At 42.6% G+C, this 227,655-nt stretch overlaps 7 protein-coding genes across 14 annotated transcripts; 3 read left to right on the top strand and 4 right to left on the bottom strand.

Moving 5' to 3' along the window:
* Positions 1-20,110: 20,110 nt before the first annotated feature.
* On the bottom strand, positions 20,111-24,973 carry psma4 (proteasome 20S subunit alpha 4). The gene is made up of 9 exons (XM_052063344.1): positions 24,841-24,973; positions 24,439-24,464; positions 24,320-24,362; positions 23,958-24,120; positions 23,802-23,879; positions 23,301-23,389; positions 20,704-20,834; positions 20,436-20,559; positions 20,111-20,339 (listed from the first exon to the last, which is right to left on the bottom strand). The coding sequence occupies exons 2-9, from the start codon at positions 24,439-24,441 to the stop codon at positions 20,185-20,187; spliced, it is 786 nt and encodes a 261-aa protein (XP_051919304.1). The 5' UTR covers positions 24,442-24,464; positions 24,841-24,973; the 3' UTR covers positions 20,111-20,184.
* A 1,165-nt stretch (positions 24,974-26,138) lies between these two features.
* LOC127599370 (solute carrier family 25 member 44-like) lies at positions 26,139-29,989 on the top strand. The gene is made up of 4 exons (XM_052063300.1): positions 26,139-26,359; positions 26,775-27,581; positions 27,929-28,056; positions 28,171-29,989. The coding sequence occupies exons 2-4, from the start codon at positions 26,915-26,917 to the stop codon at positions 28,360-28,362; spliced, it is 987 nt and encodes a 328-aa protein (XP_051919260.1). The 5' UTR covers positions 26,139-26,359; positions 26,775-26,914; the 3' UTR covers positions 28,363-29,989.
* Positions 29,990-32,175: 2,186 nt separating this feature from the next.
* On the top strand, positions 32,176-45,497 carry LOC127599417 (cellular retinoic acid-binding protein 1). 2 transcript variants are annotated; one of them, XM_052063387.1, is made up of 4 exons: positions 32,176-32,370; positions 33,650-33,828; positions 33,987-34,100; positions 45,441-45,497. In XM_052063387.1, the coding sequence occupies exons 1-4, from the start codon at positions 32,301-32,303 to the stop codon at positions 45,480-45,482; spliced, it is 405 nt and encodes a 134-aa protein (XP_051919347.1). In that variant the 5' UTR covers positions 32,176-32,300; the 3' UTR covers positions 45,483-45,497. The 2 variants fall into 2 exon arrangements, with proteins under 2 accessions (XP_051919347.1, XP_051919346.1); XM_052063386.1 differs by lacking the exon at positions 45,441-45,497 and adding an exon at positions 38,327-38,586 and having other exon boundaries at positions 32,197-32,370.
* On the bottom strand, positions 38,687-54,595 carry LOC127599248 (paired amphipathic helix protein Sin3a-like). 3 transcript variants are annotated; one of them, XM_052063044.1, is made up of 20 exons: positions 54,387-54,595; positions 52,292-52,502; positions 51,334-51,513; positions 50,924-51,030; positions 50,482-50,800; positions 50,110-50,361; positions 49,878-50,030; positions 49,518-49,673; positions 49,314-49,400; positions 49,110-49,228; positions 48,698-48,923; positions 48,483-48,599; positions 47,469-47,707; positions 47,180-47,363; positions 46,509-47,094; positions 46,243-46,412; positions 44,859-45,032; positions 44,701-44,787; positions 44,439-44,533; positions 38,687-42,425 (listed from the first exon to the last, which is right to left on the bottom strand). In XM_052063044.1, exons 2-20 carry the CDS (start codon positions 52,478-52,480, stop codon positions 41,831-41,833), a joined length of 4,035 nt encoding a protein of 1,344 aa, XP_051919004.1. In that variant the 5' UTR covers positions 52,481-52,502; positions 54,387-54,595; the 3' UTR covers positions 38,687-41,830. The 3 variants fall into 3 exon arrangements, with proteins under 3 accessions (XP_051919004.1, XP_051919005.1, XP_051919006.1); XM_052063045.1 differs by lacking the exon at positions 52,292-52,502 and having other exon boundaries at positions 54,387-54,594; XM_052063046.1 differs by lacking the exons at positions 52,292-52,502; positions 54,387-54,595 and adding an exon at positions 53,617-54,092.
* Positions 54,596-55,730: 1,135 nt separating this feature from the next.
* Positions 55,731-65,258, bottom strand: LOC127599280 (uncharacterized). Its single transcript, XM_052063126.1, has 14 exons — positions 65,102-65,258; positions 64,646-64,836; positions 64,422-64,526; positions 64,139-64,277; positions 63,087-63,237; positions 62,437-62,569; positions 60,617-60,769; positions 60,138-60,175; positions 60,025-60,054; positions 59,758-59,924; positions 59,225-59,664; positions 58,987-59,083; positions 56,410-56,662; positions 55,731-56,028 (listed from the first exon to the last, which is right to left on the bottom strand). The coding sequence occupies exons 1-14, from the start codon at positions 65,231-65,233 to the stop codon at positions 55,937-55,939; spliced, it is 2,121 nt and encodes a 706-aa protein (XP_051919086.1). The 5' UTR covers positions 65,234-65,258; the 3' UTR covers positions 55,731-55,936.
* Positions 65,259-68,525: 3,267 nt separating this feature from the next.
* Positions 68,526-77,663, bottom strand: taldo1 (transaldolase 1). The gene is made up of 8 exons (XM_052063294.1): positions 77,491-77,663; positions 74,066-74,189; positions 73,810-73,917; positions 71,237-71,368; positions 70,898-71,073; positions 69,263-69,460; positions 69,037-69,182; positions 68,526-68,969 (listed from the first exon to the last, which is right to left on the bottom strand). Exons 1-8 carry the CDS (start codon positions 77,588-77,590, stop codon positions 68,937-68,939), a joined length of 1,017 nt encoding a protein of 338 aa, XP_051919254.1. The 5' UTR covers positions 77,591-77,663; the 3' UTR covers positions 68,526-68,936.
* Positions 77,664-79,742: 2,079 nt separating this feature from the next.
* Positions 79,743-210,315, top strand: tspan4a (tetraspanin 4a). 5 transcript variants are annotated; one of them, XM_052063303.1, is made up of 8 exons: positions 79,743-79,878; positions 100,594-100,673; positions 145,740-145,931; positions 164,820-164,894; positions 184,689-184,790; positions 191,105-191,236; positions 207,011-207,094; positions 209,855-210,315. In XM_052063303.1, the coding sequence occupies exons 1-8, from the start codon at positions 79,767-79,769 to the stop codon at positions 209,921-209,923; spliced, it is 846 nt and encodes a 281-aa protein (XP_051919263.1). In that variant the 5' UTR covers positions 79,743-79,766; the 3' UTR covers positions 209,924-210,315. The 5 variants fall into 5 exon arrangements, with proteins under 5 accessions (XP_051919263.1, XP_051919264.1, XP_051919261.1 ...); XM_052063305.1 differs by lacking the exon at positions 79,743-79,878 and adding an exon at positions 99,058-99,592; XM_052063306.1 differs by lacking the exon at positions 79,743-79,878 and adding an exon at positions 99,059-99,430.
* Positions 210,316-227,655: the final 17,340 nt, after the last annotated feature.

Below are 227,655 nucleotides of genomic sequence, written 5' to 3'. Positions count from 1 at the left end.
GTTTCATTAACCTGCTATGCGGGACAATTTAGAGTGTTCCATTAACCTGCTATGCATGTTTTTGGAATGTGGAAGGAACACGGAGAAAAACCCACGCAGGTACGGGAAGAACTTGCAAACTCCACACAGGGAGGCCGGAGCCGGAATCGAACCCTGCACCTCTGCACAATGAGGCTGACATGCTAACCAGTCGCCCACCAGGCCGCCCTCACAATAAGTCATTCTCTAAATTGTGTGTTGGATAAAATGTTCCTTTTTTTGGGGGGGGGGGGTTGTAAGTCTTCTGCATCATTGTTACCATGACATTGTCTTAGTGGAAATTGTGAATCACAGTTGTGTGTGTCATTTGCAACAGTGCAGTGTGGAAGAAGTATCGGTAGAGTACTAAACTTTTTTTTTTGTCGGCGGCCTTGACTAAACATTGTTTTGTGTGGCTGAACCCCTTGCACTTTAGCGTATGTCTTATTTATGTGCCTCTTCTCCATGAGCTGTTTGACGTCATTGAAGGCAAAAGTCAGTCGTCTGTGGTTTGTTGGCGCTGGAGCTTTGCACGATGAAGACTTCCGCAACAGAAACTATGGAGACACACTGGAGACATTACGCATCTAATCATCACAGCATTTTTTTTTTTTTTTTAAATACAGTCGAGCATTAGGTCCACAGACACTTTCTAGAATATAAAGGCTTTGTAAAAAAATTCAGAGGCACAGTAATAGATCTTAGTTTTGTTTGTCATCATCAGATATGTATTGTTGAACAGTATTGTTTTGTATTGAACAGTTTTGAATAAGATCTGTTTTCTTCTGGATTTAATATTGCAAAGCATATTGACTGATCGTCTGCTATTTATGCGGGACCTGTGAGCAGAGGTATCTCGTCTACAAGTATTTCAAGAGAAAATGTGCTTTAAATAAATCGCTCATGTGAGTTTTTTGGCTATGAAAAGCGTCACTTTCAAATTTTGCCAAATACACACTTACGCCATGCTATTTATTTTCTACTTAACAGCACAACACAACTATTTTTTTGTAATTTTCAAACTTTTTTTTGCACCTAATCTGAATGGGTCCTTGATTTTTCGGTCCAAGTTTTCTTATATAGTAATGACAATAATATAATAACAACAATAAAACCATGTGATATACTAATATATTTTGTAGTGAATTAGGGGTTTTAGGTTCAGCAACAGATGTTTTTTTTTTTTTTATCATAGCATATCCGCATCGGGCAAGCTTTTCCAGGTCAAATTTAAAAACAATAAAATATCGCAAGAACCTGACGTGTTAAATGAAAAAAAGTGAAGCCATTCACAAAAATATTGCGGGACGCCTCAAGATATCGCTGATTAAAATTAGCTATTGACCATTTTAGTGAGAACATTGCCGATACAAAAAAAAAAAGCAAAACCATGAAAAATATATGCCCTTCATTGTATCCACTGGCTTATCAAAAGGGTGCAGGAGCATTAAACCAGACCCCCCCCCCACAGACACGTACACACACACACACCACCAGCAGAAGCTCCTTTCAGCCAAACACCTGACCCAAGTCAACAGTGTAGAGTTTGAGAAGCTCTGGATAAGGCTCATGTTTTATTTGTGAGAAGCGGGCCCATTGTCCCAGAAGTCACCTCACACAGCACTCTTCCTCTTCACGCCACACTGAGCTTGTCCCGCTGCGTTAGCGTCACATGCTGCTAAAGCACTTAGCTAGTGTTCCCCACGTCCTCTGCGGTATGGCCAAACATCCATTTGGAAGTCCTGGGAAACTTTGAAGCTTTTCACCCAAACATGGAGCGAGGGAGGCCTGGGACACATTACGGATCGTTGGGCCAATTGCTGTGCCGATAAGTCGCTTTCCTCATGAATACATTAAAGCTGATCAGGGGACACATGGAAGGCTCGGAGACTGAGACTCTGAGCTCTCGGATTCCTGCTGACTCATAGAAAGGCTTTTCACCGTCAATACTCGGATTGTTGCGTCTATCCATTTGGTTGCCGCGTTTTATAAGGCGGTCGTTGAGCGACCGCTTGTCAGATGCTGTCACACCTCCTGTGAGAAGCAACGAGGACAGAGGAAGGGCGACTTCTGCTTGAAATCAATGGATCTCACACTCTATAGATGCAAATAGTCCTCCTGGAGGTGGTTATCTCTGTGCATGCAATGCAAGATGGAAGTGTGGAACTGCCACTGTGGCGTTAACAGTTTTGACTGGGCTGTGTCATTCGAACGGCTTGGAAAAATTGTCAGCCAAATGCTAAAAACATTTTCCCATAATGCCACGGGGTATTGCCACAACTGCATATACGGAAGTCAATAACCCGACACAATAAGTCAGCGTCACTCAAAAGAAGAAGGACATGGGGGAGAATGGTGGCAAAAATTGGTGAGGTGCAATTTTGGTTCAGAAACTTTGGACAATAGACAGCATGCCACATCAAACTATGACAAAAGATCAGCAGATAGTACCGTGTTCGTGGAGCACTTTTGGTCAAGCGTGGCGACTGTTCCACCAGATGGCTTGAATAACAATTTCATGCTTTGCTCTATTTAAAGTAGCTTTCTAACTGTCATCTTCTGTTACGGGATGAGCGGCGTGAGGGCCTGTTTGCAGGAGCCATCCTTTCAATAAATGATTTATTTCAAGTGACTCATTCCAACACTCAGTTAATTTTAACAGATGTCATTAATAGTTGGACAGTTTATGATTCCGAGCACAATTGCTGGCTTTTTAAACAGTTCTAATCCCGAGTGAAAGCGCGGACCTTTCCATTCCTCGGCATATCTCAACCAAAATGGCTGAGACACATCACGTCATACATAGTCTAGATCTGTTGGTACAGGTTTCTTGTTGGCACTTTACTGTGTCAAACCAATTTTCTTCAAGGTCGGACTTATCTTTGTTCCATGTTACAGCCAAGACACGAATGATTTTGAATGCTCTGTAAAGTGTCGTGACTATTTTACCTTTGACTAAAAGTATTTATGCCACATCTGATGTCAGTCTGGAAACAACGACAAAACTTGAAGCAAGTGACCCGACATGATCACAACCAGCCTGTGGACACCGGTCGGACTTTACCACTTCCTTCTTGGCCTACATATGCGCACCGCTAAGCCGGACGGGTAACAAAGCCGTGGCAGTCGAGGAAGTGAGATGGTGACTGTCAGAAAGGAGTTCAAGAAATGTCAAACAGTTTACGGGTGAGGTTGCACATCGCGGATGATGTCAATTTCTGCGCACGTCGGCATGAATCGTTTGTACAGAAAAGACTCACCTCAACTATGTATTCCATCTATCATTTGCTAGCGAGACCCTGACAACAGTGAGTCATCACTAAGAGTACTTTTTTCCCTCTCTAATTATTATTACAAGGCAACAAAACCACAGACCAGGAAAATTGGTCACCCAACGTTCGAGTGTGTCTTTCAAACTGTTTGCAAACTAGAAAGCGAAGCACATTTATGGACCTTTGGAGAAAATAATGTGACCGATGCGCTTTGTCCTTGATCTTGTAACTTGTGGAACATAATAAACATTCAAGTATTTCCTTTGCTGAGAAACCACTCCCACCACTCAGAACTATTTAAGAGGAAATGCTGCAGAAAAAGATCCGCCGGGACAATCTAAATAGATACGATTTTCTCATGACGGGAAACTTGTCCTTCCACTGAGATTTACAGTACCACAACATGGGAGAACAATCTACATGTAAATATCACCTGTTTTAAGAGACTTAAAATGAAAACCAAACATTTCTGAGCTGCGTCATCCCTTCGTCTCATCGAGTAACTTGGTGAAAATAAACCCACTCACTACATCCTGCCGAAGCAAAACAGACTCCGCTTCCTGTTTATTTATGTCATATAGGACACAGAGGGTTGTGCCGTTGAAACCAAAGGGCAGCAGAATCCCAGCAAGCAGAGAGCGGAGGCATGTGAGACTGCTCGAAGCTTCTCTGGGGGACGTTCAGTGGGTGGGAAAAGTCAAAATGAGAGAAAACAACATAATGATGCGGAGGAGGCGGAAAGGAGCATAATTAACCAGGGAAATGGTCGTGGAACCGAGAACCAGATTAGATGTCACAGTTACGGTATCTGATACATTTGCAACTTGATGCTGGAAGGACATTTCTGCGTTTGTGTTTGTATGTTTAGATCATTTGTCTGTAGATTGGCTGATAGACAGACTGGCAGTACCAGTACTGTACTGCGTTCCAGAGGAAGAACAAATACAATCATTTGTTTTTTATTGCTCTTTGTCTAAAAGTTTGTTATCACTACTCTCTCCGCAGAATCGAGCTAATATCCGATTTGTTTTGCGTTCTCGTGTAAGAGAGGGATCTTGGACTGGGATGGTCGATGTCGATCGCAGGGACAGGAAGCGCGCCGCCACTGACGACGGACTGGGCTTGTGGGCTCGTGCAAATCTCACTGATGTTTGGACACTTTGGCTCAGCGGACAGTTGTGCACACGTTCAGTTGTTTGGGCAGAAGTTGTGGAATGTAAACCAGCCGCCACCCACTTGTAAACACAGGGCTTCATAACAACCGTCAAATAGTTTTGGAGCCTAATCAACATCAGTTGAGTACGAAGAAAACTCATGTTAAATTCCACATCTTCATGTAGCCAAATTTGCCGTCATGACTTGGATGCAAATCAACAATAGCACTGTCATCCTGCTGCTGCTGGATGATTATTATTATTATTATATATTTTTTTCTTTTTACTGGAGTGATTTATTAACCCTACTTGCATTTTGCCAACACAAACTGGGGCCTCGTGTTGTGTTAGCGTAACATGAAGATGCTCGAACATACTGTACATACAATCAAAATCTCTGTTCAGCGGAGATAACTGATTGACCCCGACAGAGTGTTATTCATTTAACAGTATGTTTATATTTGTGCAATTTTAGGTCCCGGTTCTAAAAACACAATAATAAATCTAATATAATAAACCAAATTTGTCTCTCTTGTTCAACTAGGAATTGTAATTCCCTTTGGAAATGATGTGTAAAGCCTCAGAAACGTTTCATCAATGCTTTTATCAAGTCATATGCCAAAGAAAGACTTTTCAGGTAGTAGCATGGTCAAAGACATCGGTTTAATCCAATAAAATGCATTCAAAGTGTTATGAGACAACATTATCACTTACTTCACTTTCTTGCAGAAAAATGTACAGGTACAAAGTCAAAGGCATCATAGGCTGTACCGTATTTTTTTTTTCAAAGAATATTTGGTGAAATTCTGCACCACTTTACAACAGGCACCCGAATGCACCACAATAGCTGGTTGGCAGTATTGCCGCTTGCAAGAGAGAATTTCATGATGCGAGTAGGCAGGGGGCGATTAGCGGTTTGACGGATTTGAAAAGTCAACTTTACAATATCCGCTGAAACCATTGGTTAAGATCTCTTTTCTTTTTTGAGGGCACTTTTCATCTTGGGCGTGTCCTGCTGCAATATGATTGGCCGTTGCAGAAATTGCATGAGTCTTTCAAAACAAGCCACCTTTTTTATGTTAATGAGGGCCGAGCCGCTTTTTTTCTCTCCTATGAGGCTGAGCAGAGAGAGAAGCACTTCCACCCATAGAGGAAAAGTGGGAGGGAGACAAAAATGATTTACAAACTGTGCAAACTTCAGCATACCTACACAGATGCCTTTTTGCTCCATTGATGAATGTGCACTGTCCTAATAAAAAACTAAACAACATGGCACGAGCCCAAGGACAACATCCGTAGCCCATGGGTCTGTTCAAAAAGTAGCCAGTGATAGGAAAATAAAATTAATAAAATATTAATAATCAATTATTAATAAAATAATAATAAACAAAGGGAAATGTTCAAATGAATTTATTCAAACTGAACATTGGATGTTTTTTAATTTATCAAATAGGGCTGCATGATATTGGAAAAACATGCAATGTTATTCAGATTTTGACTATAGCGACATTGATGATATGATTGTGATCATTAACAATTTATTATGATTATTTTTTTATCTAATTAAAGAAGTACATTTAGTATGTTAGTTATTCATCTTGGTGGCCAGACACAGCGCTGTGCTTAAAGCAGGACTCCGGATTGTTGCCAATATCCGGAGGTTGGTGTTTGGCGCCTCACAGAACAACATACTGAGGATTTGTAACCTCTGACATTTCTGCAATAATTTTGCATTTTACCGGATGAAGAAGAGAATGAGGTGTGTTAACCGTTGAGCTCTTGATGTCAAATGCACACATATAGAAAAATCCTTTAGTTCCGTGGGACATATACTGTACTTCATTCAGACATGTACATTAGTTGTTCATGATTAAAATGTGTTAAACTAACATGCATCTTATGAAAAAAAAAATATATATATATATATATATATATAGAGAGAGAGAGAGAGAGAGAGAGAGAGAGATAGATAGATATATATATTCAGGAGCAGAAAATTACACCAGGTGACCGGATTGTTATCATGTATTTTTAGTCTAAAGCAAAAATAATACTTAACTGCGCTTAACTTTTGGAGGCAATGGACTGATATACTGTAGATAGACAGAGAGACAGAGTCCAGACTAACATTAAGATTAGAGCTCAGTAAATCTTTGTAAGGTAAATCTCTTAACTGCCATGGAGTATCAATCACAGGCCTCCAAACTAAACATGTTAATCGCACATTCTCCTGTTCGCTTTTGAGCAGTGCAGAGCCAAGACATGGTTCTCATCCAATGAACAATAACAAGGCACTTAATAGCAGCAGGACGTAGGTCCGCCATTCAGAGACACTAAATCAATCTGCGCCATGTAAACATTGGGTTTTTACTCCGTATGCTCCTCCAGAAAGTTGGAGATGAGGTGGGGGCTGGGGGGGGGGGGGGGGCATAGAGGGTGATCTCCCTGGATTATTCAACCATTTCATCTGTGGTGTGATAGTGAAGTAAAATACATTTTTCTTACATTGTGTAGTGTTTTGTTAATTTCTAGTCCGAACCAATAAAATGTAATGCAGGTTTCAAGAATTCACTTCACCTTTACATACGAATGTTTAGTTTTTAATTCCTACTGACATTTTCACAAGACCATTCTTGTTGAAAACAGCCCCACACAAGTCTGACTATTATGATATTAAACCACAGCGCAATATGTTAACTGGACGAATGTTTGTCACGGTTGTATTTCGGTTTCAAATGGTCATTGAATTCAAAGCAAAGACAGCGAGACGCAACAAGGAGAGCAGGGGCAGTGAGCAGAAATAATTTCATCAAATATTAAACTTGCTCAGAGGCTGCGTTGAGAACCGTGGAGGTCCACTGGGATTTTCCTGCACTGAGACAACAAGGAAGCTCCACAATGATGGATGACGGCATTTTCAAATGTGAAGATGCAATTAATTGTTGATTAGTCTCTTTTATTCAACACAAGGAATCATAGCCCTAATGCAGTTATTTGACAAGGGTAATATACTGTAGTTGTCTGCAACTGAAGTAGGGATGTCATAATAGTTATCTCCAAAGAGGTAGATGTATGCTGCATGATTGCACCTGAATAGATCTCATTCCAGAATTCCAGATTGAATCAAAGAAACAACTCTTTATTTTGTTTTGTTTTTTCCTTTCGAGTTTTGCTGCACTTATTTTGGAAAGGACAGCGGTGGTCAAAGAGAAGAGAAGAAAATCTACAGAAGTCAGAGAGAAGGCGGACTCTCATGCTTCAATTTTTGTAGTATTTTTGTCCAAGCTAACCAAGTATCAGTGTTTCTGTTCAGTGCTGTTGCCAGTGTTTTATTTTGGTTTAATTTCTTCTGTTGCTTGGTAGGAATCTCAATCTTAGGACATTGATTTGAATCTTCTGTGACTGGTGTCAAGCATTTGAGTTTAGCTGTTTGTATAGTTTGACAACAAGATGTGTAGATGGCTATGTTAGCCATTGTACTAGCCTGACTGATTAGCTGCCATATTACTTGTGATCAATTACGTGAACATTTGTGTGACTGTTTACATTAAAAATGAGAAGTATCCTTATTAAAATTAAGGGCGTGCTTAAATACTGTTCTTTTGTCTATTTTGTTGATTGATAATGTTAACTTAAAATGTTACTTGCGTTTAAAGTGAAAGGAATGTGGAACGAATTATTCCAGGTACTATTAATCACATTGGGACATGTTTAGAGAAACGAAAAGTCTGAGTTTGATCATCTGTCATGATCTTGTCTTGTTTGCTTTGTTTTCTCAGTCTCCAGCTGGAGAGTGGGTGTTTCTTCTCAAATCTGTCCCCGTTACCTGTCTGCTGTAAAAGGCAGGCCATGTCAACTGACTGACTGTTGGATTATTAGCTTTGCTCCCAACTTAAATTTCTATGTGGTGCTCAACATTTTTCCCTCAAAAGCTTTTGCCTCGTTTGTTCAGTATTTCGGTTTATCTAAGTATTCTCGGTTTGTGGTCATCGTGTATTGCATTTTCTTGTCCTTTGAGCTGACCAAACAATTTACGTTTAGCTCGTTCCTTGCCCTTTGCAAGCCCTTTTTGTTTGTTCTCGCCTTTTCCTGATTCTTTGTTACCAGCGTCCTTCGTTGTACTTTGTTTGTGTTATACAAATATAAAATGGATACCCTGAGGGAAGGCATGCAGGTAGTTGGAGTCAGAGTAGAGGATGCGGAGAACAGGGAAAGATGGAAATTAATGACTCGCTGTGGCAACCCCTGAAAAGGGACACGCCGAAAGGAGAAGAACAAGGTACAAATATATTTTTGATCAAAATCTCTTATCTGCGTCTACGCTTTTGGAATCCTGATTCTGCCCGGACTAAATATAGATAGATGAATAATGGTGTAAAAACAATTTACATCATTCACTATCAATCCGAAAGCCGCCTGTGATCCAACCAAGGGACACAAACACAAGTGTGACATTTGTTGGAAGGCATTTGTTGTTTCTTTCTGTTTGACCTCAAACTGTACCTTCCACTCAACCTAGCTTCAGAAATGCTACAGTCTCATTGTAAATTATGATTTGTCACCTTCAGTGAACTAGGTCGTGAAGTGCTTGCATACGGATGAACAAAGAAACATTCTCTTTTTTTGTTTGTTTTGCTCTCACATTAACAATTCCAACTTGCCAGAGGTCTGTGCACTGCTGATTGGTATTCTGCCTCGGTCTCAATTGAAGGAATCAAAGTACATTTTAATGGCTTCAACCTTTTTCATTCAGTTGTTGTCATTTTCCATGGCAACCTGTGCAACATACTGTACATCAACCAAAAAGCACATGCATTTCAAACTGGTATACCCAGGATTATTTGGACTGGCGTGGAAAGCAAATCTTCATCCATCTACATGTATTTGCTAAACTACTTGTCCCCATTAGGTTGGTGGGTTAGCTAAAGCCAAGCTTTTTGTAGTTGGACTGGTCATCAGCCAATTGAGGATGATTAAATGCAAATATACTGTATAATGTTATTGAAAAACACTTGTGATTGAGTCTTGATTTCCGTTCATGCCACAACGCAGTCACCTCTGTGGTGCTGAGGAAGAAAAATCTCCTCAGCCACTGAGCATAATTTTCTGTATTTTGGATCAGTTGTTTTTTGATCCACAGTTGGTCTCAAGTCCACGCACTTCCGGTCCACGATCCAAATCCCATGAGCCAAGTCCTAAAAGCTTATGATATTGCTGCCCTCCGTATATCAAATCCCTGCGAGGGAATCAGTCCCTCCCTCCCCCATGTGACAGCTGGAGATGCAGGCCACAGTACAGCATGGAACAAAAAAAGGTTTTATGTACGTTGTAGGCCTGCAAAAGAATTGGATGCCCAAGTAATGTAACCCCAAAAAAGTTTCTAAGACAAAGTTTTGGTCGCCGCCCACACCCATTGTCTGAACTGGAGCATCCTCTCCTACACCATTTCGATCAACCCCCACACCCTCCAAAGTCAGTCTGCTGCATTTTTGATAAGACATGAACCCTGAAAACAGCGGGTGGTATTTAAATTATGCAACCGTGCACGTCCTCTTAGGAGCTAAAGTGGAGTTGGGCTGACTTGTCAGAAGGAACGGGCCATGACAAGCCTGAGCGAGGGGGTGGGGATGGAGTGGTGAGCATGCATTATGAATGGTGCTAAGTTGGCCTCAGATGCAGCAGCTGAGTGGAGGTGATGGAGGGCGATGGGGTAGTGCCAGCCTATTGGCTGCCCCCAGGTAATGCACTTCACTTCCCCTCCCCAAAATATATTCTCCCTCCCTATACGCTACCCCCATTACTGGATTTGTCTCTCAACACGGCACCTGCCGCCGCCCTAAAACATCCACGCTCCGAAATAAAACCTATGCTGTCGCCTTGCAACACCGAAGACTGTGCCAGGATGACAAACAGAATATAAAAAATTGCACTTTTACATTTCAATTTGGATAGGGTTCTTCCCACACTTTTAAATTTTCATTTCAACATGTAGGCTATATACTTGAGAGCCTTTTGTGATCACTCCAATCAATGTGCCCCACGGCACGTGAGTGTTCTATGAGAGTTCAAAGCCGTTGATATGATCCAATTTCACTTCAGTGGTCCGAACAATTATTTACTTGCAACAAATAATAGATCTTTGTTCATTTATCAATGTCAGTAATGTATAGTGTCAGGCAGAAAAATTAAAATGGTCCATTAGACGGAAGAAGGTCCATTTAGTTCATGTGTCCCTCTGTTGCCATTCATACAGCAAAAAAAAAAAAGTCATGTCACGCACCTGGATTTTTTGCAACTTTTTCTTTTGTGCCATGGCTTACTGAAGGTTTGGAAACTCATCGCTAGTCTGACACCACTAATCATAGAGCCGGCACAAACTGAATGTCTGTCGGAAACCAGACACTCACGCGCACTGTAACCAGAACTGTTCAATAGCCCGCTGACATTTATTCGTCAAGAAGAAATATCACATGCAGAATGACAGGGAGGTGACTGTTCACGCCTGTGTCTATGAATTTAACGCAGTGTCACATGCGCCGCCGGTCTTCTTGGAACAGACTCTCTCAGATTGGGCACCAAGAAAGCTCATTTCCAGACGCTGACTCCTAACAATTAATGGTATGTTCCACACCATATTATCATAACGGATAACAAATCATAACAGAACAGAAGGAATATGTTTAAATTGAGAGTTTCTAAGCACTGTTATTAATCAAACATTATTATTTTTTTTTTAATTACTCCGTTGTTCTATATCACCGCAGACTACAACCCCAGTAAGAAATAATGTTGATTAGTCATAACTCAATCAGAATTTATTTTTGGCGGATTAAGTAATTCTGACAAGTGTCTAAAATGTACAGCTGGATTTGAACAGATTACGCTCGGTCAACTGGGAGGGGCTCATAGTCGAGCCATTTCTCCTCCACGTCGAGAGGACCCAGATGAAACGGCTTGGGCATCTGATTAGGATACCTTCCGGACGCCTCCCTGGTGAGGTGTTTCGGGCATAATGTCCCACCGGCAGGAGACCGCGGGGACAACCCAGGACACGCTGGAGGACACGCTCCTATTAAGTTTTTGTCTCTGACTTAATAATTTCGTCATGACACGGTTTTTAAGCCTCCTCTGTTTCTTGAATGGTATAACCGTTTCACTGAAGTCAAACAATTTTGTCACCACTTTATGTCATCATTCTGGCTCACTGGAGTCTAACTTCCAGTGTTGGTCACCACCAACGACACTGGAAAAAAATACATGTGAAGGCCAGGGCGCCACTGAAACACACAGAAAAATTAGTCCCACAGTGCTATCTCAGTATGATTTAGATTTGTATTCAGAATAATAGCACTGTATTTTTAAATTCAACATGAACAAATTGGGCGGCCCGGTAGTCCAGTGGTTAGCACGTCGGCTTCACAGTGCAGAGGTACCGGGTTCGATTCCAGCTCCGGCCTCCCTGTGTGGAGTTTGCATTTTCTCCCCGGGCCTGCGTGGGTTTTCTCCGGGTGCTCCGGTTTCCTCCCACATTCCAAAAATATGCATGGCAGGCTGATTGAACACTCTAAATTGTCCCTAGGTGTGAGTGTGAGTGCGAATGGTTGTTTGTTTCTGTGTGCCCTGCGATTGGCTGGCAACCGATTCAGGGTGTCCCCCGCCTACTGCCCGGAGACGGCTGGGATGGGCTCCAGCACCCCCCGCGACCCTAGTGAGGATCAAGCGGTACGGAAGATGAATGAATGAATGAATGAACAAATTGAGTGAGGGCTTGATTTTCATGCAGGTGTTTATCACACATGTGACACATCTTTCTTTGCCTTGTGAATTTAGTCACCTTCACCTTCCCAAATGCAGCTGTCCACATCGCCCACTTTAAGTATTCCTATCAACTTCAGTCAATGAGCCTTTTGTTTGCTTTCACTGACTCCACTTTAGTCAGTTATAAAGAATATGCTGACTTATGTGTTCTCCACTCCAGGTTTTCTATTTCACGTAGTCAGTCATTCAGAATCTCCACTGAATAAACAATGTAGAATATAATAAGCTTGAAATCTTTGCCTTTGTCTTTGTTATCAGTGAGTTGTGCAGGCACGCTGTAGCCATGCAACACAAAAGGAGACATATTCTTTCTCTATTCTGTAAAGCCACACACGAGTTGTCTGGAAAATGGCGAAACAACCTAGTGTTGCTTCAGTTCCAGTTTTAGTTTTACTGCACAAGTGTTTGAATGATCTTCTACACTTCATCAAGGGAATAGAGAGTGAATGAAGGGGTTGCATTTTCCAGCATTTGAATCTTGTTTGCATCGTGTTCGATACCTGGTCAACCATCCATTCATTTTTTGTAGCACTTGCCGTTATGAGGGTCACAGGTGAGTTGGAGTCTGTCCTGACTGACTTTGGACAGGAGGTGGGAGACATCTGGACAGGTCACCATCTGATCGCAGGGCGCACTCACATTCACGCTGGACAATCTTCAATTAAGCCACCATACACTTTTTTGGAAAGCGGGAGGAAGGCCGATAACCTGGGAAAACAAAACAAAACGCATGTAAGCATAGGAAGAACATGCAAACGCCACACAAGAAGGTTGGACCCAAGATTAGAATCCAAGACCGCGCAGCTATCAGGACAAAGCTTGAACTATCCCAACATTGTTTATCAATTCATTAAGGGGCCCATTGATTGGGCTGAACATTGACACTTATGTAAAACGTCTGGAAATTAAAATCAGCACTAAAATTCACCGCCCTGAGAAATTCAGTCGTGATTTAATGTGTTTGTTTTTTTTTATTTATCACTGCATGTAGTACATCCCCACAGATGAAACAAATCCTTCTTTTAAATGTGTTTTATGTTAATACAGAGCAGCAATTGTAATGATTAAATCAATTTGGCTCTGTGTGTGTGCGTGTGCATTTAGGTTCTTGAATGCATGCTTTGGTGAACAGATGGTATTTGAGGAGAGATTTTTTTGTTTTTAATGAGCAGGGAATCAGCATGACATATTTTTCTACGGCACCGAAGGCTTTGTCACCAAATGCACAAAGTTTCGTGTTTGGATTGGAGAGCAGGCCAGCGTCAGTTGTACACAGCTTCAGGGCAGCGGTACAGGAATGGAAGACGTTGGTGACGTTCAACCCTGAAGTTGATGGGGAGCAAGTGAAGGTGCATCAGGGTGGGGTCATATGCTGCAAGGACTTTGAATGGCGAGAACTGCAGCAGCAGAGTTATGGACAAATTGGAGTTTATCCAAGACCTGGCCAGGCACAGGGTCCAGGACTCTGTTGCTTGAGTCCAAATGAGAAGTGACTAGAGCATGAATGAGGGTCTTGATGACAGAGTCGGTCAGATGGACAGACTCAGGAGATGTTTTTTAAGGCGAGAGAAGGCTCACATGGTGTCGGGTTTAATGTGTGATTGGAACAAGAGGTTGGAGTCCAAAATTAACCACAGGAAACGGTAGACAGAGTTGTCATTGATATTAATGGATATTTCTCCAAGCTTTCTATGCGGTGTTTCAACGACGACAGCCATTGGCTAGCTCTGTTTAATCTGACTACCGTACATGCTGAAAACTGCTGGATCAATAAGTGACCCAAATTGAGTGAAATGGTTAACTGGGTCCGAAAGGGGTGAAGCCAATGCTCTCTTATTTCTACCCAGTAGTGCATTGGGTTGAGGATTTGACCCAGCTCATGTGTCAAGATTTTGATCTAACAAAGGATAAAAATTACCCATACTGATGAGTTAAAGCATAGGATATCAAACGCAGGTCCTGGAGGGCTGCTGTCCTGCATGTTTTCCAAGTCTCCCTGATTTCAATCAGGTCTGTTGCAACAGGGAGACTTGGAAAACATGCAGGACAGCGGCCCTCCAGGACCTGAGTTTGACACCCCTGAGTTAAAGATTCAAAGAAATGGATGAGCAGATTGTCAGTATAGCGGTGTTACATATACAATTTTTCTTAGCAACATTTTCTAAGAAGAAGAAGAAACAACTTGTTTTACTCCGTATGCCCTTCCTGACACAACCCACCAGCTTTCCATGGGTGCACCATTTGTCTTGAATGAGATTTGAACCACAATTACTTTATCCAAAGTCAAGAGTGTTACACACTGAGCCATTGAGCAGTCACCAACATGTTACATTAAATGTAAGACAGTCGGTCCACAGCTACTCACTGAGTCGGTTAAGAAAACAATCCAGCATTTTTTTCGATTGAAAGTTTGATGTTATGAAGGCAGGCCTGTGCCTACCGATGAAGATAATAGTTGGACGTGCACTGATGGTGTTTGCTGGGTGTTGTTGGTAAATAAATGGGAACCAAGGAGGAGCATAATGTACAGTATATTGTGAAGAGGAGGCGTCCGAGTACAGAGCCTTGTGGTACACTTTGGTTGACAGGCGCGAGAGTGGATCTAGATCTATGGATGGTGACTGTTTTCTGTTGAACAGGTATAGGTCGAACAATGACAGAGCTCTGCCAGTGAGGCTAGGTCCTAGTGGTTGGGGAAGATGGCAGACAGTATCAAACGCAGCACAGAGATTGGCGAGTGCTGTCTTTAGGTCTGACGTCACATTGAAAGGATACACAGCGAAGAGTTGGACATGTGTTGGTGAAGTTGGTTGGCAAATGCTTCCGTCATGATATTGCTGAGAAAAATGAATCACTTTGTATTTGTGGTTGTTTTTTATTTTTATTTTATTTTTTTGTCCAAGGCCAGGTTTGCTGGAGCGTAAAGGGCCAGATCCGAGGGAGGAGTCAGCCATTGTGTTGCAGAGGACTGGCAGGCAGGATTAACCAAAGAAGCAACCAAAGTTCTGGCAGCAGGGGGAGGCTTTGGTCCTTGTGACAAGTTCGGTGACTGGATGTGTCTCCATCAGGGTGAATGCAGACAAATAGAGCTAAGGGTGTTAGGTGAGTCGGTCAGAAATCAGAGTTGGTGGGGTGAGCGGTTTACATGGGCTGATTGCCAGAAGCTGTTGGTGGATTGAGTTCACTTTGTCTTGGAAGAGGTCCAGGAATGTGGTGCAGAGGGCAGGGTCAGTTGAGGAGTGGTGGTGGTGGTGGTGGGAATGTCGTTGGGGGGGTTACAATTGGGCAGAGTAGGCGTTTGATGATGAAAAAGATGCACCTTGGGATGCCAATCGTTGTTTCGGTGTATGAAAGAGCTTCTCTATGTTCCAACTTGGTCATGGTAGGCTTCCAGTCCTACAGTGAGCTGTTTGAAGTTTTGAGGGAGGAGAGGGAGTCCCTAGTGGTGACCCCAGAAGTGTTGCCAGTAATGTGAGCAGCTGTAAAAACAAACAACAACAACAAAAAAACCTTTCTTTGATCCCCGATCAGTTCAATGTCAGAAAGTGTAAATGTTGTTTTCCGAGGCCCCTGTTAGGCTTGGCCTCTTAGAATTGGTCTCACTTTTCTCTCCCTTACGGCACCTTAGCGTGACTCTAATGAGGACAAGTGGTATCGAAAGTAGATTACTGAAGATAACAGCATCAACACAAGAACATGTTAGGGTCACAGGATGTGTTTGGATACTTGCATATTCCAGATTCAGTTTAATTGTTATCAATACAATCAATCAATCAATGAGACGCAACTCAGTTGTCAAATAAAACCAGCCTACTTTATAACTTTATGTCTTGAAACACAAATTGTCGGAGAAGAAGGCCAGGCAAACTCCAATGCAAAAATATGCTACACAACAGTTGGTAAACTGCAGCTTTCGGTGGTATTGGGAAGGACAACGTATTCTTTTTTTTACAAATCATTGTCCCTTTAAAAATGTTACGTGTCAGAATATTATTATACTTTATCGCATCAATTTTTTTTTCAAAATAAATGTTGCAGTTAAGTTATACTTGTGCTTGTCAAGAAGTAATTAAAATATCTCCTATCTGGAATGCGAATGACAATGTGTTGTTTGGAGTTGGGGGGCTTCACAGTGGTTAACAACCCTGGGACGGCGGGAACGTTTGCGGTCAAACAACAATTAAAATAGTCAGTATCAGCTCTAAACTGCAATTTTAAAGGAATAACCACAAGAAAATAAATAAATAAAACACATAGCCATGATCTGTAATTATTTTTGCTAACACTTGATTGTCACCCCTCTGACAGCGTCACTTCCAACTGAACAGTCTTATCTTTGTGAAGACAGAACTGTTTGATGACTTGGTTGTTCAAGGGCCATAATATGTTGATCGGTTGCTTTACCAGTGTCCGCCTACTGTCATATAATCATAATATTATTAATCCTGTGTTCTACAATAGCCACATTCAAACCTCAAAACATTAAAAAAAATCCTGCGTGACTGCTGTTTGAAGATTGAATGGGCCCCATGCCACCTGTTATTTAGTTACCAAAGGAATATTAAATCTAAAAAAGAATAATAATTGCACCAACATGCAGTAAGTACCACAGAAGCGCGCCAACAAAAAGACAAGCTTCATATGCCGTCTTGAACAGGCCCTAAGTGCACGGCTTCTAAGTACTGTTTACTAAAACTCAGCTCCATTTATGGTGAAGTCAGCCAGCGATGTCTTGCAAGTATTTGCGGGCTGCTCACAAAACGACGGTCATGGATGAGAAGACTGTGTAATGGGTCTTTCCCCTGTAAGGTCAGTACTTTACAATCCAGTGAGTGAATTTATTTGTAAAACGTTTGGAGGAGTGCACATTGAGAGGGATCATCGCAGGGGCTTCTTAAGTTTGACTCACTTCAGATAAATACAATTGATATGGAATATATTTTGATAACTGTTGACTTTTCACACATTCGTGGCTGCGTGTATACGGATTCAGTGCAAGTTTTTGTTTAGTAAAAAGAGTGCCTAGTGGACCGGTGACTTTGAGAGTGGCCCGCCAATGTTTAGGAGTCAAGTTTGCTTGTTGACCTTAAAAATGTTCCATGGATGGAATGGTCCCGAGTGAGTCACAGGAGAAGCTGTGCAGCACCAGAGCAAAAATCCTCATAAGCCCCCCTTCCCCCCAAATTACACTTTATCATCCATTGTTAACTGTAGCTATTGGGATTATAAATTATGCTTTGAAATGTTTGTCTTTGCTCTGATTGTCAATGTCTAAACTGGACATGAGTATTTTGGGAATGGCACCATACTTTTAGATTTGTTATTATAGTTACTTTTTATTTTGTTTTGACTTTTGTTTTTTAACTTCAGTTCCATATTGTTTTAGTTTTGATTGACAGTGTGGATCTGGGTGTGAATGTGTGCCCTGCAACTGTCTGGCAACCAGTTTAAGGTGTAGTCCGCCTCCGGACTACACCTTATACTTAAACTACACCAAAAGTATATGCTGGAGAGCAGCACTGTAGATAATGTTCAGCACATCAGCATCACATCCAAGAGGTTTTGGGTTAAAATCTCAGCTGCGACCTTCCTGTGTGACATTTACATGTTTGTTTTGTTTTGGTACTCCCACATTCTAAAATCCTGCGTGATAGATGAATTAAAGACTCAAAATTGTCCAGACGTGTGAATTGTTTGTCTACATGTGCGCTGTGATTAAATGGAGACCATGCACTTGTCCACCCACAACCCTAATGAGGACAAGCACTACAGAAAATAGATGGATGTTACTCATCAGCAGTATGAAAAATACGGCAGCATCCTTTTGGAAAGCTTTAAAAGCAGCAAACACAGTGAATCAGCCATGATGTATTATTCCTGCTGACACTATGCCCTGTCGGGAAAAAGTCCATCCCTGAACTACTGATATCTGACAGTAAATCAAGAACAGCGGTGAAAACGACTACAATTTTCGTGTTAAGCCTTGCCTTCTAAGTGTCTTTCTCCTGTGAGACTGAAGGGGAGATGGTCAGATGATCGCCTTGCATTGTGGGGTCACTCCCACTCGTTCCTGTCTGCCTCGTCCCCACTCTTCCCCCCACTTCTCTTTCATTTTGCTGTTCCTCCCATAGTGCCAGCGAGACAACATACTGCCTTGCCGCTTGTTTGGATAAGTTAATGCTGAGATGTCAGCCTTGATTCTGATGTATACCACCTGTTTTGGCCTCCAGCTGACCTCGCTCTTGCAGCTCCCCCCGCAGACATTCCAACACTTTTTTGGGGGGGCTCTGTGTTTACAATACAACAGGCTGGTTTCATGGTTTCAATCTGCTCCATCACAGTGTACAGTGGAAGGCCTTCCCAAAGAAGAGGAACCTTTAAGAGAGTGAGCATTTCCAAAAAGAAAGTCGGCATCAGTGTTGCGTTTATACACAAATCGCCTAAAAGAGCAAAGGACGGGTTGGTCAGTGCTGAGAGGGTGTGGGTGTGGGGGGGTCCGGTCACTCACAACATGCCAAGATCCTCCCACTCAAGCTCATGTGAAAACCATGACCTCACTGCCTTGGGCCTTTCAATGAATTAGCGATGTTGATTTACAGGCCATGAAAAACCTCAACCAGTCTCTGCTGGCGTCAAATAAAAGCAAGTTGTGAACCCAAGTTGTCACCTCAAAGTTATGGCCACCGTTAATTGCTTTACTACATCAACTTGGGGTTTCGACTCAGAAATGTGTTCATTTTGTTACATCACTGGCTGATCTAGGTGTGATACGAAGTGTGTGTAACCTCAGTTTAGAATCAAACTACGTTATAACATAACTGTTTGATTTGACTTCATTTGGATGTTGTGACTTCACTCTACAGGTCTGAAAGTTGGTCAAGTATACAGTTGATTGATTTCATCATTTAAAATTTGTTGAGCTTCTAGTATAAAACTAATCTACTTTGTTTTGTTTACCAATGGCACTTTAATACCAAAATGTTTTTATATTGCAATATTATATTTATATTTGTTAAACACATTGTTTTCAGAACCTCTGTAATTGTTAGGTTTTTTTTCATTGTCTAATAAGCGGTTCAGAAAATGCATGGATGGATCATTACATATTCAGAACGATTCATATTTCTGAAAAGTTCCGCGTTTCAACATTTTCTTCTGATTTGACTGAACACTGTCGCCATCATGTGGTAAGTAGAGCACACGACACATGAAAACCGACTTCATTCATTCCAGCATGGACATTTTGTCTTAATATTCCTGAAAAATAAACCATCACTTTTCCGATTTTCTGATACATTTAATCAATAATAGGTAATAAACAAAGGCTGGATTAGCTCATTTTTTGATCAATGGTGCAATTTTTATTACGATTTGATGTTTACAATTCTTGATACTATAATCACAGTAAGTGAGACATTCAATCAAGTCTAAGTATTTTATGAAAATGTGAAAATTAAAAGAAAGGACTTACCGTTGCGCTCTCCATTCCAAAAAGTCGGCTCGGATGGGCTCCAGCATGCCCGCGACCCTCATGAGGATGAAGCGCTTTCGGATAATGGATATACTGTATTGTGCTGTATCTAAACTACTATTCCCTCCCCACATTTACAAAGGTGGCAAACTATGGTCCCCAAGGGACACTTATCGTGCATGTTTTCGATGTTTCCCTCCTTCAACACCCCTGATTCAAATGAGCAGCTCATCAACAAGCTCTGCAGGAGCCTGATAACGATCCTGAACATTTCAATGTGTGTTGGAGGAAGGAAATATCTAAGAAAATGCAGGATAGCGGCCCTGAAGGACAGGGGTTTGACACCTGTGAAGTAGATGCATTTTATGACCACAATGTAACCATTTCCAAACTTTTAATGTAAAAGACAAAACAATACAAGGCTATATGACATGAAGAAATGTCATTGCGTTCATTTATCCTTTTCTTTCTGCTCTTTCTCCTTCTTGTCTTTCTCAGCCTTAGCTTCCTCAGCCTCGTGTCTCTTGATCAGCTCTTCCACCTCCTTCTGTTTCAGCACTTTGATCTTTGTTTTGCCGTCCTCCCGTGTCAGAGTGGCAATCTCCACTGAAAAGGAATGGCAAGGACAACTAAAATGAAACAATTTCGTCCACGGGAAACCTCGTATGATATATGTTCCGGGAATGGTTGTTTTGAGCTCACCTTTCTCAGCAGAAAGCTTGCTGACATCCATTGTTTTGTTGAGAACTTTGACAGCCAGAGCCAGAGCCGAAGACAGTGTCATCTCTCCCTCTTTGTAGTCTTGCTTCAACATGGAAACTGCAGCCTGAGTGAGTTCCATGACAATTTAAAAAATGCATGCAGAAGGAATCCCAATATTAATGGACTGGACTGTGTGCAGTGTTGCCAAAAATGACTTTTCTGCACTGAGACAAACGCAAGTTGAAAACTGGCATCCATTAGAGCTTACAGCGCTGTTGTTGCCGATGCATGTTGCCTTCCAGCCACCGTAGTTGCCACTGGGGTCACTTTGGTACAACTGGAAGCCATAGTGTTTGTCCCAACCCATGTACAATAGAGAGACACCAAACGGTCTCTTGCCTGTAAACAGAAATCATAAATGACAAAGACTAGAAATACACACAGAACTTGGCAACCAATTAATAGAAATGAATGTGGTTTACAGTCTTTTCATTGAGGGCTACAGACAGGTACACATCTGACAAGTCATGGCAAGTCATTTCCTTCCCCATGATCATGCGTGGGATCCATCCATCCATTTTTTGATCCGTTTTGAAACCGGAGTACCCGGAGAAAACCCACACGGGCCCGGGGTGAACATGCAAACTCCACACAGGGAGGTCGGAGCGGGAATCGAACCCGGTGCCTCTGCACTGTGAGGTCAACACGCTAACCACACGAACACCGGTCCGTTCATATGTGGGATCCCTCCCATTAAAAATAAATACATCTGAAAGTATGGAATTCAATCCCGCGCTATTTGTGTGGGGTGAAGACAGAGCCCTGCAATGTGATGCAGAAAACTGGGAGTACCGTATTTTCACGACTATTCGGCGCATCGTACTAATGGCCGCAGTCTCATTAATGGGTGACATTTCTGTATTTTACACATACACAGGACGCATCGTACTAATGGCCGCAGTTTTACAGTGGTAAAACATACGCCAGCTTAAACATACGGCATGCATGCGCGCACTCTAACACGTTAGCTTGAAGCATACGGTAGCATGTCAAGATATACAGATAAGCTAAAAACACGTTTTTAAAAAGGCAACGAAAGCAGAACTGAGTTCGGGTGCATTTTATTTAGCCATCGTACAATGTTCTCACGTTTATCGATCAATCATCACCCAGAAATCCATCAAAGCCCTCATCCTCTGTATCAGAAGCAGAGGACTGCACATCTCAGTTGTCATTGAATGCATCACATGCTAGTGTGAGTTGCTACGCATTGCCGAGCGGAAATAAGGAGTAGCAACAGCAAAGTCAACATTTCTCTCGTGTGAAGCTTTCCCACATTTGAAAGTAAAGAACAGAGCGAAACAAGGTGGCAGCGCGCGTGTGTGTAGAAAGAATTGAACAATTGTGCAAGTACCGTAATCCATCAAAAACGCCGCGTTCCCTCTCGTTGTTGCGTAACTCGCCAAGCGCTGCCTCTCACTCTTTGTAAAGTTGTGTTTGCCACCGATCATCCATTGTTCCCATGCCGTTTGCAACTTTACTTTGAACGCCCGGTTGATGCCAATGTCCAGCGGTTGGAGTTCTTTAGTCAAGCCTCCGGGAATAACGGCAAGCTCAGAGTTCATTTGCTTCACTTGTTTTTTCACCGCTGCTGTGAGATGGGCACGCATGCCAAAAGCATAACCGGTGGCTTTAAGTTTGAACTGAGCTTCGTAGGCGTGTCTTTTTGTCGAATTTATTTTCAGGGGTTCTTAGAAACCAAAACCGGAGTTGTTTTGCAACAATGCACATTGCCACACTCTATACAAGTGTTGGTACACTGGCTTGAGGCGTCCACTTACACGCCCACCCTTCACCATTGGCGGACTAGCTTGTCTGTCCTCTCTCTCCCTCTCTGTCTCTGTCTCTCTCCCTCTCCATATATGTATATATACACGCCCACCCTTCCCTGATTGGCCGACTTCTCTCCCGCATGCCTGGCCACAGTCACTTCCGCCTTTTCTCTATAAACAGCGTGTCGGCTATCAGTCAGATTTTGGAACTCGGCGCATATAAAGGACGCTCCGCACCATAAGGCGTCCTGTCCATTTTGGAGAAAATTTAAGACTTTTAATGGCGCCTTATAGTCGTGAAAATACGGTAATTGACAAACCTCCCCCTAAAAATGTTCATAATTTACACTGGGGGTGCCCAGATACAACTTTTTCAATTCTGATACAATACGATATTGCAGCCTCGAGCACAGTCCGATATCGATCCATTACAATCTTAGCAAGGAATGATACAATGCTTATTATTATTTTTTTATTAAAATGTCAGAAGAGACTTCAGGATACTATTCAAACAAGAACAATAATGATCAACAGAAGGTATGAGAACATACGAGTTATTTACTGGGTTCCATATATTCAACCTCGAACATGAGAATGTACTGTACTTAAATAACCTAAATACTGTACAAAATAAATGAAAGGACTTTGAGAAATGACCATAATAAAGACAATAAAAAAAATACTCTTTGAAATGCAAAACTAAAATTTAAGTTTACAGTGCATTTAGAACCAATCATGCTGCTGTATAGAAGAGCAGGAGTGGAGTCTGGTATAGACCGCTTGTATATGAATGCTAATATTTGAGATTTTGGATGTAGAGCGATATAATCCGACATCGTTTTTTTTTGGGGGGGGGGGGCGGGGGGTGACAGATATTGAACCAATATCAATATTGGATCAGGACACCTCTACTTTACACTTTAAACATACTACTACCGACAATCCTCAAACACTTTAATACCCATTTCAAAGTAATCTTGTAAACCTTACTTTCAGATTCTTGAAGGTACACACAACAAACGAAGCTTCCTACCTCCAAATTGAGTGTAAGCCTGCTTGATGTCACACAGCGCTGTCACCAACTGCTCACAGGGCATTGGCTCCTGGTACTGCAATAAATACCTGAAAAGGAAAAAAGAATTCTTAAAAGCAACATTTCAGACTTAAGAAATGGGAGCATGACGTCTCTGATCCACTGGAGAAAGGACACTTTGATCCTCTCCTCTTTCATCTAGAACTGCTTCAGACAACAAAGTGTATGCAGAAAATTGGTGAAGATTGAACGACTGTCTGTGTCCTATGTGTTGTCTTGTGTTATTTTTCTTATTTTGACTTCAAAATGGCGCCGCGAGAGTGGCTGCCTTTCCAGCAGCTCCTATACTTTGTTGTTCTACTTCTTACTTTCATAACTTTGCTGCTGTGAATTGGGAATTTCTCCACTGTGAGACTAATAAAGGGTTTCTTATCTTATCTTATCTTATCTTATTTGTGACAATGAAAGGTTAAACATAAGACAAGTTTTTCTGAGCCTTACCTTTGTGCAATTAGCCGCAGCTCATTTGTCAGCACATTAGCATCTGATGTGATACCTGCAACACTGCAAGCCATGTCCCTAAACACACACACACAAATAAAAAATTAAGATGACTATGCTTTGTCCACGGCGAGCGAAGGGAGATGATGCACTCACTCATTGAGCTTGTAGATCTTCTCAGAGAAAAAGACCTCGTCCAACAGTTTGTGTATGTTACGTCTCTCTGCTGCTAGCAGCACCCCATCATTCGCCAGAATCCCAAGACAAGTTCCGGCATGACCGATTGCTTCCATTGCGTATTCCACCTGATACAGGCGGCCTACAAAGTGCAGATTTAATAATACTGTAATAACGAAACTCTTACAAACTCAACATGACCGCTAAATCAGAATGCCACCAGAGAAAACTAACTCTTACTCTACAGATCAAAGAAGATCAAATATCCAACTATGACAGACGTGCTATCCATCACGATGCACCAAATAACTATTATCAAATACAAAGACAAATACACTTGCCTTCAGGAGAAAATATGGTTGTCCGGGAATCATATCTGCGAGACTAAACATCAAACAGGAACACATATTAGTAGAGTAGGGTACAAAACATTTAATGAATGCAAAATGAGGTAACTTACCATTTCTTCGTCAGCGAGTAACTATCCTGTCGAAAAAAATTGAAAGATTAGGAGGTCAGAGCCAGAAGAAAATGAGTCAACATTTTTACGCACATAGCTCGAGCCTTCTAATACCTGTGGTTTTAATTGTGCCACATTTACGATATACCTTAACAAAGGACCTCAATGATAATACCTTAAAGACAAATTACAACGCATTTATATGTATCAACAATGAACTAGTGTGTCTCGGTGTGACAGCTTGCTAACTCAACAGAATGAATCTGCAATATCGAAGCTAAGCTAGCTAGCATGCTACTTCATAATAAAAGAGAACAAACACGACAGTCAAGCATTTCTGACTCCAAACACGTAGTTGAGAAAAACGTTATCAGCGTTATTGATAACGTATGTTTACAGTACCTTCGATGAAAAAGCGCAAGTTGTATTATCCAACGAAGAAAATTATTGTACTTTCTGTTTAACACTTCCAACGGTGTGAGAGTGAATGCTACAGTGAGACACTGGCTCAAACAGCGCCACCTAACTGTGGGAGGACAACACAGGTTCTGATTACACAGAACATACGTACAAAGCTTCTCGTTTTACGACGTTTTTGTGGATTTCGTGTTCTCCAAGTTGAAGAGGAAAACGCCATCCGGCCTGTTATGGACACAAAGTTCAAAAGCCAGCATCTGTGATGGTGTGGGGCTGTGTTAGTGCCAATGGCATGGGGAATTTGCCCATCTATGACGGGGGCATTCATGGTGAAAGGTACATACAGGTTTTGGGGAAACATATAGTGCCATCCAAGCAGTGTCTTCTTCATGGACGCCCCTGCTTATTTCACCAAAACAATGCTAAACCACATTCTGTACGTGTTACAACAGCGTGGCTTCGTATATACAGTAAGAGTGGGGTTCTCGACTTGCCTGCCGACAATCCAGACCTGTCCCCCATTGAAAATGTGCGTAAAATATGACACTGGAGTCACCGGACTGTTAAAGAGCTGAAGCTGTACATCAAACAAGAATGGGATGAAATTCCACTCACATTATGTAGCTTCAACTATTAGTGTCCTCAGTTCTCAAATATGCGTGTGAGAATCAGATCAGAAAGGGTGACATGCACGTAAAGGAGGGTAGTCGCTGAACTGTGGCACTGCTTGTCCCAACTTGATACTACCATGATCGTCCTCGTAACCCTGGCGATATTTCAGAGCACAATATCTGGAGTGGTTTGGGTTGGAGTTTGAAATCTACCACTAGTGAGTCGTGTGAACAGCTGTACAGCAGGGGAGATAATTTGTGTTTGACCACGTGCTTTGTCACCCAACACACTGGAACATATCGACAAGCCACTGCTGTTGTCTATTGTGGCGTAATTGTCTGTAATCTGGTAAATTATTTTCTTTGATCTCTTAGATCCCTTTTCGACCTCTTTTAAAATTCAGTTAACATCGCAGTCTTTCATCTTAATGGTGAACAAGTTTTCATTGTTCAGTCGGGAATAAAGCCCACCTAAAAATATTTTGTGTCCAGTCCAGTATTTCCAAAGACCCGGCTACATTTAATTTCTGTTTATATTGAATACTGTATTGAATATTTTTTCAGATTTTAAAATGAACACAGGATGAGCGAGAGTGGCTTGGTCACTCTAGACGGCGCTATGGTATTTACCGGCCCACAAGTTGAGAGTGAAGAAAAGAAGATATGGGAGGACGCGTGTCCTGATTGGTTGTGGCATCAGCACGGCCAGTACAGTGTTTGGAATGGAAGCTGGAAGTTGAGACGAGATCGGAGGTTGCCAAGTCAACTCTGGCAATGTTTTAATGTTTCAACCGCTCGATGACGTTACTCCAATGAGCACATTTTAATCGGACGTTGACGTGGTGTTTCAAGTCGTTTAGCACATGGATTTAACGTAAAGATCCGTTCGAAGGGTAAGTGTTTAAAATGGAATTCATGAGGGCTATGCTAACATCGCGGACCCGCTGTACAGTAGGACAGTACAATCCTGTATTTCGAACTTTAGCCTCGTTCGAGCGTCACACTGGGTGCACAGTGTTCTTATTAACGGTTCTGACTTCAAGGCTAAAAACAAAGCTGCTGTCATAACTACTACATTATCGTTAATATATACTAACAATGAAAACGCTAACAGGCTGTGTTACTTTGTCTGCCCACATTATTAGAATTGCTTAATTTTCGTGCTTTAGTTAAAATACATCCTGACCGTTGAACTTTATCGCTGCTATGTACTAAGCTTTTCGCACATCATTCATTATTTGAGAACAAAATCCACACTACTGTCCCTGATTATCATTTGTTATAACTCAATTTTCTTGTCCCCTTTAGTGTTGCGTGCGAGCTGCAGCCTGTCCTACCTGACTTTGAGTGAGAAACGGGGTTACACCCGGGACAGGTGCCGGCTAATCACAAACCACTGGGCTGTGACACGTCAGACACTCCAAATGCTCTTTTACTAGATCTCAGACATGAATCATTCCAATGAGGATGCTCCTCCGGCCGGTACCGTGCAGCAAAGGAGGAACATACAAATCATCGAGTGGGAAGACTTGGACAAAAGGAAATTCTACTCTTTTGGCGTGTTCATCACCTTGAGCATCAGGGCCACGGTCTACCCGGCGACCCTCATCCGGACTCGGCTGCAGGTGCAGCGCGGCAAATCGCTTTACAACGGCACCTTGGATGCCTTTGTCAAGATTCTGCGGGCGGAGGGTGTTCGGGGCCTGTACCGCGGCTTCATGGTCAACAGCTTCACCCTCATCTCAGGCCAGGCATACATAACCACCTATGAGCTGGTGAGAAAGTATGTCTCCAAATATAGCGATGACAACACGGTCAAGTCGGTGGTGGCGGGCGGCCTCGCTTCCATGGTAGCGCAGAGCATCACTGTCCCCATAGATGTGGTGTCACAGCAGCTGATGATGCAGGGGCAAGGGGAGCACCTCAGCCGCTTTCGCCCTAATGCCCACTCAGAGGCTGGCAAGACCAGACGAGTGTTTGGCCAAACCAGGAGCATAGTTGCGCAAATATTTGCTGCTGATGGTTTACCGGGTTTCTACAGGGGAGCTCTGGCTTCTCTACTCACCTACATCCCAAACAGTGCAGTCTGGTGGCCTTTTTATCATTTTTATGCAGGTAAGCCTAAATTCACATGTTTACTGTAGTTCGCGATATTCAATGTCAGCATGTAATTTTACGATTAACATAAAATGAACAACCATATGACCTTCACAGGAAACACAAAATAGAAATGTGATTCCCTTGGACATTTATTGGTCATGTTTAGTTCACCTGTAAGCATCGCAGTGCATTTCAGATTCATCTTGAAATTTCAGCTGAAAGCTAAATATCCTCTCACCTTTTTGTGAGTAGTTTGGTGCTACACTGTTGCCTGCAGACAGCTGGCATAGGTTCCGATAAGCGGCTCGGATAATGGATGGATGGATAAATGGAATGATCCTCCTCCTGTGTGTGTTCTTCAGAGCAGCTGTCAAATCTGGCCCCCGCTGGCTGTCCTCATCTGGTCCTGCAGGCCATGGCAGGTCCACTCGCTGCGGCCACCGCCTCCACCGTCACCAACCCCATGGATGTCATCAGAGCCAGAGTGCAGGTAAGTCCCAGGTCAAGATGCCTATAACACAAAGCTGTACATGCCTTAAAGGTTCCAATTGTACAGTGTACTAGTGATTGTAAATTCAGCTGAGTTCCTTTGTGTTCTGTTCAGGTTGAAGGTCGCAGTTCAATCACAGAGACCTTCAGGCAGCTGATCAAGGAGGAGGGCTTCTGGGGAATGACCAAAGGGCTGTCGGCCCGCATCATTTCATCCACCCCCACCGCCATCGTCATGGTGGTAGGCTACGAGAGCCTCAAAAAACTGAGCTTACGGCCAGAGCTGGTGTACACCAGACACTGGTAGAAATGACCGGTCACGGGAACCGTGACATGAACTGATTCAAAGAGACTGCCATAACGCTTGTTTTTTTTAATATGAAACATACACTCCTATGCTGGTGAAAATCAAGATTGGACACAAAAACAAGAATACCTCATGTTTTGTTGTTGTTGTTTTTTTAACCAAGAGAACAATTCAAGGGGAAGTCAACCCCGCAAAATTACTTTACAATAATATGTTCTATGCAGCCCCCACTAGTCTAATTCTCATGAATTTTGTGATTGTGGAATATGAGCGAATCTGTAAAATCCACCCGTTTTTGTCCATCTTAGGGGGTGGCCATTTTGCCATTTGTTGTTGTGTCAAAATGACATAATAGTTGCTCAAGCCTCAAGTAATGATCCCATCATGGCTCAGCTTCAGAAAACGGTTGTGTTGTGATTGGTAGTGAGCCCTATGGGACTGTGATGCCATTTTCAGTTGTCAGAAAGTGTCAAAAAATGCCCATCCTTTAAGATGGCTAAAAACAGTTGGATTTTGCTCATTATTTAGAATTCCGTGTTTAGAGTACCGGTAGTTGAGGCGCATGAAACATTGTGAAGAAAATGTTCTGGTTGACTTCCCCTTTAAGCGTTTGCAGACTCATTTTATTTCTTCATTCGGAGCATGAACTGTGGTTATGCAGTTGTGGGGAGAGTTTTGTCCTCTACTATAAATGTTTGAACAACAAATAGTGGGCCCTTGCCCAAACCTGATTTTTGTCAGTAACTATTCAATGGTGGAGGTAATCTTTTTTCACTTTCTCCCAGGAAGTAATGACAAAATACTGGTATTTTCCCTGTGGTACAGTAATTAAATGTGTATTTGTTGTCCCTATTAATAAATGATGAAATAGAAAGTTCCATGCAACTCACAATGTTTGTCCTTACTATTTTATGGTTTGAAGCACAAAAGAAATGGTGCATTTACTGCTGGTCTTAAAAGAATGTACTGTGTGTAATTTATTCATTTCTATTGTATTTGGGTGTTGCTGTTTTTAGGAAAGGAGCAGTTATCTTTCACAATTGAAAATAAATCATTCTGTATATTTAAAAAAAATTCTTAACACTGCGTTACTAAATTGTGAGAACAAGCAGCGTGACGTGATCGCTATATTTTTTTTGTACAGATTCTTTGCACGGGCGCACGACCATGGCAATTTACTTTTGTCCGTACTATTGAACATCAAAAAAGTCCATGTATTAAATCATGCACCAGAAGTAATTGCTTTGTATAATGAGGTCATTTTTGCTTTTGAGAGTTTGTGCATCACTTTCCTGTCACATTGTGAAAGGCACCTTTTGCTAAACTTGGGGTCAGTACCAAATCGCAAATAAAAACAACTGTAAAGTATTGTATTGATCGCAAAACATTTGGGTCAAAAAATGGCTTTTAGAGTCATATTGATTGTAACAAATGTATGCCTTCATCATACCACAACCCAATGTCAGGTTTATGCTAGTTGCCCTTAAATTTGCATAGGTACTTATCAAAATGTGCCATCTATCACTGTAAGATCAAATCCGTATGTAGATTGCACATTTATAATTATTGTATCCATTCATTTTCAAAGTGAGAAATGTAATAAAACATTTCCCATTAAGATGTCAAATTGAACGGTAGTTTTCTGCTTTACTCTTTTTTTCTTCTCACTTCACCCATCTATCTGAAGCTTGCTTCAAGATTGTCTCTCCGGCATTACTTTCTCAGGACATTGACAATCCAGCGGTGGACAAGCTACGGCCCGCGGGCCAAATCCGACCCGTTTGTCTTTTTAATAATAATAATAATGCATTTTATTTAGAAGCGCCTTTCAAGAAACCCAAGGACACTTTACAATAACAAAAACAATAAAACACAATACAGGTTGAGCAGCGGCAGCCAAACGCGCCAGCGTTCACTCAACCCGCAAGTCAGAAAGAAACCACAAGGGAGGGAGAGGGGAAGAAAAAAAAACACGCTCGAACTATCCCCATTTTGAGGATAATTTGAGTTAGGCAAAAAACCTCCTGCACAAGGATATGACAGTTACAACAGGTCACAAGACATAAACAACCATAACAATAGTTTACAGATGATTCACCAAGTGTGTAAAGTTAGTCCGGCCCGCCGGAGGTTGGTACACAATTAAGGTTCGATGTCAACGACTGCATTCATTTCATTTGGACTTGTAATGACAGGCATTTCAACGCCAGGTGGCACAGTTACTTGATGTTGCAGAGCATATGGAGGAAGGGGGAGACGATACGGAAGCCCGCAGTAGCGCCAAGTCAAGCAAATCCCGTTCGATACGACAGAATAATGTACTCTTAAAGTCTGAAAAACGTGCCAAAAAGTGCAAAATACTGCTTTTTAAATAAAGAAATCCAATTAATATAATGTCTTATTTAGTTCACCCTTTTGATCCGGCCCTCCATAATGTTTTCTGGTTCTCATGTGGCCCTATGCAAAAAATAATTGCCCACCCCTGACTTAATCACAACTGGACTGCTCCCATTTGCCTGAGAAGGCTTCATCAGTTCATGCAACAAGGCTTAGTTAGGACTGACCTGCCTGAGTTTTGTGCAGAAAAAACAACTATTTATGCTCCGAATTGGATCTGAAGCTTGCAAGAAAGCAAGAAAAATTAACCAGGTCACAGCAGAACTTGAAAAGCGCATAAGTTGGGGCACACTAAAGTCAAGATCCCACTTTAGTTCACTGTGCATTGTTCATATATCGGAAACGCCTGTACTGTCGTAACCAATCCCCTGTAAATTTTTACTCTCTCTCCGCATCCCACCCAGTCGCCACACTATGTTTATGTTCTTTAGTAATTTTGGTAAACTACTTTTGTTTTCTCTGCTTCGCTTATGAATGTTAACTCTTGTTTGTAAATGCTTTTGGTGTTCGATGTGTGAAGCACATTGAGTTGCTTTGTAACATGAAATGTGATATATCTATAGCTATCTCGATATAAAAAGCTGCCTTGACTTGGCTGACTCCACTGTGCTGCCCTAAAATAAAAATCAGCTCTCGATGAAGTTAAAAAAAAAAAAACATCTCATGTGTTTCTCCTCAATGCCCTCCAAACCCCGAGCCATCCATGCATCTCATGGAGGTGACCCTCATGACACCGAAGCTCATAGCTCATTATGTTGGTTGATAAGATGAAAGTCCGCACCAAAGTTATGTTTCTGGATGAGTGGAGGTACATCCGCGAAAATTATGCTTTGCATCCTGTCCGCTGAACCTGTCTTTCTCATTTTTCCTCCACAAAATGATTTTGCTGCTAGAAATAAGACCAACGCGCAAAGCAACACAGGGGGAAGACATCTTTCAGCTGACGCTTCCTGCTGGGAAGACAGAGTGCTCGACGCTCCGCTCCACACGTTATTTATCAAAGCCTGTCTGGAGGAGCACTTTGTCGAAAAAGATGGATGTGGAGGGAACATTTGTGACGTGGCCGCAGCCTGGAGGAGGAACCATGAAAGCTATTCTCAAGGGTGGGGGTGGGGGTTGGGGTGTGTGTCATGGTGTGTGTGTGTGTGCGTGCGTGCGCGCGAGCGCGTCTGTGCAGGACAGGAGGATGGTTACATTAATGAAGATTGTGAGTTGATGGGAGTGTAGCGACGGGGTAGAAAATCTGACATTTCGTTTGTTTTGGTGTATCATAAAAATGACCAGTACATTTGGATGAGCCGCTCTGACTGAAACCTTAATTTTGGGGAACAAAAAAAAAGATACTTTAATGACACAATTAAGAGTGAAGTATGTGTGTGTGCATGTGTGATACAAGGGCAGTGGAGGGGGTTTGGCTCGCCGCCTGGGATCATTAAGCACACAAGAGGAGAGACAGAGGGAGGACGCTTTGGAGGGAAGAAGGAGCAGTCGAGACCAACACTGATAGACAAAGTCGGACACGCACGCACTCAAGAGGAGATATGCCAAATTTCGCAGGCACTTGGAAAATGAAAAGCAGCGAGAATTTTGACGAGTTACTTAAGGCGCTGGGTGAGAATGCTTTTTTTTTTCTTCTTTGGGGCTCTGAGTGGCCTCAGGTGGGAGCTTTGTTAGTTAGAAAGAGGGGTATTTGCTGTCAAATGCAGATGAGGACACCTGGATACTCAAATTAGACTGGCAACAATTGACATTTCGCAATATTATGATGATTTTGCGTAGGGTTTGAATGTGTTGCAGGAAGCAGAAATATTTCAATTAACCTCCTACAATAAATACAACAACCTACTTGGCTGTTTTTAAAGGACTTGATGAGATGCATGAGTACGGCGTGTTTTCCAGGAGTTGTCAAATAGTTTGTGCATTAAGTAAGTCAGAGAGAAGGTTAAGAGTTTTACTGCTCATTTGCAGGACCGAATCTATCGTTATGGACAGGAGAGTCGAACTGGGACAAAGTGGGCCAACATTCCTCTCCGTTTTTTGAAAAAAAAAATCCCCCCAACTGCATCCCATTTGTTCAACATTTTCCAAGTGCAGACTTAGTGCAATTTAACAGCATATTTTGTCTCCAAAATGAATTATCTTCAAATTTGGCACACTGCTCTACAACTCAAGAGTCCGGTTTGGGACCATCTTCATGTAAACAATACGTATACAAATGGTGAGGTGGTGGAAAATTGTGTCCATTTGCCTGACATAGGGTGAGTTCAGTTTCCTTTGTGTGAATACAATATATGGTTCTCGACATCTTTTTGTGACCTGTGATTAACTGGCGATCAATTCAGTGTGTCGTCTGGATTTGCCATCTGGGATAAGCTCGAGGTCACCCGCAACACCGAACAGTTAAAGTGGTACAGAAATTTGGATGGATGGATGTTGTTAAATAGTAATGCATCGCAATTCTATTTGAAAAATGAATGTCTTTTGTAACCAACTAACTAACTAGCTCCCTAACAACATGCGGTACAATACATAACAAAAGTGACTTTCCCAGCACTGCTTTGTGGAATTAGTGTAGTTATGATGCCATGGCATCCATCCATCCATTTTCAATACTGGGTTTTGGGGCCTATTGCAGCTCACTTCGGGTGAAAGGCAAACTGCAACCTGGACTGGTTACCAGTCCGTCGCAGGGCATAGAGACGGACAACCATTCGCACTCCCATTCACACTGCCACGATGTGGGAACTAAACTCACGCTGTCTGCACCCAAGTCAGGTGAATGTACCAAGCATGCACCTCCCATGCCTCATTGGATTTATTAATATATTCACAAGAGGTTATTCGTAAGGTACTTTGGTACACTTGGCACAAAGTCCGTCTGTATTCTCAGGTGTGAACGCAATGTTGAGGAAGCTCGCCGTAACGGCTGCTTCCAAGCCTCACGTGGAGATCCAGCAGAATGGCGAGCAATTCTACATCAGGACTTACACCACGATCCGGACCACAGAGATCAACTTCCGCATTGGCGAGGAGTTCAATGAGGAGACGGTGGATGGAAGAAAGTGTAAGGTAATTTCGTGGACAGAGCTATCACTCATCCTGTGAACAAGAAAGTAAACAAACCCTCATTGATGAAAAGAAAAAAACCCCAGCTAGAAACGTTCTGCTGAACTCACAGTAACTCAAAACATGTTTACCTGAGCCATGATGCATACACACCTTTACAGAGTCTGGCCACTTGGGAGACGGAAAACAAAATGTACTGCAAACAGACTCTACTGAGCGGCAACGGGCCAAAAACCTTCTGGACCAGAGAGCTCAGAGGGGATGAACTCATTCTGGTGGGTACTCTATTGTCATTCTTATTTTGATATTATTCTTTTCAAGACAGTCTTTTGTTCCCATGCACACGAAAGAACTGTATCACTCTTCCTTGACAAAGATGACAACGTTAAGTTCTGCCTATATCAAAAAGGAATTCATTTTCGAATAACATTACAATGGAGCCTGTCCCGGTTGACTTTGGTCTAGTCACTGGCCAATTAATTACAGGACACGTACACCTATGGACAACTTACTTTGAATGAACCCAACATGCATTATTTTGGAATGTGGGCGAAAGCCAAGTTATGGAAGAAAGCGGGAGCTCACGGAAATACCCCAAACCCAACGGAAAGCCAGAATCGCGATTGGAACTATAAGTCTCAGAACTGCGAGGAAGACATGCTAACCAATTATCTACTGTGCCATCTCATAAAAGGTCTACATAATGCAATTTGCATATCAATGAGATTGTCACGGGTTGTGCTAGTGGCGGCAAAAAGGTGGATCCAAATTCAGGGAAACGGTGAGGCAAGGAAGGAATGCTCACATAATACCATATTTTCCACACTAAAAGGTGCACTGGATTATGAGGCGCACCTTCAAATGAATGGCCTATTTTGTCTTTTTTTTTCATACATTGGGCGCACCGCATTATAAGACGCAATCTACAATACATCCACTAGACGGAGCTACGCTGAAGGAAACGTCAACAGAACGATCAGTCGCGAGCAAGGAGCCCTTTTGGGGTCGAAATATTACCGTAAGGACCATACACAAGGTGCATCGGATTTTAAGGCGCACTGTGAGCTTTTAAGAAAATGGAAGGATCTTAGGTGCGCCTTTTCGTGCGGAAAATGCGGTAAGAAAGAGTATAAGGGGGTGGGGCACAGTGGACGACTGGTTTGCACGTCCACCTCACAGTGCAGAGGTGCAGGGTTCGATTCCGTCTCCGGCCTTCCTGTGTCGAGTTTGCATGGATTTTGTCGGAAAATTGACAGTCTTGTCGGAAAATCTGTTGCGGTTAAAGGGAGGGGGAAAAGTCATCATGTGCTTTCCCTGTCAACATAAGCCCCCCCCTGGGTATGATGGACCAGATGGACTACAAAGTAGAGAGGGGTGTGTTGACAAGCTGCCCTGTACTGACTGTGACTAACCACCAATCACTTAAATATTTGGGAGGGGATGTAATTTGGAACAATGGTATGTTTTCGGCAGGGCCAAATCTGTTTTGAATTCAAGATAAGGGTGTGGGTGTCCATGTGGAGTGTTGGGCTGTAAAACAATAGGCACTTGGGGATGGATCTTTGGAAAAAAACAAAACAAAACTTATTTTAAGTTAATAGTGCGAGTTTGACCAGGCAGGAGGCGGATGAAAGAAGTACAACACCACTATCATGTATAATAACAATGACACAAATACCACCAGTAATAACGGTCATAATATTTTGGTGCAGATACTGTATCGGCGTACAGCAAGGGTGTCAAAATCCTGTGCTCAAGGGCTGCTCTTGTGCATGTTTTAGATGTTTCCTTTCTCCAACACACCTGATTCAATTGATCAGGATGGTTATCAGGCTTCTGCAGAGCTAGAATAGTAGTAGCAGTTTCCTACCTCCGATGAAATCATGTAATTTGTAAGTAGTGCAAGTTACCCTGTTGTTATCCTTTCTTGTAAAATGTGAACAGATATCCGAGCGTTCGACACCATGTTTCTTGCTAGCCAGCAAAAAATAAAAAATAAATTAAATAACAATGCTATGCAACGTGCGCGGTGACATCATAGGTCCCGACTGGAATTGATGAGGGAATCGTTTGCAAAAACAGCAAACGATTGCCAAGAAATTTAAAGTCTGGGATCTGGTTCTCAACAAGAACTGTTTTTCGATTCTCATCCTTATTGAGGAGTAAGGTGTACCAATACACATGTTTTTATTTGATTTTTATTTTTTTAATTTGGTGAAACTCTTCACATGAATGTTGAGAAGAGGCAGGGGGTGGGGGGTGCTCAGATCCCAACTGGCGGCTTCCTGTGGCCACACTACACCGTTTTGTTGTACTCAAATGAAATGGGAATTAATTAATATTCACGGTTCTCTGGGTCATGTAAAACACAAAACAAAACTGAGATTTGCTACAATGCTGCTCCAACACTCTTATCCCCAGGTAGCACGGTAGTATGCCCGGTGGGGGGCTGTGAGCAGCAAAAACTAGCTTTTGGCACCCCGGATTGGTTATCTGACAATCACGGGGCATATTATAGAGACGGACAACCGGCATACTGAGCGATAATACATTTATGTGTTTTTTTATGTGGTTGTTGAAAATCAGTTTGACACCTGTGGTGTCATGCCACAAAATCTGGATAGCAGCTGTTGGATAAAGCAAATATATGACAAATGTGTGTAATAATATTCACAATATCGACAGCTAGTGAAGCATCAGGTCAAATGAGACAGTTTACAGGATGGCAAGCTAAAAACAGAAAATAACTCCAAAGCATTTGCAAGCCATATTTTCGTTGCTCGCAGTGCTTCTAGTTGGACAGCGGACATGGTGGATTACAGCCGCCCTCAGTGAGACTGAGGACGGCCAGACTTTAATGACCACTCTGAGTCAACCCTTAAAATGATAAGTGGCAGCGTCGAAACAAAATATATTGTTATTGTTCCTGACAGGAAGCTCATTCCTCCGTTATAGTTGAGGTCATTTGATTAGAATGTTGAGGTCTCGAATGGGCGGTCTCAGCGGAGAAAAGAGTCAGGTGAAAATGTGTGCTTTTGATAATCCTTCGCTCTCCTACGGCCTCGAATTGGCCTCATTGATCACGGTGTGGAGAAATGCAAATGAACCCTGGCGCTAGCTTCACTTAATGCCTCCCTGGGCGACTGGCCGGGTGCCAGATGGACTTGTGTCGGCTCCATTTGTCACCGACTCGGGCACCCGCTTGCACGCTCTGCACCGCAGTATTGCCTGAGAGAATGATGTGTGGTTCTGCAGTCGGCCATAAAGATTTTCCTCTGGGACTTCCATAAATCGTAGCAAACTAAACACGGGCAACTCTACCGCAAGCCCTGGATTCTGACCAGTCACACTGCGACGCTTTCATGGAATCAAGAGTGGAAATTGGGGAAGCGCGGTGAAGGAAAGCACTTTTTTTTTTGGGCTCAATGAGGTTTAAGTAGCCTTGAGCAAGATACTTACATTCCTTCCATGACAACAGCCACAATCAACATCTATCTTAGACAACGGGTGATCAAACATTTAAGATCCCCTGGGACACCTTAAAGGGGAGAATCCTCCCATAATCCTGATGCCAAATTCAACATGACTTCCAAGTGTATCCATAAATAACCTATATATTAAAATACATTTTCAAGAAAATGAAAGTCAGGTCCCATTTTTCCAAAGATAAAGCTGGATTTTTGTGAAAAATGTGAGGTCATCTGATGACAGCTGTGTACAGGAGATGCGCTCACAATTCGACAGTTTGAGAATGTGTGTGTGTATAAAAAAAAAGGAGATGCGTCACAATACCGCATGAAGACGGACAAATACCCCATAAAGAAAAGCCAAAAGTACTGCAACAAAGTATTAGTCTGAGGGTGTGCATATTTATCTTTGTCTATTTATGTTTGGCAACCACTGTCTTAGGCAAGACCATTGCCACCAAATTTCCAGCACTATATTTGCACATGCTTTGTATCTCTCATGAGCTGTTGCTTGTCCTTCTGCATCACGTCGATGGAAGTCAACCTTGCTTCAAATTGTTAAGACTAATTTCCAGAAATATTTTCTGGAAAAGTCGAATCAAGTTTGAATCGTGCTGTTGGTCCCACCTCACAAATTGTATTTACATTCATGAAGGCATCTATTGATTGAACATTTTGACAAAGATACCTTCTCCAAACTACATTTTTGACTGCTGATATTGAAATGTGTTCCTTTCTTTGCTCAACAAAGTGTGACTGAAATTCCGAAATGCTAACATTTTTTGTGCAGCCTTTTCTAATTAAAAGTCTCTTAACACTTAAAACTACATCTCAGTTATTGAATATCCATCAATATCATTACTGCCATTCTACATCAGATACTTTTTTGTTCAAATGTGAAGGTGGTTCATTTAACATTGAGTGGTTTGTAGATAAAAAAAGTAAAAAATGCATAATAACGCAAAGCAGAATATATACAGAAGAATAAACAAACCATACACTAAAGCTGTATATATTCTAATTGTCTATTTCAGACTTTTGGAGCCGACGACGTGGTGTGCACCAGGATCTACATGAGAGCGTAGGCGCAAACTGATTCTGCAAAACTCCCAAAATATACAACCCCACTACCCACAACCGCCTTGCCATGCCGTTTCATATATTCATAAAAACACAATGATATGAATGTATCTGCATAATCCCAATATCTATTTGCAGCACTGTGTTTCATACCACGCCATATATTTGTTTTCTCTCGTAAATCCCAAAGTAATAAAATACAGCTTCCATTCAACGTCGAATTGGCAATATTTCACGTGCGGCTATGCTGTTTTTCAAATGAAAGTATAGGATGGAATGAACGCATGAGGAGAAAGGATGGGAGGAAAAACGTATTTCTGTCTATAAAGGATAGTTTAATAGCAAACACCAGACTAACACATACATATACAAGAAGAGAAGAGAACAGACACAGTAAAAGAAGATAAAACAATGAATTTGTATACAATCAGCTCCTTGGAACCACGTGGCATATTCCATTCAAAATGAACATAGTGAATACAAAAATAAAAACCAAACTCCAAGATTGTCTGTGTAGCTGGTTCAGTAATCATTACTTTAAAAAGCCAATTTAGAAAGCCAACCCCCCCCCCCCCCCCCGCAATGTTGCAAATCTTTTCTTCTGTGTCAAACATTGCTGCGTTTGCTAGTCTAGTAATCCCTCCTCTATGGAAAATGTATCGACTAATAGTTGAAAGAAGTAGTTCACATCCACTATATAAAGAGAGACACATTTTTGTCGTCAATGTCTGTCATAAAATCTGACTAAAATTTTCCTGTTCTAGGTAAATGGAGAGTCACAAAATGATTTCAATTCGCTAAATGCGAGAATAATGAGGGATGGATTTTTTTCCAATACTTTCTTCAAAGTGGAGAAGGGCACATACAGTAATTTTAGAATAAGGCGATGGAGGCTTCTGTTAGGTTTATTGACAACATTTGAGTTGATTTGATCACACCTCGAATCCATCAATAAATAGCTGATATTGGGCCAAAACCTACTATGTTACAATTTGGAAACATTTTTTTTTGTTTTGTTTTGATTTTTGTTTTTGGCTCACAAATCTATACTATTAGTTAATCCCCAGGTGTAGGTGTTATTTTTAGAAATCATAAAAAGCGATGTTTTTGCAATTACGAGGATTCCGCCGGACAGCAACTACATTTGAAGACGCACATGAAACACACCTGCTTTGTGTAACATCATGCGAAAGTTAAAGGAAATCTGCCAAATTGTCGGGAAGAGAATTATGGACTGGTCCAGAAGTCTGAAGGTTGAATTTGTTAATGTGTTGCCGAAGGAATTATGCCGAAGTGAAACACCATGGGAATGTCCAGCCATCATACCGCTCAGAAAAGGAGATGGGTTCTGTAACCAAGAGATAAACGTGCTTTTGGTCCAAAATGTCCAAACCCAAATTCTAAAGCAAGCGACCTTGTGTAGATGCTGGCTCAAGCTAATAAGAGGGTGTCAAGATGAAGCCATTTCTCCAAAAGCAACATTAAAATGACAGATGAAAGACAATCAAATGTATACAGGGACAAAGACCTTCAATTTTGGTGGTGTGACAAAACATAAAATTGAGCTCTTTGGCCATAAAGAGCATTGATAAGCGTGCAAGCCTGAGAACACCAGCCCAACTGAAACATGGAGGGTGGCAGTAGCATGTGTTTTGCTGCAGGAGCGACTCGTGCACTTAAAACGATGCGGAAATACTGAAGCACGATCTCAAGACATCAGCCGGGAAGTTGAAGCTCTGGCACAAATGCATCTTCCAAACGGACAATGACCCAAAGCACGCCGCCAAACTGATTTCAAGGTATTTTAAAGGATAATAAAATCCATGAGATGATCTCAATCCTACTGCGGAAAAATGGACAGCACTGAAAAGGCACATGCGAGCAAGCTGGCTGACCAAGTCGACTCAGTTACACCAATTCTGTCAGGAGATAGGATACACGATTCCTGTCGACTATTGTAAGAAGCTTGTAGGAGGATATCCAAAATGTTTGAACCAAGTCACGCACAGTACAGTATGAAAATGTCTGACTTTGAAGTAATGAGGAAAAAAAAAAAATCGAGTAACTATCCTTCTCTCATTTTTCTGGCATTCGGCAAATTGAAATTATTTGGGGAATGCTAATATTACCGGGAACAGGAAACGTTTCGTATGATTTCATGTCACACAATGACATAAAAAAGCATTGGTGTCTTTTTATATAGTGTACGTAAAGTTCTGGTTTATTCAGTACTGTATTTGCATGTGTACAGTGTCTGCATGTGACACATGGAAGTTGGAGTCACGGGTTGAATTCTACTGGTTTAAAGCTTCGGGGCATTATCAATAAAAGCGTACTGCTCTCATATGATCCCGAGTGAGCTACAATTTCAAAATCAATATTTGCACTTTAGGATGAGCTTTGGAGGGGGTGGGGCAGACAATGTTTTACAACCATTAACATTCACAGTGGGATAGAAGTATTGCTGACTGGTTTAGCTGACCCAAATACTGTACATGGCTGACATTCACGGAGAGAACTACTATATACACTTGTGAGAGGAGGCATCGACACTGAACATGGGGAAAATACACACATTCGTATGCATCGCATCTGTCGCACAGATACGGGTCATTTGGACAAACGTAAATACAAAGAGCGAGCCGTTGTTGGTTCATTTCAGTCTTGAGAACTGGACACTCGGGGGGGGGAAAAAAAAAACAGACGGACACTGTGCACACAAGCACAAAATGCTGTTTGGCTACAGTCAGTCGTTTTAAAACCTTAAGTCATAGCGATGCCAAAGACGGTTTAAAGGTATAGACGGTTTAGTCTTGAAGGTCATATAAAATTAATGGTGTAAATAAAGGCTGACAACAGGTCCCCCCCACCAATTGTAGTAATTACACACACACACACACAGAGCAAAAAAACTTTACATTTTGCATTTAGCTGCATCGAGCTAAATATCGCCACTGTGTCGTACAGTGCACTACACATCAAGGATGACAACTAATGGATATCATTTACAAAAAGTGGTTGGCTAGTCCTGATTGAATGAACTTAGCAGAGCTGTGGACTCCAGCGTGCACGAGTGCACCTTTACCAGCAAGGGAAAGATTCACAAGCTGCCCGCTTTTACAGCTGCAATCAACATTTTTGTCGTGACCCAAAGACGTTAGTAAGACAAGCTTCAGTTTTTCTTGTAGAGAGATGCCAAGCTACTGGAAATCCATTTACAAGAAGTTAGGAGGGATTTGCCCGTGGCAAAGAAAACTTCTTACACAGACTGACCTGAAAAAAGTTTTTTTTTTTAAAAAAAACAGATTTTCTATCATGGAAAAGTATGAAATTTACCTGCATTAAGTGACGAAAAGAATGGCCAAAAGTTGGCAAAAGAATAGGCGGGTGAAGAATGAAGTTTCATTCGATGTCCACAGACAGTCCTACCGTGCGGTCGCTGATACGATCATTGCCTACTATGTTCTGTACTTGACTCGATACTTGTTAACAGTGAGATAATGCAGGACCTCTGGGTTGCACGTGGTACTGCAGGGCAGCAAGCTTTCTTGTCCCTCTCCCATCAGCCACTTCCGGCAGTCGGCGGCCATGTCGCTTGTCACGTGCTCCGTGGCCCAGGTGTCCAACCGGGCCTGAAAACGTCTGTGCAGGCGTCTGTGGACCCGCTTGTGGGACTGGAGGATACACCCATTAAAAAAAAAAATCCGCAGGATAGAAAATGAATGGACTGATAAATTGCCAAGGTGAAGTTTCTGCTTCAGCAGCAGAGCAACACGCAAGAAGAAACTCTGTGTGTGGGTGTGTGTGTGTGTGTGTGTGTGTGTGTGTCTGTGTGTGGAACTTGCCTCATGAGCTCGTCTCAGAGCAGTGTGCCTGTACATGAAGTCCTCTGACTTGCAGACATAGACCATCTTGTAGGAGTTGAGCTTGAACATGCACTCCATCTTCAGTTTGCTCTTGTCATCTTGCCCCTCATCCGAGGTGCCCGTAGTCATCCTCTCCTGTTGTAGCCGTTCCCATCCTCTCTGGCACTTCCTTATTCTTCGCAGGTTCCTGAAAGCCAAAACAGCGGTTGTCAGGAGTCAGACTGGATAACTCCAAACACTTCAAGTCCGAATTTTACACAAATCAAAAGTGTATCATGTTTACAGGTTAGGTTCAAAATGTATTTTTATTGCGTTCAGCATGTCACATGCTATTTCACAGCCTTATACACACGCTAGTCAAGAGCTGTCTAGTCAAATTTGAGAAGACTGTCCCTTTCAAGAAGAATGTTTACACCCATGCATTGCAACTCACCGAGGAACAGAATTAGATAGGAGGTCAAATCATTCGGGATATGGGGGATCTATAAGAGCAGCAGAGGCAGCAGTCGTAATATTTCCGATACAGTGAAACTGACTGTAGCACAGTCACAGTGAAAATCCACACGCCAAAAAAAAAATCATTTTAGTGTTCATTGAGCCCAATACTGTGCAAATAAAGTAATCACCCCACCGGAATGAAAGTCTGAAATGTGTACTTACCACAGAGAGTATGGGTGAGCGAGGACTGAGTGCATGAGGCATATTTTTGCATTCAGGGCTCCACTTAAAAAGACAAGACACAGTCTTTCCAGGCCAATTTCAGGTAAAACTGTTAGAAACAAACACTACAGAATCGCTTCCTTGTTGGATACCATTCCAAAATATGAGCGGAGAATACTTAAAATGTTCACATACTGTCACAACAATGTAGTGTTATGATTATGAGATGAAAACCAACCCAACAAAACTGGAAAAGAAACTGCATCTGTGCTGCCACTGAGGGTTAGTTTTTTTTTGTGAAAATGGGCAGGTTTTTTTTTAAACTCCTGTGCTGCTGACCTCTCATAGATTTAGTGGGGAGGCGGGGCGGGGGATAAAATGTAGGTGAGCCCAATGATAAATCATAAGCCAGAGAAAACAATTTGTGCAATGGGTTGAAAAAAAGAAGGACAAAGCACAAAGGTCTGGTTTTGGAAGGCCTTTTGAAATGTATATGGTTATGGACAGCCATCTCAAAAGACAAAAAACACTCACTGAGTGCCAGACTTTACAAGACAGGCTGCCACATGTGGAACGTGAAGACAAACCAGACACAGAAAAGCTTTCGTGCACAACTTGCCAAGAAAAAAATAGACCACCATATGTGTATACAATTTAGATGATCATTTTTATTGACAAACCCTATTCCTCTTTACAAGTGATGCAGAAAATGTGCTTGACCAGAGTTCTAGAAAAAAAACCTTGAGCACAAATCTCTCAAATGGTGGTAAAACCTCACACACAACAACAAAAGGGAGTGCACGTTCCCAGTCCTTACAAACGGAACACTGGATTCTAACACAGGGATGAGTGAACATTTACATTTGTGAACAGAGATGAGGTCACGTGCACGACTCTTGCTTTGAATACACTTGCAAAGAGGACATGATAAGTTCAAGCTATTATTCACAAAATCCTGATACAAGAGTCTTCGTTGTTCAGTAGTCAAACGCAGGCCAAGTTAGTTGTAGAAAATTGAAATAACATGACATTAAGTCCGACCCATTTGTTTTACTCAAAATTTGCGTCTTCGCTATGTCGTGACGTCACACACCGAAATCAGCACTTCAATTCAACACATAAAGACTGATCAAACCAAAAGTCTGCTAAAGTGGGAATTCCAAACCATGACGAAGCCAACCCCTTTTAAAAAATATTTTAACTTATAAATAAAACCCCATTAAAAAAGGAACTGAATGATTGAATACATAAATTCCCTTTTGTTAAAAGAATGACCATGTAAAGTGCAATCTTGGTGTGAGGCAGAGGTCTGACACTGAACAGCCTTTCATTGTAAATGAATTATGGTGGTCACATCTTGCACTCTGTCTGACCACGTTGTCTGTCCGTGAGCACGCACCAAAACCGAAAGACAGACTATTTTTTTCACTGACGTGCTACTGCTCTTGTTTGTGAGGAGGACTTTGGCACACCAACAGCGGAGGATCAGGACGGAAGTTGAAAGAGAGCAGACAAGAGGGAGACATGGCCGGGGCCTCACCTGGGCAGGAATACCGGTTTCTGGGTCAAATGCTCACGCAGCTCTGCAGAAGTTGAATCTGAGTTCAGGTATCTGCCCACATAGTCCGACCACCTCTGTTGAGTAAACAACAGAGGAGCATTAGTTAGGAATTAAGGTTTAAGGGCAATTTTCAAATCTAGGACTACTAACCCAAGACTTTCTGACTCTCTCTCTTTTTACATACCGTACACTAAAATGAAAAGTCAGCTTGGGGCCTTTGCTTGATTATTCGAGTACTTGCCTCTGCAGGCTCGTCAGAGTTCTCCTCTTCTGTGTCCAGCAGCTCCATGGCCACACAAACAGAGTCTTGATTCTTCATAAACATCAACTGGATAAAACAGAAAACGATGAGAGCACTGTGTGCATCCAAGAGGACGGACTGACTTGGGTTTACGGTACCTTGAAGCAGTTCTCTTCAGACATGAGCTGCTCTGATTTGCGCTGATAGGTGCCCTCTGCTGTGGCACGGGATGCTTGAGTGGGCAGGGAACCACCTGTGGCTTTATTGGCAACTTCGCTCAGGTACAAGTCCATCACCCGTGCGCATGCATCATCAGTGACGAGGTGTTGGAGCTGTAAAAGGAATTCACTTTGCAATAAAAAAAAGCACTTGGGGAACCAATCAAGTGGAGGCAAAGTCTTCCTGGGTATAGCTCGATTTCTCTTAGCAGACCATGTTGTTCCTCAGAACACAAACTAAATGAGGCTGAATTAACAGCTTCTTTGTAGGCTGCACAACAGTCATGCAACCAAATTTGCCTCAACTGTTTCAGGATCAATGAAGCAATAATTTATTGTTTGTCGAAGAACAATGCCATGGTGAGTGTCAATTCGCGGTCCAACATTAAAGGGGTTAGGCATGTCAAAAATGTTCTTTACAATAATATGCGCACCCACTAGTCAAAACACAGCATTCTGATTAGGAATGCGTTTGTGGAATATAAATGAAAGCAAAATCCACCTGTTTTTGTCAATCCCAAGGAGTGGCCATTTTCCCTTCTGCTGCCACTTGCTGTCCACTGAAAATGAGGGGGGTGGCTGGAGCCTATCCCAGCCGTCTTCGGGCAGTAGGCGGGGCACGCCCTGAACCGGTTTGCCAGCCAATCGCAGGGCACACAGAGACGAACAACCATCCGCGCTCACACTCACACCGAGGGACAATTTAGTGTGTTCAATCAGCCTGCCATGCATGTTTTTGGAACGTGGGAGGAAACCGGAGCACCCACGAAAAACCCACGCAGGCACGGGGAGAACATGCACACTCCACACAGGGAGGCCGGAGCTGGAATTGAACCCAGTACCTCTGCACTGTAAAGTCGACGTGCTAACCACTGGACTACCGGGCCGCCCTGATATTTTTTAACCCGACTTAATTTTTTTCAGCCTTTTTGAGGTGGCCTTGTCCATTCTCAAAATACGGGATGTTAAGTATTTGTGATTATTTCATTTAGAGTCTTCATCCTGTACAATGACATTCATGGCTATGACCATGTTCTACACTCAGTAAAATCAAGGCATCTCAATTGCATAAATGAATGTTAATGCTTCAACGAATAAATTGCTTTTGTTTCTTGCATCAGAACATAATCCTGTTTCAGCTGGTTTGTCTCTGTAATCAATGTAATTCGGTCCAAATGTGCCCTGTAACCCATTTTTGGAGGCCGAAAACCTACTGACCAAGTCGGGCCGCAGTTAATGTCAAACCCTTGAATGATTATTTCTTTGATATATTCATTGTTGAGCTACAGAAAATGGCAAATTAAAATCAATGGACTATGCTGACCTGCCGGACAATGCTCTGGATGAGTTTGTCCATGGTGAAGGCAATGTAAGCATGGATAGTAAACATTTCCCTCAAGGAATCCTCATACTGAGCTGGTTCCATGTTACCATCCAAAAGGCTCCGCACCATTTCCAGAAAGACAGAATAGTAATCCTCTACTTCAACGTCCACTGGAACAAGAAAAAGAAAGGTAAGCGGTGGAGATTAGACAATTCTTTCATGGTATCACTGTAAACTAGAGTGCAATTCGAGTACAATAAACTTACTAGGTTCCCTCATCTTAAGCTGGAAGGCTGTATTCTCATTCTTTTCTTTTTGGAGCCCAAACATTTCCTTTTCCCATTCTCTCTCGCGAGCATCCTCCTCAATCTGCTTCTCAGCCTGCCCATAGATTCGCAGTAAGCGAGAGCAGAGAATGTGATGAAGGCGCAAGAAGATGTACCAGTAGTTGTTCACAAAGAACAAGTTATACGCCTCATCTGTGGCGCGCAACTTCTGAGCGGCCGTGTTGCTGAAAAGGAGCTTGGACTTTGATGGGCTGCTGCCCGGCAGGCCATTGTGCTTTTTGGCGCCATCTGGCTCTGCATCCATATCCTCCACATCCTCCTCCTCTTCGTCCTCCTCCACATCGGAGAGCTCACCTCGCCGGGCGAAAAGGAGATCGGGGATGAAGTGGTGTATGATCTGTTTGATCTTGTATTTGTCATCTTTCTGGATGCCCACTTGTCGCTTTACGTGATAAATAATGAGGGCCGCCGCATCCTCGAGGATCTGACTGTCTTCGTAGGCCAGGTTTATGTGTGGGCCGCTCGGAGGGGCAATGGCAGGGTCCTCTGAGACACGTTCTTGCCGCTACAGCACACAGCCACAGGTTTATTGAGGATGACAGTGTCATGCAAGTATTTAGACTCATTTTGTGTGACAACCAATCTCTCACCTCATCATACAGCATTTCAATTTCAGTGAGAAGGGTCTTGGAGCGAAACACTTTGGTGTCATTCTGTTTGAAGTTGATGCCTTGGTGGTCGAGTGACTTCAGATAATACTTTTCATTCTGTTCACGCCAAATTTTGTTGAAGCCTCTCTGGGCTTCTCTCCACTCTTCCTCTTTGATCTTTAACCTGAACCCATGAATGAAAATGCAAAGTCTCAGTTCCCCCTCAAAACAAGTAAATACAGAAATGAATGAATAAATAAAAATTCTAAATATAATGCATGTTATTCACCTTTTTAGCACTATGGGGACACACACAGTTGGGTTTTTCTTGAGACCGTCAATGATGTCGTGGGCGCGGTCCCCGTATATCCTCTGAATAGCTTTGCGGTGAATTACTTCTGAGGACCCCCCCAATGTGTTGTCCAGCTTGAAGCGCAGCTGCTCCTCTGCAGACATTCGCGAAAGCCTCTGTTGGACTGATTCGAGAGCTCGAATCGTGGCAAGATTGGTCTCCAACACAACATCAAGCTGGGGGATGCAAGAAATTGATTAAAGACTACAAACCGTGAGAAAATGGGTCGCCATTTGAAATTGCGTCAAAACCATAAATGAAAAGCTGAATGAAAACGAAAAGTTCACTAAAAAAATTATCAAAATAATCATTTTAAATGGTTACCGCATCAAAAGCCACAAACAGTAGGTGATGGTATATGTCTGTGTGTCAGGGGTTCTCAGGACCCCTCAGAGAGGAGAAATCTTGACCCCTCCCCCAAATAATCCGAATAACACGTAACTAGTGTGCCCCTAATATTTGATTTGTTTAACAGAAAGGAGCGTAACCAAATGTATCCATGATTGCTTGTCAGATTCATGTGATGATACATCACACTCATATCAGAAGTTTTAATTGTCGAAACGCTAGAAAATGTTGGTTAATTGGTGTACATCTTTTTTTCTTGGGGCAGCGAGCCCCATATGGAGGTATGCACTTTTCAAAAAATGATCCAACTATTTATTCCCAATTATTTTGTGGACTCCCAGGCTACAGCTCAGAGACTCCCAGAGCTGTCTGGAAAACCCAGTTTAAGAACTTCTGGTGTGTGTTCTGTTAATTAAAACTGAAAAAGACATTAGTCCTGGCTGCAGCACATCAAAGTACTGTCGCACAGTCCTGCAATACAGTATGAAGACTTGTCTTGTGTTTTGGAATAAAGTAAAATGTGATCATGGATTGAAAGTTCCAGAGAAAACAAATGACTGGAAATAAGTTCATCTTGCACAGTGAGAAAAAAGGGCCTATTACCTCAAAACGCTCATCTTCACATCTGTAAATGTGCTCTTCATACTGAGTCTTCTTGGAGCTTACAAAAGTCGAATCCTCAGACCATGATGGAAAAGACACCCATGTGTCATTCAGAACCTGAAACAGGACATTCATTGACTGACTTTAACTTTGACTAGAGAACGATCAAAATCCAAAAGTAGCTGACAGGCAGAAACAAACACCTTTAGACTGACCTCTCGACAAAGTGGCGTCCTTCCTGTGCATTTAGGCTGCTGGTAGCTCTTAGGGAGTGCCCTGTAGCTGGAGCCTAGCCTCTTGCAGGACGCATAGTCAATCTCCATGGCGATGCCCTCTGTTGCTCGCTCTTTCGGCAAACTCTCGGCATGGCTCAATTCCCCATGGCTGGACTCTCGGTAGCCCAGGAAGTTTTTAAACCATGTAAAAAGTTCTGGGAATTTTCTGTCAATTGTGATACAATTTGTGTGATTTACACCCGTATATTAATACAACTCCATATATTGTTTAAAAAGTTCACATCTAATGTAGGTGTATGGCATCATTCCATCCAAGTTAAGCGTGTTCAACAGGACTGACCATATCACTTATTGTTCATGAAATCAATCAGAAAGATTAATGAGGACTCACCCTAGAAACGGGATGACTAACTGAACCAATTCAGCACGTGAAATCACTTCCTGGTTGAAGATGTGTAAACAACGCAGGAAGCTTTCGTATGCCTCTGAACTCCTGAGAGCTTTCTTGACCTGTTTTAACAATGAGAGTGAAAAATACTTTCTTTATGCTCACGTGAAAAGAATATTTAATGAGGACAATTTTGCCAATATACACCTTATCAAAGAACATGGTTTCAGTGCTGTTGCTCTGCTTTCCGAGTTCACTTAGGCCGTGGTCCTTCCCAACTATTTTGGGTTTCTTCTGCAAAACATTAAATCAACAAAAACATTTTAAATCGCCATGTTATTTTAATTATGGTCTCGTTGACGAAACATACGCCATCATATAAAGCGGGGGCAATATGAAGACCACATTTACCTTAACAAGTGGTGAAACTCCCACAGCTCCAGGCCTTTTGACAGTTAGCCCATTGTGGCTTAATTTCTGTTTGTTGTTTGGTAGGGGTCGTTTGACTGTACCGCCATGGTCATTACGCACAGACTCTGCCCTGTCAGGTGCAGTTTTCCCGAGCAGCTGAGCAGAGGAAGGAAAATGACTCTTTCATGAAACAGAGGTCACGAACATTTCACAGGACACATCTTGCTTGGGGAACAAGAAAGCCATTTTGCATGCATCGAGGGAACAAAAACTGACCTGAACCTGAGTCAAAAACAGCTACTCGCTATAAATCTCTAGACAATGTAGATTGCTAATATCAGGAGATGATGAACTACGCACCATTGAGCTGTTTGCATCAGGCAGGAACTGTCCAAATTCTGATAGGAGGTCTTCCTGGTTCTTGAAGAGCCGTGCCACTTGAGTGTAGACTTCCTGCTCAGTTAGAGCTGGAGTGTAATTGCCTCCTGCCTCCTTGGCATTCCGTTGCTCTTTCTGCAGTCAACAGGCACATATTAATTAACTTGACAACATACACAATAGTATTCCTACAAATGTTTGAGTGGGTCCTGACCTGGTATGTATGCAGGATTTCCAGGAAGGCTTTGTAGATGTCTGGCTGACCCTGGAAGCGATTCTTAATCTTGTTCACATAGTTTATGGCGTGGTTGAATTCCACTGGCTGATTGTTCTGTGGAGGCGGCCCACCAGTCGGTGTGCTGCTGACTGGTGTGTGGGACTGAACTGAAGGTGAGCGCGGTGAGGAGTAAGTTGGGATGGACGGGTTTGGCTGGCTGGTGGGCGTGTGGGCTGGAGACTGCATGGCCTTTTGAAACAAAAACACATGCTGACGAGACAACTATGCACATTTGCGATGAGAAAAATTAGTAAATGTTCTTGTCTCAAGCATGAATTAAATAAGAGGACAAACGGAACCTGCTCATACCTTGTTGACTTTATTTGCTGCAGGCTGGGTGGGGACAGGTGGGGTGACAGTAGTGGTGTGTGGACTGGCCTGTGGCACCGTCTGGTGCTGATGCTGGTTTCCGGGCTGGCTGGGTGTTCCACTTACAGGGATATTTTGTACAGCTATACCATGAGGCGTGATGTAGTGAATCTGGCCTGGCGTCGTCACGTTGACCAGATCGTTGGTTTGAACCTCAATTTTATATCCGGGTGGCAAGAAAGTATTGAAGCCCATAATGAGATCTGGGTGGCCCTTGAAGAGTTGGGATACACGACTGATAACACCTGGAGTGTCTATGCTGCAATAGAAAAAAAAAGTTGATTTTGTCGTTTATTCCGCAAGTTAAATGTAAAACATACAAAATAGAACTAGAACTATATTTATGCACTTTTGAAACATGTTGTATTTTATTAGAGATTACCTCTGTGACTTGAATTCTTTCATAATATCCAGGAAATCATTATAAACTTGAGGCTGATTTCCAAACTGAAGCTTCACTTGATCGAGATACGACAAAGCATCTTCAACCTAAGGCACACATCATCACAAATCAGTGTGGATTCACATGTATACGGAATGTGACGGGACTCAGCATCCTATCTGCATGATTTGTCATGCCAAGTTGAGCAACTCTAGTCTTGCACCGGCAAAACTGAAGGAACACTTCTTGATTTTTTTTTTCAGTAATGAAGGGTTTGATGAATGTGCATACGAACTGGTTGGTTTCGGTACCTCCAATAAGGTTAAGAACCACTGGTGTAGAACATAACCAGCTGCATATACATTGATCATTTTCAGATGCACTCCTTTTCCATATTAATCTTTTCTTACCTTCAGTCGCTGAAACTGCTGCTGTCCTTGTGCTGAAGTCATGGGCGCAGTTGGGTGCCCGTGACCTTGGACCACTGCAGGAGCCTGGGATTGGACTGCTATGCTGTGTGCATGGGTTCCAACATGTTGTGCAGAACTGTTAAGTCCATGTCCACTTGTGCTCTGAGGCATTGTCGGCACCTTATGAGAAAGACAGTTTAGTGCTCAGTCAGAAAGAACAGCTTGAAGACCGCTGGGACTCATGGGCACTGGGACTGATGGGGTGACACGGTAAAAAGGTTCCTGGTTTGAATTTGTGTTGGCTTAGCCCTCCCTGGGCTTGTGTAAGTGCTGGATTTGTCACGGGGTCCAAAACATACCTGTTAGGTTCATATTAGACTAGCTGTAGAACACTGGGTTGCTTTCTTTGAAACTATTCAATGGCAATTTGAAGTTTTTCTTGTAGTCTTGTTGATTATTTGGGAGAATAGTGGATCATAGTGCAATATTGTGTGGGAATTGTACTTTGCCTTGGATAAGGTGCTTGTTTATAACCCAAACTGGCAGTAATTATGATTAATATTTTTGTCTGGCAATATAGTTGAATGTTCTCTCAACACAGAATTGTCACAAACCAATTAAGAAATCATTCAAAGAAAGGACTGCTCATGGTCTCCACTCGCGGTATTATTACTAGGTGAAGGAGCGACATGGAAAAACAATGTCCATCAGCATACGTTGAACCCCTTTCCATAATCACACTTTTTGGAGTGTGCTTGCCAGTGATAAAAGAGTTTATGGGTTTACTTTGACAAGGGCAATTGCTCCATGCGATTAAAAAGCAACTGGTAGTGGCCCTCAAAATACAAGTGCTTACGATAACTTTCTCCTTGATTGTCATTCCAATCAAAAGAACAGTGCGATGCCCACAAACAACATGTGGAAAATGGTCCTAATGAAGCCTGTTGTAGCATCATACCTGGTAACCCTGCGGAAGAGAATACTGGATGCCAGATGACGGCTGCATTATGTCTGTGACTGCCTCTATCACAGTAGTTGTTGGGGCTAAAGCCCTGTGCTGGAAGCTTTCTGCAATGCCCTGGACTGGGGTGTGATGCGGTTGCTGGGGTGCAAATATTGGTTCCTGGTCCTCCACATGCCTCTTCATTGTTTAAACATACTCAAAGGGGCTACAAGAAAACAAAAAGGAAAGGAGATTTTTAAGGACATTTTTGCAAAAAACTAAACTTGCTTTGTGTAGACCACACAAAGTAGCTAAATTAAAAAACAGCTAATTTGTACAGTATGAGTAAAACAAAACAAGTGACGCAAATAACGAGAAGTTGAGAAGTAGAAGGAAGTGGGTGGAAATGCACCTGGCTAGAAATAATCTATACACACTCATCTGTCCTTTTAGTTAACTTGGGAATCCTCGAGTATGTGTTCCAACTGAAAATGATCCGCTGCATTAGCACATAACACAATACTAAGTCTTCATGTCATAATACACAAATACGTTTTAAGTGTAATTCAGCTGTTTGTAACGGATTAATCATTTCCTGCTAATTATGAACAATTGTTGCAGCTGTTCTGAAAGCGCAATATAGCCCCCAAGGACCTCATGAGTAGATCATTAACATGATCGGTGGCTTCACATAGATGAATACTGAAGCATCAACTATTAATAATAACATCATTAAAAGGTAATTCAATCACATTTCTCATTTCAGAAGTGTGTAATAAACTGGTAAGCTTTCACATCCAACAGTGTCCAACAAGTCACTCTCAAATTCTTACAAAAAGGATGGTGACCCCTACTCAAAACTCTTTGCTTTCAGCAGGAAAAATAAAATATTGATTTTAAAAAATTCCATTCCTTTATAATCAGCAGCAGGAAAAACGGTCTGTTGTACAAAATACGGACGTTTCTCATAAATACTCATCTACAAAAAAACGCAATTGACAAGTATACTGTACTTATTTGTTTATTTATTGAGGTTAATTTCATATCCCGTGCCTTAATGCAACCAGAATAGGCTTTGGAAAAAGTGTCATTTGTTGACGCTCCCTGGGCGTGCAGGCAGACGTCACAGCCTTGGGTCGGGAGGGAGAAGACTCCAGGCGAACACAGTGCCGCCTAGTCGACTCGCGGCTCTGCACCAAATTGGGACAACACGCTAACGGAGCGCGCGGTGTTGACGAGTGGGGATCGTGCCTGATTCATATCAAGTAGCGAGTACCGTCGCCCAAATGCGAAACGAATACGCCGAAGAGTTCAATACACGAAGGTGGCTGTCTAAAGACACAAAAAGCTCCGATTTGCTGCCGTGTCGCTCTCTCTGTCTGGTTGGCTCGCTGTCGCTGTGTGTGAGGCCGTTCCACTCCCCCTCCCCCTCCCAGCTAAACGCCGACTTGAACTCATCCGTTGTCGTCGAGCTGACCGCTTTCGCTTGTGTGATGGCTGACGTTGGCATTCGCCTGAAATGAAGTTCTATGGCGAGAAAACGAGCCTTCGCCGCTCTGAAAGAACTGGCGGTAACACTCAATAGGAAGGACAGATGTCGTTCTGTATTTGGCAAGTTATCGCCTCCGTAAATGGGAAACTGGGAGCCGAATGTGTTGGCTAAATAACGTTACCTTTGCGCATGCTTCCACGTTACGAGTACAACATTACGTTTGGTCAGTAATTCAGTTGTCCACAGTTCAACCGCTTTCACACTCATATAAACGCTTGTTTCACCAAACTTTGCAGCGCACGCTGTGAACTAGATGGGGGCAAAACAGCGTCTTGCCAAGTCCACCTTTTGGTGTTAGCCTGACAGCGAAATTATGATCAGAAGAACAGTCTTGCCTCGTTAGCCTTACTTCCAAGTAACTTCCAAAGCCGATACCGCCTTTACAGAAACTTAGCATTTCAAACAACAGGAAGACACGAATGCATGAAAACATTGCCATCAAATAACCAAAGAGTACTCAAACTCTGCCCATTTGACAAGGTTATATAGCCGCTAGTGTGCTACGTTAGCACAACAACCACCCCCACCAGTACAAGCTAACTAGCTACTTTAGCTTACCTCGCTGGGCTGCCTCCAGCAACGACGCTGCCACACCAGTGAGAAAGATTCCCTCCAGTAACACTTAGCCGCGCATTAAGACGGATGTGAAAAGACGTGCTCGTTTGACAGCTTGTCCACGATAATAGCTAGAAATGAAATAGTCGGTGCCGCTAACAACAGGGTATGTATGAAGCGGCGTTCGTTGAACATTAGGGGCGTGTCTGTCATGGAGGAAGTCTCCTCCCAGACTTTACTGTGATTGGTTACTTGAAAAGATGAAAACAAATAGACTGACGCGGAGCCTGTTTAACTGGGAATTTGGAGATTTCAACTCTCAACTGATTGTAGACCGCAGGCCTGTACTGAACTGTAATGTGGCGTAGAATTAACAAATTCATTCAAAGATTACAGCATGAGGGACAAAGGAGATTCTCCTCCTGGGGGTCCTGCAGGCGCGACACCTGCAGTCTGCAGCTGGACTTATATTGGCAAGAGCGTGTGGGAAGGGCTTTTTAGCAACCGGGCAGTCATACTGTGAACTTGCTGCTCATGAACAGTTGTCAGGGAGAAAGTGGGGAGTCCACTGATCCTGAAGCACACTTGGACTGGACCGTGCAGGCAGGTCCTCTCCTGCAGGTTAATGGAATGGTACTATCAGACCACTGAGAATGACATGACAGGTTCAATGACGTGAGAACATATTTCAATTGAATCTTGTTGCTGACAGAGAAGTTCAGTTTCCTCAATTGGTGCATCCTCTGGTGGCATTTCCTCAGGATCACCTGTGCGCCAGAGGGGACTTCAGGGGGTCATCAAAGATGATCCTCAGGTATTTGTACTTTCTTGCAGTCTCAACCAGAGACATGTGGATAGTGGTCCATGTTCAATAGTGCTCGTCCTCAATCAGGTCAGGAGTGAGATGAACCAATCCCAGCTGACTTCGGGGAAGAGGTACACTCTGATCTGGATGCTAGTAAATCTTGCAGAACACATATTGTGTCACAAACAAACATCCAGAGTAAAGATGGAGGTAAAGATAAACATCTAATTCAAAGTATCACTACAAGATATATTTTCCAGTTTACACTTTGCTTGGTTAAAACGTATGTCGTGGTTTCTTTCTTATTTGTGAATAGATCGAGAGAAAATGTGCCCCATCTTAATAAAATGGCTACTTCAAATTCTATATATTGTTTGAGCCAGTCCCCCAATAAGAGTCAATAACAAGTCGCCACAAATGTCTCTCTTTCTGGACAAGGAATTTAACTTCAATCTCAGAATAAACAGGGTATGAATGTGTGTGTGTTTTTTATATTGGTGAAAAAGCTGATTAATGTACTAAACAGATAAATGGACACCTAATTTGATTTAGAATTACAATATTTATTACCATTGCTTGATCCTTTTTTTACTTTTATAATGGCAGGGATAAAATAATAAAAATATTTTGGAATAAAAGGTTAAAAGTGGTGTCTGACATGGCATGTCAAAACTAAAACTGGCTGAATGTCTATTGTCATAATCAACTCCATTACGACTACACAACTTTTCCTTTTGACAGACAGAGACTACATGAATGTTTCCAGAAAGACGTGTTGAAGAAATGAGCAGATAATATAAAAGATCAAGCCCGCTGCCATGAAGGAGACTTGTTCTGGAGCTGCAAGAGAAGAGAGAGGAAAGATAAATGTTAAACACTGGGAAGGGTCAAATACCTTCAAGGTCACATTCAAAAACATTTTCATCCACCCATCCAAATAGCACTTGCTGGGGCCTATCGCAGCTGACTTGGGACATGGGCAAAGTACAGCTCAAACTGGCTGACGAATCATACAGGGCACATGTACACATTCATGCCATCATTCAGACCTATGGACCATTTAGAATCTCCACCGAACCTAACATGCATGTCTTTGGAATGAAGCTGGAGTAGCCGTAGAAAACCCATACAGAGGGACCTGATTCGAGATTAGGTGCAACATTCCCTCTTGTGTCATGCTGAAAACATGAAAATGAGGTGCGCCTTCAAGATGCATCGTACCACTTGAAGTGTTGGTGACTTCTTCAACTGCTGCAGTTGTAAGAACTTGAGTCTGTCCTGCTGCACTGGTGACACCATTTGTAGACAGAGCTGGTGTGGTTACCACAAGGCTCACAGGTCCTGACCTGACGGTGAAGGCCTTGTTCAGCATGTTGGGAGCCGCTCCATTCGACAAGCCCCGGTCGCACTGTGTTGCGCATTGGTGAGAGGGAAGAAATGCGATGCACAGATCCACCTCACACTCAACGTACATCTGTATGACATAAGAGAAAAGGGTATAGGGAAAGGTGAGCACTCTGGAACCTTTTTTTTTTAAACCTTTCTCCTTTTTTTGTGTCAAGCACGCATTTCTCAATAACCGCTATTAGAATATGTTAACTGATCAAATGGAAAGATTGAACTAAATGTCCAGTGTTTACCATTGTTTTTATTGAACAGTGCAGGCCACAAAACTAACAATACCAGATCTGAAAAGGTACTACAATTCACTATATTTTGATGTTTGTTCATTTACAATGGCAATTGCAAGTACAGTATCATAAATTAGTTCCAAATCATGAGCACAACATTGATACTCACGTACGTGCTACTACTTCTAATCAATAGTTGTTTTTTTTTTTTTTTTTAAATCAGGGGGATTAAACGGTAACATTAATGTGTCACTACTGGTCACGAGAGAACAGTACAGGGGCACCTTTAGATTAGAGTTGACTATAATTCATTCCACGATCACATTTGTAACTCAAAACACTCATCTAAAACAGTCTTTTCTCCATTGAAATGCATGGAAATGCCATTGATGAAATTAGTTGTTTTAATGAAAAAAATAACACGATTATATCGGCACCTTCTGAAAATATTGGCATAAGTCATATTTTCAAGAAACAAGAAAAACTGCACCAAATCCCAATTATTTAATATTTCTTATTAATTTCGTTTCAGGGGTAGAATTGAATGAGCTGTTTAACAAAGAAGAGGTGGCCAGCAAGGAAAAAACAAATAAATCTGTCGAAACATGATTTAGTCAATTATTTTAAGAAGGTGACAGTATTATATTTTATAAAAAACATTCAGCAGTGTAGTGATATTATTAAATATCCTTTTAAAAATATACATTTTGTCACACTTTCTCTTTTAATTCCTCCTTGTGGTGTTTCTTGACCACCAGGGGGAAGTATAAGACAGATGTATGGATTTACTAATTCTCTTTGTTTTATGTTTAGTCAGTGACAGTAACCTTCAAGTGAGTGTGTCAATCAATGAGCATCAACCTATTTTTTAAAGAATATTTACAAAGTACAGTATCAGCGGTGGGCACGTCAGTAAATTTCGCCGTCATTCATCATTTGCCAGTGACCGGCCTGCCAGTACCTCATCATCAGCCTGTCATTATTTCAGGCCTTCCCGAGTCCATCAGTCATCAGTCCATCACTCCGTCATCGATATTTTAACCGCACTTTCGTCATTGCTAATTTTTAGGTCCTCACTGCTATTTTAGGACTGCCAGTTAAAAAAAATGTACAAGGATAACAACACAGAATTTAGAAACACGTTGCACAAAAATAGATAGATAGATAGATAGATAGATAGATAGATAGATAGATAGATAGATAGATAGATAGATAGATAGATAGATAGATAGATAGATAGATAGATAGATAGATAGATAGATAGATAGATAGATAGATAGATAGATAGATAGATAGATAGATAGATAGATAGATAGATAGATAGATAGATAGATAGATAGATAGATAGATAGATAGATAGATAGATAGATAGATAGATAGATAGATAGATAGATAGATAAAAAGCAGGGACAGAAAGTTGGTGCTGGCCAGGGCGGCCTTCTTTTGTCCTCAGGATGTCACTGGCTGTGAAGAACATCCTCTTCAAGGCAGCGGCACTAGATAGAGGGTTGTTGTAGTTGATGAATAAGTCTACCCATGCCTCCCAGTGCCCCTTGGGGACGAGGGCGCAGGGAAGGGCTTGATACTGGGGCTTCCAGGATGCTGGATGCTGGCCCTTAACACCGCAGAAGCGGGGAGCTTGCGACATACAACCTCTCATTATGAAAGTCAGTCGGCTATTAATATGACACAGTGGGGTCACACACATTTTTCCATAGTGTGCACAGGGCTAATGTGTCGCAAAACATGTCGCAAATGTCGCAAAACATTATTTGCCGAAGGTCACCTTTGCTTTTCATGTTAATGATGATTTGGGTGATGGCTGAATATCGCTTCTGTCAGCATTTATTCTGTGAGTGTTTCAAGGTTTTTGTCAGTCGTCAGTTCGCCTTCGAAACGGGAGTCCATCAGTGATGGACCGATTGACCTTCCATTGCCATATTGCCCACCAGTGCTCATTATTTATGCCAAACTGCCGCTTGTGAAGTGAGTTCAGTCACATGCCACGTTACAGCGGTCCTATCTCAAGTGTGCGTTCGCAAGTCAAGGCAAAAAAAAAGAAAAAAATCTGATCTTCAAAACCTTGTAAGTCGGATCACATGTATCGCCATGGTATCTGCTAAAAGAACAGCAAGATAATGTGCAACTGTAAAAGAAAAGTACTGACCGTATTTTGTGCTGGAAAGAGGTTGGACAAATCAAGCCGAAAGATTCTTGCATTGCGTGTTGCTTTAATCTCTTTTGTTGTGTCGGAGGCTTTGCATCTGGAAAGAGAAATTGTGACAGTTTAAAGATCATGTTTCAGATCGGCGGCCCACACGGATCACAAATACACACATGTTGTGAATTACTGTGTGTGATTCAGGACTTATACAGGTAGTTCATTGAAGTCACATGTTACTGACCCGTTCATGATAATGATTTGGCTTTCAGCAAAGTCTTCCGTCTCAGACTGCACACAGAGTTTGATACTAAACTCAGCTCGCTCCACAGTTGTGTTGGAAAGCAAATGGAGGTCGAGCTCTTTGATCCTGGACCCCAGTTGCTCTTGATGCACTTGTGCTGAATCCTGCTGCAACCCTCCCGGCATAAAATTAAGGCTGGTGAATTGTGGATTGCTTGTGTATGTTGCCATCGGCCCTTCCCCTGGCAAGTGAAATTCTAGCCTAACATCAGCATTATCAAAGGCTGTTGTGGGCACGGTGATGATGAAATCAGGGTCTCTGGCTTGGACTGCAGGGATGCGGCAGGCCAGCGGGAGGATGAAAGAGGGCTGACGGCTGATCATAGAGAAAGGACGCACACTTTTCAAGGTGTTAGTGTAGACCAGTTCTCTATCAGCATGCTGGAAAACAGGAGTGGAGGAGGATGTTTCTGGCTTGGAACATAGAATAAAAAGTTGAAAAAACCCCAACAAAGAATAACTGCAGTCTTTTACCACAGTTTTGGTGCCGCAGCCATTTAAAGCAATGCGTGCAGTGAGATGAGTGTCGTTGAAGGTGATGGGACAAGCAGGGCTGTTGAGCTGCAACTCAGTCAGGTTGATTTTGCTCAGTGAGCCAACAGGAAGCACCAATGTCATCTCTGTCTTATTACAAATCAGCTCTGGAGGCAGATGACAGCACATTCTCAGGAACGCCTACAAACCAATGGCTGCATTGCAACAATTCAACAAAAAAAAAAAAGGTGGGGCAATTCTCATAACCTGTTCCATCAGGAAGGATCCTCGTTTCTCCTGCAATTAGCAAGAGAAGAAGCTTTAAATATACATTTACATACTGAAAACAATAACAATGATACGAAGAAAAATAGCTTTACTTTGGAAGAGCCACACACAGTGAGGGTCAGACTGCAAACTGGAAAGAAAAGATGAGCCAGTCAGACCTTTAAACAACCATACAATTAACTCACCAAATGCGTTGATGTGTCTTTACTAGCATGTTTGTGTAGATATAATTGTTATACATACAGTACATCCATCTGTTCTTATAGACATCTGTGTCAATTTAGTTCAGAGTATCTGATATGCTAAAGTGTATTGTGTAAGATCCATCCCACACTCAAGTGTGTTGTTCAGACTAACACCCCCCCACTCCCCCACACCATGAATGGGGGGAGCACTGTATATTTTGTCAGTCGCCTGGCATTATGGTTGAACAAACAGTGGTATAGTACATATATGGTCGGTCAGAGTAGATGGGTTAGGGAAGGAACTTTCTTTGCTTTCTCTCCCTGCTGGTATGCATTGGTGAATTCTCACTTTTACACAAGTGGCTACATCCGTTCAGTTTACAAACCTCACAGAATTGGCGACAAAGCAGATAGGAAGAACAGGGCAGAGAGTGTTTTCCCCACGGACCCAGGACATGGAAAGTTGCGACATGGCACCGATTGAAAAGAAGCCATACTTGATGAGCCCAGGCTGGCCGACAACTGCTATTTCGGAAACACTGAAAGCACAGTGAGGACCATTGTAATTGAGTTGCTGCTCACATCACATAAACAAGGTGTAGCCCAATAAGACAAATACAAAACAGATGAAGAGCATTGTCAACATGACACCAATATTACTTTTTTTTCCCATTCCATTGTGTCATTTTGTGCAGACACGTAAAGGTGAGACCTTTAATCTTAGAGAACAGTGTCACCTTGAGGCAGGCCCAGTATTGGTAATATTTACGGTCGGGCAAATTCGAACTATATCATTGCGCTGATTGGGCATCTCCACAACCCACTTCTTTTTTCCTTACAGCCCGCGGAACCGTTTTAATCTTGTTGTACAAATGTAAAATGCTGACGTTTGTGCTTATTCCGCTGTATTACGTACTTATAGCAGGGGTACGTATGTCATTTAAGGTAGGGCTGTGTGATATATTAAATTCAATTCAATTCAATTGTATTTATAGAGCACTTTCAAACAGCCATCGCTGCATACAAAGTGCTGTACATGGAGCAATTTAATATATACAATAAACAGTAAAACAAATCGGTAACAAAGACAGTAGAAAGCACCGAACATACAGTATATATCATTATAGTATCGAACTAGAGACATGAAAATACAAGATATTAACATGGAATGTAGGACGATAGCAGTCACATGACCTCGCCAACCACATTCCTCTTTTCAGGTTTTCCGTTCATCGCCAGCTAATGACAGCCAATGACAATCATGTTGTGAGAGGGAGGGAGAGGGAGAGAGGGAAATGTAAAATGCAATATGAATATTGTTGGAGGGAATGGTCATCTATTTTACATAGATACAACAAAGAGTGTACAATTGGATATCATTCTTTACTGAATTATATACGTGGAGCAAAGTGTACCAGTCTGAGCCCTGAAACTCTAGTGTTGAAAATGAGTTTCACTCTGGCCCTGCCTTTAGGCACTTTTGACTGAAGAATTCTGAAAATGGCTTTTGAAGCGCTCGCACGTATACAACCTAAAATGGCTGACTTTGGGACTGAACTCGGGATTGGTGAATAACGATACGTGGTATAGGTATTAGTGCCGATACCAGGTGGCAAGGATGGATAGTTGGATTTGAGCGATACTCAAATGACAGAGAACAACTCAGTCTTCAAAAATAATTTTGGGATCAAAAAAGTGTAAATGAATGTTTCCTCACACCTGATGCGCTTGAATGTGCTGATGCACAGTAGTTGGGAATCACTGCATTATATGATGCAATATAGATTACTAAAGTAAACTGGAATAAAATATTGCGGTGGAAACCCTTTACAAGTATATGAAATTCTAGTTTGAAAATTTAGACTTGTCTTGTGTAAGTGAGATTATTTTTCCCTACTGAAAACAGTGTAGAGCAGGGGTGCCCAACTAGTCGATCACGACCGATCAGCTGACCGGTCCCAAGTCGATCTGATCGATGACAAAGGGGTTGGTTGTTTGAGTCCCCCTATCTTTGTTGTCTTCATATTAAATTACTAATATTTAGAGAGATATTACATTAAATTAATCGTGTAAAGGATTCATGGATTAAGATGTGTTCAACAAGACTCCATTCAGTGTACATTGATGTTACACTGTATGGATCTCTGAGGCAAAAATAATATCCACAAAAACAGTAAATGAAAAATAATGATCGGAAAAGTCTCACCTCTCTTTTTGGGATATGAAGTCAGCCTCAAACTTCACTTCATCAAATGGCAGGACATAAAATGTTGCATGTTTTCTTGGGGTCTTTCCTGTTGTCACAGGCTCATCTGAACAGCTGGAGGATGACTGCTCCACTGTAGATGAATAGAAGTTACAGTACATTATATGTAACTTGGGGATAAAGACAACAATGTAGCCAAGAGATGCGTCTTATTACGTTATTCATCCATCCATTTTTTTAATCCACATATCATCACAAGGGTCGCGGGAGTGCTGGAGCCTATCTCAGTTGTTTTCGAGCAGTAGGCGGGGTACACCCTGAACTGATGGCCAGCCAATCGCAGGGCACACCAAGACAGACAACGATTCGCCCTCACACTCACATCTAGGGACAATTTACAGTGTTCAATCAGCCTGCCATGTTTTTGGAATGTGAGAGGATACCGGAGTACCCGCAGAAAACCCACGCAGGCACCGGGAGAACGTGCAAATTCCAGACAGTAAGGCCGCAGCGGCAATCGATCCCTGCAACTCTGCACTGTGAGGCGGACATGCTAATTTGCCTTTGCCTTTTTTGTATAGTTGAGAAAAACGGACACAGTGTTCAGATTTAACCCCAAAAGTGACAATCAGTTGAATTTTCAGACACACCAGTGAGGGACAGGTGCACCGGAATGGAGCTCAGGGGTTGGCTCTCACTGGTTTGGCTCACTTTGGGGGTAGGAATGTAGTCCTCTGCCATGATGTAGATGAAATACTGGCCAACTGTTGCGCTTCCAGTAAACGTCAAAGCACATGCATCCTAGCAAATTGGAGATATAATGTGTAAAAAAATGATTAATTTCACTGTGCCTTTTAACTGTCCATCCACAATTGAAATTCACCACATATCCATTGTATGCTTCGCTGTTTTATGAAGTTTGGTCTAATTGTATCCCGCTATGTGATAGTCTCCCCCATCTTAAACAACGCTAGACTGCCTGTACATTCTCTTGAACTCCACTAATATGTACCCATCCATCCATCCATCCATCCATTTTCTGATCCGCTTTATCCTCACAAGGGTCGCTGGAGGCTACCCCAGCTGTCTTCGGGCAGGAGGCACACAGAGACAAATAACCATCCGCGCTCACCCTCGCACCTTGGGACAAGTTGGAGTGTTCAATCAGCCTGCCTTGCATGTTTTTGGAGTGTGGGAGGAAACCTACACTTTTTTGTATTAACAATGTTGTGATGACCATATTTGGTAACTACATTGTCCCTCAGAAGTGTGCATATATCCACCATGGTCAAACTTTAAAAAAGGAAAGATGAACATCATAAACAAACATAATAAAAAAATGCCTTATTTGTGTTGGTCTCTCTTTTGTTTGCAAGATACAGGTACTTCATGAAAAATGAACAGTCGGGCCACTATGACTGCGTGGGGTGATTTTATTGATGTCATAGTGACTCAAACAGCGAAACAATCAATCAAACAAACAAAAACCCCCCAAAAGTCCTCTTCCTTGACCCATCCACTGACCCTGTCGATAATCTTGTTTGTGCGTGTTGTGTCATCCCGTAAACAGTCTACCTCTACGGCTATTTTGGTCAACTAATACACTCTGATATAAAGTCATTATATTGACAAAGCGAGTAGTGGTCACTTTTTTTCCATCACAGGTTACATTCACTGAGTTGAATGTTCAAGTCGTACTGACCTTGTCCAGCTCAAGAAAAGAGTGCGGAGTACAGTTGAGACACTCCCCTTGTTCTTCCACAGCAAAGCGGCATCGTACCCTGTCTCCATCCAGGTCTTTCACTGACAGCTGTATGTGGTGAGGGCAGTTCTCACGGGCCCTGCTCCCAGATGTCAAAAAGTCATCGTAATCTTCACACATATTGCAAGTTAAAATAGAAACGTCTCAACGGAGAGGATGATGTTAAACAATTACTTTTAGGCATTAGTCCGGATGCTCGTCTGTATGAGTGTGCGTACATTACCTTATTGGGGGAGGTAGTGCAACATAGGCGGGATGATTGAGTTTCCCAGAGTTTACGCGAATATGTGGCCCTGCCTTCAGTGATACATACATGGTGGTCCAGGAGCTAATAAAGAAAAGAACAGACTCTAAGAGCTGAAAATGTAAATAACATTAAATTCAATGACAAGAACGGACAAGCTAGCAGTCTTATTCAGTCTGTTGTTTTTGAAAGAGGTCTCATACTTCAAGCTGACTGAGCTATTGTAGTGACTGGGGACCACCTGCTCCCACTGGCGAACGCACCAGCCTGAGCCAGGTTTCGCACCACTGAAGGGGGAGTAGGCTCTGTGAAGGGTGCAGTTGATCCCTTCAGTACACAGTCCGGTTAATGGCGGGCATGGATTGGATACAATTACGGTGAAATGAGCTCTCACCTGCAATATCCAAGAGGAGAAACTATGTCAACTTTTCACAAATATTGCATGTCAAAATATAACTTCAGAACAAGGCTTTCATATTCAATTACTGGATTAGTATTGCACAAAACGTTTTATTCAATTTAATTGGTTTATTGGAAGAGAAACCTTTAAAAAATGCATAAATGAGTCAAAGAACCCTTTGTGAAGGGTTGGAAGAAACAATTTTGGGGAAAAAAACCCCCAAGAAACCAAAAATGTGAGTAGAGCAAATATTGCCTACCGATTGCCCTCCATCGCTTTGTAGGGGCACAACATGAACTGTGAGCCCCAGGGAGGAGGCCTCACAGGCTGGCCCTATCCAGAGGAGAACCAGCCTCTGCACCACAATTGCCAATGTCAGTCTATCAACCATTGCAGCTCCTCATTCATACGCCATTGTTACACCTATAGAAAACAGACAGAGCAGCGGTTTTAGCCACCAAACTCCATACGGCATGATATAAGTGCTACATTGCAAGACAAAGACATGCTATATATCTAAAATTAACCCTAAAAAAACCAAAACTGTCATTTAAGAACTAACAAGCGGTGTTAAAAATGCGACAGAATGAGACAATTCTTCTTCTGAAAAATGCACAATAGATGACCATGTGTTTCAGAATGACAAGAATGTAGGAGACAGGAGCCAGTACATGTTTTGTGGAGGTTGAAGAAAGCCAGAGTACCCAGAAAAGGCAAGTCAAATTTATTTATATAGCCCTTAATCACAGAAACGTTTTAAAAGGCTTCACATGCCCACAGTTAAATATGAACGAAATCCCCTGGTCTTAACCCCAAGGAGGGTAAGGATAAACTCATCTGGGGAAAAATGAGAAACCTTGAGAAGTGGGAGAAACATGTGAACGCCATGCAGGAAGGCCCAATTTGAGAGTCGAACCCAGAACTGTGAGATTGTTTCTCATTCTCCCGGCTGTGTTGATAAAAAAGCAAAACAAAATAAAAGGAATAAGGAGAATTGTGCTTTTCTGCGTGGTCATTGGCAGGGTCGTAGTTCACTGACAATTGTACTGCTGTCAGGGCATGGATTGACAATGAACCATTCATCTTTGCCCTGTGATTGCTGACCGATCGCTGGGCCTCTGAACTGGATAAACCAAAGAGAAAGTACTTCCGAGTATGCACATTCACATCCAGGTCAATTCAATCTCAGGGAATTGAATCAATCACAACTGAACTGTTGTGGTTGTCTTGTTGCGCCTCTCATCCAAGCAGGCGTCTAATGAGGTTTTCATCAATTCAATACCCTGACAATGGAGAGAAAGGGGATAGATGCAATGAAGGTACGGTATATAAAGGTGATCTGAAGAAAATACAAAAGTGAGTTTTTCTAATCACCTATTAGGTTAATAACATATTTTAGGTGTTTGTGGTTTTAGTAGTCTTTAGAGTTAGATGAAGAAATGGCAACTGGCAAACAAATTACGTCTCTTGCAGTATTTGTTCCATTGGTCAAGTTACACGAACAACACGTTTTACAAATAGCAGGAAAACAAGCAACCAAAGAGGTGTTAACAAAAGATGCAATAGAGTAAGCTCAGCTTTAGTTTGATATGTGTTACGTAGGCCTAAAACGCCCGGTGATTTTGCCAATTTTGTTGCTCATTGTCTATTTCAACAGGCGGATTTAGATTCAAAACCTGACAACAGTTTTCAAGTGTTGTAAAACTTTGTTTTAGGTTACTGTAGTTCAAGGTCTGGTATGTTTCTATTGCGTGGCTTTATGATCACAAAATAGAAACTGATTGAAATTACACAAATGTGATTTTATTACAGCATTATATTGGTGACTGCTGAAAAATTATAAAAACAAGGGGAAACAATCTACTTTACAGCATCCTACATAATAGGCACATACCTGTATACCACAAGTATCAACTTTAAAGGCTCCTTATTTTGTTTTGATAAAAATGTGTATTAATATAACCAAACACCTGTCACAGTTGTACTTCAATTTCGGAAAGAGGTCAGATGGCTAGCAACAAAACATAACTAATGGATGTGGAAAGTCGTTTTTTTTTTTTAAACCCCCCATTTCATTTTTACTAAAAGTCATTCCATGACATTGCCTGTATTGGACATTGCACAAAGCCTTTCATTTTCAGTCCCCACCACTACTTGTTTTAAGGTGAAAGGGTCCTTGGAAGTCTTTTTACTGTCAAAATCCCAACTTTGCTACTATTGTTTTAAAAGGAATCAAGCAATTGTCTGAGAAATGCGTCCACATTGTACTTGCAGTATTTTACATATGATCTCGAAACTATACCACCCACTGGAATCACCATAAAAATCAGGAATTATGAATGGTAGCCCAAATTGTCAAACAAGTTCTATAAAGGATTACCTTTTATGAACTCCAGCCTTGGACCTGGTAAAGTCTCGTCTGGCATCAATGAAGAAGTAAAAACTCCTTCTATAGGCAAAGGTCTTAACAAAAGGTGGAGTTAAGCCAAAAATTTGGGCCGATAGAGAATGAAGTTCAACTGGCTGGACCATAGGCAATATATGAGGACTGACAAAGGCTGCATGACAGGAGGAGGGCTTGTACAACTGGTATCCATTGTAAAAGATTTTGATGCAGCGTTTGTCTGACGTAATTTTACACATGGATAAAAATGATAGCACCATCCCCTTAAAGAAAAAAAAAGACAATGCTTACTGAAATACCTCAAAATTGCCATTTCTCCTGCCAAAGTATTATCCAACGAAAATCAAATATTGCTTTAATATGATCCAACAGCATGAAATACTGAAATCAGCCTGGACAAAATGGATGATGCTTTGAACTTAATATTGTGAAGCACAAGTGAGATGATAAAACCTGTTTCCACACTCCCATTGAGGCTGGCGCTCCTGTGGACAGGTATTTTGGTCCCACTCCTTGCGAGCAATCTGTTGTAGCGGTTTTAAAGGCTGCCTTTTCCTGACATGTTTCAGCTCATGAGCCATTCATAAGTGCTTTTAGCAGTGTGTTTTGGGTCATTATCTTGGTGGGAGATTTCGGACAAGAAGTAGAACATTTCGCTTCAGACCATCAAGTCTTGTACACTGCACAAATGAACCCTTTCAGGGACAGCGTTTACTACAGTGGACAACTTATGTTATCATGAAAGGGTTAAAAAACACACTGTACCAGTTTCCGCAAAGCAGCCCCAAGACATATACAAAGGACATTTTCCCACCGTTGTGCAGAGTGAACATGGAGGCTGCCTTGTTCTGGGACTGCTGAACATCATCCAGCACAGGCCGATTCGAAAACATGTTTGGTGCTGAAATAAAGGAATATTGGACAAACTGTACTGCTGAATGTCAGGAAGCTGGGAGTCTTGGTCATGGGTCCTTCAACAATTTTGGGAAGGCACTTCTCAAAGCCAAGATCATTGAAGCAGGTGGACAAGTGTTGTTCAGTCATAGAAATGTTTTTGCAGAAAAAAATATTAAGGATGCTCCTTTCTGTCCACACCAGAGTCAGTAGGGTCATGCAAATAAAGCATTGCCAGATTTTTATTAAATATTTATTACGTTAATCAATTGGTTATTATTTTAGTGACCTTTGTGAGTTTTTCTTGAAAGGATAGGTACCAACAATTTTATCCATGTGTAAAGTGCTTAATTGGAACACAACAGAACACCACCAACAACAAAACTGCTATGAATTCTGATTTATTATTTGAAAAACAACATTGGGGGATGAGCAGTATGGAATTTCTTCATTCCTGCGAGGCTGATAGTCAAAGCAAACGGATTCATCTGGTTAAATGCGCTTGTCATCCTCTCTAGTAGTCTAATAATGCAACTCTGGAATGATTTATTCCTCTCACATTAAATATCTGAAAATGCATCAGGAACAGTATAATTTAATTAATGTTTGGTCACATAAAACTTGGCTCCATCCAAAAAGGAGATAGGAGATGGCCTTCCATAGAGGAGCTTTCTCGAGTTTGGTCAGAGGGAATGAGAAGGTCTTCTGCCGCTTTCAAATGCCTCTCAAGTGAAAGCTAGCAAACAAGGCAGAGTCCTGACTCTTAAGAATTTGCGGGGGATATGCCTCATGTTCCCTACTGACCATTCTTAACATGAAGCATTTTCTCCTGAAATGACAAGTTCACACTTGTGAGGGAACTGCACAAGACCAAAAACATTAAAATTAAGTCTTACTTTGAGCATGGTTTCCAGCTTGATGGCATCCGCAGCGAACTTGCGGATGCCATCGGACAGTTTTTCAACTGCCATGCGGTCCTCATTGTGTTGCCAGCGGAAGTCCTTCTCATCTAGGTGGACCTTTTGTAGACTGCAATTCTTCGCTGTCGAAACAAAAATTAAGTCAATGCGGAAATCCTGAATTTGAGTGTTGCACTGAAACAAACACTTGACACAGCAGTACCAGTTTCCATAGTAAGCGTCTGTGTGACAGTGCTGTGGTCCTGACTGAGTTCTGCAAGCAGCCCCGGAGAGATGGTGAGCAGGTCGCATCCGGCCAGGGCTTTAACTTGTCCCGTGTTTCGGAAAGAAGCACCCATCACCACAGTGCTGTAACCAAATTTCTTGTAGTAGTTGTATATCTTTGTCACACTCTGAACACCTGGTTGGGAGGGGAACAAAAATAAATTAGAGCAGGGGAATGAGGAAGTTGCGGGAACAAAAAACACAAATGACATCGCTTGGCTACCATATAACCATCAGAAAATTCCCTCAGAGAAGCAGCTAGACCAGACTAGCAGCTGCAAGTTACAATTAGTAGTTGTAGTTTCAAAAGCAACTCTCTCTACCTGTGCATACCATTTCAGAACATAATCCTTTAAAACCAAACAAAAACACTACCACCAAAAAAAAAAAAAAAAAAAAAAACCTAACTTCTTTTTCCAGATAAAAAAAAAAAAATCACTCCGGAGTTGAAGTCACACGAGTCAAAAATGAATCATGAAAAAAGAAAAAAAAAAATCAGGCCAAAACCTTTTGCGTCACTCGGTAATTTTCAGTTCACAAATCAATACTGTTGGTCAGTCCACACCTGTGGGTGTCATTTATACAAATTATTGACCAACCTTAATTGTTGAAAATAATTGAAAACAATTCAATGCTAAAGGTTGAACAAATGTGACATTTCTACTTAGTGACAAATTTGGAGGTACGGTCAAACATCGGTTTTCAAATGTCTATTCTCGACCCAATTGGTTTTCGCTAGTTACAAACATTACTTTTAGGTTTATTAGTTCAAGGTGTAAAATAATGTAATCTACAATTGTCACAATGAGAGAGAGAGAAAGGTTACTTGAAATTTGATGTTAAAATGTTAATGTTAAAATTGGTAATAAAAAACAAAAATGTTTTTTACACATTACATGTGTATACAGTTTATGGTGCAAAATAGTTTTAAAAAATGCTTTAAAAAGTGGTTTTCTAGATTTGGAACGGATTCATTTTTTTACATCGATTATAATGGGAAACAAGGTTTCAGATTTCAAACAAATCAGCTTTCGAACAACCTTCTGCAACGGATTATCGTTGAAAACCGACGCATCAGTGTATGAGGATTCTGCCCAACACCAGAGAGACTTCAAGTATTATGGAAGCCTCTGCAAGTGTCAAAAAAGGTTTGACGTGGTGCCGCTTGTGTCTGCAATTGTCTTCTTTCCGCAGTTTGCTTCATGTTTTGTTTGTTTGTTTGTTTGTTTTTGAAGACGTGGCGGTAAAACCAAATTTTAAAACCCTGATGGTGGCTGACATTATTGACAATAAGGCGGCGTGCTTTGCTGCTCGTGGTTAAGTTTAACCTGTCGGGTGGTAATTTGAGAATCTGAAAAAAAAATTTCAGTAAATTGTCAATTATACCAAAAAGTTATAAAGTAAAACAATGCAAAATTGATGACGAGAAGACAAAGATTAGAGCTGGCAATTGAGAGTCAAAGGCAAAACTGCTAATAGAAAACTTTGTGATTTGAAATGAGAGGTAAAAAGACACTCGATTGAATGGGTCATGAAATTAAAATACTGGGGGAGAGAAAGAAAACATCAATACCCGGGTCTTCATGCGGCTCGTAGGTTTTGCGGTCTGTGTTCTCCTTATACCAGTCGAAGATGCGTCCAACGAAAGGGGAGATGAGCGTTACATTTGCTTCTGCACAAGCTACTGCTTGTGCAAAAGAGAAAAGCAGGGTCATGTTGCAGTGAACGCCATGTTTGTCTTCAAGCTCCCTGAAAAAGAGCACATTTGCATGACATTTTAGTGGAAATCCAAACAAAACAAAAATGCATCACAACACTGTGTACAAGTCTTGTTGAAAGTCAATATTTTGTCTTATACTGCCCAGAGTCCAACAAAAACAAAGCAGTTGTCACACCACACGCACACACTCACTTGCCAGCTTGGATTCCCTCCCATGTGGATGACAGCTTAATGAGCACCCGCTCCTTACTGATGCCTGCTTCTTCGTAGAGTGCAATGAGCCTCAAAGCCTTGGCCACCATTTCTTCTTTGTCAAAAGACAGTCTGTGAAATACAACTGCATTTATTGTAATAGTTACCAGTCTTAATCGAGGAAAAAAAAAATCTACATCCATTGAGACGGCCCAATTTCAAAACCACACACTTTAGAGTTCATAAAAGATAGTGCAGGTATGCAGTGTTCAAAAGGCAATACTGTACTGTCACTCAGACATACCTTACCTGCATCATGTTCAGCACAACTACACATTCAAACAGTTGTGAAAAAAGTATAGTGGTTTGCCAAAGTATTCAGACCCCGAGAACTTTTGCTACATTTCAGGCCTCAAACAAAGATATACAATTTTAATTGTATGTGAAGAATAAGTACCAAGTGGAGCACAATTCAATCAGGTATCACACTTCTTTTTTAGAAATAGAAAACTGAAAAGTGGGGCGCGCAAAATTAGTCAAACAACCCCGAGTAGCTGAAAATTACAGCTGCAGGTGTTTTGACTTGGCCAGTGTAACACATTGATATGTTTAAGCTTGAAACATTCCATTGTATATTTTGCTTTTTGTTTTGGATCCATCCCAGTCTCAAGTCTTTTGCAGACTCCAATAGGTTTTCCTCCGATATGGCCCTCCTTGTATTTGGCTCCATCCATCTTCCCTGTTCCTGCGCAAGAAAAGCAGCCCCAGACCATAATGTTGCCACCATCATGTTTGACATTGGAAATGTTATATTACTTCTATCCATCCATCCATTTTCGAATCACGCTGAAGTGGTTGGCAGCCAATCACAGGGCACACGGAGACAAACAACCACACCCCGGGACAATTTAAACTGTTCAATTAAGCTACTGTGCATCTTTTTGGAATGTAGGAGGAAACTGGAGTGCCCGGAGAAAACCCATGCAGGCACGGGGAGAATGCAAACTTCATTGAGGAAGGCTGGAGGTGGAATTGAAGCAAGCACAGCTGCACTGTGAGGTGGAAATGCTAACCAGGAGACCACTGTGTTACTTTTAGGTTAAACATAATATTTTGCACTTAGCCCAAAACGGTCCATTTTGGTTTCATCCGACCAGAGTACCCTCCACATTTCACACATCTCTAAGGTAGCTAATGTCAAACTGCAAAAGGGATTTTAAGGATTTCTTTGAGAAATGGCTTTCTTCTTACCACTCGACCGACCATAAAGGCCAGATTTGTGCAGTGTGCGACTAATAGTTGTTCTATGGACAGATGGACAGATCTTGGTATGTCATCAGTGGTCTCATGCTCTCTCTGTTTCAATATGATTGCTTGAATAGCACCACGCGGGATTTTTAAGGACCGCAAAATCTTTTTATATCCTAATCCTGTTTTTATATTCTCCACACCAGTATTGCTGACCTGCCTGGTGTGGCCTATGGTCTTCATGATGCTACTGTATTTCCGCTTTAAGACCTCTGAAACTATCACAGGGCAGTTGCATTACGGGATTGATGACACACAGGTGGACTCTATCATCAGTCATTTAAGTCAGGGGTCGGGACTCCGGTTCCTCAAGAGCCATATTCCGCCTCCTTTCGATTTCTCCCTTTCTCCAGCACAGCCGATCCAACTGGTCATGATCGTTTCAGGCTTTTACAGAGCTTGCTGATGGGCTGATCATTTGAATGAGGCGTGTTGAAGTAGAGATTGTATCTAAAACAGGCAAGATATGTCAGAATCGTACTTTCCCACCCCTGATTTCGGTCAAGTCAAGTCAACCGTATTTATAGAGCACTTTCAAACAGCCATCGCTGCATACAAAGTGCTGTACATGGAGCAATTTAACATGCACAATAAACAGCAAGACAAATCGGTAATAAAGGCGGTAGAAAGCACCAAACAGTAAAATCAAGAACAAATCTAAAGTCATGCTGAGTCGAATACCAAAGAATACAAGTGAGTTTTGAGGAGGGCTTTGAAGATGGGCAGAGAGGAGGCTTGCCGAATGTTCAGTGGGAGGTCATTCCAGAGAGGGACCAGCAACAGAAAAGGCTCGATCCCCTCCAAGCCTCAGTTTAGTTCTTGGTTGACATTGGCTCATTCAGAAATCCTCAGCGAGCTGGTCGCATTGACAGTAAAGGGGTCGAATAATATTGCATGCCCTCACAAAAGTTGAAAATATCATATGAATTTGGTTCCACTTGACAATTGTGGACGCTGTTGATGCTTCACCCCCCCCCCAAAAAAACCGACCCCCCCACAATTGTATATCTATGCTTGAAGCCTGAAACGTGGCTAAAGGTCATAAGGTCGACTGCTGCGCAAGCCACTGCATGTTTACTGTAGTTTATTAAGAGGAAGAGAGGAAAAAGCAAGCGGGTAACAAAGGCAAGCTCATGAATATGCAGGAATGATCTCAATTGAGTATTAAAGTGTCACCTTCTGAATTCACATTCCATATAAAATCTAAGTACATTTTAGAAATTATTCATAGTCCTAATAAGCAGCTTGGCAATATGTGCATGTACCTGGCATCCACCTCAGTTGAGACCCTGCCCGGGACCTTCTTGAGGATCTCGAGACCAAAACTCACAAACAGCTTGTCCATGGTGTTGGCGATCTGCTCCTCTTCAGTTCTAACCAGCAAGGAAAGATGCTTCCATCAGTCTGTCACTTTTGCCAATTAATGTGAAGTTGTGGTTTAAACTGCTTCATGACTACGCTCCTCAACCTGCAGTATACACATGCCGATTTACATTGAACATTTTGAGCTTAAGCTCTTACCCGCCCTTGGCAATGCCATATTTGATGGCCTGATCCAACAGGTTCTGATAGGCTGGCATTTTGGCAGCAGCTAGGATCAGAGAAGGGTTGGTGGTGGCATCCTGAGGCTTGTATTCATCAATGGCTGCAACACAATAGGAAATTGAGGTGGTGCGAGGAACAAAAACAAATTATATTAGTATATTAGCCACCACATTTTGGTTCAAAATATCATCTTGCACACGTGTATTGATGATTACGATGCCCTTTTGCAAACGACAAAGCAATGATTGATTCCTGCAGGGCAAATTTACAAATTTGTCAACAAGGATTGTTATGAGTGTCAATAAGTATGACTGGGTCTTAATGCGTTTACCAACAATTTCATGAGTAAACTAATGAATAAACTACCCGATTACACGTTTCAATTGATCTGAATTTGAATTTCAGAATTTTAATGGTAGACTGACCCCATCCACATCAAACCATGTGTGTTTGATGTGGATGTGCGGACATTTAGTCAGACAAATAAATGGCCTCCAGCGGGAAAATGTTGTCAAACACAAACTAATGACTAAAAAGAAAGTCAAGGCTTTCTTAGAAATGGTTTGGGTGTACTCATTTATGATGAGCAAACACCACAGTTTAAACAAGCTTGGACAATGGACACAAAATTGTTTCCTTCAGAGGAGTTGGCGCTATCTTGAGTATAAATTTGTCATGGTGCTCTTTAAAACCCACTCATTCGGACTAAGCCGGCAGACGAACGTTTTTGATACGAGTACAACTGTATACTATATCTGATTATTTCATGTTGTTCAGTATCCAAATGTTTAATTCAAGCTTCAGTGACTTACAGGAACAAATGTGGATTTGTGTGGTTTAAATACCAAAGGGTAAATTAAAATTTTCACTCTGCCTTTTTTAGTCAAGCAAAAAAATGAAAATGGAAAAAAAAAGGGAACAAATAAAGCAAATCTATATGAGCCAAGAATGAAACGATTGGATTTAAGTTCACTTTATATGCTACACAAGCCATATAGAGTTCAAACGAAAGATCATTTGAAGATCTCCATGAATTTGAATCAAACACACAGCCAGTGATAGTCTCCAACAATGAATGGAACAAAATAGCATGCTGGGTAGGCCTTTCTCAATAGCCATAGGAGTGGGGAGCCTTTTCATCCACCGTGTTGTGTGTCAGCTTTACATTGTGGCAGCCTGAGCTGCCAACTCTCCAGAGAACAAACCTATCCCTGTTCTCTGGCAAGTGTTCCAATGCGTTTATAACCCATGAGTGTGTCATGGATTTCAATAAAATTCTCACTGACAGTCCAAATACTGGCCTGTTCACATCTTTTCTGATTTGGAGTTGTGCAACATCACATACCAATAGTTGTGCTACAAATATCAGACTCTCTACATTTGTCGGAAGCTGTCACAGAGGCATTGCCAGTGTGTATGTCCTATCATGGCAGGACGGGTGTGAGGGTTCACAATTCTCTCCCTTTTTGTGGGGTTTTATACATAATGTCAGACATTACCGTGGCCATCATACATCTGATGATCTGATTGCGGAATGCTGTGGTTCCGTGAAAAACATGCACACTTGGGGAGATATCCCACTTCGTTGGTTTCTGTATAAAATGCATGGATAAACGTTGGCTTATCTGATGGAAATTTGTAGGATCTGTTTGTCAAGATGTTATTATTTTATTCATCAGAAATATGAGCACTAATATTACTTTTGGATAACTGCAATAGTTAAAAAGTCTTGGGCGAGAAAATATTTCATTCAATTGCTTAAAAAATAGCTGTTGCATACTTTGAGGACTGCAACATTTCCTACAGACCTGCCGTACACCACAAATATGAGTGAAGGAAGTATCTGGGCTTGCCACACAATTAGCCATGTCCTGGGCATTTTGTCATAAAAAAAGAGAAGTGAAACAAGTAACTAGTAATTAATGAAACCCTGTGACTAAGAAAAGTGGTTCGAGCCCATTGTTCAAGCTCCTGCTGTAATGTTTTTTAAATTCCACTATTACATTGTCTTTTATAAGTATTTTCAGATGATTACAAAAAAGATGATCATGTTGAAAATGTGTTTTCCACAATTGTTTAAAAAATATTGTAGATGACACTTTCTGCACAAATCACAATTTTAATTAAAATGAACAAGAAACCTGTTCACTCCTGCCTACTTTGCTTAGCTATCGGCTGACATTTTTCACAATTAAAATTCCTCTGTGACAAAGTTTCCAAGGTCTGTGCTTAGGCCTGCAAAATACTCACTTGATATTGTGATTCCCAATATTCTTTTCACCACTAGCAGTAAGGCAATACTTGAATATCACTTGATTAGTCTGAAAGTGGAAATTAAATTGTATTTACAACAAACGTTCATCTATCTATGCCGGCGAGGTAGAGTGACAAGCAGAGGCGCAGAACAAATAAATGCTCTTCCACTAAATGGCAGAAGGAACAATTAACCTACCTCTTGACTCTCATACAACCTACCTGTTGACTCGCATGCAACTTGCCTCGCTTTCATTATGAATGAGAACATTTATGAGCAAATTGCATTGAGCTCATTATTTTGGTACAAATACTTGACAGTTTAGCGGTTTGTGTGAGCTCAATTAATGATTCATGCATTTTGAAACAACCCAGTTCATTTAAAACAATTCTTGTGCACTGTAGTCTGACAGTGACATTATTGCAATAATGCCTGAATATTAAACCTTCTTCAGTCAAGATTATCTAGGACACCAAAATTAATTTATGAAATTCCAAAGTAATTGAGAAGTTGACATAAAACCATGTTTGGTTTGGTTTCTCAAATGCAGGCTTGTAGGCAAACTGTCATGTCATCTTGACTGTGCAAGGCTTTTTGCGTTTGCATCACAAGCCAAGTGAATTACTCCACTTATTTCCTCATCAAAAGGCACTGCTGGAAACTGAACAGGCAAGTAAGCCGTGCACAGTGTAAGGAAGGCAAACCAGGAAATAAAAACAAAACTTATTTCGTGTAAAATATCGTTGTCACTTTTTTCTATTCATACACATTCATAAATTTCAATACTATGGGCTAATGTCTAAAAGTTAGATACATTTTACCAAGACGCACTAAAACTTTATCTAAACTGCCCTTGAGCCAAGTGCGTAACTAGTACACCTTATCAGTGAGGGACAGATTTAGCAGGTTAATCGGATTTCTAAACTTGAACGATCACGAAATAAGGATCTTAAACAAACTTTCAACCAATATTAGAGTCGGCTAGTGGAACTACACGGGCCTTGCTCGCGCAATGCTAACATGCGTGTAGCTTTTTTGACTCGGGTTAATTATTGCCACGGCGGTCATTCACATCCACGATCCTCGCCTAATCGAGCACGCAAGCTAATGGTTAGCATTAGCCGCTGGTTATAAGCGGGTATTTTACCATTAAAGTCCCCCGTGTCGGCCACCACCACGGTGTGTTTCTTTAGCTGGTTGAGCGCCGACTCCATTTTTTGCCGCTTGTCAGGAGACACACTGAGCATGATGAGGAGCGACTTCGAGCTTTTTATACACACACAACACGTGAGCGAGAACGGAATGCAACTTACGGGAGCGCGCAGCGCATCCAGGAAGCGGACACCGGGGACGCGCGCGCCGCTTTGCTGTAGGATTATGGTGTATCCACTAAAGTTCTACGGAGTGGTTCTAAGAAAGGAAGTTTTGCTTGTTGTACATTTTAACACAATTTATTTATTACGTTTATGAAAGAGAAGCGTAACACTTTTGAGGAACGTCTGTGACTATAAATCACAGAGGGACGTGACAACAAATATAAAATCAATTCTTTTTAAGCAAGACTATTTTCACCAGAAAGAGTTGGAATATCAAGGAACAAAACGGTGTTTATAATTGTCAATGTTACGAATTAAAGACGTTATGACATTTAAAGGTTTCAAAAAGAAGGGGAAAATGTTACAATGGATTGGCCTGAGACTGACTGAGTGTCTGTGCAAAGCGGCGTGCGGCTGTTTCGGGCCAATTAACAGCAAACGCTTTATGAGTCGGGATAAGCATCGGGAACGACTACGTGTGCTATAAAAGCCATCTCTGCGGTGCGACCCCATCTGCCCATTGCTTGTTTGGCTATCGGAGATTCCCACACTTTCGCTCGCAACAGAAGCCTGATTTACCCCGGTAGGTGGATCTATTATGTACAGTATTGTCATATACTTTTCAAGCCTGTTTAAAAATGACATCCAGTACAGTACTGTATAACCAAACTCAACTCAACTTCAGTTTTGGAGCCCTTAAAAAAACAATCATCGCCACACATAAATGCTCTCCATGGAGTAAAAATGGGATCCACCCCCAAAAACAGAAGACTATGAAAACTATAAATGAAAAAAATAAAAACAGTAAACACCCTATAACAACCGAAAAAAAACAATGCCAAGTCTCATACCTATTCAAAAGCCATCAAATAAAAATATGCTTTAAGACACGTTTAAAAATGGACAGAGAGGGCAAGGCGCAGTCTAACTGTGCGGATGGGTGGAGTTTTCTTTGTTCCTGTATTTTGCTTGACGCGCACAGGTAGAAGAGGGCATTTGCACTGTTGTGCGCCGTTGTGGTAGGGAATGGAGCCGAGGAACTGATGAAACGATTCTCCTCATTCCCTTTAAATAAAGCACAAAAACAGCCGCGCAGTATACGTGGCATTTAGGGGCCGGAGATCTGTGCGTTTTAAGTACATGTAAAAGGAACTGCAATAATGCAAAATTTGTCCCTGTGGATCAGCACTTGGAAAACGCCCTCCAAACAAGGATCTTATTACTCTTGTTACTTTACCACACGCTCCAAATATATTTCCAATAAAGTTCAGTGTGAAGAAACTTGCTGTTATTGTCATATTTTGCTCGTGAGAAACTCTCCCCATGGATTGTGGCTATTTGTAAATTATTTTTAAAGTGCAGGAAGACAAACTCCTTGGTGTGAATACTTTTCCAATGGAAAATTCCCTCCACACACATGATGGTGTCATTTTATGTGTGTGATTGCAACAGTAGCTGTGGTGAGAAAGTCTTGCATCTCTTAATAACACTCCTCTTGGATCCAACTCTTTCAGCGCCAGATGAACATCCTCTTTCCCTGAAATGAAGTTCATGTTCTCTGCATTTGCTGTTCATCAATCTGTAACCATGTAGTTGTCTGGAATGCTCCGATTGGTTGCGAATAAAGTCAACCAGGACCGAAGAAATAATACTCTTTTGTTCAGCGCTCGCTTTAGATGTCAGATTTTGCTTACTGTATTTGAAAACTCAACATCAAAAGCGGATTATGTCTTTGTATTTAAAGCCAATTTCAAAGTCACTTAAACTCACCCACAGATGGAAACTCTCCACGTTCATTATTTTCATTCACCCGGAAGATGACCTGTAAAAACAGGTTCCTTGCAAAAAAAAAAAAGTTTGAGTTATCTCGGGAACTTTGCGAGGGAACGCAAAACTTAGCGAGAGAACGCAAAGCATGGCGTGGAAACGCAAAGTTATTTCCCCCCTCTTCACGTCATCTTCGGGGCTCTGTAATCCACACGTTCGGTGAATTTGAGTTGATAAACTACTGTATTGTACCCGTGTCGACACAAAGTGCTCCTGTTTTAGCTGCCACTAGATGTCAGCATTTGCTTTTACAGGTCGAAAGTCAGTCACATGTGCCTCCATGTGGTGGGAGGGAGAGAGAGACTCTGGAGAGGAAAAAAGCTTGGGAAGTTTGCCACACTGCAGGAAAGAGAGAGAGCAGCCCGTATCCACCGAGTGTGCCATTACTAAGGGTAAGTTCTTTTGCTATTTGTCACTATTGAAAATGAATAATATTTATTGGAAATACCCATTTTTAAAAATTCAGACTGCACTGTTCATTTAATTCATGATTTGGTCAAGTCTTACCATGTAGATGCTCTGGTGTGAGAGAGCTTGTTTAAAAGTTTTCACTTTGATGAATGGAAGCGCTGGTGGGCTGAAGTTGTAGGATGAGTATCTGTACCATTTTACTGTTTATCTTGGGTTGAAATTTCTTCACGAATGTTGCTTTTGCTTTACATAAAAGGTACAAAAACATGAATCTTAGTAGTTTAATAGTTCACAGTTTGATTGTCACAGTTGTTATATATTTTAAAAGTAAGCACCAAGTATGGTCTTTCACTGCTCAGTTAGTGGCCACGTTTTCAAATCTTCTTTTGTTAACATGTTATGATAACATGTTATGATGATGGACATTGTGAGCTCTGATAGACCAAACTATGTCTCCCGAGACCACAATGTAAGCCAGAAATAAACTTGTGGATAAGAAAAACATTTCGAAATACCAACCATTCCAGGGAGTATTCCTTCCCTCCGCTTTCTTTTTTTTGAGGAACATACAGGAACTTTATTTGCCCAGGACTTCTAAATGCAATTTTTTGTGTTGGTTGGCTTGTTGCGGTCTTATATGTTCCCAAAATATGGTTTTCAGTTTTGATTTTCATGTATTTCTTTGTTTAAATGTATTTCTAATCATTCATATTAAGCTCATAAACAGATCAACTGAATCACTTGATTTTCTGCCCATCTCACTTGTTGTGCTCAATCATTTGTTTCAAAACTAACAATACAAAATTCATATATCAGATGCCATGTGTGCGCGTGCACCCACACTCGCACGCACGCACACACACATGCACGGCACGCACGCACACACACACACACACACGCACACACGCACACACACACACACACACACACACGCAATTTTATTACTACTCTGTATTGAATACAAAGTAACTTAGGTATGCAAAGAAAGAAAAACTGCATCATCAGCTAAAACTAGTGGGGCACCGCCTCTTGGCATAGCATTAGGCAAAAAAAAACCCCAACAAAAAAAGACCTGCTATATCGGTAGCAGTCGCTCGGATTGTGACTTTTGGTAGGTTGAAATGTAATCAATGCTTTGACTTTGTTTTTGTGGGCTCGAGTGTACTAAGCACTTGCTTACTTCTTCAAAAGTAAAATTCTCATTTGGGGCTTAAAACAGCGCTGACGCTGGTTGTCATGGTGATGTAAAACTGTTCTTGTGATGGTGGGGTGAGCTGTGGCTCATTTGCATAAGCCTCTAAAACTAATTGATTCCAGAAAAGCTGTTAAAAGGCGATGGATGATAAGTATGCTACAATTCTAGATTCTTGGGATATTTGGAGCAGAACATACTAGAGCCACCTGGGTACTGTTTTAAAATGTGAAGGGGAGGGGGGGGAAATCATAATATGTCTCCTTTAAAGCGCACACACGCACTTCAACACGCATGCCATGATGAGCAAACATTCTGACGCGGAGGCACGCGAATCACTTTTGCACCCTGTTACTATCGTAGCTGACGCGCACCGTTTTAAAATGCTTCTCTCGGCTCTCCAGATTCCCATTCTGTGCCCGTGCCCTCAGTGAATTGAACATGAAACAAACTCTGAATGAGAATAATAACGATAAAAGCTATATCGTAACAGCTCTGATCACAAGCGGCAATTGCAGACTGTTGAGCAGTAACAACTTCCAGTGACTCAAGTCACCCGCCACCGTGGGTTAAAGATGACCTGCTTTATTTTCGTATCTTTATTTAATAATTTTTGTGAAAGTGAGACTTATCGGACGATTAAGGTGCAGTGTGCATCAACACAAAAGATGTACATGTATTACTAACATGCCCAGAGACACACAAATGTTTTTTTCTCTATGGTCCTCGCAATCGATTTGGGAACAAACAATCCACGAGCTCCCGGTCAATCACGATCGACGTAATGGGCACCCATGCTTTAAAACGTCTCTGAAACATGCACATTCAGAACTGATTGCCATCCGTGGTCGATGTTCATTTTTCATGAATTAGTTTGTGATGGACCACATTTGCTTGTCTTAGACATTGAACATTAACATTTGGTTCATAGACAATTTTAACAGACAATGATACAATACCGCCTTAAGACATGGTCACAAAGGTTTTTTGTTTTGTTTCGAGTCTCAACTCGATTTATGTATAATCCACACTGCACTGACACATACTGAATAATTGAAGTCATCATACTTCATACAGACAGACAAAAAGCAAGTCATTGGTTATTTTGGTAGCTACCATTAGGAGAATATCTCGGACATAATAATGAAATAATGTCAACAGAATGGCAGTGGATGTCAGAGAAACATTGATCAATTGAGTGGAGCTATTATAGGATCTCCTCTAAGGTTAGATTGCATTGGTACAATATTATGTACACGTTTTCATATGTGCAGTTTCATTTTTTGTTTTGTTATTTCCTTCGTGTACTTGTGCATTCTTGCGTTATATGGACCTGTGTCTGCAATAATGAATGACTACATTGGAGAAAATTCAAAAGTACATGGACTGTTCTGTGTCACAAGGCCCATTATTTCTGTCCAGAGCTCTGGGTGCTACTGTTGGTGAGAACTTCCTTTTCGACTTTTGTATCATCATTCTTTTTTGCTTTTTTGTGAGGCATAATACATGGAAGGTATTACAGTATCTGGGTTGTGCTGGTTGACACTATAATTTGATTATGTTTTGGACACAGGGCAGAACATTTAGCTGTCAGCTCCAACCAAATGACAGAAAACCGCTTTATTTCTTGTGAGAGCGACTTAGCTCATGCTCTTTATATAACCAAATGGCCACTCTTAAAATCTCGAGCTCGTGATAACCCAACTTGACTCTTTCCAGGTTGTGAATGGAGACAGTTAAGAAAAAGAAGGCTGCTTCCTTTTCCTGTGTCCTTCCATAGATCTTCAGCTTGAGCGTGCCTGAAGTGATGAAGTGATTGTTCATGATAGTTGGCAACATGACATTTTTTTTACTGACGGTTATGACACATATTGGCTATTTTTTCTAAACTCTTCGCACAAATAAAACATTTAGCAAAATTGGTAAAAACATCACACTTCTCTTGCAAAAAAAACCATGTCTTTGCTTAACACTCAAACCTTCATGCAAATGGTATTGTGCACAAACACAAGCCACCATATTAGTAAGCACCCTTGCTTCAAGTACACACTGATGGGAAGGCTGATTGCAAAATGACCTGCCGGTAATTATGTAAAACAATTTTCTCCTGTCATAGTGTGGCCAAACAATTGGCAGAAGAGTGTAAATAATAGCCATAAATGTGTATAGTTTTGCATGGAGTGTGTTTATCATTCAGACATTGAGTATAAAGCAGTGAGTTGTGTGTTAAAAGATTATAAACTCAGTGTAAAGCAGTGTTTGTGCTTTGAGTTTTTTAAACTGTGAGCGGTGTTGCGATAGATATCAATGTTTTAGAAATTGGGCTACAAGAATAACCCGTCGTTTACAATCAACCTCTGAACACTGTGGTCAAGACTAAAGCTGCATGCAGCAATGCGTTCTTTATGTGTGTTTTCAATGGATAACATTCAGGCCTCATGCTCGTGGTATTTACAAGACACGGTGGAACATTTAGTTCAGTTGGGAAGCGTGGAGTATTTTTTTAAATAGTCACAGCAAGTTGGTTTGTTTGTCCAAGTGCACTTCTGTGGCTTCTCCGGGTGTGGTACCACTCCACAGATGAACACTGGCTCTACTGTAAATGGCTAAAACAGGGCTGAAGTGTACTGCCGCCTTCATTTTTGGAAAATACACTTTATGCCCCTCCCTTCTGCAGTCATGACAAGGTAGGAAGGAGCCGAGAATTAGTAAAATATGTGTTGTTTTGGATTTGGGTCCCCTCTTTTTTTCTTTTACCACTATAGAATTAGCCTGAGAATAGAAATGAAAAGGTTAAGAGTTCGCTTTAAGGGATACTGTAAGTTCTGGCAAACAATAGTTGTTAACAGAATGAAGCATTGGTAATCTCTTTGAAATTACATTAATTTCCACACACATGCCCATTCAACAATATGCAGTACAAACAAATGACGAGTGGCTTTATTGAACCGACCTTGAAAAATTGAGATTGGTTTGGAAGCCGTGTTTGGTACACATTTTGGATTTGTTGTTTTATGTTTTATTGTTGGACCAGACCTTTCAGAATGTATAGTACTCTGATAGGTCCATTTTGTCTCCTCAATGAGAACTCAGCCGAGAGTGAAAACCACAGGCTGGAACCACAATCTTTCATGGCTGCTCAGTCCCACTTCAACACCCACTTTAAGATTGACGGAGAAAAAAAAAGAGCAGTGTTTTTCCCCTTCATTGCTTGATGTTTACTCCTCTCCTCACATCCATTTCTATTTTCATATCATCTTAGCCATCAAAACACTTTCCTTAATGAGGCCCTCGATTATATGTCCTATTTCAATATTTGTTTAGAGTGGTTTCTCGGTATGTGGTAAAAATAGCAACAGTGATTTTGCATAGCTTGTTATTTTTAGTTCTCTGGGAGGGTGAAGGAGCTGCCTAATTTTTACATAACCTTTAATTACGATTTAATATAATTGGAACATACCCTTTCCTCTGATATGTTTGCAAATTTTCAGATGTCCACACATCTCTTGTACATTTATGTTTTATGTATTTGTGACATTTGATAATTGTTCACTGAATTGTCTTCTAGATGCACAAGGGTTAGAAACTCCCCTCAATGCGCAAGATTGAGCGTGTTCATTCTCACCTCTCATCTGTTATATTCGAGGTTGGGAGAGTTACTTTGAAAATGTTTTTCAATACAGTTTCGAGTAACTGATAAAAAATTTAGTTATAATTTTACATTTTTCATTACCGGTACTTCAGATGACTCCAATTCCAAATATGTAAAAAATAAATAAATAAAACAAATTGATATGTATTGGGGGATGACACGGTGATTATCACGTCTGCCTCATATTGCAGAGATGCAGGGTTCGATTCCGACTCCGGCCTTCCTGTGTGGAATTTGCTTGTTCTCCCCGTGGCTGCGTGTGTTTTCTCCGGGTACTCCGGTTTCCTCCCACATTCCAAAAACATGCACGGTAGGCTGATTGAACACTCTAAATTGTCCTCAAGTGTGAGTGAGAGCGCGGATGGTTGTCAGTCTTCGTGCCCTGCGATTCGCTGGCAGCCAGTTCAGGGTGCATCCCGCCTACTGCCTACTAACTTTTCAAACCTTTCTTCTATACCAGAGTTTGTTATAACAAGTGAAAGTTAAAAAAGAGAAATTAGCTTCAATCTATCCCCCCCCCCCCCCCCCCCCCCCCCCGACACACACGCATGCACACACACGCACTCAGTGGTAATTTTGAGACGGGATGGCAACCGCGTTTTAAACTCTTGCAAATACACGCACACAGGCATTCTGTACATACATACGCATACATACAGTGCACTGTATATAAGTACATACATACATTGCTACACATGATTGGGAATAAAAACCTTTTCATACTGTTATGCAGAAATGTGTTTGAGGACAAATGTTGAAATGGTTTTTAAATGGTTGTCTGTGTGATTAACATTCACACGATGCCATTCGATGCAATTGTTTTTGTCTCCACTGTGAAGTTACCAAGGCACCTTTTTTTCTGTCACAGCCTTTAAATTAGTTGCCATGGAGACAAAAAGGTTGGAAGTCAGGAGTGTACTTTTGCAATGCTACTTCCTCCTTTAGTGGTGTATATTTTACAAGGAAGCATGTTGCTGAAAGCACCACTTTAGCTTTCTAAAATTGCTCACAGAAGTGCATGTGTATAATCTCAATCATTTCTTCTCCTTTAATTTCCTCCCCGGCTGTTGGTCTTCCTCATGAAGTTCACGTTTGCTGTTTGACATGACGTTCTGACTCTAATACTGGCAAAAAAGCTGTGTAATGTCAAAAGAAGAGAATCCATCTTCAAAGAATAGTTATTGTGTGCTACATAATAAGCAGCTAAGGCCATAATGAATTATTTCTCAGGATGAGCTACAGTATGTTTGTTGCCTAAAAATGCAGGCTACTTAATTTCTGTCACAACGTTGCATACGATTACCTCTTACAACATGTGCTATTATTCAAGTCGCCAGCTTGTAATTATTAAAGCCACAAAAGAATTGTGGATAATGCTTCATACATTTTCATAGCAAGAAGAATATGTTCCTCTATATTATATTGTAGGAGAAAGTGCAGGATATTAATACACTTTTCTGCCAAGTATATTCAATGGGGCATGTTTGGACAAGGAATTAAATTCACTTAAAGAAGTCATCAACATTCGAAAGAAAGTGATTGAATATCTATCATCGTCAATCTCTGCTAACCTAAATGCCATTAGATGCACGGAGCAATATTTAACAACCTAACTTCTATATTTCATTCATTCATCTTCCGAGCCGCTTGATCCTCACTAGGGTCCCGGGGGGTGCTGGAGCCTATCCCAACTGTCTTCGGGCAGTAGGCGGGGGACACCCTGAATCGGTTGCCAGCCAATCACAGGGCACACAGAAATAAACAACCATTCGCACTCACACTCACACCTAGGGACAATTTAGAGTGTTCAATCAGCCTGCCATGCATATTTTTGGAATGTGGGAGGAAACCGGAGCACCCGGAGAAAACCCACGCAGGCCCGGGGAGAACATGCAAACTCCACACAGGGAGGCCGGAGCTGGAATCGAACCCGGTACCTCTGCACTGTGAAGCCGACGTGCTAACCACTGGGCTACCGGGCCGCCCAACTTCTATATTTGTTTCATTTAATTGTATTGAAGGAATTTTTCACTCACTCTCTTTATGCATTTTATCTGTGTGTATTTCAAATATATTCACACTCACAAACACACCAAAGGACAATACAGAGTTTCCAAATGACCTACCATGCATGTTTTTGTTTTTGGAATGTGGGAGAAAACCTGAGTACTTGGAGAGAACCCACGCAAGCATAGGGAGAACGTGCAGGCTCCACACATTAAGCCCCGAGCCCAGAATCAAACCCCTGCCCTCTCGAACATCAACACTTTATTTGTTGTGTGTTAATCAGAGGCAGATGAAATGGAAGCATGTTTGTTGATGTTACATTGAGTAAAATGTGACTGCTTAAAACCACAACACCAGTTGTAAGATTATGTGTTGCTCTATATGTTTATTTTTACTTCCCCTATTGAATAGTTTCTTTTTCAATCGAGTTGTTCATTATAGGCCACATCAATGGTAGATTATATTTTTAAATGAATTATCTTGGGGGCTTGTCACAAAAAAAACTAGCATTGGACAGGAATGTGTAAACTTTTTATATGCACCGTACAATACCAGTGGAATTGTTTCCTCAGCCACTGTGCTAGCTGCCCCAAAACGTCAGCATTTCTGGTAGGCTTGTCAGAGCAAAATTTGTGACAGCCACCTTTGACTAGGAAAACAAATGGCTGGTGGTGTACACACATAAATTCAACACGAAAAGTAAGGAAGTTTCATCTCAGCATCTTCCCCACAGTTTGACCCTATGATCCAAATGCTCAAGGCAGAATTTGGACTCATCACTGAACATGCCTCTACGTTTTCAGGTACCAGAAGCTCAACAATAGTCAATGGCAACAACAGCAAAATAAGCAGAGATTTTGCTTTTCTATGTATTTATTTATTAATTTGTTATGAGCCAGCCCACATACTCAGCTATGCTGTTCATCCCACAAATGCATGTTGTTTACACATGTGACGCCATTCAAAAGAGAAATAAGCATGCTTTCTAATGTCATAAAATTTATTGTCAAGAACCATTATTACAATGAAGAAATAATCTACCAAAGACAAATTTTGTTTGGGTTCCGTTTGTGAGGAGTATGCAGTGTCAGACAAAAGGGATGAACAGCATGTCATGATGCAAATATATTTTTTTGTAACGTGTGGATATTGTTGTGGCCGGAGGGAAAGTCTCCTGTTTTGAGCTGGTTGCTGGAATATGAATGCAACTTCCAGGCAGGAAAATAAAGATCTGAAGCAAGTATGCCAGGGATGTTAATTGGTAAAGTGCGAAAAGTGAAAAACCACTAAGTAGGACTTGTCCCCTCCCCGGGAATTTGTGTTTGTACGTGGAATGCTTGCATGCAGCTAAAAAGGACCCGATATCTCACGGTTGTTCCACAGTATGTTTGTTCCACGTATGTTTACACCCTCTGTTGGTGAAGGTCTGAGATTACTGGCAGTTGACAGCAGACAGTTATATTTATGCACATGTGGGACTAAGCTGGATGGAAGAGCCGCTGTCCACGATGTCTGATCATTGCGGTTATTGCAAGCAAGAAACATGACGGGTGCCAGCATGTTTAAAATCTTTAAATACTATTTAGACTTTACATATTTGAGACAAATATTACAATAGTACACATATTTACCCAAATCTTTCATTATAAAACCTTATACAGTAATTAACATTCATCAAAATTGGCTTCTGTTGGTGACGTGGAAGGCACCTCTCACTTGACTTGTTGGCTTTTGGTTCACTCGAGACTCTTCTGGTGGAAGTGCTGACGGTGCAGCTGAGGTTTTTAAATTGGAGAAAAACTAGTTGACAGGTAGTGTTATGATGCTCATCTTGTCTTCTTATTAGTTGAAATAGGTTTAAGGTTTCTTTTTTTATTTGACAATGGTCTTTGCTTTGTCAAGAAAAAAAACTCTTACCTAGCTGACAGATTCGGCTGTCACTTCAGCCTTTGTCTGAGCTGTCACTGCTTCCTTGTGACGCGTCTAAAAAAAAAACAGCTGACCGGGTCAGGAAACATTCAAAATCAGGCTGTTCCAGATGGTTTACGTGGTACAGTTGTGCGATGTTATATTGCATTTTTGTTTGATATTGATGAATGTCATAATTAGAAACGGATAGTGGTATTATTAAGAGGTGTATTACGTGAGATAAGTCCCCTTTGAACTGCATGGTGCAGGGATCCCAACATCGCACAAAGGTGAACCCCGACAAGTCCAGTTGTGTACTTATACTGTACTGCAGATAGATGTTCCGAGTGGACTGCTTGTCTAATGCCCCAATATACCGGTAATCAATATGAAGGTGCAAATCAGATTTTATCTTGATCGTCTGGGGTGCTGAAGAAAGCAATCATTTTTGATACAGTACCGTAATAAAAATAATCATCTTATTAGCTGCCTGCCTCCACAGTCACAAAGCTCTAGCCATTTTTTCTTCTAGTCAAAAGTGAGAAGCAGTATTTGACAGATTTCACATACACAATGACGTTTTTATTTATTTATTTTTTTGTTATCAACACATACCAAATGTTCAGCTGACAGTGTTGTGGGTAATTGGACAGACACACCTGCTGTGCATTTCAAAGAACATCTCCTCTGTCCGCATTCTATAGCATGATGATGGCTGTTAACTGCCTCTCGTTACTTGTTGTCAGAGCAAAACAATTGGCTGTCGATGTGAACAACAATGCAAGAGCCCTATTTAACCTGAAAGAGGTTAAACACAATATTCTGGCGTCATTTGTTTCACATTTCACTCGGTGGGTTTCTTTTCTTTTACACGCACAATAATAACCGAGAATATGACAAAAACATGACTTACATGAGCAAGAACAGAACATGATGAGAGACTATGAGGCTAGAGTAAACAAGCACTTGGTACGAGAGTGGTGAGCAAAGCTGAATAATCTGACAGGTGGCCACAGAAGTTGAAGGCCTTCTATAGTCCACTGATTGCAACGCATGACAGGTGCTCCGCCAAAGGGACTGAAACAGAAACAAAAGAGAACAATCGACAGTGTCCATCATGTCGCACGCTTTAACAGCCATCCATCCATGTTCTATAGCACTATATGTTCCAATGCTGGGGGGTTCAAATCGTAGCTCCAGTTTTCCTATGTGGAGTTTTCATGTTGTAAATATGCTTGTGTGGGTTTTCTTGTGCTATTCCAGCTTCCTGCCACCTTCTCAAAACATGCATGTTCGGTTAACAAAGGATTATACATTCAATGATAAATTTTTCGTGGGTGTGAATGTGAATATGAGTGGTGGTTTGTTTCCATGTGCCCTGCGATAGTCTGTCAACATTTTAAGGTGTACCTTGCCTCTTCCCCTAAGTGGGTCTGTCACCCGAAGTGAGGCTCAGTGGAATGAAAAAAGAAAACGGATGGAAGGACTTTCAACATTTTAACCTTAAACCACCTGCCAACCATGTTTTCATTTCAGTCTTGTCAGGTTCAGGTTACACACGTACACAATAAAATGGGAAGTAAGGGTCAACCTTCACTGTGTCTTGAAATGATGAAAACATAGCTTCCGTTTTCGTCATCTTTGCTGCAAGTGCAGTGGTACTGATTTAGGTAGCTGTCATTTATACTGTTGTGTTTGTATAGCTGTAATATTTTTAACACGAAAAAAATTTAAAACATGAAAATGGTTAAGATTTAAGAGCATTTAGTTAAAATGAACACACATGTAAATGTCGGTTGTATGAGTTTGAGAACTCTTTTGAAATAGTTGCACTAGATCTACTATTAACTTCTAACTGTAACCAGTTACATGTCTAAAGTAATCTTCCCAACACTAGTCATTTCAGGAAATGAGTCATTTGACTTCCCGTGAAGCTAGTCATTTCATGTGCTCCTCAGAGATATCCTGCTCATCCCCAGTGCTCTGTGTCTTCGAGATGAATGCCACACACAGGACTCACTATGGGATTTCATTCGTATCTTTACATTGTTTTGATGGGATGCGTGAAAGCTGACTGCTCTACAGCTATTCATCTCGTAATCATAAAGAAAACACTTGGAATAATGAAAATATGAGAGAACCCACCTCACGCAAAGTCAGAGTTGAAAAAGTTCATTACATTTAGGCTGACTTAATACTCTTCCAAAATACTATGCATATGCTGTTTTTCTTTATTTTCCTCAATAGTCAGTGCAATTTCCATTTAATAAACTTTGGTGCTCATCAACAATTATATTAGCTTCAAGATTTTATTGAACAAATCAAGCTTGGTGGGAACAGTATTTATTTTCCATAAGTAGTGATTTAAATTACAAGTATTGTGGACAACAGTTAGAATAAAAACAGAAAAAAAATCAGTCATCTCTGTTATTACATAGATATAATTTGAAGAGCACAATTCGACCCAAAATATTTTGACAATCAAGTTTTGTCAGCCTGCTCTGCGATTGGCTGGAAACCCGTTCAGGGCCCCCCGTCTACTGCCCGGAGACACCTGGGATGGGCTCCGGTACCCGCCACCACCCTTGTAAGGATAAAGCAGATCGGAAAATGGATGGATGGATGGAAGTTGAGTCAGCCCAATGTCAATATCAACTTAACAGTTGTATTGCTCAGTATAATTAGAAGTCCCTACATAGTTTCTGCCTGTATCACATCTCAAAAGTCTTGCCCGTTACATACTGCAGATCTTCTTTTTGAGGATACTCCACAAGTAGGGTTGAGATCAGGGAATGATGTGTGGCTGCGCCGTTATTCTCTTGTTATGTCTACAGCAGCTGACGTTTACATGGAATTATTTGCAGCGGGTGGTGATCTTGCATGATAATTATCTTGCCACAGAAGACTCGGTTCTTTTTCTACCATGGCAGGAAATGGTCAGTTAGAAATGTCACACATCTACAGCCGGGCAGCCAAAAGCGGCCCATCATTTCACTCCACACTATTCCAGCCCCAATTGTCACTCCGCCACCTCCTTGTCAACATTGCAGCCTCATTGAAATGTGGAGGCCATCTACCAAGAATCGAGAACACCATCAATCTGGACCCCACACAAGATCCATCATCCATATCTTCGTGAGCCCAGTGCAATCATTTCTCCTTGTGAGCAATGTTAGGGAATGCTGATATGCAGCTTTATTCATGACTATGAGCCTTTGGAGGATCCTTCATGCCACTCATCAGTGACTTTTTAACAGCTGCTGCTTTTAACAGTACTTTATTGGAACAAACCCATTGCTCCCTGAATCACACACAAATCATTTCCAGCAGTATGATGATTCAATTGAAATATTCAGTGATCTTTATCCTTTTTGGTGTTTACACACTTTTCATAAACTAAAAATAAAGCTGGTCTCTATTATGCATAAAACAGTGCCTTAATAATATCGAACACGCCTTCCATCCATTCTTTCCACACCATTTATCCTGTTCGGGGTCGCGGTGGGTGATGGAGCTCAGTATAGTTGACTTGAGAGAAAGGCAAACTTTACCCTGGTTGCCAGTCAGTCGCATGGCACATATAGAGAAAAACATTTTCATTCTCACCGTCACTGACTGGGAACTGAACCTACACAGCCTGCACTGAAGTCAAGTGAACGTACGACTTCACTACCAGATGACCTGGAATATTTTTCCCCTTTAATTAGACTCACAGTGTATCAGTGAAATTAATGCTCAGACCTTCCTGTGGTTGATAGAATTGAACGAACATTTTTTTGTTTGTGTTTTATTTCCAACATGTACACAAGTATTTCCACTGTATATTTTAAACACACTCTCCAATTCACACAAACAAACAAAGCCAAGCATCAAATAAAAGGAACAAAAGCAAAAACAGCAATCAAACCAAACATTGGTAATCATTTACATATAGTGCATGCTTGAAAGAAGAAAAATAAACAGTAGGGAAAAGCACAAGATGAAACACACGCACACACACAAACACACACACACACACACACACACACACACACACACACACACACACGCACACACACAAAAACTAAAATGTTCATTTGACATAAATGCTATATGCATGCTCATTTTGGAAAATAGTACACACCGTATATACACTAATGGGACACACTGTGACTTTTTTTTTCAAGATGGCACACGAGTAGGCAGCCTTTGGCAAGTGCTCTTCAAGAACCTCACTTTTTTGTTCTTTTTTGTTGCTTTTGTCTTTTTGTTTTTGTCATGTTGTTTGTTGTTTCATCGTGTGGACCTGATGTGAACTGTTTTCAGCGTGTTTTGGTCACGACATCCATCAAAGGAGAAGAATCTGTGTTTGGTGGTTTGGCTTCTCGGCAGCACGTCTGTAACAGCACAGATTTTGAACCAATCTGTTTTTTTTTTCGTCAATGGTTGCTACAGCTTCTTGTTGACTTTGAAACTTAGCTTGTAGCCGACGTGTGCACATTTTGAGCATGACGTCTCTGATCCACTGGTGAAAGGACACTTTGATTCTCTCCTTTTTCATCTCAAACTGCTTTAAACAACAATGCGTGTGACGGAAAAGTGGTTAGGACTGCCCGACTGTCCGTGTTTTATGTTATGTGTTGTTTTTATTATTTTTTTATTATTATTTATTAACTGTTTTGTTAAGCGCTTTGTTACAGCTGCTGCTGTTGTGAAAGCGCTATAAATATCAGCATGTATTGTATTTATCCGTCCTCCAAGTTTGCTGAAGTTGCATTGCAGACATTTCATAATTTGCAATCTGGAAACACATGGAAATTGATTTTCACATATCAAATTTGAGTCCTTCATTTGATCTGTCTGACTTTGGCTGTGTAAATCAGATTTCCAACTGTTCTGCGTGTCAGGGCATGAATTTCAATGTGGCAATCCAATTTGATTTCCACTCAACACTGCTGGATATATTATCTACACAAACATTTATATTCTGTTCAGAGTCAGTTTCATCGAGGAAAATGCATTGGTTGGATCATTTCAGTAAAAGAGGATTTACTTAAAGCCATCTGCAATGGGGAAGATCTATCAGCGGCCTGTCAAATAGTTTTCTCCTTTCTAAACCAGTCTAGTGGGCCATAATGCATATGGTATTGTCCCTGACTTCACATGGACGCAATGCATATTTGGTCTGCATATAGCTACGTTTATAGCATTACCGTGCTTTTTTCCTTTGGGGGAGTATTATTCTCATCAAATCTAAAAATACTGCACACACAAACACCAAGAGCATATTTGTCTTTGCTTGGACAGGGTTTGACTGGCAAGCACCCCCACCCCTTCTAGCAGGGATTAGCCGTAAAATGCAAATAGCAGATAAAACACAAATGCATCTGCAGGTGCCCGAGCCGCTCGTACTATAGATATGAAGCACAGATCGGTCTGTCATCAAGATGCTTGTACCTCAGAGAGAGGAGACATGCGAGTAGAAAGACGAACTGATGAAAGATATACTGCTAGCTGTAGATCACTGGAACAGACTTCCTCTGACAGGGTTGTAATACTCGTATCAGTTTATAGGGAGGATAAAAATACCGCATGATAAGGTTGGATTGTTAATTTCCAGGCATCTGCGTGATCGTCTGCGTTTCGTAATTAGCTCTCACGATGAGGACTTATTAAGGAAGCCGTCACAGAGCGAAAGTAATGTTTTTATCTTGTGAACAGCTTGGATGTCTTGATGCTACCATAATTCACATACACGGGCTCAATTCAAATGATCAATTGGTTGAAAGCACGAGGGGCATGCGCCCCGCTGCACAAAGTGTGGGTCCTTGCAGCATCGTTGTAAGAGTTGTTGATGTGGAAAAACCCGAGAGCCAATTAAACATCCCTCTGACACTGGTCATCTCATTTAACATCTCCTCGCACGTATTCTTTAAAGGGAGACCAATTCCAATTGAGGTTTCAACTTTCGGTTATGTGTAATGACCTTGCGTTTCCTTGCAGTTGTTAGAGTGTATAGAAGCTGGGCACAAAATCAGATGCATGTCACATGTCTCGAGGGGAATTCTTGAAAGGCACAATGACCTCTTTCGCCAAATAGTGTCACATTAAATGTGGAAATGGAATACTTGATAGGCGAGTAAATTATGAATCATGAACAATGTTCAAACATCTTAATGGTAGTATTACCACCACTTCCACTGATGTCAGCTGTATCTGTAGAAATGCAACCAACCTCATAAAACTCCGTTCTTGTTGACTAGACCATTTACTCGATATGTTTAACAATCTGTCCAGTGAGTAGTTTTAATGAAGAATAATTTCCATTTTCACCCTTCACAAAATGTTGAACAGATAATTTGACACAACTACGCCAGGCTACATAACATGTGTGATAATTAAATGCATCCTTCTGTATGCGTCGGCTGGTATAATCAAACGATTTTCGGGGCAGCGTGACAGTTTACAGGGAGAAAAAGATAGCTTTAAAAGAAATTATTTTGGCATCATTTAACAATTCAGCCAAAGGAATGAGGAAAAACTGAAATCTTCATGCGTCTGACTGTATTGAATTATGTTGCTATTATTCTTATTTTTTTTCCAGTAAGCTGTCTCAAACATCGGAAATTTCAGAAAGCAAAAGTTGAACCAAACAAATGCTCATTCTTTGTCATATTCTGATGAGTGCATTTTATGTCTAGAAAACAAGTGGAGAACTTACTGAGAACATCACTACCTCAGAATACTAAAACATTTTTCCATCTCAGGTGCTGAAACATGCTGCATCTGATTGAAACACCACACAATGAAAAAAATGGTGTGTTGAATTTCCCCAATTTTATTTTGTCAATTGGTTGCATGCAATAAAATGGATCCAGATGCGTTTTTTAAAAAAGTACACAATACATATACTTTCAGATGATTCTATCGTGTTCAGCCATTTCACAAAATAAAATTGAGGAAATTCAACACACCATTCTTTTTCAGTGCATGAAACAATTTATATTTATTTGCGTGATTCCAATCAGTGATTACTGTCATGCTCATCTTTTAGTAATATTGTGAGTTCTCCATAGGCTTATGTAAATGTAGGTACCAACTTTGATCATCTCAATTTCCACCTTTCAACATATTTTAATCAGCTTCTATGATGAAAGACGTAATTAGCTTTTTTTTCTTCGTCAAGTGACTCAACCCAATTAAACCTCAAAGGTCACTGACAGGAAATCAGCCATTTTCTATACCACTTACCCTGTTGCAGGTCATTAGGAGTTTGTGCCTGTCCCTGCTGACTTTGGGCAAAAGATAATTTGCATCCTAGACTGGATGCTAATCAGTCTCAGGGTGCATAAGGCATGCAGTAACATTACATTTACACTGTTACTGAGTGGGAAGTGAACCCCTGTTAGGTTTACACCGAACCGAATAATGTTTTAGGATTCCAAATATGCAGGCTCAGACAAAGTGCAATTACAAACATTTTTATTCAAGACAATCACACCGACAAAGTACAAACTGAAAGCACTGGTCACAAGGAGCCAGACGTAAATAATGGATATAACGAAAAGCGCTTCAAGAGGCAAAGTTAGAAAGAACACAGAGAATACGCAAAACAAAATTTCCAAAATCCAACAACATGAAAACAACCAAGACCAAAAGTAAAATAGCAAACTAGTTCCAAATAAGAAGACGACAGTGAATATTAATTGTATCGTGAGGTCTAGAAAATAACACGTGAAGCGCAACAGCGAGAAAGGTTAATTATCCGTCAAGGAATAGCACAAGTCCTTAAATAGCCACCCAAGCTTGATGGGGTAACGGGTGCGCCTGCTGGAGGGAAACGGCCTTCAGTCCAGCTGGAGCTCAACACAATCAAGACAGACATGACAATCCCTCTGTCCGAATGGAGTGAACTGCGCCGCTGTCTATGACTGATAGAAATCAGTCACATTTAGTGATTCATTCAACAAATTAAGTTGAAATGGACATTGGCAATCTTAGCGTGCAGTGCTAGACGAGTTTGGGACAAAACAAACTTTACAGGACAATGTGAAGAAAACAAGGACAGTTAACCAACTTATTATTCGAGAATACATATTCATCGCCTTTCCCTTAAAATGACATGAGAGTCATGTTGCATTACAACGGCTAACGAACATCGACAGATTTTGCTCAAATATCATGTTGGGGTTAGACCAGATATACTTCGTGGTTGCATGTGCAAATGTTTGTTGTGGTTTATGGAACAATCTCATTCTGTATGATTGTTATGATAGTGTGGTGTCATGCGTATTTTTGTGTGACCTGTTTTGTCATTTAAAGAAGATATTCTCAGAAGCCTTGTATTCCACTTTAAACAAGGAAAAGCAAGCTTGCCTTGTAGTAATTTCAGACTGCACAGGGACCACAGAGCAACACGGTGCACTTTGTTTACCTCGCTGAGTATGGCTGTCCATTTGTATCCTGCTTCGACACTGGCATTTACTCGTACTTTCATAGGCACTTTTGTCCGGGAAATATCACTGTTAGCCACAGCGATGAATGGCATTATGCAATACGTTGCGACCTAACGCGTGTATTTGCACATGATGAGCTACGACATCTACTGTTGTCACACATTAGTACGTGAGAAATCGTGTGTGCGCGAGTGTGTGTGTGTGTGTGCCTGTGTGTGTGTGAGTCAGAGGGAGGGAGAGAGGGGGAGAGAGAGAGAGAGAGAGAGAGAGAGAGAGAGAGAGAGAGAGGGAAAGAGAGACAGAAAGAGAGAGCTGTGAGAGATGAAATAACTGCTTGGGCGAAGGAGGTGTGCTTGGTTTGGCAATAACATAAATGACACCATAGTTAGAAAATGATGATCCAGTTTCAATCTTAATGAGTTTCCTGCTGCTTAGAAGATCCCAGCGTGTATATCTTGTAAAAAAAAATGGCTGCAGATTATTGCAATTAGCATCTTATTCAATTTATAAATGGGACACATCTCTCTTTCATGTCGTCTCAACTACAAATACAGAGTATAAATAAATACCTAAAATATGGCTCACTCGTTGTCTTATGTGTACAGTGTTCCCTCCCTAATTTGCAGTTCGGTTTTTGCGGATTCACTCTATTGCGGATTTTCATTTATGACCATAACCTCATGAATTGCATTATTTTACTGTTTTGGCACGTATTCTTTATTTCCCAAAGATGTCTGTAAGCGAGCTGTGTCATTGTATTTTGCGACATTTTTTTAATTGCCATACAAAATGGAATCCATGTTCAAAAGGCCAGAGTAAAAAAAATGCAATAAAATATGGGACCCCCACAATCTATGTGGAAATAATTTTTCAAGTTCACATTTCTTCACAGCTTCTGATAACGAACACAGAAACATCCCCAAACCTAATAAAACGTGTCCCAAATCAGTAGTTGACTTAGCGTACCTCAGAGAGCTATCTCAATCCCACAACGAAAACGTCATTTTGGAGTACACTGCATCACATGACACAAGTGTGAACCCCCGCCCCTTCCCTCCTTGTTTAAACTCAAAGGTGCACATCATTTAACAAAGCTTGTTAAGACCCTTTTAGTAAAAATGTTAACTAATGCCAATGGATCATAAATGTCAAATGAAAAAAAATGTATCTCCTTCATCTGCATAATTATGCCCTCGACTTGGCAATTTAAAAAGCAGGTTTTTCTATTTATATTCCTCATGCAGTAAAAAGGCCAATGCGTCTAATTGCTAATTACCTTTTTATCACGGACGTTGTCTGTCTGCTCTGGGCCCAGGAATGTTTCATGAGAAAACGCCATTACTTCAAATGTCATCAGTGCAAGCCACATTCAATCTACAGATGAGGCATGATAGAAAACCATTCCATATTTTATGAGACCATGAGTTAATTCAAAAGCTTTGAAACATCCCTTTAGACCCGTACGGCAACTAACACAGATGTGGAGAGCAAGCGTTTATTTTAGTGTGAATGTGACCTGCAGTGGCCACTTTATATTTATGTCCACAGAATTTCACTTTAGGGCGCAAATCTGTCGGGTGCAGTACCGCGGATGCTGCACAAGCTCGGGCCATGGGGAGAGCGCAACAAGTCAACATGACTGAACCCAGGCATGCACTGAGTGGTTGGGCTCGTGCACAACACCGACATCTACATGCGGAATTATTTTAGACAGGATGTAGAGATGAGAAGAAGATAAAGTACTGGCGCATGAGGGGCAGGCTTGTCGGTGGGGCTCTGTCAACAACACAGACGCACCGGTTTTTGTCTAAATGCGCACTTAGAATGCCAGTAAATATTCTGGTAGATGGCCAGGTATGATTGGCGTGTTCTCCAGGGAGGATGGGGTTGCAAGAAACCGATTGGCTGCGCTTGATAGTAGGGGAGTGGTTAGAATATGATGGTCCGCTCCTGCCTTTTGCTTGTGCGGGTTTTGGAGACAGCGATCAAGCAGACGTGGTGGTGTTTAGAGACATTGCGCATGCTGAGCGCGGTGCATCTGAGTTTGAGAGAGAAGGGACAAGAGAAAGGGGGGGGGGGGGGGCAACAGGAGGAGGCAAGAGAGAAAGAGAACAGGAGCTCGTGTGTAGAGAGGGAGGAAGCTTCAGGCAGAGAGACTGGACCAGCGTTCAAACACTGCAGTCTTTCTTTTGCTTCTGTGAAGAAACTATCCCCCTTTCCCGCTGCTCAGCCGTGACTCCGCTGGACGTCTTGTTCTCCATCCCCACCTAGAGAGGAGGAGACAAACACTTTCGAGCGCGGGAGGGAGGGAACAGAAGACGGGACACTTTGCCTTCCAAGTGAGAGTCTGGAAATTCATTAAGCGTCGTCAGCTCTGAGGGACACCTTGTGAGGGAGTCGAAGAAGACGACTTGATGCGCCGTTTGTGTGGGCAGAGAGGAAGCGAGAGGAGGAGTAACCGCTAGGCACTTTTCGGGTAGAATTGGCTAATTAGGGCAGAGGTACAAGAAGAGGGCTGTAGATTAGAGAGTTCACTCCACAGTGATTTGTTTGCTCGTGTACATTATCCATTGTCGTGCGCTTGTTCATGTTCCATTAGCACCCACGCCCGCGTCCTTCACTTCTCACCGCATGTCAGCAAAATCACGTCTCACGCACGCTTGGTGCTGGGCTCTGAGACGCAGCGTGAGCGCATGCTTGAGAACTTGCAGCGCGAACCCGATCAGCAACTTCTCATGAGAGCCCGTTGGACATTTCTGTATCACAGCAGCTGGGCTTGACAAGACGGGGGAAGTCAAAGCTCTCCTATCATCTGCGTGATTAAAGTGATCCTGGATGAACCTGCTAACCATTTTATCTGCCAGGGCGCGACACCTGTGTTTGAGGGATTAGTTGGGAGGCAACAGGGATGGTCAGATGTGTGCGCATGGATTAGGTCCTAAGCACACAAGAATTTCACAGGTGTTGCGGCGGGATTATGCAAACTCTCTTGACGCATGCAGTGACATTACAGGCTTTAGGAATCAGGTGAATGGCAGAGTATTATCTCCAACAGATTAATTCTTATCAAGCTATGACGCTTGGAATATAATTTAACCAGCTGCTCCGGGATTTGAAAGTGTCTCGATCGACTTTTGAAGTAACCAGAGTATAGGTTGAAAACACGTTCAGCATTCAAGATCACCCCTCAATGACTTTGGCTCCCTCATTGTGAACTGCGCGCAGTGCCGAGTGACGTAGTTGCTTCTAAAAACTTGTATTATGAGACGCTCAAGCACGGATGAGACGCCGTACCGGCGAAGTCCATCTCTGGACAGCAAGCCGGACACACCGCCGTTCACCTCTGGCTTCCATCGCTTCAGCGGAGAGTTTGAATACAAGCGGCCACCGTTTGCGTTTGGCTTCACCACCACAAAGGGGCCACAGACAACCAAGGGCCGCTGCGCTCAAGGAAAGAAGTATGTGGTGTTTTACCTGGACCTCTCCTTCATATTCCTCCTAGAACTGCGGCGGTGCAGGATGGCTGAAGGTTGTATGATGGCACTGCGATATGGGATGGTCTTCTTCAACCTCCTCTTCTGGGTAAGACAACATTTTGTTGAGTGTGGCTGACTGACCGACTCTTTTACGCCTTGCTTGACTCTGACACGGCTTTGGATGTCTTGTTTTTGTCAGTGATTTATGAGAGCTTTTGCTTCTTTGGGATGTGGTCATGATGTGAGAGGAGAGAGTGATGGAGATGATGGATTTCAACGTGTGCAAAGCTTGCTGTGTGGGTGATTCGAGCAATTACTTCTTACGATAGGAGAAGCTTAGTGTGAGTGTGTAGGCCGTCTTGTTTGCTGTATTAAGCTTTGGCTTACTTAGAGCGTGTTTTGTATGCACTTAATAATAGTGTTATTCTTGTATAGCAAACCCTTACCTGGCTGCGCTGTGCCTGCCTGCCGGTGCAAGCATGCGCGTCAGCATAAAGATCTAAGTGAGTGTCAGTTTACGGTAGCTCGCTGATCGTATCTGTTAGCCGTGGAGCTCTCGGAGCTGTTTTGTCTGACTGTGTCACTGGTACTCCGATAACCCCGCAACAAATCACTTTCACTCACACTGTTAAACTTGTCATGTTCCTCCCCAGCGGATCAGATTTGAAGATCCTATTGTGTGTTTTGGCCGCAACCTTCCTCGATATAACTCATCGAACTTGTCACGTAGTTTGTAAAGGATTTTGGTCCCCATGGCTGCCTTGCTGGCACAGTTGTTTTGATTTAACATATTGTTCTGTTCTTCGTGGTAATGGAATGAACTGAATCCTGAAATACAATCTAGCTGCCCAGATACAATCTCCCTTGGGCATCGAGCAACCTCTTCACTCGCGGATTTTCTTTCTGCTATAAAACTCAGTGGAGGACAGGTCACAATTTGTTATTCGCGCGACTTTGTGCAATTGTGTGCATGTGTGTGTGTGTGTGTTGGCGCCGTGAGAAAAACGTTGACCACTTGACCACCACACTGAGCTACTGGCTTCTCGTCTGCAGAGAAGCCAATCGTGTTACAAACCTCCAGGTAAGAACTGGTAAAGGCATTCACTACGGAGCCTGGCTTCTCATCTGAGTCATACAGGTTGCTGATGGCCAGTGCTCAGGTTCACCCAAATCAAGCCTCATTCACCATTGGGATTTTGTCAGATAATTCAAAAGTGAATACATGTGGATTTCAATTTAACCTATCTTGAAAAGCGTGATGTGGAATCTTTGGAGTTATAGATCATGTTAACAGTAGGTCAAATGCAGAGAATTTGGACAGGACAGACAGCAAAGATGTGGCAGTCGTCCCTAGTTTTCATAAAAGTAGATGTGTGAGGGGAAATATGAAGCAGGAGGGAAGGAACAGGCAAGTTAATCAAATATTAATCAAGACTATTTAGATGTGAATGTTATTTTGGTGAATAAGTGATCAAATCACATGAACGGTTCATTTATTTTTTAAGTAGAATGGCAGAGTCCTGCCTGGCCCCACTGTCAAATGTTTCCTGTTCTGCTTTGTCATATCAGTAAGTAATTGACCAATTGAAATGACTCAAATACAATTTCTAAGATGGGCGCCAACATCATGCTTTCTGGATTCAGCCTCAATTCGGAATTCATTTGAATGTTTGTCCTGCAAACATAATCTGTGCAATTTCTATTGGCTTGCCTGATTGCTTTTTTCACTGTCAAGCGAAGCTTAAAATGTGATGTATAAAGGTATGGTAGCAAATTAACGTCACAGCAGGTGTCTTTTCAGGAGGCGTAGAGGCTCAAGTTTTAACAACACTTATTCTGTATGACCACAAAGAGTAGAGTTGTGAAACAGAACTGACAGTGGGAAGTGGGAAGATCAGAGGACGACAAAGGAAGCCTCTACAAAGTCAGACTCTATTATTTTCTATATCCATGTGTTAGTCTTCTCACGAGTGCATGCTATCTGAGCTCGGCCTATCTGCTCTTATATACAATTGGTGTTAAAGTTAACTGGTCTCGAGGCAAGCACTGGAGCCGGGAGGGACGTTGTGTCAAGCTACGATTTAATGTTTTCATGACGTGGGTCAGATTTGCCGCGCTGAAGGCAAAACGACTATATGGAAATGGTTGTGTTGACTGGAGAAGGCTGACAAACTCCTCTGCACCCACACATGAGCTGCAACTGTGCTCAGGTTTTGCTGCAGTAGAAAGAAAATGACTGACAGGAAGATGCACTACATTACAACTTTGGAGAGCCACAGAGGATGGCTCAAATCAACTTCTGGGTTTGAATAATCTTTGGTGCGGCTTTCTTTGGCTACTTCATACAGGCTAAAAGTCGTTAATTTGAACATTTGAAATGATCAGTCCAGTCATGATGTTTCATTCAGGGTGTAGCTTGTCTCTCTCATCCTACGTCCGCATGAATGTCCTCCATCCGCTACAATTCTCAGAGCCCTCATATATCAAAGCTTTGCTTCATTTTGTATATTGATCAATCAGTCTATCTCATCAATGGGGCAATTAAAAGGGCACGCAGAGGAGCAGTATGGATGCTTTCATTCAAAAAAAAGAAAAAAGGTAAAAAAACATTCAGGCAAATGGCTAAATAGTTTAAAGTGCTTAAGAACAAATGTTACACAATATAGTTGTCATGATCTTGTCCTGTATGCTTTGTTTTTCAGTCTCCAGCCTGAGAGTGGGCTTTCCCTCATGCGCAGCATGTGACACTAATCATCCTTGTTACCTAGCTGCCTTTGAAAGCCATGCCACGCCGACAACTGGCTGTCAGATTATTAAGCCTTGCTCACGACTCTGTCTCCAAGTGCTTTCATTTTCTAGACGCTCACAAGTTATGCCGTCAAGCTGTGAGTTCTATCAGGCCTTTATGGCCTGTGGGTCTCCAGAGGCAGCTGACGTCTACCGGCTGGCCAGGCGGAATGCCGGGGCAAAAACTACGCATGCTGTCCTTAGAGCTAACTAGAACCTGTTGACAATTTTTAAAATGTTACTTTTTAGGTCATATGCACATTAATGAGGAAGCCATCCGTGCTTGCGGTATCTCTTTTGTCTTGTTCCTTCCCTTCTCCTCCTCCTCCTCCACGCCTACCTGCTCACAGAGAATAAGACAGAGGAAGAAAAGTGAATTGGAGGCAATTAAGTCCAAAGATGCAGCTAGTTTACTCAACTATACAAGCAGCCAATCATCTTGCGCACTGGTTAGACATCCACTCGAAAAAGAAAAGAACATCTCATTAGCAGTGACATCCAGTATTAGCGGTTATTGAAACCGTGACTTTTTAAAATCGTCAAATTAGTACACAGTTGATGCCATGTAATGACATAATTAAACGGCTTTTGTCACACGGGATCAATTGAATAGCCAAAGTGCTGCTTTTTCTGGTGTGCTTGCCTGGTTCACTAAATGTCAGTGTGCTGCTTATTGTACAGTGAGTTGACTTCATTGGCGTCATAACATTCTTATCACAAGTCAAAACAAAAAAAATGACGACGACGCCAACACTCAAAAACAGCAGATTCTCATCGCAGTGTGTAAGTCAGCATTTGCATTTCACATCTTATCAAAACACATTGATATGCAAAACTGAGTTTTCCTGATAATTGGCAGTCCCAAAAAGCTTTGGTGGGCTGCACGTGTATTAATTAACATGGCGCAGTGCACTTACGTCACATATGCGTAGGGTTGGGTACCTTTCATATTTGAACTGGTTTGTTTTCGATTTCAGGTATCGGGGAATCAGTACAGATACCCAAAAATTGGTACGGTTAAGGATCTTTTCTGTGATTGTGGCAATAAATATACATTAAATAAACTCTAAAATGCTTTGAATGAAATATTTATTTTAAAATATTAACTTTGACAAATAACAAAACATTGTGAATTTAAAACACATGAGCCAGAGGATGGAGTAAAAAAACAAAGATTTAAACATTTTACAAGTAGTAAAGTATTAATCATACAAACAAATGGTATATTAGAAATTACAAAGGGCGAAGCAAAGTATTTTGCAATGAACTGCACAAGAAAACAGTACTACGAAAAACGAAGATAATTAATCATTGTTTTCGTGTTTATTTTCCTTTGTTCCTCGTGCAGCTGTTTTTCAAGAACACTCGTGCTACATTCAGACCAAACACAAGGTGAGCATTTCTGGATGTGCAATTCCATATACAATCTATTCAGTTTGCGCTGTCGGGCGCGGATGCGTGCGGGGCAGCGTGGTTCACGCATTTAGAACGATGGGATGTGGCAGCGAATCAGGAATGTAGCTCGTCGCACACAGCTTCCTGCACAGGTAGTTTCTGAGTGGAAAATATGGAGCAATGAAGGAAAAAATATATGATTGCAGTCTGTTGTCACATGGAACTCTGCAACACAGCCAGCTCTCAGTACTTAACAAGTTCATACACAGCAGCAGCAGCACAAGCACAGGCACACACAGCTTAGTGAAATAAAAGTCAAGTAGGATAATATCATTGTGGTGTTTGAGAACCAAGGGGTATACAACGTAGCCAGCATCGAAAACCTGCCAGGGCCGAGCCAAAAAGGGAGCAGGCGTGGGGAATGGGGAGCGAGGAAGTGGCTGTTTCTGAATCTGAATAAGAATTGACTTACCGGTATTTAAAGCGGAAGAACTATGAACCAAGTAGCACTTAGCAGCAAAGTCACACAACCACCGGCGCACAGGTTCAAATATTGTTTTTTTCTGTTCGAGGAGAAGGAGGAGCCCTTTTTCCTCGTATAGTTCCCAAGTGACCACGAAAGACACAGAGCGGTAACTAAGACTCATGCGCGTACTAATGTAAAAAAATATGAACAATGCTTAATTTGTTTATTTTTAAAATATTAAATTATTTATTTCCTCTATGTGGAGCTACAAAAAATACTAAGCCCTTAACTGTTTCAATTGAACTTCTACAAATTTAAGTTTTTAAAAGCAGACAGAATGACTGCAAAACACAAAACAAAACATTGTAAATTATGTCAATTAAATGATGTGAAAACAAACAAATATAAAACAAACAAAAAAACAACAACAAAGAACAGCACCCAGATAACTTTTTTTGCTTGCAAGCTCTACATTGTGCTGTCCCGTCTTTTCTTAACTATTCCTTACGAGCTTGTTCGTGTTTACTCTCCTTGCTTTTTCTCAGTGTTCGCTTTCCCTCCTCTGTGTGATCGAGCCTCTAACTGTGGCAACTTTGGCCCCCTGTAGTCAGAGACTAACTGACAGTCACGCGTGGGCTCTCCAAAGTGAACAGTGAGGACAGCTCTGGTCGAAGAGCTGTTTCGTTCACAACCAACACATCACGACACCTCAGACTAGTGGTTCTTAACCTTGTTAGAGGTGCCGAACCCAACCAGTTCAGATGCACATTCACCGAACCCTTCATTAGTGAAAAATAAAAACATGATTTATTTTTTATTTTTTACAAATTCAAGACTTAAAAAACACATTTATTAAAAACAAAAAAAAATACAGTCAGTGTTGTCCAAGCGGTCATCACAAATTGACATGTTGAGTCGGGTGTGCCTTAAACTCCATGGCAGAGGCTCCGTCGAACCCCTGAGACCGATCCACCGAACCCCTGGGGTTCGATCGAACCCAGGTTAAGAACCACTGCCTTAAATCGAACTATGTTAAAAAAAAAGACAGTTGGAAGAGGACGTGAATGAGAATCAAGATATTCGGATCAAATTAAACATTTTAATGTTACTGACCTGGTACGAAATGCTCCCTACGTTTTGGCCACACACTTTCTCTATTTTCCAATAAGAAAATAGAAGTATTGTTTAGTTTATATTTATAGATTAAAACCTCCGCCCAAGGTTCAGGTCCCATGGCTTAACTTGTGAAAATTTGCTCCTCAAAATTCGAAGTTGCTCCTCAGAGTTAAAAAAAAAAAGTTGTTTCCAGCCTCGGAGTCATTGATAAAAATGTGTACGTTGAATCTAGCGTATTTCAAGGCACTGCTTGATCAGGTTGGTGAAAAGTGCTAGAAACGTGCAATTTTTTATCCATCCATCCATCCATCCATGCATCCATCAATTTTCTGATCCGCTTATCCTCACAAGGGTCGTGTGGGTTGTCTTTGGGCAGTAGGCGGGGGACATCCTGAACTGGTTGCCAACCAATTGCAGGGCACACAGAAATGAACAACCATTCGCGCTCACCCTCACACCTTGGGACGATTTGGAGCGTTCCATTAAAATGTCACGAATGTTTTTGGAATGTGGGAGGAAACCGGAGTACCCGCAGAAAGACAACGCAGGCACCGGGAGAACATGCAAACTCGACACTACCGGAACCTGGAATCCTGCACCTCTGCACTGTGAGGCCGACGCACTAACCAGTCGACCACTGGGCCACCCATTTTCAGCATGTTATATTAAAATGAAATATAGCATAGCCACACATGCTTCCCCTGTGTCACATCTCCACACCCACGTTCTAAGAAAGGCTGTAGCCGCTTTCACATGCAAACCGGGCTAAAACCTATTCCATTGCAGCTGTGCAATGTGAAGAGGCCTTTATCCCATAAATGAGTTCAGAAACAAGCATTTCCACATTATCATCCTTTTTTAAATAAATCAATACAAGTGAATTTATCTCTTGTGAAATTTAAATAAAGCTTAAAATCATCTGGAGGATGTTGAATATTCTTTTCACATTCCGAGTACAGTACTGCAGGGTTGATGCAAACTTTGGGATGTGTTTTATTTGCAAGCGATGAAAAGAAATTGCTATAGAAACACATTCATTCAGAGCTGCGCTTTGTGTTGCTGTGTGCGTACATCATACCCTTGAAAAGAAAGTCAGAAGGAGACAACAGTTTTCAGAAAAATAGGAGTACCAATGTGTGAAGTGTTAAATATGCTGAAACCTTGGCCAAGTGTGTTAGGGGGGGAAATATGACCTCTTCCCAAACAAACAAACAACAAAGCTAATAAGCAACCTATTCAACCCAAGACAAATGCTGATGATCACCGAAATGTAAAGGTTGATGACTCTTGCATAAAATTGCAACAGTAAGTTGCTAAGAAATATGCAAGCTCTAATAGCTGGAAATGACCACAGGTCTTGTAAATAGCTCAGAGTGGAAAAGAAAGAACAGATTCTGAATTAATTTGGACAGAACAAAGAGGCCTTTGCTCAATTTTGGAAGAGGGTTCTGGGAGGTAGGTGAGACCCCTTTCAACAGTGGCTGATTCTGGGACCGAGATGCAAGAGATAGGATTGCAGGCTGTAGGAAGAGCCTGAAGACATGTTCTCTGAAGTCGTGTTTACTTGTCGTCATAATGTAGGTCAGAGCCCAGTGGAAAATCCAGAGCCTGCCAGAGTTGTGAATGGATTGCATCCGTCTCCCATGATTTTACCAGATCAATCGAAATTGCCCTTCTACTGATTTGAGATATGTCTGACCTGCCCTGTTGAGCCCTAGCTGCCACACGATCCATCGATTCAAAGCGGGACACGGGGACGTGTGCGGCATGACAAGCTCACAATTTGCATTTGCTGACTGTGGCATGTTTGTGCACATAACTCAAAAGGCAACAATATCATGCTCTCTCTGGCTTTTGGAAATGGAGCCAGGACACAAGGGATGTCTTCAGTCTTTACATAACGCCCCCTTATGTCACTATGAGCTCTTTGAGCTTCTGTGTTTTTATTTCTCAAATCAGAATCGTCCTCGTGGGGCACAGTTGGACGCTCAGATGGACATTTAGGGCAAAATAAATGTAAAAAATACCCACACTTCCACAATACACCAATATTCCCACTTGAATATTCACCTCAGGTTTTCCCTGGCTTCAGAGAGATCATGAAGGCTGACCAGTGGACTCTGAAATACAAATTTTTTAGATGCACCTCTTTTAATCAGTTTATGAAATCATCATGGCTTGAACTAGGTGCTCCCTCAGTCTTAATTTTTCAGCATTCCTACTCTTCCAACTTTGTGGGAACAGTTTAGAGAAGGCACTTTGCCGTTCCATCGTGACTGCACCTCAGTCCACAAATATCACAACTGTTCAGAATCAGCATTTTGCACGGCGGAAACATGTTCTTTGTTTAATGGTTGGCAACAATTTGAAGTGCACATGATCACCATGCGCAGGATTTCATTGGAACTGAGTATACATCGTGCTAAGTCACAAGAAGCGATGCTGGCATCGCGTTGAACGGCAGAAAAAGACCTCCCGTTTGCAAACTACCATGCGACATGTAGACAAGGCCTGAGCTTTCCATAGGTGAGAGCAAAAATCGAGAGACAGAATCAACACGGCTTCTCCTGGTTGCAGCCATGTGGGGCACTCTTTTTGCCCCCATTTCTTTAGGGGGAGGACACAGAAATCCACCCCCCCCCCCCAAGACACACAGCAGCACTTCCCAAAAAGATATTGGCACACAGCCCACTTACGAGAGGCTTCGTGAGGCAAAAAAAATGACATTGGGAAATCATTCTCGCAGAATACATTTCTCTTGTCAGAAATTCATTTGGTTGTTATAGCACAGAGTAGCCGATCTTTCCTTATTTCCACCTGCAAATTCTACACAAAACACAAAGAAAGACGAATGACTCTGGTAATGGGAGTCTCACTGTCCCCTACTCAAAAAAAAGGTAAGATGTTGATTCTTAGTGCTATCAACATCAAGTTGTCTGAGCTCAACTACCCATTCAATCCGTGTTACATGACATCAACTTGAAATGTTCACAATTTAAATAACGTGAAACTGGAATACAAACTGGCTTTCTTTTCACAACACTGAAACAAGGTGAACGAACATTCAATGGAAAAATACTTTGAGCTGTCAAAGGACTAATTGCTCTCAAGTTTTTTTTAGCTTCACATTCGCTGGACTGAGACAACACAAATGAAAGTAATCCTCGTAGGATTTAATTATGACGAAACCCAATGTCCCCGTCACCTTTAATCACATTTGCAAAAATGCAGAGCCTCAGAGGCTCCGAAGCTGTGACAGGTTTTTGTGAAGGTACCGCTTACAGATGCAACCTAGCACCACTACCGTGTAAGAATTTAAATATGTTACATCGTAATAAGTCACTTGGAGAAACATGACTTGTCCTTGGGCGCCTACACCTGCACAAATATACTGGAGATAGATTCAAGGTAGGTGATGTCAAGGAGCGGTGTGATTAGGTTACGTGGAGGAAAAAATAAAAGCACCTTGAAGCAGATAGTGAAGAGAAAGTTGGTACAGCATGGGCTATTTTTTTTTTTTTTGGACAACGCTCGTGGGTATTTGAAACCTACTCCAAGTCACCTGCCCACATGAATTGCAGATACACTAACTACTCGAACCAATTCAGTCAGTTGCCAGACTTTTTTTTTCGTTGTGTTGCAGGTGCTTCCACTGTGAGAAGGGTCAAAAATACCTCCCAGTTGCCTCAGAGACATGTTAGCGGTGATGAAAAGTCCCTGAGTTCAGTTTCTCTCTTTTTTTTTCTTCAGAAATGTTTGCTGTACAAGTTCTGCAAAAACTTCCTATCCCGTCCCATCGGTGATCCAAAATTGCACTGCACCTGTCACATGCCCAAATCTTACCCATCTTCCGCTAGCTGTAAATGCTAAATATTCAAATATGAGATGACTTAGTGAGTGAGTGAGCTTTCACCAAATACTCCATCATCTTTCCAAATTAACCCTGGGCCTGAGTGGATGGAATTGAAATACTCAGTGAGGGATGTGCTAATGCTTTTGTCAGAACATACAGTACAGAATTTCTTTCACCACGTCAGCCGAACAACACTCAAGCAACTCAGTACAGGCTTTGTTATTGTAGAGTTTTTTCTCAACATGCATTTAAAAAGGGTTTGAAAAGCGTGACACTGGTAAATAACTTAAGAATCAGCATTTTATAACATACCCAAACATTGCCTCATTTATGAGACCATGGCCGATTCCCGTTGTTCGTGTCATCAGCTGCATAAGGGAGAATGAGTCTCAGGCCAGGAGAGCAGCTGACACAGCAGCTGCACCTGATTTTAACATCAAAATCTACACTGTACAGTCGATGCTGATCCCTATTGTTTATGTTTTAACATTGTTCAACATTAAGATTTCATGAAAGTCAAAATGCCTATATTTTAATCCAAGAAAATAAACCTCTATTTGAGTTCAATTGGGGTGTTTCTTGCCCGCCTTATTGAAAAAAAAGCTTGTTGACGAGAAATTTGTCAGTTCCGAGCAGCATTTTGCACTGAGTCAGCCAAACAACACAGAATAATGTCATCTGTGTAATGACTGCCACTGCAGCCTTTTAGATAGAGGAGACTCTTACAGTGCTGTAAATTCTAAATAAGACAGGTCTTAAAAATGCTCCACGTTGAATATAATTTCCGACAGGAATAAAATATGTCTCTCCTTGACACACCGGGGTATTTCTGAAAGGTTAATCAAAATCACATCATATATCCTCCACACAGAGAAAAAAGGTTGCTCAGACAGTCATTATGCTGCTTCAGTAAGGGTTGGGGATCAAATTGAAACACCAAATTTTCGTGAGAGGAGAACATTCAGATTTCTGAAACTTTCCGTTGCCACCGAGAATTTGCGTCATTTGTTATATTTAGTGGTTTGGAGTTAAAAGACTACAGTATATGGACTAGAACAGTTCGTAGGCATTTGCGCAAAAATGCAACATGTAACAGGATACTGCACAGCACAGAAGGGCATTAATATTTTATATATATATATACTGTATATATATACAGTATATAGGGCGGCCCGGTAGTCCAGTGGTTAGCACGTCGGCTTCACAGTGCAGAGATACCGGGTTCGATTCCAGCTCCGGCCTCCCTGTATGGAGCTTGCATGTTCTCCCCGGGCCTGCGTGGGTTTTCTCCGGGTGCTCCGGTTTCCTCCCACATTCCAAAAACATGTGTGGCAGGCTGATTGAACACTCTAAATTGTCCCTAGGTGTGAATGGTTGTTCGTTTCTGTGTGCCCTGCGATTGGCTGGCAACCGATTCAGGGTGTCCCCCGCCTACTGCCCGAAGACTGCTGGGATAGGGCTCCAGCACCCCCCGCGACCCTAGTGAGGATCAAGCGGCTCGGAAGATGAATGAATGAATATATATATATATATATATTATATATGCGTGTGTGTGTGTGTGTCCAGATGATATCTACATTGTGCAGCCATTTGACAAAATGAAAATTGAATAAATTAAACACACCATTTTTTTCAGTGAATAAACATGTCGAAAGTTCAAAGTTTCCTCTGCTGAAAGGATAAAGTGATCTACAACTACAGGAACTTTAGTTAAATGAATGAATATGCTTTCAGTTCGTTTTATTTTATTTATTTATTCTTTTACATTCACATGAAGAAACCCCAAGGTTTTATTCTCAGAATTCTGACTTTAAAGTGAGAATTCTGAGATAAAAGTGAGAATCTTGCCAACCTTGTTTATTTTTTGTTCATTGGCCCTAACCTCTTGTGTACTTTCTGTCACTGAACTTTATTTTTTATTTTATTTTTTTAGCTTGGTGAAAAAGTGCCACCCAAGTGAAAATATTTTACATCGTTTTCATGATTTGTACTTTTTACATCCAATAATCATCCAGTTTTGGAACATGTGTATTCTATTTCCATAGCATAGTAATACAGGACTCATACTGTATAAAATAATATATTATATAATAACCCTTTCAGGCACATGTAACCTGATAACACGTTAAGCTGTTCAATGCCGTAACCGCTGTCCCTGAAAGGGTTAATAAATAGTAGTTTAAAAAAACATGTAAATTGCATATGCCAATTTCTAAGAAATGAAAATATTTTGTCAAAAAACCCTCTGCATTTACCATCAAGTGCATGCTTCGATCAAAACTTCGAGAGTCAATCAGAATAACGTAATGGTTAATAAAGGTCAGGTAGGGCTCCAATCACCTCAAAGTCACAGAATCTGTCTGAAATCTCCTGCTCCCGAGTGGACAACATTTCAGACCCCTTTCTTTCTGCTGAAGGGTGGCTGTCCAGCATTTTGCAACCAAAGGAATGTGTCAGCACTTTCCTCTTTATTTTATTTGCTGGATGTAGGAAGAGAATTTAGCTCTAAATGCAGAGACAGCACTGATCATATTTCATGCTTTGTTTTTGGTCTCTGCCTCATTTTTTTCAGTTGTATCTCCCAGAAAAGCCTGGTCCACCAGCCAATCGGCATCACCTGCTAATACGCTGTATTCTCCCTCATTATCTCAATGAAAGTCTTCATGTCACTAAGCGAGGAAAGAATACACAGTATTTGTACATCTCCTGAGCCATTTGAGCTGAGTGCGAATAAGGAGCGCTGCATAGTACCCAGAACATTCCTCCTGGAAAACTCTGAATGGAGTTGATGATTTTAGCAATAGTTGTTTGACACGATTTAATCCCACGGCCTTTGCACAGAGGGCCTGTTGTTAGATGATCCAGTGATAGTTCACAAATATAGATGTTTACCGATCCACTGTACCGTCGGCAATAAGTAACAAGCACAAGAAGTAACTAGCACTTCTTGTATAAATCTCTGGATGTTGGTTTTCAGTGTAAGAGATGCTAAAATTTCTTCTTTTGTAAAAGAACACTATCCTTGTGGAAACAACAATCAGGGTTCTATAACTAGAGTATTTGTCACACTGAAAACCAGGAGCGCCAATTCGAGCTCTTTCACCTCATCCGCCGACAGCACACACACACACGCACGCACACCCGAACGCACGCACACACATCCTCTGCACCACAGTGTTCACACCTAGCTGGACATCGGACACAATAGATAGAATCTTATTATTAAAGCCCTGAAATAATAGTTATGCCACTCAGGAGGCTATGACTGTGCCTGATTAGTGAGCCCATCACCCGTAAAGGGGTTTTTTACGTGGTCATGTGCAACTTTCAAGAATACTTCCCTTGACGGCCGTCTTTATTATTTAATAAGCCAAGTCTTGTTTTTGGACAGCACTTTTCCACTCCTTCACCTTCCCCTCACAGAGGCTGCTTGTTTCGGGAAAGTCTTGGGAGAGGTTGCTGTGGACTTTGCTGAAATACCGTCCAATTTTGGCTGACAGATTCATAGCATAGATACAACCAACACACACTTGTGAAACAAATGTCTGTTTGCCACTTTTTGTGGATTTACAGTATTTATTTTCTTTTGCCATTTGCTGGCGCGACTGCTGCTGTCGTTTGTTGATAGTTGGCTAACATCTCAGCTATTGGTCATCCAAGTCAGAGAGTGGTTCGCCCACCGTGGTACGATGACAGACAACACCACAGTGCAAATGATCATGGGAGAGAGCGGGATATCTTACTATTTTGATTGTCTGGTCATTTAGATCAGTTTCACCCTGTGACAATTCAAATGTGTGCTATGTATAGCGACTGGAAACGGCTTGCCACGCAATTGGGACCTCTTGAACGATGTGTTTGAGAGACTTTATTTATTGTCTTTATGGGAGCTCGGGTTTATTTTGTGTGGGGCTTGCCTCCCATTGGTTTACCGCGTGAGTCGAACTACGCCATAAAAATAAGCTGATTCACTGGAGGATCATATATGGCTCACATATCCAAGGCCTCACTTTACAAAGCACTCTCTTACTATACAACACAAGTGAGATTAAAATTAATGGTCATTGAGTAATCCATGCTGACAGACCTGAATTGTGAAAATGTTAAAATATTCATACAAGACACTTGAGGGCTGAGTGTGTCAAAGTGATGTGCGGCGTGGTGGAAAAACAGCATGCGGGTGTTGAAATCACCACTTCACTACAGACATCCCTCTCAATTTGGTCACCGTCAATGGATCATTGAGTCACATTCCGTACACCGTGAACCGCAGCCCACACCAGGAAGTTAACGAATTCTTTGAATGGCAATCCATCCACTGAGTCATAGGGTTGTAAAATCTGCGCAAACAGGTCCACTTACTTTTAGTCAGTGAACCACGTGAGACATGAATAAAATCCAAAAGACAGCTGTGATGTGTTGAAGATCCAGGCATATCCATGCATATGTCCAAGTGTGAATCTGCTGTCAGCCCGTCTCATTACAGATGGAGACCAGATGGAACCAATGAGCTCCATCACCACACCAACTCTGATTTAATAGGAAGGAATGAAAAAAACAACACTTTTTGCCACGTCTAATTGACAGAGTGATTTCATTCCAGGCGCTTGCTTAAGTTTAGGGGGCTGCGCACTCCCGACTGGAATGCATCGAATGTGAGATTCCACTGAATCTGAATGGCTTTTGCATGTTCTCCTCATCGCTTTTACTGCAACTTCTTGTCACATTCCAAAACATGTTTCATAGACTCAAAATGCCCATAGGTTTTATTGTGAGTGTGAATGGTAATTTGTCGATACTGTATGTGCATTGTGACTGACAAGGGATCAGATCACGGCGCATCGCACCCTAGCTCTCATACTAAATTGCAGTGGCGGGCCTGGGCCTTCAGTGGGTATTTAGTGACCTGATCAACCTCTTAATAATGCCATAACATCACAATATGAACAAAAAAGAAAACACTGTATAACTTTGTCTACGTTCACACAGCTCAGCGTGTTACAAAACTGTTCCTAAAAACGCCTTTGCAGATTCACAATACACTATATGTATAGTCTACCTTCCCGCACTTTCACCCACACACGTCGATATGGAAGAAGCCAATGTGTGGCATTAAACAAGAACATATACCATACATATAACATCTAGAATGTATTTGAGTATATTACAAAAAGAAAAGAAAAAGACACCTTCATCTTTCAATACTTTCAATAATTACCTCCAGAACTACAAACCCCTACAGTTCAGTACAGGACAGTACAGTACTATATAAAGTACTATACTACAGTAGAGTACTTTACAAACTATTTTGATCACTATGAAAACTTTATATGAATAAGTAATAAATAAGTAGAAGCTCCTACCTATCTGTGTACGCTAAGTTGTCGGCTCATATATAACTGCTCTGAAATTGCCGCCCACTCCCTCCAAAAAAAAAAAATCCGCATTGTAAACAAGTCACTCTGCAAAGCCGTGTTGTTTGAAATAGCCTCATAAAGTCCAGTTGTTCTTGAAAAGTGCGCCGTGAAAGTGAATTTTCAATCACGGTCCTCAATCTTAAATCAAGCTTTGGCCGCACATCAAGCTGAACCAATCAGAAGCGATCATAGCTGAACCTCTTTGGAATGACCTCCCACTGAACATTCGGCAAGCCTCCTCGCTGCCCATCTTCAAAGCCCTCCTCAAAACTCACTTGTATTCTTTGGCATTCGACTCAGCATGACTTTGTTCTTGGTTTTACTGTTTGGTGCTTTCTACCGCCTTTATTACCGATTTGTCTTACTGTTTATTGTGCATGTTAAATCGCTCCATGTACAGCACTTTGTATGCAGCGATGGCTGTTTGAAAGTGCTCTATAAATACGGTTGACTTGACTTGACCATTCATAGTTAAGGAGATATGGGGACTTCAAAAGACTTTTGGAACACGCTGTACATTGAAAATAGTGCATAGTTTGGTTCTCCTTTGCGCAAAGTCCATTCCTTTCGCACACTTATAGAGACGTGACCCCTACTATTTGTGCAAGCGTATGACAAGAACAAAAGCATCGTTTTAAGGTGTCTGAACAGCGATGGCTGTTTGAAAATGCTCTATAAATACTGTTGACTTGACTGAACCAATGAAGGAACGGAGAAACTCACACGTCACCGGGCCTTCTGCCTACTGAGCTGTGAATCTACAATCATTTGGCGAAAAGAAGAAACAGCGATTTTCATGGTATGTTTGTGGTCGACGCCTGCAATCGAGGTCCCGCAGGCGTTGGACGAAACAATATGTGCATGGCAGCACAATGAAGCTGAAACCTGATTGGATCACAAGCAAATGAACCCACAGAGGACTGGAAGCCGCACCGCCGAGACATACGTAGTGAAATGAAGACAAAAGACTGTTAGAAATAAATTATTTCCACTTCACGGAAGTTGTTAATGTAGGTCTGTGATTTGTGTCTACAGAGAAGGCTGTGAAGGCCCTGACGGAAAAAGATTGCAGAATACCCACGGCCCTAGGCTGTATCAAAATTTAAGAATGGATAAGAGAACAAAGCTGATTGGATTCCAGTTTAGTTGGAGAAGAGATCCAAATCGAAAATATTGTCACTAACAAGCCCTTAGCCCACTGCACATCTTACTGACATGGAGCCAATTAAATCTTTGGATTATGCAGTCAATAGACTGGTAATGCCTAGATGGCATTGTGGAAGAATCTTTTGAGTCAAGACCAGATTCATTGCTTGTAACAACACCTTCTTATTATTCTTCACCATTATTCTTTATCACTATTCATCATTATTAAACCTACATAGGGCAGTCTTTTAATATGGTACATAAGTCTTATTTACCTTTGTGATGTTTCTAGTTGTTCCCATTATTGTCGTCATGTTTTATTCCAGCTATATGCAGAAATAACATGTATTATTTCATTACAATAATGTTATCATGCTATTCAGTTGATTTCACTCTGTTGGCAGAGAGATATCAAGAATAATTCTTCTGCCCTGCACTGAGCGGCTGCTGGTCCAAACATGGTTAAAATCACACAGAGTTGTCTTTATAAAATACAGAGTATCTCCATCTATTCATTTGTCCACCCTGCATTTTAGATCACTACAAATTTCTGTCATTTCGGTGTCTGCTGAAACTGCAGACAAACATAATATTTTGCCCCCACATGAATAGCTGTTTTGCTTTTTTACCATGTCTGAAAAATGAGCAACAGAGTGAATCAACAGCCACTGTGATTTATATGGAAATGAGCTAAATAGAAGCGCATCAAATTCCAGTAACAGTTAGTGGAGACAGTTCACAGTTTCTGCGATTGATAAAACAAAACGTTACATATGTTCCGCTTTGTAAACCAGATTAAAAAAAAAAATCATTCATGAATATTGCCGTTTTTTTCCCCTCATCCTCGCTTGAACTTGCACAAACACACAAATCTTGTGTCTCTCATGTGTCCCAGCAGCATGGCCAGAAGCTTAAATTTACCAAGTGACTTTGGATTATTTTAACCAACTCCACCTATCCCGACAACCAAATATTTCGCAACGATATTCAAAGCAGGGTCTATTTTGGGATAAACATTCTATCTCTTCTGTCTTCCCTTTTAAAGCGATGTGTGCATTACAGCAAAGAGTCAGAGTAGATCAACCCATTCCTCAGATTCAATGTACGTGTGGCTAGGACACAGTGCACACCCAGGCACGCCACCACAAGTGAGAAACATGAAAACAGTCCACATATGCCGCTTTGAACCGTACCATCACACGCACCTTGAGTGTTGTAAGGTCTCTGAAAGTACATACCATTGAACTCTATTTCAAAGTAGTCATTATACAGAGGAGAAAAAACGTTTTGACTTTGGAACTTTAACTGCAAGTGTGAAGGTGGAACCGGTCGGGCACAGGTCTCATCTGCTCTCCTGTGCTTCTAATTTTTGTTTTCTCCAATGACTCCAAAATTGTCAGATTAGATAACTGTCAATGACTTCCAACTATAACATTTTATTATGTCCTGGGACCTGGAGTTTTAGGGTTTGAATGTCAGCAACAGCCTTTCTGTGTGGAGTTTAGTATGTTCTCCCAGTGCTTGCATTGTTTTTCTTCCTTTCAGATTTTAAAAACATGCTTTATTTGGTTAATTGAAAACTCGGAATTCTCTGTACAGTACAGGTAGGGCTAAATCGTCAACAGGTGTGAATGGGATTATGAATACTGAAGTTCATTCTTTGGACGCACCTTGCGATTGACTGGTGACTAATCCAAGGTGTGCCTTTCTGCGAGGATAGGATCCAGAGCACCTATGATCCTAAACAGGATAAGCAAGACAGAAACTAGCAAGACAGAAACGAGATGGTTGGAAATACACACACACGCACACAAACACACACACACACACATGCGCGTGCACACACAATAAGGGACACTGTGATAATTGTGTTGTGCAACTCTCCAATAAAAGACAATTTGATACGTATCTCGATTCAAGGACGGACCATTTTAAAGTGGAACGTTTTCATTCGATATGGCACGACTCAGTTCGAGAGGCTATGATGCAATGAGTTTCTTGTGTAAAGTAACAATCACGACTTGTCGGTACTGTATATGTGGCATTTCCTTCAAAAAAGGTGATCAAAAACCAAAGAAGTGTATTTATAAATCTTCTCTTTATGTAATAACACGCAAGAGCTCTCCAAAGCTCAAATATTCAAGTTAATTCAATTCAAAGAAACAACAAATCATTAGTGGCATCAAATCGATTCAGAATTCAAATTTTTTATCGAGCCATCAGCCAATTTTAACACTACACTGAGACCGATTCATTAGACTACACTCACTTCTTTTAAATGAATTCAAATATTAGACCACTACAAGATTAAATGATGAACATACATACATACATATATATACATATATATATATATATATATATATATATATATATATACACATATATATATACATACACACTTTATATATATTTTTAAACCAACAATATAAAAATGCCATCTGCTTATTGAGCGTGAAAAGAATATGGATGGGAGAATTATCCTGGAGCAGCTAATGGAATACCGCACATAAAGAAAGAAAGCCATGTCGGGGGTGTATTTAAAGGATGCCGAACAAAAGCAAAATGAGACATCCAAACGGCTTGAGAAAAAACTGGGTGGGCATAGAGTGATGGGGAGCAGGGAACGAACACCAACCCAAGAGAGGATTTGGGATGGTGAGAGAACAGACAGATGGAGAGAATGAAAGAAGATGAGGGGTTATGGGTCGTGTTGTCTTCTCTGCCCGTGTAATTGAGTTCCAATTGCAGCAGTATGGACCACATAGTGGTGCAGCAGGGAGTCCAAACAGGGTAGGTTGCACAAAGCAGCGGATGCCTCTGTACCTTGGGACCTGCACGTGCACGTGGAGTGGTGCAGAGCCAGAAGAGCTGGCAGTGGAGTGGAGGCGCCGGGGAGAGGAGGAGGTTGCAGGAACAGGTGGGGAAACAGCAGGTGTCGAAAGGCAAAGAAAAAAAATACCGCGTGGCTTGCGCCCAGGCATTCTTAATCGTGCTGTGAGAACCTATTTGATGCCAAATAATCTCGATTTGGAAATAAAACGATTCAGTCATTGTGACGTCGCCGGATGCGATTCAAAATGCCGGTCTTTTAGAGTCACTCATTAATGTGGTTATTGGTTTGGAAAGACAATCAATCAATCTTGTGACAAGATTGATTTGATCTGATCTGAAGCCTTGCTCCTGATCACCGTCATCCGTGTGGGAATGAGAGACGGCTAATGGCGCAGATGACTGTGCACTTCATTCACGTAGAAACAATAATGGCTCGAGCCTCTGAAGAATGAATACAAAAGTTCCCCGCTCAGAATGCTAGGTTTGTATTTGGACAAATGATTGATTGGCAATACCTGGCAGACCACTGGCCTTTAGCAAACAACAAACTGGACCTCTTTGCCTTCCCAAGGTATCTGTGATTAAATGTACTTTCTTGTTACCCCTGCTATATAATCTGTCATGGTGGCTAATCTTTAAGCATGAAGATTACATAACACATAGAGATTAGCGATAGAAACTACCTCTGTATGGATGTCCACAACAGTTTCCACCTAAATATTCACAAGATGCATTTCTTCATGTCTGCTCTTGTCCCGGAAACTGTGAAACTCTCAACTAGGCCTTGTGCTGATCAAATGGTTTCGCAATGGACAACCGTTGTTACGGCGCTTTTCTCATGTTGGGACCTTGGGCCGAGCAAGGATATAAATGAGACCTCAGAGGGCCTTCAAGGCAGCTTTGTAAATTGTTAACAAGATCAAACATGTAGCCCAAACACAAATGTCCTCATGAAATTTGCATTTTCGTAAAAGGTTGCGGGCCGTGTTTACGTAAAAGCCTGCATGTGCAACGAGAAACAAAATATGACCGTGTTTTAAGGCTATCTCAAGTGCAAGGAGAGTCTTTGGAGTCTGAGCTAATTGCCCTAGCACCTTGATCTGATGCTGCTATACAGCTTCTGTTCAGTACAAGATTTTCTGCACATTTCCGATAAATACTTGAAGGTGACACCAGGGCTAAGTGAGAAAACTAAACACATTCTTCAAGGTTGATGTTGTGCGAGTTCCGTAGTAGAGAGACAATGTACAAATGCGGGAAGCCCATTCGGCGCTGTCATTATCCTTGCACTCTGCTACTTACTGAGACATGCTAATCTGTCAGCAATCTTTCTCTGACCAGCAATTATTAGACACCGTCCTGATAAGTACACTTCTAATTTGAGTCAAGACTCTCCTTGCGACCAAAAATAAAACCTCTCATTCTTCATAATTCTGACCAAATTATTATGAAACTTTATTGAATGCATCAAATAAAGTAAACTAAATTGTGGTATGAAACACGTCAGGTGATACTTGCCGAGAATTTAAATGTGATATTTGCATCTGTTTCCTTCACCTGCAAATAGACTCTTGACATTTTCTCATCTAGATAATTACCAGAGTAATTTGGTATTCAGGGAGGGCACATGAATTAGTATCTGAAGAACTACGGTGAGAGCCTGACACTTACTGCATATGAATCTAAAATACAGAGGGCCTTTAGCAAATGGATGAGAAGCATCAATATTACATCCATTGCAAACCTTTTCAGAGCACGATCAAATCAGAAACGTAGTTGGATATTTGATTCAGTATATATCCTACATTACTCACAGAAAGGTCAGGATATTTGGTATTCAGGTGAAATTTCAGGCCGAGCCTAGAATACATTCAAACCTTTACAGGTGAACTTAACGTGACCTTCTATAGGCTTTTGAATGCACATGTCCAGCTGGTCAATGTTTCAGTACTTTTTGCACAAGTTGCTGTTCTCTAACGAGGAGCTTAACGCAAAATTTATAAAAGGTGTTTGATCCTTGCATCCACCAATAAATGTCCCAGTTGTCCTCATTACGCTGCTCACATTTTGACATCATGAGTTTCACGTTGCGAAGTGGTGGTGGACCCCAAAAAAATCAGGCAGGAGGGAGGAGCAAGGTTTACTTGAAGAATCGTATTGATAAAAACAGAGAAAACTAAATCATAAACAAAGTCATAAAAACAAAACAAATCCAAAGTATCAAACAAAACTCAGGATGTAGCTAAAAACGAACAGTCACTAAAACATGATCGAGAACATGACAGACAAACATTGCAGCTACAACGGAAAAACTAACAATGACCCGACACCGTGCGGGAGTCCTTTTAAAGCAATAATTACCTAATGAACAACAGGTGTGCAGCTGCAGGGAGAGCCCTACGGTGCCAGCTGTTGGTCACAAACAGAATCATGACAATGAGACAACAGTACCTTGCCTTTGTGATGCTTCAAACAGGACGTTCTCAGACGGAAGTGGCCACTGAGCTAAATGTGTCGGAATGTCACCAGCAAGTTACAACAGAGATTGGGAGAGTCACAGAAAGATGTAGAGTGGACCTCCTTTGGCCACTGCAGTGATGGCCACAAATGTTTGAAGGAAAAATAGGAAATGGCTCAAATGAAGCAAATACATCTCTCAGTTTTACTCAGATTGTCAAATTGGAAGTGATATTTTATTTTGGTTATTTTGGTATATTTGGTTCATATTTTATTGCGCATATATTGCGTAGATTAATCCATTGTCAGTATAGACTTGAGGTGTTGTAAGTCAAGACAAGCCTACCCACCATCACAGTTGGCGTTGGTGCGGCTGGATGGATGGCCGCAGAAGTTGAGGATGAGGAAAGAGGAGCGTTGGCGAAGAGCGCCGATGCGTATTTGGAACCGTGAGTCGCCGCTTGGAATTGAAATGGATTTCCATGGGACAGAAGTGACCCAATCTCTTTTTTCCTCAATGGATGCTACAGCTTCTTGTTGACTTTGAAACTTAGCTTGTAGCCGACGTGTGCACATTTTGAGCATGACGTCTCTGATCCACTGGTTAAAGGACACTTTGATTCTCTTCTCCTTCATCTCAAACCGCTTTAAACAACAAAGCGTGTGATGGAAAAGTGGTTAGAACTGCATGACTGTCCGTGTTTTATGTTATGTGTTGTGTTTATTATTTTACTTTATGTTAACTGTTTTGTAAAGCGCTTTGTTACAGCTGCCGCTGTTGTGAAAGCGCTATATAAATCAGCATGTATTGTATTGTATTGTATTTTTTTTGTAGTTTTTAATGAAAATAACTATTTATTTTGAAATATTACAGGAATATTTCAAGAGACCTGACTGACAGCAAAAAAAAAAAAAAGATTGTAAAAATTGAGGACAAATCTTGACAGCCCTTTCAAATTTGTATTTGAGTACCCTTGCGTAGATTAATCCATTGTCAGTATAGACTTGAGGTGTTGTAAGTCAAGACAAGCCTACCCACCATCACAGGCATCATTTTCACAGTTGCTCGCTGTCCATCGTTGCAGATGTGGATGACGAGTGGGAATTTGAATTCAACTGTAGTCTATTGTGTGTCGACCCGCCCAAACCACCGGAACATCCCAACAACATTAACATATACACTTTCTCAACATATATTGATGTCGTCTTGTTTTCTACTTAGCAAAAGCCTGCCGAGTCTCATTTTGAAGCGGAGAGTTTTACAAAGTACTAAAAGCTTCATGCGGCTCATATTGGTGTCAGATGGCCTGGGGCGTGGGAAAGGATGAACTGTGACTGTTGTCCTCTGAAAGTGTAGCATGAGAATGCGAGGCAAGTCCGAGAACTTCTTTACAGACCACTTAATGTCCAAATTGATGAATTGATCGCTTGTTGAGCTGAATTACTCAGAGCTCAGGCAGATTTCCTTTTCTCTGGTCTTTTTTTGGCGATTCGTTGTTACTGGAACAATCTTTTTTCTCAGGCATTTGCTAACAGATCTATAATCCATCTCACAGTTTCTAGGAAATCTTCTCCGAGTAAAATTAGACTGTCACTGTCACAGGCTGTTCTACCAGTAGGACTATCGAAAGACATTCTAAAAGTAGCGCCAGCTCTCGTGGCCATATTCAACATAAAATAAACATTGGCTGCAACTGAATTTCAGAAAGGCACAGCACCTGGTTGTAGCAGAAGCAAACACGCTCCCCCTGGCTTGACTGGGCTCTGTTTGGTCAATGCATCTCTCTCTTCCCGTTTACCACTTTGACTCCGAAGCCATTCAAGTCTGTACATAGCAACCATGTTTTAGCCCCTTGCTTTCTGGTCCACTGCCCTGGAGTAAATGCACAGGCCTTCTGAAATATTCAGTGCGCCACCTTCCCTTTTCCATTGTTGCTTCAGCCTGGGTGGTGGCTGAGCAGAAAAGTGTGAAATTCTCCTTTTTGTTGTCAATGCCCACTTCTAACAGCGAAATTGGTTTGGTTGAGCCTGCTTTATGTTTTCGTCCACCCCCTCATCCACACAGCAACTGAGAGGATTTCCCACATTGAGGAAGCTGTTTGACAAGATGATGAAGTAAATAAGCGGTGGCGGGTGTTGTTGTTGCTCAAGCAGGGCAACAGTCTGGATGCACCTCTCAAGCCCTTCATCCACACGTCTCTACCAACCTCACACCTCCACCTTCAGGCAGGGAATACATTGAATCATTTCAAAATGAATGTGTTCTCTATTTCTGGTTTCAAAATAACGTCTTCAAATTCAAAGGTGCTTTGAATTGGTTCTTGTTGCAAACCTTAAGAACACACAATCGGAAATGCGGTATATGTGCAAATTTACATTTTCTCGATGCTGATGGACTACTGCAGGAAACAGCTCTTCCCTCAATAAAAGGCCATGTTTTTCCAACTATGTTACCCGGACTCAAATCCACCAAAGTCAAGACACTTAGAAGTTGTTTTGATGACGGGGTTGTTTTTTTCTTCAAGAATATTCATTTTAACAGTAGTACATTAATGTAGTCTTTTAAACTTGAAGCAACTTCCAGTTTCCTTCCCCAGCTTGCCAAATAATGACCGTCTCTCATTTTTTTCCACTCTACAAATTATGACATTTCCGGCTTAACGGTGGGGGTTTGAGGTCTGCTAAAATGTGGGGAGGAGGGGCATGAGAAGGGAGGTCTGCAGCCAGAGACTCCTCTAGGAAGGTGATAACAAGATGTAGGGCAGACGGGTTAGTGGAGGGAGGATAGATGACACGATGAAGGTGTCTCTTGGGAAAAGTCATTGATGAGAGGGTTGGGGGAGGGAGGATGGTAGAGACAGAGAGGTGGTGTGCTAAAGAAAGAATCCAATACAAGTAACACGTCAGGAATTAGAATGTCAGTGGAGTCAAATGGAGAATGAGGGAGGAAAAATGAAGGACTGGTAATGGCCCTGTGTAGTTGTAGCGTGGGACATGTAAACACGTGAGGGAGTTTGGGACTCTCACATTTGGTTGAGAAATTGGAGACATGTTTGGCCATATTGTACAGATCATTTGTTTCAGCCTAAACAAGCAAGTACCCTTCTGTTTCCCAACAGTGACTTTATAAGCTAAGCCGCAGTGACTGTGCCAAGCTCATTGAACAAAAGCTTCTCTTGAAGGAGTTTTCCTTACTTGGAGTGGGAAAACACAAGCTTCTAATTAGATGGGATTGTCATGGCTCAAAATTATGTTAACACAGAAGCTTAGAGAAGGCGCTATTTTCGACAGTAGGCTAAAAATGCTCTCCACTTTGACCCAAGAGGCTCGGTTAAAAGGAGTAAAACCCTCCTCCTATTTATCCATCCATCCATCCATTATCTAATCTGCTTATCCTCACGAGATTCGTGGGCTTGCTGGAGTCTATTCCAGCTGTCTTCGGGCAGTAGGCGGGGGGCACCCTGAACTGGTTGCCAGCCAATCGCAGGGCACACAGACACACAACCGTTTGCACTCACAAGGAACAATTTAGAGTGTTCCGTTAACCTGCCCTATATGTGTTTGGAATGTGTGAGGAAACCGAATTACCCGGGGAAAACCCACGCAGGCACGGGGAGAACACGCATACTTCACACTTGAAAGCCGGAGCCAGAATCCAACCCTGCAATATTTGGGCCATGTAAATGTACTGACAATTGAACTGGTCTTGTTTTTTTGTTTTTTTGTTTTTGTTTTCAAAAACTCATGATTTAAAAAAAAATATATTTTTTGGTACTTTTAATGAGATTGTAGTCAGCGATAAAAAGAAACCATGTGAGTGTAATTGTAGTGCATTTGCAGGTTTTTTGTTGGGTTTTTTTTGTGAGTATTGCAATGTTCGTGAATGTCGTTAATGTACTCTCGCCTGCTGAGCAAATCATCAAAAAAAAAAAAAAAAGACCTGTCTGCCCTGAGTGTCCAGGCTGTCTCTCCTGTTGCCCCCATCTGACACCAGAGCCCATCACAACTCCCTCAGCCGATGCGCCACTGCAACATTAAAAAAACAAAAACAAAAAATGGTAGCTACATTTTACCCTGCGTGTGCAATGCAAACAACATAAGATCAGTCTTTTGATGGTCAAAGAACATTTCTTTGATCACAAGTCTGTCACCACTATCTTGACTTTAATTTTTGACATTCGCGGATTCTTTTTATGTCGTACTCTGTCTTTTGCACTGGCCTTCCAACTCTGTCCCCTTTTCGCTCCTTTTACCCCACCATCTCGCTTGACATTCATAATTTGTCATGCCACAGTGGTTCTTCTTGGTCTCCTTCTCTGTCTCCCCCACTTCTGCTTTGTTATGCCAACGACATCCCCCCCGTAGACGTCTCATTGGTCACTGTCCGCTGAGTTTTCTATTACCCTCTCTCACTAAGCCCTCCTGTTCACTTCACTCCTTGTGTGTTTGATCTCATGCAGACCAAAATTTGTTTTGGAGACAGCATCCTGCTGAGGTGCTTTTTTCCCCTCTACAACATCTTTATCAGCCGAGAACACAAAGACCGCACATTATCGAAGAGCTTCTTACGTGGCTCAAAGCTTGGTCCAGATTTTAATTCATGAGAATGTATTTTGTGTGTGTGTGTGCGCCTTTCATTGGTCGTATGGACCACTGAGCTGAATGCAATATTAGGTTATTAAGTATCAAACAGACATGTTTTTCCTTTGTGCAATGCTCGTGTTCCCTGCCAAAGGCAACGGTGTGTTTGTATTGTGTTGTTGACACAGTACAGTGAAGAGGCAAAACAAAAGAACTGTCAGATCAAGACGCACAAGGTACAGTTTTAGTCAGCAAATGGCAACAAGTCCTTTGTTTCCGCACATGCGGGGCTAAGCACAATATTATCTGTTGCTTGTACATGTTTTATGATGCCGGGGTTTATTCATATAATTGGTAACTTGCATACAGTATACTGTTTCACCTCATTTTATGTGGCCATCTTAATGACGCTGATATTATAATTAATATATTGTTGTTACATCATACTATTTATTAAGAGAGGAAACCTTTTGATCCAACATTGAAAACTCAAAGGTGCCAAGAGTAGAAATGTTGCATTGCTCAAATAACATGCTTTGAGTAAAAATGGCAAATGGTCAGGGGCAACAAGGCCTTCTCCACTGGCTTCAACTCTTTCAGAAGCCCTGACCAACTTTTACAACCTACATTCTAAAACTATTCCCTTCATTTGAAGATTTTATTTTTCCTCCTCTGATTCGTTGGCCATTGCAAGTTCCACGAGCAAAACAAATTTCTGACCAGGGCGGCCCAGTGGTCCAATGGTTAGCGCGTTGTCCTCACAATGCAGATGGTCAACTGGTTAGCGCGTCGGCCTTACAGTGCAGAGGTACAGAGCTCCAATCGGGCTGTGGCCTTCCTGTGTGGAGTTTGCATCTTCTCCCCCCGGGTCTCTAGCTTTTCTCCTCCCACGTGCCAAAAACATGCATGGCAGGTCAACGGAACATTCTAAATTGTCCCACGGTGTGAGTGTGAGCGTAGATGGTTGTTCGTCTCTGTGTGCCCTGCGATTTGCTGACAACCGGTTCAGGGTGTCCCCCACCTACTGCCCAAAGTCAGCTGGGATAGGATCCAGAACACCACCCTTCAGAAAATAGATGGATGGCTCTCTCATAGGTTTGATGTATTCTCATGAATTTATTTTGGGGGTTTTGTCACATTTTAGATATGAGTATTTATATCTAGACAAGTATTGTCTAGATACACACTGTCGGCACAGGGACCAAATGCATCGTTTGCCACTGGTAAAAAGCTGGTGTCTCAGGTTAAAATTGCCTGCGGTGTTGAAGAGTGAATCAGAGCGGGTTGCTTGCGGCTCATTGATGGCTCTGTTGCACTTTTTAACCCTTCTCTTTGTCAGAACTCTGTGGTACATCAACAGCGAGCTCTGAAGGCCGGGAGACACAGCAATGCTTCATGTTTCATAACGCCACATGCGGCCAACAACAAATCCTCCCAAATAGTTCTGAAGACACCGTTCGGGGGAAGAATGACAGCATTGTTTTTTGCAAAAATAATTAAAAGCCCTGTAATATATGCATGCCAGGCCGGTTGATGATGTGACTAGTAATTGGTAAATTAAGCATCGTTCCCAGCATTCTGCAAGAGCACTGTCGGCCACTATTATTTTGGTGGTGAAATACTCACGCATGACGGCAGTGACCACTTAAAACGAGTTGACAAGTGCATATCAACATTCACGCTGTCGTTTTCAAAATCAGCCACTTTTTGAAATGTTGTTTTTAACTGAAGACTTTTGTTTAAAACAGTGATGTGTAAACATCCCCTGAAAAAGAACATTATTACAGTCATTTACAATACTCACAAAAAAAGTCAGGGCTGAAATTTCAGTTTAACCGTTACAGGTGACCCTAATTTGACCTTCTCTAACCTTTTGAACGAATGGAAGACCTGCTGTGAATGTTGCTGTTCAGTTCCTTGTTTGAGAACAGCAAGTTGTGCAAAGACTACTGACACACCGAACATTTGGCTATAGGCACTCAGAATTTTAGAAGCTCAAATTAGGTTCACTTGGAAAGGCGGTTGACTTGAAAACCGAACATCCTCAACTTTTTCTGAGTCCTGCAGTGTATATTCTTTAACGTGATCTGCTTTTTTATTGAAATTCAACTATAGAAAAGATATTTCATGATTCTGACTCGAGTTACTTCCAATGACACGTTTAAGCTTTCGAGTGTGTATTTGAAATCTAACTAATAAGCACTGCGGTCATTGCATTGACATTAACAATTGGTAAAAATAATAAGTGACTAATCCCATTTAGCCATAATTAAAAATAAACTAAAATGATGAAATGAGCAAAGGAGATGCACCAGCTGTGTGGACATTTTCAATTGGGGGAGCCTAATTACACAGAGCAGATCTGAGGGTTCAGCGCAGAATAAATTAAGAAATAATTGGAAAGGAAGGAAGAAAAAAAACAACAGAATGCATGTTTGTGTAAAATACATTTTGGAGCCGCCATCTGAGCTTTGATTGCAAGTTTTGCTTCATTAATTGTTATAAATTAAGCGTGCGAAAAATCTGCCTACTGCCGAGCCGATCTACCAAAGCACAAATCTTTGAGCTTTTCCTGAATTTCTGCTGGGGGCAGGTCCAGTAAAATGTCGGTGTTGAAATCTGACATTTGTCCAAACGATGGCCTGAAAAAGGACGACATTTCCGCCTCATTATCTTTTCATGTTGTGTGTCTTCCTGATTTTACCCTTAATGACAATCCTCCCAAAATGCCAATAATCCAATATTTGTGATGGCCTCACCTTTTTGGGGGAGGGCCAATGAGTGTTTTTTGTCCCAATATTTGTCATGAATGTATCACGGGGGTGGTGGAGAACCCCAAAAATCAGGCAAAAGGGACGAGCATGGTGACCTTGGCAAATAATAAGAATCCAAAGTAACAAACAAAAACCCTTGGCAGAAGCAAAACACTAACAGCAACGGAAGCAGCAACAATGACTCGGTACCGAATGGTCGGCCAGGACTCCTTTTAACAGAAAAGCTACTAATGACATGATGACCAATAGGTGTGCCGCTGTAGGAGGAGCCCAACAGAGCCACCTGCCGGTCCACAAACAAATCAGCCATGACATTGTCAGTTAATATTTGTGTTCATTGTTTAAAATAAGGGTGGACATGTGCTGTAGTGGGTTTCTATTGCCGTGTGGCCTGATGATTACTCCACACAGTCAAATAAAGGCATCATTGAATGAGGGCAGTTAATAGCACCGGACGCATGTTTAAGTGCTCCCCATGGGTGCTCTTCGAGTCAGTAAAGGACTTGGATTACAATGTAATTATTTCACACTGAAATACAAGGGCACTATTCTGAACACTTAGATACAGCTTTATTCAAGGATTGTGCATGCAAAAACAGGTCGGCATGGTTGCTCATGCAAATCGTTACCAAAGATGTTCAACTAACTGGGCGCAGCCAGGATGATGAAAGGCAGAGTGGTAGGTTTATTTTTTTTTCTACCTGAGTAATATTTGTTTGACTCTTCTATGAACACTTCTAGTTAGTTATGTTACTTCAAGCTTCAGTTTGCGCTTTGCAATATGCTCCCAAATGTTCCTTGGGGTAAAACATCTGAGCTGCCTAAAGTGCAAAACGCTCTTTTAAATACAGCCATTTCTGCCACTTTCACATCCTTTTGCCAACAGGTGCACACACAATTCAGCAAAAGTGGGTATGCCAGTAAATTTTGCCGGTCCGTCATTCGCCAGGGGCCGGGCCGTCCATCCGTCATCGTCAGCCCTTGATTATTTCAAGCTGACCAAATTTGTCATCATCAGGCCGTCGATCAATCATCGTTATTTTAACCGTGCCCCCGTCATCGCTAAATTACAGCTCTTCACTGCTATTTTAGGACCGTCAGATATCCAGGACGCCTGCGATCCTCGTCAGGATAACTGGTTCTGAAAATGAACGAACGAATGAATTAATATATAAATACACACACACACACACGAATAGACTTGCCAGAGTCCATGCAGGAGACTGATGCGCGCACAGGACGTCTATAAGATCTTCGCTTAGGGAAGATGTAAAATTGGCCACAGGGTGATCACAGATCACCACTGTGAAGTGCACACTTGGAATGCGTCTTGCACTCCAATCATTCATGTCCGTGTGTGACAAATTGCTTGAGGTAACTGGGCTGGCATGGCTCCAAGATTCTATCTCTCCCGGTGCTAGGTTGAACAATATATTGCGGAGCTGTTAAAAGAATGTATTCGTGGATTTAACATTATTTTAAAAAACAGGTTGGGGATTTAGACACTACTGAGCGCGCTCGAGAAGCCCCCGGAAATGGAAGACCATTGAAAATCCATCCATCCATTTTCCGATCCGCTTGATCCTCACAATGGTCGCGTTGGGTGCTGGAGCCTATCCCAGCTATCTTCGGGGAGTAGGCGGGGGAACACACTGAACCGGTTGCCAGCCAATTGCAGGGCACACAGAGACGAACAATCATCCGTGCTCACACTCACCACAAGGGACAATTTTGAGTGTTCCATTAACCTGCCACGCATGTTTTTGGAATGCGGGAGGTACCTGGAGAAAACCCACACAGGCACGGGGAGAACATGCAAACTCCACACAGGAAGGCTGTAGCTGGAACCAAACCCGGTACCTCTGCACTGAGAGGTTGACGCACTAACCACTGAAGCACCGGGCCGCCCCATTGAAAATCATTTCTGGAAAACTTTCCGCATAGCTAACAAAAAATATTCTTCTGCAAATGTATGTACTGTACTGTATTTGTGTGTGTGTATGTGTATGTACGTATAATATATATGTATGGGAAAAAAAGCAAACTAATAATGTGAAAAGCCCGTCTCTCAGTATTTAGACAGTAAAATCAAACAATCATATGCTTCTGCAGTGAGTTGATGCCAAGGTACAGTACATCTACCTTTAGGATATTTAGTGTGATGTATCGACATTTTCCCCACGTTTGACATAAGGGAAATAAGCTAAAGCATATTATGTGTTTGGAAACCTGTCCCTCAACTCTGACTTTGTAGTGGAAGTGGAGGACTGCCGTCACCATGTCTGGCAAACCAGGCACCGCGGCAACAAATCAGTCTGTCTTCACCCAATCCCAGTCAGTGTAATGAGACCAGGCCCGTAGGCAGCTGGAGGCATGCATGTGTGCGTGTGCTCGTTTCAGGGTTCATATACAGTACGTGTGCGTTTCCATCTGCACAGAGAGCTGGAGGAGGGAATACTTGTGAGATTAGAGATTTATTGATTACCCTTTGCAGCGTCCAACAGCCTTCCTCCCCCCGCCCTCCATTTTTTCCATTTCCATGTTCCATCGGTCTTCTATTCTCTACTAGTTTATTTATAGTGCAATGTTGAAGGCAGTCTTTTGAGCTCAGCAGGTTCTTACAGCGAGTGACCTGTCTTCCTTTTCGACATACTATCAGAGGCTTATTGAGTGCTTACAATGTGAATATGAAGTCAACAACCACTTAAACCAAGCGTGCTGGTAGCAAGGTTTCTCCCTCAGCTGAAACGATCCATGACACAAAGCTGTTTACACACCATTAAAATTTAACCGCAGCTTCTACAATGGACGCTGTTGCTCCAGTAATTATGTTGTGATGGACATTTAAAAAAAAAGCAGGACATATAGAGTAGATGATTAAGCAGATTATGGCAGTGTAGTGAATATGAATTTCAGGAAAAGCAAGTGGGTGGGCAGGCAGGCATTGGCTTGACAGTTTCTCCTCAAGTCTGCTGCAGGCTGCTTTTTTTCCCACACCATGTGTTGCTCTGGTGATTTTCCAGAGAGGTAAATCTGCATTGTATTATGGCTTCAGGCTGTTGTGATGAGCAGGAAGTCTTTAGAACTGTCATCTTTTCAACAGACTGACACCCATATACTGTATCAGACGCAAGACTAGAACCTCTACCATGCCCCAAAAATCCGAGCCCCACCAAATGGTATGCCTTGATTGATGCGGCGGATTCGCGCAACATGTATAACCCCTCTACACTCAACTACCAGTGCTCTGATTTATCAGTTCACTGCTATGGGGCTGACGATGAATGTTTTTTTTGAAGGTTGAGTTTTGCTCAACATTTCAATAATTTGCCAATCTGTCTTCAAATACTTGATTGATTGAAAGTAGTACTTTGGTGTTGCCTTATTCATGAATAATTTGACACTTCAGAAGTCATCATGACAGCACATAATGTGCTGGTAAGCCATGGAAAACTCTGTAGTCTTGGAGTTGCATGAGCAAAGAGTCTCTGGCTTGTGTAATGGCAATTCATAAACTTCCTCGTAAGCGTACATAACGTCGTCTCTGGAGATTTCCATTTCCTTGTATTTAGCATGAGGCCCTATAGCCTGAGAGAACTGCTATGCCATGACTGTACACTCGAATATCTGATGGGGGCTCCGGTACGTATATTTATTCATCCACCTGTACAGTTTTGCACGATTAAAAGATATTCATGACTACAATGCAAATGTGAGTCTGTTTGGACATTAGAGCAGAACACGTAGATAATTTACATTCATGAATTATCTATGTGCAAAGGTCCCACCATGGAAGTCAAGGGGGAAAAAGTCTGTACATAATTTAATAGACCATTAATATACATCATGCTTTGTGTATATGAATTATACTTTATTCATGTCAAAGCAGCATCGGATGTAGGCATTGTTATCCGAGCTACATTCCTCTGTGTATTTAGTAATTGCTGCATTCATGTTGTTTCAGGCTGATATTAAATTTGACCGATAAGAAAACATTATCCTATTTTAAAGAGCGGGAAGAATTATGAGAGTGAATTACTCGCTGTGCAGATTGACTTCCATGGTTAATATTTGATCCACACGGTGTGGGGAGATTGAACGATGATCAGATCATCTTGGTTCTTTTTTAAAAAAAAAATCCAAATCCCACAACGCTGAAACACTGGCGATGGAATGAAAGCGCCTTCTGCATTCACAGCACAGTGTCAAGTAAGTGAATTGAACAGAGAAGTAAAAGGTGCTGCTCATTGGAGGTCAGGGTATCATGACAAAAAGCTGATTGCCGTTTTAAATTGAAACATTACTCGTTGCTCTCATCTTCCCACCCATGAAATCTATCTGGTGACCAGAAAGGGACACTTCTGATTTATTTCTCTCCAATAAGTGCAGGAACAGTGTTTTCCAGCATGAACAGGCGCTGTTAGAATTTTATCACTGAAAGTAGGTCAAGTGTGCCATTTTCCCCAGGTGTGTTGTAGCAAAGAGATGAAGAATAAGTGGCAATGCAGCTGACTGTCTGCAGACTTTGCAGGCACAAGAGGGATGGTCATGGGGAGGCGAACATGCTCCAGTCAGAATTCAGTATTGCTTTCTGAAATGGGGAACCTCGCTCTCACTGAACCTCGGGCCAAGGTTCAGTGAGCACAACACTTAAGATTATACGCTTATAGCGTAGAGCGTGAGCAGTGTAAAGCTACACATGCTGCAAAAATGGCCCATTTCCATATATATATTTTTTGCCAATACTTTACACATACATACACATAATACACGTATTTTTTCACGGCAGTCTGACCTGCATATATCAGACTTGGCCAATTTTCCAACACAGTCCAAGGCAAGGCAACTTTTTTTATACATAGCGTATTTCATTCACAAGATAACTCAATGTGTTTGTCAAAGATCGAATGCATATCTAATGTTTCCCAATGTGACCACAGTCTGAACGCATTTAATCTGCACACAAACAGATGTGTGCATTAAGGTCTGCAGTTGAAATTGAAGATTCACAACAAGGAATTTTTTTACAAGGTAAATAAATGTCCAAATATTTATTGTCTACATTTGTCAAATAAAAACCAGTGTGGCTGGCTTGTGCAGAGGTAACAGCAGGGACAAAAAAGTCCAATCTCTTGTCTCATTACAGCTTGAAACACACTGAAGTGGATGGGTTGTAAGGACAAATACAAATCAGTTAAAGTAGTACTGTTTGTCTGCTTGTGGGTGTCCAACAGCTTTTATTAGATGACCGAATGACAACGTTAAAAGGGCAAGTTCTGGATTGAACAAATTGGTAGCTTGCAAGCCAAACATTTGTGGAGGAGCACCTTGTTATCAGCATGCAGCTGCTCACCCACATCAAGCCCGATTGTGAAATTGTTCTCCCAATTAGCTGTGAGATGCATCATCATCATGTCTGATATCTGTCTAAGAAGAAGAACTTCCAGATATAACAATAGGCAAGCTGAGCAGTAATAGTAAAGGAATGCAATGCAATAATACAGATTTTGTGTTTTGAAATTTAACATTCATTGTTGTCACGTTGCATTGTGGTGGCGGCCCCCAAAAAGCAGGCAGGAGGAAGGAACCAGCTGTACTCGAAAGATTGTATTAAAACTCAGAAAACTAAATCCAAAACAAACAAAGTCCAAAGTATCAAACAAACACATGACTGAAGATAAAACCGAACAATGACCAACACCTGACTGAAAAAAAACATGACAGCAGCAAACGGCAACAAACAAGCATGACAGTAGCCAAGAGCAAACAATGACCCGACCCTGAATGGTCATGCATTGGGTCCTTTTAAATGGCTAACGACATAACGACCAACAGGTGTGCAGCTGCAGGGAGAACCCTCGAGTGCCACCTATTGGTCACAAACAGAATCTTGACAATGGTATTATGATGTAGTTGGCTGAGTGTGTTCCACAAGGAATTGATTGCCGGTAGTTAATGTCACTTTAACAAAATAAATAACTAACTAAATAAATTACTACTACTAATAATAACAAAACCATCATACCCTACATTACAGAATCTAGACTGAAGATAGTTTATTAATACCTCTCTGAGAATGTCAAAACTGAGAATTTTTGGGGAACTGAATAACTTTTAACTTTTTTACTGGTTCTTTTTGGAGTGAGTAATGTACATCGTGAAATGTTCTTTGTGTTTATGTCAAAACAGACATGATGAAAGCTCATTCAATTAAGAAAATGTCACGTTCTGCTCGAGGAGAAAGAGTCGCTCCGAGCAGAACAATGAATTAAATAAGTTGGATTCCAGGTAATGCAGACAAGAGAGAGTATTGTAACAAATAAGGTGTCTTTAATGACAGAACGAAAAAACAACAGAAAGAGCCCGACAGGGAAAAACGGTAACAGAAAACGCTGATCAAATAAGGATCAGGAAATTAACAGAAAACGCTGATCAAATAAGGATCAGGAAACAAACAGAAAACGCTCGCGGCTAAAACAAACGCGAGGAGATAATCGCGCTGGTGGTAATAGTAGAAAATGCGATATATCGAAAGTCGAAACAAGTGGGCAACAAGTATAGGCCGTAAGGCAAGTATGCGACGAGGCAAATAGCAATAGCGAAAATAGAGTACGAGAGAGTAATGGCTCGGCGTGGAATTCTCCGGCAGTGTGAGGACTGCCGGAGTCTCTTAATAAAGGGATAAACATCACCCCGAGATTGAAAACAGGTGTGCAGTAGGTAGAGGGACAACCCCGCCACCTACTGGCCGGCACGGGACGTGACAGTACCCCCCCCTCAACGGACGCCTCCCGGCGGACCCCCCGGTTTGGATGGATGGGAAGTGTGGAAGTCGCGCAGGAGGGACGGATCAAGGATCCAGGAGCGAGGCACCCACTGCCGCTCCTCCGGCCCGTAGCCCTCCCAGTCGACCAGGTACTGGAAACCCTTGCCCCTGCGCCGAGAGTCCAGGATGGCCCGTACCGTGTATGCCTGACCACCGTCGACCTCCCGCGGGGGGGGCGGCAGTGTGGGAGAGGGTGCCAAGTCACTGGAAGAAACGGGTTTGAGAAGGGAGACGTGGAAGACGGGATGAACCTTCATGGTAGGAGGTAGACGGAGCCTGACAGCAGCCGGGTTGATGACGGCCTCGACCTCGAAGGGACCAGTGAATCGAGGTCCCAGTTTCGCCGAGGAGCCGGCCAGGCGAAGGTCTCGAGTAGCCAGCCATACCTTCTGCCCCACCACATAGGAGGGGGCCGGGCGCCGACGACGATCCGCGATTTGACGATTTCGGGACGCCGTGCGGGACAATGCCGCCCGGGCCTCCCTCCACATGCGATGGGCCCGCTTGAGGTGGTGTTGAACGGAAGGGACCTCTACCTGCCCCTCCTGCGACGGGAACAGCGGCGGCTGGTAACCGTACGCCGTCATGAACGGGGATCGGCCGGTTGCGGAGGAGACGAGGGTGTTGTGTGCGTACTCCACCCATGGTAAGTGGTCGACCCATGTTGCGGGTTGGTGGAGGCACACACAGCGGAGGGCCGACCCCAGATCTTGGTTGGCGCGCTCGGCCTGTCCGTTGGACTGGGGGTGGTAGCCGGACGTCAGGCTGGCCGTGGCTCCGAGGGACCGGCAGAACCGCTTCCAGACGCGCGACACAAACTGGGGCCCCCGGTCCGACACAATTTCTGTAGGGAGGCCGTGGAGACGAAAAACGTGTTTAACCAGGAGGTCGGCGGTCTCCAATGCCGACGGCAACCCGGACAATGGCACGAAGTGGGCCGCTTTGGAGACGCGGTCCACGATAGTGAGCACGACTGTGCGACCTCGGGAGGAGGGAAGACCCGTCACGAAGTCCAGCGCGATGTGTGACCAGGGGCGAGGTGGAATGGGCAACGGCTGGAGCAATCCGGCCGGGGGTCGATGGGAGGACTTGCCGCATGCGCAGGAGGTGCAGGCCCTGACGAACTCCGTCACGTCGTTCCGGAGTTCCGGCCACCAGAATCGCTGGGCGACAAGTTGTACCGTCCGGTTCACCCCTGGATGGCATGCCACCTTGGACCCGTGTCCCCACTGAAGAACCTCCGACCGCAGGGACGGAGGCACGAACAGTCTCCCCGCCGGACACCCCGCCGGTACCTGCACCCCCTTCAGGGCGGTCTGGATCCGCTGCTCCACCTCCCATTGAACGACCCCCACGATGCACTGAGCCGGGAGGATGGTCTCTGGGGGTCGGTCCACTTCCGGGGGGTCGTGGAGACGGGAAAGAGCGTCGGGCTTGGTGTTCTTGGAGGCTGGGGAGTATGTGAGTAAGAAGTTGAATCGGGTCAGGAACAAGGCCCACCGGGCTTGACGGGAGTTGAGCCTCTTGGCGGTACGGAGGTAAGCGAGGTTCTTGTGGTCCGTGTAAACCGTGAATTGTTCTTTTGCCCCTTCGAGCCAGTGTCTCCATTCCTGCAGAGCCGAGACAACCGCCAACAGTTCACGGTTGCCAACGTCATAATTGGCTTCGGCCGCAGAGAGTCGACGGGAGAAGAAGGCACAGGGGTGCAGCTTCTGGTCGACTGGAGAGCGTTGGGACAGTACCGCCCCCACCCCTGAATCCGAGGCGTCCACTTCTACAACGAAGGGAAGATCAGGGTCAGGATGTTGAAGGACGGGGGGACTGGTGAACGCCGCCTTTAGGCTAACGAATGTGGCCTCCGCGGCAGAGTCCCACTTAAAGGTAGTCTTAGTTGACGTAAGGCGGGTCAGGGGGAGCGCCTTCTGACTATAGCCGTGGATGAATCGTCTATAGAAGTTTGCGAAACCCAAAAAGCGCTGCAGTTCCTTGCGGTTAGACGGGACTGGCCAGTTCCTGACTGCCAGCGTCTTGATGGGGTCCGCTCGTATTCTACCCCGCTCGATAATAAACCCCAGAAAGGAGATGACGGGAACATGAAACTCACACTTCTCCGCCTTGACGAAGAGCCGGTTCTCTAATAAGCGCTGCAACACCCGCCTGACATGTTGCTGGTGTTCCTCTTCTGACCGGGAGAAAATCAAAATATCGTCCAAGTAAACAAAACAAAAAATGTTGATCATACCCCTTAAAACGTCATTAATGAGGTTTTGAAAGACAGCGGGGGCGTTAGTGAGTCCGAAGGGCATGACCAGATACTCAAAATGGCCCAGAGGGGTCTTAAAAGCGGTCTTCCACTCATCTCCCTCTCTGATACGGACCAGGTGGTAAGCGCTGCGTAAATCCAACTTAGAAAATATAGTGGCGGATTGCAATGGGGCAAAGGCGGAGTCTAGCAATGGTAGTGGGTAGCGATTCTTTATGGTGATGTCGTTTAATCCACGGTAGTCGACGCAGGGTCGCAGGGTCTTATCTTTTTTGCCAACAAAGAAAAAACCCGCCCCTAACGGTGAACGCGACGGTCTGATGAGACCTGCGGCGAGCGAGCTGTTTATGTATTCCGTCAACGCCTCGCGCTCAGGTTGAGACACCTGGTACAGCCGCGAGGACGGTAACGGAGCGCCCACCTGCAGGTCAATAGCGCAATCGTAGGGGCGGTGTGGAGGTAAAGAACGCGCTCGATCCTCACTAAATACCTCCCCGAGGTCCCGATAGCAATCCGGCACTCCGTCAAGGCAGATTTCCACGGAGGGGGTGACATGTTCGTACCCCCCGACGGCCGACTGTAGACAGTGTCTATAGCAGTAAGGGCTCCAGCTGTTGATTGCTGGACGCGCCCAGGAGATTACGGGGTTGTGTACTCTTAACCATGGTAACCCGAGGACGAGGGGAGCGTTGCAAGACCGCATGACCAGAAAGCGCCGCAGCTCGATGTGATTACCCGAAAGTTGGAGCTTCAGTGGCTCCGTTCTGTGGGTTACGACCGCCAGGAGACGCCCATCGAGATCACGAATCCGCTTCCTATCGATCAGTCTCTCTAACGCACAACCTAGCTCGGAAGCGAGCTCGGTGTCAATCAGGCATACGTCCGCTCCTGAGTCCACCAGGGCCCGAACCCGCTTAGACCGGGATTCCCCAGATATCGTTCCCTCAAGTACTAGTCTGTTCGGTCGCGTGTCGACTCGATCAGACTTGGGGTTTAACGCGCGTGACGGTGACTCACAGTACTCTTGTTGGAAGGAAACAGATGATCCCGGGTGACTGGTGATGGTTGAAGGGGGATCTCTCTCCTCGCCACCAACGTTCTCGCTTCCCAGCTGCATAGGCTCCTCCGCTGGTGCTGTCTCCCGGAATACTCCCCCACGTTCCTCATGGTGTGGCATGCGTCGGAACAGATCACGCTCACCCCCACGCTCCCGGCTTCGCTCCCTCAGGCGATTGTCCATGAGTAGAGCGAGATCGATCAGTTCTTCCAGGTCGGTGCTGTGATCACGGGTCGCCAGCTCGTCCTTGAGTTGGGAGTTTAATCCTCGGCGAAACAGCCCACACAACGCTCGATCCTCGTAGCCGCTTTGCGCCGCCAGGATCCGGAACTCGATGGAGTAATCGGCGATCGATCGTCTCCCCTGGTGGAGGGCGAGTAGCCGACCCTCTGCCTCTCGACCCCGCACGGGATGGTGAAACACCCGGCGGAATGCTGTCACAAACTCCGGGTACGATGATCGGAGATTTGGCTTGGCATCGCTGGTCGCAATCGCCCATGACGCCGCCGGACCTGTCAACAAACTCATAACGTAGGCCACCTTGGCGGCATCATTAGCGTAGGCAGACGGCTGCTGGCAAAAAATGAGCGAGCATTGGTGGAGGAAGTGTGAGTAGTAGTTTTTGCATAACTGGGCTCACTCACAAAAAAAAGTAATAAAATATGACCTTCTTGGCAGAAGCACAACATAATATCATTGTATAAGTATTGTTTTGCTCCCATTATTGAAACAGAAACAAAATTCGAAATAAAGACCCACCTGACATGAAGAAAACCTACTCAAAAATGTTCTAAAGAATCTGGAATTGAACATGAATAAAATCTTTTCAAGGCCCTTCACAGCTGAAAACCTGAGGTAGGAACCTGGATAATCACCAAAAAGGTTGTTTGATGAAAGTAACATTCTAATCAGGGCATGTTTACCATCTAAGAGGTCTAAATGAAAAAAAATAAAAATCAAGGGCACACTTGAGAAAAATATTATTGGCAACTCTTCATTCCAGAATCTTATGTAATTATCATTCAATTAAAACAGTGAGCTAATGGGGTCTAACTCTCTGTATTTCTTCTCCAGAATAAAGATGGATTGCTTCTTCTGAAGTGTTTTTTGGTGCACTATTGGAGTGATCCACAGTATTTCTTGGACTTTTTATTCAAAAAGGAAATCTCTGAAAGCCAGACAGACGAACCCAGCAGGAACAGCCTGAGAAAATATAAATATTTTAGAGTCAAACGCTTTAGAGCAAGCATGTCCAGTTTGCGTCCTGGAGGGCCACTGTCCTGCGTGTTTTATGCTTCTCCCTTACTCCAACACGCCTGATCCAAATGATCAGCAAGATCTGAAGAAGCAGGGTTAAAAGGGATTGAATGGTTCAGCCATTCACCATCACTTTTCCTACTCAGGGTCACAAGTCAGCTGGAGGCTCTTCAAGGTGACTTTTGGAGAGTGGCGGGGTGTACCCTGGACTGATCCCCAGTCAATCCCGAGGCCTGTGTTGTAGACAGGCAGCTGCTCACATTCAATTCAGGCACGGATGGTAACCTACCCCCTGACCAAATGATTAACGTTCATTTTTCTCGTTCCATATATTGTCGTACGTGTCAAAAACACTGAACAATATTGCCTGACATCTTTTCCATTATACAGTATTACTGTCAGACTAATGGACTAATGGACAAGATGTATTCAACAGGTTGTGCAAGAAAATATTAAATGTGCCGTATTTGATACATCCAGGCTGGATTACGTTTTATTTTGTTTATAATTATACAAATAACACAGAAACAAAGCCAAATCTATCCGCGATTGACTGGCGGCCAGGCTCAGGTGTGACTCACCTCTCCCTCAGAGTCAGCTGAAGCAGGCGACATCCGGGATAGAACACGGATGGATGATATTCGAGGCTTGACGCGTATCTGAGAACACCAAATTCGGTGCATCAGGCATTTTCCAGCTGGAATTCGGTCACTTCAACCTTGAAGTGTAAATCTTGTTCAAAATGTTGTCTTCCTGTATCAAGTTGCTCAGAAGCTCATTTACCACGTTTAATTTTACAAGCACTAATCAGAACATCATTTAAACATTTGGAAGCAGCCCAAAGGACGGCATCTGTTGGCACACTGCAAACCCGTGAGCATTTAAATCCTGTTGTTTGAGTGGTTGCTATTTGAAATGAAGATGAACGTGCGTAGTCACAATGCACGTTTTTTGATTTTTATTTTCTTATACACGGAGGATGAATTAAAAATCCCCTGATAAAAGATGAAACAAGGTCACAGAGCTGCGACACAAGCAAAAGTAATAGAAATAGGGTCAACTTGCCTGTTTGTCTTTCTTTGACCAGTATATCTTTGTAAATGGGAAAATGATATGGAGACGTGTTTGACTTCAATGAACATCAGAATCATCTTTATTGGCCAACTATGTAGAACACACAAGGACATGACAAATAGGTATGGAAGGACATTTCGTACTGTAAGTGAACATGTTCTCCGTGTTTGCAGAATATGAGTAACACACGTGATAATACCTTCTCTGATGAGCATATGACCTCAAAAATGTTCACCATCATCTAGTCCCGACATTCCCTTTCATCTTTCACCCATCGCTCGGTAGCCAATCTTCATGAAAGCACACACTCTGTGGCGTAGTAATTAGCCTTCGTTGTGAGTCACACTCACCCCAAGATCCTTAATTTGCTATCCGCTGAAGTTTCCCAGCTGCGGCGGCTTGTGAGCAAAACTGGAATCAACCATATCAGCTCTTTTAATTTTCGCTTTGCCTTACTTCCAGTCAAAGAACTCATTAAATTCATGGCGAAACAGTCATCTCATACAGTATTTTGTTTCGTTAAATCTTCGAGGCTCTGGGATGTAGAGCATGTAGAGTATTTGTGCGTTTCTGAACTCATAACTGATGTGCATCATAAACATGAAGCTCCCTCCCACAACCTTTTGCGTTCCTCACAAAATGGTGTGGCTAATAAGCACACAGATGACAAAAATATCTGATGTAGCATGCTCCGAAATGTCCACACACACGCACCAAAGAAGTCCAATTCCTTTCAAATTTGAAATTGTGTTTTTGTTGTGTTTGAAATTGCTCGTTAAACGGAGAAAAACATAAGTTGAGGGAAAAGAAAATAAACGTCACAACTGTTCTCCTGCTTTCATTCCATTTGAGGGACTTTTTAGGGAAAAGGTTAGGAAAGCACGCGGCACACAGTAAATTTTCTATCACAAGATTTTAGCATAACACGTCTTTTTCATCTAAAGTAACGCTATGTAGTAATTTCCCTTTATCCTTGAGCCTTCAAAATCGTGATAGTACAGTGGTTTGAAGTTAAGAGAATATTGTCGCTACCATTGCCATGGCATGGTTTTATTACAATAAAAGAAACATTCCGACCATTCTCTTTAATTTTGCATTCATATACTGTATATATATATATTCATTCATTCATCTTCCGTACCGCTTGATCCTCACGAGGGTCGCGGGGGGTGCTGGAGCCCATCCCAGCCGTCTGCGGGCAGTAGGCGGGGGACACCCTGAATCGGTTGCCAGCCAATCGCAGGGCACACATAGACGAACAACCATCCACGCTCACACTCACACCTAGGGACAATTTAGAGTGTTCAATCAGCCTGCCATGCATAGTTTTGGAATGTGGGAGGAAACCGGAGCACCCGGAGAAAACCCACGCAGGCCCGGGGAGAACATGCAAACTCCACACAGGGAGGGCTGGAATATATATATATATATATATATATATATATATATATATATATATATATATATATATATATATATATATATATATATATATATACAGTATACACACAGAAACACACACACAACTCAACGTATACACAAGAAAGATGTAAGAGTCAGCTTCTTGCCCTAAGGCGTTTGACACTTCTGTGCCTTTCTTAAGAGCCCTTCCATCGTTCAGCTAGTCCTAATGTCCATGATTAGCATTTTGATGGATCATAAGATAAGATAAGATAAGATAAGATAAGATAAGATAAGATAAGATAAGATAAGATAAGATAAGATATCCTTTATTCGTCCCACAATGGGGAAATTTACATTTAATCATCTGCTACAACTGGAAGGCGATCAATGCAGGGAGTAGTTTACCTCTTGAACAAAGTCCCCTGTGACCTCTACGACCCTAAATGAGGACAATGCTACAGAAATTGGATGGCTAGATTGGTCATCTGCTGAGCTACTTCTACAGAACGCGTCTGACATATAGGCTGAGCATATCGACAAATGTCTCTGATCCAACTGTGGACATTGTTCCCTCTTGAACATGCTTCACATGTTATATTATAACATGACAAAACAAACACAAAAAGAACCAAAAAAACCAAGGCTCATGAGAACACTTGCTGACGGCTGCCTACTCGGGCGCCATCTTGACTTCCTCCAACATTGCACCTCAATCAAAATTGTTTTAATCAATTTCACAAAGAACATTCTGGAAATGTTGACAAACTGTTATTTGTTGGCAAACATTACACAGCACATCATGCATCTTTGAATGAGGAAGTGAGGAAACAAGTGAGGGGATGCCAATTGATCGGCTCGAGTCATCACAGACATTTCATCGACGCTAATGCAGAAAAGCCAAAATTGATAGAAACTTGAAACAATAGTAAAATGAAAACAAAAAACCCTAAATGCTCCGAATAACTCACCGATTGACTGAATTTCAATGAAGTGGTGTTATTGCAGCTTGATGAAGTCCCTGGAGTTATTGATCACCCCTTTCTTTATTGTGGGATGTAAAAATTCATTTCAAAATCTTTTTTGTTCTTTTTGTGTTCATTGAAGTCAAACTCTCTAAAATTACAAATAAACTCAAGTGGGGCGCGGACCAATTTTTCACACCTCATTGTTGCAAGTATATGCTTATCAGAGGTGCGAGTAAGTCACATACAGTACGTGCAAGTCTGAAGTTGTCACCTTCAAATCTTAAGCAAGTCGCAGGTTACGGAAAAAAAGCCACTCAAATCAAATTGCCAGTCAAGTCATTACTTTGTTCGAGCAAGTTGCAAGTCAAGTCAGGGCCGTTGCTCACGATGCGCAGAAAACACACAGTGCTTTGCTTTGCATATATAGGCCCTGCAAATCCTCCATGACTCGTTTCATATTGTAGCCAATTGGTGGCCTGTGTTGCCAGGTGTTCCGTGCGCATGCCATTAAAAAAAATATTGAAAAATATATATTGAACAGAATGACTTGTGAAGTCTTGGAGTTCAAATCAAAGTCGGGTTTTTCAGTTTTTGCCAAACAAGTAGAAAGTCATAAAATCAGTGACTCGAGTTGATTTAAGTCCTTCATAGTCATATGACTCGAGTGGCCCACCTCTGGTGCTTACTGCTTTTATGGTGTGTCATGCACTCGGGATCTCTGTTTTAGTGCAGAAAGTTAACTGTGGGAGGCAGCGGCATGCTGCTACGGGTCATTAAGTTGGCTGGTAAATACAAAAAAAAATAAGAACGAGAGATACTAGATTATGATAAGAAATACAATATGATAGGCTAACTTACATATATCTAGTAACTACAATGTGTGTTTTTTGTGGCGAATGAGTTGGGAGAGGTTTTATACAAACACTTAATCAAATGATCTTTTCAACACTGTCTGGCAAGAATGACAACTTCAGATATCTTTGCAATTGGCTATCGTTTGCCTTCATATCACAATCACGGAGCCCGTTGCTCAGCCGACTTCAGTATTGGCGGAACACATAATAAGGATTTACAATCACAATTTTTGAACATGTTGAATATTTACGGTTGTCGGCCCGGACCTTTTTCAAAGCTTCACATACGACAAATCCCTCTTAACACACCCCACATCAGGATAATCGTTCGGAATAATCTTTGAGAGACATCAGACAAGCCTTTGCATATTCTGTTTGTGAGGGGTGGTGGGCAATGCTGAAATTTTGCCCGATTATGGGTATGTGTGTACCCCACTTTAAACAAGATGTGTTGTGGCAATTTGTTCTCGGCGTGGTCCTCAAATAACTGTTGGTTTGACTTCAAGTTCCTTTGGGATTAAGGTTATCAGTTACAGACAGCCCTTGTTAACCTGACACTCTTGCTCTGTTTTCAAGCCATCACCTGTGAGCCTTTCCGTTTGTGGATCGACTGACAGTGTCATGTCTCTTGTGTTCCCTCTGCAGCTTGGAGGCTGTGGCATACTGGGGGTGGGCGTTTGGCTCTCAGTGACCCAGGGCAACTTCGCCACCTTGTCGGCGTCCCTTCCCTCCTTGTCGGCAGCCAACCTGCTCATCGCACTGGGAACCATCATCATGGTGATCGGCTGCCTTGGGTGTGTGGGAGCCGTCAAAGAAAGCCGCCCTCTTCTGCTTGCTGTGAGTTATTTGTCGTCGTGGGGCCTGCTGCACATTTGACACATTGACACTCTTTGCCAAGAGATGGGGATTCAACGGATCATGACACTCAAGACGTATTTCAAAAGGTTTCCCATTTAGTCTCAAGTGGGTACTTTCAGGGTGACTGCAGGGGCGTCAGAAAGAATGATCTTGTGCTCAGATAAGTGCAAACATTCTACCTTAATTGCGTCCACTGTACGATCCAATAAAATGATGCATTTTATGACTTGATTTCGATTTTACACTAAACCGCTGCGTGGATTTCAAATACTGTTGCCTTTTTGCTCTGCGTGTCTTCACGTAAGTGTGGAAAAGACCTATGTATGCTCTTGACCTTCAGAATCTATATCCAGCAAATGTCAGTGCCGGGAAGCCAATAAATAAAGCCACGTAACTCCTGAAAACATCACCTAATCCATCAAGAACCTGTTCGGTTTTAAAACTGAAGATGCAATTTCCGGTGCTAAAACTATTCATTGTTGACTAAAATTTTTAGTGACATATAAGGAGCATTTAATATAAATAGAAAAGACTCTTGTTCTGTTTATGATCATCTTTCACAGCTGACTGAGGGCAAGAGGCAGAGTTGAAAGGGAGCCCACCTAGTTTGTAACACAAAAATGCATCTCTTTAAAGTACTTTAGTTGATTTCACTCACGGCCACAAATGTCTTAATTATGCAGCAGCGTTACTTCACAATATATTGGTGTCAGTGGAGACCATCAGAATCTTGTCAGGCGTCCATCTCAACGCCAATTGCAGACATGCAGGCTAGTCGCTCTTCGTCAACGAAGACATTTGCATTTGACATTTGACCAGAATGCAGTTTGTTGTAACTGACTCGCGTGAGAAAGTGCTTAAATTTGATAGCGTCTGACCCTTTGGAGAGGTGTTCCTTTCACAAATCTATTTTTTTTACGAAATAGGCCAGATGGCAGACAGCGGGTAATGCATCGTGTGGGTGAGTTGGTTAACGTTGTGAACCAACTGCCCCAAAGTGGCAGTGAGGTGATAGAATCAGCAGGCCTTTGTAATGGACATTGAACCCAGGGGCATTTTACTGATGGCATTTTGAATGCGCAAAAATACCGTGATGAGATTCTGGGGCCCATCATTGCGGCATTTATCCACAACAATCACCTCAGGTTGCAGCATGATAATGCCTGGCTCATGCAATGTGGCATGAATTTGTACACGATTTGTGGAAGCTGAAAACATCACAGTCCTGGTATGGGTAGGATACTCACCGGCCATGTCACCCGTCGAGCATGTATGGGATGCTCCGGATGGGCGTAAATGGCAGTGTTTCGATTCCTGACAGCACCCAGTAACTTTACACAGCCAATGATGAGGATTGGACCATATTTGAAAGGGAGACGTACTGCGTGGGGCAGTGTGCTAGGTGAGGCAACACATTTAATTCAGAAATCAAGGCAGTCCTGTATTCGCCACTGTTAGTTAGGCCCAGCCCTCCTTTTTGCCAAGCCTTTGTGGGTTTTCTCTGGGTACTCTGGTTTTCTCCCAACATCCCAAAACATGCATTGTAGGTTAATTGAGCACTTTATTTGTCTGAACTGTGATTTAAGTGTGAACAGTTGTTCGTTTATAGGCGCCTCGCGATTGGCTGGCAATCAGTTCAGGGTGTCCAGCAAGTCGCGACCCGAGTGAGGATAAGCGGTTTGGATAATGGATGGATGGATGGATTTTCCTTAGTTAGTCACTTTTTAGGGTAAGTCTTAAATTGTTTGATTAAATTGACATTTGAAGACCCATTGCAACATTCCCTCCAAGTTTGCGCATATGAGTAATTGGCGCACACCACTCACATTACATAATTACACTCAGTCCTTCATTATCCGCTGAAATTAAAATCTACAAACAGGACACCACACCATACCCACTTCCCTTCCAGTTTTAGTAACGCGACCGAGGGTGCTCACGCAATAGTTCAACCTTAGGTTGAAGCATACGTTGACACACATGCCCACTCAGCCTCACCACTGACTTGATGCTGAAGACGTCACGTGGACCGCTCGATTTAAGTCCAAACATGGGCATAGGTTATGAGCCCCTTAGTGAGGCCCTTTTGTGCATTTCAAGGTCAGGTGACGAGAGATATTTGTGTTTTATTAAATATTTTTACTGTTATTACTCGTGGGCAGGCGTGGTCTGTTGGTTAGCGCGGAGACCCCACAGTTCAGAGGTCGTGGGTTTGATCCCTGCTCCTGTGTGGAGTTTGCATGTTCTCCCTGGGCCTGCGTGGGTTTTCCCCGGGTGCGCCGGTTTCCTCCCACATTCCAAAAACATGCATGGCAGGCTGATTGAACACTCTAAATTGTCCCTAGGCGTGAGTGTGAGCGCGGAGGGTTGTTCGTCTCTGTGTGCCCTGCGATTGGCTGGCAACCGGTTCAGGTTGTACCCCGCCTACTGCCCGAAGACGGCTGCGATAGGCTCCAGCACCCCCCGCGACCCTTGTGAGGTTGAAACGGATCAGAAAATTGATTAATGGATGGATTATTACTAATAAAAACAATAAGATGGTTTCCATGAGTGGATAATGTGGAGCAATATTGGTATAGATTGTATTGAGACTTAATTAATGATGTGTGTGGTAAGAATAGAGTAACAAACGGGCATATTTTATTTGTCATAAATTGCTATTCAATGATAAGTTCTATTTTGCAATATACCTGGATACCTGGATACTTACACAATGTAACTTGTTATGATCTTAGGTATTGGACAAGTGTGATACTGGTTTGGCCATTGTGCTCAGGGAGTTTGTCTGACTGCTGAGACGCAAGAAAAATTAGAGGGAACATTGGCCCATTGTATGAGATACGAAGTTTTAATTGCATCCTTCACACACTGCTAGAAAAGATAATGACACAGTGCACAGTGCGAATTTACTATCAGACGTCTGAATGTACTGAAATCATTGGCTCTCCTACATTTCAGCAAAACCTGCAAATTGATTTAATTCTGTGAATGCAGTGCAACGGTAAACAGACTTAGTATACAACAAAACAACTGTTGACTTAATTGAGCAAACTTGAAAGGTTCAAATTTGTTTTCAGAACATGAGGTGCTTGATGAAAAAAAGTGAAAGTGGCAAAGCAGTGAAGAGGTCCATGATAAATGTGTTCTCCTGAGAAATTAGTGCAGTAAATGATGAGACACAAAGTCCAAGCTCAAGCTACCCAAAGCCCACAGCAACAGAAATGACAAATTGCTTGTATTGAAACATTCAGCAAACCCGGCAATCTTGCCGCAACAACTACATTAAAAAGCCATGTTTTTTGTCTCATTGATAAAATTGTCAAGCATTGTTAGTAGAGCTACCAAATATAATCTTTACCCCTAAAATTTTGTACCCTTATCATCTCATCTTGAGTATTCTTGTCGATTGGGGTTGTTGTATTTCTCAGGGAATTTCACTTCTCTCTAGGTTACATAGCGCAGCTCTAACCTAAGTGATGGTATGGAAGCCCATGACCCATTCATTCATCAATTTTCTGATCCGCCAAGCCTCACAATGGTCACGGGGCGTGCTGGAGCCTATCCCAGCTGTCTTCGGGTAGTCGGCGGGGGACACCCTGAACTGGTTGCCAGTTAATTGCAGGGCACACACCGACGAACAACCATTGGCGCTCACAATCACACCTAGGGACAATTTAGAGTGATCTCTGAACCTGCCACGCATATTTTTTGGAATATGGGGGGAAACCCATGCAGGCACTGTAAGGCCGACACGCCAACCAGTCGACCACCAGGCCGCCGCCCATGACCTATTCCAGGGGTGGCCAACCTGCGGCTTGCGAACTGCATGCGGCTCTTTGGCTGGTTCAATGCGGCTTTCACACCACAAGCGTCGAAAACACCTCGGCAGTGGCGATGCCATTCAAACAAAGGCGATAAATACACAGAATGCACTACGTCAGCCTATCATCAATCCCGTTACTCGATTGACATAGAGGGCAACCAATCAGATGACTGAATCACCGCTCATGCACAAACAACAGTGCTAAGCTCTAAGCTAGTCAGCGAATTACCTCTGATTGTAAGGCAGGGGTGCCCAATAGGTCGATCGCAATCGACCGGGACCCAGCGGACTGGTCCCAAGACGACAGCGAGGGGTGGCGGAAATGGGTGGGGAAAACAAAGATTTGTGTGTTTGCGTCTTTAGCTTTCGTTCATGTTCAGGCCGTTCCAGCTGTTATTCCGAGTGGCGTACGTGCATATCTGTGGGAGTGCATGATTGGGCACCCGCGTGCGTGCGCGCGCTCGCTCGTGTGTGTGTGTGTGTGTGTGTGTGTGTGTGTGTGTGTGTGTGTGTGTGTGTGTGTGTGTGTGTGTGTGCGTGTGTGTGTGTGTGTGTGTGTGTGTGCGCGCGCGCGAGCACGGGATCCCCATGTATAAGATGTGGCTCTTTGCAGTAACACAGTTGCCCTATTCAAAAGACTCATTAAAACACAAATATTTGCCATTTGCTCCTAAGGCGTAGTTGTTATCTTACTTTCAAATGCCGCATATTCCTCATATCCTCTTTTGGCAAACCAAAATGTGGTCACACTTTTGTTATCCATTTCAGAATCACAAGACTCCAGTGAAGGGTATGGAGAGCACATCAGAATCAGAATCAGAATCAGAATCATCTTTATTGGCCAAGTATGTAGAACACACAAGGAATTTGTCTCCGGTATAACACGCTGCACTAGTATCATCGTAAACAACAAAATCATTGAACCATTTTAGAGTAACCAGTAGTTTTGAAGTACCATTTTGTGGTGCAAGAAGAGTGACTATGTCAGTGACTGTTTAAGGAGTTAATGGCTAGAGGGAAGAAGCTGTTTAAGTGTCTACTGGATTTGGTGCGCATGGATCTGTAGCGTCTGCCTGAGGGGAGTGGCTGAAAAAGGTGGTGGGCAGGGTGCGGGGGATCCAGGAGGATTTTCCGTGCCCTTGTCTTGATTCTTGCAGTGTGCAAGTCCTCAAGAGTGGGTAGGGCGGTGCCAACGATTTTTTCTGCCGTCCTAACTGTCCGTTGAAGTCGGATTTTGTCCTTTTTTGTGGCGGCCCCAAACCAAACTGTGATGGAAGAACACAGGATTGATTCGATGACTGCCGTGTAGAACTGTCGTAGCACCTCCTGTGGCAGGCCATGCTTCCTCAGCAGCCTCAGGAAGTACATCCGCTGCCGGGCCCTTTTCAGGATGGAGATGGTGTTGACTTCCCACTTCATGTCCTGGGAGACTGTGATTCCCAGGAACTTGAAGGTCTCGACGGTTGACACAGGGCAGTTGGATAGTGTGAGGGGCAACTGAGGAGAAGAATGTTTCCTGAAGTCCACGATCATCTCTACAGTCTTGAGCGTGTTCAGCCCGAGGTTGTGTCGGCCGCACCACAGCTCCAGCTGCTCCACTTGTTGGCGGTACGCAGACTCGTCGCCGTCTTTGATGAGACCGATGACCGTGGTGTCGTCTGCGAACGTTATGAGTTTGACAGCTGGATCTGTTGAGGTGCAATCGTTTGTGTAAAGAGAGAAGAGCAGTGGCGAGAGGACACATCCCTGTGGGGCTCCAGTGCTGGTAGTGCGTATTGATGATGTTGTTGCTCCCAGTCTCACCTGTTGTGTCCGTCCCGTCAGGAAGCTGAGGATCCACTGGCAGATCGTAGGGGACACACCAAGGTGGAGTAGTTTGGGGGTGAGGAGTTCCGGGATGATGGTGTTGAACGCAGAGCTGAAATCCACAAACAGAATCCTTGCGTAGGTCCCTGTGCTGTCGAGGTGCTTGAGGATGTAGTGCAGACCTATGTTGACTGCGTCTTCCACAGACCTGTTTGCCCGGTAGGCAAACTGGAGAGGGTCCATCAGGGGTCCAGTGACGTTCTTTAGGTGGTTCAGCACAAGGCGTTCAAAGGACTTCATGACCACAGACGTCAGGGCGACAGGCCTATAGTCGTTCAGTTCCGATGTTGCCGGTTTCTTGGGAACTGGGATGATGGTAGACTGTTTGAAGCAGGATGGGACCTCACACAGCTCCAGGGATCTGTTGAAGATTTGTGTGAAGACCGGAGCCAGCTGGTCAGCGCAGACTTTCAGGCAGGAGGGGGACACTTTGTCGGGCCCCGGAGCTTTCTTGATCTTTTGCTGCTTGAAGAGCCGTCTCACGTCCTGTTCGGGGATCTGTAGTGGAGAAAAAGAGGGTGGGGGGGTAGGTAGAGTGGTTTCTGGTAGAGGTGGGTGTGTGTGGGAAATGGGGGTGTCCTTTTCAAATCGGCAGAAAAACATGTTTAGTTCATTAGCAAGACCCTTATTGTTCACTGTTTGGGGGGATGGCATTCTATAGTTAGTGATTGCTTTCAGGCCATTCCATACAGATGCAGAGTCGTTAGCAGAGAACTGGTTTTTCAGCCTCTCTGCATAGCTTCTCTTTGCGATGTTAATTTCCTTTGTCAATTGGTTTCGGGCATGTTTGTACAGTGCCCGATCTCCACTTCTAAATGTGGCCTCTTTCTCTTTCCTGAGTTGCCTGAGTTTGGGAGTAAACCATGGCTTGTTATTGTTGAAGGAGCAGAACGACTTCGTTGGTACACACATGTCCTCACAGAAACTGATGTATGATGTTACAGTGTCTGTGTATTCATCCAGTGTGCCCGTTGAAGTTTCAAAGACGCCCCAATCAGTGCAGTCAAAGCATTCTTGTAGAGCTAGCTTTGCTTCATCTGTCCATTTTTTCACAGTCTTAACAACCGGTTTAACACATTTGAGTTTCTGTCTGTATGTAGGTATTAAGTGGATTAAATTGTGGTCAGAAAGACCCAATGCTGCACGGGCGACCGATCGGTATGCATTTTTGATTGTTGTATAGCAGTGATCTAGAATGTTGCCTTCTCTGGTGAAACAGTCTATGTGCTGCTTATATCTGGGAAGTTCGCGGTTAAGATGTGCTCTATTAAAATCGCCCAAAATGATCAGGGGTGACTCTGGGTATTTTAGTTCGAGTTTGTTTACTTGTTCGGCTAGCGTTTGTATCGCCGTGTTAGCGTTAGCTTGTGGCGCAATGTAAACACCGACTAGTAAAAAGGAGGTGAACTCACGTGGCGAGTAGAATGGCTTGCAGTTTAAAGACAGCGACTCCAGGTCCGGGCTGCAGTGTGCGTCGAGCTTCGTGACATCAGTGCACCATTCTTCGTTGATATAGAAGCAAATCCCACCACCTTTCGATTTCCCCGATAGCTCCGTGTCGCGGTCGGCTCGGAGAAGGCGGAAGCCGGGTAGATGTAGCGCGGGATCTGGATGGCGGTCACTGAGCCAGGTTTCAGTGAAGCAGAGCGCAGCAGAACGTGCAAATGTTTTGTTGGTCTTTGAAGCCTATCCAGTTCATAATAGAACTTCTCAACATGACTGAACAGCTAATGCTGACATGTTTCACACACAATTCACTGCAAATCCTGATTTTGTCTTTTCAGGAGGATCATGATGATGCTTCAAGTTCTATAAAAGAAAAAAATTTGATGTCATTGTTCATTGAAGATGCTTGAATGTTATTTCATGTTTTCTCGAGTTCAGACACCTTAAAACGATGCTTTTGTTCTTGTCATACGCTTGCACAAATAGTAGGGGTCACGTCTCTATAAGTGTGCGAAAGGAATGGACTTTGCGCAAAGGAGAACCAAACTATGCACTATTTTCAATGTACAGCGTGTTCCAAAAATCTTTTGAAGTCCCCATATCTCCTTAACTATGAATGGTCAAGTCAAGTCAAGTCAACAGTATTTATAGAGCACTTTCAAACAGCCATCGCTGCATACAAAGTGCTGTACATGGAGCAATTTAACATGCACAATAAACAGTAAGACAAATAGGTAAAAAAGGCGGTAGAAAGCACCAAACAGTAAAACCAAGAACAAATCTAAGTCATGCTGAGTTGAATGCCAAAGAATACAAGTGAGTCTTGAGGAGGGCTTTGAAGATGGGCAGCGAGGAGGCTTGCCGAATGTTCAGTGGGAGGTCATTCCAGAATGAGGGACCAGCAACAGAAAAGGCTCGATCCCCTCTGAGCCTCAGTTTAGTTCTTGGTACTTCTAATAATGTCTGGTCCACAGACCTGAGGCGCCGGGCAGGTGTGTAGGGGCGGATGAGCTCAGAGAGGAAAGGTGGCGCGAGATTATTCAGAGATTTGAAAACAAAGAGGAGGATGTTGAAAATAACTCTAAAATGAATGGGGAGCCAGTGAAGGGATGCCAGAGTAGGAGTTATATGCTCCCTCTTACGAGTACCAGTCAAGAGGCGAGCAGCGGCATTCTGTACCAGCTGAAGGCGCTTGATGGAGGACTGGCTGACTCCAAAGTAAACGGCATTGCAGTAATCTAGCCGGGATGTGACAAAGGCGTGAATTACTGTCTCAAAGTGTTTATGTGAGAGGAGAGGTTTTATTTGGGCCAGCTGTCTAAGGTGAAAGAAGCTGGATTTAACAACGGCACCAATTTGCCGATCGAGTTTGAAATCACTGTCCAGTTTAAGGCCCAAGTTTGAGACTGTTGACTTAAGATAAGGGGGGCCCAAGTCTACAGGATGGAATGTACAAGGGCCACTGGGACCAAAGAATATCAACTCTGTCTTCTTTTCGTTGAATTTCAAGACATTTTGTGCCATCCAGGTTTTGATTTCTTGGTATGCTTGAATGGTAGTAAGATCAAAGTCATGCCATTTTAAAGGTAATTACATTAAGTTTTTTGTAAGGCTATTGATTTTTTGAATTTCTTTTCGGACCCACTAATGGCATTCACTCAACCAGAAAAGGCGTTTTGTGTGCTTGAATTTGCAAAAACTGAATCATGGACTGTTGTTCAACATGCATTTCGCAGAAAATTCGGAAAGGAGCCACCAGAGAGGAAGTCCATTGTGAGATGGCATGGTAAATTCATAACGAATGGGTGCTTATGCCCAGCTAAAAGAACGGGACACCCCTCAATTTCAAAAGATGTGATTGAACAAGTTCGAACTGCTTTCCAGCAGAGCTCCCGTAAATCGATCAGAAGAGCCAGTCAGGAACACACCATGCGATTTCTTTTTGTGGGGATTTGTGAAAGGATTGGTCTATGTGCCCCCTATTCCAATAGACGCGAGTGAGTTGAAGGCATGAATAACAGAAGCTGTTGTAACCATTGACGATGCAATACTGGGACGCGTTTGGCAAGAATTTGATGTGTGTCGTGTGACCAATGGTGCTCACATTGAACATCTTTGAACATTCCATGGAAAAATTTAGATTAAAAGCTTTCTGAATTTATCAGATGCGTTTTTATATCCTTAATAGGTTACGAGATGTCAAAATGTGCCCAAGAGTTTTGGAACACCCTGTATATTTCTTCTGTGGGGATGAGGAGGGGTGGGGCAGGCAGAGAAGGATTGATTGTTTAAAAAAATGGCACAGCGGGAATAAGCAATTATAAACTCTGTGGGATTAAGTTTGAGCATGATCCATGACAGCTGCTCCACCAGTGGTCAGAGCAATTTCTGTGCTGTCAATACAATAAGAGAGTGTAAGGTATGAGTTGGCGTTAATGAGTGGCAGAGCAGTTCTCGGGAACGATTCTTCCCTTCTCCCTCACCACATCAGGGTAATTAGCATGGAGATGGTTGATGAGGGACACCGTGTGTCAATGCGACAAATGGTTGTTGGCTTTGGCGGGAGTACACTAATTAATTTAAAGCTTTCCACATAAGAATTGTTGCTCTACAAAAAGCAGCTTTTTAGATGTGCGGCTCAGTGGTTCTAACTCAGGGGTGCCCATTAGGTAGATCCTGATCTACCGGTAGATCTAAGACAGGTCCCGAGTAGATCCGAGGAGTGTCGAGGAGAAAAAAACCCCAACCATTTGTGTGTTTTTGTGCATGTTAGTAATATTTTTGTGTTAATGTACGCTGCACCCTAATCATCCTCAGTCTCATTTTCACACAAAAAAAAATAAAAATAAAAAATAAAATAAAGCAGGTAAATCTTGAATTTACCGTGGCGCGTGAGTACGTCACCGGAAGTTGTTTGCGCTCAGCGGTCTGCAACTGCAGCTTGTGATCAGAGCTGTTGTACTCTATCTTTTATCGTCATTATTGTCATTCAGAGTTTGCTTCATGTACAATTCACCGAGGGCACGGGCAAAGAATAGGAATCTCGGAGGGCCGAGGGAAGCACTTTAAAACTGTACGTGTGAGCTACGATAGTTAACAGGCTGCAAAAGTGCATCGCATGCCTCCGTTTCAGGCTGTTTCTCATCGTGGAGTGTGTGTGTGTGTGTGTGTGTGCGTGTGTGTGTGTGTGTGTGTGTGTGTGTGTGTGTGTGTGTGTGTGTGTGTGTGTGTGTGTGTGTGTGTGTGTGCGCGTGCGCGCGTGCGGGAAAGGGTAGATCCTGTGAGGTTAGTTGATCGAAAAGTAGATCTTCGGTCCAAAAAGTTTGGGCACCCCTGTTCTAACTGATCTTATCATGAATGGCAGTATTAAGGTCAAACTCACAAATCTGCTTAAGTTCACAGTGTCGACCTAAAATGAAAGGTCAATGGTACAAGTTCCTTTTCAAGTTGAAAAGAAAATGTGTCAATTTTTAGCATTTTTACAATATAAATCCAAATAAAACACCGGAATCGTTCCAATGTCATCCATCAGTTTTCTAATCCGCTTTATCTTCACAAGGGTCGCGGGGCGTGCCGGAGCCTATCCTAGCTGTGTTCGGGCAGTAGGCAGGAGACACCCTGAACCGATTGCCAGCCAATCGCTGGGCACACAGAGACGAACAACCCTCCCCGCTCACACACACGCCTAGGGTGTTTAATCAGCCTGCCATGCATGTTTTTGGAATGTGGGAGGAAACCGGAGAAAACCAAAGCAGGCACAGAGAGAACATACAAACTCCAAACAGGAAGACCGGAGCCGGGATGGAACGCACGACCTCTGAACTGTGAGGTCGATGCGCTCACTTCCACCCAACATCCGTAATACGTAATAGATATTCAAAATCGCATTCAGTACTCAATTTAAATTCATTGCCTTTTATTATTTATAATTTTATCCATGGTTTTATTGTTTTTGTTGTTGATTGTAAAGTGTCCGTGAGTGTTTTGAAAGGCGTTATAAATAATATGTATGATTATTATTATAACCACTGGACCGCTGGGCCGCCCACCATTGTTAAGAGTATTCTTTAAAAATCTTTTGTCTTTGCAACCAGCGGCCCCCGGTTTTGAAGAATCAATCGTACACCGTTTCTGTGGTAGTTTGTATTAGCGGTGCTGCGATTGTTTGGCCACTGGTTGTGACTGTTCGATTTCCATAAAAAAAGTATGTGACCGGCGCAGGTGTGGATCAATGCCTTTCATTGCATATCACAAAAGGGTTTGTACGTACTTTGCAGCCGGCAGCCAACAAGAGAGCAGCTTGTGTGCAGTGCAGTGTCCCCTCCCCTTTTCCCTAACAATGCACCTTATACAGTAGACCAAATCAGTAACTGAATCGTAATATATGTGTGCGCATGTTCCGCAATGTCCTGTTTTAGTGTCACAAAGAGATGGAAATTTAGATGAATTAAATAAATCACAATCATTAGATAAATCACTTAATCCAAAAGGTGACTGACAGGTAATTATCGATGAAGAAAATAAACATTTGCGAGCAGCTATAAAATTGAAAGATGTGCAGCTAATCCATGTGATCCAGACTGAAACAATGTCAGCCAATCTCACTCATCGAGGATCGTATCAGAATCGGCAGCATAAAGCCCTGATCACATCACCCCAAATTGATATAATTATTTCCTGGTTTGAAGTGACATGTTTTGCTGAAAAGTTCATCAGATTTGTCCTTGGATTCACACAAAAGCAACACAGTCAATTTTATCGAAATCCGTTGATGACTTTTTGGAGCTGTGACCTTGCTGCAAAAACAGGCCCTCAATGAATCACACTTCCCTTGAATCATACAAAAGCTACTGGGAAATGTTTTCAGTCTCTTATTCCATGTATTTCGTGTTTTGCATAGCGATACACAGTCATTATGAGCCCATCTACTCTAATCTACGGAATCCGTAGTATATCCATCCAGATGTATCCATCCATCCATTCTTTATATGCTGCCGATGCTGTTTAGGGTTTCAGGGAGTTGCAGCATGTCCAATTAACACTCACATTCACTCCCTGAGTAGGAACTGAACGCATGCAAGTCAAGCGAGTCAATCACCGGACTGTGATGCGTCTCATCAAATGACATCCAGCACCAATTCAGCGTGAAGATCATAGTGATCAGTTTTAATGATCAAGTGGGAATTTATTTAACAATGTAATTATTATGATGGGTGTATCTTATAGTGCGGGTATACCATTTACTAGCACAGCGCTCAGCATGAGCTGATCCGACTTGACACCACTGCAAACTAAAATCACAATAATACACATCGAGTTAAATGAATACCTTTTTGACAATATCACTCAAAATCAAGAGCTGTTGTTTATGCAACAGAATTGTTGATGCAGCTCTTATATTACTGTAGATCTCATTTTACTGCAGATCTTTATGATGTTGTGGGCGGGTGGTGTTTTTTTTATTTCCCGATGGGATACTGTAACCACCAGGAATTCTATTTCATATCTGACCCGCCCACAGTCTCTCACCGACCTTAAAAGTGATCATGAAGTCAAAATATTCTTTTGTTTTTCTTGAAAAGTCCACCATGAAAATATTTTTTCAGTCATGTCCAGTCCTCCGCTCGTGATTTCATGCAATGAATTCCTCTTCAGTAGGTCTGAACCAATTGGAGGTCGGAAAAGTGCTGATGTCCCCAGATGGCTTCTTGAAGGCTTTTATATTGAAACTGAAGTCTGATTGGTTCAGACTCTTTTAGAACGACCCCCCCCCCCCAAAAAACAAACAAACAAACTATTATGTCATTTTAGTAGTTCGGGGCCAGCAATCCTGAATTTGAAGGTGTTGGGAAGTTTACATTGAAACCTACAACGGACTGCAGCCAAGACACAAACTATTAAATACAGAAAAAAGAATGTTGGAAATATATGTCTGTCCGATATTTAATACATTTCTCCAACTTTTTCAATGCAGGCTGGTGCATGTGATAATGTTTAGGCTTTGAAGGACTTGACGAGACGCCACTGCTACATACTAGAATAAAAATGCACACGTCGCAATTTATTGGCTATTCAAGACAGCCTTTTCTCAATTCAATAACAATAATATTGACAACGTTTAGGTTAAAATGTTGGCTTGGCCCACGGCAAGTGTTACAGTTTCTCATGTGGCCCCTTAGCAAAATTAATTGCCCATCCCCATGTAGACTTTCTAAGTCGTTGCTCTGCAAATTAAGCCAACTTGGGCTGAAATAACACTGCTAATCGCACTGCTCGAGTTGCTTTGAGGCACTGATTTGTAAGCCGTGCCCTATAACCACAAAACAGCTGTAAGAGAGTGCATCTCTAATGAAACAAAATAACCCTGACATATTGTAGTGGCCAGATAAGGAAAAGATCGAACAGCTTTTAGATTTTCATGTTTTTGTAATTACAAATGCTATTTTTAAAGCTTGGAAAATAGCATAAGATGATGTGGACACAAGTCTTGGTTGTGCTTTGGGCCTGGTGCCAGATCATTTGATTGTTTGGTGTCTTATAAGTCCATTACATGCATGACACTATCATAAAAATGCAATTCATCATTTGTTCATTCGTTCACTGTAAACACAGAAACAATACTTGTAAACTGCAAGGTTCTACTGTATTGTCCTTCTGTGGATCCTACATGATCAGGGAAAAGTGATGTAGGCAGTGCCTCTATATGTGCATTCTCTTGTAGCCATTTTTATTGTCACCGCAACTCAAAAACCCATTTCAGTTCCAGATAGCATCACACTTAATAGAGCACAGATTTCAAGGACGAACCGTGATAAAAGTAAAATGATAAAACAACAAACAAGTCATGGTGGTTTAAAAAAAAATGGCCACAGTTTCCAGTTTGACAAGAATGTGGGAGTAGATGACAACAAATGGCCTTTTAAGTTGGACATTTTTCCTCAGAGTTTAAAACAATTCCCAGGTGTCTTTAGAACATGTCTCTGCCATGTTTTCATCAAAATATTACAAGAACCAAGAATTCTAGAATTCACATTCATTCATTCATTCATTCATTCATTCATTCATTCATTCATTCATTCATTCATTCATTCATTCATTCATTCATTCATTCATTTTCCGAACCGCTTCATCCTCACTAAGGTCGCGGGGGGTCCTGGAGCCTATCTCAGCTGTCTCCGGGCAGTAGGCGGGGGACACCCAGAATCGGTTGCCAGCCAATCGCATGGCACACAGAGACAAACAACCATCCATGCCCACACTCACACGCAGTGACAATTTAAAGTGTCCAATCAGCCTGCCATGCATGCGTCTGGAATGTGGGAGGAAACCGGAGCACCCGGAGAAAAACCACGCCGGAGAACATGCACACTCCACACAGGGAGGCCGGAGCCGGAATCGAACCCGGTACCTCTGCACTGGAATTCTGCACATTTCACCATTTATTTATTTTTTGCCATGGTGAATTTACGTGAATTTACGTTTTCTTAGGGGCAGATTTTTCTCATGGGAGGCATGGTGGTCGATTGGTGACCACGTCCACCTCACACCACAGAGATCCTGGATTCAAATCCAATCCCGGCCTTCGTTTGTGGAGTTTGTGTGTTCTCCCCGTGCCTGGGTTTTCTATGGGTGTTCCCACATTCCAAAAACATGCATGGTAGATTAATTGAACCCTCTAAAATTGTCCCTAGGTATGACTGTGAGTGCAAGTGTTTGTTTACCTATGTGTGCCCCATAGACTGGCTGGCTACCAGTTCAGGGTCTACCCGGCCTGCTGCCCGAAGACAGCTGGGAAAAGTTCTAACACGCCCGCGACCCTCGTGAGGATGAGCCAATCAGATCATGGGTGGATGGATGGATGATTCTCATGCAGTGCGCCGGCCTTCCTCCCACACCCATTATTGCTGAGTCAATAGTGAGCCTTGCTTCCATGAGATTGATAATCCAATGGGTTGAATCTCTTTTTGCCGTCTCATTTTGTACTCACGTTCACCAGCGGCCTGCTTCTACTGGTGAGGTATGTTCTTTGTAAATGTAAGTAACATTTACAAAGAACATAACATTTAAGAAGAAACACAAAGCTGTTAAACTCATCCCGATGAGCGGCTGGCAGGCTAATATAATGCTTACAACTTAAGTAAATACTTCACTAATTCCCGTCATCAATGACCCACACCTATACTATGTAAATGCCATATTACCAATATTATTTGGAAAATTGCTCAAAAACAAAAAACCCCAAAATATTAATAAGAATGTATTTTTTGCTGTAGACGTCACATATCAGATCAATATTATTAACCTGTGCGTGTCCACGTGTGTGTATAGACGTGTGTGAATGAGATGGTGGGATTGAAGCTAAATCATCTTTTTCTTCTTTTTTCACTTGTAACAAACAATGGTAATATGGAAAGGTTGGAAAAATGCCATCAAATCAAATTTCACTCATGATATTAACTATATATCAATTCATCAATCCAACCATCCACCCAACCCACCACTTTTATTTTTATTTTTTATTTAAAATAACGGTAAATAAAATAATTTAAGACATTATTGGAGGTACCGAGAACTAGGCTGAGGCTCAGAGGGGATCGAGCCTTTTCTGTTGCTGGTCCCTCTCTCTAGAATGACCTCCCACTGAACACTCGGCAGGCATCCTCGCTGCCTATCTTTAAAACCTTGCTTTACTGTTGTATATGTTAGTTGCTCCGTGTACAGCACTTTGTATGCAGCGATTGCTGTTTGAGTTGAGTTGAGTTAAAAAAAACATATTTGGTATGGAGTAATTCACAAAAGCCCCACTGTCACATTGGGGTGGAATAGAAAAACAGCTTGCTCACAGACACATCTTCAGAAATGGGCAAGATAACTGAAGATTGACTTGATTGTTTGATTTCACACTTAGTCTGTGGGCAGGCACCACAGAGACCCAACTATTTGTGTGCACGACATTAAAACGTATAATTTCAATTTTGTACACCGGTATAACATAGGTTTGTCAACAAAATCAACAAGGATGACTCAATAACACAAAGAGTAGTATGTATGTGGTACATTGATGACGTTATATGACAAGGTCGTACCATTTTTTGGGGGGTGTGGGGGGTATGCTTTCACCGTTGCTATATAAATCAGCATGTATTGTATTGTTGAAAGCATATTTCATTTGTAGGCTACTTTCTCGTCTGACGAAGAGTCAACGTCCCATGAATGTCAATTGCAGTCTGGTTGGTTCCGATGTGACTCCAACAATAAAATTGAAAATAAATTTGCACCAGGGTTGTATTTAACATGCTCCCCTTAACTGTAATTGCTTGTATTGATTGAGTTACCGATCTTTGCTTTATCTCGTTAAGGCCTGCAGGACAGTGTTAAAGAGATAAAAAGCAGTTGGTCAACAAATTTGTAATGTGTGCAGTTTTATCCTACACATTCCTGAGTGGAAAGTTGCACTCCTCATTTGACATTCATTAGGATTCCTAGATGGACACAACTATTCCATTCCCCTGCAGTTGGCAAAATTGGAACACCGTTTTTCGTTTTATTATTATTACCCTTTCTACAGAGATCCAAAATGGATTTTGGTAATTTTCAGTTAATTGCAGCAATCCAATCCAGTTTGATAAGAGTAACCGTCAGTTTACGATTCCTTGAGGTACACCCAGTAATTCAATCTCTATCTTGTGATATATACAGCAATAACAGTAGGATACATTTAGTCCGCTATCAAATGATCCCACTTACTGCGGCAAAGGCCTGTGGTCGAAAGAAGATGAGTTAAGCTTCTCATAAAGACAAAATGAATGGGTAAAATATTCACAGAATCACACGGGAGAGAGACGTTTGTTTTTCTTAAGGGTGAATTGAGACAGACATGGTGAAACAATTTCTTTTTGTGTAATTAATGTTTTTATCGAAGTCGCGCATCAAAAGATGTGACACAGTCAGAATTCATGTTCAGTGTTCAGGCAGAAAAGTGCAGTCAAACAAGAATGTGTCCCCATGTAATTTACTGTTTACCAAATAAATCTCCTCTGTAGGGATCAATAAAATGTCATCAAAGCAAATAAAAAGACTTTATACGTATTCCCAAGTCACAATGGAGCATATTATCCTTCTTAAATAACCACCCGGCAATCCAGAAGTGTGATTTTTTTTCTTGTCAACTCCATTAATTTAGGAGAATGGTAAATAAAGGCTTACAAAAATCACATATTTTATTCATAAGGACCTGCAGTGTTCACAGTGTGGGCTGCAATCAGTGTGTCGCCCAGTCAGTTTCTCATCCATCAGTGTTGTTGCCGCTGACATCTTTGGCATTTGCACGGAGCAACTCCTTTTTTCCACAAGACTATTTTTTCTTGTACACTATGATTTTCATTATTATAAAATCAATTTCCTGTACTGTTCCACTCTTATTAACATTGCCAAAAATGGTACAGGATACATTGCGGTGTGTTGGGATTTCTCCATTTCTGTGTGAAAACATCTATCTATCTATCTATCTATCTATCTATCTATCTATCTATCTATCTATCTATCTATCTATCTATCTATCTATCTATCTATCTATCTATCTATCTATCTATCTATCTATCTATCTATCTATCTATCTATCTATCTATCTATCTATCTATCTATCTATCGAATATTATCGAGACATCCATTCATCCATCCGTCCATTCACTTGTCTGCCATTCTCTAATCTATCAATTCTATCACGGGAGCAAACTACTCCATCTGTCTCAGGTTCGAAGTGTGCCTTTTCCAGATGGCATGTATCAACTCCTTGCTCATATGGGATTCAGATCATTATCATATAAAAGGCCACTTCAGACTAGTCCAGTATTTCGTTTTTTGTACTTAGCCATTGTGTGGGGGTGTTTGTGACATTATCTTGTCGGAGGAGCAATGACCCATGGCTGACACTGAGCTTTTCAACAGTAGACAGCATATTTCACTTCAGAATGCCTTGACTGTCATTGTTTTGCCCATTTTAAGGCCCCCCCCCCCCAAGCATTTGATACAAATTCGGACGATGTTTTAACTTATGATAAAATATTATCCATAAAGTAATCCGTCTGCTGTCAGGAGACTTAAATAAATACACTTAAATGAATAAAGCTCTTTGCTCCTACAGACGCCTCATAAGAAAAAGCAACCGATCCATCACATCTATAATCCTATAATGACATCATTCTGTGACCGTCTAGAACTTTTTATCGTTTGGGAAATGTTTCACACCTCCCGGCGTCGCTCTAAAGCCCATCCTGAGTATGCGGTTGATGGATGTGCTCCGAAATGTTTCAAGCAGTCACACGCGCCCGCAGGTAGAAGATATATCACCCATCAAGCAACTCATCTTTTCTGTAATATGAACGAACGCTATCGGCAGGGACTGGTGGTGACTAAGATGGCGCTCTTTTCACATTTGTCAAACGAGCAAAAAGAAAAAGTAAAACAGTTGTATTTCAAGGCCGGGTTATTTTTTTTAATGCTTCAGTAGCTCCTACTTTGCTGACTACTTGACACTTGCCTTCTTTTCTCTTGCGGTTCAAGAGTCCACCACACTGCTGGTTTTCTTCCTCATAAATGTAAACTCTGTTCACTCTTCAAACACAGATGCCTGCGGTCCCTACTGTGGATGACCCCCCCCCCCCCCCCCCGTGCCCCCGCACAGTATTGACTGTGACCTACTTGATCTCACATTTTTCTTTGTGTGTCCACAGTTTTTCATCCTTCTTCTGCTCATTTTCTTCTTGGAAATCCTGTCCATCATGCTGTTCTTCATCTACCAAGATAAGGTAAGTGCCATTTTCTTTGATTTTTCTTCACCGTAAAGCAGCCGAAAGGAATATTTTCTTTCCATAACTGCACATTCGATGAAATTAAAGTACATTATTGGTTAGGTGCACAGTTGTTTACTGTCAAACACCTCTATTTTCTTATTTTAATGATCTTTTTAGCGCATTAGCCTTTCTGTGACCTAACGATGTCTCTTCAATGAATGGCTAATTTAATAGCAATCGCGTGATAAATATCCAACATTGAGGTGGTGCACGGATGTGAGAAAAACGGAGGTCATTTGTTCCGTAAAATCACACGCGATGCGTTATAAAAACACCTTATTCATATTTTACAGCACGTCTGTCAATTAAGGCGACTGGATAATTTCAATGCACAATCAAGTTCTTGTGGAGTTTAACAGTGTGAGCAACTATAGAAAAAGAAATGGCAGCATCGCTGCTGCTAATATGGGATATTATAGACTGCTCAAGTGACCTTGATTAAATTATCTGTCCTTTGAAGTTGAAGTGTAATTTATAATTGATGCACTAGAGACTGAAATGTGCTGCTGTTGCAGTATTTTAGCAGGAGCAAAATCTTTTGACAGGGCATTGCCACTGTCACACCTGACGATGAACGCGTCATCTGTTCTGTCTATTATGCACCATCTTGGCAGTCCAATTGACTGTGTGAGAATATTAGGTGCTGGGGCAATGACAGTCCACGTAATACTTCTGGGATGATGTACAGTAGCCAAGACACTGGTGCATAATGCCTTGAGGTTCAATGCCATAACCTTATTACGTTTATGTGATACTGTGATGCTGAATCGATTGAACCGCAGTCAGAGGGCACATCACATCACGAGCATCTGCAATCTTGATGAACACGACACAGGCGATTAGAAATAAGAAAATCAATGTGCGCAAAGCAGCAGTTATCAAATCAGCTCCTACTTTTTCGACTATCTTCTAATTAGCTAAAAATACAAATGAACTGTGTGTGGGAGTGCTGGTATGTGTCTCTCATAGACCTCAAGTGACTAATTTTACGGTGTCAGAAATGACAATGAAACATTTAATCAAAAGTACATGGCTCAGTTTTCCCCCCAAAACCTGGAAAATCTGTTTAGTAACCTTAAAGTAAACAATGATTTGCGCTCAAGTGGCAAATAATTAGGATGCCCTAATTGTTTGCGCCTGAGAAGAAAAGAGCTGAAAGTCACCAAACCCTACTGGCGTTGTAATCACCTGAAAGGCAGTAGTAGTTTCAGTGGATGTGGGTTAGCGATTGCCCTCTAGAGACACGTAATAACCACAGCTTCTGCACTGCTTTTGAATTATGGGGGCTGTTCATAAATCAGCAGCAATTCTAAACCACCAGTGTTGCATTATTTATGTGTTGAGGCAAAACATGTTGTCTCCAAAGACAGCAGCCAAGGCCAAGCCTGTCGTGAGATGCCTTAATGCAGAATTTAGGTAAATAAAAATGTACTGTTCTACTTTGACCATTCTGCTGTCGACCATGATAGACCCGAGAGCTTTTTATTGGGCTGGTTCTCCCATCTCAGCTCAAAAGCTCAACAATTTCTTTATTATAACCTTGGTGATTCCCAATGAGCCGTCTTGAAATGGCAAATGTCTTCCTCAGATTCTACAATCTATCTTCAGCTTCATTGTATGAATGACATAAAGACATTCTTACCACAAGGCTGTTAGTAATCACAAAGTGAATGTTGTCCCACATCCACTTTCACTTCACGTTCGTCATCACACAAAAGTAGAATGTTTTAAAATGTTCAAACGAGCCTGAAGTTTCATGGACATTCTTTTCTTTCATTGTTTTAATTCAAATAATATTTGTAAACATCCACCACAGTTAATTTTGCCTTATCAACAAGGCTGCCTGAGACCAAATAGGGCCCGAAGGGAATTTTTATTTGGAATCCCTCCCCCCTACCCCCACACACCTTATTTCTCCCCTTCCACATGTATCGTAGGTACAAAATGACCATACCACCGCATGTCATAAGGCAACCTTTAATTAACAGTAAACAGTTAACTCATTCAGTACCAGCCAATTCTAGACCAAGTTTTTTAAACGTTTTCCTGTCAGTTTGGGAGTGAATGAGTTTTAATAGTGTTAATATAATACAAATAGATTCAACCCGGCCCTGTGATTGGCTGGCAACCAATTCAGGGTGTCCCCCGCCTACTGCCCGAAGACAGCTGGGATAGGCTCCAGCACCCCCCGCGACCCTAGGATCAAGCGGTCCGGAAGATGAATGAATGAATGATTCAACCCGAATTAAATCAATCAATCTCAAATGAAAATAACTTCAAATTCAAATAAATAAACATATCTATAGACATAGGGCCCTATTTTGGCTTGGCGTGAAAATGGGCACATCATTTTGGTGCCGGGAAAAGTCTAACTTAGCATCCCGTTTGGAGCTGCGATGCGCCTCAGTGGGCTTTGTGCATGGAACTGCCGCACCCACAGTACACTTGATAATTTGGTCAGAGAAAGTCGACATTAGCAATCCTCTCAACTTTTACTGAAATATCAAGACACCATGTCATTGTAAAAGCACAGAACCTTTGTGTTGTTTCTGCTACATACAGTAGCTGTTTCTCGCCAGATATGGCTTTGGTGCCTTATTATCGGTTCGTGGTCCATAGCTGATGTCATTTGCTGAAAATGTCCACTTTCATATCTTTCACTGGTGCTGTGATCTACTGAGGCTTGCTGGTCAGGTCATAATAAGGCAAACCTGTTTCTCAGTTCCATGCCAGTGTTTCGCTTTCGTTGTGTGCAAAATGGTTTCCTTTAACTTGCGGGTATCAAAGTCCAAGACTGATGATTTCTTGATGTTGATGTAACCTCTTGCATGAACCGACACGCTTCCTCATGTATTAGTTAATAGTCATATCTGGCTGTTGAGGGAGTTCACTGCCAGCACAATAGAGGCACTCTCAGTACTGATATCAACAATTCCAAATTTGGTCTTCAGCTGTGTTACAGCTCCTTCATGGCGACTTGTGACATGTTTTTCTGTTGGTATTGCCTATCTTGGTTTGCGTATCATGCGGCACTGGTCAGCATGTCGGCCTCACTGTGCAGAAGTGCAGGGTTCGATTCTGGCACTGGCCTTCCTGTGGAGTTTGCATGTTCTCCCCATGTCTGAATTGGGTTTCTCCGAGCACTCTGGTTTCCTCCCACATTCCAAAAACATGCATGGCAGGTATAATATTCCGAGGTGTGAGTGTGAGCTCGGATGGTTGTTTGTCTCTGTGTGCCCTGTGATTGGCTGGTAACCAGTTCAGGGTGTACCCCGCCCACTGCCCGAAGACAGCTGGGATAGGCTCCAGCCCACCCGCGACTCTCATGAGGATAAGCAGATGAGAAAGATGGTTAGCGTGTCTGTACCATCTTCATAAACACTGGTTTTCCACAAAACGGTACTTTCATATGAAAGCACTGGCGATGCTGTTGTCATCTGTGTGCAAACAGAGCTTCCCAGGAGTTTTCAGGCAATTTACAGGGGAATCCAAAATGACCTCAATGTCAGATTTAAAGTAGAATATTGCATTTGTCCCCATGTTGTTGTGTTAAATGAAGCTGTCATCCAATCACATGCAAAGCGTCCCTCGCTGGCCTGGGGTGAATCAATTCAGAGGATTTGCTGAATCAATATTGAATTGTCGGGGGTGGAAGTTGCTGAATCTAAATTGAATTGCAAGGGGAAATATTGCAATGCTGTGATGAAGCCATATTTTTTCCCACCTCCTGTATATTATTCTCTTATGTGAGGAAAAATCTCTGACATTCCAATGAATTGCAGTTACTATGAAATATTTACCCAAGCATACATATGATCGCATTCATTACAATACTAATATATCTTTTTGTGACATAACCTAGATTTGATAATGTTATCTCACAACCTTTAGAGCCCTGATGCTAATCTATCTGTGATCATCAAGCTCTCCCGCTCCATCACCATGGTAACTCCTGAGAAGCAGCCCAGCCTTTGGCATGGATATAAAGCCACGTGCTTAGCCTTACAGATGCCATTACCTTTAAAAAAATCAATCAATCAATCAATAAAGAGTGCTGCAGTAGGTGAATGTTGGTCAAGTACATTTGAGGAATTGGGGATCATCACACTCAATGGCCCGCTTTATTACGCGTGCTTTAGGCTTGATAAAAGGCTTCATGACGCAGCTGGAAGCAACATCAAACGGCTCCGAGATCTTCCTCACAACCATTTGTTTCACTCTGCTGGCTCCTAAGGGTGAAGGAAAATCCTGTGAGGTTAACATCAGTGGAATCAGTGTGACACAGTAGTGTCAGAGCAAATCGAAGAAGGCTGACTCAGTGGTGCACGATTGAATAGTTGATGGATGTGGGTTTCATTCAACGTCAGTGGTTTTACTCTCTTTCAAATTTACTCTGCAGTTTTTCATTGCCTTCGACAGCAAGACTTTTATCAACAACCTGGCTCTCAGGTTACCTCTGACAGCCATCAGTTGGATGCTTTGTGTTAATATTGCGATAAAATTGAGGAAATTAAGACAATCAAAAGAGAACGAAAAGGAGACAAGAAGAAGAAACGGGGCTCTTACCAGGAGGGTTTGATGTTCAACACTCTACATCTACATTACTTATTTGTAAAGAAATCATATTTTTTTTAGGTGAGAAAAAATTGTAAACGTTTTCCTGTCAGTTGAAGTGAATAATAAAAACCGTTGATATTTTGGTTACCGTATCCACACTGCAAAATAACATGTGGCCAAAAAGCCAACTATCCCTCCAATTATATCTTTATTGGTTTCCCAGGGGTCTATCCTAGCTGACAAAGGGTGCGAGATCCGCAGCCAATCAAAGACCAAACACATAGACACGGCAACCATTCGCACCCGCAGCGACACGCTATTTAGAGATCTCCAATTAACCTTACCTTGATGCTGTTGGTCTGTGGGAGGAAGCCGTCACCCAAATAGAACCCCCCACATGCAAACAAAACATAACAAAAAACCAGAAGCCCATCTACCACCAAAAATGGTTTCCAATAATATCTCAAAAAACATTTCACCTCATTCTTGTGAATTATATATAAATATATATGTTTTTGTTTTTGATTTTGCTGACAGCTCTGTAGGTATTGCAGTAATGGACATTTCACATTTGAGTTTATTCACTCATGAAAGTGGCGGTAGCGATTTTAAAGGTTCCTAACAGCACAATGAGAGAAGATGGAAACCGGTTGAAAGCGCTGACGCAGAACTGATCAATACAAGAACGCTATCACAGCATGTGCCTGCGTCATGGCTCAGGGAAGTTACCCTGAGGTGTCTATCAAATCCTTATGTAACGGTATTGATGTATTTGAAGCCAGTTACTGTACACCAGTGATGTAAAACTAGTTATAACGTTATATTGGAAACACATCCCCACCTTATTTCCACTCATCTCACAAAATGCCAGTGGAGAGGGCAAGACTGACAAACTGATCTTAAAGTGTCTCTGTCGTCCTGCTGCTGGTGCAGTTCGTGTCCTCACCTCTGCATGACATTAGCCGTGAGGTCAGTGCTGACATGAGCTGTTTCCTCTGAACACGCCTCAACCAGAATGTGTCACAGCAAGGCTGTAGGGTTTGATTTGCAGTCTGTGTGCTTTGGCACAAGTCAAGGTGAGGTAATGCTGCAGTAAAAAAGCAAGCGGTCAGGAGTTATGCCCATGTAGGTCACAATATACGAAACCGTAGTTTGATGCTCCAAGGGGTCCTTTTTGTTCTTATTCATATCAATGAGATGAATCGACGGGACCACTCAGCTGAGCTGAGTGGGAATAAGAAGGTTTGGAAATGTATGTAATGGTGTGTATTGTGTTTCTGTTATAACATTGCGTCTGACAAATAGACCTGTGACGCAATTACAAGGCTTGTTTAATTGTCTTTGAAATAACGACACATGTAATTGTGGAAGAAGCAGCACACCAGAGTATGCTCAGGAAACTCATGTAAAATGCACCAAATCAGAAACCGAACAGGAAAGGCAAGGCAGGTGTGCACTCAAAAACTATTTAACTAGGAAAACAAAAACAAGGAAAACAAGACACTTTGGACTAATAAAAAATATATACTGTATACTAAATTAACATCTCTGAACCAAGATTCAAAGTAACAAACCAAAACCGGAGATAAAATAACTGCAGAAGGAAACTAGCAGCACATCAGAAACACATGACACAGCAACAGGGACAAACAATGGACCGAACAAAGACAGAAAGATAGCAAGGACCTCATGTCCAAAGACTTGCATGCTCTTTGTCCCAGAACACAATGAGGGGCAAATCCAGAACATGTCACGCGCACATAAAAATCCAGATGCATGAAACTGTGATACGCATCGATCCAAGCAGATACCGTTCATGAATCTCAATTAATGCAGAATAGTTGGAGTAGCAGACTTTTCCATCCCAATGCCTCCATATAAACAGGCAAATTACTATAAAGAGGGCTTGTCAATGAGAATAATCATGCTGCATTATCAAGCCATGAGTCACAAATGAAAAAAGAAGAACTAAACAAAATGTAAGCTTTAGACCCTTGTAAACAAAGTCAATGCTTGAAAAAGTATTACTTTTGGTACATTGTCCTCAGGAGTCAACAAAAGGCTCTGTGATGAAGATCTTTCGAATATGTCAGTCGCCTCTGATCGTGGCTGAATGTGCAAGTTAAAGCAGCATCAATTTGTGATTGCAGAGGTTTCAATTTAAAAACAAGGTCAGATACACCCTCCCCTGCCCCGCCGTCATTAAAAATATTTCAGGGCATTTCCACCGCCGATAGTAGATAGCAAGTTTAATACGTTTCTTGAAATGGCATAAATTCGTGTTTGACTGGCCATTCGCCCCAGGCATTCTCTGCTTCTCACGCCATTTATCGACTGCATGTGAATTCCTGACTACCTTTATGTCCACACTTCTAATTATAATCAACTCTGTGTGTTAATTGTTCATCGGAGAAATTATATTTTTCACATTAATAACTAGAGATGAGCACTTTAGTCTATTTTGCCGACCCATCCTCCATCCTTTGTCCTTGGGCACCCTTACGTCATTGTCGCTCTGTCCTTATTTATAAAATAATTGTCCTCCGCCACCGTCCGTCCTCAGCCTTTTAAACTGCTTCCGTCATTATAATTCACCAGTCTACCCCCCCCCCCGACCCAAAAACTGGCTATTACAATAATAATATTATCTTGTAATTAAAATGACATCAAGCATACAGGATATGTATTTAAAATGTACATATAAATTACATAAGTACACTTTTTTTTCCAACCATATGTGTCACAATGAGGCCGTGTACAATTCAGAATTCCTATCCAGTACATTATACTTTTGAAAGGCTGCATCAGGTAGGCAAATAAACTCATTGGTTTTATTCTATACAATGCAAATTGATTGAAATGTATTTTACTCCGAGAGAAGATGTCTCCTGGTGGAATTTGTTGACAATCGTGGCTCCTCCTGAGTAGCACTTTGAGGGCTTGCTTTGGTCTCATGTTAACAATTGACGACACCGAGCCCATCTCCGGGCTAAACATGCAGAATCATTTGGTGAGGACAAGGAAAAAAAAGACAAATTCATTAGTGGACAGAGTGCTCGTTCTATGCGCCCGATATCTTTAAAGCTTCAAACAGCCCACCCGTGAGACGAGCTAAGTTCCATTTCAAGCGTGATAGCTCCCTCTTTCCACATCATTACTGTTGCAGCAACAGACGTCGAACCACTGGGGCTTGTAAAGATATCACGCGGCTGCAACTCCGAATAATTTCCAGCTTGAGTAATTTTCATTTCCCATAGAATGCCAAATGAAATTGGACAAACACCGCCGGGCAATCACGTCAGTAAAGTTTAAGCATATCAAGGAAGTGCTCATATGAGAGAAAACAAGATATTTATTTGTAGAAACATGTATAAATATGACAAGTGCGCAGTGGACAGCTGCAGATAACAATGTGGAGAAATTGCAAGCATAGTTTCATTAGTAATTTGAATTGAAGGCAAAAAGTCTGTCTTGTTCACAAGCGAGGGCATGATTGTTCACGAGTGAGGGCATGAAGGAGCGGGAGATAAACGGGCGGATCGGTGCAGCGTCTGCTGTGATGCGGACTTTGTATCAGTCTGTCGTGGTAAAGAAGGAGCTGAACCAAAAGGCAAAGCTCTCAATTTACATGTCGATCTACGTTCCAACCCTCGCCTATGGTCACGAGCTACGGGTTGTGACCGAAAGAACGAGATTCCGCATACAAGCGGCCAAAATGGGTTTTCTCCGCAGGGTGTCCGGGCTCACCCTTAGAGATAAGTTGAGAAGCTTGGTCATCCTAGAGGGGCTCAAAGTCGAGCCGCTTCTCCTTCATATCGAGAGGAGTCAGGCTCGGGCATCTGATTAGGATGCCTCCTGGACGCCTCCCTGGTGAGGTGTTCCGGGCATGTCCCACCGGCAGAAGGCCTCGGGGACGACCCAGGACACGCTGGAGAGACTGTGTCTCCCAGCTGGCCTGGGAAAGACTCGGGATTCCCCAGGAAGAGCTGGAAGAAGTGGCTGGGGAGAGAGACGTCTGGGCTTCCCTGCTAAAGCTGTTGCTGGAAGATGGTGTGTGTGTGTGTGTGTGTGTGTGTGTGTGTGTATGTATATATATATATATATATATATGTTTATTTATTTTACCTTATGTTAACTGTTTTGTTAAGCGCTTTGTTACAGCTGCCGCTGTTGTGAAAGCGCTATATAAATCAGCATGTATTGTATGTATTGTATTGTATATATACACTGTGTATATATACACAGTGATAATTTTACAGTTTGATCCCTGCGACTCCAGGGACTCGCTGATCAAAAAAGTATGAGTCCCATTATGCATTGAGAGAGTCCCAAATTTCAAATTCTGAAATTGTCTACATATTAAATTGCATATGATAATAACACAAACAACAACAATATACATTGATAATAGGTTTATTTCTGACAAACAAATGCTACAAAAATTTGAATAATTCAGGCATACAAGATTTGCTCAAAAATAGGTTCTTGTTTCATTCTATGTTTCAGTCTTTGAGTTCATAAATTCTCCTCTCTTTACTCTGCTTCCAATGATGCAAGGCTTTCTCAAAGTCAACTTTATGATATCTCTGCAATAAAATTTCGCAACACTTGTTCGCAACATCTGTTTTAACGTGACACAACCTGGCAATCATCTGCTTTCCACGAGGTGAAGGCCGATCCTGCCAATCTCGAGCGGAAATATCGTCACGCGAGATTACTTCACGCAAAATCAAAACAGCAATGCCGGCGATTGTCAAACTGTGATCGTTGTTTTTTGTTTTTTTACTGAGAAATTTCGTTGTGTCCCTAAAAGAACAGTATTTGGAACTGTCCATTATGCTTCTAGGACGCGGGACGCAGAGGTAACGAGATGGCTGTTATATGTGTGTGTATATATATATATATATATATATATATATATATATATATAGAGAGAGAGAGAGAGAGAGAGAGAGAGAGAGAGAGAGAGAGAGAGAGAGAGAGAGAGAGAGAGAGAGAGAGAGAGAGAGAGAGAGAGATAGTTATTAATAGTTATATATATATATATATATATATATATATTAGAGCTGTCAAACGATTAAAATATTTAATCTAATTAAAAATGCAACTGTCATAAGTAACTCAAATGAACTAAAAAATTAATCGTGATTACTCACACATTTTTTATCGTTTCTGAATTACCTTTTACATTTTTTGTCCTATTCCCCCCCCCCCCCCATTTTAATGCTCTAATCAAATATGCAAATATTTACTGAAATAACAATTTTGATTTTCAATTTTACATGAACATTTTTCACTTGGAGCAGTTATTCACACATAATCTCTCACACAATATTACTCTCCATCAACAACAGTGAAAACAATATTTTGTCATAAAACAGCTGCTTTAACAGCTTTTTTTTATAAAATCAAAACAGAGCAATATAACATTATAAAGTGAACATCTAAGGTAAACTAGTACTCAGCTATAGTGCATTTAAACCATGCTTGCATACTTCGTTTTTCTCAAGTTTGCTTTGAACACAGCAGTCTGTTTCTGTATGTTGAAGAATAACGAGACACCAGACACCAGTATTCATTATGTGCTGCTGTAATCAAAACTGCCCGCCGTACAAAAAAGCGCACGTACTTCCCCCGTGCTGCTGGGGCAAACCATTCTGAAAGGGTGAGGGTGGGAGGGGATCACTCCCCCTAACACAGTCAGGCTATGTTGATTGTGTTGGTCCTTCTTGTTCGGAAGTCTCTCTACGGTTTTTATGTGGACTCATTTAGAATGACTACACTTGGTTCGATGACAACACTGGAGACGTTTTATTTTCGCTAGGTCGCTACCACTGTCAGACAAACAGAGAAGCTCCACCCGCTCTATTTATATGGACGCAGAACACTGTAACTTTCCACACAAAATAGTTCCAAACAAGTAACAATCGTGTCAGTGGCATACATCGTATACCTGTATGATACAGAGAGAGAGAAGAACAGATAACTTTGGTCTTGTCAGTGGAGCAATCGGGCAACTTTTTAAAAGTAAACTTTCCATTCATAAACTCTTTAAGTATCTGTTTTCGGTGTCTCGTGCTGCCGTGGCTGGCAAAACAGACATGGGCGTGGACTTCTGCAGCGCGCTTGTTGTTTTGTTCTGGTGTATTTATAGAGCAACGTAACATCCGCTTGTGACGTGTGCCGCGTTAATTTCGCGAGAAAAATTTTAATCCCGTTAAAATTCATTTAAATTAATGCCAATAAAAACGCGCCAAACTGACAGCTCTAATATATATAAAAAAAATTTTTGGGGCTATACTTAAAGACTTAAAGGACTCTTTGTATGGTATCAGAGTAGCTTTGGCCTTTAAAACACAGGCTCAAAGGATGTAGCCCTAAATCGGGTCTCAGTCAAGCTCCAAGTTGATGGGACTGGCTTGTAATCGGTGCAACTGAACTGTCATCTAATCAATTGCCTCTCTTTTTCCAAAAAATGTAACATTTTCTGAGATTAATTGGTGAAAAAACAAAAATATGAAATGTCATATCTGTTGTGCTTCTGGCCTGAAAATATTAACATATTCATGCTCCTTAAGGACATCACAAAGAGCTCAGTTGTATGTATGATGAGTGCGTTGCTTTACAAGCACCTTTGCGGAACTGTGTGGGAAAACCGATAACAGATTGGGATGAACTGGCAAAGGTGCGGATCTTTTTTTTTGTGCTGATTTTTCGTGATGCATGGATTTAATTAAGCAGTTAAGGGGTGAAAGATGTGTACTTGAAATCCAACAAGGTTTTGAGGCAAAGGACGAAAAACTATTTCCAACCTTGTGTTGTCAAATGTTAGCCCTGGGTGAACATCTGCGATATTACAAGATCCTTCAAGGATAGTCTGGGCTGCCGTGACAATAACAGCAGAGGACTACAGAAAATGCATAAAGTTAGAACCGAAAGGATTCTATATCAAATAACGAACACCATCGTTAAACACAGTGGTGGCGTAGTTCGCACATCAACCTCAATACTATGAGGTTCAGGGTTCAGTTTTCATCTTACATGTGCAGTTAGCCTGTATTCCCCAAGGTTGTCTGGTTTTGTCCGAGGACTCTGCTTTATTCCCACATTCCAAAAACATGCATGCATTATCTAAGGACTTGTATGAATGTGAGCGCGAACGGTTGTTGGTATGTGTTTTATATGCATGTTAAAAATGATGCTGTCTTGCATTAATGCATTTTATGGTTATTGTGTAAATCGTTATGATCTCTGAAAATTGAGGTAATTCTCCGTAAAAAAAAAAAATTAAATCAGGATTCACGTTACACTTATACATAAAATTATCTGTGCTGTGTTACAAAGAGCGTGTTTTGTTTTTATTTTGAGATATATTATAATGTATATGAATAACCTACGAGTTTATGAAGTTTATGATATCAGAACAAGAGGTAGGACAGAATACGTTTTTCCACTTGCTCACTTTGAACAGGGAAACTCCGTTAAATTAAGAGATCTTTACGTTTTTTTGTTTCTTTCATTCTTTCTTTTGTTTTGTATTTTGTAATGTGTCGATATGCTCAATAAGTCAGTCAATCAATCAAATGAATGAAGTTCGGGCAACGTCTCCTTGATTCCGCTCCTTTACTTCCGTCATCTTCCTTACACCATTGATCGTCTCCTGTCATGGCCGGCAAGCATGACTTGATTAGAAACAGCGAATGGAAATGTGCAGGCAGTGTAAATCATTTGGCCCAGCTAATGACTTCGATGAGTTGTTTAATAGTAGACATTTACGTGCGTTATTGCCATGCTCCAGGACCGAATTAGAAGTCGAGCCTTTTATTTCAGACCCCGGTCATTACCTGAGGATCTCTGCGGACTACAAATCCCGTGTTAAAAAGGTTTGTACTTGAGTTTAGTGAAGCTGTAGAAGTTCCCCAGTATTGACTTATCTGTCCTGAGGCAGGAGAAGACTATAATGTGGATTCTCTACTAGAGTGGCTTCCCCTTATTTGAAATGTACGGCAACACTTCCAGTGATTTACACCCATACCCCAAGCTGGGGGGGGGAGTGCCGTGCAGTCAAATGAAATGCCCTTGAAAAGTTTGACTTGGACTGCAAATGGGCTTGTAGTCAAGGGAAGGTTCCCTTGGGCCAATGATGTAATTAAAGTATTCACAGGATGCAGGTCTTACCAATATGAATGGACAAAACCACCGTGTGAGGAAGGAAGGAAGGAAATAAGTCTGCAAGTTCAGACAGAACCATAGGGCAGCGCATCACGTGAGCATCGAGTGATTTTCTTCGCTTGGAAAAAAAAAGGTTATTTATCAATGACTTCCACATGTCAAAATAGCAATTCAAGCCATCAATCAATCATGTTCAAAAAAGAGAACATTGTTTTTTTGTATGCAGTCTGGCATATTGTAACAAAGTAAATTATCACTCGTTTTGATGTTTGCTCACTGGTGCCTTTATCTGCCATTCTGTCTGCCTCCTCCATTGATGGCTCGGAATGGCTCGTCGGCCTTTTTCAGTGAGCTTCTAAAGTCAGACATTTTTCTCGTCATTTTGTACTCTCATTTTGTACTCTGTGTGGGAGTATCCTCTTTCACCTAGGCCATCCTTTGTTACATACAGTACCATTTCAATCTACAGTAAATGCATTGCTTTGATGAAGCTGTAAATGTGTTGTTTTAATTTTTACACTCCATTCTTACATTGCCTTTGTCACGTTTTGCGCGATGGTAGTTGTAGGACCCCAAAAAGCAGGTAAGGGAGCTGTTGAGGAAGCTGATTGGTTAAACACAAGGGACACTGATGACGAGAACAGGTGGTGATAAAAAGGGAACATGAGGAAACAAAATGGAACCAGACAGAAACATAACAACCTTTAAATTTTATGGTTTTAATGTACAGCAATGAAGTGCAACAGGATTTGCTCTATATGAATGTAAATTTCAAGTGCTTTGAATTTGCAAGAGCATTTGTTTATGCGTCCTGCTCTGCCTGTAAAGACGTTCGTCTGCCCCTGAACATAAATGCTTTCACACCCTTATATGTGGTTCACTGCGCCAACGTTCTGTCCTCTCCATCGCTTTCTCAAAGCCACGTCTTTGTGTCAGTCTTCACACCGCCATATACGTCTCATCTCATCTCATCTCACATCTCTGCTTGTAGTCTTACCATGTGAATAATTGATGCACCATCTTGGACTCGTCTGGTGTAGTTAAAAGGCAAATGAAGTCCCGGGGACAACGTCAATACCAAGCTAAAAGTGAAACTGCGGCTGTTGCTTGCCTGGCTGACTTTCACAGGAGTTACTCTTGACTAATGACCTACTTTAGAAGCATCTTTCTTTTGTCATTTGCAAAACTTCAGGCTTTTGCAGTCGGCTTGAATCTCATGTAACAGCTGCTCGAGCTAGATTCTTGCGTCACATGCCTCCTGCTACAAGCCGCTGTTGTGATGTCAGGAAGCAACATTTAGCGGGGCTCTATTTAGTAACCAGAACAATTGCTCTTTAAGGTTGCAAGAAATGCGATTTTGCATCATCCTTTCATTCAGAATTCTCTTTCAACTCCATCTTTCCGAGCGTTTCAGCCAAATGATGTTTCATTAATGTTTTGCACGGTAACACATTTTCTGCATTTTTAATAAAATGCTGTAAGCGTAGGCCATTGTTTTAAGATAAGATAAGATAAGATGTCTTTTATTTGTCCCGCAATGGGGAAATTACAACCAGAATTCAGAAAAGAAAACGCTGGGTAGGGAGAGGGAAAAAAAAAAACACGCTCGAACTATCCTCTTCCGAGGATAATTTAAGTCCAGGATAAAAAAGACCCTAGCACATAAATAAGCATATCACAGTTACAACAAGTCACAAGACATAACATGTAATAAGGGGGGAGGATGAATGGGAGGCGGGGGCGGGGGCAGGGGGGGGGGGGGGGTGGAGAGGGGGGTAACCGCGACGCGGCCGAAATGACCAGCTGCACAGTCACCGTTACGCTCCGCATATCGAACCACGTCACGGGGGAAAAGGGATAATCGGAGCGATGAAGACGGTGATAACGAGGATGTGTATGCGCGTGTGGTTGTCCAGTTGTGTATGTGTATGCGTGTACAGGTCATAGCTGCTTCTTCGAGGTCTGCTCATCATGAAGACAGTCCCGGCTTATCAGTCCATGGCCAAGAAGGAGGGGGGTGGTGGTGGGGGCTCTGGACTCCATGTGTACTTCCATCGAGGGGAAAGGCCAGATAGCATTGTTTGTTTAGGAGGGACGGCCGCCAACAATTCCAGACAGCCTTGAGTCCTTGGTCTGTATCTCCTCACTGGCGCCGATCAGTCGGATCCGAAAATTCTTTCCGCAGCGTGGATTCCAACTTCTCCATGGTGTTGTCGATCGCGCGGAGTCGCTCCAAAATCGCAACAATATTGCGGTTGAGCTCAGTCACCGCTTGAGTCTGAGTGTTGGACATTCGCGCCAAGCCATCCAGAGTGACCGGCAGCTTCTTCACTTCCAATAGAGCCGCTGCCGTCGGTTGAATTTTGCGATAGAACAGAAAGCTGCCAACACCAAACAGCAGCATAACTGTTATCAAAAGGCCAATAATGTAGATGTCTTCCACATCCTCCACGGACAGTACTGCCAGGCACACCGGTCTCCACTTTCTCCATGGATCCAGGGTGTATCCGGCAGCAAGTGTCCCCGGAGGCCAAGCAGGCTCCCCACTGCCCGCTCTTTTCATTGAAAATTTTTTGTCGATTACATCGAGAGACCAGCCAACTAATTCCATGGTTAGTTCTTCGGATGAAAATACGGTAAGAGGCTAGGAAAAAAGTTAGACAAAGACAGCACAAGGACTAAGTGACGAGCACGGAAAGGGTGGGGTGAGGGCAGGAGGAGCAGTGCAAAAAGCGTCCGCCTTCGTCGAGAGCCAAGCAGAAAAGTGCACGGTCACACTCACTGTGTGACATCGATTGAATTCCAATAGTTTTATTCTTATTCTTAATTTGGGTCACCACAGAGCACCATTTGAATGATTTCTATCCGTGGCAGAAAATGAGTTATGGCATTCAGGGCTCGGGGAGGAGTGCGGGGAAGGGAGGGCAGCACCTGTGGAAAAACATGCATGTCTCCAGGCCTTATTGACTAGCCTGACGAAATTCTTGAAAATCCATCCTCTCTTCCTGAAGTTGTTACGCAAGGTGACAAGGGTAAAACAAAAAACAGAATGACCCAGATACTTGCGCCGGTGGGTGGATGTCAGAATTAAATTCATGCACGTCTGCTTCTATTGATTCACGTCTGCAGGATGTGAAGGCAGGTAAACACAAACAACAATAATGCAAAGAAGGAGAGGTCAGATAAACACTATGAAGAAATCTTCTCACTTTGTTGTTGACACATTATACTCGCTCTGTTGCTTCCGTTGGGATTTTTATAAGCTTGTTCTCATTAGAATGTGTTCGAATTTTGTACAAAGAATACATATGTAGCGTCAACCTATTCTAGGTTATCGGAACATACTCCAATTGTACTTGCGGTATTTATTTTTAAATAATTAAAAAGCAACAGCATGCATATTTATATTTTCTTTTTTTGTTTGCATGTTTTCACCATGCTTATGTTGGTCTTCTCCAAGGAACTGCGGCAACACGCATGGAAGCTTCAGTGAACAGTCGGAACTGCCCTTAGTGTGGATATGAGTGGGAATTGTATGCTATTTGTACCCAGTGATTGGCTGACCAAGGTGCACCAGCTCACCAGTGATACTTGGCAGAACAAGCACGATTAAAAAAAACAACAAAATCCAGTAATCTGCCCATACATTTTGCAAAAGCTGAATTGTGGACATGTTTGTCAGCAGGGCTCCAAATTGTGGTGAATGTGCGTGTGTGTGTGTGTGTGTGCGTGCGTGCATGTGTGTGTTCGTGTGTGTGTGTTCGGGCAGGGCGGGGTGGGGGGGGGGGTAAACTCTCCCAAAATCATACTATATCCTTGTCAAAACAAGTGGCACTGTTCTGAGTTTCTTCCATTTTCCAGTGAGTTCTGCGTTAGAGGAAGAATTATTTTTCGTTGTTTTTGACAACGAAATATAATGTGTCAAAGCACCCGAAGATAAAATCATTATTTCGTCTTCGCTAAGACCTTCGAGAGCTTCAATAATAGGGTCTTTATGACAACGGAATACACTAAACAATTGTGATTTTACTGGAATATGAGCAAGCTGGAAGATCGGCTATGGTCAGATGTTTGCTTCCTACAGAAAATCTTTGTTGTTTGTTCTTGGTGAATATGTGATGCAATGCAATGTATCTTCTTTTCGTGCAGCAAATTTATTCCACCGTGCCCTGACAAATATGTGAATGATGAAATGTTCTTTTTTTTCAAACAATTTGATGGTCAGGAATACAATATGAATGCCTCAGTTGCCCTTCGCCTATTATAAATGTAATTTCATGCCTATGAGAGGATTTTGGATCCATATGCTGGACTGCCTTCCTCTCCAACCTTATTAAAAACTGAGGGAATATGATTTTGAAGGATTTTATTAGTTTTTCCTGCAGTTGAGTTTCTTGTAGGAACTGTCAAAGAGCAGCATCACCCATGTTTTATTTGTATTTTTTGTCACATATAAATCCCCAGTGTGATTGTTTTGAACAGTGGTTCAACTCACCTCTCGACCATGCCCAAATGACAGTCAGTGCGATGTAAATCAGCGGTCTCGGGCTCAGCTGGTTACTATGGTAACCAGAACATTCAGCTGGCAAACTTTTCCTCTGGGTCAAAACTGTCATATAAACAATTAATATTCATCCGTTGTTGAAGGTCAGTTTTAAAACATATTGACTGCTTAGCATATATATCATCTTTATTGTCCGAGTATGTAAAACACACAAGGAATTTGTCATCGGTGGTATAGGCTACCTTATCCCATATTGCAATAACAAGCAACTACGATAAACAAAGACATGACATATAAGTATAAAACGACTTTCCGTAATGTAAGGCTGCCATTGTGCAGTAGTACCACCGACAGAGCTGTACGAGTACAGCATGTGCAGAGTCATCAAGCAGAGGTAAAGCGGTGCCGTACTTACAATCCTATGATGGTTGAGCAGTTGGTGCAAATAATCGTCACACCATCGACCAGTAGCATTACCGTATTGGCCCGAATATAAGATGGCCCTGATTATACCTCCTCTTTTTCCAAGACTCAAGTATGAAAAAAGTCTTTTTGAACACCAAATTAATTTTAGACAGAAAATAATTACAGTACATCTGAAACAAATGATTATAACAATATATTTGAGAGATATGAGGCAATATATTTTGCCTCATTCAAATCTAAAGTGCAATCACATTCGTAAGTGAATGGCTTCTGTTTTTTTTTAATGTAAATTACATCATAACTTCTGATCAGCTGCCGGTTAACCTGGCCGATCTTCAACCCACTTTTCTCCAGATTGTCACTATGTTCCTCCATTTTGTTATCTTTTCTATTATATTCTTCTCTTTTCCTTCATACTGCTATTTTTCCTTCTTCGTGCTACCGCTATTTTTATTTTTATTCTTCGTGGCAGGGGTTCACTTTGGCCTGGGGAGTCAAGTTCAGCATTCACTTCAATGATATCTGGTGTCATCTAGCGTCGCGAATGGGTATAATGGCCAGACCCAGAATATAAGATGACCCCCACTTTTTCAGTATTATTTCAATGCAAAAAACACCGTCTTATATTCGGGCCAATACGGTTATTGTAGTACAACTTTAGGTGTGCCATTATGCAGAAAGTCCTTGAGCGCTTTAAAGTGTCTGGTGCTGTGCAATATTGATCAACGACATGTACGTAGAGAGCTGGAGCAACAATGATCAGTGCGGTAATGCTGGTCCACAAAAATGCAGAGCCACGATAGATTTGAGTCACTGTTTAGGGAAGAAGCTGTTTGAATGTCTGATGGATTTGGTGTGCATAGTTCGATAGCTCCTACCCAGGGGTGGTTAAACTACGGGCCGCGGGCCAAAACCGGCCCACCGAAGGTTGGTACACAATTAAGGTTCCATGTCAATGACTGCATTCATTTCATTTGGACTTGACAGGCATTTCAATGCCAGGTGGCACAGTTACTTGAAGTTGCAGAGCATTGGGAGGAAGGGGGAGACGATACGGAAGCCCGCAGTAGCGCCAAGTCAAGCAAATCCCGTTTGATACGATGGAATAATGTACTCTTAAAGTCTGAAAAACATGCCAAAAAATGCAAAATACTGCTTTTTAAATAAAGAAATCCAATTAATATTATGTCGAATTTAATTCACCCTTTTGATCCGGCCCTCCATAATATTCTCTGGTTTTCCCGTGGCCCTATGCAAAAAATAATTGCCCACCCCTGCTCTTACCTGAGGGGGTAGCTGGAAGAGGTGGTGGGCAGGGTGTGCGGGGTCCATTAGGATTTTCCTTGCCCTTGTATTTGTTCTTGCGGAATGCAAGTCCTTGAGAGTGGGTAGGTTGGTGTCAATATTTTGTTTTTTTTCCACAGCCCTAACTGTCCATTGCAGTCGGCTTGTGTGTGTGTGTATGTATGTATAACCCTACATAGCCCTCTAACCCTACAACCTGCAAAATATTGTGCATGGCCCGAATAAATACGATGTATCTTTCTTTTTTGGCATAAATTTCCACTGGGAAAAACAGTGATAAATAGTTCACCATATCTTACACTCCTTCCTGTGGGCAGGTATCATAACCTAAGCAATCATTAATTCACCAACAAACTTACCAATTTTAATAAAAACAGTCACGTTAGTTTCACATTCCTTTACAATAGATTTGAATTCTCCCAGAGTGATACGTTCTGGCAAGTTCAGATCCTTTAGTGAATTATTCCATGAAAAAGGATCAGCATATTTCCTTGCGACTAGAAAAACTTTTGGCAAACGACCGTTTGCAACGTTGACCAAACCCTGGGAAAAAAAAATAAAAATAACATTCACTATGTTCTCAAACAAACTTTCAAGCAGTCACGGCAGCCTTGGACGATGACAATGATCATGAATGGTTTTATTTGAGAAGCTGTAAATGTCTTGTTGATTTCACCTTGCCTCCCCTATGTTTGCAGGTAGTCAAATGAATCTCGTGAATTGCACTGCTGAGTAAACTCACAGCCAAGTTGTCGAATGTTTATTTTCCCTCTTGTTTCTCTCAGATCGACCACTACGCCCAGAGGGATTTGAAGAAGGGCCTCCAGCTTTTTGGCACAGAGGGCAACGTGGGTCTGACGAACGCCTGGATGATAGTTCAAACTGATGTAAGACACGATGACCAGTAGTTGGATCCGACAGAAATAGATTCATCATGTTACCCAAAACGTTCTTCACATGTCTTGCTTTTTATCAGTCATTTGCAGGTCTTGGTCTGTACCGGTAATCATTTTTGAAGTTAACAGAATGTGTCACTTTACAGTCCATGTTGATTTTACTTACCAACGTTCAAAAGAAAAAAATATATCAGCAAAGAAAAACAGCTCATATATCTCTGCAACACTCCGAGTTTCCCCAACTTTAAAAGGCTGTGGTGAAAAAGCTGACAGATAAATGGATCATCCTCTCGGAGAGGTAATCTTTGTTGCCAGCTTTCACTTTGATGTGCTTTACCCGAATATTTGTTTTCAATTTCAACGGAAAAAGGAGAAGCAATTTGTGATTTTTGAATAATGTGGTGAGGATGCGTGGAGCTGATAGTGCGGCTAGTGAATGCCTTCAGGAGGCATTAAATGACATATCGGAGCCTCCTGTGCTCTTTGGGTTTATTTTCATATGCATGAGTGAGCGTTCCTGTGAGCAGTTTTGTTCCATTAGGACATGATGACAGGTCAGGCCTGTTTATGTGTCTGCGTTAAGCCACACAGCAGTCACGTGGTTGCGTATGATCAAAAGCCTCCTACGCTGACAACGGTAAATAAAATATGCAATAATGTGTGTCAGCCTGCATGGGCGTTAATGTGCAGTTTTAGCTGCATGCAGGGTGATGGCGTGGGACTGGTCTGTCTTAAGCGGAGCAGTTTGACACCGTTCGTGTTCAAGCATGATCGCACTTCACTGTTGTCCCATAAGTGTATGTTCGTTGTTATGTGTGTGTGCATAAGTAAAGAAGCTCCATAAAAACTGAGTCTAGTTGAGCTAAAGCCCATTAAAAAAAATTGCTCGTGTTTTCCCACAGCTCTCTCCACCAAGCCTCCTTCACACATGCTGAGTCACTGAATAGATAATAAGGAAGATGTCCCTGGAGCAGAGTTTATGCCGAATAGTATTAACTCACTGAATACTGAAGCATCTCAAAATGAGAAACAATAGACTGGATATGTGGAAAGATGAAAAGTGTCAAAATGCATCGATTAATCGGTCATCAAAATTATTCAACATATATTTTGTGACTCGATTAATCATTTAGAGAGAATATTGGAGTACTGGTAAATATTCTCGTATTTTTGTAGTCCTTCATGAAAGCAGAATGATGAGCTTTTGCTTCTGCTCACGTTTTGCATGGTGGTAGTTGTAGGACCCCAAAAAGCAGGCGAGAGGCAAGGAGGAGCAGGGTGGAACTGACCAAGTTGTATTTAACAAAAATGCAAACAGGAGTACACTGGATAAACACTAACTCGAAGTACTCAAAGTCCTGGAAATCACAAGTAAGCCAAATTAACAAAAGAAACCTGTGACATAAAACAAAACATGACGTGACAGGAACTAACACACAAATCGCACACTACTCACAACTCGCAATGACCCAACTAAAGGGGTGTTCACATGGCAACTTTTACTCTGGTGTAGCGCCAGGGCTGCCCCCCGTAGAGCGTTCACACCTAAAAAGTCATACCGATGTAGCCCCTGAAAACAGCTTAAACCGGAGCAAATTTAACCCTGCTCAGGTGGTTTAAAAATTTACTCCAGAGTAAATGCTCTTTTTCAGGGCAGCACCGATATCAAATGAGGCGTGTGAACACTACAGGGGTAGACTCGCTACGTGTGAGAAGAGTTGATTACATACGGGTGGAATGCGTTGCTTTCGTACTCTGTTGTACTTCCGCCATCTTTCTTTTCTCTCTCTCATCCTTTTACCGTGTCTGATAGACCGCAGCGTTGATTTGTCTGGAGAAGTATTAACCATGTTTTTTCGATATGTCACAAACAAGGCGGAGAAAAGGAAGTACACTATATGCATGCCCTGCTCAATGTCGTATTGCACAGCCGCAGAAACTGCCATGTGAACGCAAGTGGGGCTGCACAGGGGTTAACACGCTTCTCTTTACTAAGCAGCTTCATACGTGTGAACGGTCCACAAAATTTACACCGGTATAAGATATATATATATTCCAAAAAAAAAATCCTCATCTCACCCCTCGGGTGGTGTCCGTCCCTCATTCAGCTCGGGTCCTCTACCAGAGGCCAGGAAGCTTGAGGGTTCTGCGCAGTATCCTTGCTGTTCCCAGCACTGCACATTTCTGGACTGAGATGTCCGATGTTGTTCCCGGGATCTGTTGCAACCACTCATCTAGTTTGGGGGTCACTGCCCCGAGTGTTCCGACCACCACAGGCACGACTGTCACCTTTACCTTCCAGGCTCTCTCCAACTCCTCTCTGAGCCCTTGGTATTTCTCGAGTTTCTCATGTTCCTTCTTCCTGATGTTTCCATCACTTGGGACCGCTACATCCACGACAACGGCTTTCCTCTGCCCTTTATCTATGATCACGATATCTGGTTGGTTCGCCATTACCATTTTGTCAGTCTGGATCTGGAAGTCCCACAGGATCTTCGCTCTGTCATTCTCCACCACCTTCGGAGGTGTTTCCCATTTTGACCTTGGGGTTTCCAGTCCATACTCCGCACAGATGTTTCGGTAGACTATGCCAGCCACCTGGTTATGGTGTTCCATGTAGGCTTTCCCTGCCAGCATATTACACCCTGCAGTTATGTGTTGGATCATCTCAGGTGCCTCTTTGCACAACCTACACCTTGGGTCTTGTCTGGTGTGGTATATCTGGGCCTCGATGGCTCTGGTGCTCAAGGCCTGCTCCTGAGCAGCCAGGATGAGTGCCTCTGTGCTGTCCTTCAGGCCAGCCCTCTCTAGCCACTGATAGGACTTCTTGAGATCAGCCACTTCAGTTATGGTCCGGTGGTACATCCCATGTAGGGGCTTGTCCTCCCATGATGGTCCCTCTTCCAGCGCCTCATCTTCTGTTCCCCATTGTCTGAGACATTCTCTGAGTTCGTCATCCGTTGGAGCCTTCTCCTTGATGTATTCATGGAGCTTGGATGTTTCATCCTGGACAGTGGCTCTCACACTCACTAGTCCCCGGCCTCCTTCCTTTCGGCTTGCGTACAGTCTCAGGGTGCTGGATTTGGGATGGAACCCTCCATGCATGGTTACGAGCTTTCGGGTCTTAACGTCCGTGGTCTGAATCTCTTCCTTTGGCCACCTTATTATTCCTGCAGGGTATCTGATCACTGGCAGGGCATAGCTGTTTATTGCCCGGGTCTTATTCTTGCCATTGAGCTGGCTTCTTAGGACTTGCCTCACTCGCTGGAGGTATTTGGCCGTAGCCGCTTTCCTTGTTGCCAGTTCGAGGTTGCCATTGGCTTGTGGTATACCAAGGTACTTGTAGCTGTCCTCAATGTCTGCTATTGTTCCTTCAGGGAGTGAGACCCCTTCAGTGCGGACTACCTTTCCTCTCTTAGTCACCATCCGACTACATTTCTCAAGCCCGAATGACATCCCGATGTCGCTGCTGTAGATCCTGGTTGTGTGGATCAGGGAGTCTATGTCCCTTTCGCTCTTAGCATACAGCTTTATGTCATCCATGTAGAGGAGGTGACTGATTGTAGCTCCATTTCTGAGGCGGTATCCATAGCCTGTCTTGGTGATTACTTGGCTTAGGGGGTTCAGTCCTATGCAGAACAGCAGTGGGGAGAGTGCATCACCTTGGTATATGCCACATTTGATGGACACTTGGGTAAGTGGCTTGCCATTGGCTTCAAGTGTGGTTTTCCACATTCTCATCGAGTTCGCAACGAAGGCTCTTAGGGTCCTGTTCACCTTATACAACTCCAAGCATTCAGTGATCCATGTATGTGGCATTGAGTCATAGACGTTCTTGTAATCAATCCAGGCTGTGCACAGGTTGGTACGTTGGGACCTGCAGTCTTGTGCGACTGTTTTGTCAACCAGGAGCTGATTTTTGGCTCCTCTGGTATCTCTACCAATGCCCTTCTGTGCTTCGTTCATGTATTGATCCATGTGTCCACTTATCTTAGCCGCAATGATGCCTGACATGTGGAGAGACAGGTTATTGGCCAATAGTTGGATGGGGCTGCACCCTTCGAGGGATCCTTCATGATCAGGATCGTTCGCCCTTCGGTTAGCCATTCTGGGTGAGTCCCTCTCAGCAGTTGGTTCATTTGTACTGCTAGGCGCTCATGGAGTGCTGTGAGTTTCTTTAGCCAGTAGGTGTGGACCATGTCCGGGCCTGGTGCTGTCCAGTTCTTCATATCTGAGACTCTTTCCTGTATGTCTGCCACTGTTATGGTAACTTGGCTTTGTTCAGGGAGGTTGCTGTGCTCCTCTCTCAGGGTCACCAGCCATTGTGCACTGCTGTTATGTGCAACCTCCTTCTCCCATATGCCTTTCCAGTACCTTTCAGTTTCCAGTCTTGGTGGGTCAGCTCTGTTGTTAGGACCCTGCCACTGAGCGTACACTTTCGCAGGTTGTGTTGCGAACAGCCTGTTTATTTGTCTGGCCTCATTCTCTTTTGTGTACCGCTTTAGGCGACTGGACAAGGCTTGGAGCCTTTGTTTGGCAGTTTCGAGTGCTTCAGGTTATATATATATATATATATATATATATATATATATATATATATATATATATATATATATATATATATATATACATATATATTCATTCATTCATTCATCTTCCGTACCGCTTGATCCTCACTAGGGTCGCGGGGGGTGCTGGAGCCCATCCCAGCCGTCTCCGGGCAGTAGGCGGGGGACACCCTGAATCGGTTGCCAGCCAACCGCAGGGCACACGGAGACGAACAACCATCCACGCTCACACTCACACCTAGGGACAATTTAGAGTGTTCAATCAGCCTGCCACGCATGTTTTTGGAATGTGGGAGGAAACCGGAGCACCCGGAGAAAACCCACGCAGGCCCGGGGAGAACATGCAAACTCCACACAGGGGGGCCGGAGCTGGAATCGAACCCGGTACCTCTGCACTGTGAAGCCGACGTGCTAACCACTGGACTACCGGGCCGCCCCTATATATATATATACGCAGTATATATATATTGGCCGGTGTAATTCTCTATAACCTGTAATTGGCATTTAATTGAACCTGAGTAACCTTAGAAATGTGAGTCCAACTTGTTGCCCTTTGCATTGATCACTACCCAAGAAGTAGCGCTCTGTTTCAAAATTGGTGAGTACAACATCACTTCCTCTTGTGTGATAAGTGTTGTTGATGTGTGTTTGTTTCATCATTAAACAGTACCTGTTATGTCTCGGATAAACCGAGTTTGGGGGGATCCAAAAATTGTGGACAAAAATAAGGTCTCCGTAGGAAAAAAGATGTCTCAATCGCACCGAAATAAGGCGAGAACATAAAGCGCTGGTCCAAAATAAGGACCAGGAGGCAAATCCAAACGAGTAACAAAAAGTGCTTGCACAAAAAAGCAAGGAAGAAAAACAAAGACCGCAAAATACGAACGAAAAACAATGTACACGCACAAAAAGCAGACCATCAAAACAAAGCAGTACTTACGGTACTCAAAAATGGGTACCGAGAACTATAACGCGAAATCATGACGAGATCAAAAGCCAATAAGTCAAAGAACAGCGAAGACAGCAATGCCATAGACAATACTCCCACAACAGGACGGCGGAGTCCTTAAATAGTTCATCTATTGATTACAGATTGGCAGCAGGTGCGCTAGAAATTCCGCTCATGCCACCTGCTGGCCAGACCGCAAAACCGAAACATGACAGTACCAATTAACAATCAGTTAATAACCAATAAAAAGGGGGAAAAATGGGTAATCACACTGCATTCTTTGATGAATTAAGTTAATAATCGATAGATGAATCTAATCTAAAAATGTGATAGAAACAGCCTTTGTAAAGACTCAGTCATCCATCCATCCATCCATTATTTAGTCGGACTGTGTGTGCTATTGTTCTAATTTCTTTTTTCTTGATGAAAATCCATTCTTCAGTCATTGTTTTATGGGTGAGCCAGAGACACTGCAATTCGTTAGCTGGATTACAGTCCACAAAGAGCGCAAGGTGTCGGGCACTTATCTGATTCTTTTCATGAAATGCACTCGTTTGTGTATGATTGCAAATGTGAGACCTTGTCAGATCATGTAGCACAAAGGGAGAAGACAAAGATGTGATGAATGAAGTGGGTTTAGAAATGATTTCCGAAGCAAAAGAGATGTGCGCGAAAGAACTGAGGGGGGGGGGGGGAGGTAGCAATTAACAGATCTTATTCAGAGCCAGTCAATGAGCTGCGCTCTCACTGTGATTGTGACAAACTGACAAACACTCTCTTGTCTGCAGTTCCGCTGCTGCGGAGTGACCAACCACACGGACTGGTTTGAAGTCTATAATGCTTCTCGTGTGCCGGACTCCTGCTGCCTGGAGTATAGCGACAACTGCGGCCTGGACAACCCGGGAACATGGTGGACAGCGGTAAGCACTGGCATGACAATACAACCAGAGTGTTTCTTCTCAGTCTTTTCATTCCAGCTTTGATCCCCAAACAATAAAAACATCTCAGAGAAGAGCCCTGTTTCTCCAGATAGCAATGTAGGAAGTGGATTTCATTTCGGGTTCACAAAACCCAATTGTGGAAAACGCAAGCAAGGTTTAAATATGCAAATGTGAAAGTTAAGATGCAGGCCTTTGATCAGTTCTGTCCACCCTGCACCACATTCGTGTGGATTCAATTTTATCCGAATTGTAGAAAAGATAGTCAACGGCTTACAGGTTGGGCTGTGAATATGCTCACCGAACTTTTCTACTAACAGTGTGGGTTCAGCTCCCACTCGGTGATGGTGTGAATGGTTGAATGGTCTCCACATGTACGCTGTGATTGACTGGCAACGATCCACGCAGTAGTCTGCCTTTATCCCAAAAGTGAGACGGTTGGATCATTGTGTCAAGGATTCTTTTTCAAACGGTCCCACACAGGGTCAGCAGGAGATACTTTTTTAAGAATCCAGGGAAATGAAACGTTTAAGTACGTTGTTTAATGCCGATGGAGAATTCAAGTTTTCAGCATTTAAATACAATTCGACACATTTGTGTCAAAATGTTGTTGTTTTTTGTTTGTTTTACAAAAATTGTTCGCCCTGGGCTACTGCAAGTAACAAACAGGGAGGGGTCGTGCAACAATCTCGTAACCAAGTGTTTGAGTTTTGACTGTGCCCTCACCACTGCAACCTCTGAATAATTTTCATATGATTGAGTGAGTCACTTATGATCATTCGCAGCTGTATTATGTAGAAATAAACAAATAACTATACCTATCTATTTATATACAGAGTTGCCAACCGATTGAGAGGTTCTCTTCCTGAACACTGCAGCGAGACAGTTTCTCTCGCTCTCGCACACATACTCACCATGTGTGTGTGTGTGTGTGTGTGTGTGTGTGTGTGTGTGTGTGTGTGTGTGTGTGTGTGTGTATATATATATATATATATACACACATACATATATACACATATATACACACATATGTATGTAGTTATGTATAGCGGCTGGATAGCTCAGTTGGTAAGGCATTGGTTTAGCATATGGGAGACGGTGGTTTGAATCCCGTTTGGGACAAAAAAATGAGCACATAACACCATGTGGGTCCTTGGGCAAGATCCTTCACGCTAATGCCTACCTCATACAATGATGAGAGATAATAAAATGAATGAAATGCTGGCTCAGACGTCGCCCGGCCAAACAAGGTCTGCGTCAGGTGCTGAGGAACCTTGATGAAAAATGGGCTACCGGAACAAAGAGGAGATGGGCGAGATGCGATAACATGGCTCTGTTGGAATGCTACTACTCTAGCAACCCTAGTCAGAGGGGTTACATGCAGAGAATGTGGTCTAAATGGTTACTTTGAAACCCACAGTCACGGTTGACCACGAAACAACTAGTAGCTCAGTGTTCCAACATCCACAAACGGCAACTGCTGTCACAACTTGAGATTGATGAAGTACAATGCAGGTTCCTTGGTGAAGGGCCCCAGGCTGCCAGATCAGAGGAGGAGGTCATACCAGAGATTGGGAAGCAAGCCCCAATGCATGCAGATGATGAGATTGGAGCAATCTCAGCGAGGCAGCAACTGACCTGAAAGCTAAGATCATGGTGAGAATGAAAGCTGGGCAACCTAGAAACCGATTACAATGGCTATGTGAAGTACCACCTGAAAGTCTCATGGAAAGTGTGAATGCAGCAGTGAGGGCGATCCCTACCGTAACGATCACGGAAACCAATGATGACGCTTCATCCTTGAGATGCTTGTCTATAAGAACAACCATGGAAGCCATGAGATACGTTACCCACCATGGAAAAGACGGTTGGAGGCTAAGATCAAGGCGGCTCGGAAAGATGTGAGTCAATTGACGGAGGCCCAGAGAGGTGTGATGAAAAGGCCGATACCCGAGAGGTACATCCAGACCATACCTGAAGCACTCGAAACTGCCAAACAAAGGCTCCAAGTCTTGTCCAGCCGCCTAAAGCGGTACACGAAAGAGAATGAGGCCAGACGAATAAACAGGCTGTTCGCAACACAACCTGTGAAAGTGTACGCTCAGTGGCAGGGTCCTAACAACAGAGCTGACCCACCAAGACTGGAAACTGAAAGGTACTGTAAAGGCATATGGGATAAGGAGGTTGCACATAACAACAGTGCAAAATGGCTGGTGACCCTTAGAGAGGAGCGCAGCAACCTCCCTGAACAGAACCCAGTTACCATAACAGTGGCAGACATACATGAAAGAGTCTCAGATATGAAGAACTGGACAGCACCAGGCCCGGACATGGTCCACACCTGCTGGCTAAAGAAACTCACAGCACTCCATGAGCGCCTAGCAGCACAAATGAACCAGCTGCTGAAGGATAGGACTCACCCAGGATAGCTAACCGAAGGGCGAACGATCCTGATCATGAAGGATCCCCCAAAGGTCCCATCCAACTATCGGCCAATAACCTGTCTCTCCACAACATGGAAGCTCATGTCAGGCATCATTGCGGCTAAGATAAGTGGATACATGGATCAATACATGAGCGAAGCACAGAAGGGCATTGGTAGAGATACTAGAGGAGCCAAAAATCAGCTCCTGGTTGACAGAACAGTCACACAAGACTGCAGGTCCTGACGTACCAACCTGTGCACAGCCTGGATTGATTACAAGAACGTCTATGACTCAATGCCACATACATGGATCACTGAATGCTTGGAGTTGTATAAGATGAACAGGACCCTAAGAGCCTTCGTTGGGAACTCGATGAGGATGTGGAAAACCACACTTGAAGCCAATGGCAAGCCACTTACCCAAGTGTCCATCAAATGTGGCATATACCAAGGTGATGCACTCTCCCCACTGCTGTTCTGCAGAGGACTGAACCCCCTAAGCCAAGTAATCACCAAGACAGGCTATGGATACCGCCTCAGAAATGGCGCTACGATCAGGAGCTCCTCTACATGGATGACATAAAGCTGTATGCTAAGAGCGAAAGGGACATAGAGTCCCTCATCCACACAACCAGGATCTACAGCAGCGAAATCGGGATGTCATTCGGGCTTAAGAAATATAGTCGGATGGTGACTAAGAGAGGAAAGGTAGTCCGCACTGAAGGGGTCTCACTCCCTGAAGGAACAATAGCAGACATTGAGGACAGCTACAAGTACCTCGGTATACCACAAATCAATGGCAACCTCGAACTGGCAACAAGGAAAGCGGCTACGGCCAAATACCTCCAGCGAGTAAGGCAAGTCCTAAGAAGCCAAGTCAATGGCAAGAATAAGACCCGGGCAATAAACAGCTATGCCCTGCCAGTGATCAGATACCCTGCAGGAATAATAAGGTGGCCAAAGGAAGAGATTCAGACCACGGACGTTAAGACCCGAAAGCTCCTAACCATGCACGGAGGGTTCCATCCCAAATCCAGCACCCTGAGACTGTACGCAAGCCGAAAGGAAGGAGGCCGGGACTAGTGAGTGTGAGAGCCACTGTCCACGATGAAACATCCAAGCTCCATGAATACATCAAGGAGAAGGCTCCAACGGATGACGAACTCAGAGAATGTCTCAGACACTGGGGAACAGAAGATGAGGGGCTGGAAGAGGGACCATCATGGGAGGACAAGCCCCTACAGGGGATGTACCACCGGACCATAACTGAAGTGGCTGATCTCAAGAAGTCCTATCAGTGGCTACAGAGGGCTGGCCTGAAGGACAGCACAGAGGCACTCATCCTGGCTGCTCAGGAGCAGGCCCTGAACACCAGAGCCATTGAGGCCCAGATATACCACAACAGACAAGACCCAAGGTGTAGGTTGTGCAAAGAGGCACCTGAGACGATACAACACATAACTGCAGGGTGTAATATGCTGGCAGGGAAAGCCTACATGGAACACCATAACCAGGTGGCTGGCATAGTCTACCGAAACATCTGTGCGGAGTATGTACTGGAAACCCCAAGGTCAAAATGGGAAACACCTCCGAAGGTGATGGAGAATGACAGAGCGAAGGTCCTGTGGGTCTTCCAGATCCAGACTGACAAAATGGTAATGGCGAACCAACCAGATATCGTGATCATAGATAAAGGGCAGAGGAAAGCCGTTGTAGTGGATGTAGCGGTCCCAAGTGATGGAAACATCAGGAAGAAGGAACATGAGAAACTCGAGAAATACCAAGGGCTCAGAAAGGAGCTGGAGAGAGTCTGGAAGGCAAAGGTGACAGTCGTGCCTGTAGTGGTCGGAGCACTCGGGGCAGTGACCCCCAAACTAGATGAGTGGTTGCAACACATCCCGGGAACAACATCGGACATCTCAGTCCAGAAATGTGCAGTGCTGTGAACAGCAAGGATACTGCGCAGAACCCTCAAGCTTCCTTGCCTCTGGTAGAGAACCCGAGCTGAATGAGGGACGGACACCACCCGAGGGGGGGTGAGACGAGGATTTTTAAAATATATATATATATGCAGTCTATATATATATATATAGAGAGAGAGAGAGAGAGAGAGAGAGAGAGAGAGAGAGAGAGAGAGAGAGAGAGAGAGAGAGAGAGAGAGAGAGAGAGAGAGAGAGAGAGAGAGAGAGTGTTTTGGGGATTACAGCATCTGAAATTCTGATGTGGCATCAGCATGGGTTCAGTAGTTCATCATTTTTACCAAAATCATGATGATCATGAATGGAAATCCATTGATTCTGTCCTAATTGCATGACTTGAATTTATGATAGATAACGCTGCATAGGTTGTTGATGTAGTCGAAATGGAAAATCCATACTTGACCCTTTTAGAGTGTTGTGGATGATTTAATGCTGCTGTGTGCTTCTAGTTAATGTCTACAGCACCTAGAAATACAATTAGTACCTCCAGCCTATGTTGCATGATGCAGCAGGTTTTCACTAGATATGCAAGAACATCTCGCATCAAATATTCATTCAGAACAAACACCACATCCCTGCGACCTGTACTTCACCCCTGCACTCTATTGCACTGCATTTGTAAAATTGCCCGGTTGTTTGCACTTCCTATTAACTTGTCACTTAGTGGCATTAGGCCATTCTTTCAGTCATGAGCTAAGTAGGAAATCCAGTGGCCTGTCTCCAGCTTTGTAAACAGGAATGGAAAAAAATTAAGCCTGAAAAACCATGCTACCATCTTCAATATGTCCTTTCCCTTCCCTTGTTGTTTTTTTAACATCACACCTCCATTTTGGTGAATTGTTGTGTAGTTTTAGCATCCCAAATTTACCACCTGGAATACTGTGTTCTCTTATTGACAGATTTCTAAAATAATGCTCTATTCTTGTAAAATTCCAGCAAGCCTTGTCCTTATTGGATTCAACAACAAAATAGAAAGTGCACAGTGCCCAAATGGTCCATTTTCACCATGTTAAGATGATTGACTGCATATTTTTATGGGTACCACCATCAGGCTATCACATGTTGCTAAGATGCTAAAAATGTAGGTACCGGTAAACAAACAAGTAGAGGAAGCCATGAGATCATATTAAATTTGCAATGAATATAATAATCAAAGGAGTGAATGAACTCCTGGAAAATTTTGATTAATTTGTCCTCCAAATAAATACAGTGACACTATTGTGGTTTAATTGTGTACAGCATGACGATAGAGTTGCGGGGGCGACTACGTCATGGGGGGGTGCATCAAGAGCGGGAGACGAGAGAGTGACTAGAGAGAGAATACACGCTTCGGGAAAGCTCAATAAAAGTTATCCACGTTAACACGACAGCTGGACTCACGTGTGCCTGACTTGATAACACGACATGGTGTCAGAAGTCCTGTGGTTGGCGTGGAGTGTGTGAGGAAGATCTTTGAACACGGCGGTGAAGGGCAAAAGGCGAAATGAGCGACGGAGGGGAAGGAACCTCGGCGTGGGCGGATGGAGCCGAGGCGTTAGGTGCACAGCGGGCTGCGGGACCGGTCGTCACCGCGGGGCCGTGCGCCACGTTCAACATCCAGCCGCCGGAGCCCTTTGACTTCTCAAAGCCGCAGGAGTGGGACAAATGGATCCGGAGATTCGAAAGATTCCGCCTGGCAAGTAACCTGAATGCTAGTTCCGAAGAAAATCAGGTGAACGCATTGATTTACTGCATGGGTGACGAGGCTGATGATACCCTACACGGGTTGGATCTGACCGAGGTTCAACGGCGCACATACCAAGAAGTGCGCGGGGGACTCCAAAACTTCTTCGTTGTCAAGAAGAATGTCATCTTCGAGCGGGCTGTATTCAACATGCGCCGTCAGAAAGAAGGGGAGAGCGTGGATTCGTTCGTCACTGCACTATATGCGCTGGCGGAGCATTGTAGCTACGGGGCGCTACGCAATGAACTGATCAGAGACAGAATTGTCGTCGGACTACGAGACAGTGGATTTTCTGAACGCATGCAGTTGGACGCGGACTTAACCCTCGAAAAGGCCATAGGAATTGCACGGCAAAGCGAGGAGGTGAAGAAGCAGCTGTCTCATCTGCGAGGGGACACCAACTCAGAGGCAAGTGGCGCTGAATCTGTTGACAGAGTGTTCAAGAGCAATTTAAGGTATGCTAAAAACACACCTACCTGTGCTAATAGCCAGACAAACAAGTCCCAAAGTTCTCGTTACAATAAGGAAAGGGGTGATACAGTCAGTGTCTCAGAAATGCGGCAGCTCTCCATCCCATCCAAAATGTGATTGTCCCGCTCATGAGGCAAAATGTCATGCTTGCGGGAAGAAAGGACATTTTAAGCGTGTGTGCAAGTCTAAATCTGCACACGAAGTTACAGGGGACGAAGAAGATGAGGACGAGGAGGGGTTCCTCCTTGACAGTGTTATGACAGACCGTGACCCGTGGATGGTCAAAATTGACATCAATCAGCGTGGAGTGATGTTCAAAATTGACACGGGCGCTGATGTCACCGTTCTGCCACACACAGTTTTCAGGGGCACGTACAAAAACAATCTCCCTAAACTCAGAAAGGCAACAAAACGACTCCTGGGACCAGGGAGGAGCCCGCTTGAGGTCGTGGGCGTCGCCAGGCTGCTGCTGAGGAAAGGTGATAGGGAGGTGATGGAAGATGTGTACATCGCTCGTCAAGTGCATACTGCCTTGCTGGGGAGATCTGTGAGCTGCAGGTTTGGGCTCGTCGCACGCCTAGGCAGCGTCTCTATAGAGACACTAAAAGAGAATTATCCCAAAATATGCACTGGGCTCGGAGTGATGTGGCGGCCGTACAACATCAAGCTGAAACCTGGTGCTGAACCTTTCTCGTTAAAAACACCAAGGAGGATTCCATTGCCGTTACTGGACAAAGTCAAGCAAGAGCTATCCCGCATGGAACGACTCGGGGTGATATGCAGAATCGAGGAGCAAACAGACTGGTGCGCTGACATCGTGGTGGTGCCCAAGAAATCAGGTGCTGTACGTATCTGTGTTGATCTCACCAAACTCAACGAGTCAGTGTGCAGAGAAAAATATATCCTGCCGTCAGTGGAGGAAACACTGGGGATGCTGGCCGGAGCCAGGATTTTTAGTAAGCTGGATGCAAAAATGGGGTTTTGGCAAATACCCCTAACACCCCATTTGGAGAAGCTGACAACTTTTATCACACCCTTTGAGCGCTATTACTTCAAGCAGCTACCTTTCGGGATAGCCTCTGCCCCTGAACACTTTCAGAACCGAATGGCAACAGAGGTTAGAGAAGGGCTGGAAGGTGTTGTTTGCCACATGGACGATGTGCTGATATGGGGCCGAACACAGGAGGAGCATGATGCCCGCCTGCATGCTACTTTGGAGAGGATACACGGGGGGAGGCATCACGCTCAATGTCAAAAAGTGTGAGCTGTCAAAGTCAGAGGTGACATTTCTAGGCCATGTGATCTCAGACAGAGGCATCAGGCCAGACCCAGGCAAGACTGAGGCAGTAAGGATGATGCCGGAGCCAACGAATACAACAGAGTTGAGAAGTTTTCTCGGAATGCTGACCCAACTCGGGAAATTTGTGCCACAGCTGGCAGAGAGGGATAAGCCTCTCCGTGATCTCCTGTCCAAGAAGAACTGCTGGGTGTGGGGCGTCGACCAAGCGCGAGCCTTCCAAGATTTAAAAGGTGCGCTGACGTCCACACCGGTGCCACCATGTTCGATCCCAACAGAGAGAGCAAAGTGTCTGCAGACGCGTCGTCATACCGGTTGGGAGGCGTTCTTCTCCAGAAGTGGGAGGAAGAATGGAGGCCAATCGCCTACATGTCGCGGTCGCTCACACCTACGGAGCAGAGATATGCACAAGTGGAGAAGGAGGCTCTGGCGCTGACCTGGGCCTGCGAGAGGTTTCGAAACTTTCTCATCGGGAAGCATTTCCTGATGGAGACGGACCACAAGCCTCTCCTGAGTCTCCTGGGGTCCCAAGCCTTGGACGCCTTACCTCCGCGGATCCAACGCTTCAGGATGCGACTCATGCGCTATTCTTGCTCCATCTCTCATGTCCCAGGAAAGTGCTTGTGGACAGCCGACACGCTGTCTCGAGCTTCCATGGAGAGGGTGGAGACACCAGCCGACAAGGAGTTGTTCGAAGATACGAACATCTACGCGGACATGGTGATGTAGACCCTACCGGCGACCACAGGATACCTAGGAAAGCTGAGAGAGCAGCTGCGGAGGGACAGTGTGTGTGCACGTGTGATGCAGCTGTCCACAGAAGGCTGGCCCGAACACGGTCTAAATGAACCGGCACTCAGGCTGTACAGAGCAGAGCAGGCGTTCCTCACAGTTCACGACGGAATCTTACTGAAGGGACAGAGACTCGTCATACCCCCAACCATGAGAAATGATGTCCTCGCCAAACTGCATGAAGGTCACCAAGGCATAGTAAAGTGTAGACAGCGAGCACGGCATTCAGTATGGTGGCCCGGGCTGAGCCAACAGCTGAACTAGTTGGTTCTCAACTGCCGAACATGCTGCAAGGAGAGACGGAACCGGAGGGAGCCAATGATTCCATCACCTTACCCAGGCCGACCATGGGAGAAGTTGGGTGCAGATCTGTTCGTGCTCGGAGGCAAGACCTACTTGCTGGTTGTGGACTACATGTCAAGGTACGTGGAGATAGCTTCGTTGGCTTCCTCAAAATCGGATGAGGTAATTCGCCACCTTAAGTCGATCTATGCACACCACGGGATCCCCGACCTTCTAGTTTCGGATGGAGGGCCCCAGTTCTCCGGAACGCGGAGTCCTACGGGTTCTGTCACATTACAAATAGCCCACGATATCCACAAGGAAATGGCGAGGCAGAACGTGCCGTTCAGATGGTCAAAGGCCTCTTGAAAAAGGCAGATGACCCCTACCTGGCCTTACTCGCATACAGGGCTACCCCTTTCGAAAACGGGTACAGTCCAGCTCAGCTTCTCATGGGGAGGAGACTCCGCACAACGGTGCCTGTCCTTCCTGCCCTGCTCGACCCAGCCGTCCCTGACCGAGATGCCGTTGTACGGAGTGAACGGGAGAAGAGGACAAAAGATGCTCAACGTTACAACATGCGGCATCGGGCACAGAACCTCGTCAGACTCGACCCAGGACAGGATGTGTGGATTAAGGACCAAGGAGGAGAAGGAGCCATCATTGAAAGACATGCTTCCCCACGATCATATCTGGTGGAGGGGCCCCATCGGACCATCAGACGAAACCGTCGTCATCTCATCCCAATGAGGTCCTCGCCTGAGCAGAGTGACCGTGGTGCAGTGGAACAGTTCTTGGGAAGCGTTACAGCAAAACCATCGGCTGAACCACCGCAGCAGAACCTTCCAGACCCGCCAGCTACTCCAAATACCAAGACCAGGTTTGGGAGAGTCGTGGTGAAACCAACCAGGTTGGACTTATAAGCCCCCCCCCCCCCCCCACCCTTCCTCCTACGGTTTCGGTACAATCGATGAGGCTCTGCTTGTAAGGTTGTTTGAATTTAAAAAAAAAAAAAAAACGTAACGGGGGAGGTATATGGTGTGATGTGTTTGAACGTGCTGTTTTGTTCGCTCTACAATGTCTAGCTGGTTGCAGAACATATGTGTGTTGGAGCCATTGTTGAAAATAAGAATGACATTTGTTTTTGTGCATGTGATCCTTTGACACAGGCTGAGATACGAGCAGACCTCTCAACTACGAGGCAGAATAATCCTCAAGGTCTGTTGAATCATTGGCAGTCTACCCAATGATTCTAGAAAGGGGAGATGTGGTGTAATTGTGTACAGCATGACGATAGAGTCGTGGGGCGACTACGTCATGGGGGGTGCGTCGAGAGCGGGAGACGAGAGAGTGACTAGAGAGAGAATACACGCTTCGGGAAAGCTCAATAAAAGTTATCCACGTTAACACGACAGCTGGACTCACGTGTGCCTGACTTGATAACACGACAACTATGATAAGCTTAATTCATGCTATGGCAGAAAATGTGAAATATTAATATTTCAGACGCATAAAGCCAAGTCACTCTCCATCTTTACAGCTCTGTGTAGCAAAGTTGCTAACAACTGTGCTGCTCGAATACAGTTGTACTATTTTATGACTGTGAAGGTTGCATATTAGAATTTGAATGCACTACAATCATTCATACATCAAGGTGGGAATGGTAAGGGAACTGAAATTATTAAAGAAATGCTCAATAGCACAAAATTGCAAACACTAATAGCAGCAGCGAGAAGCACCTGTACTAATGGCTAATGTTTATAATCTGGTAATCACCACAAACTACTCGACCACAAAACGATTCTTCATTACCTTTTGGCGTATCCCGTTAGGTTCGCCAAAGCATGTCATCCTTCTCCATCGAAGCCGATCTTCTGTGTCCTCTCTTACATCAACAACCTTTATGTTTTCCCTCACTACATCTATCAACCTTCTCTTAGGTGTTTCATTAGATCGCTTCAGTTCCTCCATCTCCAGTTCTGCTTCCTGTCATAACTTAAGTGCCACTGTTTGTAATCAGTATAACATAGCCAGCATCACAGACCTCCCCCTTCATCCGAGCAAAGACTCTTCTGTCACATAACACTCCTAACGATTTCTTCCAACCTGCTTGAGTCTGTTTCTTCATGACCTTTACTCCACTCAACGTTGCTCTGGAGCGTTGATCCCAAGTACCTAAAGTCCTCCACCTTCGCTATCTTTTCTCCCTATAATTCCACTCTTCCTCCTCCGGCTCGCTCCTTTCTTTGTTCCGCTCCTTTCCCGGTGCATGCCTCCACCTCTCTAAAGGTACACCCCACCCCACACCACCCTTTTTTAATATTGATCTAAATGTCATCTGCAAACATCATGGGACACAGTGATTCCAACCTGAACTCATCTGCCAGCCATCACGATTGCAAAGAGAAAGGAGCTGAGAGCGTACCCCTGTTGCACTTCCACCTCCACCTTAAATTCCTCTGTCACATCCAAAGCACACCTCACCACTGTTCTGCTACCCTTATACATGTCCTGTGCTATTCAAAGATATGTCTCTGCCACTTCAGATTTACTCATGCAACAGCACAGTTCTTGTCTGGTTACCCTGTCATATGCTTTCTCGAAATCGACGAAGACGCAATGCAGCTCCCTCTGACCTTTGGTGTACTTCTCTACTAACAGCCCCATGGCAAATTATGTATCTGCTGTACTTATCTTGAAACCATACGGTTTTCAGAAATATCCACTTCTGTCCTGAGTCAAGCTTCGACGAATCTTTGCTCAGGAATCTTTTCACCTATGAGAATTCTATGAACAACCTGGTCAGAGAGCCACCTCTCCTTGATACTTCCATCCCTTCACAGGCATGTCATCAGCATACCTGTCAACTTTTCGGAGCACCAAGCTTTATAAACTACCAAAAAAATCCTTATAAAGAGCAAAAAATCCTTATAACATTCATTCATTCATTCATTCATTCATTCATTCATCTTCCGTACCGCTTGATCCTCACTAGGGTAGCAGGGGGTGCTGGAGCCCATCCCAGCCGTCTCCGGGCAGTAGGCGGGGGACACCCTAAATCGGTTGCCAGCCAATCGCAGGGCACACATAGACGAACAACCATCCACGCTCACACTCACACCTAGGGACAATTTAGAGTGGTCAATCAGCCTGCCATGCATATCTTTGGAATGTGGGAGGAAACCGGAGCACCCGGAGAAAACCCACGCAGGCCCGGGGAGAACATGCAAACTCCACACAGGGAGGCCGGAGCTGGAATCGAACCCGGTACCTCTGGACTGTGAAGCCGACGTGCTAACCACTGGACTACCGGGCCGCCTTCCTTAGAACATACCAAAGCATTTTATATGTCAAAATAACATCAGAGAAAAAAAAACACGAAATTTTCAATTGTAGTTATTGTAGATATTCATAATACAATGTCTGGTAATGCCACTAAGTAGAATCATCATTCTACTTAGTGGCAATTCTGTGTTCAGAGTTGTATTCCGGAAATGAAAGCATTCGAGTAGACGAGCACCGTTCTGGGCAAAAGCAAACGTTTTTCCTTTTGCCTGTTGGGGGGGGGGAGAGACAAAAAACTGAAATTTTCAGAATCCGTATGATTTGTGCGATATGGCCACATACGTAAGATTCACCACAAAATCCGTATGAACTATGGATAAACCGTATGAGTTGACAGGTATGCATCAGCACCAACTGCCTTTCTATTTTTCATCCTCTTTAGTGACTTTCTAACTTCCCCCTTACAGTCAATGCTACTTCATAGTCCAGCACAATTGCCTCTTCTGTTCTTCCTTCTCTTTCATTTTACTCATACATCACTCCTGACATTTGCATCTTTATCCTTAATTAACCCTGACTTGCTGCACACCATTCCCATCTCTATATTTCTGTCTGTAACCCTAGTGAGGATAAGAGGTTCAGAAAATGGATGGATGGAGGATCGATTGGCAACACATATCTAACTTTCTCTCCTTTTTTTATTGTCAAACGTGGCATACATGGTGTCATGTGCGACTTGTTTGGTATTTGCTGGCTCTATTCTCGCCTCAGGTCACATCTCTTTTTATTCTCGTGTCCTCTCCTCATCCTCTCAGTACTTCACTTATTTGCTCATTTTTCACACATATCAGTTGTGTCATTTGGCTTGGAGAAAATGTGACGTCTTGAGCTCGCAAATCAGCTCTGACTTCCCTAACATGATTTATATATTTTCAGATACACCACTGAGGTCCACCCGGGTTTTGTTTGATGAATAACACTGGAGCAGGCTCACTGCATTACTTTCCATATTGATCCTGCTGAGAATGAATGTACCCTGTGCTGCGAAATATAAAGTATATATTTTTGGTTCCTGTTGTTTCAGGCAACTCCAAAACAAATTGTGATTTTGGTTTATGTGGCTCTGATTCAGCTAATTCAAATTTGGATGATATAAGTTAAGATAAGAAAACTATTATTTGTCTCACAATGGAGAAATTCCCAATTTCCAGCAGCAAAATTATGAAAGGGGGAGGTAGAAGAACAAAAGTATGTAAATAAATACAACTTATATAAATAAATAAATAAATAAATATAATAAATATAAGTACAAGAAAAATGGGTGAGTGGGGTGAGTCCAGGTTTTCAGGTCTGTCTATTCAATAGCCTGAGAGCAGTCGGCAGGAACGAGCGGCCTCTCCTTCTTGCAGTGAGGGAGTATCAGCCTCTGGCTGAAGGAGCTGCCCAGTGCTGTCATGGCGGCCTGGAGGGGGTGGGAGGGTCTGTCCATCATAGCTTTTAGATTGGCTAGCATCCTGCTGTTGCCCAACTCCTCCAGAGTGTCCAGGGAGCAGCCCAGGACAGAGTTGGTCCTCCTGACCAGTCAGTCCAGTCTCTCTCTGTCCCAAGCTGAGATGCTGCCTGACCAGCCGACTATGCCATAATGAATAGCTGAGGCCATCACAGTGTTAGAAGGTTTTAAGGAGTGACCCCCGAACTCCAAAAGACCTCAGTTTTCTGAGCAGGAAGAGTCGGCTCTATCCCTTCCTGATCAGAGCGTCTGTGTTGTTAGACCAGTCTAGTTTATTGTTGAGAATAACACGCAGATACTACTTATAGGAGGTCACCCTCTCTATGTCCGTACCCTGTATGTTCATCAGTGTAGGTGAAGACAGTTTCCTGCAGGAATCCACAACCAGCTCTTTAGTTTTCCTGGGGTTGATCCGGAGGTGGTTCTGCAGGCACCAGTCCACGAAGTCCTCCGTCAGTCCCCTGTACTCCCGATCATTAGTACTGTACTCATTAGGTCCGTAATGATGCCGACGAGTTCCACAGCTGATGAAAACATTGTGCCTGGTCCCAGTGCCTAAGACCCCCCACTCGAATGAGCTAAACAGCTATAAATAGTACAGTCACCTATCTGTGTCTGTAGAAATGAATTATTGAGCGAGAATGCTGGCGCTGTATGGTAGAAGTCGCTTCACCCGTTCTTCACTCTGGTGTAAAGTAAGTGCACGGATCAAAAGCCGACCCAGAGCTCAATGTCTAAATGTTGCCTGGGGCAAACATTTGCCACCCAGCCCTTCTTGAAAATCATTCCACCATCACTTGTAATCTTGCATTCACCTTTTCTTTGACACCTCTACTCCTTTTTGTCATGCCCGTCCATCACTGACCAAGAGGGCACTCCTGCAGTTTTCCTCGATGATATCATTTTAGCTCAAACAGAACTTCAAAAAGGATTTTGAAGTATAACGCAGATGGTGAAAATTTTCGAAAAAAAAGAATCAGAATCAGAATCATCTTTATTGGCCAAGTATGTAGAACACAAAAGGAATTTGTCTCCGCTATCACGGGCTACACTCGTATTATCCATAACAAGCAACTATGACTAAGTATCGAAAGGCGTTCCCTAATGTAAGGGTGCCATCGTGCAGTAGTACCACCCACTGACAGATGGCGGGACAATGTGCAAAGTATCAATCAACACTCAAGTAATCAGTGGAAGGATACAATACTGTGACAGTTGTGCAGTTCGTACAGATAATCGTAGCTCGGGTTGTTTGGACTGGTGAAAGAAAGGTCAATTTGTAGAGCACAGAAAGAAGATAAATGTTTCAGGAAGGAAAGGAAGAAAATTGTTCGATGGATAATTGCCTTAAACACACTGCGATTCAGTGGCCAACTTGCTTTAGAACTTGCTTTTTCACTCGCTGATGACTAAAGCAAAAGTGAAAACCACGAGACCCTCAAAGAAGCAGCAAAGCGTCTCCAAGAATGCAAGTCACATTTCAGTCATGCATGTAGTATGTTGAACCGACTACATCAAGAATAGGTGACCCATACTGGAAGTAAAATTGACAGCAAAAGGTTGCACCTTTGACTATTCTGCAATATTTGAGGGTCTCTGTGGGAATATTTCACATCATTCATCCAGAAGAGCATTTATGATGTCGGTGGTCATTGACGTTGGACCTTAAAGAGGGTCTGGCTCACAATCTAGTTTTGACTTCATCTCAAATGTGTCGGCGCATAAAACTTTTGCAACTTTGCACTTTATGGACCTTGCTTTATGCACTGGGGCACGGTTAGGCTGGAACATAATAAAATACCCTGCTCCAAAATATTGTCATTGAAGGATAGAAAAATGTCTCGGGAAGACTAAAAATTAAGATTAGAAGAGAACTGCAACACTGATTCATGAAGTAACTAATATCCTTAGGCTGTCGTCGACATGTTCTCCCCTAACAGACTCACATGAAATGAATCTTTTTTATGTTGGTGCGTGTGCGTGTGTCAACAGCCGTGCTACGAGCGGGTGAAGGACTGGCTTAATGAGAACCTGGTGGCCCTGTGGATCTTTGCTCTATGCACGGCCCTTACTCAGGTAATTAAAGGGACTCCCGTGATTTGTGTGTCTCTTTTTGATATTTCCAATTGCATGCAGACACTCATGACTTTTGGTTCGATAAACCGAACATTTACAGTGTCCTTTGAATTAAGCGGTGCTGCAGGATTTCTGTGAACAGCAAAAGCGCGGACTTCTTTGTTGCGTTCGCACTGAAGACCACATGAAGGGTGGGGGGGCGGGGGGGGTTGACACTCCATAAAACTCTTTTATCTGCTTTGCAGCCGATTGCTACGTGATATGCCTGCACAACAGAAAAAGTGAAACACTGTTCTTGAAGGCACCAGTCACGTGGCTCCTCTTCTGCGGCAGCTTTATGCTCATTTGTAGTCAGCCATTAGACTCAGTGGTGCTTTGAATCTTCTAATACAGCCAAATGAACCAAAAAGTAGATGTAATCAACGTAACACTGTTTGAGCATCTATGTAATTATGGCTCATGCAAAATGATGCATTATCTTTTTTTTCCCCAGAGTAACTATTTGGGAAATATGAGAACTCGGCCGCGGCTCAGTGAGTTTAAATGCAAATACAAATCTCTATTACGACTCTCTTAAAGTGCAAAATATGCACGGAAAAGCACGTTTATTTTAGTGTTTCATTAATGATGGCTAATATTTACAAAAATCTGTGTAATTTTAGTAAATCTCTGTATAATTGAACGGTGAGTCCCCACTACTGCTCAAGCATTTCTTTATTTATCATTTGCAGTGCTCTTCGACTACGATCTTGACAAGGATTGATTGGACAGCTCATTGTTTTGTCTTGAGACATTTAAAATAAAAAATATTTTTTTTAAAATGGCATATCAGAGAGGAAGAAACTACTGTATCTGCACCTTTATCCAGATTCTTACCAGCATGTTTTCTGTGTAATACTTCCAACTCTACCTGTTCTATTATTTATTGCTTTACTATATATATGTCAAAAATAATTGCTTCAAAAGAAAGGTCATTAAAACATCAGAGCTCGTGCCTGCCTCTGCACAATAATATTTCATATCAAATTCAGATTTTTATAAGGGCCCCGCTTATGAGTGTAAGTCAGCAGCGAATGGCCCCAGCTGAGCAGGATCAGCATTAGAAAAAAATTAAAAGGAAAACAAAACAAAAAAAAAATAACAGAAACCAGAAGGAGTGGGTGAGCACTTGTCACTGAGCTAAGCAGTGGGAGAATCTCAGATCCTTGTAGTGTGTTGCTCAAGGACACTTTACCATGTGAACATCGAGAGCGGGAGACTAAATGGCTGAACCTACAGTTTAACCGGCAACCTGCTGGACATCCGAATCATAAATCATCCGAAATGTCATTTATTACGACACGCTTGTGTACCCTTCCTTTACTTCCTCTCGTGTTAAATGATGGTGATGAACTTGTGTACTTGCATGGTGTCACTCTCTTTTAGATGTGTAGACCACACTAATAAAACCGCAGGTGCTTAGCACAAGCTCATCTCAATCCGACTTTTATGTAAAGAATGACATATTTCACCCACAATCTTCTGTTGCTGGGATGCGAGCCATGACTCACTGGACACAGCATTTGATACACAGATTGACTTTTTTCAAAGGTGCAAAGGGGTTGCAGCCAAAATTACTTTGTTAAAACGGCAGTAAAGAAGTTGAAATAATTTTTCAAATGTCGATGGTTTTTCTTTTAATTGGAGACATTTCGGGAATAAACAGCTTTGTTCAAAAAGTGCAGGGAGCTCACAGTGTCATTATCTTCATCTCTTATATCCATCCATCCATTATCTGATCATCTTATCACCACGAAGGGCGTGCTGTAGCCTATCCCAGCTGTCTTCAGGCAGTAGGCGGGGGACACCCTGAACTGGTTGCCAAACAATCACAGGACACCCATAGACGAACAACCATTCGCGCTCAAAATCACACCGAGGGACAATTTGGAGCCTTCAGTCAACCTACCATGCATGGGTTTGGAATGTGGGAAGAAACCAGAGTATCCAGAGAAAACCCACGCAGGCATGGGGAGAACACGCAAACGTCACACAGGAAAGCCATGATGCGGACGTGCTAACCAGTCGCCCACCCTGTCGCCCTAACCACCGCGTAACCCTCCTCTCTTATAGCTAAATGAAAATTTAGATAAATAAATCAGTAAATCAAAAGATACATGGGTGGCACGGTGTTGACTAGTGCGCATGTCCGCCTCACAGCACAGAGGTCCAGGGTTCGATTGTGGGCGTCAGCCTTGATGTGTGGAGTTCACATGTTCTCGCCGTGTTTGCGTGTTTTTTTTTTTTCCAGGCACTTCGGTTTCCTCCCACATCCCCAAAACATGCATGGCAACTAGTTCATGGTGCGAGAGGCTCCAGCACGCCTGTGATCCTCGTGAGGATAAGATGATCAGATAATAGATGGATCTGTAAATCGATAAATCAATAAAAAAAATTTGTTCAGTTACCCCATTTCAAACTAATCTCTTTTCGGCCTTCAGATAAAAAAAAAAAAGATGCTAATATTCAGTGTATTGACAAACAATGGTGCCAGTAATCAATCAGGATGATAATCCATCTATTCCTAATGGTAACGTTGATGATGGTGATGATAATGTAGATCTAACAGTTGAATTTACAATTGTCCATTGTTACGAAAGACTGAATCTTTGATACAGCTCTTCAAATACTGGACTTAGATGACGTGGCAATTGAGCATGTATGAATTGATTCATCCTCATTTAAAATGAATATGAATCTTGAATATTTGATGTTTTCCAGATCCTGGGCCTGGTGTTCTCCATGACGATGTTCTGTCAGGCAGTCAAAGTAGAAACCTTCTACGCTTAACGCTCAAACCGACGTCCGCGAGCACATCTGCAACGTCCCTGCACTTAAGGCGGATGGATGCAATTTCCCTCCTCTCCTTCTTTCTGACCTTCCTCCTGACATTTCGTCAGGGGCGTTGTCACTTCATATCTTAGCCGCTCACTTTCAAACAAGCACAGTCTCGGTGTCATGCGTTTCCTATGATTTGCTGTGTCAAATACTAATTTCTGTTATTTTACCTAGCCGTATAAACGGGCGTGTGTTAAACAGTGTTTTTAATGTATTTGTTTTAAATTATTTTGTTTTTATGTGTTTCCAAAAGGAGAAGCTCCGTGAGAAAAGTGCACTGTTGAAGTGCTGCAAGTGCATGTCCCCTGCGATGGTGTCTATTAAATGTTTTGATCTCTCGCACAGTCAGTGTGTCATTGCTCATCGCAAAATGCTTGAGGCTTTCAGTGCGTAATCCTGTTGTATTGGCGTCTGAAATCCTTGATGTGACAAAGACTAGTGCTGGTGTAAACAGAAAAATAGAACACAATGTAGTCCGTTTCGCACCCAAAATAACTCCCCGGCTGTACTGAATGAAACACGGCGTTGTGAGGTGGATTGACATGAAGCGGAAGAATCAAAGCATCCGCAATAATAATAATAATACATGCAATGCAAACATTCTCACAGGTATTTAAAGTCCGAAGCAGGATGCATCCAAACGGCCCTGGGCTGTTTCCCCTCCAGCTCCAATAAGAGCTCCAATGACAAAGATTACTTTGGAAACTCTGAAGCCTCCTTCGGGTCTTTTGAGTTCCCATAAATTCTTCCTCCTATCGTTGGCTGTCAACTGTAATCCATACTTTAAACACACATCAGACACACTGATGGAATATTTCATAAAGCTTTGGGTTCAAACTCAGCAAGCAGTTAACTCCTGCAATTTTTGCTGTTTTGGGACATACCTTGAGCAAAAATCACAGTCACAAGGCCCCTGTGTAGCATCACGAAGCCTTCCCTTAATTGAATTATTCACATATGCTGCGAGCCGCATGTATTCAGAAGCAATATGAAAGCATTCTTTTCCCGAAGGAGACAGGAGCAGGCGTTTGAAAGTGGTGTTATTTCGCTGCACCTACCGGTGCTGCAACCTTCCGGAGGTCAGTTGTAAGAATCATCAGAAGAAAAGAAAATCATACGAGAATACATCGTAAAATGAGTCATTCCACAGCATTGCCTGCTGCCTCCATCTTTTCAACCATCTTACATAAATGACAGGAGGCACAAACACAGCTCGTGTGATGACATATGTGGGCTTTTGTATTTTATTCTTCAAGCAAGACAAATGCGACAGTAATGCAATCCACAGAGTATACGCTACGCCTAGCCTCTTCCATTTAGGACTATCAGTCCAATAAGATAGAGGAGGAGAGGCTTGTCTCACAGATTTGAGAGCCCCCCCCCCACCAATCCTTTTACCTGCCTTTCATGCCATTTAAACGACACACTGCCTGTATTGTGATGATGCATTTTAGGTCTATGTAGTCAGCAGCCCATCTGGAGCACCATAAGTAATTTATATCACCGACATGTTTCAAGACAAAATTTACAGTTGATTTTAGTGCAAATTTGACACCAAGTTGTCTTTAGTAGAGACAAAACCTTTTGGATCGACGATCTACTTTTCGATCAACTAGCCTCCTAGGATCTACCCTTTCCGGCGCGCACACACACACACACACACGGCATGATGAAAAACAGCCTAAAACTGAGGCCTGCGATGCACTTTTGCAGCCTGTTAACTATCATAGCTCACACGTACCATTTTAAAGTGTTTCCCTGGGCCCTCTTCGATTCCTATTCTTTGCCCGTGCTCTCGGTGAATTGAACACGAAGCAAACTCTGAATGAGAATAATGACGATAAAAGATAGAGCGCAACAGCTCTGATCACAAACTGCAATTGCAATCTACTGAGCGCTAACAACTTCTGGTGACGTAATAATGCGCCACCGTAAATTCAAGATTTACCTGCTTTATTTAAATTTTTAAATATTTTTGGGTGAAAATGAGACTGATAGGATGATTAGGGTGCAGTGTACATTAACACAAAAATATATATTACTAACATGTATTGTACAAAGACACACAAATGTTTGTTTGTTTTTTTTCTCCTCTGCACTCCTCGGATCTACTTGGGACCTGTCTTAGATCTACCGATAGATCAGGATCGACATAATGGGCACCCCTGAGCTACACTATGAGTACAATCAAATCAAGGCAATGAAAATCTAAATGGCATGATCTATTCAGTTAAGCTTGGCAAAACGCTGCTTTTTACTTATCGGTAGGTTTGCTCCGACTTGTATCATGAGTGTGTTGAATAAGGTTTTGGATGTGTGTGGATGGTATGATAAACATTGACTTCTCTGTGACAGAGTTATGAGTGCTATTGTGAAGTGCTAAAGTGCGCTGGGCAGAACTGCAGGCCTGAAAATCTGTCTCACTGCCTGCATGTAGATAAACCGTTATTACAACATGCACAATGCGATTGCCGTAAATTTTTTACAGCCACTCTATGTCTCTCAGAAACCGAATACACAACTCAGCCATTTTTTAAATTACGATAAATTAACTTAATGATGTAATATTACAAACCCCTCAATAAATATTTGATAGGGGAGCAAAACTCATATGTGTGAATTGTTCACAAATCACTTGGATGCTGAAACATTCCTTTTTTTTTCCTCAGGCAGTCTCAGCTCACTACCCAAGCGCCACTCTTCTCTCGTATCGCGTCAATGTAAACAATAAACCTCTGCGGCTTTGGTGATGGGCGGAGATGCTCTGGAACTGAAATCCACTTTATGTGACCAACCACTAAATGAAGTCTGTACCAAAGTCTCATAGCACCTACTGTACATGAAAGAAGAAAAACGATATTTGAAAAGCTTCACACCCTCCGGCTTGTGAATCGTCAATCCACAAAAGAGGAGTCAGCCATTTCGACTGTCTGCAATAAAGAGGCAAACACAGTTCAGAATATGTTTGAGGATGAGTGGGAAGAATTGCAAATTAGCTTGACACCATCGTTCACCCCATCAGTTCGTGGAAAGACTTTATAGAGAACATACGGCAAATGTGTGGGAATGCCCGGAGATGTCATGTCTCTCAACCAAAACACAGGGGAAATTGCAAACGAATGCTTGTCAATATACCACAAAAATAAAATGTCCAACGGTAATTCAGGTAAAATATGCCTCCACACAAGTTGGTAGCACATGACGTCACTGGAGATGACTCGCAAGATTACCTCTACAAACAGTTATGATCTCAACTTGCAGAAAAATAAACAATATTTGAGGGGGCAATAACATTGGATTTTTATGTGTGAAAAGTGCTGTAGAAATAACATTTGGTAGATTGATTGATTGAACAGTCTGGAGTGAGTAGCTCCCCTGGCCTGAAGTATCCACGTGCTCATGAAAAAGCCAGTCTATATATTTGTAATTTGAATAAATGTAAAACCACGCTCTGAACCCGCTGTAGTGGGTGCGAGATGTCAGAGGCACAGAGCAGTTGTGCATTCAGCAGATGCAAGGCAGCATTCCGCTTTTCCAAAATATGCATGTTAAATGAAGACGACTAATAGCCTCTAGGTATGAATGTGAGTCAGTCAATATCAATGATTCCCAGCAACTCTGCCGTGGCGCAGCGATGTGACATGAGCATCAAGTCTCCAGAATCAATTGGAAGGTAGACAAACATCCAGACTCCCCCAGAATCGTTTACGGTTCAAAAATCCGCTGACCCGTTTCGATGCCCTGTCTGTCACTGTAATCCAACAAAGAAGTGCGCACATGTGCTGCGATTGAATTTGTGGCTTAACTTTGTTCAAATAAACGAAGGGTTGCCTCAATGAAACACTTCCACAAGATTATGTTGTGTAAAGGAGGTTGCACTATGCATTGAAGTTCATGGACTGATGTCACTGACAAGATCTGTGGACTCTCCCGCTCTGAGCCTCAGCCCACAAGCACACAGAATTTAAATCATAATCTGAGTTAAAAACTAAAATGTCTATTGTCAACATCGGTGTATTGAGCAAATAAACAGTGGCGTTAACTCAAATGCAATTAACCTGCATGAGCATATTTATTTTTTATACCTGCAGTCAGGCACCCCTACGTACACAACAGGCATATTGTATATACACACACACACACACACAGACAACACACACAGTACCTGCTGCTAATCCGAACTGGGGTGCCAAATTGCTCTGATAAAGAACTTCTCTTCTCCTGCCTAGCCACCCAGTGTCGAACATAAATAATATAGTACAAAGTAGGCAAACCACATGGGCACTGGTCACATGTTCTTTCTATTCGATGGTGTGAGCTGCAAATAAATGGATGGCCCTAGTTAGAATTTTGGACACCCCTGATTGAAACCAGCTATTTGACTGCCCCCTTAAAGAATGGAGAATCATTTGGAAGCGGAATCGAAACAAGGAACCAGAGTCAAATTCATATTTAAATGATGTTCAACCCTAGCCACGAGAGATCATTAGGTATTCTTCGAGAAATGATCCAACGAATAGTCAATACATCCCAAGCCTTACACTTACAGCAGGCATGTCCAGCTCCGGGCCTGGAGGGCCAGCTCTACCGGGCTGCAACACACCTGATTTAGATTATCGGATCATCAGCCAGCTCTGAAGCAGCATTAGAACGATCCTGATGATTTGATTCAGGTGCGTTGCTCCTTGGAGAGCTGGAAAACAGGCTGGACAGCGGCCCTTGAGGACTGACTTTGGACACCCCTGACTTAGAGCATGCTGGTCTTTTGGTGTCTTCTGAGAGCGAAAGAAGAAGTCAGCAGGTTCTAGAGCATTTTCTACTCAGGACTTCCCTCCCCATTGAAAGTAGTACACCCCCCCTGTAGAAATGTTTGAATCTTGAGCCTGACAAGCATTATTTCGGCATGCACTTGGTCAAACCACAGCTTGTATGCGGCTAATAATTTTGCTCTGGCTCACGTGCTGACATATGGATTATGGCCTGTTTTACTGCTGCTTCTCCTTCATTTTTGTTAGGTGGTGTGCCATGAGTTTTATCAAACATAAAATATGTGCCATGACTTTATAAAGATTGGGAAACAAACCCCAAAGTCACTATACACTTCCTTTTGTCATGATGCGTGGTGGTGGAGGACCCCAAAAAGCAGGCAGGAAGGAGGAACAGGGTGAACTAGACAAATTGTATTAACAAAATACTGAGGAAACTAAATCCAAAACAAAAAAAGTCAAGAAAACAAAAATAATCTAAAATAACAAAAATAAAAACCATGGCTGAAGCAAAACACTAACAATCACAGAACCAGCAACAGCAACAGAAACCATGACAGAAACAATGACCCGACACCGAGTGGTTGTGCCAGGAGTCCTAAACAGACACTAATGACACAATGACCAACAGGTGTGCAGCTGCAGGTGGAGCTTGTCACAATGGCCAACAGGTGTGCAGCTTTTGACAATAAAGTTGTATCCGATTCAATCCAATCCAGCTGCAGATGGAGCTCTACAGTGCCAACGGTTGGTCACAAACAGAACCATGACACCTGTTTTCAATTTCATTTGAGGTATCATTCGGATAAATGAAAAATCATCAGTATCGAGAGTGAAGGCTTTACAGTATTTTAAATGCATTGCCCATTACTTGCTGACATTAGAGCAACATTGCCAAATTGGTGCATGGAAAGAAGTTATTTGTTCCTGACCGAAATTTAGGATCAATTTGTGAAGATTTATGAACTTCGCATTGCTCCAATGCATTCTCCCCTCTACCCCATTCATGGCAAGTTTCTCAAAAACAGGATTAGTTTTTGACAAATCACACAGCGGAAGGCTTGATATTATCACAACAGATGTAAACACACAACTCCCAGAGCAGTTGTTCACGCAAAGCCAGAGAAAGTCTATTTGGAGGGCCGCACTGGAATTAAGCATCAACAAAAGCTCGATTAAGCTTTCCAAGTTCTGACTTGAGGTTGAACAAAGACTCTCAAAAACTGCAAACGCCATGTTAGTCTAAATCAGTGGTCACCAACATGGTGCCCGCGGGCACCAGGTAGCCCGTGAAGACCACTTGAGTAGCCCGCCAGTGCCTGGACATTGTGATTTGCTAGTAGAAATTATGATTTAAAAATGCAAACATTGGCAGTACTGTGAGACATTTCGAAACACGATCAAAGTCTGACAATTTAAATCATCAAGTATTAAAAATAACACATCCTCATATTATTGAAGGTATTTTGGACAAATATGTTATTTCAGACGTGTATCAATTTGGTAGCCCTTCACACAATCGGTACACATGAAGTTGCTCTCACCCTCAAAAATGTTGGTGACACCTGGTCTAAATGATACCCGGAAGGAAATTGAAAAAGGAAGTGTGTAATGACGTTTGGGGCACCAGCTAGACGCCCTGTGATTGTCTATAAGCGCGATAGAAAATGGATGGATGGAATTCACAGAGCGATGGTGCTGCTAGGACACAGACTGCAGAGGTTTGTACGCATGTGTGCACCAATTCCAACTGTAGCGCAAGAGTTCCTGTTGACTCCATTAGTCAGGACGTGTGGTTAGTCCACTTACAACACAGAAAACCTCCTCCAAACCCCAGAGTCTCCTCTCATCCCCCGGTTGCCTCTCCAATTCACCTCATCGCCTCAGCAAATCTCTGCATCCTTTCCTCTCCTGCAATACATTATTCATTCCCATGTTCACGGGCTTTCTGCCATCTTGTGCTTGATCAATAAAACATACCTGTGTGCTTGTTCCTACACCTTTCCACCCTATTGCCATCTTCCTAAAGCCAAATAGTGGGCCATGTAAATCAGATAAAACAGCAGTGACGGTCTTTTGATGGTGGCAGAAACAGACTCAATTTTTGGCCACGTTGCCCTTGCACGAACCGATTCTGTAATTTGGGTGTATATCGCCAAAGTAGTTTCACCACAAATCCACTGGTTTCATCTTCTGAGTGCAGTCCAGAGAGAGATAAACACCCCCTGCACTTCACAATTTTATTCTCTCATTTGAGAAAATAAAAGTTCGTTTTGGGCATTCAATGGCCCACAGGTATCTTGGGGAGAAACAGAACAAAGCAGTGGACTGGGACATCAATGGGGACATTGAAAGGAGAGGACAAAGTAGGTTATTCTTTCGCAGTCTGCAAACATCTTTTTCAGGAGACATTCACTCTTGCATCAGGACCACTTGACACGAACAAGTGGCAGCAGGTGCATTTAGTACCTGGTCTTTTAGTGGGGACATATCTGCCATAATCGATCTTTAATAGAATCACTAATCATACTGTCAATATAGAAATCGTCAGTACTGTCCAAAAACACAATACAACAACACACAACTATGCCACCATCATCATTTGGAACACTTCAGAAACATCCATCTATCCATCATCTGATCAGCTGATCCTCAAGAGGGTAGCAGGCGTGCTGGAGCCTATCCCAGCTGTCCTCGGGCAGCAGGCGGGGGGCACCCTGAAATGCTTCCGCCATCCTATCGCAGGGCACACATACACAAACAACTGTTTAAACTCACAATCACACCAAAGGACAATTTAGGGAGCCTTCAATCAAACTACCATGCATGTTTGTTTTTGGAAATGTGGGAGGAAACCAGAATACCCAAAGAAAACCCACACAGGCATGGGAGATAATGCAAATTCCACACAAGATGCCGGGGGCCTGATCTGAACTCACGACCTCTGCACTGTGAGGCAGACATGCTAACCGGTCGATACTGTGCGGCACAGTTCAAAATCAATATTTATCTACTAAGGCGTTCAGTGCATTAAAGTTAAATGTCCAACTGTAGAATGTCAAGTCATACTTACTTTTACAGTAGATAGTAATTATCAACTTGCTCAACATGCCAACATGTCTCGAAGAACCACAAGACCAGAAAAGGAGGTTGAACGTGAACTCCATCCTGTAAGAAAGCCCAGCCAAGTATATTCTTTCGGTGGTGACTAAGGAAAGACGGCGTTCCCCAGGAGCTGTCCCTCAAGTCCTACAAGACAGCAATTGAATCACTGCTGGACTCATCTGTCACAGTCCCGTTTGCAGCTGCCTCTAAGAGGACAGCAACGGACTGCAAAGACAGCAGAAAGAAATTCTTGAACCATCAGAACGGAACAGTTTCTATGCTCTTGCTAACACGCTCTTAAACATTTCACCACTGCAGTATAATCACAATGTCATTGCCACTATCAGAATAATAATTAGTAGCAGTTGTGGTAATCGTAGTAGTAGTGTTCTGTGATTGGCTGGCAACCAGTTCAGGGTGTCGCCCGTCGACTGTCTGGACAGCTGGGATATGCTCCAGTACGTACACGACCCTCGTGAGGATAAGCGGATTAGAAAGTGGATGGATAAATTATTCTTATTATTGTTGTTGTTGTTTTTGCCTGTATTACTTGACTATATGTGTGTAAATATTTTCTCCATTTACACATTTACTACTGACAGAGTATAGGACATATTGTGTGTATTAATGTGAAGCACTGAACATGAGGCAGTTTAATTATATATGCTAATATGTAGTTACATTTATTTTACAGATTAACATATTACATTTGGCGATGGTTGGTCGTGGGTTACTACAGAAATGACACACTGCAAATATGGAGAAAATGCTTGTGGGTAAGACTTCAAATCTGCATTATTTCTGAAATTACCAAGCACAAAGTTCTAAAGGGCATTGTTAACTTGGTACGCACTTATGTTAGCATTTTCCTGGAATCGTTTATTGATATTAACATAGTGCTGAGGCTGCTCAGTTTCTGTGCCCTGGCAGCTAAGAATAATTATAAGCATTGCCTTTGTTATTTCTGGAAGGACAAATTGCATTTTTTTTGCCCCTTATACAACATGAACATACTTACCCCCCTCCAAACACACGCACGCATACACACACACACACACACACACACACACACACACACACACACACACACACACACACACACACACACACACACACACACACACACACACACACACACACACACACACACACACACTATAAAAACTACCAAAAAAAAAATCTACAGGATCCATGTTGTAATGGAGGAATGTGAGCGTGTTACACACGAACGAGCACCCTGAGCGGTGCTTTGCTCAAGGGCATATCGACATTGCTCAGGATACAAATTGGCTACTCTCCAACAAGAAGTCCTAATTTCCCGACCCATCCATTTTCCGTATTGCTAATCCTGTTCAGTGCTGCATTGAGTTCGGCACTATCCCAGCTGACTGGGAAGGCGAATGGCAAACTGCACCTTAGACCAGCAAGTCAGCTAGCGCATACCAAAGACAGACGATTATTCACACTCAAATTAACAAGGTCACTGAGTAGGAACTGCACCTATCGTGTCAGGCGAGTCCACAGCTGTACAGCCAGTTACATTTCTCCAAACTTTTTTAGAAAGTGATGGAAAATATGTAGTTTATTCATGCATAATTGCTTTTCCACGAGATTAACATCTGGACATGGCAATTAGAGAAAGGCTGCTTGCACGCCTCCAGTGTATATATCCTCCAATGTAGGGCACATTATAATTTTTTTTTATGCCAAACATCAAAAGCATAGTGAGATAATGTGATAAGAGACATGACATTATTAACACAATGTAATGGAAAAGCCGAGTTTAGAGAAGAGGTTCCAAAACATCTTTCTGAAGTTTGAAAGACAATGAATACGACCGAGCTGATGATGAGGGCTTGTAAACTTTCCACCATATCTGCATCTGAGGGCATGACCGACCTGCAGCAATGTAAAGTAACTCAGTCAAAACTAAACTGCCACAGGAGGTGAATCACTGTACAGTAAGAAATAGTGTGACAGAAAGTGGCAACTGCGCTGTGGCCAAATGCATTAAGCATGCCGCTCAACCCCATTTTGTTCCTTGGGGGGGGGGGGGGGGGTTCTGGGGGGAGGAGGGGGGGGGAATACATCTTTGACAGGAACTCTGCTTTTGGTCCAAGGAAATACATGAAAGCTGAGCTGAGGTGCAATCAAATGGTGAAAATATACAAACTGATGTGAATCTATTTTTGACAGCCTGGAGGTGGAATGGACTTGGTTCAGTGGTTCTGAACAGTGAGGTCAGAACCTCACAGGAGCTCACGTTGAGGACATTGTGCGGATTGAACAAAAATGTTTTTGTCAGGCAAGTCGTTTTTCTTCCACAAATTGGGCATTTTCAGCAACAGAAAGTTAAAATATTTTAAACTTCATAATGATTTGATCACGTTGATTGAATAACACTGAGGAATGCAATTTTACATTTTATGTTAAGTTAGGTCTGACTGGTGTTATTCAGAATTTTTTTTGTATGAAACACAATATGTCTCCGTTTTTCTCTATCACATCAAGTTTCTGAGCCATAGGACCCCTGTTTTCTTGAAAAAAAATTGTGTGTGTCTGTAAATAAAAGGCTAAAATGGAATCGTTAAAACTAAAAATCAGGCCAATCATAATCAGCTGGCAAGTCATACTAGAGCTAATCAATGGAATTTTGGTAAGCTTTGAAAAAAAGCTAGAAAAAAATGATTGCAATTTTGGAAAAAGCAATTTTAGTTTTAATTTGTCTAAAAATCTAACTACGCAGATTTTTTTTCGAACTGTTCACCAGTTTAAATCTAATACAGTGATGTTTAACCATATAAGAGGTACTGTGAATGCCTCAGCTTTCACACATGAGTTCACCGAAGCCTTTGTCGATCCATCGATTTTCTAGACATCTTATCCTTGTTAGGTTAGAAGTGGTGGTGTTGGAGGACCCCAAAAAGCATGCAAGAGGCAAGGAAGCGCCGGATGGAGTGACCAAAATATATTTAACAAAAATAAAAACAGGAGTACACCGGAAAATTACGAGCTTGAAGTACAAAGTCCTGGAAATCACAAGGAAGCCAAAGTAACAAAAGACACCCATGACAAAACAAAATGTGACAGGAGCTGAGCACACAGACACATATTCACAACTCACAATGACCCAACCAAGACTGACAGAACTCAGGGAACCAAATATAAGCAAAGTGACGAGACAACGAGAAACACCTGGACAAGACACGAAGGGTTGAGAGCGCTGATTGGTTAAACACAAGGCACACCGATAACTAGAACAGGTGGCGACAAAAAAAGGGGTCATGAGGGAACAAAACCAAATGTAACCAGACAGAATCATCATAATCCTAAATGGAGTCGCGGCTGAGCTAGAATATTTCCCAGGTGACTTTGGACAGAGGTGGGGTACACTCTGGACTATTCACCAGTCAATTGCCGAGTACAAATAAACACATAATAACAAAGTCAGAACAGGTACGGTAATCATCAAATGCATACTGAAGACAGCGTTCAGGGGGGGTCAACAAAACATGAATATCATCCATAAAACAAAAACCAAAAACATCCACCTATCCATCCATTTTCTGATCTGCTTATCCTCACGAGGGTCACGCGGGGTGCTGGAGACTATCCCAGTCATCTTCGGGCAGTCGGCAGGGGACACCCTGTAGTGCTTTTGCCAGCCAATCGCAGGGCACACATATACAAACAACCACTCACAATCACACCAAAGGTCAATTTAAGGAGTGTTCAATCAAACTACCATGCGTGTTTGTTTTTGGAAATGTGGGAGGAAACCAGAATACCCGGAGAAAACCCACAGAGGCACAGTAAGAACATGCAAACTCCACACAGGAAGGCGCACGACCTCTGCACTGTGAGGCCGACGCACTAACCAGTCAACCATCAAGCCACCTACAAAAACAAAAATCATTGAATTATTACTGCTAATGCAGAGATGAAATCTTGGCATGCCACTCATATCATTTTCTCAAAATAGTCAAGCCCTTTTCTTAGTTATACTGTATAACTACCATCTTCAACAAGGATTGCTCACAAAGATACATTATAACAGACCCTTTTACTATCTCAAGGGGTGAGCTTATCTAAGTGCATGGTAACTGCTCGATTCAGTTCACCGGGTGCAGAAATATCTTAGATTCCAGAGATCAGCTGCAGCCAATCACGGCCAAGCAGCCTGAACTCTCAGGATGTAAGGACAGCCATCACAGAAGTAAGGTGAACGGCATAGGTGAACACACACACACGCACACGCACATGCACACACACACACGCACACTCACGCACACGCACACGCACACACACGCACACACGCACACACACACAGATGCAACATTAAGCATTTGAACAGGTATACCATGATGGGTATTGTAAAGTAAGATTAAACAAATGTCTTAGCTTTACAAGAGTGTTAGGTGGTGAGTGTGGGCACCTTTCTTTCTGCAACAGACAATGGTTTGCTAGCTGGTCCGCAGCTCGCTCTCCGGGGGCTGGTCATGCTGCGTCAGTGAGGCTGGCAGACCAACCTGAGTGCATTGATGCAGGTGGTATCCTCTCTTTCGGGTCCTACAGATCGGTCGCCCTGGCCCGCATTTCCAGCGTGAGTCCCATGTTGCCCATCTACACTGTGCCAGGACAGAAACTCCTGACAACAGATGATTAACATGTCTGATTGACATTGTTGATATCTTTGAAGTCATGTCTGTTGGATTTTGTTGCTTGTGGTGGGGTCACTCGAAATTGCACAGGCTTTATGTTGACGTCAACTCCCCAGACTGTCATCTCAAGAATCACAAAAAATATGTTCCAACATAAGAAGGAATATACTAGACTAGCTGGTTCGCCGCCCTGCGGGCGGCTCATCAGCTAGTTCCTGCGGAAGGCTGGTAAGGTGGTGGTTCGCCGCCCTCCGGGCGGCTCATCAGCTAGTTCCTGCGGAAGGCTGGTAAGGTGGGCCTTCGGCCCACAAAAGTGTTGTTGCTTGGTTCAACTTTTTGTTCATCTTCATTGCTTATCGCGAAAATAAAGAGATGTTTAGCTCTACTAAATTAACAATTTTATTGCAATGCTTGTGGGTAGACAACATTTTTTCGCTAAGATGCCCGCGCGATCGTAGTGAGCCACTGCCTGAGCGGCGCAGTGGCGGCGCGCAGGAGTAGGTACGTTTTGAAAAGGGACAGACGGAAGGACAGACCGCGTGCGGGACGACGGGCAATATATATATAGATGTACCATTTTGCATGACAATGCAATATATAGAACAGTTTTTAAAAAACTAACAGAAAAAAAAACATCCAATAAAAATGTTTCTTAACCTGGGTTAATCAAAGTCTGCGGGATTGTTGAGTCAATTTTAGGATTTTGGCAGAGGGTAAGGCATTTTGTGTGTGTGTGTGCGTGTGTGTGTGTGTGTGTGTGTGTGTGTGTGTGTGTGTGTGTGTGTGTGAGCACAGGACTCAGGAGCCCCCCCCCCCCCATCAAGAAGAAGATAACATTGAAGTATAACATTGAATTTTTGTACAAAGCAAATTATTCAAGGATGAAACACGAATGTGCACTATAAAGGCGTTTGCCCTCTGTGAAGAGTGTTATTTCCACATGCCAGAGCAGAATTTGAACCAAAAGACTTCAAGGCATTTCCACTATTAAATCCAAATCCACCTACACTTCAAAATCAATATACTGGTCAGAGTTAAAAACACAGTGCAGAATTGAATTAGTTTAAGCCTTGAAACTCATTTTTGATGTATTTTTTATACATTATATATCAATGAATACCAACCAGCCTGCCACTGTGATACTCTAGCGTGCAGTGAGAGATTTCACTTCGTCCGTCCATCCATCTTCTAATCCGTTTATCCTAACCAGGGTCGTGGGCGTGCTGGATCATATCCCAGCTGTCTTCGGGCAGTAGGTGGGGGACACTCTGAACTGGTTGCCATCGCAAGGCACACAGAGACAAACAACCATCCACGCTCACACTCACACCTAGGAAAATTGTCCCTATGTGTTCAATCAGCCTGACACGCATGTTTTTAGAATGTGGGAGGAAACCAGAGTAACCGGAGAAAACCCACGCAGGCACGGGGAGAACATGCAAATTCCACACAGGAAGGCCGGAGTCGGAATCAAACCCCGGAGCTCTGCACTGTAAGGTGAACGTGCTAACCAGTCAACTGCAGTGCCACCCTAATTTCACTTCATTTGTATGAAAATAATTTGGCCAGTACAAATACATCATTGTTCATCTATCTATGCCACTGATGTATAAAGACAGGCAGAACAAGTAAATGCTCTTCCATTGGATGGCAAATGTATCTACATGCTGGCATTCAATCGCAAGTTATGTTCAGTTAAACAGGCAGATATGACACAAAGTGAATTTGTGATTGAGACCAGATCATCATTATTTCATGCATTCATCTGTCTATTTTCCAGTTCTTCTGTGAGTGGTGTGGTGTGCCACAAGATTTGTTTCTGAAGAACTTAATGACTTTGCTCGATAAAGCTTGGGAACCACTGTTCTAGGTCCAGACTTTTACAGTATAGAAATGTGCAGGTGACGAAACTTTTTTGGTTGTAAACACCAAAGCTCATTGTCAGCCCGCATCTACTGCCTTCAGATCATTTGAAAAATATATTTAATCAATGCGTAATTTATCTGGGTTTTGGTTTATAAGGATTACGTTTTACAGGACAATGAAGCTAGCATTGGATAAATGGACATGTTTATGCAAATACTTATCTTGTGTCCCATGACTACTTACAAATAAGTTCCTATCGACAAACCGCTTTACAGAAGCTCATTGGCTGCCGTATCCAATTATAAAAGACATTACAGGATTTAAAACAACACTAAAGCAGATGTAAAGGAGTTCTGGGATTTGACTCAACATCCCTTCATCACCGGATAACCCACACAACAGCGGCAAATAGGCGGTCTCATATTCCCCCCCACCCCCAACATAAAATATTGATGTTTTTGTCTTACACTATTTTTTCCAACATTAGGGATTGGATGTGCCATCGGCACAAAAGGCCGTTGTAATAAATAACATTAATTGGAGTTGTTTTCAACTCGTGTTGCCATGAGCAGCATAATGAATTATTTGTATTGGACTCAGAGCATGCGACCAAGCTGAACCAGAATGTCACTTGTTATTTGCTTTTTGGCCGAGTGTGGGCTGTGAAAATATTTTCGACTACATCTTCATCCAAACCCCCCCTAGATAACTGGTGGCTGTTTCTTTAGTTCCTTTTATAGTTCATGTGTGTAAAAATGTGTGTTGGTGGTCATTCTAGAGCAGGGGTGCCCATTACGTTGATCGTGATCGACCAGTCGATCGCGAGGGGTGTAGAGGAGAAAAAATTGCTGCTTGTGATCGGAGCTGTTGCACTATATCTTTTAGCGTTATCATGATTCTCATTCAGAGTTTGTTTCGTGCACAATTCACGGAGGGCACGGGCAAAGAATAGGAATCTAAGAGGGCCCAGGGAAGCACTTTAAAACGGTACATGTGAGCTAAGATAGTTAACAGGCTGCAAAAGTGCATAGCATGCCTCAGTGTCAGGCTCTTGCTCATCATGACATTCGTGTGTCATGTGGGTGCGCAGTAACGGGTCGATCGCGGGAAGTTGGTTGATCGAAAAGTCGATCTTCGGTCCAAAATGTTTGGGCACCCCACGTCTTGGGTGTATTTGACCTCCAGCCTAAAGTCTCCAGGTCGTCATGACCCTGAACTGGATGGATCGATAGTATGTTGCACATCGCTACTGTATATACAATAATGCTGTGAACCAAAAGCAGGTGTTTCCACTTTTAAAATCCCCACGGACATGTTTCATTTTGAAAGATAAATGAAGTAAATTGGTCAAAGGAGCTGAGGACAAAGATCTTTTTGTAAGGGGGCAAGTAGAAAATTTACGGGAGCAAACTAAATCAACTTGCAAAGTACATTTCCACTGCACTTATTTTCTCAATATTACTGATAAATGGGCTAAAGTGTAGAGCAGAAGTTTGTAAGCAAGAAATAATTTTCTAGAACAGAATTTCTTTTTAAATTCCAATTAAAAAAATCTGCAGTTTTACTGGTCGAACAGGCACAAGTAGTTGAAAAATGTACCGGTACTTGCGCAGTCTCAAATTTTAGGAGCAAAATGCCACTATTCAGGAGCTACCTGGAGTTCTGCATAAATAAGTTATTGGGCAATGATTTGTTTCAATTCTTTTAAAAAAGATTAATAAGGTAAATTTCACAAGGTCACGAATGAAGCTTGACTGAAGCAAGACATTATGAGTCTCTGATAGAAATTCAACCTAATGTGCGATCTTCACCGGTGGTGAAAAATGTATTGATAATGGAAAAGGTACACTTAAACAAACCAAAACACATTTATGTTATAATCACTGTCTAATATAGAGCATGTCTCAAAAAGTTCTTGTGCTTTTTTTGGGGCTTTTTCTATTTTCATAAAAATACATATTGTGACTGACAGTGAGCATAAGAATATATACAGTGAAGTCACTCACGAAAACCCAAAGACAAACAAACGAGAAAAATCCCGTAATGCATTAAACACATTTTCTGGGTCACAAAAGAAATGCTTTGAATACGTGAAAACAGTGAAAAGTACACCGCCAAGAACACTCAAACCAAGATGACATTGCTACACACCTCAAGATTTATTTGTTTAATTTTGAACAAACATTGCCGAGGTCAGCGCGGTTGCTCGCCTCAAAGCCGTTTTATCTTTGTTGTCCTCTTTCGAAGCCGAGTCCCTGACATTCCATATTTCGGCTAAAGCAATTTGACGCAAGTTGTCAAAGTTAGCCGAGGTCAATTGCTTCACTGTTACCTATTTTCCCGGGACTGTACATTGTCACAGACATTCTCATTAATTTATATTTCTGATTTGAATTTGCTCATTTCACACTTTGAAGTCAGGCGACGCGGTAACTTCAGCATTTCCCATCCTTTGAGGAAGACTAGCGAATCCATTCATTGTGAGATTGGGTGAAAAGTTCAACAGTCTGAGCCGTGAGCTGCCGTCTGCGGTGAGCTAAACGTGATAAAACAGAAGAGATATGTGTCCTCCTCTAAAATGCTAATACACCAGACCCTCATAAATGAACACTGGGTCGGAAACCACAATATGCGGCCCGGTAGTCCAGTGGTTAGTGAATCAACCTTACAGTGCAGAGGTACTGGATTCAATTCCAGCTCCGGCCTCCCTGTGTGGAGTTTGCATGTTCTACCCATGCCTGCGTGGGTTTTCTCCGGGTACTCCGGTTTCCTCCCACAAAATCCCAAAACTTGATTGAACACTCTAAATTGTCCCTAGGTGTGAGTGTGAGCGCGGATGGTTGTTCGTCTCTGTGTGCCCTGCGATTGGCTGGCCGCCGGTTCAGGGTGTCCCCTGCCTACTGCCCGAAGACAGCTGGGATAGGCTCTCACTCCAAGCACGACCCTTGTGAGGATAACCAGATCAGAAAATGGATGGATTTCGTTGACACAATTACAATTATGACAATATGAGAGATTTATTCACCATGCTGTACAACACCACAGTGTGCACACATACAACACGTGCTGTACTATGGCTGTATGTGCACAACTGGGTGACTATATTCAAGGTATTCATTTTGAAACATGATATATCAACTATTTCATATACCTTTCAAGTCTCCTTTGCTGTCAGTTACAATTCCACCTGTAAGTATTCGCCCTACTTTTATAGACACATGATGAGTGAGGTCTGTGGCTTTACCGAAGTTTATCTAGAAATTTCCATAAGTTTTCACTGTGAGAA

Source organism: Hippocampus zosterae, chromosome 4 (genome assembly GCF_025434085.1).
Source record: "Hippocampus zosterae strain Florida chromosome 4, ASM2543408v3, whole genome shotgun sequence".
NCBI classification, from domain to species: Eukaryota; Metazoa; Chordata; class Actinopteri; order Syngnathiformes; family Syngnathidae; genus Hippocampus; species Hippocampus zosterae.
This window is presented reverse-complemented; position numbering and strand designations above follow the sequence as displayed.

Bases quoted from the DNA above. Each gene is read 5' to 3' on its own strand.
- psma4 (XM_052063344.1), bottom strand. The intron at 24,121-24,319 runs GCAAGTGTATTT...TGCACTTTGTAG, and splicing joins AACCATATTTTCTCCTGAAG to GCCGCCTGTATCAGGTGGAA. The intron at 20,560-20,703 runs GTAAGCTCTAAT...GAACTCACTCAG, and splicing joins GCATCGGCAACAACAGCGCT to GCTGCAGTTTCCATGTTGAA.
- LOC127599370 (XM_052063300.1), top strand. From the start codon at position 26,915: ATGAATCATTCCAATGAGGATGCTCCTCCGGCCGGTACCGTGCAGCAA. The intron at 27,582-27,928 runs GTAAGCCTAAAT...TGTGTTCTTCAG, and splicing joins TTTTTATCATTTTTATGCAG to AGCAGCTGTCAAATCTGGCC. The intron at 28,057-28,170 runs GTAAGTCCCAGG...TGTTCTGTTCAG, and splicing joins TCATCAGAGCCAGAGTGCAG to GTTGAAGGTCGCAGTTCAAT.
- LOC127599417 (XM_052063386.1), top strand. From the start codon at position 32,301: ATGCCAAATTTCGCAGGCACTTGGAAAATGAAAAGCAGCGAGAATTTT. The intron at 32,371-33,649 runs GTGAGAATGCTT...CTGTATTCTCAG, and splicing joins CGAGTTACTTAAGGCGCTGG to GTGTGAACGCAATGTTGAGG. The intron at 33,829-33,986 runs GTAATTTCGTGG...ACACCTTTACAG, and splicing joins TGGATGGAAGAAAGTGTAAG to AGTCTGGCCACTTGGGAGAC.
- LOC127599248 (XM_052063044.1), bottom strand. From the start codon at position 52,480: ATGAAGAGGCATGTGGAGGACCAGGAACCAATATTTGCACCCCAGCAA. The intron at 50,362-50,481 runs GTATGAGCAGGT...TTGTTTCAAAAG, and splicing joins CAGCAAATAAAGTCAACAAG to GCCATGCAGTCTCCAGCCCA. The intron at 44,534-44,700 runs GCAAGTACTCGA...TTTACTCAACAG, and splicing joins ACTCTGACGAGCCTGCAGAG to AGGTGGTCGGACTATGTGGG.
- LOC127599280 (XM_052063126.1), bottom strand. From the start codon at position 65,233: ATGGTTGATAGACTGACATTGGCAATTGTGGTGCAGAGGCTGGTTCTC. The intron at 63,238-64,138 runs GTCAGTACGACT...CCAATTTGCTAG, and splicing joins CTTTTCTTGAGCTGGACAAG to GATGCATGTGCTTTGACGTT. The intron at 56,663-58,986 runs GTCAGTACTTTT...TATGTCATACAG, and splicing joins TCTTTCCAGCACAAAATACG to ATGTACGTTGAGTGTGAGGT.
- taldo1 (XM_052063294.1), bottom strand. From the start codon at position 77,590: ATGCTCAGTGTGTCTCCTGACAAGCGGCAAAAAATGGAGTCGGCGCTC. The intron at 73,918-74,065 runs GTAAGAGCTTAA...CTTGCTGGTTAG, and splicing joins TATGGCATTGCCAAGGGCGG to AACTGAAGAGGAGCAGATCG. The intron at 71,074-71,236 runs GTGAGTGTGTGC...GCTCTTTTTCAG, and splicing joins GAGGGAATCCAAGCTGGCAA to GGAGCTTGAAGACAAACATG.
- tspan4a (XM_052063301.1), top strand. From the start codon at position 100,353: ATGAGACGCTCAAGCACGGATGAGACGCCGTACCGGCGAAGTCCATCT. The intron at 100,674-145,739 runs GTAAGACAACAT...TTCCCTCTGCAG, and splicing joins TCTTCAACCTCCTCTTCTGG to CTTGGAGGCTGTGGCATACT. The intron at 145,932-164,819 runs GTGAGTTATTTG...GTGTGTCCACAG, and splicing joins GCCGCCCTCTTCTGCTTGCT to TTTTTCATCCTTCTTCTGCT.